This window comes from Pelodiscus sinensis, chromosome 10 (genome assembly GCF_049634645.1).
Source record: "Pelodiscus sinensis isolate JC-2024 chromosome 10, ASM4963464v1, whole genome shotgun sequence".
In the NCBI taxonomy this organism is placed as follows: domain Eukaryota; kingdom Metazoa; phylum Chordata; order Testudines; family Trionychidae; genus Pelodiscus; species Pelodiscus sinensis.
The window spans coordinates 15,163,309-15,451,666 of NC_134720.1; the positions used below are offsets into that span (position 1 = coordinate 15,163,309).

The window sequence follows — 288,358 nt, forward strand, 5'->3', positions numbered from 1 at the left end:
AACAATTGACCCATGTTCAATGCCCCCTTCCCCATCTGCTCAGCGCCAATCTGACCAACAGGGAAAATTACTTCCTGACCCCATATATAGTGATTATTTAGCACCTGAGCATGTGCCAAACACCTGAGACGGAAAATGCTGTCATCTCAGAGCCCTTCCCCTTCCCCTTCTGTATCCCATCTCTACTTGTGTCCTTTCCTCATGCTTCAGAGGAAGATGAAAGAAAACCTTAATACTTGTGGGGAGGGAATCCCTTCCTGATCCTTGAAGGTCAGTAACTGAAACATTGAAGCATGAACTTTCAGGGTTGTAAGACATAAACCAGAAATAAGCTCCATGGCTTTTGAGCATCCTCACATCTCCGCCACCACAAGCAACTTCCTCATACAATTGCATTCCCAGATTTGGGAGGTTTAGTCCAGTCCTCCGTATTCATGGCAGGATCAAGCACCATTTAGATGATCCCTAACAGGTGACTGTCTAGACTGCTCTTAAAAATCTCCAGTGATGGAGATTCCATAACCTCTCTAGGCAATTTATTCCAGTGCTTAACCACCCTGACAGGAAGTTTTTCCCGATGTCCAACTTACACCTTTCTTGCTGAAATTAAAATTCATTGCTTCTTGTCCTATCGTCAGGAGTTAAGGAGAACAATTTTTCCTCCTTCCTCATAACAACCTTTTAGTTACTTGAAAACTGTTACGTCCCCTCTCAATCTTCTTTTCCAGACTAAACAAATCCAATTATTTCAACCTTCCCTCATGGGTTATGTTTTCTAGATCTTTAAACATTTTTGTTCTTCTTCTCTAGACTTTTTTCAATTTGTCCGTATCGTTCCTGAAATGTTGTGCCCGGAACTAGACACTATACTCCAGTTGAAGTCTAATCACTGTGGAGTAGTGAGGAATAATTACTTCTCATGTCTAGCTTACAACGCTCCCGCTAATACATCCTGCTATGATGCTTGTGTGCTTCTCCTCCCCCCGCCCGTTCATTACTACTCGCCTTCTCCAATACATTCAGTATCCAACGTTCCTTGTTCCCTCCTTTTTATCTGTTTTCCCATCCTTTACTTCACTGTCTCTTGTTACTTTCTCTCTCAGCCACTTCTGCTACATGTCTTCAAGCACACACTTTTGGAGCCACTCATCCTGAAAATGTAACACCAGAGCAGAGTGTCCATTACAAGGGGATGGACTGAAAGCTTGCATGGTGCCATGGTCAATGTCCCCACACCAAATGATCAATCATACATAGTAGCAATAATTAACAAATAGCTGTATGAAGTTTGTACAGCAACTACTTTATTATTTTCAAATGCAACTTTTGCATTGTTTGCTATTTTACAATTTTACAAACTAGGTATAAAAGACCATAAATAAATGACATAAGTTATGTGTACCTAAAATTCATGGAGGGGAGGGGGAATTACAAATTAAAACAAAATAGAAAATCTATGTCTAACCCAGAGACTGCTCAAAGTTATGAAACAAGAAATGCTGTTAGAATCTTTTTCTCGGTATGAACTAAATTATAATATGCCTCATACATTCTACCTTTGACCACAGTCCTTGCATATTCCAACATACTTGCAGTGATACAAAAAAATAAATGCACTCTCTTCATTTCTTTGATTAGTATTCAGGATATTTTTCTGGTTATGAAAATGTCACAAATGAAAAATACTGCTTTTTAGGTCCTGTTTACTAGTTAAGTACCAGCCTTTTTTTTTAAATACATTTTTAAAATACACAAATCCATCACAAAATTAGTACAGCAAGAAACCTGGACAAACATCAACCAGTGGTGTGGTGAGCAGAACAATTTCGAACAAACAAAGGCTTGCCATGCTAGAGAGACCTGTTGACGATGTCTTCTGTAAGGGGGAGAAGATGGAAGCAAAGTCTGTAGTAACTTGTTCATTTTTTAAACCCACACTCTGTTTAGAACATTTGACTGCAATTTGGATGCGCTGGGTCTGCAATGCACAATTCCGCTCCCTAACTGTCCTTGATAGTGTTGATTGGTTTCTGCCTCCGGCACAACGACATGAACATCCCCACCCCGTTTCCCCCAGCTACAGAGATCTTTAATTTCTGGTTAATCAGAGCTGGCAGCGGTATTTTAATAATGAAAATAAAAGGACCAGAAGAGAAGGAAATAGTAGTAACTTTGAGACACTCCATTCAATGTGACATGCTCTTTGTATGTGGCAACAGCCATAATTTTTCTTGGGTTTTCCAATGTGTATTTGACTGATTGCTTCTCTGGTTCTAGCTTGCTGTGCTGCACCATGCTACTCAATAGACATCAGTCCTCTGCAACCAGAAAGAAAGTTGAGCACATCTATTGCTGAATTCAGAATGTGGCACATGCCCCAGACTCTAGCATACAGCTCCGCTCTAAGAATAGTTTACAGTAAATAAACAGTGAATACTTCGCACTGTCAACTTTTCTGGGTAGTACAGGTAGGTTGTTTGCACTGGCCTTTAGCTCACAGAAATGACCTTTTAAATTAATACATTTCAGAGGGGTAGCTGTGCTAGTCTGTTTCAGCAAAAATAACGAGGAGTCCTGCGGCACCTTAAAGATTAACACTTGGTTCCAGTCCACAAAAGCTTATGCCCAAAAAACGTGTTAGTCTTTAAGTTGCCATAGGACTCGTTATTTTCTCTCTCATTCATTAATTCACATATCCTTTGGCTATGGAGACTAGGAACATGACAAACATTTGCAACCTGTTTGTTAACTGTAATCTTAAAAGTCTCTTGCAATTTAATATCCTTAACTGTTTCTGGGAGAAAATGAAATATTGGACGGTCAGCTACAGGACACACGTTCTCACAGCTGGCACACTGAGCAGTGTGCTTCTGTGAATGCATAAGAATTGCATATATTTGTTTGCATTCAACAAGTCTTTAAAATCTTATTTTTGCAGATAAAAAAGGCTCCGTAAGAGTTCAGTTCAGGGTTATCAGTGGATGGATATGAGCACTGTTGCCCATCACCTTTTCATCAAGATGGTGTTTTTTATCATGGACAGGTCTTGATAAGAATAAGTGATATTGATGGAAAGCTTTATCACCATTATGGATCTTATTATTCATCACTCCACAACTTAGATGACAGTGCCCCTGTTCTAGGCTGCAGAACCAGTTGTTAAGTTTAGTGTGACAGCTACAAAACACATTTACAGATACAGAAATTTAAACTTGTGTGTGTGTGTGTTTTCTTGCTACTGTTGCAGACATCCATCTACTGGCCTGCTTTCTTGTGTAACTCTTCAACTAGCAAACGCATGGAAGCCAACGCTCCCAAAGATGCTTTTCGGAACATTCACAGGCAGTTCTACACATGCAGTGACGCAGACACACACAAATGCACACACACACTCATTTGGAAGAGAGAAGAAGTCCGTTCTTCATTTTAGAAAAAAAATATATATTTATATTACTGCGAGGGCACATTCTGTGTAAAATGTCACTTCAGCAATGTATTTAGGCAGCTCATGTGAACTGGGTTCTGTCGCGGCATCTGACTTGGGAGTCCAAGGTAATACCAGTCGTGCTCTGTCACTTGCATTCAAACAAGATGCACCAGTGACACGCGGGGGTGGTGGAATCAAAATGTATAAATAAAACCATAAGGAGGAAGAGGCAGGGGGAAAATCCCAGAAGTCTGAAGGGCTTTGATACAGTACATTCCTCAAAGGACAACTGGAGAACAGATATCGAACCTTACGGTCTCTGCTTTGTTTCAATGCAAAAAAGGGAAACTAAAAACCCCCACTCTTCAGGGACTGATTCTGCTTACTGAGTTGTCTGTGTTCCCCAGAATCAGTGCTTGTGAAGCAGGGCTTGTGGAATCTGGAAGGCTTCATGTCTGGTCTTTTGTTCTCCCATGGTCAATATGATCAATAGGAAAGGCTGTGAGGCCAAGGAAGCAGAATGTATTTTCCCTGAAAAAAGGAAACAAGACGACATTAGACCAAGACAAACAACTGGACAAATGCAGCTACAACAGCAGCCACTTGGATTTCCTAACAAAGTTGCCATTGCATTTTACATGAGTACTGAGGTTCTCTGCACCAATAAGCAGGTCTGGGTGTTGGCTGGTTTGCACAAGGACACAACTGGCTCAACTTTTTAAATTGGGTTATTACCTGTATGTAAGTGTGAAGACAATATTCTGGCTCATTAAATTTAAATAAATAACTGAGGAAGGAAAGTGTTCATAAGGTGCAGGATTTCCAATTAACTGTGTTCTAGGTGCACTGCTCAGAAATGATACTAGTGAAGTCCAAACACTCATAGTGCCTTCTGTTACACACACGGATGTCATTATGTCTTCCAGGAGCAGCAGAGTTAATTACCACAACCGTGTGAACAATAGAGGATCTCCAAAAGGAATCGAAGGAACAATTCCCACAGAGAGATCAGCAGCGGAACAGAGACCGACACACACCAAACCCGGGCCAGTTTTGTGCGTCTGTGTGCACACATTTCAGCAGTAAGGGTACAGTGGATCAACACTGCTCTTGCTTATAGCTCTGACCCATTATGTTATTCTTCCAATCCACAGTGGCTAACAAAGGTGTATTCTGGTGAAGATTGCTTACTGTGTTGAATGGTGAATCCTAGATTTAACTTGCAGGCAACAAAACTGGGTAACATGAGTAGGCTAATGAAATTAAAAATGCTCCCAGTGGGTGTGGAAAATGACTTCTCAATAAGCCAAAGTGGGTTTTGTCTGATGGAAGGAAAGTAAGAGTCACATGTATATATGCAGAATTTCCCTAGGAGTTCAAGAACATCTAGTTGGCTATTTAGCCAGTCAATGAGCAGTACGAAGATCAATGTGTGCTCTTGTGTATGCAAATAAAAGCACTCACATGCAAAAAGAAACAAACCCCAGCCAAAAGATCCTGGACTTATCCCGTCAACATAGTGAAGAGAACTTCTTTTCTAATGCTTTTTGCTCAGAAATTTTCATTCCCCTTACAGTACAATTGACACCCTGGTGTTTCTTAATGCATAGTCCTTAGTGGAAACATCATTCATTGAAGGGAAAGAAAAAAAAAGGAAAAATGTCTAGAACAGTAAGCTATGTAGCACTGCCACTGTTCTCATTGCTTCACTTCCGATCAGTGGGATAAAGGTAACTGACATTATTTTAATGAAGAAAAACATCATTTTCCATGTAAGTTCCCTTTCTACTACCCCTTCAGCTTTATGCACACACAAAATGGATCTATCAATAGCATGAATACATGCCATGGAAGTACTTTAAATTATGTTTTTCTTCTGCTTTCTACCAGTTAAAAACATGTTCATGTTCTTGCCTACCACCCTCATTTGATCACAGTTGAAGTTACAGAAGCAACACTGAAAATTGTGCTTCTGAATGGCCTTCACAATTTTCTCATAAAAAAATCATTAAAATCAGCTGATCCTGTGCAGTTGGCATCTAGCAGCAATAGTTCTGCAAATTATCAAGAGAATTGAGTACGTTTTGCTTTTATTTAAAAGACAACCTTGACTTTTTGTAACAGATTTCTAGCAGGGGGAAGCTACAGTGTCTCTGAACTGAACAAAGGGTATTTGCTTTCAAAGTACAATTGTCAGATCACTAAAATGAATCTCCAGCGATATGGTGTTGAAAAAGGGTGGTCTAAATAGTTTATAAAAAAAATCTCAAATTCCTCCCAAACAGAAAAGGTCTTATGAATAATATTGCAAAAAGGTTTTTACTAATTGTCATGACTTTACAGGTCCCAAATTTAGGATCCCACATTCTGAACAACTTGCTTTCAAAATTACCTAAGACACGTGGGAGGAGGGGGATTTAGTGGTATAAATCCAAGTTACTGTACCAATGCCAAAAAATGATGAGAATGACTTTGCTGATATGGCAAACCGATTTTTTCCACTCAAGTCAGCCATTTTAGATTCAGAATAAATGCAGTGAATTTAAACTTCAACATATCGGGCTCATTTGTTTTTTTGAAGCTGCAGGTGTAGAAGGAGATCAAAGCAGGATGATGTGAAAGAGCTCACCATTTTTAAGAATGTTTGTTACTCACAAAATACAATAGCTAAACATTGCAAATCAATGCTCAGAGGCAAAGAAGCCCTATTCTCTACACCTCCATATCAAACCACAAATGAATCTTGTACTAAATTCCCTTTACACCATTCTGTCAGTGTATTCTGTCAGTGGACAGAGGCCTTACATTGGGCATAAATTGATATATCTGGCACTGCAAAGGGGCCTTACAAGGAAGTATGTGTGTAATTTATGCCCAACGTAAGGCCTCTGTACACTGACAGAATGGTGTAAAGTGAATTTAGTACAAAGAAAAGCCCAAATCTGTCTGGAGTGCTCTTGATCTAACCAAACTGAAACCCATGTGATCAAACAAAAATTCAGTGCAGAGATATCCTAAAGTAAAATTTTTGCCCGATGTGTTGCACTAGCTCACATGTGCAAATGGAAAATGCAAGTATAATTCCATTTCTCTCAATTCTTGGTCACATAACATCACAAATGTGACAGCAGAAACTGAATTGAAGTCTAAAAAAATGTCAGAGATCTCACTTTTACTGTTCTACCTAAGTGGGGCATATCGTCTTTCCAAAGACAGAGGGAAATCCAAGGAGTGATTCCCTGCCACTGGTACATACTGCTGTTTTTAGTTGTGAATGCCTATTTCCCTGTTTTCCTGCTCCTACAGAAAAGTCCAACAGGGTCAAGCTCTTCATGATGAGCTGTGCCCCAACACCATCTATTTCCCGTCATCTATACAGCTGCTCCCCGAGTTGCGAACAGTCGAGTTACGACCGTTTGCACTTACAACCAAAACTCCCATGGAGTGGTCGTAAGGCGGTCCCCAAGTTACGAACGTGATCCGTGCTTACGAACAGCGCGGTCGCGTGTAACTCAATGGGATCCGAGTTACGAACAGATCGAGTTACGGCCAAGTATGGTCCATAACTCGTTCGTAACTCGGGGAGAGGCTGTACACATTCCAACCCACAACTGAGCCTGCAAGCAAGACAAATGTTTGGAACAACCCAATTTCCACTGTCAGTGAAGAGTGCATGCACCTGATTGTGATGAAGGAGGAACAGCTGAGCTCTTAGTCTGGCAGACTAGCACAGGTTTATCCAAAATAGTCGGGAACCACAATTCTACACAAGTTTTCTTCCCTGTCATATTTACAGATGACTATGTAGCTTAAAAAATCCCCACTAGGTATAGAAGGGAGGCTGTCCTTCTACTGACCTTTTCAGTATTTCAACAGTGATTGCTCCTTGAAAGGGGAAAGGGATGTGAGTCTGGAAGTTTCACAGTCAAGATTGTCAGAGCTGACTGTCAGTAAGATGTCCGCAAAAGGTTTACAGACTTACAGCTCAGTATGGCACAACAACAGCCAATAACAACCCCCCGGAAGTCCAGTTTTGTCCAGTAATCCTCAAGATGGGTCATTCCCAATCACATCCTGTAGATGGGTAAATCACTGATTCAGAGGCACTGATCAAACAAACAATATTCTCACTGAGGCTTCTGCATGGTTTCAGTGACACGTTGGGTCTGCAGAAAATGTCCTTGGTTCCAGTGAACGATGCACAACCGTGGTTTATTTCACAAATAAAATACTATGGTTGTAATCCCACGTCATGGGAGAAGGAAGAGTAATTATTTTAAGCACAGTATCTGGCAGCAAACACAGCATCAAAACTTGCATGTGATGTTATATTTATATAGATACATGTATTTTACATATTGTTGATCAACAGAAGTATATTCCAAGAAACAATTTGTTCCAGGTCTGGTTTAAATGACGGCTTGTCATTTTGGTAGCCCCTGCCCCCAGAGTTTTAGCAATCTGTACATCAAGCAATGCTGCAGATATTTATTTCAAAGGGCAAGGAGACGAAGTAAAAAAAAGTGCAGTTCTTCAATTAAAGTGCATGGATGAGGTAAACTAATTTCAAGAGTTTGAGTTTATTCAGTACTGGCTCAGACAGGAACCATTCTGCCGTGCATCTGTTGCATTTGGGTCCGCATTGCCTGGACGTTGCCCAAAATCTTGTTCTGGTGTGCAATGGTGGTAATCCCAATTCTCGTCAGATCACTAAATAAAACAAGAGAAGAAGCAGAGGGCTGAGAACTTTGTGTTAAATGCTGACGCAAAGCAATATTATGACAATCAACCACATGTAATACTGCGAAAGCAAGGCAGATGTATAGAAATGTTTAATTAAATAACTGAAGGCACTGCAGAGGCATTTCTAAGTTCCACTCTATCCAAATGAAAGGCATTCCATTCTTTTAATGAGTGTAATGATATGCAGCACAAAGCAAAAGAAGCCGATTAAATCCAGATTTACCAGTTTTTGTTATACGTTGAGTACTTACTCCTGGTTCATATGCACCACAGCCTCTAGGGTTGTATAGCCAGCAGCTGTGAAGTTATCCTTATATCGATCCATTTTAATAGCCTGAAGCCAATCCCCAACAGAAACGACAGCTGAGAATTCTGGAGAACTCGGATCCAACAGGGCAGTATTTGGTCTAGCAACAGAAAATGCACAGGCAGATATTAGCTGGTTAACAAAATAAAACTTAGGCTCTATGGTGAGCTCAGTGACTAAACTAAACAGGTGATTAGTTCAAATACAATTAGCTGGTTGCATGTAATTAGGGGAAACTGGGGCTCAAGCTCTATAAAATGTAACTAATGGCAAATGTAGCAAACAAATAAGAAAAGGCCCATTTGTCCTAAGAATGAATTTGATCTCAGGTGTCTATGGTTCCTGTCAGCTGAAAATCAAATCCTTGTGCCCTTTATCATTTCAGCCCCAGATACATGGAAGAGTTCATGGAAAACACTTTTATTGCCATGTGCTCAGAAAAGGATGAGGTCTTGGATGCTCAATATGTTCACGCTATTGTGTCTGTATCCCACATACAACAATTCAAGCACTTGTGGATCCTGCATGTGTTCACTAATTCTAGAAACATTACAGCAGTCAGAGCAGAAGATGCCTGATGGGATTAGAGCTCAAACCTCAGGGAGAAGTCAGATTAGGCATATTTCTAGCCAGGTTTGCAAGTAGGTTCAGTGTGTTCAAACAAACTCAGGACAGCAGGGAATTAATCCCCTCTTTAATCAATCCATTCCTGACCAACACGTGTGCAAGGGCTGGTGGGACTAATGGGAGCTTTGATCTTTTTTTGCTCCGTGGAACGTGCTTCTTATTTTCCTTTGCAGAGATTCTGAAATTTTTTTTAAACAAATTCAGTGCCCTTTAATAGCTCAGTTATTATTTTATATATTTTGAAAACAAGTGATTTTCATTGGGCCAGTGTAAATTACTCCCATATATCTAAACAAAGCACATGCCATCTTGATCATTTATTTTGAAATGCACAGCATCAAAGCTGAGGTATACTGGTCTATATTGTCCAGCGGGATTGAGTTCACATTGGTAGCATTTACACGACTTTTACCATACTTTACCTGCAGTCTGTTGGGTACTTGTTCATATTATATGGAACGCATACACAATAATTTGCAATCTCTTTATATATTATCAGTCTCAGCACATAAAGGCATACACATAATATTTGTTTGGATTTCATGCTCCAAGGAAAAGAAGTCTACACATGGGATTTGGATGCAGAGAGAAGGGACACACAAGAAGCTGTAAACTATTGTAATAACTAAATGTAGTCAAAGGCATATGTTATCCGTGAGTTGGAATCAAATCAAGTTGGAGGAGATTAAACAGTTGGTATTATGACTCTCTGCTTCTTAAATTATTTAAACCACAGAGGTGGATACACACGCCAGGCTACAGCTGCAATTAGGGCAATCTGGAGGAAGTGTGGTGATAGTGGCCTCAGAGGGCTAATAACCTGTCTTTGGTAATGTAAATGGTAAGCAATAGTCACCAAGGGATCCACTCGTTTAAAAGTGAAAAACAGCTTTTTCCATTATGCTAGCCTGCCAGCGGCTGAATCAGGAACTGTCTGGTCTCTGTTATTGCTCCACTGATACAGGGAGACTCATTCCAGGCAGCACAGAGAATATATATGTTATTTCCTTTCTGCTCAGGGATCAGATCATTTTTAGGATTTTTTTCCTCCCCCCTCCTTCTCTACTAAGTTTCTTCTACCGCCAGACCCTCCCAAGTATTCATTGCAAGCAGACTAAGTTTGCTTTAAAACCAGACAAACACACTCTCACATAAAGATTCACTAGTGTTATTGGTGAAGTTCTATTGATAGATTTCAAGAGTTCTGCTGATTTGCACCACCAAAATATCTGGCCCCACAGCTCTTCACAGCTTTGAAATTTTCTTTGCAACATAATGCAGGATCAGCAGAGATATGAAACTGTCTTACTACAAAATTAAATTCAAAATTCACATAATAATTAATCCATGTCTTCAACTGTGCCCACAAGGCTTTGGCTGTAATGCTATAGCACTCATTTGCAAATCCTACCTACAGTTTATAAAACTTGATGATGTACTTTTCCCTTTAGCAAACCAGGTCACTCTGCTAGTTACACCGCACTGTGACCAGACCCCTTCAGGATCTTATGTTGCAAAAAGAGAGAGAGAGAGAGAAAGACACTCAGCATGTCTTGTTTTGTCAGGAAAATGTCACTTGATTGCACCAGATCTTTCCAAAGCCACCCTTAAATTCATGTTATAAAAATATTTGGAGCTTGTAGGGCAGAGCAATAGGTTTCCTTATTCAGTTTTTGCTTTTACCGAGCCAGGCGCGTTTGGGTCCCACAGTGCGGTTGGATGGAACATCAGCGTAGCCCCAATAGGAAACAATCTTCCCCCCGGATTAAAAAAAAGACTGTGCAGCCTAGCAAGCGCTCTGAAGCAAACCTTAATGTGAGCACAGAAGTTTAGGTGAGTTACAGCTTGCCTGTCACCTCTAATATATTTCCTCATAGATCACTATTAGGAAAGCACAGCTGACCTGGAGTTCTCGGTGCCTGTCCTCTTCAAGCTGTTGGGGTTGCGGATGAGTTTGTCCAGCATGTTGACAATCTGTCCAAATTTAGGCCTGTCGCTGCGTTCCTTCTGCCAGCAATCCAGCATCAGCTGATGGAGAGCGATGGGGCAGTCCATTGGGGGTGGCAGGCGATAGCCTTCCTCAATAGCTTTAATAACCTATCCAAAGAACAGTTAAAGAACTTCACAGATTGTAGCTGTGCTGAAACCATTCTCGGCTTATTCTAAGCATGGAACAACACCATAACAAAAAGAAACAATGTGGGAAGATAAATCCTTGCTCAAGCTACTCATTTCCTTTTGAGAATGTAGAAATTAATTAAGGTTTGAAGCCAGTGGAACTGAGCACACTTGAGAAGGTTTATGGGGGACCCAAGCATAATGGGGTGGGAAGACAATCACATTCAGTTCAACTTCTTAAGAGGGGATAAAGGTCACAAACATTTGCTGCTCACTGATGAGCCACAGAAAAAACAAATGTAGATCAGGGTCAACGTATTTCAAGGGAAACAAGTTGGGGTCTGAGTGAAGACGCTGGCCATGTAGGAGCAATGCATAGCAAGCATCCTGCAGGAATTTCAGCCAGTCTGGGCACTGCATCTCAGATTAGAGCTCTCCCCACCCCTCTCTCAGGATGCAGCCCGTTCTTCCCCTCCTCTTGAGCCAGCTGAGCTCCACGAGCAGTGCACTCTAGCACTGGGGAGGGAGAACCAGGCCCTAGTTTGGTTGCTATGCAAAGGGGAGAAGAAGTTTCCTTGCATCTTCTTCCACATAAAGAAGTGGATAGCTTGTAAAATGGTATTTAACATCCCACTTTGATTCAACCATTTTTGTGACCATATATTCAGGTTAACTCCCTCCTTCCCTCTTTATTTGCTTGTAAAACTCTTGGGAAAGGGGCCAGCCTATGTCTCATTTTCACATCAAATATTTGTTTTATTTGGTAAAAATTCTATTAGCACGGGCCCTTAGTAGTAGTATTATTAAATACTCTTCTGAAATAGCAGCCACTGTGTGTACTCCTCCTCCCTTACAATAGGATGAAGCAGTCCAGATGGTACTTGCATAATTTAAGAATGGTCATTTAGTAAAGTTGCTTTTTAATGTCCTCCTGGGGCAGCTATTCTATTATCAAGGGGATGCTTTGAATGATAAATCACAGTTACACCTTTTATGTGTTGTTTGAATCCTGTAACAAAGAATACAATTATCTGGACAAATACTAATAATTTCAAATATACCAGGATTTAGAAAATTAACTCTTAATGGGAAGTCCCATAAATTCAACTATGTTTTTTTCAATGATCTTAAGTGAAATCAAAATATGGATTGAACTTCTAAAATCTGGGACTCTCTGGTCCGGCAACATCCGTGCTCTGGTAGGACCAGAGATATTACTGGACCAGTGAATTGACTTGCCAGATTCAGAAGCGCAGACCAGGCTGGGCTGGCAGTAGGGAGCACATCCCCAGCTGGGGTTGGAGGCAGCGCGGCCAGCGGCCAAGCTCCAGCTGAGGTTGTTGAGGTGAGGAGCACAGCCCCGCCCAGGGCTGGCACTATAGGAAACACAGCCACGATCGGGGCTGGCATGGTGGAGGGGGGACATAGCCCTGGTCAGGATTGGTGGTGGCGAGCGTAGCTCCAGCTGGAGTTGGCGGCACCATGGTCGGCACTCAGGAGCGCAGTCCTGGCTGGGGCTAGTGGTGGAGAGCGCAGCCCCGGCCAGGGCTGGAGTCAGCGGGGCTGGCAGCTGGGCATGCAACCTGGACCAGTGCCGTGGAGAGCGCATCCCCCGCTAGGGCTAGAGGCACGGGGGCCGTTCCCTGTCCTGGTCTGGCACAATGTGGGTTGCAGCCCTGGTCAGGGCTGGCACAGTGGGCGGGTGGAGGCAGTTGCAGGGAGTGCACCCCGAGCCGGGACATAGCCTGTAGCTGGTAGGGAGTCTTGGCCTTCCCTTGTCCGTCAAACTTTGTGGTTCGGGACCACTCAGGTCCCGAGGATGCCAGACAAGGGAGGTTTGACCTGTATTCATATATTCTATTTCTTTTTATCATTTCTGAAATTCTTTAAATGAGCATGTATTAATATTTCAACACCACTCCTCACTCTTCTATTTCCTTTTAAACTTGTTTATATTGTTGTAGAAACTATAACACATTGCAGAAGCATAAAAGAAGATCCAATATATAAAACATAGACTTCAATTCAAGAGAACAATTAAGCACATATTTCATGTTAAACATGTGGCTAAGTTGGGACCTAAAAACTTGCTTAGGTGCCTTCCTAAATAAGGGTCCTTTTTTGGATCAGGGTTACCATGTTTTCTGGAAATCACCCAATCAGTTTCAGAAGTGTGCCTCATTTAAGTCCAAAACCCAGCACAGCTCAACTTCATACAACACTTGCAACAGATGAAAAAAATAGGTCAGTTACAGGTCACATCTGGACACAGAACACATGACTCGATGAAGCAATGATCTGACACAATATGGAAAATTTATCTGAAGGGCCTGCTCTTGCAAGGGGACACGCTTTGGGCACAAGAGTCCACCCATGCTGATCTTCTGCAACATTTGGGAACCAACATACTAGGAAAGACGAAAAATGGAAACAAAGAGGAAGGAAAAGGAAAACATCAGAAAGAAACTCACATCTTGATTGGACATATCCCAGTAAGGTCTCTCTCCATAAGACATCACTTCCCACATTACAATGCCATAGCTCCACACATCACTAGCTGAGGTAAATTTACGATAGGCAATCGCTTCCGGTGCAGTCCACCTGATAGGAATTTTGCCACCCTGTTAAAAGTGGAATAGACCAAGGTTGGTAAGCTACTGGACAGATGTTTCATGTGGATGTCTCTATTCCATATCACTAGCTTCCAAACTGCAAGACAGAACTCTATAGACAGATGCCATCCATCTGTTTTCTTTAGTCACAGGGATGCAAATAAGTAAATTGTTAAAATGTATTTTTATCAGCCCATTGCCAGATTTCTGCTTAGGGCTACACTGAGCATGGGAAAAAGCCAGGAGTTTATAAAGCATATATTAAAGGATTAGTATACAAAACAAATTAAGTACACACTGTTAGTGCAGGGGCTTGACTGTTTCCTTGCTTGCCCGTCTGACCTACTTGTCCCAGCTCCAAAAAAAGGGGGGAGGTTACAGACGTTTTTTCAGAATAGCAAAATAAAGAGAAATTCAGCTGGGAAGCTGTAACTCAGAGGTATAGTAAATCAGCTTCCAGGCTGCTATAATAAGTATAGGAACAGTTATGTATAGTATCACATAACAAGACCACTTTTATTAAAAATACACACAAATAAAAATGCTTGGGCACTTGAATGGGGCCAATGGAGTTAGGTAATGTTTTTAAAAGAACTGTATGCTGTTTATCTGATTTTGCCTTGAGTGATGCTATGCCAGAGATTTCTCCTTTTGTTTATGCTAATGCACAAGGTGTTTTTAATTGAGCTTAAGTTTCCTGCAGTCCCATCTGGGAACATTACTGAAAGTCGAACAAAGATGCTTTATCTTCTTTGTTATAATTTATGTTGTCCAGTTTTCTTCTTTGCAGTTTTTGGAGATATTTTCTGTTCGTGACTGCTTATCCTTTGTCTCTGTTTACCTGGCTGATAGTTTATTGTCCTTTGTCTGTTGGTCAAATGTTCTGTATGGGGCAATTCCAGGCTCCATGGAAAGCAATGGGAATTTTTCCATGGACTTCAAAGGATTTTAGATAAACCTTTTGTGAAAGCACATATGCATTAGTGTGTCTTTCTTGTTTGTTACTAGTCCTTTCGGATGCTGTCACTTTCATGAGTTAGAATATTCATGGGGAACAGAATAATTCTGTTAAGATCGGACAAGTGCTTTTTTCTAAACCACTTCACTGTCCTATTTCTGACCATGAAGCAAATACCTGTCTTCTGTCAAACACAGATGTATGGACATGACTTATATGTGCTTGTTATTTTAAAAATTGTTAGTACGCTCAACTCATTTTTTTAAGCTGCTTGAGTACAGTGGAGCTCATCCAAATGTTCCTGGCACTTCATTACTGATACTAAAAGAAGACAATGTACTGTAATGTAAATTACACTGATTCACTGCAGTTTACTCAGAGAAAACAAGAGTACTATATTTGCCCTCACGTAATTCAAAAGGAGGCTTTTCAATAGTTTCTGTCTTGCCCTGTATACTTATCTATACTTTTATTTGCTTGAATACAGCTTTCCAGACCTCTGTTTCAGCCTCTCTCTCTCTCACCACCCTTATTAGTGGGAAATACCAGGGTTGGCCAGCATTTACAACTACATGAGGCTATCTTTTCCCACAATGAACTGTGAATTCATTAAGGATGAGTATAGGGATTAAACCACAAAAATTGAGTAATACAGACAATCTCAGTGGTCAGGAGAACAGATGGAGAATGGCAGATATTTTAAAATGAAACAACAAGCAATTAAAAAAAAGACTTTAAAAAAATCTCTAACTTTTTTCCTGGTGCATGTTAATTTCAAAAGTGCTTGCAATGGTCAGAATACTGCTTATGAACAGCAGTGTTGGTATCATTAACATTTTACATGCAGAATACTAGGATAGCAAAATTAGTAGCACTGTGCAGTTAAAAGTCTAATGGAATTACATATCAACTCCCCATTTATTCATAATTAAATATTAATTCATATACTATCAGCAATTAATAGAAATTCTTCATAGTATAAATAGTCTTTTATAATTGATCAGGCATTTATGGCATAAAATGCTTAAGTGTTGGAGAAGTTTTTTAATCACAATTAGAACAAAATCCACTTTAGGGGCAGGAACAGGCTGTCCAGGTAATCAAGGCCCAAATCTTGCAAAATATAGGCACACTGCTATATATGCACATGTGAGTAATACCAATAAATTCTATGGACTATCTACATGCACAAAATTAAGCACTTCCACAAGCAGGATTAGGATCCAAAATGCTAACGCCTAATCTTAAACTCCGGTCACCAATTCCTAGCGCACTGAAGAAATCTAATGAAGACTATGGTCCAGAACCTAAGAGAGGTATATAAATGTAGCTGCGCCAAACTCAATGGATCTACAAGGATTTACACGGGCTGAGATATTGGCTTGGGGTACATTTTTATGTAATGAAACAGGGTTTCACATGTGCCTGATATTATTTTAAAACAAAACAAAAATAAAAACCAAAACCAGCTGGTAGGGAGAAAAGGGCCCTTTCATGGCTTACCCTAGTTGTATAGGCTGCTTCAGGATCATCTTCCAGAACACGGGACATGCCAAAGTCAGACACCTTGCAGACCAAGTTGCTATTGACTAGTATATTTCGGGCAGCTAGATCCCGATGAACATAGCTCATGTCAGACAGATACTTCATTCCAGAGCCAATGCCACGAAGCATTCCCACCAACTGGATTACTGTAAATCTGCCATCATTTTTCTGCAGATGGGGAAGGGTTAAAAAAAAAAATCACATAGCATTAAGCTAAAAGCTACATTATTGCCACAGCTGAAGCTGGCAAAGAGCACACCTCTAGATCTTCATCTTGTTTGAAATGAAATGCAATGTTATTTCCTCACCCTCCTGACTAGTGTCTATAATTCACCAGTAAAGTACAAACCTAGAGGTTTTGTCACTGCCTCCTGTGATGTATGGAATATATCCAGTTTTAATGAATCTACAGCATTGCGAGGCTTTCAAAAATGGAATAAATCAAAACTGCTCCCTATTAAACATGGATTATTTAAGAGCCTACATTTCAAATGTTACATCTACTCTGTATCCCTCCACCAGCTACTGGGAGCAGTAGACAAAGATATCAAAAAGCATTTCCCAAGCACAAATATTTGTAGGTTTATATTCTTCTGTATCTCTCCACCAATTAGAACTCAAACAAGGAATCATGTACAACCTCTTTAGGTTTATTGTAAAACAATCACTTACCCTGAGGAAGGCATCCAAGGAACCATTCTCCATGTACTCAGTTATGATCATTACCGGTTTACCTAGAGTTTGCAGAAAGAAAAACACAATTCCTTGATGAACACCAATGCTAATGAGATAAAAATGGGCTGCACATGATTTTACTGCCAAGACACCTGTCTTGCACAATCTAATTTAATTTTAAAAGCACCACGCTTATGCCTCAGCTGTAGGGAGCTTGAAAAGAAATATTATGGGACGAGAACATTTAAGGGCTCCATCTGGAAGGTTAACGCTTTAGGGGACTTGTCGACAAGGTCTTTAACTAAAGTGGCGCAGGGTCTCCAGGGAACCTATGAATGGATAATTGCCTGGTAAAGAAGAAAAAGAGGATGGGGTGAGGTGACCAAATAGAACTTTTCAAACTTGAAAAATGGTTAGGATAAATCAAATTCTTTGCTAGAACATGCATTTTCATTAGAAGCAGACTCAGTGAGCACTTGGATCCTTTCCCTTCTTTAAAAAAAAAGAAAGCTTCAGGGGAGTGGAAAGCTGTTAGCAACTACAAGGTATTTAGAAGCAGCTTGAGATTCTGAGCATGCAAAATATCCCCTCCCCCCCCCCGACTTTCTCAGTACAGAATCTGTATTTTGTATATCTTGCTATTTCTAAATGGGCCTTCTCCATTTTCCTCATAAAATAAACGATTCAGTGAGTTGTGTCAAATATGGGGTCAGACGCAGTAGCAGCTCTCATCTTTACATAGTGCAATAGGGGAAATGAACTTTAAGAGTTGTAAAAAGAAATAATGTGTTCCTGACATAAGCTGATGACTTTAAAAAAAAAGGCCTCTCTCACAATGAAAACAATAGTAATGATGAACAAATGTGCACATATGATGCTGGTCATTCAAAACTATCTGGCTCTGATCCTGCATGTGAGAAACCCCAGTGCTTTCAATGTACTAAGCCTGCTTCATGTTCAGAATCTGTGTTTGAAGGATTGAGGCCAATCTAATTACTCCTGATGTGCAATGATAGGCATAAAGGGATTAAGTGATTGCCAACTGTTAAACAGCAAGCGCCCTGTCCAGTGAGACACTGTGTGAATTCTACGAGGAGCTCAGCTCCCTCTGAAGTCAGAGACTTGGGAGTGCTCAGCTCCTTGCAGGATCAGACTCCATGTAAGTGGCAGTCAGGAACGGGAAGCCAGGACTCATTTCTCCTAGTTCTCAGCTCTAACCATTGGACAACATTGCTTCTTCTTTCAAAAAAAAGGGGAAGGGCATTCCTGCCCCTGATAACATTTGTATACTGACAAAAACGGCTTCAAACAAGGGAATTTTACAGGCATGAGAGAGAGGGTTCAACCAATCTGCGACCTAAATAGCAGACATCTTCGATATAAAGATAGAGCTGAGCTGGCAAAAACACTCAACTTTTCCTTGCTCCAGTCACCAGCGGTATCTGCTCAGAACAATCGACTATTAAAACTGGCCATCTGTGAAATATTTTAGCACTGAAAAGCTCCCATAATTATTTCTACATCAGTGCATTTTTCACTCACCAGAATGCCTCTCCTTGTAATTCTGCCAGAGGTGTGAAAAATCCACACCCCCTGAGCACTGTAGCTATGCCAACCTAGCTCCCTCCTGGACATGTAAATGCTGCTAGGTGATGCAAGAATGCTTCCATCAATCTGGCTAATGTTCCCCGGGAACGTGGTGTTCCTACAGCACTGAGAAACCCCTTTCCATTGATGTGTCTGCACCATGGGGTTAACACTAGCATAACTTCAGTACCATAATTATGCCACTAAAATACCTGTTTGTGTAGACACAGCCTGCTATTCCTGATTTGCCTACCATTTCAGCCAATGCCAAAAACCCTCGGCATCATGATCACACGCCACATTTGCTCATGCAAACCAGCATGTGTGTGAAATAGTCAGGCAGCTGGATACCTACTGATCTGATTTGCATGAACAAAAGGTAAGCCTTGAGCAAAACAATTAGATGTGTGTGATCAAAAAAGCCTTGGCTGAATATTTGATTCTTCCAGGAAAAGGCTGGGATTACTCCCCCTCCTTCTCCAAGCAGGAAAATTCACCTGCCTGAGAATTCATCAATAAGAATGGAAACTGCTCTAATCCCATCTGCATATTTCCCCATTTCATTTACCCTTTGCAACTGTGACCTGGTCGTTCGACAGAACAAATACATCTAAATGAGTTTTAATTAACCTCCCTCAATCAAAATGCACTTTATCAACTTAAAAGAAAGGGAGACTCTCCTTCAGTGCATTAACACATAATTCCATTACTCAGCCGCTGCTTGAGAGCGGGGAAGAGGGAGGGGGTGAGCGAGGCTGGGGAGGGAGCAAGTTACCATCATCTAGTCAATTATGAAAGTACTTGACTAGCGGCCAATAATGCATTCATACTTCCCTGCTTCCTCTCTCCCAGCCGCCCCCCACTGCTCCCCTGCCACAATTCATCTTCCATTTTAGTTTTCAGTTTGTTAAATGCATTAATTTATCAACATGTTCAAAAAACCTACATGAGCAATTGAGATGAATGTCTTCTTAGGTAGCTCCCGTTACCAAAAAGCAACAGCTTTGAGGTGCCGGAGCTGGTTTGTAACAGAAACACTGCTTCCTGGGAGCCAGATGACAGGATGCATCCAGGTCAGCCTACCACCTCCTTCACGAAAATGTTAAATCATTTTAATTCGGTGAGAAATGCATTATGCAAATCGCACCAGTCATTTATAACTGTTACAGCTGTACTAGCTAAGGGGTTTTACAGCCTCAGTGGGATTCCAACACAAAGATCCCCCTATTGCTCCTCTCTTTTCTAGAAGTGCTATGAAAACCACTGTCTGTAGCAAACACATCACCACATACTCAGACACCCCGCCGCCTTTTTTTTTAAAAAAAAAGGCCACAGAACTGCAAAGTTATTTAATTATAATATTATCTTTGAATTGAAGTACTCAGGGAGGTACTGGTAAGCCATAAGCAATAGCAGTCTCAAGACTTCTTTTTCTTTGTGGAACTTGCATTTAAAAGAATGCAATGACATTCTATACTAATTACATTTCCAATCACTGCTAAAAACATGCACATTCTAAGGGGGGATTCAAGGATATAAAGGAGAGAGTTTCAAAGGCACAAATGGGAGAATTAGGAATCCAACTCCCATTTGGCATTCGAGAGGGACTAAGCATCTGAGATCTCCCCTAAATGAAATTATTGTCACTGATTTTTTCCACACTTTAGCTCACTTCTAATGTTAGTTCTTTAAAAGAGATGAACTCTACCACCTTGACTTTACTCAGCCACTTTATGTCAATAATCAGAGATCATCTGAATTAAACACCATGCATTCTCATTGCTGTGTGAAGGGTTGGATGCAGAAACCCCATCCACTCACAACAACTGATGCAGAGGGTTTGTTCTGCTCCCTACACTGCCCTGAAAATGAACCCCCTAAATCTAAAGAACCCTCTACTTTTAGCATTCTGCAACATGTTCTGCAACTGTGCTATGCATTGTATTTGGAGCACAGCCATGTTAAACAGTACCCTCCTCCACTATACAGTCTAAGTGGTACTTTATGAAGTCAGACCCACAGGAGTCTTGCAGGTGTATTTCAGTTCTGGCTTGGAAACAGCATCTGTTGAGCTCCATCAGATTCTTAGTGAGACAGAATTCATGGACTAAGCTAACAGGCTTTAAAGAAAATGATCGACCAGGTGTTACTGTAAATGGAAGCAAAGCTATCACAGTCATAAAACAGAGACAGCATGTAAGCAAGCCTCATACTAAAATAAAGACTACTTTATTTCAAAGACCTGCTCCTCTCAGCTATGCCTTGTACTTCAAAGCACACAGACAATATAGTTTTGTTTTGATATTTCTAAATATTTAAAATCCTTTGCTTACCATCTGCCTTTGCCTATCTTGTAACAAGCAACTCAGTCTAGCAAAGGGTTGAAAGAGTCCCTTCCTAGCATGCCAAAAAAACTGCAATATTAATTCCCCCTACAAAATTGTGCACAAGCTGCCTGCAGATAGAATATCAGTTGAAACTATAAACCCATTTATAGCTGACAACAAGATTAATGACTTGTCCTGCACTGATTTCCTCCTACTAGCTATCAGTGGGTCTACTCCCATCTGTCACTTAACAGGGCAAAAAAATATACAGATTTAATTTCCTGATGGCTTCCAAATTGGCTTTGTCACAGAAATAACCTACTTACATTTGGTAACTACGCCTTCCAAATGTATAATGTTGGGGTGGTCAAATTGTCCCATGATGCTGGCTTCACTTAAAAAGTCCCTCCTCTGTTTGTCAGTGTATCCTGCTTTTAGAGTCTTGATAGCAACACAGATCTCTCTCTTCCCTGGTACTTTGAGACGCCCACTGCACACTTCACCAAATTCACCTTAAGGAAAAAGACCAAATGAACAATTAGCCATAAATATGTAACACATGACCCTCTGTAGCCAAAAAGTAATTGTTAATGATTTTCTGAAAAGTCCTGTTTTAGGAAGTTGTTATACTAACAATAGTTAGATCTCAAGGTACCTAAACATCAGCGAAAGATATGTATTACGAAAACAGGTTTCCAACATGAACACAGATGTCCCAAGACTTACCCACACCTATGACTTTTTCAATCTTTATACAGGAGGCATCGATTTCTTTGGCAAATTCCCGCACAGCTTGGTTTGGATCCTCATACGTGAAAGGATCCACATATGTTCTCACACCTGCAAGACAAAAATGCTTTATTTGATGTATCTGATCTACATGCTGCTGAGCAGAGAACATACAAAGAGCAAATCCGTAAAGGTATGCAACAGCAATGAAAGTGTCCAGTAAAGATTCACCAGGCCTGGAGAACGGAAGCAGTGCAAGTCTCTTCCCCATCCCAGAGCTGAGAGCCACATGGAGTTTGCAGCGTGCAGTTTTAAGTGATTTGGGGCTGCAGCAGGCAGGGAGCCCAGCCTGCCTTGGGGGTGCTGCTGGCTTAGGCAAGTGCCTCCCAGCCAGAGCCTGCTTCTGGCATTCCAGCCACTCCTGCACCCCAACTCCCTCCCCTGGTCGCCATCCAAATCTTCTGCACCTCCCTGCCCCAGGTTACAACTCTGTCCCAGATTCCTTACCCCCTCCAACATTCCTCTCCCAGGCCAGAATCCTCTCCTGCACACAAACACCCTCCCAAACTCTGCACCCCATTCCCCTGCCCCTAGACTCCACCCACACCCTCTGTAGTCTACACCTCCTTTTCCCCTTCTCCCAGGTCACAGCTCCCTTCCAGACTTTGCACTCCCTCTTAGTACTCCTCTCCTAGGCCAGAATCCTCTCCTACATCCATACCCCCCCCTCCCTGCTCCTAGACTCCTATCCCCTGACCCGTCACAACCCCCTACTTTGCCCAAACTTCCTCTCAGACTTCACACTGGCTTCTGCACCCCAGTCCCTGACTCCATGCACCCTTCTGCGCCCAACCTCCATCCTAAACCCTGCACCCCCTCCACAGAAAAGTGCGGCCCTTCACCACATTCCAAAATTTTGGGGTGGCCTCCCACCAAAAATTATTGCCCACCCCTGATGTAGACAATATGGGTATGTCTAGACTACATCCTTCTGTCGCCAGAGGGATGTAAATTAGACATATCGAAATTGCTAGGGGATTTAAATATCGGGGATTTAAATTGCGGGGATTTAAATATCCTGCACTTCATTTGACTAGAAATGGCTGCTGCTTTTTACCGCACTTTGCCAGCAAAAAACGGCAGTCTAGATGGAAAGCCTTTTCCGACTGATCCTGTAATCCTCGTTGCAGGAGGCATAAGGGATCAGTCAGAAAAGGCTTTCCTTGTACATTGATCCCTGTCTAGACTGCCGTTTTTTGCCAGCAAAGTGCCGTGGCGGCAAAAAGCGGTAGCCATTTTTATTCTAAGGAAGCGCGGGATATTTAAATCCCCGCTTCATTAGCAATTTCGGCATGTCTAATTTACATCCCTCTGGCGACAGAGGGATGTAGTCTAGACATACACTATATTGTTTACATTAGCTGGAGGCATGATATTAACCTAAAGTCTTGCTGCCCTGGCTCCCTGCTCCCACCCATCTTGTGCCTACTCAACTCCCTACTCTGAGAGCCAAAAAGCCTTGAGTGGCTATCCCCCTTGCTCCTGGTGGAATATGGGGAGCCAAGAATACAGTATCTGGGCTCCTATGTGGAGCTGAGAGCCCTGACTCCCAACCTCATGCTGCCCCTCTTCAGCGGTGGCAGGACCACCATGGATTGAAGGTCAGGAGTGTGGACATCAGCCACCACAGTAATTACTGTGGTGGCTGTAATTCAATCTAGCATAGGTCAACTGAAGTCTGTTGTGTAGACACGCCTGCAGAGAATAAGCTACACATTCCTGCCACTTTTGGGCCATGGAAGTTCTGAGCTCAGACCCTATGCCTAAGCCTTCAATAAAGCTGGAAACAACAGCATGTTCAGTCACTGACATTATACCTATGGTACAGTGCCGTCCAAGTGCAGATTTTTTTTCCAATCCATGTGTGGAATAAGTTTTTATGTGCACCGTGGCACAAGTGAATGTGGATCAGCAGTAGAAACAAAAAAGCCTTGCTGTGCTGCTCTGTTAATCAACAGGGTGACATCTGAATGTTTCCTGAGTGGCCACACAAGCACACCGCTTACAGAGAACACTGCTCACATTTCCTCTTAAGAACCTCTATTGGGCCCATCCTGAAGCATCCTTGACACATAATGGGAAGAAAAGCATGTCCATTATCTTCAGCCAAAAGCAGAGGTCACTCAAACTTTTGAATGGGATGGAATAATGGGGGGGAGGGGAGGAAACAGGATGACAGCATAAAAATCTCCCCCAAAATCTTTTTTTGAAGAAAGCTTGCCATTCAAAGTTTCCCTACTACTCGGATGCTTTGTTTTGGCAGAAGAGGTTTGCAAACAGTGAAATATTCATCTCAGGAGGAATGTCATTCTTTATTTTCTGAGCATAAGAACACAGACATGCTTTGTGAACCAGATCAAAAAACCCAAGCACCACTGCCTTTTACCTTGATTCAAATGTTTCTCCTCATCTGCCTCTTGTTTAGCCTTACTGTATTTACTGCGTCTGTAGGAATGAAAAAGAGCATTACAATTCAAAATAAATCTCTTACTTAGAGATGAACTCAGAATCTTCTTGACCTGCCATGACTTGAATTGCTTTACATGCCAGGACCTATGTTTCAGGTTTGTCCTACTACAGTTGATGACCTAATTTACAACCAACAGCAATGCGTGAAGCTGCATTCCTTACACAGCTCTAGGTGTTAAGACTATCAACAAATGTACCTAGGAAACACAAAAATTCAAATTTACATCTTTGCATTACAAAAAAGAAGGAGGTTTATTTTGCAGGTACATTTATTTACAACACCAGACCTTTGTAATTCTGAGGCCAAATTTTGAAAGGGGACTCAATTAGGCCCTCCAGTTTTTTTAGCATAATTAAATGTGGGTGCAAATGCTAATGTTAGACATCTACACGATTGATTTTCAAGCACAATCAGACAGAAATCTAGATTCTAGCTTTTGTTGCCAGTTCTAATTACATAAAATTAGAGGTGGATTTTAAAAAGCAAGCCCTTCTATCTAGTGTACACATCTGCGAATAGTGATAGATGGTACAACATATCCAGTTTACACATTATTATCACAGAATCACAGAATACTAGGACTGGAAGGGACCTCGAGAGGTCATCGAATCCAATCCCCTGCACTCATGGCAGGACCAAATACTGTCTAGACCATCCCTGATAGACATTTATCTAACCTACTCTTAAATATCTCCAGAGATGGAGATTCCACAACCTCCCTGGGCAACTTATTCCAGTGTTTGACTACCCTGACAGTTAGGAACTTTTTCCTAATGTCCAACCTAAACCTCCTTTGCTGCAGTTTAAGCCCATTGCTTCTTGTTCTATCCTCAGAGGCCAAGTTTTCTCCCTCTTCCTTATGACACCTTTTTAGATACCTGAAAACTGCTATCATGTCCCCCCTCAATCTTCTCTTTTCTAAACTAAACAAACATAAGAACACAGACATGCTTTGTGAACCAGATCAAAAAACCCAAGCACCACTGCCTTTTACCTTGATTCCAATGTGTATACGTCTGCACACATACACACAGAACCATTTATACTATTCATGTCATTCATTTTAAAATAACATTTCAGTTTAGGTTTAAGCATCGACATTAGTGTGGATCTGAGAGAAATTAACATCAGAAAGCTCCGTAATCAGAAAGATTTTTATACTGAAAGCTGCCAAGTTTGGATCTGAAGTTTTCCGATATTTGGTAGTATTTGATATTAAAGGTTTGGTTTGGCCGATTATAAAGATGGGGGACAGATGAAAAACATAGACCCAGACAGAGGAACACAAAGCTTGAGGTTGTTGCTAACCAACTTCTTCATTTGCTTCCTCCGGCACACACCTCCTAATCTCTGATCTCATGACACTGACCCCTTTTGCAAAGCACTCTGAGATCTACTCATGAAAACTGCTACCCGTCGGAGCTAGGTATTGTTACATGGGATTGCATGGGATCAAGTGTTGCTCCTATTGAAATCAGTTACAAAACTTTTAACAGTCATGATTGGGATTGGCTGGGTAAAGAGACTGGGAGCCAGGGGGACCAAATTCAGGTAAGAAGCATGAGTGGGGAGACTGGTACTGGCTGAGTAAGGAGATAAGGGCAAGAAGCCAGGATGGGGAGCAAAGGCGGGGAGAGTGAGGAAATGAGTGAAACAGACCAGATGAGGCGCTTGGGGAGAGAAGACTGGAATGGCTGGGCTACTAGAACAAAGAACTGAGGGGCTGGAAGGAGCCTGGAGGAGAAACTAGGACAATATGGGCAAGGAGATGAGTATTGGAATGAGAAGCATTAGGATGGGGAGCAGGACTAGATAGGAGAGGAGAACGGGCCGGGGTTTAGGAGACAAGGGTGGCCAAAAGACAAGATGGGGAAGATTAAAGGAGATTGAGTGGAAGGATCAAGTTTGGTGAGAACAGAAAGAAGGTTTCTGTGGCTATCGCAGCACTCTCCTCTCCAGAGCCTGGGACTGGAACTCACAACACCTCTGCTGTCAACAAATACCTGTGACATGCACTGACAAAACGAATCTCATCTCCAATTAGTGTCTCTCCCTATAGAAGATGGAAACCGACTTCTGCTGGTTCTCTGGCAGCTACAGTGGAATTTCCTAACTTTTGTTTGATTGCCTTTGCAATCATAATATTCTTTTAAACATAGTTGTGTGCAGTATGCTAAATAATCTGCTAATACTATTCAGCCGAAAAAACGCCACTCCACATTCCCCTTGATCCAGGACTCTCAGCTCCCTACAATGTCCTGGGAACTGTATTCACACAGCACATGCCACAAATGCCTGTGAACTTTTTTTGCTAAGTAAATTAAAAACAAATAAAATTTCACATGTAAGAAAAACATTTTAAAAATCCCCTCTAAATCCAAATGCTGGGTGGATTGCCTGGGGACTGAGAGTTACAGTATGAAGTGAGTCAAGTCATAACCTCTCCCACCTCTAGAAATCAAGGGACCAAATTCTGGATTGCATAGGGTGAAAATCAGCACGAAATGTGACCCCATGTCTCTAAGTCTATAATAGAAACGGATTCTTAACAGAGACAGGAACACGTCAGCACTGCTATTGCTGTGCGTGCACAAATTGCTTACAGTTAAACAAACGATCACCAGGAAGCCCAAGTTGGGAAAAAAGTTATTCTGAATTTCATTTATGACCCCTCCAACCTAATTCAATTCATACTGAAATGCAGAAGTGAGAAATGCAATGCAAATGTGTATTACATGAAAGTAAAACTGAGAATCTAAAATATCTTTTTTATCTTGCTTAAAACATTCCCTCTAAACCCTAAACAAAAACTAGCCCACAGCACTCCAGGACCTATAACAGGTAGAAGGAAACACTGGAATTACTGTTCAAACAATATAATTATAGCTTATTAGCTTTTAATAATACCTTCCAAACCAACTACCTGCTTCCACTTCTACCTTTGTCACCTGTTGACCTTTTTCTCCTTGGCTTGGGGCGGGGACATTGCTGTCTACAATTGTCCCTGGAGGAAAAAACCCCCCTGAAAGCTCATTATTCAGTCATTGAGCCATAGGGAGGAGATCTGGACATGAACTGACATCTACAGAGAGCTCACCTGAATGACAGAAGGAAACCTTTGTCCCAGGTTTGAATTCCATAATTATAGGGATTTCAGGGGTGGTAATTAAATAGGGGCAGTGTTCAGGAAGAGAATACAGAAGCTTTCACAAACTGTAGGGATCAGAGATGCAGGCAAGTCTACAGGTGGGACTTTTTCCCTATGCCAAACAACAAAGCGGGGGATTAGCACGTATTGTGGTGAAGCAGCAGGCACTCTGGGCTCTCTCTCAGCCACTGCAGGGCTGCTGGCACCTTTACCATTTACAAACAAAAGGGAGAGCTGAGAGTTAGAACTGCTCTGATTAAAATACTGCCAGCCATGGGAGCACAAGGCTATGACTGAGGTAGCCTGGTGTTCCAATGTTCTGTAGCAAAAGGTGGGCAACTCATTCAGCTAAATGCCCGCCATCTGCTCCAATGGGGCGGTGGGGGGGAGGGAATGATGGAACTAACAGAGAGGGAGGATACTTGTTGAGGGACACCAGGCATGTCCTGCCCTGGGAGTCTCTGGCGCCCACTGACCAAATGGGAGGATAGCATTCCCCAGCTCTCTGGATGTAACCATGTGGAGCATCTTTCAGCTCCACTCCAGCAGTTCCACCCTATGTACCCTGAACTAGGAATGTGAACCTGGCCTGACAGATGCTGTTGATCTAGCTAATTGCCCATTTGAGAGATCAGGAATCAAATTTCTCTCGCATAGCCTAGGCCAAGTGGCAGAGGTCAAGCTACAGTGTGTTAAGTAGGAAAGCGCTCAGTACTTAAAACAGGTATTTTGGCGGGGTTGTTAACTCCGCACGCCTTGCAACCACTTTCCAGTGCAGATAAAAGGATTAAATTAACAATTCCCACAGTAAAAGACCTGGATTTTGGGGATAAGATTTGGGCTTAAGTGACAGGCTGAGACCTTGTGGCCTTTATGTCCCCACCCTTCTGCAGCCTCTCCATCCCTTGGGAGTGTGAGAAGTATGCTACAACTCAGAGGCTATGTCTACACTGGTGGATTCTTGCACCAGAAATATGCAAATGAGGCTAAGCGTGGAATATCGCTGAGCCTCATTTGCATACCTAACGAGCCACCATTTTTTGCAGAAGAGACTCTTGCGCCAGAAGGAGCATCTACACTGCCCCTTCTTGTGCAAGAAAAACCCTCTTGTGCAATGCCGTTCTTCCTGAAAATAATCAGCTTAATGCCATGGTCACCAACAGGTTGATCGCGAGCTACTGGTCGATCTCGAGGCCTCGACCAGTTGCTCGGGAGGCGTCCTGTCCACCCCGCCCCCATTTCCCTCCCACCCCCCAGAAGCCCTACTACTTACCTCAAGAGAAAACGGAGGTAGTGTCGGCTTCAGAAGTCCCGCAGCTTAGCGCCACTTCCAGCAATTCCAGAAGTGCGCTAGCTGCTCTGCCAGCCGGGTGTACTGCGGGAGGGAGCATCGGCTCCCTTCACCACACAGGAGGGGTGAGTCAGCCCCGCGGGAAGCGCACAGGGGGTTTCCCGGCGCGTGGGGGGGAGTTGGCCCCGGGGCAGGCATACACTGGTTTCCCTGAGGGGGTGGAGAATGCTGGGAGGAGGAAGATGCAGGGGACTCTCTGCCTCCACTGGCACCCCACTCCCCAGCCACCACTCCCCAGCTACAGAACGCTGTCCTCACTCCCCTGTCCTCAACTACAGAATGCTGTCCCCATTCCTGTCCCCACTCCCCGAACTCTGTCCCCACTCCCCTGTCACCAACTACAGAATCCTGTCCCCACTGCCTGAACTCTGTCCCCACTCCCCTGTCCCCAGCTACAGAACTCTGTCCCCACTCTCCTGTCCCCAGCTATAGAACTCTGTCCCTATTCCCATCCCCACTCCCCGAATTCTGCCCCCATTCCCGTCCCCACTCCCCGAACTCTGTCCCCACTGGCACTCTGTCCCCAGCTGCAGAAACCTGTCCCCACTGGCACTCTGTCCCCTGCTGCAGAACCCTGTTCTCTGCCCTCCCAGCACCCTCTCCCCTACCCCCAGCCGCAGAATTCTGTCCCCACAAAATGTATAATTATAAATGCTTCATTTTAGATTTAAATAGCATGAATAAAAAACAGACCATTTATTTCATAACTATAAACACGTGATTTTAATTGTATTGCATAATTTAAAAATATACTTTATCAGAGTGTGTAAGTAAGGGCTGGGGATAGCAAGTGATGGACAGGAGGAGAATAGAGAGGGCGAGGCTTCAAGGAAGGGGCAGGGCGGTAGATCTTTGCCTGTTCTGAGATTTAAAAAGTGATCTTGGGTGTAAAAAGGTTGGAGACCACTGGCTTAGTGGCATTGCACAAGAGGGTTTTTCTTGCGCAAGAAGGGGCAGTGTGTCTACTGCCTTCTGGCTCAAGAGCCTCTTCTGCAAAAAATGGCAGCTGATTAGGTATACAAATGAAGCTCAGTGATATTCCACGCTTAGTCCCATTTGCATATTTCTGTAGACATGGCCAGAGAGAGCAGAGTCCTGGAGGACAGGCTGAGGAGAACCTACCCCAAGTTACAGGTTAAATCAGTGATGGACAGCCTATGGCTCACCGGGATGCTAGGTGTGGCCCATGTGATGCTTTGTTTACCATTGTCCACATGCAGGGTTGCCAGATTCTGCTGGTTTCCATCTGCATAGTATTTTTCAAACTGGTATTACGAAAGTGACATGCCCGTGAAGTGAGGTGTGTGCTGACTGCACACAATATTGATGGTAAGAGCTATGCACTCCCTCTGGATCCGATCAAAATGATGCTACAATACACAAGTGCATGAAGCAAAACTGCCCTATCCTGGGAAACTACCTTGGTTACGACAATCTTGAAGCCCACTGAGATGGAGGTAGGGTTGCCAGGTGTCCAGTTTTTACCCAGACGGTCCGTTATTTGCATCCCTCATCTGGTAAAAAATTAGAAAATACCAGACATGTGAAATGTCCGGTATTTCCTGTTTCCCTCGAATGGAAGCCTGGTGGGGACAATTTTCCCCTGCCACATCTGGCACGTGAGGAGCCATTTAAAGGCACAGCGCTTTTTTTTTTCCTTTAACAACTTTGGTCTCCCCCTTTCTACTAGCCAAGAGAGTGCTTTACAGGACACATTTGCTTTTCAAAAACATTTCTTTCTCCACCCTTCTGAAAATAAAGCCTCATCCTCTTGCTCCAAATGTTCCCCAAAAGCTGTATTTGAAAATAATAGTCTGAATTTAGCGGCATGCTTGTAGAAAGCTTTGTAGAAATACTCAAGCGGCCATCTGTCCTTTGCTGTATGAATTTACGTGACTTAATCTATGCCATTTAAACTAACCCTTAAGTGGATTAATTCTAATGTTAACAAACTCTCCCAGGGACAGAAGAGAACAACATATTCTCGGGCTGGCCGGAAGCAGGAGGCAGCAGGGTCCTTAGGAAAATTTCTGCAGTTAATCTGAATTTTGTTTTTTTGAGTAATGACTTACTTGATTTAATGAGGGGCAATATTCATCCCAGTTTCAAAGATGGGCACCCTAAATGGAGCTATGTATCCCACATTTGCATTTCTGTACCTGCACAGAATGGAAGTTTATATACCTAAGTGCAGATGTGATAGTGCAACTGTGAGATTTAGGCCAGCTGTACACTAGCAAAAGTCGGATGGTATAGCTCTATTGGCAATATCTCCTGGTGCAGGTGGTTTGGCAAGCAAAATAAGCTATCCTGGCAAAAGTCCCTTTGTGTTGGTGTGATGATGCCTACTCTCGAGCATCCAAAAATTCACAAAAATGCACCTTTTCTTTCAATATAGCCATACTGGCAAAAGTTTCTAGTGCAGGCATGGCCTCCGGTGCCCCATTAAGGCACCTGCTTTTGAAAACGGGGCAGTTTATCTCAGCTACTGGAGGTGAATGTGCACAGCAGCAAGTGCTGTGATAAACACCCAACAATGCAGAAATATTCACAACACCCGAGAAAGGGACATCATGTTTTGCACTGCTTCAGCATCTCACTTACTTTATGTCTTTTCTCTTGCACAGCCTCCTGAGGCAGAGCTTTGGGGCACCTTCGAACCCACTGCTACTTGACTAACTTATCCGCATGCCCACCAGCACTTAAGCCAGCCTTTCATCCTGGCTACCCGCCTGCTCTTTATCTGTGTTTTGCCCAATTTAAACACTTCTAGGCAGAGATAACTAAACAGACAGCCTGAGTGGAGAGCAGGAGTGGCTGAGCGCGCATCAGTGAGTCTGTCAGCTACCTGGCTCCAGGCAGCCTTTTCTTTGACAGCTTTATGGCCGATACTAAAGAGAATCAATATGAGGGCAAGGGGTTGACATTTCATTTTCTAAAAGTGATCCATTGAGGGCCAATCACCAAGCCGTGTTTATCAGCCTTGGGAAGTGGCATTTTTTTTCCACAGGAGGAGGTGGGAAAGGAATCATCTCAGAACAACTCGACAGGCTCAATTCTCTAAGGTGGCGACTCATAATTAGAAATCCAATGTATCCCGCTATCAATCTGGCCTTAAATAATAAAGTGATCAATAAAAGCAGAGAGGAGATTAAGTCATCAAGCCCTGCTGATGCTATTTTCTGTTGCAATGGCTTTTAATAAACCTGTCTCTCTGCATTACATTTTCATATGTTCTTTTCCCTCTTTCTTCCTGCCAGCAAGGATGCTTTGAGCTGAACACCCACAGAAAGCCATTACAATGCATGACTACTTACCAGATATTACAATCACACTGATTTAACTGTTCCTTTTAAGATGATTTGAAATGGAAGAGTAGATCAGAAGGAAGTTGTGCTCATTTATAGCTAATGCGATCAGACCCTACTATAGAGAGTGGAACAACTTGTATTCCTTCCCCTCACATATGTTGTAGGGATTTTTCTGAGGGGTAAAGCTTGTTTGGGGGGGCAGCAGCGGGTGCCTGATGGGAGATTATGGTTCTGCCCCAACAATGTAAGCCACAGATACAGCCTGATATGCTACTATGTACTGAGTGTTGAATGCCTCTGGCTTCTCTTTAGTGCCTTTCTTCCCCACAACGAAAGAACAGAATCGATGGCTGATGCAGACACTTACAGACAACCAGGACAGGGTATTAAAAACAAAATCACCCAAACAAGATAGTTTGAGCATCCTCATGTAGTTTACTTCACTGCAGTACTGCATTTCCTCCTCTGCAAATAACAAGCCAACCCAAGGAGATCCCCTGTACTCAGACTCATTAAACTCAACATCAAATTACAATATCCACAGCTCTCCAGTTGGCTTGCTTCTCAACCCCAGTTATTGAAATCAGCTTTGCAAATAGTGCTGGAACTACTACCATTACATTACATACTGCTGTGGTACTAATGCTGAGAAGATCAAAGCTACATGGGAGAGGACTTGTAATGCAAATGCACTGTTTATGATGCTAATCAAAGAATTCATCTTTGTTTGGACCAGACAAAAAGCTCCCTTATGAAAGGGAGAGGGGGAGAGAGAGGCTTAAGTTCTTACCTCCTGCTGATGACAAAAGCAGCAATGAGAATGACCACAAGAACAACACTGCCAGCCACTGAGACCAGAAGCACTGTGGGATTGGTACCGTCACCAATGATGGGGGAAGGAACTAGAGACAGAGAAGACATCAGTTAGTGACACACACCTAAGCAGTCATCTACAGTGCAAAATGTGCATGGGCAACACTTAGTGCTGCGTTCTGGTTTGCAGAGGCAGTTTAGAGTATTACCCAAAGCTAGTCACAGGCCTTCATTATGTATTCACTCAACATCATTTTCCAGGAGGGCCCTAATTAGTTAAAGACATTATGTTTGATAATGGTTTGGGGAACTTCAACTCGCTGAGAACAAGGACTTCCTCTCCTGTGCCCCCTCCATTCTGAGTCAGAGGGTATAATGCCTATTTTATTGCCCATTGAATTGCTTCCCAGTTTACTTTATTTTTTTAATGGACCAGATGCTCATTCCTCACTGACACAAACAGAACAAGTTGTTTTAAAATGTCTTCCCTCTGCCTGGCGGATTGACTATTTAAGTTTTCTCATGCCATGCCCGAGGAAAGTTAACACTGAATGACGTGACCTGAAGTGATTTAAACAGATCTGCATAAAGGAAATTAAAGAGGTTCCGTCATATCCTCTTCCTGCCACTGTCTTAGGAAGCAAACACTCCATTCACATTTTTGTAAGCAATTACATTTTACCTTGGTTTGAACAAGTGAGAACCTACCCACAGACAACACAATCCACAAATGCCTCCTTTTGCAAAACTGTCTAAGAGGAAATACAAGAGCAAGGAGACATTCACAACATACCTCACCGAGTCATATAAAAACGAGAGTATATTAAAAAAAGGTAGAGTAATTGGAGTTTATTCTTCTTTATAGGAGATACACCAGAAATGTATGCATATAATTCATATTAGCATTAAAGGAAGTTTAGAATATAAACCTCCCATGAGTCAAAGACATAAACTTCAGAGCATTATAGTGTATACCACATCTAATATGCAGTACATCCAAATGGCTGTGCAATGTCACATTTTCTAAGGCTAAATCAACCAACATCCATGTGTAGAAATTACAACGCCCTACAGAAGTATGGTACAATATGGATGTCGCATCCAAGTAAATAAATGAAGTCAAAGTCCCAATGCTCTGTCAAATTCAATGTACTCTCCACTGAGTCTTCCAAGAGAAAGAAAGTCAGTCGGGGAAAAAAAAAAAGAAACAAAGAAAGAGGAGGAAAGAATGTATCTACTATCAGTCTTCTGTGAATGATGCAGATGTTACCTGTGTTGGTCGTGAACTCAAATGGCCCACTGAAGTCCCCATATCCCGCTGCTGTCCTGGCTCGCACATGAAACACATATGAAGTCAAAGGGTTCAAGCCTTTGATATCTGTGTTCCTGGAGGCTGTCTTCACAATGCGATAACTGCGCTCATTTTGGTCCTGGCAGCAAAAGAGCATAGAGGTGAAGTACCCAAAAATGTCTTCTTGCACCCCCAATTCACTGCCAAATCTGTTCTGAGGCTCTGACTATTAGCAACTGACTTTTCAAAAGATACCCATAAAAATTTTTGTTGTTGCCATTACTAGTACTAAATGGGATTTCAGGGCTGGCCCGAAAGGATGATAGGGATGATAGATCTAATATTCAGGTATCAGTGACTGCTTCAGAAATTGAATAGCAAAATTCTCTGGAAAGTAGCCAGGTCTTCAAACATGATCCTGCTGATGAACAAATAACATTTTATTCTTGCCCGCTTCCCTTTTCCCCCTCTCCCCGCTACCCCTTCTTCCAGCCAGGAGCTACATATCCAAGAAACCCTTGGGAAATGTCTGCCAGAAAGCCCATGTCTTAAAGTCTATTTCAGACTGGAAAATGTGTCAGAAAATATTGTAATCTAGTTTCAGTGAAAATTAGCTGCTCTCTTCTTTTCTGTCTTTATTAGGGAGGCAAATAAGTGATTACCTTTAAAAAAAAGAAAGGGAGCGAGAAAGAAAAGGTAATTGTTCATTTTCCTGGCAACCTTGAAAGCAAATAGCTCTTTTCATAGTTCTGTACTTGAGGAGAGACAAATTATTTTGTAGAAATAATGCCTTCCTATGACTTGGAGAGACTGAAGAATGCAATTTTTTCCGTATTTTCTATTAAAAACCATCAAACCCACACCATCACTCTAAGCAGAAGCCATCGACTTAAAACAGATCTTATTATTATTACTGTGTTACATATTTCATTATTGCTCTTCTATCTCTGACGTAAGGCTAATGTATCACTACTTCTCAGCTATATTGATTCTCATTATAAATATGCTCGCTGTAAAAATCTGGTTCTAAGGGAGGAAAAAAAGAAAAACCCAAATACACTGTTAGAGTAGAGTGCAGTATATTATTCTCATTATTCAGTGTAACTGCTCAAGTGTATGAAATCCCTAATTGGATATGATTATGAAACCAAACCTATTTGGTCCTGATAATGAGAGCTTATCTGGGAATGACTGTAATGGAAACAAACCTCATCTGATCATTTTGAGCAATACCTTCTCATAATATTTGACTTCATATTCCAAGATAACTCCATTCGGTCTGTCAGGTTCCAGCCAGGCCAATGCAACACTGTGCCTTGTTATTTCTTTAGCTTGGATCAAGGCAATTGGAGAGGGAGCTGACAAGAAAAAAGAAAAACTGTATATTAGCAATATTTTATTTTTAAATTAGGATCATGTATTTTTAATTGTAGCATTCCTACTGAATGGACTTTGTGAATCTATAGCACTGCTGTGAATTAAACATCTCTTGAAAAAAAGAATTGTGTTTGTGCATAAGGATGCTATTTTACTACCTAAAGCACAGTGAACTTTTAGTCTTACTGATTCTTTAACAAGCCCATTCTTGGATTCTGGTCCAGGCTAGTGTCCGAAGTAACAGCACAATGGTCCAAGTACTGTGATGTTAGACCATGCCTGCAGTTAAACCCCTGCAAGAGGCTAACATACTAGAAGGTGCTGGCTCATTTCTCACCTTTACGAAACATGGTGCATGAGGCCCAGGAATTGCTAGTTCTGGCTCCACAGCAATTCCACCTGGTCACTTTCTAATATTGCCTGGTGTAATCTCACTAGCAATTACCATTACAACGAGTGGGATATTGACCTTTGGATCTATCCTGGTCCTTTGAATTTGACAGGTCTTTTGCTTTAGTGAGAGCAGGACTGGGTGCACGGCATACAAATTCAGCTTCTCTCATGAACATTATCAAGTACACAGGCCAGCTTTTCTGCCACCCTAAATCATACTGCATAGTCTGTGAGCAGTCCAATTGAAGTCAATGGACATACTCCAGATGCTCAAATTCTGACTAACGAGATTTGGAGCAAGATGCTACCCACTATGAAGAAGTCATCAGAATCAGATGTATCATGAATATGACTCCCAAAGTAATTATCCCTATATATAACTGATAGTAGTTATAACTGGATTACAGTACCCTGCCCTACACTTCCAATTCCACCAAAGGGGCAGAAAGGAAAACATGACTTTGGAAAATGAGACATGTATCAAACACAATTCAGTTCAAATTTACATCCATGATCAATTATGAGGGCTGCAATTAAAGGACAATGGAATATATTTCAATGTATATTTCTGTCCAAGCAAGCCCCTGATAATGCTGAAGTTCTGGTTTTGACTTGTTGAAGGACAAAGCATTTTCCCTGGGACTATGACAGTAACAGATTCACAGCTCTGCTGGGGGAATGGTTTTGCTGAAGATTTATGAACCAGGCTGCCCAGTTCTTGTTGTGTTGCTGTGCGGTCACGTCTCTAGCCAGCTGTTATCAAGCCCTGCCGCCGCTGACAATAGCTGATACAAATGGTTGGGTCTCCAGGGATGAAGAGGGACATTCATGAAATTTTTAATCTTATCTTACAAAGCCATTCTGTATAACCACAGATTAGAGGGCTTCCTAAATTGAATGTACTTTTTCTTTTGTCCCCGAAGCCTTAAAAAAGTACTGATTTTTATTCATTTTTTAACTTTGGGATGCAGATCCATGAAAATAGTCAAAAGAGAAAGGAGGATGTGATGTGTATCTCTGAAAACTACCAAGAAAGAGGAAAGAGGAAAGAGTCATAATAAATTAAAGGAAAACTGTGAGTGTGAAAGCTTCAAACCTACTTGACTGTATCAGACAGCTCTGATGGGAATAAAAATAACCAGCAGGCACCACACACATGGTCACAAAAGGGAGTCTCCCTGTTGAAGTGAAGCCATCAGGGAGCCTCTGCCTGGTTTATTATTTGACAGTTTGGCATCTCTGTTAGAAATGCCTCCAGACTCCCTCTCTCGGTCTGTCTTTCTCCATGTCTCATGTGCACAGACAGATACTGGATGACAGAGGAGACTATAAACAAACCAACAGAGAGAATTCAGGTGTGTTCCATCAAGCTGTATTTGTGACATGACTGGGATTGGTAATGCAACTCTCCTGTGGCTCCTCAACCAAGGGCACACTCCCCTCACTCTCCTCTGCAGCAACATCACTGCTTAGAAAATAAAATGGAAATCTGGCTCATTTTACACACACACACACACACACACACACACAGAGCACATTAGTGTACATACACACACACACAGCACATTAGTAATAACCCAACCAGAGAGAAATCTGCTTAGTTAATCAGCACCACGCAGAGGGCAGATAGGCCATTCTCTCACAAGGAATCACTTATTCTGCTCTGACCCCAGCAGTCTCAGCTAGAAAGTTCACTTTATGGGTTCCCTCTGTCATCTTCCTTTTAATGACCTCCCTCTTCTGTTTCATCTCCCCAGATATTGGAACATAAAGAGCTCTTTCCATGCGATAGTGCACTACAGAAACAAGACAATGTGTTTTAGCTCTGCAGTAAAATGGCTGTTCGCATCACATGAATACATACTGACCTCCTCATTACTTGGAACACTCAGTCCCTATGGGTTAGCAAATGTTTTTCCACCTGTCCGCATTATGTCTCAGAAATTGTTCACTTGCTCTCATGCATTTCAACATACTGAAGAGAACAAGCTGGTGCTAAAACAGGCTGTCAATAGTGGGAGGGTGCAAAGGAGGCAGCTGCCTCAGACTCTGGCAATTTAAAAGGGCACAGGGCTCCAGGCCCTTTAAATCACCACCAGAGCCCTACGTAGCACAGTCCAGGAGGCACTGAGAGCTGGCTGGGGGAGGCTACACCTTAGTCTTGCCCATTCCACCCAAGGCCACACCCCTTTCCAGGGGCATAGAGCTAAACTCCTCCCTTACTGTGGATGGGCTAGATTCCTTAATACAGGCAGTCCCCGGGTTACGTACAAGATAGGGACTGTAGGTTTGTTCTTAAGTTGAATTTGTATGTAAGTCGGAACTGGTACATATTGTAGGGGAAACTCTAGCCAAACATTTCTCCAGAGCTCAGTTTTATTCTCCCACACCTCACTTCCCTCAGTCCTTTATTCTCAAGATGAGATGTCTGCTGAGAAAAGCCGCTCTGCGTCTCCCTGGTCTGCTGGGGGGGGAGGGGGGCGCTAGCTTCGCATATCCCTGGTCTGCTGGGGGGAAGCAGCTAGTGCAGGGTTGCCTCACCCCGTTTGTAAGTAGGTATCCGATGTAAGTCGGATCCATGTAACCCGGGGACAGCCTGTAGTTCTTTTCTTTTTCACCTTATGTTCTCCCTCTTGTTGATCATAATACAGTTTAATTCTACTTAACCCTTCATCCAGCCTCTATAGTGTTAATATGAAAGGAAATGATTCCAGTTCTATTAGTGCACAGAAAACCTAACAGCCTAGATTCAAGTGCTGGACACCTTGGTCTCCTTTATGAGAGAGGAGCTTTGCTTTTTCTGGAGTGCCTCTTTGGGGTGTATCATACTCCTCCACTCCCTGTGAGGAATGCCTTGAGCATGTGTAGTACCAGTGTTGCTTGCTGTGCCAGACTGCAGGGATTCCTTGTAAGGGTTCCATCCCTCTTTGTGTGATATAGAGCTGTGAATAAGTAAAGGGTTATGTCTTTGGGGAGGATCCAGTGGATCTATTGTTGTGTGGATCCACTGGTTCATCATTCTTGCTCCTGTGGAAGTGGTGGCTTCAAGAGACACAGGGACTATTACAGCCCACTGTTTGGGTAGGCCGCATGTTCCTTCCCTCCCCGAACTCCAATGACATCCAACTATTTACTTAGGCTTTGTGCATGGCCCACCATTTATCCCATGAAGAGCTGTGGCTAGAAGGGAGGACTTTTTTGGGGTGGGGAAGGGGGTTGAGTCACCATGTTACTAATTTGGACATAATTTTGGCCATGACCAAACAATTAGTGCAGGCAAATTAGTGAAACAAATTGTGTTCAGCAGCACATCAGCTAATTAGAACCTGGGGTTCCTTTCTCTGCTCCACCAAAGACTACCTGTGCAACTTTGGGCAACTCAGTGAGCCTCATCTGTAAAATGGGGATAGCTTACAGCTGTTTGGTAAGAATAAGCCTATAGCTAAACTATAGGCGGGCTTTGAGATCGATCCACTGGCAATCAATTTAGTGAATCTAGTTAAGACCTGCGAAATCAACTGCAGATTGCTGTTCCATCAACCCTGTTACGCTACCCTGGATGAAAAGAGTCAGAGAAGTTGACAGGAGAGTTTCTTACATCTTCCACCCACCCCGCCCCGCAATGTAGAGCCCAGGGTAATTCAACTTAAAATGTATGGACTCCAGCTATTGTTATTCACGTAACTGGAGTTGCATAGCTAAAGTCGACTTTCTATTGTAATGTGGATGTAGCCTAAATAAGTCCGTGAGGTGCTCAGACATTTTAGTGATAGACGGCATTACAAATGTCTAAAGACTGACGCTTCACAAGCATGTTTGAACGGGCTAAAATTCTGTTATGTAGAAAAGTTCTTACTCCAGGCCTAATAACTTGACTAAACAGGAAAATGGAGAATTTTGGTCATCAGACACGCTTTCACAGATGCGTGTGCAGAGGGGGGATATGAATGAGCCAGAAAAGTGTTGGAAATTCTTTGCCTGATCTCCTCTTTCTTTATCTCTATTTTGGATAATCTTTCTGTTCACTCTTCTTAATTTAGATGCTTTATGGGTGATTTATTCTCACTGATTTATAAGCAAGATACAAAGAGCAGTAATACACATGAGAGAATGCTCTTTGTGCAATGGAATGGAATTCCAATGCTGCTTCTATCCACTCCCTGCCCCGCTTTATTTCCTAGTGTTGTATAGCAGAACCCCATTTATTCAAATGAAATGGCATACATGGATTTCATTCAGATAATTGAGGAGTCATATAAGTGATATGCCTTACAGACGTACCTTCATTATTCAAATGTAAGTTTTCAGATAAGCATTCTAGTGTACTGGAAAATTGATGACTTGAGCTAATTTAAAAACATCTTTGCTGGGACTGATCACTTGTCTGCTAATGAAATAGCCATCAAGGGTATCTTCATATAGTTACGGGACCCCATCCTGAAAGAAATCTTTCCTGAACCTTCTTTTCTGGCCTTCAAACAACTGTACCCCGAACCTCTCCAAGCTTACAAACAAGAAGCAAGCTCCCCATAGACTTGGACACACCAATTCAAAGAGGCACCAGATTCTGCCAAAACAACAGATGTAAAATCTGTAGATATAGCTCCACATTTATGAACAGCAACAACCCCCACAACACACCTTTCAGGATGGGTCCCGCATTTGCCTATCACAACATGCAGTGCCACCCCATCAAGCACACTGAGTGCACTAATAACAACTATGCAGGTGAAACCAATCAGTGCACTCTCAAATGAACTCACACAGAAAAATTATAAAAGGCAAAAAACACTGCATCAGCCATAGACAAAGCGAGTATTCTATATCTGACCTCTCAGTCCACAACCACAATGGAGACCTACACAACGCCTTGAAAAAGTATGCCTGGAAGGTGAAATTTATAACTTTGCTAGGTACTAAAAATCATGGACTGAACAGAGACAATGATTCTATAATCAACTATTCCCCCTTCCCACTATTTCTTGCCCCTCCCTCCAAACTGGAGAGATGGGTTACTTCACCTTGAATGGTCCCTTGAAATGTGTGTTAACTACCTATGCTAAACATCTATTCCACTTTGTATTTAGCTGAAGAAGAACACTATGTAAGCTCTATGTAAACTCAAAAGCTTGTCTCTCTCACCAATAGCTGTTTCAATAAACTATATTACCTCACCCACCTTGTCTCTTTCATGAAAAAGGTGTCTTATTTTTCAAACCAATATCTGTAAGAGACAAATGGCTGATCGCAAACTATGTAACTCGAAGTTACCCTCAGACATCCAAGCAGCACAGCTATTGTGGCTCTCATTTTCTAAAAGGAAAGCATGCCTCATGAAATCTGTAATATTGGAGGTGCTCAACCGAGAGAAATATATCAAGTAGTATAGAAGTGAAACAAACTCAACACTATAGTTATTGTTGCCGTAATCATAGCAAGTTACAACTCCCTATGCCCTATATAAATGTCTATAGGGCAGGCACATAGAATGTTACATACTGTGTAGAAATTCTACCAAACCAGAATATTTCACAGTGAAAACTGACTGGAGATATTTTGGTATGAAATAAAAGGTACTTCCCTTTGACAAAATGGCTAAGTATAACTTTCTTCAGTTCAAAGCTCAGCAGTTCATCTCTCTTAAAAACTTCAGCCCCCTACTGATGTGAATGCAGCAATTTTCTTTTATCTACTTCCTCAATAACCTGACATTAAACACCTACTAGTAGTTTTATTACAGCAGCTCTGTGCTTGTGGCCTACAACCAGAGAGAGAACAGATACACTACAAAAATTTAACCCAAGTGCCATAAAACCATTTCCAAGGGCCAACAAGCGCTAAATTATAACAGTTTTGGGGCAATTTGAAAGAACAGCAGAGGCAGCATGACAGTATTTTATTACTGGTTCAAATTATTACTGGGAGGGGGACAACAACAGGAAATAAACAGTTGCAATAAGAGGTCTCCGGCCTGTAAGCAGCCATGAGTGAAAACAGCTCTTTATGAAAGTACGAAACCTGAGCACTTGGATGTCAAAGGCACACAATGCTCAGTGTTTTAGTCAAGTTACCTTCTTAACCACAGTGGGTTTACTTTTCACTCTCCAAGATCTGAATTTAAAAGAATCATATTTACTCGAGAGGTCTTTCACTGGTTGAAAAATATACCGACAGTTTATACATTACCTCAGCTAAATTTAAATGACATATTTAAATTTAATTACTTGAACTTTAGGGTTTTTTGTGCTTTCCCCTTAATTGAATGTAACACTTTTTTGTTCTTATCAATGGCTATGTGCTTTAAAACGTTGTCAAGTATCAAAATTAAATGCTTGAATGCACTAATGATATTACTGTGATTAAGGGTTTTACTTTCTAGGAGAGATGCTAAAAGCCTACTTTATTATTAATTATTTTAATATATTATACATATGAGAGATTAAAGCAGAAAAATCTCAGAAAATAAAGGAGAAATAAGAAAAATCTTCTATTCATTAAAATGAAAAGGTAATGCAAGAAACCGGATTTCATACCTAATCTATATATCTATGAATTTCTCTTTGAATTTACATCTTGTAATGTTCCTTTAAATCTGATTTTGAAAGTTTTATTATGGAACTTAAATGAGGTGAACATGAACAGGATGTTTAAGGAAAGAGAAAGGATTCATACATGATTTTAAAAGGCTCCTGAAATTATATGCACCAGATCTTACTAATTTACTCATGTTGGATAACCCCTTCATTTGTCAGACGGCCCACTGACATGAAAGGTATCAGGATTCGGTCCTACATTTTTACATGAACAAGACTGAATTAAAAAGGAATCTGCTATGTTCTTTCTTAAATTAAGTTATTCTGTTCTGCTGCCTACAGATCTATAAAGCCTCTTACTCACTCCAGTCTTTTTTAGAGTGCTTGGGTGAGTGCTTCCAAAAGCTTGGATGAGCTTTAGTGAGTGAGCCTTGTTTCTGAGTGACAGGCACTGACACCTGATTGTAAACATTTTGGTCAAACGCACCTTCTAAAGGCAGAGGGATAGCTGTGTTAGTGTGCAATTGAAAAAACTTTAAAAACAACACATAGTCCTGCAGCACCTTACATTATGTCTAGACTACATCCCTCTTTTGAAAGACGGATGTAAATTAGACATATCGAAATTACAAATGAAGCCGGGATTTGAATTTCCCATGCTTCATTTGAATGATCGCATGATGGGATTTTTTTCGAAAAATTCTATTTTGAAAGTGAAACTGTAGTCTAGATGCGGTTCTTTAGAAAAGAAAAGCCTTTTTCGAAAGATCCTGTGAACTTCATTTTTTGAGGAGTCTACACATACCCTTAGAGACTAACAAAAAATGTAGATGGTATCATGAGTTTTCATGGAAAAAACCCACTTCTTCAGATGAATGGAATTTAAGGGGTCCAGGTTCCAAATAAATAGCAAGGAAAGAGAAGAGATGAGAAAGGAAAGGAGAGGAGAAAAAATGGGGAAAAAAATAGTCATAGTGTGCATGCTAAATGAAGCTGATTGAGTGGGTTCTAAGTACTCATAAGTACCTGTGATTGGCTTTTTATGTCATTAGGATGTGGAATGTAGTGGGTAATCAAGTTAAGGTTTTTGCTTAAACCTCTATTGCAGGTATCAAACTTGTAAATGAAATTAAGTGCTGCAGATTCCCTTTCAAGCTGATTTTTGAAATTGGCATGTAATAATATGAAAACTTTGAGATCCATTAGTGAATACTTGGGCAAGTTAAAATGTTACCTGTTCCCATCTATCACCTGCAGGACCAAATTCTCCTCTCAGGTAACTACCAATTACTCATGGGAACTATGTGAGGCCAAGTTTTTTAATATAGTCCTGACAATATGCCTGTGTAAAACCCCCATGAATATGAGCAAAGTTGTGCATGTGTGATTCCTAATAACAAGTGAGATGTGTAATTTATTTTTATTTTACTTTATTTTAAATGTTTATCTTCAGAAAAATGGTATACTCCCTATATGAACCTAATGAAGTTTAGGGTAAAGGATGATGATGATATGATGTTTAGGATAGTGATAGCAGCACTGTAGGACTGACAGAGTGCAGTCTCTCTTCCCAACCTGTCTTGGCATAGACTGTTGATAGTGGAAAGCACAATTTAAAGGCTCTAGTAGTCTGCAGCAGAGTTTTTGTATAAACTCTTGGGTGTGCCTACACTGCACCCGGAGCTCAAAGTAAGCTACGCAATTTTAGCTATGCATAGCGTAGCTTATTGAGTTAATTTTAAAATAGTTTACCTTGTAATTTGGCGCTGTGTTCTAAATAGTGCGCTATTTCAAACCATCCCTTACTCCTCATGGAACGAGGTTTACAGGAATGTTGAAATTGCAAGCCTGTTATATTTCGAAATAATGGGCTTGCTCAAAAGATGCAGAATAGCTATTTTGGGACACTTCCAGTATCCTGAAATAGCTCCGCAGTGTAGATGTAGACTTGTAGCAAACTGAAAGGGAGGGATATGTAACCCTTGTGCCTCCACTCCACATCGCCTACGTTCTCAAGAGGCACATTGTATCCACGGAGAGAGGAATCAGAAAAGCTTGTTGAGGATCCCTGAATGAGACTATCATTCTGTGCCATTCTTGGCAAAGATTAGAGCTGCGCTAGGGCTGCTCTAAAGAACACAAAGCTGGTTATGGAGCTACAAGGGCTCTCTGTTAGCTGTTGATTGTCAGAACACACTGGGTATGTCTACAATGCAAAATCCATAAAATAAAGAGAAAAAAAAAAGACCCGAGGTAACATGTCTCAGGGCTAAAAATAGCCAGGTAAACATTTGGCTTGTAGCCTATGCACTGAAATCCAATGAGGAAGGAAGGTCTTAGAATCTGGACTCCAGTGCAGACCTACACTGCTACCTACACCCTTGTCCCTCAGAGCAAACCCGAGTCAGTTGATCCCAACCCCTAGACTCCCTGACACGTTTCTTTCTTTCTTTCTTTGCTGTGTAGATACAGGCAGTCCCCGGGTTACGTACAAGATAGGGACTGTAGGTTTGTTCTTAAGTTGAATCTGTATGTAAGTCGGAACTGGCGTCAGCCGCTGCTGAAACTGATCAGTTTCAACAGCGGCTGAATCTGGCTGAATGCCAGTTCTGACTTGCATACAGATTCAACTTAAGAAACCCAGGCGTCCCCAAGTCAGCTCCTGCTGAAACTGATCAGCGGCTGATTCCAGGAAGCCTGGGGCAGAGCAACTCTGCCTCGGGCTTCCTGTAGTCAGCCGCTGGTCAGTTTCAGCAGCGGCTGACTTGGGGACACCTCGGGCAGAGCAGCTGGGGTGCTGCTGGGTTGCTCCAGTAGCGCGGCTCCTTGGCGCTACTGGAGCAACCCAGCAGCACCCCACCTGCTCTGCCCCAGGCGTCCTGATTCAGCCGCTGCTGAAACTGACCAGCAGCGGCTGAATCAGGACGCCTGGAGCAGAGCAGCTGGGGTGCTGCCGGGTTGGTCCGGAGCGGCGCTGCGGGACCAACCCGGCAGCCCCCAGCTGCTCTACCCCAGGGGTAGGCAAGAAAAGCCTGGTCTGCTGGGGGGGGGGGGCACTAGCTGTCCCGCTGCGGGCGTGCTCCAAGGCTTTGTTCCCCGTCTCCCTGCAGACCAGCTTTGCTCGTTTGCCCAGGAGCAAAGCTGCCCAGGCGGCGGCTTTGCTCGGGTGTCCCTGGTCTGCTGGGGGGGGTCCAGTGGCTTTGCTGGACGCCCCCAGCAGACCAGGGGGACAGGAGCAAAGCCGCCCAGGCGGCGGGAGTCCCGCTGCCTGGTCGGCTTTGCTCCGGGGCAAACGAGCAAAGCTGCCCAGGCAGCGGGACTCCCGCCGCCTGGGCGGCTTTGCTCAGGTGTCCCTGGTCTGCTGGGGGGCGGGGTCCAGCGGCTTTGCTGGACCCCCCCAGCAGACCAGGGGGACAGGAGCAAAGCCGCCCAGGCAGCAGGAGTCCCGCTGCCTGGGCAGCTTTGCTCGGGTGTCCCTGGTCTGCTGGGGGGGTCCAGCGGCTTTGCTGAACCCCCCCAGCAGACCAGGGAGACCAGGAGAAGCTTTTCTCGCCCCGGAGGACACGGGTGGCGACCTGCCGCCCGTGAGCTCCGGGGCGAGAAAAGCCCCGTTCGACGTAAGTCGGATCCGCGTAAGTCAGGGACTGCCTGTATACCTACTACAGCCCCTCCTGCAGCTTATATCAAAAGCACTGGTGGGAGAGGTGTAGTGTCGGACTCAGCTACGCTGGCTTTGCACCCACTGGAGAAAACAAATTAGAGAACCTGCTATTAACCTCTAAGGACCAAATTCTGCCCTCAGTTACATTAGCATAATGCTAGAGTGACTCCGAAGATTTCAATCTGTAACCTGTACTCACTATAAACCCAAGAAATAGAGACTCTGCTTAGCATCATTTTGAGGAGCAGTGTTTTACACGAATCCTGCATTACAACTCAAGCATGAGGTCTGTTTAGTCTGAGCACTGCTTGTTTTCTTTCTGCTAGCTTGCTAAGAAATCCTGTTGGCATGTTCTGACACGGATAACTTAATACTTGCCAACAGAAACATGGCAGGATACAGTGTGTATATTTCCTGTATGTATGAATGCCAGTTTAAAATAAACAGGAAAACAAGTCTTTTAGTTCGAAGGCAATTTATAAAAATCTGTCTGAACATTACTACTGCTTGGGGGAGGGGGAATAGGCAAAGAAACATTCCTAAATGCTTATTAACACAAAATGGGTGGATGTATTTAGCACTGCAAATTGCTTTAAAGAAATTCTACAGAAAATAAGCAATTTGTTAGATTCGGGATTAGCTGCCAGCTCTCTAACCTGGCCAGGTTTTAACCCACTAGCCTCAGTGGAATTACTTCTAGCTGTAGCTGAGATCAGAATTTGGCCCAAAATAAAAGACAAAAAAAATCTGCAGTGTAAACAGGGCAATAATGCCCCTCTAATAGACTGTGGTGGATGACGATAATAGCAAACAGTGGGACAGGCAGCCATGCTATCCGTTGATACTTGGAACATCCCTTATTATTGATTCCGGGTTTCAAGGCTGTTCTGAGGGAGTGCATGAAGGGACCATACTGAAGTAGGATCCCGTGGGCTGAATTCTGGCAAAGGGCACATGAAGAACACCATGTTCTGTCATGTTAAAAGATGCACCAGACCCTGCTCTCCCCAAGCCACCAGCTCCATGTGCTGGTGTGGAGGGCAGCCCATCCTCATGTAGTCGCTTCTTTTATGGGAAATCCAGTACCACCACGCATGGGCAGTGCCTGTGCTCTCCAGTCTCAGTGCAACTAGTGCCTGCCATAAAGCACCGTTCTGTTCTCTATTATTCCATCTACATGCAGAGCCAGTCAATATCCACTCTGCATTTTTAAAAGCAAATTCCTTCACCCACGCCTCACCTTTCAACCATTTTTTCTCTGCATTCTCAAGATCCACTGTCATTGCCTGAACTTCAGCTCCCATTTCCAGCTACCCCCCTTCTCACATCATGTCACTTGCCAACCCCTCAACTCTTCCGTTTTTCTCCTTCCACTCAGAGTCACAGGAGTGCTTTCTACTACAGACACATATATATGTAAATAGTTACCGGGCAAGGTTCCAGAAGATAGTCCTCGAGAATGTGAAGCACCATTTCTCGGTTTTGTAGGATCAATAAAATATCCTGTTGTTGTGCACCGCAAATAGCTTCTTGTGTGCAGCTTTTAAACCACTTCTGACAGATATAGTGTATCAGGGATCAGTAAAACTATGTAAGATGTGTTAATTATAGTCTTTTAAATACCAGAGTGACCACTTGTCCTTAATAGAAGGGATAGGTCTGGCTCCATGCCGAATGTCTCAGATCTCGTGAGTGTCAATATGGAATTTTCCTCCTTTCCTCAGTACTTATCCTGCCTTTATCATCAGGACGTCTGAATACTGAGTTATTTCAGAAATAATCATGGAATTCTTAATCCATTATGGTACATAAGAATGGTCTGACCCAGTATGGCCAATGGTCCAGCTAGCCCAGTATCCTGTCTGCCGATAGTGGCCAATACCTGATGCCCCAGAGGGAGGTATCACAACAGGTAACCCTCCTCTGTCACCCACCTCCAGAGAAACAGATGCTAGGGATACCATTCTTACCCATGCTGGCTAATAGCCTTTGATGGATCTAACTTCCATGAATCTATTTACCTCTTTTTTGAAAACCCCATTAAAGTTCTAGCCTTCACCATATCTTCTGGCAAGGAGTTCCAGAGGTTCACTGTGTGCCGAGTGAAGAAAAACTTCCTTTTGTTTGTTTTAAACCTGGTGCCTATTAATTTCATTTGGTGACCCCCTAGTTCTTATATTGTGAGAATGATTTTGTTTTGAGGCCTGGTTGCCTGGTGATATTTTTAATGATAAGCATTTTCTGTATTTCTCATACAGTTGTCTTTAATTTACTTGGAATGCAGATACCTGGTGAATGATTTCCTTTGCCATTTACTCTTAGACTTAAGAATATTAACTTTCATAGACAAAACTATTTAAGAACCTGCCTAGAAAGCCTTTTGCCTTGTTCACTTTTTGAAGCTCTCCAACACAGAAGTACCTATTGGACAGAAATGTAAAATGTCGATCATTCTGCTGAAGCAGCTTTCCTTTGGCCAAGTCTCCACATGCCTGCTGTAGAATGATCTTCTAGTGTTCGATTTAGAGGGTCTAGTAAAGACCCATTAAATTGAATGCTGAGGGTGCATTTGCCCAGTGCCAGTAGTAAAGGAAGCCAACAGTAGTGTTTGCTTCCCTTGGCCTCCCACTGTGAAGATGGCGCCAAACTCGGCTTAAGATATGTTGACTCCAGATATGTACAGTTTTTACATTTACATGTATGGTTTTTACAAAGCTGGAGTTGCGTATCTTACCCTGAACTTCCACGTCTAGTACAGACCTGGCCTTATTCAGGTATATAGATTTGGTCAGATGGTATCATCCTGGTTGTGAATGTGCTATGACCACTTCAAAAGTGTTAGGCTAAACTGTTTCTGCTTCTCGAAAAAATGCCAAGAACCTTGAGGAAGGAAGACAGAGTACTCTAACAGTGATACAGAACAGTCACAGGGTTCAACAGCAATTGAAAGCTTGATTTCAAATATGCAATTTTGAGCATATCGTGCCTGCAAGTATCAAAGAGCTCCAGATAAAGCTTCAGCTCCTGCTTTGTAGCCAGAGGATGGCAAGGTGTTTATAAAGCAGGGATGGGCAAAACGGCCTCCACAGGCTAAATCCGGCCCACCAACTGGGTTGATCCGGCCCACAGAGGCGCTGCCGCTCCCAGGTCAATTAGGGCCCGGGGACGGGAGAACGCATGAAGTTTCCTCCATCCTGCTAGGAGCACGCAGAGCTTTTCTAAGTGCCACGTGAGCCTCATACGGTGTGATCAGGGTGGAGGAAACCCGTGCCCTCTCCTACCCCTAAGCTCTGAATGGCCTGGAGGCGGGGGAGCATGCAAAGCCTCCTCCTGCCCTGCCAGGAGCGCACGGCACTTTAAAGTGCTACATGTTCCTGCCAGGGCAGAGGAAACTTCGTGCACTTTCCCCACCCCCAGGTCCTAACTGGCCTGGGGGTGGGGAGCATGCGAAGCCTCTTCCTGCAGGGATGGGCATGGGTGCTTAGTGGGAAGGGGGGGCAAAGGGGCTCCCCCACCCCCAGACCAATCATAGTCTGTGGGTAGGGAAGCACCCTGGCCCTGCCCCTTCCGGGGTGGCCGGGGCCAATTCAAAATTATTGCCCAGCCCGTTGTAAAGCCTTCAAAGTTCCTCAAGCAAGTTTCCATTTAAGTATTTACATTGATAGTGAACAATCTATTTTATTAGCTATCCTGCCTAAGTGAAGCCACTGTCTTGCACTGTCTTGTTACGGGATCTTTTCGCACCTGCCATGGTCTCCACTGCAGGCTTTTGTGTACTGCTGAGAAACACTCCACACTGAATCAAGTTTGATGGGTTTTCATCTTCACAACTTTTGAAGAGGCAAACATAGTGCTTTGTGCAAGATGCCAGTGTGACAGTACTGGAAGATGGATCCCTCAGTGTTTCATGAACAGTTACAGAATAGAACCCAGTAGTTCATGCTTTGCCACATTGCCCTGCCAGTGTGCCTTTGGTATTTGCAAGACTCAACTCTCTTCCAGATGGACCATCTCAAGGGACTTAAGGGAAGGGATCTACTTTCAGAAAAAAACCTGTGCCACTAGTTACAATCCTAATGCCCACTTCTTCTGGACATGGTCACACACCTCTTTTTATTCCCCTGTGTTTCTCTGGAATAGAAGTCCACTTTTCTTCATCTGAAACAAGCAGTTAGCTCTAGATCAACTTCTAAAACATACCAAACTAGATGAAGATGACACCATCATTCTGCACACTGCATTATTCTGTAAAATTGTAAAACTTACTTCAGTCAATTAAGTTAAAAACTGTAATGAGTGATGGACATTTGAGGACCATCTTTAAGCCTTGAAACATTCAGGCTTAAAATTAAAATCTTGCTTTAGGGTGTCAGTAACAGGTTAGAGTAAGATGCCACTTTATTTCAAATCATGTAAGGCTTTAGCTGTGTTGATTTTGGTTTTATGCGTAGTGCTGAAAACAACTGAATTATTCATTTTAATAAACCACCACCGTGTCAATTATAAATTCCTCAGAAGGAGCAAACACTTAAAAAAAAAATCAAGACAGCAGCCTTAACAGAAGTGGTCAGGAAAGTGAGATAATTGCTAGGAATTTTTCCTTAATGTGAGCACTATTTTAAATCTAAACAATTTCAATACTAAACTAGCATTCCGTGAAGTCATGAAGACATGGAGAATTAAAACAGGAAACGGCAACTTTTTAAAAAATTACTCTTGAAACTGGCTGCAGACACCACACAAAAGTGTAGAGTCCAAATGGTTGTGCAAATGAAGTCCAATGACAATAATGATCCTCAATTTGGCCCAGCAGTCTCGTGGGCTGCCATCCACAGATCAATTGGTATTCTGATCCTAGCCTTGTATCTCTTAGCCCAGCATACCTGTGAATAGAGGACAGAAGACTGTGAATATACCCTTTGGCTGTTGATCAGAAGAGGGCTGACCATTGACCTCTCGAGGTCCCTTCCAGTCCTAGTATTCTATGATTTCTGCTAAACTCTTTAAGGTTCAGCAAATTGGCAGCAGATCTCTCTTCTCAGAGCCAAGGCTCCAAGTATTATTTTGAAGCTCAGAAGGCAGAATACAGGAAACTGCAAAGGGCCGGGGGAAACATTCCTCCCATAATTCCGACACCCTGAATCTAAAAAATGATTTCTAACAAATTGTGAACCATTTTTAAGTTTTATGTTCTCTTAGGGCTTGCCCAGCTTTTCAGCTCAGTTTTGGTATAGACGTTTCCACACATGTGATCCTTATTTATGCCCAGAGGAAACTGGTGACATCTGAAAGAGAGTACACAAAATGAACAATTTACCGCAGTGGGTAAAGATCACTCTGTATTTGACTCAAGACAATGCCTACCTGCTGAGCCTCCACTGTTTCAAACACTTGGCTTTCTTCAGTTTCTAAAAATGATCTCCAGTTGAAGAAAAAATGCACATCTGCCACCAGCACTGAAGCTACCTCCCTTTGAGCTTAGCCCACTGCCACCAGCTACCTCCCTTTGAGCTTAGCCCACTGCCACCAGCTACCTCCCTTTGAGCTTAGCCCACTCTCTTTAATCACTTTTCTTGCTGCTTTCTTCCCAGCACTAGCATAACTGCAGCCTTTTTAACTTTCAGCACATGCAGCAGCAACAGCAACAGAGTGTGGCATGCTCATGGAAATGCACTGCAGGGCCCCGCACACCTATGACATTCTAATGAAAACCCACAAAATCCTGCAGCAAACTAAAAAAATCCTACCAATCATCAAGGCCCCAATTATCCTGACAACTGAAAGAATATTTGTTAAGCATGCTACCTGAATAGAGCTGCAAGAGTATTTGTTAAGCATGCAGCTACTTGAATATTTAATTCACCTACAGTCTTATTTATGTGTGTTCACTAGGGGCTGTAAAATCTCATTTGTCAACTGGTTAAACGTAAATTTAACTGATTAAACGTGGCAGCCAAGGGGACGGGAGAGCTGGGAGCCAGTAGCCCTATGGGGTGCTCCCAGATAACCATTAACCGTTACCCATTAACTGGTTGCCCAAGTCTTGACAACTAGACGGAAAGGTATGGTACTTCAGTCTGCATTCATTGTTACACTAAGAAAGATAAATGGAGACTGATTTAGAGGACAGTTTTAAAGAATGTGGTATGTTATATACACAGTCTTTCCAGGGAGCCATTGTTCTGTGTTGTCTTCAAATCTTGCCTTTGTTTGCTGAAATGAATGGATGTTACACAAACCACGCTTCAAATATTAGACAGCAGTTATGTACAGCTGCTCCGTTTTGCATACTACGCCACCAAATCTACTTTAGTCTATTACTAATTGTGTTCCTATAATATGATAAATTATAAAGTTAATTTAAAACATTCAATATTCCAACACTAATTTTCAGAAATTCTTGAAAGTATATTTATGGTTCACTATATATTACAATTTATATTGAGCACTTTTGCTCTCTGCAGTAATCTTTCATAGAAACATCTTACAAAATTTAATACTGATGGAACCAGTAAGATGCTATCAAAATTGAACAGGGTTTAATAGAAATTCCCCTAAAACTTACAGACTTTAATAGAAGACAACAGTCTGCTCTCTCTCTCTCTCTTTGGGTATGTCTAGACTGCATCCCTCTCTCAGCAGAGGGATGTAGATTACTCAGGTCGACATTGCAAATGAGGCAGGGATTTAAATATCCCATGCCTAATTTGCATAAAAATGGCCACTGCATTTTGCCGACTCAGCACTTTGTTGGCAAAAAGCAGCATTCTAGAGGGGGATCTGTCAGGAAAGAAAGCCTTTTTCAACAGATCCCCTATGCCTCCTGCAAGGAGGTTTGCAGAATCTGTTGAAAAAGGCTTTCTTTCTTGACAGATCTCCCTCTAAACTGCTGCTTTTTGCCAACAAAGTGCTGAGTTGGCAAAATGTGGTGGCCATTTTAATGCAAATTAGGCACAGGATATTTAAATCCCGGCCTCATTTGCAATGTCGACCTGCCTAATCTGCATCCCTCTGCCGACACAGGGATGCAGTCTAGACATACCCTTTGTGTATAAACCAGTTTATAGAATTCAAAAGCAGGAATATTTTTAAAAAGCCGAAAGAATGGTTATAATTTTCTGCTAAGTTCTATAAACTTTTTCATGAGGGACTCTTTGAAACAAAATATAAAATAATATGATTTGGCTTCCTTCTCTTTTCTCTGGAATTATTAAAAGAGAAATGTCTAAAAAAATACCATCAATTTTTGTTACCCAGAGATTATAAAATATTACTCTCAAGCACCCTGAATCAAATTCTCCAACTGCTTCAGCCAAGTAGGCTACTAAATCAGAGTTCTGAGATGCCAGCTCTTGAATTTAGTAACAAAGGCAGATTACATTAATCTAAAGAGAAAGCATGAAATTCTTCAAGAGTATGCAGATAGCAGACATGCATTTATATGATTTGTTTGGCAAGGAGAAACCTACTGGAGTCCTGCCATAATAATAGAGGACTCTCTTCCTGCTTGTTCACACATGGGACCAAATCAGAAGTGACATTTCTGAGTGAAGGAAATTTCACTGGAAAACTCAATCTTTTGATTGTCCAGCCAAACATTACCACTTTGGTTACAGAGTCCATGCTACATCTCTATTTTTCCTTCACCGCTCAATAAATCTCTCTGAAAAGAGAAAAACAGAAAGAACAAAAACTTTGGGAGTGTTTTTCTTGCCATATGGATAGATGAGACATTTTTTTCAAAGGCCGCTACTAACAAACCATTAAATATATGAATGGAACAGGACTGCCCTGACCACAGCCACAGTCAGGCCAATTTACTAACCTGTTCCTCAGTTCAGGAGACAGTGCAGAAACCCTGGGACTGAGAGACAGGCTATGTTTATTTGTGCTACATTGCATGGCATTTTAATTAGTAACTGTGCGGATTTAAATCCTCTGAATGGACACACAGGGGCAGTTGTGCAGCCTAGCTTTTGTGTTTCCTCTCTAAAAAAAAAATCCTGTTTGAGGACATCAGCAGGGGGTTAATGGAAGCTTTGATAAAATTCTCTGAATCCTTTTATTGTTGCTCAACTACAGACTAGATTCTGGTGTCTTTCTGGCTGGTGTCTGTAGATAGTAATTAATTGAGTCAGTTGGGAAAAAGCTAAAAAATAAGAAACCCATCTGAACATTTGGTAGCCACAAACTGTCTTGTATAAGTATCTCCTCAGAACTGAAAACACTTCCATGCAGTTTTTTGTGGAATCACTCAGATTAGAATACAAAGACAGTAATAAACAGAGTGAACAAGCATTGCTAAGAGGGGAAAATGTGTGGCTAACTAATCTGTAATAAATAAACCCCCCTACGGTCTGATCCCAGTTAGTTATTCTGAATTTGCTCTCGTATAACACAAATCAGAATGGAATCAGAGGTATATATCTATCTTAATGTTAATAAATGTAAATAAAAATAAAGGTTGGTGCTGCTCAGGCTTGAAGAGGAAACAATCTTTTCTGCTGAAGGCATGTAAGAATCTTCCATTTTCCATAGTAAACCATCAGATCTTTTAAAAAATGTGACCAACTTTTATTTAAATGCTGTAATTACTTCTTGGCACTATCTGACATGCAACTTGTCTAAGCTGTTCACTGAACCTTGAAGCTGGTTATTTACTAAGGCTCTTTAGAAAGCTTTTCTTTCCCCCCTGACCGGGACTTATATTCCCCACCTTGAATACAAATTCATGGAAATGGGTGGTGCAGATGGTTTTGCCAGAAAGTAGGCAGTTGTTATTTTTATTATTTCTTTGTGTACAACTGCAATTGCTTTAAAATAATAATGTAATCCCTCCCTACAATAGTTGTCATTGTTTTCCTTTTAAGATGGTAGCACATAAACTTATATTTATAATTACACCTTTCTTATAAACCATCAGAAGCATGAGTCTGAACACAGAGCCTTGTTAACAAGAAAACTGCATTTCCTTATTCCAGCACTCTCTTTTACACACATAATTAAATGAGCCTGGGAATGAATTTTCAACTGGCCATCATTCTTTATCTCTGATGTACTGACTGATCTCACACGAAGTATTCTTTACCTAGCTACTTATTTTTCTTGCACATAATTTCTTCTTTTCTTTCCATGTGCTGGGATTATTTCTTTATGGATTTCTCCTACAACTGTCATTTGAAAGTTCTGTGGTTTCCTTGAATCCATTATTTGGTTTGCTTTCAAGCTCTGTGGTAACGAAATGGGTTATGAGTTTGCGGGAGTAGACCCTCGGTTGATGTCAATTATCATAGCTCCATTGATTTCAATAATGAAGCTAGCCCCATTTACATCAGCTGAGGGACAAGTCGGGATGTTAGATAGCGCATCATTAAATGTCGTGTAAGCGCATGAAATTTTAGCAGTTACCCAACTATTCGATAGTCCCAGAGGTGGAGCTGGCAGATGGTGCACTCCCGGACCCACTCCCGGGGAACCCCTTGCCACCTCTCTATCAGAGGCAGCAGCGCAGGGTGGCAGGAGGGAGCTGACTCGGAGGGGAGGCTAGTTTAAAACCCGGGTGAGACCCTGCATGGACAGAGGCTGCTCCATGGGATGCCAGAGCAGCCCTGCCTACAAGAAGCTACAATCCCTCCCCCGTGAACAGAGGCTGCTGCCATGGAGCAGCCTCTGTTCACGGTGAGCCCAGGACCCCATGTACAAAGGCTGCTTGGTGACAGCCTCCCCTGTTCTCCTTGCGCTGTCTCTGATAGAGGGGCAAGCGGCACTGCAGAGATGGGGGGAAACCAGCTCCTGCCTCAGAATCTCCTTTCCAACAGAGTTCAGGAGAGACTCTGCTGAGAAGTGCTGCTCCCCATCCTTCAAATATAAATAAAATACCTCTTGTTTCCAATTCCTCTTTTCATGACTCTAGAATGGAAATGGAATGGAATTTGTGCCAACTCTGCCATAACCCAGAGTCCAACAAGAGCTCAGCAGCCAGGAGGCACCTGGCAAGACCCAGATATTCTTCAATGTGCAGTCCATGCGGGGAGATGGATTTTAAGCAGACTGCGCTGTTCCTCCCTCCCCCACGCTGCTGCCTCTGATAAAGAGGCAGCAGAGCACGGGGGCAGGTGGCTCAGTGGGAGCCAGTACATGCAGGAGGCCGGCTTAAAAGCTGCCCTCCCACCCTGCGTATAAACGTGTAATGGCTGACATTTTCCGCAGTTACACATTTACCTAAATAAACGCATTTTAACATCCCTAGTGCAGTCATCCTAAAGAGACCATTTTGTCTCAATTCAAAGCAAGGGCTAGGTAAGAAGCTTCCTTTCCACTCTGTGTGGTCATGCAGAGGTCTCTCTTGCTGGTTCAGTCCTCATCAATGTAACGTTATGCTCTGATGTGCCCCAGAACAGCAATTCCAAAACACAAGGAAATTGAAGCAAGACACATGGGTAGGTGGTCAATCAAATGTATAATAAACTCGAGTCACTTGACTCTCAAGACCTTCAACAGAACAACACAATAGCCCAAATGGCAGGTCTGTTGCAGCAAACCCTGAGTAACTGCACACACCAAATGCTATACCCACAGACACACACAGAGGAAGAGAAACTGGAACAATGAGTTTAGTCAGCAGAAACGAAGCAGGAACAAGGAACAGGAAGCAACAAGCTGGAAGGCAACACACCCTTGCCAGTCATCCAAGCCTCCTACAGCTGTAGACTCTTTGATCCTAAACCCTTTGACCCATTGGGAGTAAGTAATTGAAAAGGGGTGGTGGAGAAAGGTGGGGTCATGGTGGAGTTGGAGCAATGATGCTAAAAAGGAATTTTGTAAAGAAGTGTTATCTTTTCTCTAACTTCTCCCACAATTAAGGCATCTGATTGTGACCAATATTTCCTCTGTAGTCCAACAAGGGTACCCACTCAAGCAGAGCTGTCCCTAGGGGAGCGAAGGGTTCGGGGCAATCCCAGCCCTCTTTGCCCCAGGTGCAGGGTCTGGGGCACTGCCACTCCCAGCCTCAGCCCCGCCCGCCCTGCCTCCAGCTCCACCCCACCTCTTCTCACTCCTCCACCCAAGCCCCGCCCCATTTGCTCAATCCCCCTCCCTAGAGAGTTCTGGCATGGGGCGGCAGCATGGGTTGGGCACTGCCCATCACTCACCGCAGCAGTGGGAACCAGAGCAACACAGCAGCCTCCTCCGCTCCACTGCCTTCCCATCCTGCTGCACTCCACTTTACCACTTCACTTTCAGTTAGTAAAGCAGAGCAACCCAGCTGGGAGATGGCAGTGGAGCAGCACAAGCTGCTGTGTGTGTCGCTCCACTTCCCAGGCTCTCAGGTGAGTATGGGGAGAGGGAGATGGCCTGCTACCACCCTACGGCAGCCTCACCCCCAGGTAATCTCCCAGAACACCCTGGCTACGTCTACACTGGCCCCTTTTCCGGAAGGGGCATGTAAATTTCACTAGTCGTCGTAGGGAAATCCGTGGGGGATTTAAATATCCCCCGCGGCATTTAAATAAAAATGTCCGCCGCTTTTTTCCTACTTCAAAGTAGGAATAAGACCCTCCAGAAAAGGGCACTTTTTCCGGAGGATCGGGGCCAGTGTAGACGCTCTTTTCCGGCTTTTTTAAAAGCCGGAAAAAAGCGGCGGACATTTTTATTTAAATGCCGCGGGGGATATTTAAATCCCCCGCGGATTTCCCTACGACGACTAGTGAAATTTACATGCCCCTTCCGGAAAAGGGGCCAGTGTAGACGTAGCCCCTGAGTCCTGCAGGCTGCCATAAATAAAGGGAACTGCCCCATACACAGAGGATGGTTGGGGCAGCCACCACCGAGTCCCCCAAATTGTGGGGTCTAGGGCAACTGCCTCGAAATGTCCTATGTCTCTGCACTCCTATGGAGCTCTGCCCAGCTCCTCATAAGCTTCTCTACAGGATAAAGATCGACCGGTGTCTCTCCATTCTGACCAGGGATTCTCCAAGCTTCACAGTTCCTTGCCTACAATGCGAGTTCCCCAGCAAGTCACACTTCCTGAACAGACATGCAAATGTAGGCTGCCAGATGGTTTAACCAAAAATACTGAACATCCCCCCCCCCCCCAAAAAAAAACACACTGGGGAAAAAATTCTCTTGAGGGGAAAAAAAGGGGGAGAACAAAGTTAAGCAAAGAAAAAGCGTGGCCCCTTTAAGAAATTATTTTGAGGCTTTTTTTGGCTGCTGGCAGCCATCCACTGTATTGCCGGACAACACATTTTAGGTGTCCAGTATTTTCTGACTTTTTTTTTTTTTTTAACCAGACAGGAGGCAAAAATAGCAGACTGTCCGGGTCAATACCGGACACCTGGCAACCCTATGCGAGTGTGCTTTGATCTCTCCTCAGAGGCTATGAACACTTGTAATTGCCTGCACTTCAGCTTCCCTCATAGCTCTTTAGACACCGGTCGATCTTTATCCTCTATAGATGCTTATGAGGAGCTGGGCAGAGCTACATAGGACTGCAGAGCCATAGGACATTTCGAGGAGGTTGCCCTGTTCCCCACACTTTGGGGGACTCAGTTTGGCTGCCCCAACCATCCTCTGTATATGGGACAGTTCCCTTTATTTATGGAAGCATTAAAAATAATAAAGCATCTGCTTGCCTGCTAGATGTTTACCAGAGGTCACCAATCAAGTCTTATGGGGACTGTGCATGCCAAGTCCCTCCTCTGTATAAATCTCCTTCCTGCCCTCTCCGTTGGACAGAAGACCTTGTCCATATGCAAGAACAGAAAGAAGAGCCTGAGTCAGTTTAAACTCAGGTCATTTATCTACATGTCCTTTCTTTGTTGGACCCTGGTAAATCCAGCCTGAATTAGTACCTGTGAGTGTCACCAGGTAATGGCATATTTTGGAAGTGCTACAACCTGTCTTGTCACCCCTACTATTCTCAGCTCTTGGAAGAGCTGTGGTCAGCCACGCCGCATTCCATGAACATATCATTCCCTACACTAAGGAGTCCTGTTCAGAGCTCTGTCCTGATAGTTACAGCTCTTCTTCCCTCCCTACCTGCGCTACCACATCTCTCTCAAGCAACCACAATCTTCCAGAAAAACCGCACTAGAACAATGAACTGTTCGCCAACAAGTGGAGGCTTGAGAGCACAGAAGCCAGAACTTACACAGGAGCTGGACTTAAATTACAGAGCTCAGTCCTGCAACCTTGGCCCTCACCGCTTTCAGAATGAAATGCCAAACTCCTTTCTTTGACTCATTGTCCTTTCAATAATATTTTCAACACACACATGCCCACCATCACTCACCAACAGGCATGTGAAGAAAAAACCCTGTAAAACTAACTGGGCTCTTTTTCTTCCTGGAAGGGATAGTTTCTGTGAACAGGCTGTGCTCAAGTCCTACTGTGATGGAGCTAAATTAGTTCAATATATCTGATGAATCAGTTGATTTTATTTTCATAAAGGAAGAACCTTATATGAACAATTACAGTTTGTAGCAGGCAAGGATGTGAATGTTCCATGCACTATCCTGCAGTATGGTAAGAGTATGTCTATACAGCAGGGCAAAAGTCGAATTAAGCTATGTAAAATCAGCTACCTCCATTGTGTAGCGTAAGTCAAAATAGCTTAACTCAGCTTTTGGCGCTGTCTACACAGCAGGAAGTCGAAGGAAGAACACTCTTCCTCGACTTCCCTTACTCCCCGTGAAATGAGGGTTACAGAAGACAGAGTAAGAAGTTCTCCAGCTCGACATTATTTCGAAATATCAGCTTGCGTGTAGATGTACTCTTTGTTATTCCAAAATAATGACAGTTATTCAGAAATAATGCTACTGTGTAGACATACCCTTACTGTCCATGTGGACTTGGTTGACGGAAACTAAAAATTTGCTTTGTAACAAGGGAAAATTAAAGGGTTAATGCTCATCAGCAAGGTCCACATGGACCATTATTGTATGGCAGGACAGTGCAAAATAGATTCACACCCAGGCTTGCTGGAAACTAAATGTTTGTGTGTCTATGTGGTTGCTGTGCTTCTTTCAGTTCCTACAAATTAACAACCACTTTATATATCTCACATTTCAGTGTGGAGCAATTCTTTATGGCTGAATTATGAATATCTAGGAAAAAGGGGGGGACATTTAAATGGAAACACTGTCAGATTCTTTGTTTTAGTGGCATTGGCAATCAAAAGGAAACACTAACAAACCCTCAGCTTAAGTGGCGTTGGCAGGTTTTGAGTCCAAGTATGGGACTCAAACTACGGACCATATCGTGTTTTTAATTTCTGGGTTCAATTTCTGTTGTTGCCAATGTATTCAGTGTACACTGTCAGAAGGCACAATATACCATGGATCCCTATTTGCTTTTGCATAGGCTAAACCATACTTTCAGAACATAGGACTCTCTATGCATAGTGCAGTGTGCCTTGCATGCTAATAAACTTCTGAAAGGAAAGACAGGCTTTGAGAGGAGTTACACCAAAAGACAGAATAAGAATGTGTTCCCCTACCATAAAAATCTTGTAGAAATGGTGAGTCATCTGGAAGCAAACATTCTAACTGCTCTGATTTTGAAAAATTCTATTTATTTAAATAGGTCTCCTTCCAAAGGCTCCTTTAGATTTCTCTGTTTTATTAACTGTGCCTCAATAAGGTAATTAAAAAGAGAGAAAGAGAGAGAAAAAAGGGTCAGCTTCTTCCTTCCCCACACTGAGCTTGACTATCTAGATTAATTATGATCACCACAGTTAGATGAAATCATCTCACTTGAAATGAGGCACACTCAACCAGTGGAAGGTTTCCAGCCCGAGCACTGATGACATAAAATGGAAGGCAAATAACTGCAAGGTTCTGTATGATGCTGAGGGACCAGGGGAACATTACAGCATGGACAGCAGCCACAATTCTCCGCACCTGAGATGAAGCATCTTTGGGCAAATAGCTAGACAGCTTGGGGCAGATGAACAGAAAGTCTGACATAGTCGTAAGATCCTTTCTTGACTCTGAGCACCAGCACTTTTAAAACATCCACAGTCTAGTGTGATGAGGGAAAAGACAAGGTCTGGTTATGTATACAATATTTCTGTCCTAATTGGTATAACCTGTATCCTTCTAACTGTGATGGTCCATTTAAGAAGAAATGTAGCCAACGGTAACCTAACAAGGTAACAAATCACCAGGCAACCTGTTTATGTCTATTCATAAACATCAGCCATATAATATATCAGGGTACGTCTACACTACAGCGCTAGTTCGAACTAACTTAGTTCGAATTAGTTAATTCGAACTAAGCTAGTTCGAACTAACGCATCTAGAACTAAAAACTAGTTCGAACTAGCGTTTTGCTAGTTCGAACTAGTAAGTCCACATTGAGTGGACTCTGAACAGGGCTTAATGATGGCCGGAAGCAGTGCCGGCAGGGCATAAAAGGAGGACTTAGAGCATGGAGATACTGTCTCAGGCTAGCCGAGGGCTGCGCTTAAAGGGTCCCGACCCCCACCCCGGACACACAGTTCTAAGGGGTGCCCCGCTTGCAAAGAAGTTCTGGCTTGGAGTGCCCTGAGTGCCCACACTGGGCACATCACACCACTCGGCCATCAGCCCGGCTGCACTTGCCGCAGGCTGCCATCTGGGGAGAGGGAGTAATTGGGGGGCTGCAGGAGAGCTTCCACCCCCAGAAGCCCGCAGAGCCAGCCCAGTCCTCCCCATCGGGGGCTCGTACCCCATTCCTCCCTCACCTCCTTCCACTTGCCCTTCCCTAGCCCCCCTTCTTATTGATGTACAAAATAAAGATAACGTTTCTTCCAACATTGACTCTGTCTTTATTGAAAAAAACTGGGGGAGACTGGGAAAAGGAGGTGGGAGAGGGGAAGAGAAAGGCTGGGAGAGGGGAGGGCAACTAACATGATCAGAGGTTGGGAACAGGTCCCAGATGAAGAGAGGCTACAGAGACTGGGACTGTTCAGCTTAGAAAAGAGGAGACGGAGGGGGGACAGGATAGAGGTCTCTAAAAGCAGGGGTTGGGTGGAGAGGGTGCATTCAGAAAAGTTCTTCCTGAGTTCCCATAAAGAAGGACTAGAGGACACCAAAGGAAAGGAATGGGTAGCAGGCTTGAAACTAGTAAGAGAAAGTTGTTGTTCTTGACAAAGCAAATAGTTAACCTGTGGAACTCCTTGCTGCAGGAGGCTGTGAAGGCTACAACTAGAACAGAGTTTAAAGGGAAGTGAGATCAAGTCATGGAGGTTGGGTCCATGGAGTCCTATTAGCCAGAGGGTAGGAGTGGTGTCCCTGCCCAAAGTTTGTGGAAGGCTGGAGAGGGATGGCACGAGACAAATGGCTTGGTCATTGTCTTCGGTCCATCCCCTCCAGGGTCCCTAGGGTTGGCCGCTGTGGGCAGACAGGCTACTGGGCTAGATGGACCTTTGGTCTGACCCAGGACGGCCATTGTAAGCTCAGGGCTCAGTGTCGGGGGTCTCAGTGGACCCCCTTGATTTTCATGCACACCTGGTCCTGGGTGGCCAGGCTGGCAGCTCTCCTGCCCTAGACGGCCACTTTCCTGTGCCTAGTGCGGAGATCGTGGACGAGGTCCACGATGTCCGCACTAGCCCAGGAAGGTGCCCGCCTCTTGCGGTCCAGGGCAAGCTCCCGGGAGCCGCCAGCCTGGTCCCGGCAAGAGGGGGTGGGCTGGGGGGCATCGGGTGGGTGGCTCTGTGCCGTGCCAGGTGCAGGGTCTGCTAGCTGGGTGCTGGCAGGCTTGCACCTGGCACGGGCACCGTAGCCAGCCCGTGCCCCTTTAAGGGGTCCGGGGCCGGGAGGGGGGCATAGAGTTTCCCTGGTGTTGGCCAGAGTGGCCACCAGGGAAACCTGGGGAGGGCTAGCCTCCCACTAGTTCGAACTAAAGGGCTACACAGCCCTTAGTTCGAACTAGCTAGTTCGAACTAGGCGTTAGTCCTCGTAAAATGAGGTTTACCTAGTTCGAACTAAGCGCTCCGCTAGTTCGATTCAAATTCGAACTAGCGGAGCGCTAGTGTAGCGCATAGGAAAGTTAGTTCGAACTAACGTCCGTTAGTTCGAACTAACTTTCTAGTGTAGACATACCCTCATTGAGAAAAGTCAGAGGAGGGAGACCTGTCCCCCATAAAATGAAATCAAAAAAGGAAGAAGGATTGAAAGCGGCATAGTGATCTTCTAGTTTGATTCTCATTTGTGGTTTATTTATTTGAATCTCATTTGGGGCTTGTTTATTTCCCTTGGTTGATCCCCCCATTCTACGTGAACTGTTTCAGCATCAACACCAAACACTGGCTTCCCCGCGCTACTAGGGTTGCCAGATGGTTTAACCAAAAATACCAAGCGCCCCCCCCCCCCAAAAAAAACCCCCAAAACAGAACAAAAAAACACCGGGGAAAAAAATCTGTTGAGAAAAACAAGGGGGAGACCAAAAAGTTAAGGAAAAAAAAAAAACGCTGCTCCTTTAAACGGCACCACGCTTCTCACTCCCCCGCCCTCACCAGATGTGGTAGCGGAAAATTGTCCCTGCCAGACTTCTGTTCAAGGGAAACAGGAAATACCAGACATGTGAAAAAAAAATTTATTGGACGGGGGATGTGAATACCGGACTGTCTGGACACCTGGCAACCCTACGCGCTACGCAGCCACACACACAGATCGAGGAATATTCCCAGTGAACAGGGCCGTCAGGTTTGAGTCCTAAACAACTGAGGCTGTATTCTAATAAAAATATAAAACTGTACTGCATCCCCATCTATGAAACAAAGGCTTCCTGATTGCCATGAAAGGTCTCTTTATTTTAATTTAAAACAGCTTCGTAGCATTATCCTCTGGGAAAAAATAAGGCTTTGAGATTTGTATGTCATTTGGTCAACCTGCTAGTAGGGTTTCCCAGGGAAAGAGAGCCTCTTTTGGCAAGGAATGAGAATGGCATCTCTACAGCTCTTGCACAAGGAGATTCACTTCACTTTTAGCTGATAGACTAATGGTGATTTTATTTGCTCATGAATGTAGACAGCAGGCCAAATTTCATTGTGGGTAGTAGAGAACGCTGCTGCCAGTTATCTACTGTGTTCACTGAAATAATGGAACGGCCAGTAGATTTCAACATCACCTTTCATGTTTTTCTTGGATCTATACAGGCAGTCCCTGGGTTACGTACAAGATAGGGACTGTAGGTTTGTTCTTAAGTTGAATTTGTATGTAAGTCGGAACTGGCGTCCAGATTCAGCCGCTGTTGAAACTGACCAGCGGCTGACTACAGGAAGCCTGAGGCAGAGCTGCTCTGCCCCGGGCTTCCTGGAATCAGCCGCTGATCGGTTTCAACAGCGGCTGAATCTGGACACCTGGGACAGAGCAGCTGGGGCGCTGCCGGGTTGGTCCCGCAGCGCCGCTCCTCGGGGCTACTGGACCAACCCGGCAGCACCCCAGCTGCTCTGCCCCAGGCGTCCCCAAGTCAGCCACTGCTGAAACTGATCAGCGGCTGACTACCAGGGAGACGTGGAGCGGCTTTTCTCACCACGGCTTTGCGTCCTCCATGCCGCCTGCGTCCTCCACGGAGAGAAAAGCCTGGTCTGCGGGGGTGGAGGCGCACTAGCTGCGCCTCCCCTCCCCCCCCCCAGCAGACCAGGGAGACGCGGAGCAGCTTTTCTCGCCGCGGCTTTGCTCCGTGTCTCCCTGGTCTGCCGCGGAGTGGCTTTTCTCGCCGCGGAGGACGCAGGTGGCGGGACTGCCCGCGTCCTCCATGGCGAGAAAAGCCTGGTCTGCGGGGGGGGGGGGGGCACTAGCTGCGCTCCCTCTCCCCCCCCCCAGCAGACCAGGGAGACGCGGAGCGACTTTTCTCACCGCGGAGGACGTGTAAGTCGGATCCACATAAGTCGGGGACTGCCTGTATTTCCAAGTTTTAAAAAGTGAGAGGAAGTGTCCTGTGTGTCAGTCTTATAGGTATTAAAAAAATGTAGCATTTTGTAACCAATGTGCAGAAAGCCAAGCTGAATTCTGCTGCCAACGTTCTTAAAATGCCACACTATTGAGGGGGCTTTCTATCATTAAAGAGATTTTCGAATGGTTTGAGAAACGAAATTTAGTCTTTTTTTGTCCCTCTTTTTAAGGAAGTAGGATCTAGGACTATTACAGTTTTCAATATATTTCCTCCCAACTCCTCAAAAAATGCCAGTGACAAAAGTTGTATTTATTTTCATTTTCATTTTCCTGCAGCACTGGAAACTGATAATGGCTGCTGACTGAAATAGGGAGACAAAAGCGAATAGTTCAGTGTCTCAACTGAGCTGAGTAAAATGGAAAAAGCAAACAGAAAGCACCTGTGCCCTGCAGTACCTAACTTCAAGCTTATATCACATACAGTAATAAATATACTGATTTCCCAGTGCTTTCCATCTGCCCCATGTGCTCCCTCCTAAAGAGGCTCACCATATATATTTTTATATCAACATCTAAAAATCTGTTCTGAGATTGCACATTTTGTAATTAGTAATCAAACGTTTCCTGAGAATGGCATATTCTAATCCCCTTAGGAAGTACTTGCACGCTTAACACATGGACCCCCCCCCCCACACACACACCTCCTCCTGCATCCTTTCCCCCCAGTTCTGCTCACTCAATAGACTCAGGGCCATATGCAGTCACAGAATGTTTGCTTGAGTGAGGACCTCAAGATTTGACAGAGAAAAGCTGCTCGTGTGAGCAAAGAGTTCATGCAGTGCATCTATTTTTTCTTCTGTCGAGTGTTCGAAGGTCTTCGGACAGACACCAAAAAAACAGCTCAAGTTTTCTAGTAGTGTAAATCAGGACTAATTCCAGTGAAATCAAAGGATTTATGCTAGTGTAAAAATGGCCTGAGAGCAAAAAATGCCCTGTTGATGGTGATCTATATGGTTATATATTTAACCACAGAAGTGTCCCTTTATAATGAAATATTGCAACAGAAGATTGCTGCTATATGAATTTTAGTGCACTCTTGACTCCCATTTACAATGATTACATGAATAACTACTTGTAAAACCCAAGAGCCCAACCTTTTACACAACCAAGCCATCCCACTGAAGTCAATGGGACTTTTTGTATATGTAAAGATTTAACTCCTGGAAGGAAAGGTTTGTAGATTTGTGCCACAATTTCTTACTTAAGTTTTACGCACAATGTGATGTGAAGTGTCAGGGATGGGAGGTAGTCTGGCACCTTTGTGTTCTTTTTCATTCACACTAGCACTGTTTTCCCTGGCCTCCTGAAGCATTTAATAGCCTAACAACAAGAAACACAGAAAACACAAACCTCTAGATGCAAAGAAAAATAATAAAGAAAATCAATTCTGGTTTGCATATTCAGTCAGATTCCAGTTGAATAATAAATCATAAGAGAGCGCAATTTTTCACGCAGTAGATGGATCCCACTTAATTATTCATGCACACATGCATCTACTAACCCCCACACATGCCAAAAAAATCAAGAGGAATTTTTTTGCTAGGCATTCACTGCACACAACAGAGTTCCCCCTGTAGTCCTTCACCTTCTGTAAGGAATGCTCTTCTGCAGCTGCCTCCTAAGATTCTCTCTCAGTGTTTTCTGTTAATCACAGCCTAAGAAATATCATCAGTTAAAAAGGCTCTAAAAAAACTACAGGACCACATTTTTAGAGCCCTACAAATCCACAGATATCTGCATTATATCCGCGGGCATCCACATCCACAGCTGTGAATGTGGATATCCACAGCTCATTTTTGCAGATATGGATGCGGGTACACATACAAATTTTATATCTAGTACCCTGTGTGTTCTGGGGTACACCATCGTCTGGCTCCAGTGCAGCCCCAGCACAAGCTTATATTTGCAAGGATCTGCATCTGCAGATGTGGATATCTGAGGATTCTTGTTGCAGATGCAGATATGGATCCGGATGGCAATTTTCTATCCACACAGGGCTCTACACATTTTTCAAAGGAGCCATGACTCTGAAATTGTACTTTTAACTTTGCCTGTATAGTTAAGTGTGTTTCTAGCTGTCTAGATATTTATACAATAGTGTGTACACAAAGCCATAATTCTGTACATAAATGGACCCATTCCTCAGAGTTACTAGGTCCTTTCACTTTCATGAGAGTTGATGCCAACTGGCACCTTGATAAATTAGGTTATATACCTGAGGGCCTGGTAGCAGGATGTCTGGAGATGTGAGTTGTATATATGCAAGTGCAAGTAAATAATTCTGCACACACAGTTCCACTGGAGAAACTGTATTTGAAACTTTGACTGTATATGAATAAATAAAGTTTTCATTAAAATTTAAAAACAGAATCTGAGCTAAATACTGCAGTTCTCCTGCAGTACTGCAAAGTCAAGCAAAGAGAAGCAAAACCAAAAACTAGAACAGAGTATGGTCTAAACAGAGATAAAACTTACAAATCAAATTTTACTGTCTTGGAAGGAAGACATGCAAAAAAGCAAACAAGCATAAACGGTGACTGGGTATATTAATATTAAAAAAATCAGTTCTGATAAACAGAAATGCTAGAAACTTGGTTAAGAAAATATTTAACAATAATATTCTACTTGTCCTTTATATGGATGCATAGCATAGGAAAAGCATGCAAAGAGTTCCTACCCCTGATCCTTGAGCATCCCCTGTAAGTGCCCAGCAGAAGTGCAATTCCTATTCTTATGGAAGAACAGATTGCTGCTCCTGTAACTCCCAGCTTCGTAACTTCTACTTTCAGGGTCTTACCAACAAGATTCAGAAAGGAAGCAGGGCCATAGCTCTATCCTTGAGCACTACCCAGCAACGTGAGACTGGAGACCAGTATCATGCACCAATATAGCACTGCAATGAAGAGGGGGCATGGCACTGCCGCTGCAGAATGCCTCCCAGGCTATGTCTACACGACTGAGTTTTTCTGGGATACTAGAGGTATCCCAGAAAAACTCTGCCGCGTCCAGGGAACGTGTCCGCTTTTTCGAATCAGTTTCCAAAAAAGTGAGCACGCTGTTTCAGAAGCCCTGTATTCCTCATTTAATGAGGAATATGGGCTCTTCTGAAAGAGGAGGTTTTTCCACATTTGACAATTTGCGTATCTTTTTCCAAAAATAACTGCAGTGTCGACACAGCCCCAGTGTGGTGCGGAACTGGACTGCACCCATTGCAGGACTGCAGTTAAAAAGCCCAGTCAAACCCTCCTGTTCTTCTGCCCAGACCGTACCTCTGAACATTAACATTACTCCACATAAATGATCCTGAACGTATGATTCTGGCTCAGCTATGTGATTTCTTTGGTTTTCTCGGCATTACTGTGATTATGAAAAAAATGAATCGAAGTCAGGGCATTTGCAAAAAGCAGATGGAGGAGGAAGAGAAGGAGAGTGTGGTTAGAGGCTTACCTGCTTGGTTAGTTGTCACTGTGACTGAGACAGCCTGGTCCTGGCTGGGGTTTTGCTTTGACACTCCGTTCACTGCCCAGATTTCAAAAGTGTAGTTGGAGTGTGCCAGAAGGTCAGTAATAGAGACCTTGGTGGTTTTCAAGCCATTCTGCTGGGGGCTGAAGTGCACGCCACTACCACACGACCGACAGCGGTTGAGGTCGCCAGCCCCACATCTCTTGCACACCACATTGTAGGAGATGTCATCGCGGCCTCCGCTGTTCTGAGGGGCACTCCACTCCAAGTTCACTGACGTCTCATTGACATTGGAAATCAGGTTCAGGGGAGCAGAGGGAGGGCCTAGGAAATAAAAATACCTTATTTTAATGTCATGTGAAAATAACCCTTCAGGGCTTCTCAAAACTCTGTCTCCAGGAGGCGCCGAGTGCCCCTGCTCCCACTGCAGTGAGAGAAAAGAGTGTGCAGCTTCGCACTCTATTTGCCCTGGAACGAAGGTGAAAGATTAACTCATTATTAAATAACCATCATTACCTCTAAGGATCGCAAATAACTTTTCACACACAAAATATCAAGAGTTAACTCTGGTTAATCATAAGTTTTATCATGGATTTCACAGTATGACGGGAGTTTTGAGTCTCTTGTGGTCTCCAGATGCTAACAACAAACTCATAAACTTCTGTTCTTATGCAACATCACCAGAGTTCCAGACTCAGGCAAGATGGCCACCATTTCCTTATACTTTTCACTCATAGAAAGATGGCTGCCACATCCCACTGTTACCAATTAGACGGATACCAGGCTGCATTCAGTGAAAAAGGAGATTGCCTGGCAGGGAGCTGGATAAGAAATTATGCAACGAGAGGGGAATGTGGAGTGCAAGAGGGAGATGTACGTGGAGGAAAAAACATTAGAACACGTAGGGTTAAGCACATGACTAAAGTTGCAAAAGTAACATTGTAGGGGTGCAGTGGGAACAAGGGGCAGCTGAGAGCGAGATCACAAGATATTAGAGTTTGGGAGACAAATAGAAGGAAAGTATGAGGTGAATGGAGAAGCCTTCGCCGCCTTGAACAGACACAGATCCTTGCTTCGTAGAAGTGCCCAGTGTTTTCAAGTGAGACCGTGACATGCCAAGGAACTGCTTTTTCTACAGACTTGCCACTACACTTACTATAACACTGACATCCCCATAGGATCTGGGCAATCTTGTTTGCACATCTGCAAGTCTGGGGAACTGTGAGAGGGATTGCCATTAAGAAGAGTCTGATTAGTGCTCCACTGTTTAAAACAGGACCAGCATATAAAACCTTTGCTCTTGACAAGTAGTACCTAAACCTGCAAAAAGTTCCATGGATGCCAATGGGGGTATTCATGAAGCAAGGACCTGAATATAAGAAAAGGTTTGTACAGTCTAGCTTATAATATAGTTCAAATACTCTAAAACAGCTGCATCTGGCTCAGACATTGCAGTAACTTCTGGGTTAAACCTAAAGTGATTTTGAAGTACATTAAGGCATTAAGACACTTTTCCAAGGCTCTGTGTCCAGTTTCACGTGGGAAAATGTGCCACAATGAATCAAGCTCCTCAGAAGCAAAAAGTCAGTAATTAGTATGTGGGACAGGGCATGGTAGTGTCTAAACAGAGAAGCAATGAAGCAGAAAACTAAGGAAGCAGATGCTTGCAGGTCGCCGAGATGAGCACACCACCTCCAGCATGAAAAGGAAGATGAGGGGAGGGGAGGGGAGGGGGGAGTTACTTGACGGTCTGCCATTAAGTCAAGGTGAAAGGCAATTTCCTTTTCTCCTGAAGAATATTTGCTATTGGAGATATAAGAATAAAGTGTGGGCAGAGATTTCAGATTGACAAACCCAGTTTCACTGAGCATTTTTTCCCATCTCACCTGCAATCAGCATGCCCTTTGTTTTGGACACTAGAGCTTTCTAAGCTAGTTGAGAAGATACCCTTACACAGGGGAAAACCCTTCCATGGACACAGAGAGCCTGAACTATAGTGAAGCCAGTGTTTTTCCACTGCAAAGCAAGTGAAGGGAGCAAACATGCTACTGGGATCACACAGTGAAAAGCATCTTCTTCAGGCCAGAGAGCTGCATTCATGGAAGTTCCCCTTCTGGGCTTTCAAGGAAGAAGCTTTGCAATGGGGATGGAGAGATTGGGGTGATGGCTCTGTGCAGTGCAGTCAATTATTTTGATAAAATCACAAGTCTTGTGGTTTTTGAGGCTCTTCTAAAAGTCCCAGGTGGGGGATAATTACAATGCATATCCCACAGACAAAGGAGGATGGGAAATTTTGAATTTTACTCCTTGGACCCCATAAATTCCACTTCACAGCAACCATCCTAAATCTTTCTAAAGCAGGGGTGGGGACCCTCAGGCCTGCCTGGATCCGGCCCCAAGGCTCAGGGCCCACTCCCAACATTGGGGAGCCCACACTGGCGATCCAGGCCTCCTACCTCCTTCCCCTCCTGTGGGACTGGAGCACACAAAATCAACTAGGCTGGATACCCCTAGGCTCTGAGTTGTAAGGGGAATGTGGGGAGTATCTTTCTCCTCCTTAGTCAGGGGCTATGTCCGTGAAAGTTGTGGTTTTTTGTTGTTGTTGTTTGTTTGCTTCTCTCATGTGTGGCTCCTGACTGATTTTTCTGTAGGTCAGTAGCCCCCCCCATCCCAAAAAAGGTTCCCTACCTTTTTAGGGGACCTTGAGCATAGTAGGAGAAGTATATTTCAGCATGCTGCATTGCATCTATCAATTTCCCGGAGAAACATTACAACATTCCCCATTTAGAAAGGGATTTTGTTTAATAGAGAAATGATCTTTATCAGATGACTAATGTTGTCCTTAACCTTGAACCACCCTAACAGACAACCAGAAGAGATGCCAATGTCTGCATGGGCCAAAATGGTTCTGTCAGGATAAAAAAGCGCTGCTCCAAGAGCGTGCTAAACCACTGCAAAAGGCAAGTGGTGCAAAGAACATTTCATTCAGCTGGATCAATATTCTTGCCACAGAGTCCTCACATAGGGACTGATTCTGCCCAGCCCTTCATGCACGCACAAGGGAAAGACACCATGCCCCTTTAGGCTCTGGGACCTGGCACAATCACTCAAAATCTACCAGACTGTGCAAATCTAGAATCACTGGTGACACAGGACTCCCTAAAAGTAGTGCAGAACGGCACCAAGACCCCGTTAAGAACAGCAGAACAGATCCTGTGTGCATGAAGGAAAACCGATACTATGCTTTATCAAAAGGTGGTACTGTGACTGTGCTCTCCCTGCAATCCTAAAAACACTGTGAAGGCCTGCGTTGTTCCTACAAGGCAGCCTCTCAGTATTACCCTACCATGATCTGTGACATACAGGCACAGTCAGGCAACTTCATACTCACACACCCTAAGAGTTCCAACCTATCCTGAGTTTCTCTGCTGCTGTAAATCCTCCCTGACCTGCATGGCCTTTAAAAGCCTCGAGAAATAACCAGCACTGGAGCATTAGGGTTAGGAAATGTGAATACAGTGTTCTAGATAATTGCATGTGAGCTCTTGCTATGACTAAGGTTTAATACTGGGGATTTTACATATTGCATTTTTATTAGTGATCTGCCCAGCAAGGTGTTTCTCAGAAAGCCTCCCTGGGTGTGTGCAGACAGTAAATGCAATTATAGCTTTCCACGACAGGACCAGAAAGACTTGTTTGGTATAGGAAGTCCAGCAACAATACATGGTTAGAAGGTTTGGTTTAAAAGATGGTGAAAGAAGGATTCCAGCAAAGCAGCTCTAGAGCTACTGTTCTGCATACAGAGATGCTGCAAAGCAAGGAATTTATAGTATGGGTCTTGAGCCACCACAGCTGCCTCAGCCTGACAAGATGTCAGCATCCAATCTTGAAACAACCAACATTCTGAAATCCTGGACTGTCTTTTAATGTGGATGGTAGGTGCAGGGGTATTTTAAACCACCAATGACATACACCTTTTCTTACCAAGTCTCCTGCAGGGCTTTCTCTTACACAAAAGCTATGGAAAGGGTTTCGTTTTCCTCCTTTTCTTTGGATTTACGTGGACATAGCATTTAAGATAAATAAAGTGTTTTCTTTTTAATGAACCTAAATAATCATTATAGAGTATCTTAGTAACGTTTTTTCTATTAGATTAAAAAAAATCAATTCTCAGTTCTAGCATGGGTTTAACGTCGGGGGAAATGCATCTCTTAATGCTTTTAAAGTGAATTCAGTGCTTCTGAAAGGTGCTAGATTGATAGCGCTGACAACTAATGTCTATTTAGCCACAGAAAGATAAAGCATTGACAGTTGCAGTGCAAGCTTGCCCCCAACTGCCCTGCCATAGTGACTCAGTCCTGTTACAAAGGGATCAGCACAAGAAGTTGAAGGGTGTGTGCCTTTCTCTAAACCATTTCTTGGCTTCTCTGCTGAAGATGTCTATAGGGTACCTGTGGGGGTGGGCTTTGTGACTATGACACTTCTCTATTAAGGACTACACTGATACTAGCAATCAGATGGGAACAAGTTTCTGTCTGCTATCAACCTGGGCTAAGATTTTGTTTGCTATCTTGAAAGAATGTGTGTGCGTGGGTGCAGCTCTATTAAAAGCAAACAAACCCACGCTCTCCATAAACATGTTAACGGAGGTTCTCAAAATATGCTCCACACAAGGACAGGCTTTATCTTAAACATTCCTTCAGTTAGTTACTCATGTCAGTGTCTTTACAACAAGGAACCCTTGAGTCACTTTGAACAGAGGTGGGAATTCCTAACTGGACTAGGTTTTTTTTTTTTTTAAACAGGTATGGGTGTGAGGGTCAGAGGGTTAAAACGAGGGAACCGGATGGGGATACCGAGCAGAGAACCCCGGACAGCGCCCACTGCCTGCCGAAGTTCTCGAGAGAGCCTGCAGGCGCTGCCCATTGGAACTCTGTCCAGATACAGCAATGGAAATAGGCCCCACAGTCGCAGGCCCCTCCCTCGGCCAACCTCTTCTCCCTGGTTTTGTAGATTGCTAATTTGGCCATAGCCAGGAGGAGGTTGACCAGGAGGTCCCGCGACTTTGTGGGGCCATGGATGGGATGTGCGTAAATTAACAAGTGTGTGTGTGGGGGGGGGGAGTGCAGCCAGAACCTCAACAAGAGGTTCTGGAGGAGCCGAAAGAGGGGTTGTAGCCTGGCACACTCGATGTAGATGTGCGTCAGGGTCTCCCTCACACCACAGAAGAGGCACGTTTCGGAGGTGGGGGTGAACCGCACCAAGTACACGCCCGTGCTCACCGCGCCGTGCAGGATTCTCCAGCAGATGTCCCCAGTGGGCCGTGGAACGAAGGTCAAATAGAGGCTGGCCCACAAGAGACTTTCCACTGACTTCAGTAGATTGTGGATCAGATCCTAAGAGGAGCTCGTCCTTCACACTAATCCCACAAAACAGGCTGTAATGAAAATCAGCTACTGTTGCGCAGAGTCTAAAACCTCAAAAGGCTGTATCCTGAAAGGTGCTGAGTGCCTCCTATGCAGAGAGCTTTTGAGGAGGTCAGTAGGCACCAAGATCTCTCAGGCTCAGATTTTGTACTGAGTTTCTGCTCTGCTCAACATTGTAGCATCTAACTGGCTGAGGAGTTTGCATCCCATTTTCAATGGGACTTAAGTTTCTAAGTCCTTATGAAAATGAGATTTTGGTGTTTCAGTGCTGCAATTCTAAAATACCTTTAAAAATCTGGGGTGAAGTACCTACTAAGTACCTAAGTACCAGGCCTTTACTCGTTGGAATTCAAATCCTTTCTTATGCTGTGTTTATGTGTGGGTAAAAGAACATTTCACATCACGATACCCCTGCAGAATGTGCAACAGATAATGATTAGTATTGAAATGATTCTTTGCCCAGCATTCAGTCTAATTTTGCTTTGTAGCATGAAGCCCATAGGAAGCTATAACTCACTGGCAATCCCCACCAAACTTTAGGAAACCTCATACATGGAAAATGGACTTTTATCTTAACTACCCCTGTGGTATCTTTGGCGGGGGAGGGAGAAGCTTGAGAAGGATTGTTGTGATCCTAGCACAAGAATATGCAATACAGGCAGTCCCCGGGTTACATGGATCCGACTTACATCGGATCCCTACTTACAAACGGGGTGAAGCAACCCCGCACTAGCTGCTTCCCCCCAGCAGACCAGGGAGACGCGAAGCTAGCGCCCTCCCCCCCCAGCAGACCAGGGAGACGCGGAGCGGCTTTTCTCAGCAGACACCTCAGCTTGAGAATAAAGGACTGAGGGAAGTGAGGTGTGGGAGAATAAAACTGAGCTCTGGAGAAATGTTTGGCTAGAGTTTCCGCTACAATATGTACCAGTTCCGACTTACATACAAATTCAACTTAAGAACAAACCTACAGTCCCTATCTTGTACGTAACCCGGGGACTGCCTGTACATTTTTGCACAGGGGCGTGGGGGGGGGGCACTTAATGAATTTGGATACATGGCTACAGGCCAGCTCTACCCCCTGGAAAGGGAGGTGCTTGGTGTGGAAGGGCTGGAGCTGGGTCTAGCCTCCCCTCAGTTGTCCAGGGCCGAATGCTTTGAATTAAAAACACAGCAAAGGAATTGCAGCTCCCAGACCTGCTTCTACCATGCTGCCTGGCAGCAGCCTGGGGTTGCTGTGGCTATTTAAAGGGCTCATGGCTCCAGTCCCTGCCAGGGTAACGCTGTGACTGGGAACCATAAGCCATTTAATTAGGAGCTTGTTGCCTGAGCCACTGCTTGGAAATTCAGCAGCATGGGCAGCAGAATATAAGAAGAAAGCAAACAGATGCAGTCCACATAACCCCCACCAGGTGGATTTGAACCTAGGACCTCTGAAGCTTAGTATAGGAGCCTCTACCCTTTGAGCTAAAAGCCAGCTACTGGCTCTGACCTCATGCTGTAGAGGTCTCTTGTTCTTATCTGTTGCTGTGGTGTAGATGCCACTGCATGGGACAGTGAATCACACTAGGGCTATGTCTATACTGCAATCCTCCTGTGCAAGAGGAAATGTAAGTGGAGTGCTCATTTGCATATGTTGCGCTCACATTTGCATTTCCTCCTCGGATCCCTTTTGCGCAAGAGGTTTTTGCGCAAAAATGAGCTGGGTAGATGGCTCCTTGTTGCGCAACCCTCCCTTTTGCACAACAGCCATTCTTCCACATTTTTTTCAGGAAGAACGGCTCTTGCACAATGGGGGGTTTTGTGCAAAAAGGAGCCGTCAACACAAGTCTTGCTCAAGAGGGATCGGAGAAGGAAATGCAAATGTGAGCGCGACATATGCAAATGAACACACCAGTTCTAAGTGTTAGGTGGGCCGGATCCAGCCCCTAAGCCGCATCTTGCCCAGCCCTGTCCTAGCACACAATAAAATGTTAAGATGTCCGGCTGCAGGTGAGAGCGATCCTAATCTTAATTTTAAACCAAGAAAGTCTTACTGAACACTGTCAGATGCAGCAAAATGTAAACTATGGACCTGATCCAAAGCTTGTGACAGCAATGGACAGACTGGCTGGCTTCCATGGCTTTGGATAAACTCTTCTCACAGGCTTCATCCAGCAAGATGCCGACCATCTTCAACTCCAGTATCTCAGGAGTAGGCTCTATATCAGTGTTCCCCAATTCGGTGCCCGTGGGTGCCACAGCGCCTGTCAGGGTATTTATGTGTGCCCAAGGGGCGCCACACAGCCTCTGGTCCTGGGCGCACAGCTCCCCTTACAGCTGCCATCAGGCACCCCCCATAGGTTGGCGTCCCGGGCAGCTGCCCGGCTAGCCCCCCACCCCCTTAATGTGTCTCTATGGGCGGCGCGGGCGCCGCCCCGCCCCTCTGGATGCACAGTGCACGAGTGGCCCCACCCCCGGATGCGTGACGAGTGAGCGGCCTTGTCTCTATGGCTACGTCTACACTGGCCCCTTTTCCGGAAGGGGCATGTAAATTTCACTAGTCGTCGTAGGGAAATCCGCGGGGGATTTAAATATCCCCTGCGGCATTTAAATAAAAATGTCCGCCGCTTTTTTCCGGCTTTTAAAAAAAACGGAAAAGAGCGTCTACACTGGCCCCGATCCTCCGGAAAAAGTGCCCTTTTCCGGAGGGTCTTATTCCTACTTTGAAGTAGGAATAAGAGCCTCCGGAAAAGGGCACTTTTTCCGGAGGATCGGGGCCAGTCTAGACGCTCTTTTCCGGCTTTTTTAAAAGCCGGAAAAAAGCGGCGGACATTTTTATTTAAATGCCGCGGGGGATATTTAAATCCCCCGCGGGTTTCCCTACGACGACTAGTGAAATTTACATGCCCCTTCCGGAAAAGGGGCCAGTGTAGACGTAGCCTATGTGAAGAGAGCCTTGTCCACTGTATAACAGTCATCCAAAAGAAAAGACCAGCCAAGAGTCACTGCAGTCTAAAAGGAACCTGGTATGAATTGGACTGACTTGAATCAGCAACTTGGCTTTGAGTAGACTAAAGGAAAGCCCTGAAGTTTTCGATAAGATGCAGGAACAACTTTGCACAATAGACATCTGTGAGAGACTTTCCAGATGTCAGCATTTTAATGGCAAGAAAGCCTAACTGGACACACATTATTCACTGTACAATAAGTCATTAAAAATCAAATACATCTTCTGTTGTATGAGTTTTGTATGCCAGACACTGCATACAATATAGCAAGAATAAAAAGGACTATAGAGACGCAAAGAGAAAACAGCTTTCAGAACCTAAAGTCTTTCAACCATTAACGGAATATATTTTTAAATCCAACACAAGTCTAAAATGGAACTCCCTAGAGACAAAGTTCTGTATTTCCAATTGGGTGCAAAGAAAAATAACTCAAATAAATAATAAGATAAATTCCTTTAAACTCATGATGCTGCCTCACTGAAATGCTGGGGAAATTGGTACAAGGCCAAGAGTTCAAGAAGAAGCTGCTTGGTTCTCCCCTTTCTATTTCCTAAAACTTCATTAATCATGTACAACTTTGCAGCTGTCAATAATGCTTCAGTGTCTGGGCTGTGGAGCCCTTCAGATAAGCCTTTGTTGTTAATCTCTCTCCATCTGAAAGACAGGTTATAACGCACAGTAAACACTTGGGATGTGTAAGTTTTGACTCTGAAATAAAGCCCACGCTTTCCCCTGACAGTTGAATATGTTGCTGCCACTAATTGCTTTCTTTCAGCAGTTGCGGGACAGCTCTCTGCTTGCTGCAGGCTGGTTTACATAAGCACTGCCGTTTAGGACAACCATTGCTTCCTAGCTGCATGGGCATCCCTGGTCATTTATCATTACAGGCTATGTGTTTTTACAACGGTGAGGGCTAAAGTTAACTGTGCACTAAAAAGTAACAACCACTTGAAATATCAGTCACTGGCTACTTTCCTTTCTTTTGAGCACAGATTAATATTAGTTTACCTAGATTAATCAAAGCATACAAATGGTACACAAGGAACCAATTCCAAAGTTTTTACTCAGGCAAGACTCCCAGTGACTTTGGATGGAGTTTAACCTACTATGACCTTTGGAAATGGGACAGTAATAGAAGTGTCCATTTTCCTGGCATGTACTATTTCCCAATGACTTGCCAAAGGATCTCTTCCCCCTTGGTTACTGAATTCATAAGACTTGGTTTCTTTGATTTAAAGAACAATGCAATTGATATTTCCACTTCTCTGAAGCTAAGGAGTTACTGCAGAATTCTGATTATTAATGTCCCATGGGAAGTTTGAGACACACGTCACCATTGTGTGGTCTCTCTCAATTCCCCACCAGTAGTTACTCTAGTCACAACTACTGATTTTCCTAAACCAGGATGTGTGGCAACTCCTGCTGTCAAACAGATTAAAAGTAATGAAACCCATTGTGGATGGCAAAAGATTCTTTGGACGTTTGATAGGGAAAAGTCCAACTAGGAAAAACAAGTTATGTTACTGCACAAACAGCTAAATTTTTTACTTTGGCAAAACTTGATTTACTTCAATGGATATGGACTTCAGGACTGGGTCAAAATCAGAGTCCCAAATTAATCCAGTAAATGCCTGTACAGATTTAAAGATATAGAGAAAGAGAGGCAGCAGTAAGCTAGTATCTCCTTTACTGCATTTAATGAACCATTGATTTTAACCTTAATTATTATAAAGCCATAGCCTCATATACTCCCTTGGATCCCAATACACATCAAGATCTGATGCAAAAAAATTATTTTTAAAATGTTCTGACTGGAAGACTAGATCCAATAAATCAATACCTCTCTTGTCCCATACTCCCTCGTCTCCCACTTAGCCTCCTCAGTCCTTTCATCCAATCAGTTTTTGGTGTGAGGCCCGCCTTCTGTGAATTTCCTGTCAAACTAAATCCCTAGCTGCAGCTAACTGACAGTATATTTCTAAATCTCATCTAAAACAACCCAACCCACCCCCCCAAAAAAATCCCTCAAACCACTATTGCCTATGCAAAATACACTTTTCACTCACCTCAAATTTGCAACCCTAAAAGTGTTTCAAGAGAACAGTTGGTATGCAAGTTCTACACAATACAGTTATGGGTTATTGTTCCTTAAAGATGAAGCAGCATTTTATATAATTAAATCTGCCTTAAGGCAATAATAAAGTCTGTTGCTTAATTATAGTCTTCTACTAAGGTGGGGCAGAATTATTACGTTAGGAAAGAAAAACCACGTCTTATGAAAAGAAGCTGCCAAATAAGGGTGGTCTCTTCTATAGGTTTCAGTATAATTTACACTAGATCTTATTTGCTCTTTCATACAATACAACTGCTCACTAAAGGCCTCTCAGACTGTATTTCTTATTATTTGAAAAAGTGTGGAGGAAACCATAAGAAAATATGGAGAAGCCCATATTAAAACTGCCTCCTACACGCTATAGCTTTCTTGGCTACGTGTTATTCCTTCCTATCTGGTTCTTCTGCACCAACAATTGACCTCCAATTGCATAAAATTAGAACAGGCAACAATGGGAATTTGTCCGGATATTCACTGAAGGGCTAAGTTTAAGAAGCTTCTACATGTGTGTTCCTTTATGCAAAAATGTAAGCAATTGTAGAAAACGTACTGAATACATGCTCAGATGATTGGTTCTATATGGAATTAGCCATTTGCATAAGGAGTTACTGTGAATGAATTTTCAAACAGGTATGTAACTGCACCCACATTTTTTAAAATTTAAGCCAATGTTTTTCTTTGTGATATTTTAAGTGTAACAGAGGAGGGAATTAAAGACATTATATGATAATGTAACATTTGCGAGATTAAAGTGTTTAGACCTTACAGAACTTGGTTTTAAACCTTGACCTTGGAAACAAGTAAGGACAGTGTTATTTTAATTTGCATTCAAATTTTAACAACACAGTCACACAGCACTAGTAGAATCCACATTGAGTTTCCACTGTAGATTGCTCATCATTTCATTATGGTTCATTATGTTGATAACTGTCAGAAACCATTAGAAGCAGGAGACTTGAGTAATAGGACTGAAATGGTAATTTAAAAACAATATACTTTCTGAAGGAAATACAGAAGTGCACTAAATTCAATTAGAAGAGGTGAATGTAAAGACAAACTAAGTGACGTTTGCTGTTTGAAGTAAAGCTCTTTTGATTTCTTGATAACCTAAACTGGAGAAAGCTATTTTAAAGCAGGCACTTTCATCATGCATCTTGCTAAATTTGTCCTCGTTAAATCTAAGCTCCTTTGGCATAAACTGTCTTAAAAAGCAATTGTTTTAGGAATATGTTAGGCCATGCCAAACTATCAATCAAACTATCAGTCCTTGTTTGGGTGACACCATGGACTAAATTATTCAGGGTCATTAACTTAGACAAATCTCAAGCAGGACAGACTGTGCTAACCATCTCTTTTTACCAAAATGCTCCAATCACAAACCATTAATAATATTGATCAAACAGACTACATAAACAATACAAAAGTGCCCTATATTTTACATTTGCACTGTTTGTTAAAAAAACAGTGCAAAAGATACATAGGGGAAAGAAAGAAAAACTCTCATAGACTTAAAAAAAAAACTTGAAAAACAATGAATAGTCTTAGCAGCACTTAAAGACTAATAAAACATGTAGATGGTATCATGAGCTTTTGTGGGTACAACCCACTGAGCCTATGACACCATCTACATGTTTTGTTAGTCTTTAAGGTGTTGCTAGACTATTCGTAGTTCTTCAAGTTTTTCCAGTTACAGATTAACTTGACTACCTCTGAATCTCATTGACTTAAGTAGGAATTACACCTGCCTATGTCAGAATGGAATTTAGTGAGGAAATCTAAAACCTGAATGCTCATGGATCATTAGAAAAAGAAATTCAGGAATAAGGAGCATGACTTAACTGGTGGCTTTCTACCTCTCACAGATGTATTTATAGTGGAGACAATACCCCATATTGAAGCGTGAAACTTATGACAGACCCATCTTCTTTGAAGGTCTGAATAGTTGCATTAAAACAACCTTTGCCATGCTTTTAGAGGGGGGGGGGAATGGCTTTTTCCCCACAGTTTGTGCTCAAGTGTACAATACATTAACCATACCATTTTCTTGCCCGAGCACACAGCTGACAAGCTGCGTGCACTTTAGAATTGCAAGCCTGAATTCCTGACTTAGCCAATGAGGCAGATCCAAACCAAGAGAATTTTGTGTAAGAAAGGAGGTGGTTCTTTTCATTGATGAGGACACCACAGCTGTGATTATCCTTGGAGAGGAGATTGAAGTAAAAGTTCCCTTCTGTCCTGTAAGTAAATGGCCATGTTTCTTCATGTCTTTGTGCATCTATGTCTGCTCTATTCACGTCTTAGCTACAACCAGTGGGTCAAAGTTTGCTGTCATTCACATCCATGCAAGCCTGCCTGACTGTATTTTGCTCTCATTTTTTTAGGAGAAAGTCAGCAGTAACAAGGATTGCCAGGTGTCCAGTTTTGAACTGGACTGTCTGGTATTTGAGTTTTCTGTTCAGGAAACAAACTGAGAAAATACCAGACATATAAATGTCCGGTATTTTCTAATGAAGTTTTTATTATTATCATGAGTATCAGTACGTAGTTGCAAACTGCATGAGAGTGTCTACAAGCCAGGCAGTACGCAACTAAACAGTAGCGAGGAGGGGGGCGGAACCGGGGGCGGGATGGAATCCCTGGGGCCAGACTCGCCCATGCACCCCGCCAGGACCACGCGCTGGACAGGCACCCCGGGATCTGCGTGCACCCGAGCCAGCCCCGCTCCACACTGGCTGGTTCCCCCCCGCCACACACACACACACACACACACACACACACACACACACACACACACACTCCACTCCCCCCCCCCAGTCAGCCCCGCTCCCCCCAACCCGCTCCCGGACAGCCCTGCTTCCCGCCAGTCAGTTCCCCACCAGCCAGCCCCACTCCCCTTAACCCCCTCCCGGCCAGCCCTGCTTCCCGCCGGCCGATTCCACCCCTCTCGATCTCCTCCGGCCAGCCCCGCTTCCCCCAACCCCTTCCTGGCCAGCCCTGCTTCCTGCCGGGCGGTCCCTCCCCCCGATCTCTCCCAGCCAGCCCTGCCCCGCCCCCCCATCTGAGATCAAGTGTGTCCGATATTTTTAAAAAAAATCTGGTAATCCTAGCAGTAACTGCCAACATCATAGAGCAATACTAGATTTCTACCACGGTAACTAAAGAGTTGAATTTGGGCCATTTACTTAAATGGGGTAACACTGACATGTACACGAGTTAAAAGTGGTTTGTATAGCTTAACAGAGGACAAAACATGTAAAATACTCCTCATCAAACCTCTGCTTCGGAGGGGAGGTGTCAGAATATTCCAAGCTCTGGGGAACACATTTGGCTCAGCTTGTGCAATTTCATTGACACAAAAACTGTATAAAAGGAAAGGGAGGAAGAGAACTCTAATTCCCTCTCATTCATAAGCACAATCAGGCTAATGGAAAGCTATAGGAGTCTTCTTCCTGAAGCCTACAAAGAGTAAGATACAAGTGACACAAGAGTAGCCAATATATTACTGAAAGAAACTGATGCCCAAGAGTCAAGTCTCTATAGAAAAGAGTCCAGAGAAGACTCAAGTTCTTCATCTCAAAAAAAGGGTTAGAAATAATAATACATAGTTTAAAAAAAGCTTAATCAACAGTCCATTTCAGGTGTTTACCTCCAAATTACCGAACACTACTTTTGTTCACCTGGTCTAATAGCTCTCCAAGTGAACAGGAAACTGATTTTACAAGCCACTGGAGCATAGTCTATCTTTTTGCTAGAAGAATGGATCTCAGATACTGTGTTTTATTTCTTCATTAGTGTGCAGTCACACTGAGCGATTACTAAATGCAGGGCTGAATGAGAATACCTGGTTTAAAGAGAGCATAATGAACAAAGATGGTGCCTGATTATTATGGCTGTCAGCACCAGTGAATTGGGTTTGTCACCTGGTTTAACCAACTGGTAAGAACTGATTAGTGTCTGAAATCAGTCTGAAAAAAAACCCCAAACTTCTGATGCTTATGTTCCTCTCTTTCCCCATATCTTGTGAAGAAAAGGCAGGCAAAGAGAGGTAGTTCTTCCAAAGGGGTTACTTACCCTTACAGAGCATATACGTAAACCTACACAGCAGTGTTACTTCGGAATAAAGGCCATTATTCTGAAATAACAATGCAAAATAATAATTATTCCAACTTCTGTAAACCTCATTCTGCTTCGGAATAACACCTCTTCCAAAACTGCTATTTTGCCACTACCGCTATTTCAGAATAGTTCCTCCCCAAGGCCATTCAAAGTAATTACTTCCTAGTGCAGTGGTCCCCAATCTTTTGGGATTGCTGGGCGCCCGGGGCAGGGGCCGCCCATGAGCCTCGCGCCAGGGGCCGGCACTGGCATGTGCCGCGCGTCCAAGGCAGGGGCCGTCCATGCCGTGCGCCCGGGGTAGGGGTCACCCATGTGCCTCATGCCTGGGACCATAGCAAAATGAAGTGGCGATTTAAATAATCGCCACTTCATTTACATCAAAATGGCTGCCATGCTGTGCCGATCAACTTTTTGTCGGCTCAGCGCGGTAGTCTGTACGCTCAGCAGTCGACATCAAAAGCCTTTGTCGACCACCCCTTTATGCTTCATGGGATGAGGTTTATCGGGGCGGTTGACAAAGGCTTTTGATGTGGGCCGCCAAGCATCCAGCGCGGCAGCCATTTTGATGTAAATGAAGTGGTGATTATTTAAATCGCCGCTTCATTTTGCTATATCTACAAAGCTCATCTACATGGTTCCATCGACGGAGCCATGTAGTGTAGACATACCCAAAGCCACACTGCCCTAGGAAGAACTCAGAGCTTAGCCATCATTCTTCCCCAATGTTCCAGGGCTAGTGGGACGACTGTGCAGCCTTCTTGGCTCTGCAGGCCCAGTGTTCTCACTTGCGAGAGTGAGGAATGGGAACAAGACTGTGTCCTCATTTCTTCAGCTCCACTCTTTTGGGATTAAGCTATAAACTTGGGGGTAATCCTGAGAACAATGACTGCAGTTGTGACCAACTATCCACCCCACTATTCATAAACTAGTCAGAACATCACAGGCAGTGATTAAACATAGCAAACATAGACCCTAGTCCAAACACATAATCTGCCAGAATATGCTTCACAAGAAAGAACTGTACCCTCCCACTAAACCATATTACTCACTGGAACGCTCTCTTTGCACTTTGGTCACTTACACATGTCTCCTCACCTCAAACCTTTGTTTGATAGTTTCATTTTTGGTCAGGACGTCATTCATTAGAAACTTTAGCTGGTATAACAATGGTGCTTGGAGGTGCAGTTATGGGAAGGGAAAGGCTGGAACTTAAAGGGATACGGTAACAGCCATGGACAAAATATTATTTCCTCTCATCTCTCCATAAGAAATTTGGATTACAATAAAAACTAATAAAATAAAACAAAAGCTCTCTCTCGCTCTCTCGCGCACACACACACACGTGCGCGCACCCAATTTTGACTCCAAAAGCAGTCCCATAGCCTTCAATGGGAGCTGTACATAAATTGACCCTAAGACCCCAGCAAAATATAGCCTTTATGTTTATTGATTCAAAATGTTATATTCCTACAGAAGAAACTTTATGATCAAAATATGTGGCCGAGGAATGGTGTAAGTTCTACCTCATAGGCAGCATGACCCACTAACACATACCTGGATTGATACTTATCAGTGTAGGCATGCTCATTGTTCCATCTTCCTTAGGGTATGTCTAGACTACATCCCTCTGTCACCAGAGGGATGTAAATTAGACATACCGACATTGCAAATCTCCCGCGCGTCATTTGAATAAAAATGTCCGCCACGTTTTGCCGAGTCAGCAGTGTGTCAGCAAAAAGCAGCTGTCAAGACGGGGATCAGCTAACAAAGATAGCCTTTGTCAGCCGATACTGTAAACCTCATTTTACAAGGCGTTAGGGATCAGCCGACAAAGGCTTTGTCACCCGATCCCCGTCTTTGTCGCTTTTTGCCAACAAACTGCTGACTCGGCAAAATGCGGTGGACATTTTTATTCAAATGAAGCACAGGAGATTTAAATCCCCACTTCATTGCAATTTGTCTATTTTTCATCCCTCTGGCGACAGAGGGATATAGTCTAGACATACCCCGTCACAGAGACTAAGGGTGTCTGCCCCCACTGTCCCTTTAAGGCTAAAACGCAGCCCTGGGGAAGACACTACTGCTCTAGTTGGGGAGCAGGAGGGACCTGGTTGTCAGGGAAGCTGGAGGTTTCCTGAGAGAGAACAATTTTGGGAAAAGACCGGACCTCGCTCCCAGGCTTCAGGGCCTGGGACAAGGCCTGAGTGTACTAAGCTTGCAGGGAAACAGCCAGTGATTGGAAAAGGCAGCAGGCCCACACCCCCTTGCCAATGAGGAGTGGCCATTTCAGACTGCAGTTTGCCCCGAGGTAAGGGGCTAGATGAAGACTAGCAGTGGGTGAATGAGGCAAGGTGGGTATAGAGGAATTGGGGGAGGGGAAGACCCCAGAGGACAGAGACACAAGACTGCTGACAAACTGTCCCCCCCCACCCGCCCCAAAGGGAGCTGAGAGACAACTTGTAGTGAGCACTGCCAGAGGGCAGTGTCCTGAAGAGTCATCACAGTCTGGGAGTGACGTGGGTCCAGAACGGAAGACTGGAGCGACAGCAGAGACAACAGCCACAGGGAGGCATCTTACAGGCTGGCAAGAGCTAATTCCCAGTGCTACCAGCAAGAGGCACCATGGTGGTGAGTCTCACCCTATGACAGTCTCCCTGACAAAAACATCCTTGTGGAATTAAAATATAATCTCCTGTTTCCTCACAAATTGGAGCCACTTGAGTATTTACTGATTGCAGCTTTGCATTTAGAAAGCATGTACGTATAAGCAGCACAATAAACCAAGCATCCTGGTATTTCAGAGTGCTAATGCCATCCTTAAGGAGACATGCTATACATTTTAAGCTAGTCAACATTCTGCCTAGTAACTGTAAACAAATACAGCATTAACATGAAGGCTTTGCAGCCGAAGAGGCAGTGTAGTCCAGATGTACTGCCCTACACTGGGACTCCTGAGGAAGAGGTTCCAATCCTGTGTCTGCCACTGATAAGAGGCCAAACCTCTGATAATTATTGCTGAGCTATTTACTTTTACAGCAAATGGTTTAAACACTCATTTATTTACACATTTCATGTTATGTTTCATGTTGGGAAGAGACTCACTTCTGACTTATTATGCTTACTTGGTTGAAGAGGAACGCTGAACTGATACTGAACGCTGCTCCTGCAAACTTCTCCAAGTGGGAGGTGCATCTCAAAGGACCATTTTTTCCATACAAATCATTGAGGCAGAATGAATAAATAAATAAGAGAGTCCAACTTACGAGTGCAGGGCATGGAGGCAGCATCATTTTCAGCTCGGAAAAAGCCCCGATCACATGTGCAGGAAGTAGAGCCCTCCCAGATGGAGTAGCTGTGGGACGGGCACTTGGCACAGGAAACGTCTGTGGAGAGAGCTTTGTAGTATCCAATTTTGCAGGCTAGAAGGAAAGAAGGGAATGGAGAGTGTTATTGGCCCAGGGTGTGATAGTGAAATGCTCTCGTTTAGTCAAAATCTAGGCAGGAGACATTTTAGAGGAAGAACAAACCACGTCCATATAGTCCCAGGTGAGACGTTAACTAACTAACAAACTCTTAGTTGCTAGCCCTACCTTGAGATATCAATTTCTAATTCAAACAAGGGCTCTTTTAACAACACCTATAAGCACATATCCCTGCCAACTCTACTGGAAAAGCTTCTTCATCTTTGTATTATACATGGACTTGTATGTCTCTCCCCCTTCCCACCTGCACACACTCATACAGCACCGTAAACAGAACACAACTGTGTAATTCCACGACCACTTAAAGGAATGGCAGCCGATAGTCTGACAGTGCCAATTTTGGAGATGGAGTGGAACCGGCACCCACTGTGATTAGCAGGGCGGTTCTGAATCTAACATGCCCAGAAATGGCATATCTCCCTTCTGGCAAGGCAGAATTAATTTGGCTCTTTCTCCCTAAGGGAGGAAATCAGCATGTTCTTCCCTTCTCTAAGCTAGAGTATCCAATAGCTGCACTGTTGGCACAGAATCCCATGTGCTCTTGGCAAGCTTTCAGTGACTTCATCTTCATAAAGGCAACGCTTACACGGATGGCTACTTTTACATCACTTGGAAAAAACTCATTAGTATCGTTAATAGCACATTTTAATAGGGAGCTGTAGGTATGTCATCCTAGAAATCTGTGCCTTGGCGAAAGAAAGGCAGCCAACACTGGTTTTCAACCCTTCACAGAAGAGAGCAAACATCCAGGCGATTTTTATAATGACAGAAAGTGTAGAAGGGGGATTACTCCCAATATTTACAGCATGACTCACTTTCACAGCTCTTCATTTAGCACCTCGACTATCTTTAGTTCCCGTGCTGTTACATGCATGGCTGCAGAAAGGAGCAGGCAGTCCCATTCAAAGCCTTTCTTCATCACTGACCGCATTCCACTGTTGTTGTTGTTTTTAATTTATTCTTTTTATTTTTATGATACAGGCCCTGGGCAGGGATTTCAGAAACACATTTGTGAAGGAGCCAGTTACTTTGCTCTTACTAACCAAAGATATTTATGGAATTTCCTTAATGAGCCTAAAAACTTCATGATGTGTGGCGTACTGTCAATAAAAGCACTGTGAGATCAATCTTGTTCTCACTCACTTTGGCTGTCACTGGACCAGTGAATCTTATAAAAACATACTGCTCCAATGACTAAGATTTATGCTTCCGGAGTTTATATACATCGCATAATTAGATAAGGTTCAGCTTGCAAGGTGCTTTTTGGCTACACTTCAAATGGCCTTGGGGTTTCGATTAAAATCAGAAACCGCTGCTTTGGCAGGAAGAAGCACTGGGGTCAAGACCAACCTCTCCACATCAAATACAATTAGTTCCTGAACACAAACAGAAATCCACTGGGTACAAGGCTGTCACTCAGTCAGTCACAGTAAACAAAGGCAACTTGTGTAAAATGGGTTAGTCTGCTTGTAGAACAGGCTGCCAAAAGAAGGCAAAATTACCTTATTTTTTTTTAAACATCTCAGTTGCAATATCTGACGAATGAGCCCAAAAACTGCTAACAGCCTGAATGCATTTGCATTAAAACCACTGCTGACATGCAAGTGACAGATTCTGAGGTAAGTTATACCAGCGTCAATTGGTAGCAACTCTATTGAAAATGTTGGTGCACCTGGTTTACATTAGCCTGACTCAGTTCACAATTGTGCCCTAATCCTGAAAATGACAAACACATAGATGCAGACAGAGAATACTTTTTACATTGCAAAAAGTAAAGGGAGATAGAGGGGGAGGAATACAACCTGAGACCTAACTACCGGTAATCCCACTTGCACTACAAATCCCATTTCCATGTTAAAAAAAATAAATAAAAAAGACAAGCATCTATCTTAATTCTGTCAATGGCTCATACAAAATTACTAAATAGAATGATTATCACTTGATTTTTTTCCTAATACCAAAACACATGGTAAATGAAGCCCAGATTAACCAGTCCTACACAGGAGAAGAAAATTCTGTGGCGGCTTTAACACTTTAATCACAAAAACAGGAAGATGCAGCAGTTACACATTTTGGGTGACAACCACCACATTACATCCTCTTTTCATACTCTGGGGGCTAGGAAGGGATTGAGAGGATGCATGGTGTTTTGATATTCTACAATTCACAGGAATTTTCTACTTTTGCTTGACACAAAATAATCTTTTGTTTTCTACTACATTAAACCTTGGGTATTAATATTTCAGGACCTGCAGAAAGCTCTCTCTAAATGCAGTGGCAGCTTCTGAGCCATTTTGCCTGAGCTATACAAAATCACTGACTACTGAACTGATGTTTTTTTTCACTTCAGCGTGTTCACAGATGCACTACATTTCAGCACTTGGCGTATAAGAATACTTGAGATTACGCTGCATTTATTCAACAATTCTTTGCTCCTTGGAGTTCTATTGTATTTTCACTTAAAAACTTGATCCTAACCCTGTCAAGGGTATTCTTTCCCTGAAGTACAGCTGACACACCTATTATGACTGCTACTGGACTTTTTTTTAAACTAGGATATTATACAGTATTTTTAAATGTTAATGAATTAGTAGACAAACAACAAGTGTGAATAGAACCCCTTCCTTCAAAGTCTTTAGTGCTTGCTCATAACAATCCTTCATTTTGTTCCTTTTCTGGGGAGGATTTACTAGATAGGACAGGGCATGAATGGTATTCTTACAGAGCTATTGAAAGATGCCATTGTAAAAAGATTAGTTTACATGTGCAATACAAACTTTGAATTCAATTCCTTTAGCTTTACCTTAATTAGTTCTATTAGTTTTTTTAAAAAGGGAGCAAGAGAAAGAGAGAAATCTTTTCTTCCATTAAGATCACCCACCAACATAACAAGGTTATATATTAAAACAGAATTATCCTTTCTATTTCCAAGGAAATTCTTAAACAAAAATCTTTTCAGTGTGAAAAAAATTGTGACACTTGTATTTTTTTCTGTGAATATATGCCTAAAACAAAACCCTGGACTCACATCTGAACATGTCCTGATTTTAAGCAAATTATTTTATCTTTTCCTTACACTTAGCCAACAGAACTCTGTCAACCTTAGCAAGCAAAAAACTGTCTGCTATTTTTATACCTTTCACTAGTGTTACCCACTGAAGTACAGTTTTGGTTGCAAAAATAGGAGTTTAGGAAAAATAGAAGTCCAACTCTCACTGCATCTCAAAGGGATTTGTGTGTATAACTTCCTTAGGCTGTTTTCAAAATCCCAACCTCCCATTATAAACTCCTGGTTTGAGATGCTCATAACTTCCTGAAACAATTAATGTGCAGACAGAAAGTTGCTTTGCTTGTTTTCAGAAAAAGTGTGAATTTTCTATTGCAAAATCTGAAGCCTTTTTGCTCAAACCTTACAGAATTAAATGAAGTTGAAAAATAAACAAAATGACCAAAACAAAACAGCTATCCTAGCGGATAAAATTCTGTGCATTTTTATTGTGCAAATCAAAGTACAGTATTTTGTTTTAGTATTGAAGTAAGAAACTTGAATTACTGCGTGTAAATTAAAGAAATATATTTGGGGGAAAAATTGAAAACTAAAAATTATACATCGATTTATTTATATATTAATTTTATTTCAATCTGGGGGAAAATGCAAACATTTTCAGCCAAAGTTTGCTCCTTTTTACCTTGTTGAAATTTGAATTTAATTTTTCATCAAAATTTTTTAAAAACTGAATATATCTACAGAGGATAGAAAATAAGATTAATTTTCGGTAAAAAATATGTATGAAAAAATCCACTCCAGTTTTCTCATTGAAACTCAAAATATCCACAAAAAACTTAAACCTGGGAAATTTCAGATAACTCTATACTCCTTTGGGCTCTTTCTTGGTTTATATACTTCCCTTTTCCCTGGAGACCTTTCCACCCTGTCTTTTCATTTACCAGAAGGCTAGCTACTACTTTGGGTGTGGATAAGGGAGTCTCTCCATGGGTCTAGACTTCTTTGTGGCAGATTTCAGTGGCACTGAAGCAGAGAAAATGAGAGATGCTTGGGTCGGCAGGCTGCTGCTTACGCCCATATCCCTTTCTATACGAGAGCCTTAGAAGCCAGATGGATTAGGGAGCAATACATGAGCTAGAGGAAAAAGACTTAAGGAGTTACCAGTTAACTCGCTTCCACTGCAGAAGCATTATTTTTAATGGAGTAAATGGGGCAAATTACAGCTTCTGGATTTGAAGCTAATAAAGAGGAAAAGTAGATGAAAAGACAAAGGGCCAAGTTCTTTGTTAGCATAACTCCACTTAATCAATAAGAAGGTCTGGTACATAAATTTTAAATTCTTAAAATTGAACTTAAATTAAGTTCTTTGTGCAGCAGCAGTAAAGAAAGTTAATGGTACAGAGGTTTGTAACAAGGATATGATGAGTGTATAAACTATCTATTGTTGAACTGTGACTTTAAAAAGCCCTGGGAAGCCTTCATTTAGAGCCCGAATCCTGTAAGAAGCACTAAAAGGATGGATCTGGAGCTTGCGTGAAACTCACTGCAGGATCGGGACCTTAGTGGGAAATGCATCCATCCCTTCTGGGCCACTACATCACTTAAATTCCACTTACAACTTTACTAACATGACCAGAGTGAGCGGTGGCACAAAAACCTTAAGATTTGTGGCGCCTACCTTCTCCAGTTAAAGAGAAAACAGTCCGAAATGAAACAGTCTAACAGGGACAGACAGTGGGGCAGCGAGAAGCTGCAGGAGCCTTTCCTCGTTACCGTCTCCTGTCGAAGCTCCTCTGAACTACCAGTCTTTTCTTGCAGAGAAAGGCTCTGACAGCCGGGAGGCAGCAGGACAGTGCACTACTAAATATAGTAGTGTAGATGTGGATGACATTGCTTAAACGTGTAGGAAGCCAGATAGGGTATATGTCCTCGGTTCAGGAGCGCAGGCCACATTTCTCTACTGCAGTTGTTTAAGCAGTGCCTCACAGCTACACTGCTATTTATACCCATGCACTCTTTCTACTCTATGCACTGCCATAATTGTAGACCTACCCTTAATTTCTAAAGTCCACACAATACTTTGGATGTGATTTGAAAAGTCCCAAACTAACCACTGTTCTTAAAGCAGCAGCCAAGCTTTCATGAACAGTAACACACTAATGTCTGCAACAAAGGAAAATGTATATTCTTGAAGGAAGAAGATCTCAGGTTCAAGCTTCCAGTGAATTAGTTCTAAATAAGAATGGGGAAAGAAATTTGTTTTTAAAATGGTTAAAAAAAAAGGTTACATCCTCTTAAAATCCATTTCAGATTATTGATGACTGGTTCTCTTTTCAACCACTCCTGCTACTCTGGAAATATTTCCAGTCTGTATTCTAATTGCACATGGAAGAATAAAGTTTTCATTTTCCCCTCTAATGTTCTTTTTCTCTGTTTAAATGGATGGATCTTCTCTCTCAAATTTTAACAAAACCACATCTGCCACATGAGCAGGCAGCTTCTTCTTAGCTCTCTTTTACTGTTATTACCATTTCTAAACAGATTTTTGTGTGTTAATTATAGAACTCAATTGTTTCAATAGTCTCTTTTGATGAGCTTTCTGCCCCGCGCCATGAACCCCTCTGTGATTGTACAGCTGTTTTAATTTTAAATGTTCATCAGGATTTTCTAATTGTCAAGCTGTCCCAGCAACTAATTCTTCTGACCTTAAAGTCAAAGAAAGAGAGTCGCCCTTGTCTCCCCGACATGAATATCATAGGACACCCTGTGTCCCTCACCCCCCCCATTACCTGTGAGACAATGCTGTCCCATTGCTGCCAGTCCATGCATAATTGGGTTTGGGTGAAATGAAAAGATTTTGAATAGGATGAATTAATGAGCTTCCTGTAAAATTAAGTGTTCTTCTGGTCCAAACTAGTTACTCTCTTCTATGCCCTTCAGGAGGATGACTAAAAAGATACTCATAACCATTCTTTGTTCTTCTGGCTTAAGTTTCTCTCGAGCCAGTCTTAAAAGTCAAGTTCTAGAATTGCATTGTGATGAACCCAATACCAACATTCAAAAAAAATCAGCTTCCTTTGATGTTAGCACTGTCAGATCTTGTCTCCTATTGCTAATGACAGCATATTTTTTACAAATTACAATCAGATTCATATCTCTAGCTCATATCACTGAGGAGAAGAAACAATCGCTTAGAGTCACCATTTTAGGTGAATGAATTTAAATACATATAAAAAATACAAGCACCAACAAGAGCATGCTGGAAGGGCATTGTGGACTGGTTGCTTGGTTGGTTTTCGTATTGTTTTCAGTTGGGTAGGTTTCTAATGAAGGGCTTAAAGATGTAGCACCCCCTTTCCACCTCGTTACCTTCTTTAAGGCCAATCTGCTCTCAGGTTTTGATGGATAGATCTGGGTTCTTCTGGATCCCGCCACGCACTCAACTTTATTTTTTCTGATGGATTTATTTGGCGGTGCCTCTACCCCCCTCACTCCTTCCTGGCAGGGTCACCAAGGCAGCTTGGGAGGAAAATTCTAACCCAGGGGAATCTCCACATACTTGCAAGATAGTTGGAGACTCCCAGAAAATAACACAAACACATACACTATAATAAACACAATTAAACAGGAGATAAATATAACATAACGGTAAAACACTATCTTTAGGTTCATCGATGCCTAGCAACTGTAAGATTAGTGTCCCGTTGGTACACGTACTTTGTTGGGGTCCTTGATAACTTTTGACTACAAAATTCTTCTCTGCAGTGGTTTAGCAGTGGGGCTGACTGGGTCCAGTACAGCCCAAAGGACTCACAGGGTACGTCTAGACTACATGCCTCTGACGACAGAGGCATGTAGATTAGACTACCCTGCATAGGAAAATGAAGCGGTGATTTAAATAATAATAATAATAATTTAAATAATGCCTCATCCTGGAGGCATACCTGGGAGGTCAACAAATGCCTTTGATGTCGACCGCGGAGCGTCCAGACTACCGCACTGAGCTGACAAACAGCTGATCGGCTCAGTGTGGCACGCCTCTGTCGCCAGAGGCATGTAGTCTAGACATACCCACAAGCGGGAGAAGGTTGTAAATCCCTCTACAGGTTTAATATGCAGCAGGTTATAAAATCCCCAAACAAATTCCCTGACTTACTAACTAAAAGATGGTACACTCACACACTCCAAGTATGAGCCTCAGGTTCAGAGAGGACTCAGTCGCTGCAGAGGGGCTGGTCTCTTCTGGCAGGGATCCTCTTCAGGCAGGGATCAGGCTGCTTCGATTCCAGAATTTCCCCTCACCACAAAGGGGTGCGAGGCTCAAGGTGCAGGCCACACAACTGCACCAAAATTCAAACCACAATCTCCTACTCCAGCATTCAGACACACACACACAGCAGGCAGCAGCTCTGAACCAGCTCACAGAGCAGAGCTGACCATGCGGTGACTGGTTTCACCCAGGGAGCTGGAGAGCCAACTCAGCCTGGCTGGGGAAGCCTCCCAGCAAACTCCACAAACTGGGAATCAACAGTGAAGAAATAAAACCCAGCTGAGGGATCCTGCCTTCAGGTCCCTAGAGGCCAGTTCTCAGGGCGAACCCTGCATGCAGGCCTAGGGCTTCCTAGCTCCCACACAGCCAGCCTTCCCCTGGCCCCGACTGGCTCCAGACTCCCCTCAACAATGGTCTCTCCTTCCCCCTCCTGAACTTCCGGGGGGGGGGGGGCATCTCACTCCCTATCATCAGGCTGAGCTCAAGATGTTCAACTGATCTGGACTAGGGATGTAAAATCCCGATTAATTAGTTAACCAGTTAGCTGCAGGGACCAAGTGACAGCCTCCGGGAGCCACGGTAAACACCAGCAGGAGCCCACATCCCAGCCTGCTTTCACAGGCAGGAGTCCCCTCTGACACCCAAACTCTCTCCTAGGGTCTTAAGCCCTCTCCTGCACCCTGAATACTTCCTCTCCAGCCCCCCTGACAGAGCCCACACCCCCCAGCTAGGGCCTTCATCCCCCACCTGCACCCCAATCTCCTGTTCCAGCCCAGTGAAAGTGAGTGAGAGTGGGGAAGAGTGAGTGATGTAGGGAGGGGAATGGAACAAGTAAGGACAGTGCCTCAGAGAAGGGGTTGGATAGGAGCTAAACTTCTAGAAACAGCAGATGAAATGGTTATACCAGTGGGTCCTTAGCAGCAACAGAAAGGAAAGGCCTGGCAGGGGTTGGGGTGAGGGAGTCACTGGGAAGAGGGCTATCAGAAATCCTCCCGCAGGTATAAACTGTATAGAAGCAAACCAGCAAGGGGTAGTCAGTTGGTAACGGATGCCCGAACTGAACCTGTGCAAGGCCAAACTTACATACACACCTCCTTCCCCACATCAAATCTTACCCAGGGTCTAGACTTTTCCAGGGGCTTGTCTTCAGCAGAAGAGGCCCACACAAGTTGGTGCATGCTAGCTGTTCTTCACTCACTCCCACGTGGACCCTTTAGCTGCACACTAGGGCTGCATCTAGATTGGCATGTTTTTCCGGAAATACTTTTAATGGAAAACTTTTCCGTTAAAAGCATTTTCGGAACAGAGCGTCTAGATTGGCATGAATGCTTTTCCGCAAAAGCACTTTTTGAGGAAAAGCGTCTGTGCCAATCTAGACGTGCTTTTCCACAAAAAAGCCCTGATCGCGAAATCTGAGCTGTCTACACTGGCCCTTTTGCGCAAAAGTGACTTTTGCCTGAACGGGAGCAGAATATATTTCCGCAAGAAGCACTGATTCCTCCCCCCCCCCCCCCCCCCGCATCGCCCTTCTATTCTGAAATGTGATTTGTCCTTTTCATATGTGTTCATTTTTTTTAATTGTATCTTCTGGTATATATGGTTGTGACTATTTTCTTCCACTATTTGATCTGAGGAAGTGGGTCTGGCCCACGAAAGCTCATCATCTAATAAACCATCTTGTTAGTCTTTAAAGTGCTACATAGTCCTGCATTATGATTTCTTACAGTAGGAAGTCAGTGCTTTTGCGGAAATTCAAGCAGCCAGTGTAGACAGCTGGCAAGTTTTTCCGGAAAAGTGGCTGATTTTCCAGAAAAACTGGCCAGTCTAGACACAGCCAAAGGGTATGTCTAAACGATAATCTTCTGCCAACAGAGGGATGTAGATTAGGCCCATCACTATTGCAAATGAAGCGGGGATTTAAATACCCCGCGCTTCATTTGAATAGAAATGACCACCATTTTTTGCCTACACGGCACTTTGCCGGCAAAAAGCAGCAGTCTAGACGGGGATCAGTCAACAAGGAAAGCCTTTTCCAACCGATTCTGTAAACCTCGTTGGACGAGGAATAAGGGATCGATCAGAAAAGGCTTTCCTTGTCAACTGATCCACGTCTAGACTGCTGCTTTTTGCTGGCAAAGTGCACATCGGCAAAAAGTGGAGGCCATTTTGATTCAAATGAAGCGCGGGATATTTAAATACCCACTTCATTTGCAATAGCAATGTGCCTAATCTACATCCCTCTGTTGGCAGAGGGGTGTAGTTTAGACTCTCCCTAGAAGTGCCTCTGTGAACATTCCACTATGTGCACCAGCTCCGCCTACCCAATGGACTGAGGTTACTGTGATAGAATGAACTGGCTGTCAATAAAAGATGACTCTGTCACGGGTGAATCTATAGCAGGGAAGAGTCAGTGGCAAGCAGAATGCAGGCTGATGAGGAGCTGCTCACGGGCACATGGTATCTAGAGTTACCCTGGGAGAAGCTTGTTGATTGTAGTTTTCTTGAGTGGTATCTGGAACCATCATTTACTAGAGTTTTAATGGCATACCTGGAATGAGTGGTCAGCTTGGCACTGGCACCCCAACCCCAAGAGCCTCAGGTGGCGATATCTCTCTACACACCCACAAACCCCAATTGGCTGATCTTGCTGGCAAACATTAGGTAGCAAAAATGCTAATTCATGGTTGGAAATGAGTAACCCTGAAAATCCAAGGTGGTTTCCTTGGATTGAGATGGGGCACCAGTGCTGACCTCTATTGTGGTCTGCCATTTGCTTTTTGGGAGAAGCTTATCCTGAGCACTCGCATTACCTAGAGTATTGTTAATCTTCTTTTTTCTTTAACATGCTAGACCTTCAACTTTAAAAAATGTGGTGAAAAAGATTGAGCTAACCATGGCACAACACACAGCACAAGCAGAACAGAAGGGGGCAGCGAATATGGAAATCAGTCTGAAAAAAACCCCACCAGAAACATGAACAAAAGCAGACAGTCAATGATAAAATTAGAAAGGCCTATTAAGCCCACCCATGAAGGACTTATTGTCAGGTTATACTCTGCAGATACAATTTTCAAGACGTACTGATTTCCAATCTTATGTTTGCCCAATTTGGGGGATCTGGGCACACAGTATAGGTGCCTATGCTTGAAAACTGTTTTGTAAATTCAGTATCATGGCATCCCCAACAGTGTGACTGTAGGGCCTCATCACATTACAAAAGAAGCCTCTCCTTGCATTAGGATCTGAATCAGCCACAATTACACTGAACAGCCCTATCCCACAAACAGTGCCATTTGCTAAGTACTACTCCAAAGAAGCAGCTGTTCTCACATGTTTAATGCACTAAAGTGCGTGGAGAACCTCAGGTCTAGGGGCTAGATGTGGTCCTCGGCTTGCCTGGATTCAGCCCCCGAGGCTCAGGGCTCCCCCCCAAGCACTAGAGAGCCTGCACCTACTGCAGGACTAGAGCAAACAAAATTACTAGCCTGGACCCCACTAGGCTCTAGTGTGTGACCGGAATGTGGGGAGTGTCTTTCTCCTTCTCAGTCGGGGGCCACTCAGTGAGGGTTTGGGGTTTTGGGGGGTTGGTTTTTTGGGGTTTTTTTGCGTGTGTGGATCAGCAGCCTACAAACCAAAAAAGGTTCCCCAACCCTGCACTAAAGTAACCTATTCTGATTAGTAATGAATTTTTAACTTAAATATAAAAGCAAAACCAAAATTAATGTAGATAATTCTGTCATCCATTCATTTTAAAAAAACTGCATCCCACTTTCCTCTTCAGTATTTGCTTAAAAAAAAAAAAAAAAAAAAAGTAGACCCCTATGCTTGTTTCAGTCAAAACTCATATTTTATCAGGACTTATCTGGTATCTATTACCTGGGGAAGACATGACAGAGAAATTGAGACTGACTACATAACAGTCCCTTTGAAATGATAGAACTCAAGTGACTTTAACAGATCCAGGATCAGGCCCTAAATGGAAAAAGTTACTGCCAAAAAGCATGCAAAAAGCTATTAAAGTTCATCATTTACCAGAGAATGTATTAAAATTGCTGAACAAAACCAGGAAAAAAATGCAAAAGTTGTCATCAGCTTGAAATCTCATTTCAGTAAGAAAATGTTGTGCCTACTGCAGCCAGGATTAAAATAGAAGTTGGGTGGTGGGAGTCTTTCTTGCTCTCTATTTATTTTGTACAACTTGACAGAACTGTTTACATAGGCAGTTTCAGAGTTTTGTTGGTGTTCACATGTACTTCCTGTCTCATACACTGGCATGATCAAAATCACTTTTAGGAGCTGCTACTACACACTCCATATTAGCTCTGATTGAAAATTTTCCAGCACAACTGTATTTTCAATTAAAATGACACAACATTTCTCCTGGAAAGTTGTTTTCCTCAAAAAATTGATTCTCCCCCTCCCTCCCTTCAGAAAACTTTGGATTACTTGATGCAAAGTGAAAATTTTCCATGATAGAAAAAAAAAATCTGACCAGCTTTATTCTCTTATCCACAAAGCTAGGTCAGCACTATAAGCCACCACAAAAGTGAACTGAAGAAAAAGGGGATAGGCACTGAGCAGACAGGAAGGGAAGGAAAAGGAATGATGTGTTTCATGGGTTGCCAACCTTCCTGGTTGTGCCAGGCAGTCTCCCAGTCTCTGATTATCTCCCTGAAGCAAAACTGGGAGATTGGCCACGAACAGCCCAGTAGCACAGTCCCTGTGCCTGCCAGGGCCCTACTCTGGTACCTCCCTCCCTAGAACCCCTGGAGGGCAGCAGGTCTCCATGTACTGCCCAATCTGTCCCAACCCCGAGCGATGACTCCGCAGCTCCCATTGGCTCCAGGAGTGATGCAGGAGGACAGGCAGGGAGCCTGCTTTAGCTCCACTGCATCACTGACCAGGACTCAGAACCTCCCACGGTTAAATGCCACACAGCTAGAGTCTGCGCCCCTCACCTCCTTCACACCAAACCCCATCCCTGAGTCCCCTCCCAGGGCCTGCACCCCCTTTTGTACCCCAATCCCTTCCCCCAGCCTTGATCCCCCATACACACCCATACTCCCTCTCACACCTTCACCCCTTTTGCACTTCAACCCTGGCCCTAGCCCTGAACTTCCTCCCACAGCCATACCCCCTCCTGCACCCTATCCTCCTGCCCCAAGCTCAGTCCACAGCCTCCTCCTTCAGCCCGCCGTCCCTTATCTGGCCTTCCTAATGCAGGCGCCAGGTCCGTCCGTGGGCTGTCCGGCCACTCCCAGGATGATCGGAGGTGGGGGCCGGATCTTGAACCCACCAACCGATGCTGCCCAGGCAAATGCCCTATCCCCAAACCTCACTCACTTTCATTGGGTAGGAGCAAAGAACGAGTGACGGGAGGGGGGACACCTCAGAGAAGGGGTGGGGCTTCGGGGAAGGACAAGAGTATTTAGATTTATGTGATCAGACAGCTGGCAAACGTAGTGGCACAGCATGTGTCACATGACTGCTCCCTCCCTTATAATCATCACCTGCAAGCCATTCCTAACGGGTGCCCTATCAGAAACTGGGACTGTTTGAAATGAGTGGTTTGGTCATTCTTTAATGCAGACCTGGATTTCATACCAGCTAATGTTTGTAGCAACAACGCCTTTAAAACCACCACTGTCAGAGGGTATGTCTACACTGCAAAGTTAATATAAAATAACAGCTGTTATTTCGAATTAACTTTAATAACGTCTATACATGCAAACTGATATTTCGAAATTAATTCGAAATAGCGGCGCGCTTAATTCGAATTTGGTAAACCTCATTCTATGAGGATTAAGTGCTCTGTAGACACTTAATTCGAAATAGGAGGCCTCCAGCCCTTCCCAGGGAGCCCTGGTGGCCAACCTAGGCACAACCAGGAAAACTTACTCTCCTCTCCCCCAACCCCGGAGACATTAAAGGGGTAGACCCTGGCCACAGTGCCTGTGCCAGCTCCAAGCCTGCCAGCCCAGAGCCAGCAGTGACCACTGGGGCCCCTGATCCAGTGGCCACAAAACATGAGCCAGCAAGCCACTGGCAGTCAGCCCTCCACCACTCCCCAGGAGCAGTCTGCCAGCTCCCAGAAACCTGATGGGCTGAAGAAAGCGGGCGCCTTCCTGGTCCAGGGTGGAGATCATGGACCTTATTCAGGTTTGGGGGGGGATGCCCCTAATGTCCATGATCTCCGCTCCAGATGGAGGAATGCGGCCGTCTATGGCAGGATAGCTGCCAGCCTGGCCACCAAAGGCCACATGCGAACCCAGGAGCAGGTTTGCATGAAAATCAAGTTGGTCCGGCGAGACCCCCAATCCTGGGCCCTGGGCTTCCCCTACCCCTTCTTCCCTTTGCTTCCCCTTCCAGCTCCCTCCTCCCAGGTTTCCCCCTCCCCTCTCTCACCTCCTTTTCCCAGTCTTCCCAGAGGTTCATCCCCCCCAGTTTTGTTCAATAAACCTAGTTTCTATTTTTGAACATGTGTGTCTTTTGTTTGACATCAGGAAGGGTGGCTCCCCCTTCCTGATGTCAAACAAAAGACACACTTGTTCAAAAATAGAAACTGGGTTTATTGAACAAAACTGGGGGGGGGGGGGATAAACCTCTGGGGAGGGGTAAGTGGAAGAATGTGAGGGAGGAATGAGGCACGAGCCTCCGGTGGGGAGGACCAGGGTGACTCAGAGCTCCTCTGGGTGGATGCTCTCCTGCAGGGCCTCCTGGATCCTGACAGCCCCCCAGTGGACCCCCCGGATAGCAGCCTGCAGCAAGTGCAGTCGGGCTGATGGCAATGACTCCACGAGATGCACCGGCATGCCCAGGGGCAGCTCTGGCTCCATGTGACCGAGTGCTGTGGTGTCCCGAGTGCAGGCGCTCAGGGCACTCCAAGTCAGGACTGCTTTGCTGTCCCTCATCGAGGGAGACAAGCAAGTGGGGAACCCTGAGAACTGTCTGTCCAGTGTGGGGGTCGGGTCCCTTTAAGCATGGAGCTCAGCTAGCCTGAGGCAGCAGTCCCACATACTAAGTCTTAACCTGATGCCCTCTGGCACTGGTTCCGGCCAGCCTTAACTTCGGTTCAGGGTCCACTCAGTGTGGACGTACTATTTTGAGATAGCAAAACGCTATTTCGAAATAGTTAATTCGAATTAACGCATCTACACACAAAACCTATTTTGAATTACGTTAACTTGAATTAACGCTGTAGTGTAGACTTACCCAGAGTGAAGTTTTAGACCTTCTAATTTTAAATGGTTCTAGCTTCACTGTGGAAGTTCAGTAGCCTTTTTTCCAGGATGCAGGAGGCTAGTGAGATTCTGCAGATAAGTTAGTCATTTTCGAATAATTAGTTAATTAAAAATATAAGTTGATAGTTTCCTTTGAATAGTCATAGGAAACAGCAGCTCTATGATGCAAAGTGGTTGTGTGATGTTTAAAAAAAACAATCATAATCAACAGCTAAGATTGTACACAACACAATTTATTTTGTTCTTACATATAAATTAATGCCATTTTTATTTTACCAGCAGAAGCTGTGGAGGTAGAGGACAAACCAGGAGCTACATTTTTACAATACACTGGTGAAAGCTGATTAATTGGCTGAATCTCCACTTTAACAGACTCTAATCCCTTTGTCAGAAGACCTGCTTACAAGCTTCCCTCCCCAATCAGTGAAAAAGCTCTGATGGGAATGGAGATCTATATCTCAAAGCACTGGCCAGTCAGCCTGGGATTATCTCTCATTTCTTAAATCTTAACAGCTCTCTAAAAAGGCAATTAAATTTCCAAAGTTAGATGAAATCTGGGATAGAGCACAGTAGCAGCTTGAGTAAAATGGGAAGGCCTAACACTTAGACCTGACAGTATTATTTAAAAGGTCCACTTACAACTGACACAAGCATTAGCTGTCATGGACCAGATGTCTCAAATAAAAAACATTACTTGCTAATACAGTATATAAAATAGCAGAATAGTGTCCAATATATATTAGTAAGAATAATTATTTTTAAGTACAACAATAATTTTATGAAGTGGTAATAATTGCAAAACTGTTTGAAATCATGACTCTAACATTTAATTGCCTATTCTTTTTAATAATTATGGCCTTGATCCTGCCCCCAGATCCTCTAGCACAGACCTCTATCTTCAGGCAAGATCCTGTTGACTACAGTAGAATTCCACATAGGTTCAACTATAATTTAACACTCATATTGCAATAGTGCCTTGAAGCCAACCAAACTAGGGACAAACGGTGATAGGTGCTGTACAAACACAAAGAAAATTGCAGTCCTCTCTACAAAGACTAGCAGATCCCAGGCCCAAATCAGAGCCTCACAGTGCACTGCAAAGCTGCCTTGTAAAGAAACAAACTGACAGTGTTTTTAAAAGGACACTTTACTTCTCCTAATGTACGATTTTAAACTATGAACTAGCATGATGCAGTGGACCAGCACTGGACTGGAAAGCAGGAGTCCTACAGTCTGCGCTTGGTTTTGCGACCAATCCACTGTGCCACCTTGGCCAAGTGGCTTCACTCCCCAGACAAAGGGCAGAGTTTAACCAGTAACACACACTGATAATCCTCAGCTTATTGGTTAACCGGTTAACCAGTTGAACACTTACATCCCCTAGTGTGCATTTGTAGATGCATATAATTGAAACATTTCTACAACTGATTATTAACTTTTTTCCCATTAAACCTACATTTGAGGCAAAATTTGACCTTCCAGAATCTTTTTACACAGAATTAAGATTCCCAATGAGACAAGAATTTAAACGAAGATCCAGTTTACTGATTAAGGCTGGCCTGTGACCCAAGTGTCCATCCACAGTATAAACCTACCATGTACAACTTGGACCCAGTTCCAATGCCTTTCATGGAGTCAGTGTTGCACAGACACACCTATGTGGGGATGTGAAGGCTGAAAAGGTAAGGGAATTCTTCTCAAACAAGGGGGGTAGACTGCTGTATTGTGACCGCTAGCACTGATCATGGGCTGCTGCATCTTCCTTCCACACTCCCACCCTTGTGTATTGGTCCAGCTGACATACAGCGGGTGGCCAAACTTACTGGCTTGCCGAGCCAAATATGACAATCTTCAGACATTTGAGAGCCAAGGCATATCTGCTAGGGCTAGGGGGTTCAGGTCCATGAGAGGTGCCTGATGGGGTTCAGGGCTTCCGTCTAGCTGAAGCTCTGAGACATCCCTGCTTGCTGACAGAAGCCGGTGTACCACCACCCCATTGCAAGCAGAGGTCTTGAGCTCGCTTCCCCTCCCCTCCCCCCCCCTCCCCCCCCCACAGTCTGGTAGATGGGGAATGCAGGGGGGTGTCCTCTTTAACAGTGTAGTGCACAAGCGAGTCTGGCCACACCTCACCTACAGTCTCAAACCTGCTAATACACCCCTGCCACTTCTCTTGCCTACAGCCGCCTTAGCAAGAGTGCTGCTGTGGTATTTACCATGACAAAATGTTGCTTCCTGTGTGAGGTCTGTCATTCCCTGCAGAATGAAACTCTGGCAGTGTTCAGATCTACATGAAGGGGACACAATTTGGCTCTACTGTGGCAACTGGTAGTGGTTTGATTAAAATCAAGACTAGGGAAAGCATTTGCACACCATGCTGAAGTTGTTACAGTGGATTTGGTATTGCAAAGTTGTAGAGCCCTCCTACTCAAATGGCTCTATGACATGACAAACACTAAGACAGTTTGCATCCACAGCACATTGTTTGGCATTCAGGTTTAGGAAGGTCACCAACTCTTTGGCACAGACTAGAATTCAGGCAAGATCAAAATCCAAAGCAAAGTAACAACTCTGCTCCACTACAGGGAGCTCCACAAGCCACTGTAATTCAGAAGGAAAACAATTCTTCAAAACAAACAGCACTGCAGACCTCTTGAACGTTAGAGCAAATAGATGGATATATTTCTGAAAGATACATAGATAAGGACTAATAGTTTTAATGTGTAATACATCAGTGAAAATGGCATACAAATCACAATCTATTAACTACTCCACACTTGATTACCCATGACATTTCAGAGATAAGGAACTTCTGTTTTCCTCACCCTTTGATATTTGGGGTGCCTGATCAGTACTAGCTCATTATACATGCAAAGGTTAACAGATACCACAGTTTAATCCAAATGAATAAGGAAACAGACACCTTGGCTACATCTAGACTGGCATGATTTTCGGCAAATGCTTTTAACTGAAAAAAGTTTTTCCGTTAAAAGCATTTGCGGAAAAGAGCGTCTAGATTGGCATGGACGCTTTTGCGCAAAAGCACTTTTTGCAGAAAAGCGTCCGTGCCAATCTAGACACGGTTTTGCACAAGAAAGCCCCAATCGCCATTTTCATCATCGGGGCTTTTTTGCGCAAAACAGTTTTTAGTTGTCTACACTGGCCCTCTTGCACAAATACATTTGCGCAAGAGGGCTTTTTCCCAAATGGGAGCAGCACAGTATTTGCGCAAGAACACTGACAATCTTACATTAGATTGTCAGTGTTCTTGCACAAATTCAGGCAGCCAGTGTAGACAGCTGGCAAGTTTTTCCTCAAAAGCAGAAAAGCGGAAAAACTTGCCAGTCTAGACGCAGCCTTTGTGTTTCATTCCCCTTTCATTAAACTCATTTAGACACAATGTTTTTCTATATTTCTATGTAATTTTCGTCTGTAGTAACAAACTTGTTCATTCTTAGCTTGTTGACTTATGTCAAGTTCACTATCTCTTCTCTTTAATACCCAACATGTTCTTTACCAAAGTACTACATACATCATGCCATTGCAAGGGACGGAGTGGTTTAACAGACTTTCTTCACATGTGACTTCTCCTTTTCTGTCCTATACATGACAGATCAGTGAAATGAGACTGAAAACCTACTCCACAATTTGTCCATCTTGCAGGTACTACAATTTCATGAAGTGAGCTTCAGCTCTGACCCAGTCCCTCAGCCAGCTTTACCTGAAATGGGGTATGACCTGATGTTTAGAGCAGGAAACTAGTTGTCAGGACTCCTGGGTTCTATTTCTGGCTCTGTCACTATGGATTAGATCATAACATTAAAGCACAGCTCTGCATTAATCCTTTCCTGATGTGCATGGAGAGTGGAAAAAAACTACTACATTCTCAAGGAACAGTACAGCCTTCACTGCAAGGTAGGACCAGTCTACCGGTGCATTGATAAGGCATGGTCCAGCCTTCTCCTTGACCAGTTTCAGGTCACCCTGTGAGCAAAGAAGCTACAGTTGTTACTTGCCTTTTCCTAATGCAGGCTGATCACAGTGGAAGACAGAGATGGACAACACTCTTTTCCCAGTGCACCCACACAATGGCAAGTCACATTTTGGCTCATACTCTCCGCCTCAGTTTACCTATATGTAAAATGGCCATGTTGTGCATAATAACTACATCAAATATGCTGTGAGGCTTAATTAACTTATGTTTGTGAAGCACATGGAGATGTTCATATAAAAAGTAGCATATAAGGAAAGTGATTATTATTTCATATGAAATAAAGCCTTCTGGCAAGTAACTTAGTATGTGCAGCAGGGAAATCTGTGTCTTCTTTTAGGATTATGATGATGAAGCTTGCAGCGACTCAGTCTACCTTTTTATAGCAAGGATCATCAGAAGAGTGCTCAATGGGGGAGGGCAGAGAGGGGAAATCCTGTAACGGCTTCATGTTCCCATCTCTGAAATTCACTGCTACTGGAAATCAAAAGGAACAGAAATCGGATCCTATTGAAGATTATTACAGACAGGAAGAGCAATATAGCAAGGGCAGATGAAATCTCCCACCTTTGAGTAGCTATAAGGTGGAATGGATTCTGGCAGCTTTTACATTCTTTTGTCATACTTTGGTTGTCTGGAAAAGTGCAGGCTGCCAAAAGCCCTTGCAGGTGAATTCTTTGGCCCTTTCAAGTTCCTGTGATTTAGAATGATGAGTTGCAAGTGTGTTTATCTAGCTGTTTGGACGATTATTAATGAGATCAGCAAATCCCTTCCATGTATAAATTATAAATCACCTTCAGCAATGCCTGGCAAATTATCAAGTAATGTGAGAATATGCTCATTTGCCTGTGACAGTCCTTTGCCACAAATAAAGCAAAAGCGAGGCAGGAAGTTATCTGGGGAGAAATATATCACTTGTAATCCTGAGACAATTTGTTATGTCACGAATGGAAACTCTGGCACCATTAACCCTCTTTTAAACTGGGCGCTGTGATATATGAAAGGAGACACAAAAGTTGGCAAGCGCACAACACTGGAAAAAGAGAAAGCAAATAAGTACTGCAACCAACATAATAAAGCATTAGCTACTCTACAGCACTGTTTCTGTCCAAGTTTTATGGCACATTGAAAGTGTTTTTCTGAACTGTTGTGTTGTCTTCTAGCATTCTCTGTGTAAGGACTGCAACTCTCCCACCCAAGGTGAAAACTCTCTAGCCTCCTCTACTTTGCTCCAGCAGAGGATAAGAATGGGATATAAAGGTGCTAGAAATAGATTTGTGGACCTCTTCCCTTATTTACACCTCCACACCCAACAGAAGGTTAGAGGAAAAAAAAATCCAGCTACACTCTTACTACATCAGTCTTCAACAGTAAGAAATTCATGGGACGCTAGAACACAGGTATGATTTAATCTCCGAATTATTGAAGACCATGAATTTCACACCGAGTCTTTTTTTTTTTTCTCTCCTCAGTGGAGGACACCATATTTTTTAACAATTAGTTTTAAGGATCCACATCAAGTGTTGATTTACAACCTATCTGACAGTACACTTCTGCCTGAAGAATTGGGCCTAAAATAGCATTCACGATGTATTTGGTAAGATTTGAAAATGACCTTCTCCCAAAGCACTGGATGGTGCTTTCACTAAAACAAATGCAAATAAATATATAGGGTAAAGTGGACATTTTAGAAAAAGAGCTGCTACTGTGATGGCCTGAATCTCAAAAGATGACTCAGAGGAGGCACCATTCTCTTCCCCACTGGTTGGACTGAGCCAAGCTATTCCAATAAGATTCATCATTCAAAGATAGCAATAAGAATGGAAATATGACAGTGAATAGGGCCAGTGCATTTCTTCAGGGGAAGGCACCCAGATTGTGTGCCTGTTCCTTGTCTAAAGCTTAGGGTTGCCATGTGTCCAGTATGGACCCGGACAGTCTGGTATTTTTGCCTCCTGTCTGGTAAAAAAAAAAAAAAAAAAATCAGAAAATACCAGACACCTAAAATGTCTGATATTTTCTGATTTTTTCCCGGCCAGGAGGCGAAAATACCGGGTGCTTACCAGGTTCTGCAGGGGAGCTGTCTGGCTTTTTTTTTTTTTTTTTGCTTAATTACTTTTGTGGTCTTTTTTTTTTTTTGGTTCAACAACTTTGATCTCCCCCTTTTTTTCCCCCTCAATAGATTTTTTTCCCCTCGTGTCTTTTTTGGGGGGAAATGGGGGTTGTTCAGTATTTTTGGTTAAACCATCTGGCAACCCTACTAAAGCTGTGCCTTTACACTGTGGTAGCACCTAAGCCCCCATCAAGGATGGAGGCCCCACTGGCCTGGGTGTAGGCTACACCCATAAAGAGCGACCTTACAATTAAAGTTATTAAAATTCCATTTCATAGTTACATTGGTTCTGGAATGTGAAACAATGAAGGCTAAGAGTGCCGGTTAATGTTGGCTGGTTGCTGGCAGAGCAAGTGATTGGTAACTTTTCCATTTGCTCAGCAAGGCCTAATATGTTCTCTGAGGAAAAAGCTGCCAGCACACAGTCACAGCTGGTTAGCACCCCTCCACCCAGCAAACCCAGCTAAAAGGCTCTTCTGTACAGCAAATATAACTGCTTACCACATTCCTATCAGTGACAAACGGTGCAAACTCACTGCACAGGGGGCACTGTGACGCAGTTTAAAGACACTGAGGCTGCACAGCTGCAAGCTAGAGATGTCGTTTGAGCTGCAGTCTATTGCTGACTATGATAATGCAGCAAGAGAAGGAAAGAATCCAAGTGGACTTTCATACCCCCAATTGATGTTGCCAGGCTGGTAGTTTGGAGAGAGAGATTTTACCTGTAAGCCAAGGAATGCACCCACTTACTGACAACAGTAGAATGAGTACAGTTACGACTTTAGGTTCTTGGGGGGCTTCATCAATAGTGTGTGTTAGCACCTTGCTTAGATATATATTGAAATGGAAATTAGTAAAAGCTAATTAACCTGGAAGCCCGGAGTACTATTTGTACAGAGTCATTTCCGGAGCAGAATTGCATTTTAAGGGCTAGATTCTCAGTTGGTCTAAGCTCTACTGACTTCAGTTAAGCCATGACAATGTACAGTAGCTGAGAATCTGGCCCTACCACAGCCGAGTAACCCACATCACCTATCAATTCGGCTTGGTGTCTTTCTGAGATGATTAAAGTTATCAGTTTACAGTTCTTATGACATTACTTTTATCTAGTTTCAATAACCCATGTTAAGACTTAATTTTGCTGCTGTGATTAACAGAATGCTATCAGTAACATCCCAACTGTGCATGAGCCTGCTTTACACAATGAGGCTTTAGTGTATCCATTGACAGAGTAACCTTACACCCAACAAAACAAATAAATTAGCCTTTGTGTGCTCAAGAGTGTCACTTGCAAAACACACATTTCAATTTCCTATTGATGCCAAATTCACATGGAAAAATATGCGCTACCAGATTTCTGCCAAGAGACTGCAGATGTTTTTCAAGATGTCTCGCTTTATATATCTACCTGCTGAAGGATTTCTATTAAATCCATGTGAAATTTTATACAAAATATTTCTTCGTACTATGTAATGTTGTGATCTAAAGAGAAATAGTGGCTGTGTCTACACTGGCATGAATTTCCAGAATTGCTTAAAACAGAATAGTTTTCGTTATAAGTATTTCCGGAAAAAGAGCGTCTACATTGGCAAGCTGCTTTTCCGGAAAAGCCCTTTTTCCGGAAAAGCGTCTGTGGCCAATGTAGACGCGCTTTTCCGGAAAAGAGCCCCGATTGCCATTTTCACGATCGGGGCTTTTTTCCGGAAAAGACTACTGGGCTGTCTACACTGGCCCTTTTCCGGAACAGTGTTCCGGAATAAGGAGTTATGCCCGAGCGGGAGCAGAATAGTTTTTCCGGAATAGCGGCTGATTTTGTACAGTAGAGCATCGTTGCTTTTCCGGAAATTCAATGGCCAGTGTAGACAGCTCGCAGCTTATTCCGGAAAAGCGGCTGATTTTCCGGAATAAGTGGCCCAGTGTAGACACAGCCCATGTGATAAAACTGAAATCAACCTAACTTCAAACACAGTACCATACTGCAATTAAATGTGCATGTGCACAGACATCTAGACAGTGAAAAAGACTACTGTACCCAACCTCGGATGTGTTGTTCTCAGACAAGATTACTCTCTATCCATATTTAGGAGGGTAAATGCTGGGGAGTTGAAGAGCTATTTAAGCTAAAGGACAATGCTGGCCATGAACGAATTCAGGCTGGAAATTAATAGGTTTCTAACCATCAGAGGGTATGATGTTCTGGAACAGCCTTCCAATAGGAGTTGTGGGGGCAAACAATTTAATTGGCTTTGAGAGAAAGCTAGACAAATTTAGAAGTATGACTTTGGCACAGCTTGCTTTGACAGCAGCAGGCAAGTTTCAACAATCCAGTGGCTCACTTTTGGTTTATGTCTTACATTCTTCAGGGTTCCAGTTTGGGCCACCTACTGCCCCAGGGTCAGGAAGAAACTTCTCCCCTGCCCAATGTATTCCAGTTTTCGCCTTTTTTTCCTCTCTCTTTTTTTAAAAGACTTTTTTTTTAAAAAGAGACCATCTCCTTCCTCGGAAGCATCCAGGGTGGCTGGAGATGAGGGCACTAAATGGAAGAGCCAGAGTTCTGAGGGGAAAATGAGCATTTTCTTTCAGGTACTTGGCTGGCTGATTGTGGCTCACATGCTCACGGTCTAACTGATCACCAGACATGGGATCAGGACAGAATTTTCCCCTGGGTCAGACTGGCAGTGACCTTAGAAAATGTTTTCACCTTCCTCTGCAGCATGGAATGCTGTGTATATCACAATTAACCATTGTCCTGGCATTGCCAAGGGCCTTGAATGCTGGTGCAGTCCAGTCCTCATAGTCTTTGCTTATGTCCCGATTCCACGTCTGGTGATCAGTTAGACTGTGAGCATGTGAGCCACAATCAGCCAGCCAAGCACCTGAGGCTTCGTCTAGACTACATCCTTCTGTCAGCAGAGGGATGTAAATGAAGCACTTTGAAAGTGCAAATGAAGCGGGGATTTAAATATTCCGTGCTTCATTTGCATAATCACGTAATGGCGCTCTTTCGAAAAAGTGCTATTTCGAAATTGAAACCGCAATCTAGATGCGGTTCTTTCGAAAACAGGGTGCTGCTTTTTTTGAGGTTTACAGGAGCTTTCAAAAAAATGCCCTATTTTCAAAAGAATCACGTTTAGACTGCGGTTTCAATTTCGAAACAGCACTTTTTCAAAAGAGCGCCATTACGTGATTATGCAAATGAAGCGCGGGATATTTAAATCCCCTCTTCATTTGCACTTTCGACATGCTTCATTTGCATCCCTCTGCCGACAGAGGGATGTAGTCTAGATGCAGCCTGAGAGAAAAATGCTCATATTCCCCTCAGAGCTTACCAAGAGTTGTAGTACAGGCAGTCCCCGGGTTACATGCAAGATAGGGACTGTAGGTTTGTTCTTAAGTTGAATCTGTATGTAAGTCGGAACTGGCGTCAGCCGCTGCTGAAACTGATCAGTTTCAACCGCGACTGAATCGGGATGCCAGTTCTGACTTACATACAGATTCAACTTAAGAAACCCAGGCATCCCCAGGTCAGCTGCTGCTGAAACTGACGAGCAGCGGCTGAATAAGGACGCCTGGGGCAGAGCAGCTGGGGTGCTGCCCGGTTGGTCCGGAGCGGCGCTGCGGGACCAACCCGGCAGCCCCCAGCTGCTCTACCCCAGGGGTAGGCAAGAAAAGATTGGTCTGCTGGGGGGGGGGCACTAGCTGCACCCCCTCCTCCCCAGCAGACTAGGGAGACAAGGGTGGCGGGACCACCCAAGTCCTCCACGGCTTTGCTCCGTCTACCTGGTCTGCTGGAGCAAAGCCGCAGAGCACGCGGGCAGCGGGACAGTCCAGGCGCATCGCGGCTGTCCCGTTGCGGGCGTGCTCCAAGGCTTTGCTCCTGTTCCCCTGGTCTGCTGGGGGGGTTCAGCAAAGCCGCTGGACCCCCCCCAGCAGACCAGGGAACCAGAGCAAAGCCACCGGGGAGCAAAGCCGCCGCCTGGACCCCCCCCAGCAGACCAGGGAGACTGGGAGAAGCTTTTCTCGCCCCAGAGGACACGGGTGGCGACCCCCCGCCCGTGAGCTCCGGGGGAGAGAAAAGCTCCGTTCGTAAGTGTGGATCCGCGTAAGTCGGGGACTGCCTGTACTTAGGTCTGACTTCCACTGTTAGCTGCAAGAGCGGCCCGAGGCTGGCTGCAGCAGCTGGCGCCCTAGGCGGGGCACCACAATCAGCGCCCCTGCCTGCACGGCCGTCAGTGGCTATGACGTCATCATCGGGAGCCCTGGCCAGCGGTGCCCTAGGCAGCTGCTAGCTCACCTAGGCTCACTGGCCGCCCTGGTTGGCTGTAGTGTGTAAGTGCTGAATGGTGTTGGTGGCAGTCAGGGTATGTCTACACTGCCACCCTAGTTCGAACTAGGGTGGCTAATGTAGGCATTCGAAGTTGCGAATGAAGCTCGGGATTTAACTATCCCGGGCTTCATTTGCATCTTGCTGGGCACCACCATTTTTAAATCCCCCTTAGTATGGACTCCGTGCCCGTGGCTACACGCGGCACGGAGTAGGTAGTTTGAATAAGGCTCGAGTAATCCCGGGCTTCACTGGCAACTTCGAATGCCTATATTAGCCACCCTAATTCGAACTAGGGTGGCAGTGTAGACATATCCTCAGATGATTCGGTGGTCCCTTCTGTTCTTAAACTCTATTATTGTGAATTTTGTGAAAATGCAAACTAACACTGCACAAAACACACCTTTTCTACACAGGCACAGTGAGCTTAGAAAAGGCAAATGCTTCGTGTTATCAATCTCACTATACGTAGAGACTTTTATTTTTTTAACTCAGTTGCTGGACATTTTCATGTTCTGTGAAAAAGGAAATGATGTACCAAAAATCAGCTTCTTTCCCATTTCAATAACTGGGACCTGATGCCTCTTTTCAGGGGAAAGGTCCCATTGGCAGCAACAGCAGCTTTGCATCTATGTATGCTGCATTGTCCTGAGTACCCAAACCTGCAAACATTTACTACCAGCTGTAGAGCTTACTACAGCGCAGACTGCTCCCGATTCTTTCTCTCTGATCCCCATCAAAGTGAGATCTGACCCCAGTTATCCCAGAGATAATAACACCATAGTTCCCACAGGAAACACACACACACACACACACACACACACACACACTCACTCCTGTACTACTTTAATTATACTGTTATAGTTTCAGTGACTGTACTGGATAGTTAAAACAGCCTCTCCTACTCAGCCTTGAAGGGAAAGTGAAAGTGTTATAAAAACATGTTATATTGGTATGAATGAGACTGCAGAGGAAAGATAATGAGAGACCACTCACCATAGCAATGACTGTGATCATCAGGAAGTGTTTCAGGATTAGGCGCAAAGTAATTTACTGGTTGCAATTTTACCTTAGTGGCCAGTCAACATCTTTTAAAGCTTTACATATATGAAATATATAATTCCATATGTGGTCCACAAACCCTTAAGAATATTTGTTCATATGGTGCACTGACCAAAATATTATTTCCACTATTATCCCTACATGCTGCAAAGAGAGAGTTGGCTTTCTGTTTAATTACAGACTCTGTAACATTTAATTAAATTTGTAACACGGTAAGACTGTATTACTTGAAACATTAATTTTTCTGTCTAGGAGGTGCTGTTAAACACACTTAAATACAACTGAGCTCAAAACTGCAACATGAGCACTGATTACCCTGATTTTTAGGGACAAATGGTTAATAAATAGACACACTTTTCCTTGCTTGTGTTCATTTGTTAAAAAATGCATTTCATGTGAGAAAACAAAAATAGTGTTTTCTATTAAAAATACGGGCTATGTCTAGACTACAATGTCATATCGGAAAAATACCTTTTTCCGATAGCCTCTTCCGACAAAACTTTCCCAAAATTTGACCTGGGCCAAATTTTGGAAAAACCTCTTTCAGAAGAGCCCTTCTTCCTCGTGGCATGAGGAAGACAAGGCTTCTGAAAGAGCATGTCTGCTCTTCCACTTTTTTTGCGGAAGAGCAGATGTGTTCTCTGGACACAGAAGAATTCTTCTCCGTAGTCTAGACATAGCCAGTAAAACAGCAGTCAGTCAAAAAGTGCAAGGAGTGAAGCGGGAAAGTGGTGACTGTAATGTCTGATGCAGTCTTCATTCACTATGGATGTTTTTTACCCACGTAAATGTAGAGTCAAATAGCAGCCAATAATGGTTCAGTAAATTTATACTCTACCATGCAGAACTAACTGGGTATGTGAGATCAATCACTCAATGGGGAGAAACCATGGATATTTGCCTGTGTTTTGTATGCTTCTGCCTATATTTTATTAACATGGCACTTAAATAAGGCTATTTTTTCAATTGCATCTAGTTCAGTGCAGAAGGTGTGTCAATCTATTGGAACAACAGCATAAGTCACCTTTACCAACATAAAGCAAGGTCTGACTATCCCAATGTTTAAATGATATAATTTTAGTCCATGTGCTTACTTATCAAAAAATACACTATCACCTGGATGTTTGCTTCAGGATTTCACTGCAGCGCGGTACTCGAGTGCATATCGAAGTGAGAATGAATTCTAGCTCCCAATTGCATTAAACCAATACAGAAAGGAGGACAAAGAGGGTCATTCATGCGCAGCAACAGCTCAGTTCAACTTGTTTACAACACAAAACTCTTCGGAAACCAGGCTTGTGAGGCTGTCTGGATTTAGTGCATCTCAATTCTGTGCAAGAGAACTGAGATTTCTCACTGCAAATTTTGGGATCTACATCAGAATTTTGATGTGCAGTTTGCTCTGGTGAAAGATCAAGGAAGGACAGCAGTGATCCAAGACTATTCTTCCAATCATGTAAGCACACAGCATCATGCAGAAAGTAAGCATTATAAAAGACTGAGTACACAAGACAAAACAGCTGCCCTGTCACAGTAAGAGGTTTCCCAGTGCTGTAGTTAAGCAGCAGTCTCCACATCTAAATACTTTAATAGCTACCTGTTCATTAGCATAATTAATGCTGACTTGTAAGTTAGTTGTGCTCAAAATTCTTCAACGGGGGGTTAAAACACACTGCTTCAGAACTTCTACACGGTAACTAGCACATACAGAGCCAATAAAGCACAGCAGTTGTAATTCTAGCATTCAAGGTCAGAGTTTTCTAGCTCCAGAAGTCTTCCTATGTGCAAAATGTGAAGCAGCAACTCTGGGAGACTGATTTTTAGCATCCATCTTGTAAGACCAGTACAAGAATGAGCCCAGTCATGACTTCAGATTCTTGGGGGGGGCCCTCACTGCCAACAAACTTAAACTGTTTTGCAGCAAATTATGTGGAAATGTGAGCTTGGCAACTGCCACAGGCATTGACAGTAGGATATAAATGACAATTAGAAGGTGTGTCCAGATGCTTGAGATATGAGCAATAATTAAATGCGTGTGAAATTTCACCTGCATGGGTTGGAAAGGAGAGGTAAAGGAGGTAGAGACACTGCCTTGAAGAAACTAATGTCAGGTGTTAACAAAATATATATATAATAGGGCTGTCAAGCGATTTAAAAAAAATTAATCATGATTAATCATGTGCACTGCCCCTTTGAAATGCTGCCGCAGCGTTTCAAAGGGGCAGCACTGTGGGAGCCTGGGATCAGCTGGAGTCCCCGGCTGACCCTGGGTCGGTGTAGTGCTGCCCCTTGAAAAGGCCACCCCGGCGTTTCCAAGGGGCAGCGCTGTGGAAGCCCGGTGCAGTTGCCCCTTGGAAAGGCCGCCCCGGCGTTTCCAAGGAGCACTGCAGGAGCCCGGGGTCAGCTGGAGTCCCCAGATGATCCTGGGCTCTGTGCAGCGCTGACCCTTTGAAGCACCGGAGCAGCACTTCAAAAGGGGAAGCACAGCATTAACGCCTGCGATTAATGCATTAAAAAAATTAATGCATTAATTCTTCCCTGCGTTAATCACATCAGTTGACAGCCCTAATATATTTAAATATCCCATCCACACATTCCAACATCTGCAGGTAATAATGTGGGAATCAGTTGAATTAGATCTCATTACAAACATAAAAATCATACAACTGCACAATCTTTTTAAGCTGGTTCAAAGCCCAGTTCTCTGTGTGCGTGTGCTCGCGCGCAAATTCCTATCCATCAGCTGTTATTTGTTTTTCCAGAAAATGTCTATACCTGCTTTAGATTTGGAATAAAAGACGACACTGATCACTTTTGTCTGATGAAATGTTTAAATGTTAACAACATCCATTATAGTCAATAGCAGCTACAATGACTAACAAGAAAGAACATGAAATCACATCACGGGCCTTCGGCAAGCTATTAAAATACACCACTTTTCAGAGTCAAATATAGTGTATCCTACTAGCCTTGATTCCATCAGTCCATTCTGTCAGCAGTAAAAGCTGTTTTCTAGGGCATGGCATTTTCCATTAATGCAATCTGATTTGCCACTGCATTTTTAGAAAGCTAAGGTGAAAGTGAGATATAGGAAGAGGGCAGTCAGTAATCCAGATAAGGAAGTCTAAAATCCTCAATATAGGGCAAGGTCGAAGAATAGCTGTCTATGGAACACCCCACAAATAACAGCTCACATATGTGCCCAATCAGTGTGCTTCCAAGGGCTTTATAGCTGAGGAGACTGAAACAAGCAATAATAATTTAACACTAGGGGGCTGCTCCTACTGCTTGCTACTCTTGCCAACCCCCCCCCCTCTCTGGCAGCTTTGGCAGCCAGAGAGCGTGATGATGTCATACTGTCTCATGGCAGGAAAACTTTTTTACACACACACACACACACACACACACACACACACACACACACACACACACACACACACACTATTAAAACAAATATAGAGTATGACTTCTTGCTGGATTGGTTTTAACACCAACTGTACTTTTAAGTCTCAGGCACGGAAAGGATTAGTTTCCATATTAGTTGAATTCCTACATATGCCTATAAAGTGCTGATTACCACACACATTCTGCATAGCATTAAACCTGTTTCTACTTGCAAAAAGAAAGAAAATAAATCAAACGAAAACCTCAGGTCTTTTTTAAAGCTACGACAATATAACTCACAGTTGGATCTTAAATCCAGTCTCACTATTTCCAAGAATTTTGGCATTACACAGTTCAGTAATGGAAGAAGTAGCAGCAATTTCCTATGGAAAGGAGAATATATTTTGTTTGTGACAGGAAATCGAAACAAACAACATATGATTACTTCCATAAATCCATAAAAAACTGAAGTAATTTTATATCTTGATAATCTGCTTATTACACTAATGGGACCACTCTGAAAATAGGAAGACAGATTCTTCTCACACTTACACCAATGTACATTAGAAATAACAAATCAACAAACTTAAAATCAATGAAGCTACACAGATGTAAATGCATGGAGAATCAGGCATTTATGTACTTATGCACTCAAACTGATAAGGAAATCAAATTCAAGAAATACATGGAAATTGGCTACCATACATTGTATTATAGATAAGGCACATCACTGTTGCCAACTCTCATGGTTTAGCTGCAAGTCTCTCATGATATTTGATGTTTTGTTTAATGCCCCAGATCTGCGACAGATTATGTGAAAACTAGGGATGTAAAATGTTGATTATTTCACTAATCGAATAGTCAATGCAATTTGCATCAACTATTCTATTAGTCAATAAGGGCACTTCCACCTTTGAAGTGTAGCAAAAGCCTCAGGGTTGTTCCTACACTTCAAAGGCGAAAGTGCTGCAGGGAGCACAGGTCCAATGAGGGACTCAAACAGCCTTCCCGCTGGGCCCGTGCTCCGCTCAGCATTTCAAAGTTCAGCATTTCAAAGCGGCAGTACCGCATGGAACCCAGGGTCAGCGGGGGAGTCACCAGCTAACCCTGGGCTGCACATGGCGTTTCAAAGTGGCTCCACTGTAGTCACTTACATCCCTATGTTTTTTTAAGAGTGCTACAGCAATTCTACTTCCAAAATTGCATTTGAATTAAAAATATATGTTCAGCTTGAAGAAGTCTTAATAGAATAACCCTAGACAACAAAAATAAAGATGCATCTGACGAAGTGGGTCTTTGCCCACGAAAGCTTATGCCCCAACACTTCGGTTAGTCTATAAGGTGCCACAGGACTCCTCGCCGCTCTAACTAGATACTGTATGAGTATCAATCACCACCAATTTGCTCTTCCAGGAACTGAGCAGTTACTTGTTCCTTTTTATGGAGCATTTATGCTAATGGCAACCCGAAATTCATGATGCTTTGGCATCAATACCTGCATACTTATTTGAGACATGGATTGCTTTGTAATAACAAAAAAGTATACTAATGTATAGCACGTTCATCCCCTATAACACTTCTAGCATAACCATTCTATATTATCTGGATTTAAACAAAGCTGTCCAAAGTAGCCAACAACCATTTGCATTAATCCAAATAGGACAAGACCAACAACATGCTGAGCCCCATGTATTCCCACTGACTGCCAAAAAATGCTGAGGATGTTTGCCAGCTTTTGCCGCTGGTATGAATAACTAAAACACAAACTTGTAAAGTGGTCTAAGAAAAACCTTTGCTCCGTAGTGTTTAAGACAGTTACAATTGTGTTGTGCCCCACTATTCAAAATCAACATAATTTCTGCCTTTGAACTCCAGCCGTGCTTGCACTTGAACCACCTGGGTGAGTCTTCGACATTGTTTAAAAGATGCAAATGCTCCCAATTCTCCATCCCATCAGAGCTATACTGAATGCAGGGATGGAGGGAGAAGGAAGAAATGACTCAAATACCATGATGATGGATGTGCTGTAAGTACCTGGGTAAAACAGAATTTCTGCCACCTTTGTACCTTTCCATATTCTGGGGATGGCAGGGAACTAATTGCCTGTAAGTTAGAGCAGCCTCAAAGCCACTCTGATTTATGATCAGCTACAATGGCCCTTCTGAGTCACTGCATCCACTGAGAATAGAGGATTGTAGTGGTGTGCCAGCTATGTCTTCCAGCCACACCACTGTATGCTCCTTATTCTATGGATGGCAAAGAGGGGAGCAGAATATTGTACAATTATCAAAGGTGGCCTAGATACTCTTTAAAGAAATCCGAGGATGGGGTATTTCCTGGTGGGAGAACATAAGAGTCTTTTATGGCCTGTTTAATCTACCAGAAAAGTATAAAATCTATCAATTATCACAATGCAAACTCAGCCCTGCTATGAGCTAATGTTTTTCTTGCACTCAGAGGAAGAGAAAGTTAGCATAAGAATCAGGAGAAAGATCACTACAAATGACAAATTATGCTCTCATGACACACCTTTTGAGAACACCACAATGAAGCCCTATCCTGATTTCCTGCTATCACCCCACTTAGTATACTGTGATTCCAAGCAAGACACACAACAGCCAGTGACACAAGAGGAAAAAAAAGTATATTTATATACTTTGTATTCCAAAGTCATAATTCAATATCTCCTACCATATGTAAGAGAATGTATAAATCATCCCTATATTATACTACCTAATACATATTTTATGTGGTATGGATGATTTTATGCGTTGTGTATGCATCTTTGTACAATTATTTAACAAAATTCTTCAGTACAAAAGTCAAGTTTATTGTGTATAACCATCATGTGAATGGCAACACCGGGAAATTCCAGGCTTGATTCATTTCTCCAAAGGTGCCAAATGATACACTATTACATGCTGGAGCATACTGCACGCCTTATGCAAACTTATACGAGTTTTGCACCTATTAATATTATACACATTTAGGACATGCCGCAACAATAAAACTTCCTATGTGCTAGAGCTCACATTATTCAAATGATCAATTTTTCCTTGGCACTTCACTAAACACATGAGTTTATGCTGGCAAACAGAATGCGTGTTGTACACACGTCACTCTTTGAGCTGGTAAATAAACTGAAGTGAATTCAGGTTCAATTACAGTGTTTAAATTTACAACATCTACAGAATTGAAAAATCTGGTGACAAATGCCAGTTTGAACAGAACGTGTACATTAACATGCACAAGCTGCAAAAATCAATCGGCCTTCTACACATTTATCAAAACATATTTTGGCATTTTTATATAGCCTTTCATACACATTTGTCAATACGTCTGATTACAGCTCTATTTAACATTAGCACTTACACTCTTACAGGAAACTTTCATTTTGATGTACTGAATGGAGAAAGACATTTGCAGAACACATGCAAATATAGAGCAAAGCAAATGCACAATTGTGGCTGCTACTAGTATTGAAATTTCATTTGCAACAGAACATTTGTACAAATGATGCAAATTACCAACAGCATAAGTCCACAAAAGTTAAGACTTCTTTGGATCAGGTCCAAGTACAAATAGCTTTACCAGATCCCTTGAAGTTAACAGGAGTCCTTCTGGTTTGCTTCATTGGATTTCAATCCCGCACCTTGTTTGTTGTCTACGCAATGGTAGATAAGATGATTGCTAATTCTGATGTGTACTGGCTTATCCAGATGATCTTATGACTGTTGATGCTACAGCCTGAAACAAACCTCTTATCTCTCTCTCTATTTTCCATGCTATACTGCAAGCAATCTTTTCTCTTGTCTATAACCCTTAATTTTTCTTTCAACTGCCAATATTTTGTAACAGTATTATTTAATTCTGCAAAGTGTGTTCAGATACACAATATGAATGAAAGAACATCTAGTAGGGAGGTGATAGTGTAGACGGTTAACCAATGAGACTACACTCATCAGTTAAACTTCATGGTTACAAGCAACCGCCCTTCTCCCCATCTCCCCCCCCCCGGGTCATCAGAGTCAGGGGGGGAAAGGAGGGAGTTACAGGAGGGAGCTGGTGCTTGCAGGGAAATAAACGTATATAGATCATATCAATACCAGCTATTTTGTGATCCTTGGAAAACCCTCAACATGCTTCTGTACATCAGTGTGCACCTTGTTGCACCCTTTGGTGATCTCAAGGCAACCCTAGGTATATCTCAATGTCTTTTTAGATGACCAAATAAACTCCACACTAGGGATATAAGAGAACAGTCAACTAAGCAGAAGCTTATCAGATAGTCAACTAGTGATGCAACTAGTGGCTTCCCCTCCCTGCACTTTCTGCCTCTATCAGAGAGACGTAGCGGGGGGGGGGGGGGGGGGGAGAAGAGTAGGAGCCGGTGCTGGGGGAGGGGGGGGAGCTGGCTTAAAAGTGGGGAGGTAGAGGCACAGTGAAAAGAGCATGAGGTGGGACTGAAGCAGTCTCTGCTTGCGCCTCTTCTGCTGTGATTCTGCTTTTGAAATGTACATTCATTTGGGCTTCTGCTTTTGACAGGGCTCTTGCTGCAGTTCAAAGGCAGAGGTGCCCTTATAGACTAATCGAATAGTCGATAGTTGATGTGATTTCTATCGACTATTCGATTAGTTAATCTAAATTTAGCATCCCTACTCTACAGAGTTTTTCCAGTCCAATCACACTAATCCTGGTTTAGGATCTGATGTATTACCTTAACATTCAAAATTAAACTCAAAAGTCTCCCTCTAGCCTCCCAGAGGGTCTGATCAGACTCCATTCTGCCTCATCAGGCTCCTCCCACTCCTTCCTAACTGGGGCAATTCCCCTGGTGTCAGATTATTCCCTGTGAGGGCCCCTCTGTCTCTGCAGTCTCACTGCAGCCTCCTAAACTTCCTTCTTAAATGGCCCAATTTCCAAAAGGAGGGGATCATTCTGTAATCAGGACTGGATGGAACCCAAGGTATCCAGCCCAAGGACAAACCAACCTGTTACTGCTTCTAAACATGGAAATAGATAAGTATGCCCTACATGGATATAAAATTGATCCATGAATAAACACAGTCATATCTGCAGAGGTGGATACCTGAACACACATAGTGGATGTCCACAAATTTGCAGGGTTCTAGGTACAAAATATGGATCCTCCTCCACATCTGTATCTGCAATCTGTATCTACAGATATTTGCATCCACATCAGTGGATGTGGATACCTACAGATATAAAGGGGACATCTGTGGGTTTGCGAGGCTCTGCAGAGAAGTTCAGCCAATGATTTAGTTGAGGGTAATCAGCTTGATCAACACTCCTCATTTGGCTACATACTCAATAGTACCCTCTTCCAAAGTGGCAAGAAGAGTGTTTGAAACTGTGAGGCAAAGAATAAAAAAAAAATATGGGACCTATACCAAGCTTACTAGGTCAATAATGAATCCTACATTTGTTTAAAAGAACTTGAATAATTGATTTAAGAAACAAACACTTTATTGGCCAAATGGAATACATCATTAAAAGAAGGCATGCACTGATGTACATTAATGAATTGTGTGTCTATTCTATATGTATTAATGGAAAACACACATACACACAGTAATGGAGCAAAAAATATACTACAGTGTGTGTGTATTTTTCCTTCCTTTTATATTTCAAAGACATAAATATTCCTCGTATATCACGGTTAAGGGTTTTATTTCTTGCCTTCCACAGCTCAGGTAATGATATCATAACTCAAAAATGGTGCAAAGCCTGGCACAGCTCTGAACTCATAAACAATTTTAATGTTCCTTCTCCACCTCCCAATATCTATGGATATTGTACCTATACAGCCATATCTCCTTAGTAGATATCTACTCATTAGATTAATTATCTAATAGATTAACAAGTGGATACATATGCTGCAAATTAAAACCAATCTTGGCACAAATGAAACATTTCTGCTGATGCGAATGAGGCCATTTTTCAACATGATGGCGTATTCTGGCAAAACTGAGGGGTATGGCTGGAAATGTGATATTAAGGTAAAATAGTTAAAGCCATCAGCAGAGTAACATGAATCTGACACATGCATTGTACAAGAATGAACTCATGAAGGATTGTGCACATTAGAAAGTAGCTGCAGGGTAACTACATGAAAGCATAGGTGCCAGCCAGCAGCGACAACGGAGCCCTAAGTGCAAAGATTCTTCCCAAGGCACTTGGGGGAGGGAGGAGGAAAAGTTATACTGGTGGGGATGAGTCACTGTGGGGAACATGCTCAAGCTTCTCTTTTCATGACAGCTCTGCATGGGGCTTATTTCAGCCATGAATAGGGCCCTAACAAATTCACGGTCCATTTTAGTCAATTTCACAATTATAGGCTTTTAAAAACCAATACATTTCATATTTTCAACTATTTAAATCTGAAATGTCATGGTGTTGTATTTGTAGGGGTCTTGACCCAAAAAAAGAGTTGGGGGGGGAAGGTAACAAGGTTATTGCAGGGTGGGTTGTGGAATTTTTCCCTTTACTTCCATACTGCTGCTGGCAATGGCATTCCCTTCAGAGTTGGGCATCTGGACAGCAGGAGCTGCTGCCTAGGAACCTAGTTTTGAAGGCAGAGCCACAGCCAGCAACAGTCCAAAAAGTATAGCATGTCATGGAATTGTCACCCTTAATTATGAGCTGCTGCAGCTTGCAGAGCTGGGTAGCCGGAGAGTGACGGCTGCTGACTGAAGGCCCAGCTCCACAGAGAAGAGCAGAAGTAAAGGTAGTATACTATGGAATTGCCACCCTTACTTCTAATACTGTGGCTCGCAGGGTGCTGCCTTCAGAGCTAGGTGCCCGGCAAAAAGCTGCTGCCCAGCTCTAAGTCAGCACTTAATAAAGGTGGTAATATCTGGACATAACCTTATGACCCCCCCACAACTCTTTTGGGTCAGGACCCCAAATCTGAGAAACACTGGTCTCCCCTGCCAAAATCTGTATAGTATAGAGTAAAAGCATACGAAAGTCCAAATTTATGCACCGGTGACTAGACTTCCCAGTTCATGACACATTCTTCATGACCGTGAATTTGATAGGGCCGAGTCTTCAGGGTACTATGATCCCAATGGATGCTGTGAGAGCCAAAGAAGGTTCAAGAGGAGGAGGAGAGGACTCCATTTCTTTGAGGTCTTTGGCCTGGAGCAACTCCAAATTATCCACTCTCAAGTTTCTGAGGATCATTTGTCCTAGTGTGTACGTTATGTAGGAGTCATGGGACTAATGTTCCTACTTTTCCATTGTTACAATAAGTCAGGATTTGGTCCTGGATTAGTTAAAAAAAACACCATCTAGGTATTTCATAATTTTTCAATTATTTGCCAGATTCTAATATCTCTAGTTGCTCTAAATAGTATTTTATGTGAGGAGGCCCCCTGAAACCAAAGGAATCGCGTGTGGAGTAAAGTATATCAGATACTGACCCCTAATAAGGCACAAAGTGAAATCAGCTCATTAGAGGTACAGTATTTCCATGTATCATTTCAGTGTACAGGTTGGACCTCCCTGATCCAGCACCCTCGGGACCTGACCAGTCCCAGATGAGAGATTTTGCCGGGCCAAGGGAGGGCATATCTGGTTCCCCTGGTACCGCCTCCCACCAGCCCTGGACGAGCTGCCGGCCTCCTGGCTGGCCCTGCTGGCCCTCCCACTTCCTTCCCCGCTATGTTGGGCAGCCCAGCTCCCTGTGTGCTGAGTTCCTGGCCCTGCCGCATTGTGCCTGGCTGCCCAGATGCAGCGCACTGGGCAGCCCAACTGCAGGGAGTCCAGCCACCAGCCCTCCACTGGGACTCTGGTCCTGGAACATCCATGGTCCTGCCAGATGGATGTTGCCAGATCAGGGAGTCCCAGATTACAGACGTTCAACCTGTACTCATTTGTTATTGTAGGGTTAATAGTGATATTTGTGACTGTGACCACAGGGCATTAAATAATGTATTTTGAGAAATCAGATACAGATTGGATAAGGAACAATGCAGACATTGCACACCGAGGTCAAGAGAAAAGGCAGGTCATCTTGGCCTCGTGTTTTTGTACAGGAAAGAGTCATCTCCGGTTAGCCATACAATAATGTTCCAAATCCCTGACAAGGTCATTCAGTTCACCTTGTGTTATGAGGTGTGGTTCAGAGGAGGAGGATGGGAGAAAATGGGGGTCCTGTGACATTGGTGGTTCAGGACCAGAAGTTTCATCCTCTTCCTCACGTGAGAATGGTTCTGCTGCATCAGGAACCGGCAGTCCTTCTTCGTGGGGTACTGGGCGTATAGCTGATGGAATGTTTGGATAATGCACAGTCCACTTTCTTCTTTGACACACCTTTCCCAACTGGAGGCACCATGCAGAAGTAACAATTGCTGGTATGATCTGTTGGCTCTCTCCAAATCATTGGCACTGCAAAAGGCATAGATTTCCTTTTCCTGTTCAACCACTGGCGAAGATTTGCTGCACAAGTGTTGCAGCATGTGTGGGGCCCACCTCTTGTCCCGATCTCCAATTTTGCAGCCAAAATAAAGGTGATAGGCTTTCTTAACCATAGTGGTTATACTGCGCTTGTGATACAAAAGTCAGTTCACTACAAACATAGCAGAAGTTATCTGCACTGTTCACACAAGTACGAGGCATCTCTGCTCACTTTGGCTAAACAGAAATGTGTCCCTTTGCAAAATCAAACACTGACAAATGAGAGCACGACACTGTATGATTTCTAGAAAGTGCACCACCATTAAAAACAAAAACCTAGCTGTGGGCATGCTGCTAGTCAGCTGCATGGCATTTGTATCTCTCTTCAGCAGCCTCACAAGCATGCAGCTTACAGAGAACACCAGTCTCTGAATACCCCAAATCCCATCTCTCATGGAGCAGATCCAATGTACACAGCCCTGCATGGATTTTCTAGATCAGTCTCTTCTCCGTTACCACAGGTAAAAGCAAGGTGATGGACCCCAGTGCGCTGCTCCGCAGAAGTGGCTGGTCAGCTGTGGTAATCCACTGTAGGAGGAGACAAGGTGCTCCCCATCGGGCTGCCAGGGCTCCAGGGCTCTCCTGCAAGCAGCCAGGCAGTAAGTAGAAAGAGGCCAGCTGGGAACACGCCCTCCCACATCACTCCAGGACTGCCCAGGCCCACAGTCCCCCCAAGGCAGCATTTAGAAAAGGCAGGGGAACCCTAAGCACACCTCCATCTCCAAGATCCCGGACAGGATGCTGCTTGCTCCTCCCCTTCCCATCACTCTCAGGGAGTGAGTAGAAAGCGCATCCCTCTCCCTCCTGGTGGAAAGGGGAGAGGAGATGGCAGGGGAGAGTGCCCCATATTGTGTGCTTTCCTCTTGCTCCCTGACAGGGATGGGAAGGACAAGAGCAAGCAGCTTCCTGTTATGAATCTGGCGGAGGGGGAGTGAGGCTTTCACCCTCCCACATGGTGCCCTTGCCCCCCTGCATTCCCTAATGCTAACACCAGCCCCCGCCCTTAACTCCCCACACTCTCAGCCCCCTGCCCTGATTCCTGCAGCCCCAAACACCAGAAGCCTGGGCCCTGCCCCCCCTGCTTCAAGCCTGACTCGTGCACCCCAACATACCCAAGCCCCCTGCCCTGAGCCCCATGCCCCTCCATATGCCCCCCAACATTGCATTCTGTACATCTGGGATTTACGAGGGGGTGTGCCAGGGTTTGAGAATGCCTTCAGCAGCATACATTTCATGCACAAAAACCTTCCAATGGTATCATTTTTACTAATCTCTCTCACAGGGCTTTTAAGGAGAGACTGACCCTTTAAAGGGGATCCTGCCCCACTTATGACCACTTAGCCTGCCTCCCTGATGGAGAAAACAACCCAGGTCACGTGTAAGGCAGGTCATGGGGCTAAATCAGACCTTCTGAGATGTAGATAAAACAGAAAACTGTCTTGAAGCACCATAAATCCTCCAGGTAGAAAGGCCCAAGGGTTGCTGCTTGTAGGGACATTAAATATCTGGTAACTTAATAGTCGTGTAACCACAGGAATTCTTATCGGTTACACAACTATTCAATAGTCCTCAGGGGTGAGGCCAGCAGCCAGTGTGCTCCAGCCCCACTCCCAGGGAGCCCCTGCGACCCCTAGCTATTGCCCCCCTAGCTATTGCCTCCATATCAGAGGTAGCAGCACGGGGTGCCAGGCAGGAGCCAGTCCACGAAGTGATCCAGTTAAAAAAAAAAAAAAAAAAAAAAAAAAACAGCTCCCTGCCCTGCTGCCTCTCTCCCTTAGAAATGCACAATACCCTCCCATTTCAAAGGGAGAGGAACAGCAGTTGGACTGGCACAAGCAGGGCTACCATTTCCCCGCGGTCCTCTGCCCCCCCGCGGAGACGGTGCTAGTTGCTTACATCCCTAATCCAAGCTCCCACGGTCAGAGGCTGCTCCATCTCCGATGGGGCAGCCTCTGTCCTTGAGGAGGTCAGACTCCCTGCAGAAACAGGCTGTTTTGCAGCAGCCGCGTCCCCTGCCCTCCCTCTACATCTGATCGAGGTAGCGGGGGGAAACAGGCGGCACCACAGAGCCGGTGTTGGAGGGAACTAGCTTTTAAGCCCGCTCTCCTCAGCACCAGAGGGAAATGCATGTAGTCAACAAGATTAACCGATAAGCCTATGCTTATTGGTTTATTGTATAGTTAACCACATTTTGACATCCCTAGCTGCTTGGTAAAATGCAGGGAGAGATTGGAAGTTTGTCTCACTCGTGGGCTGTTCTGGGGATGCAAGCCTGTAGGGAGAAGGATCCAGTTAGCGAAATGACTCAGCAGAGAAAGGTCTAAAAAAAAACTCTGCACCAAATTTTGCAAGCCAGCAAAGAAAGCTTGGTAGGGGCTCTTCTATGTCCTCGTAAACTTTGTTGTTAAACTCAGACCCTAGAGGAGTTTGACACATGAAAGCCTCCGCTGAATTTATTAAAGAACCCACAAGAGGGAAACTAAGGCTATTGCTAGTCAGAAGTCCGATTGGGTAGGTGGCATTGTGACAAGCAGATGTTAAATCTCATGGGTGAGGCAATTTCTTTTATTAGGCCAATAAAAATCGATTACCACATGCACCTTGTCTCTAATACCCTGGGACTGGGACAAACACAGCTACAACAATGTTGCTAACATTTACTGTCTCAGTCATACTGTCAGAGCCCTTATGAATGGATAACTGGATTGCAGCTAGAGACCAACTCCTGATTTTAATGGTATTATTAGCACTAACTTGGACACTTACCAAAAAAAAAAAAAAAAAAAAAAAAATGAATGAGGAAATTCAATATGGTAATTTTGAGAGAGCAAACTACACCATCATAATTTGTGTGTGAGGTTCACAGTTGGAAGGTAGGAATGCAAATGTACAGGCCATTCAAAACCGTTTCAGTTGGAGGGGGGGGGGGGGGAAAGGAGACTGCTCTGTTTTCCTGCTGTGCAAAGAAGCCATGATGATCTGTCCCTACATTTCAAGAAGACTAGCTATGATCTGGAACAGTAAGAGAGGTTGTTGGTTTTTTTAAATGTTGGAGACAGGACAAGCAAAGCAACAATTTTCAACAAGCACCATTTGCTAATTAGAAGTCCACAAAGCTGTCAGGGAAGGGGGTTGTGTGTAATGATGCCCCTGCTGGTAAGGAAGTGTAGGCTGAGCACTTCACATCTTCAGAGAATTCCCAGGAGGAGAGGGAAGGAGGTGAACGGTTAGTCTGATTTGACAGATGGGATATTTGAGGCAGTAACCATCCAAAGGCTGCAGAGGAATACATCAGAACACAAGCTTCCTTGGCTCCCAGCAGACACACCTTTTTAATCTGTCATTCAAAGACAGAAGCAAGCAATTACAAGCAACTGGGTTGTAGTTTTTGCAATTCTTAAAATAAAAGTCTCCTTTTCACTAGGGATGTGAGTGAGTAGTCGACTACCCGATTAGCATAAGCTTACTGGGTGGTCGAGTGGAGTGCTCAACTACTCACTCCCTCTCCCCCCCCCCCCCCCACACACACACCTTGCTGCCTCTGTATGGGGTGGGGGGAGGAGAGGAAGGACGGGGGCTGGTGCAGCTGGTCCCTCTTCCCCTCACTGCTTCTATCAGGGGAGGCTGCCACCACCATGCCTAAGCTGCCGTGAACAGGAGCTGCTGGACCCAGCGCGAGCTGGGACCAAGCAGTCCTGACTCACGCAGGTCCAGAACTGCTGCACCTCTGCATTTTAAATGCAGTAAGTGCTAATAGGCTCTTACTATATTTAAAATGTAGAGGCACAGCAGTCCCAGAGTGAGCCTCCCTTTATCAACTAATCCTGTTGTTGGTACAAATAGTATTGATTACATGATCAGCAACATACCTCTTCCTTAACATCCTTACTTTTCACAGGATGTATACTAATAAAATTGCAGTTCGGCCATGCAGATTGTAAAGCATACTTCGCCATATAAGCATTTGACGTAGTCTCCTATTATAACTATCTAGGGGGTTGCTGTCTCCAAGTCCACCCCCTTTTTGTTTACTACTCTCTTGAAAATGGTTAAAGAAATCTTCTACATGCACAGGCTAAGCATTACAAATGGAGTACTCCAACATCTAAGGAGGAGTTCAGTCAACTTGTGCCCTTTATTGATCTCCTATTTCTCCCTACACTTTCCTTCTAATCCTCTCCATAATTATATGAGCTGCTTGAGCTTTCCAAAGCTGTCAATTTCTCTTGACTCCATTTTCAAATGGCCATCCTTGAAAGAGTCTGGGCACTGGATCAAGCCGTCTCAGCTTGATCGCAGCATATCCATGTTGCCCATACTGCTTATCGACAGTCCTCCTGAATCATACTGGCGCAGCTGTCAAGAGACTTCTATTGCTGCTCAAACTCTCCGCTCTGAAGAGCAAGAGAAAGAAGGAGGGAGAAGGAGGAAGAGGGGAAGTATTGATCCAATTCTTTTAACATGCTAATTTTCCCGGAGGCTGTTTCAATCATTGCCAGACTGGACACTTCAAAAGGAAACTGTTTTCAAAGTGGGGATGTCTTTTTCAACTACAGAAAACACTTAAAACTGAAAACAAATGAATTCAAGCACCAAGTTCACAGAAGCTCTGCTCGACACTTTTTTCATCTCTTCAGCCAGATATGTTTTATGTCTGGAAAGACAGACTTGTTAATTAACGCTTTCACAATCTGGTCTGGCAAGAAGCCTCTGGGACTTAAAGAGTGTGGATTTTTTTTTTAAAGCAAGACACTTAGAAATAATGCAGTTTAAAAAAAAAGTAACCTGTTGAAGAGTTTCAGTGTTTATTTTTAAACCACACTTCCTGTTCTTCACAGGATAAAAATTAATCTAGTAATAAACAAACTTCTGTAATCCATTGGCATCAGTGCTGATGAAAGCTTGAACCTTTCTTAAAATGCTGATAATGGAATGCCATGCATTCATTCAGATTCTGATGAGAATGCCCAGTAAATATACCCACCCATGTGTGACAAAAGCATTGTTAAAATATTTAGGAATGATGCAGTGTTGTTGAATGATGCCTTTGTTACACACATGCACTGTCCTTGATCAGTGGAGAAATACAATGCAAGGAATGGATATGTTGACAAGATTTAATTAATGAACTTTGGAAGGTCTGAGCTATGCTATATATATATATATATATATATATATAGACACACACACACACACACACACACAAAATATATATAAAAACATTTCCTGAAAGCAGTGTATGCATCTGTTTCCAGGTCACCCATGTACTTCTAGTAGGAAGTTAAGAGAAGTTCAGGGCTTTTGGAGCTCAGGTTCCAGTTCTGGCCCATTACAGAGACTGGATGGAACTAAGAAGTTTAGATCCAGATCCTAAATTTTCCAATGAAAAAGGGGATTTATGTGTGGGCTTCTGGGTCAGGCCCTTATCTCTTATTTATAACCCTATATTTCTCATTATGAAAATATACTAAGGAAAGATCAGAGCCCTTTAAGAAAACTATAATTCAGAAGAAAAGTAGCTAGGAAAATCTTAATTTTTCATTTATCTGTAACAAAGCCCAGCAGATAAAGGTCTCCAGCCAAGACTGTATCTTAATGAAGCACTAGGTCTCTCCATATTTACCATTTGTCAGTACGGTCTTGGAAGTCAGTATTTTGTAACCTCTGAGTCCCTGGAACTGAAGGAGACAAAGAGCCAATCTGCAGCCATTGGAGAGCATAGCCAAATGGCAAACGGCAGGGCGCCTATTGTTAAAGAGACATTTGGCTCTGGAGTAGGCAGCTTCATTGGGACAAACTTGTTATTCACAGAAACAAGGCATGAAGAGATAGCACCATAAAATATGAACAAAATGGAACTTGTTTCCTTGCCACTAAATTGTTAGCTTTATAGGACTTCATGCTGCACAGTATGAAAAAAAATCCAATTTGCTTTGAAGCACATTAGTCTGTCTAACATCCTAATTATTGTTTACATTGCCATTTGCCTTCTATTAAGAATTGAATAATTACCCAGCGCTTCATAGTTTAAAAATACAAGCAAACAGGATTATCTTGGTAATTAAGACACTGTACTGCAGTCTTGTATTGGGGATGGGTATTCGCATATACAAGAGAATTGATTATTATCAGCTAACTTAGTTCAAGTGGTAATTTAAGATTTCAAGCAGATGGAAATCTGTAACATATTAGGAAACTGTTCCTAGGTTCTCTTTTGAGACGCATAGATCTGTTTGAGGGAGGAAGTATGGCCTGACAGCTAAGATACTAAAGTAGGACTCAGGAGATCTGTATTCAGTTCCATGGTCAGCCACAGACTTCCTGTACAACCTTGGGCAAGTTACTTATCTCAGTGCTTCCATTCCATAGCTGTTAAAACAAGAACAGCATTACTCCCTCCCCTCTTCTCCTCCCCCATATTTGCCTACCTTGTGTATTTAGATTATAAGGTTGTTGAGGTAGGGGAGCATCTTGTGCTAGACACAGCAAAACAAGGCCCTGATCTCAGCTGAGGCCTCCAGGTTCTACCATAATGCAAATGCTACTTTAACTGTGTCCTGGGAGGGAAAACACACTGAATTTTCTCTTGGCACTAATGGTTAACTCAAGAACTACATACCAACCATGTACTGCCTCTGAATATTATTTAACCCTAATAGTCCATTCCAATTGTACTTTGAACTGCACCATCTCACTTCCTTAAGTACTACACCAGACTAAAATCAAAGTTTCTGCACGTTTGTTGTTGTTGTTTTAAACACCCCTGCCTCTGCTTAATGATGCGTCACAGTCTGACACTAGGCAGGTTACAGCCCTGTGAAATCATCTTAAAATTAAACACCAATGGCATATCAATGTCCAATATGTTTATATCTACAACAACAAAAAATCTGTTTATAGAATGCAGCACCTAACATGGCCACAGTCCAAACTTCATAATGTTGATTTATAAATCACAAAATGAAAAGCCGTGTTTTCTAAACAAATAAGAGTACATGCATGCGGCATGTGTTCTGACTTAACTCAGTAAACCTTTCAACAAATTCATCCCAAACAAGTCTAGGTTTAGGGAGCATTTAATGAGTCTCAGCTTTACTGCTGACCAAAGGTGATTTTTATGTAAAGTTAAAGGGAAAAAATAAAAAGGGAAAAGATACTTAAACCAAAATATATGGGTCCATGTTTAATTAGGAAGCTGACAAGAGGACACTTTTTTTCCCTAAGAGATTATTTTCTTTTGATACAGAAATGTAGCAGTTTCATTTGTGCAAGTTTACGCAAGCACTACAAGCGGACTCCTCTCCATTCTCCAACCCAATAATTCTGGGCCAAGTTCATTCCTGTGGCAAGCCCAGTGAAGTCAAAGGAATTATACCACATTTGAATTGGCCCTTTGCATTGGAGTCTTCTCCAGACACTTATTCTCGTACTTCTGGAAAGTTCCGGTTCCTGAAGTTGGAGAGGATGTAAGCTACAAAAAAGTCACCCACAAACAATTTGAGAAAAATCACTGCCAACAACATGCATCCTTCTCCCCAAGTAAAAAAAAACAAACAAACTAGAAACACCTCAAGTGATCAGTTTACAAATAAGCCTGAGAGTTTCGACAGCCACTTTCCCACAAGTCAACTAGAAATGAGCAAGTGGGTTCCTGCATTTAGTAGAGAGGGACTATCGACCACATTTAAAAGGAAAAGAGCTGGGATACAATAAGAACACTGTGCAAATATTGCCCTCTCTGTCTCTTAAAGAAAGAACTTAAATCAAAATGGAATTAATTTGCATGAAATCCAAATCTTCAGGGTCTGCCTAAACAGAAGGAGACTTTGGCCCGCCAGTTTCCAAAGGAAGCTCTTATCTCCTTTGTGAAATGGGGAAATGGGTGTGCTACTTTGCATGAGGATGTATACAAAACATGCAAATAAGGAATCTGCTGCATGCAGAAGGCAAACTGGCCAGACAGCTGACAATCCCCATTCACAGAGAACTTTCCTAGTCTCTAATGGGAGTAAAGAGAAGGGAACCAACATGTTCGCTTCCCAGGGAGGTGAAACAGGCTCTGAATATTCATAACATGTCTATTTAGTCATGGAAATGTTAATTGTCTGATTCATAAAACTGTATGACCTTGTCCCCTGCCCAAAAACTTATAGAAAGTATGCAACATTATGGGATGAAATGAGAGAAGATATTTAGATCACAACTGGGGAGGGGGGGAAGAAGGAAGCAGAGTTTCAAAAGAGACAAGTGTACAGCTGAGCTTTTCCTTAATCATTTCTTCTCACTATAAAAATCTAAGATCATTGGTCCATGATACAGATTAAAAAAAAAAAAACCCACCACACATTGACAGCCAAGATCTCACTGCATGAAACAAAAGCTAGGGTCTGGAAATTTTAATCAATAGATTCCCCCCCCCCCCCCTTTGTACTTCCAAAAAAGCAACAGAACATCGCTATACAGTCTTGTAATAAAAAAAATATTTGTTTGGTTTTGATGAACTTTAGTTTGTTGATCCTGCTTCCTTACTAATAATATCCCATGTAACAATCAGATGCAGCTCTCACATAAATGAGTAGTAGTTTTATCACTGTTTCCAAATGGAAGCAGACCCACAGATACTGCCAAGGAATATTTTAATGGAAATTTTTATATTTACATCTAAGGGGGGAATTTTAAGTCTGCCAAATATTTAACTGGACATCTTGCACCACACTGTGGTACAAAATTATATAAGGAGCTATGCTTATAGGATGTGGTGGGCTCTGCTAAAAGAGAGTATATTCAAATCACTCGTTCTATAGAGTGAAGTATTTAAATTAGTTTGGTTCAAATAGATTGAATCTAGTTACAGCTCCCCTGCCTCCACCCCCCCAGCAATTTTTTTTTTGAGGGGGGAAAAAAAATCAGTTTGCAAAATCTTTAAATAGTGAACTAAACTCTCCCCCTTTCTAAGGAACCTCCACAATTGCCCTTTGTTTTGGTTGTGGCCAATTTTTTGCCAAAAATCCCTAGCAGCTCATTCCATCTGCACAATGTGCTACAGGAAAAAAAATAATAATAATTAAACTTTGATCCTGTGATATAAAATAAATTGCTTTTCCTCAATGATCACAGCTGTCCTTCAAAGCTAGAGATAAAAGCAATGATATTACTCAGGTGATTGCTTCTTAACGGTTGCCATTATCAAAGGTAAGAAGGAAAATTCCTAAATGGCAAGAATATGAAAAGGCAACGCTTTAAGCCACATTTTAAACAATGCTGGATTTTCTGCCAAGTGACCTATTCAGAACTCACAACAGCATGCACATATGAAGATGAAGCATTTTGTTCTCAAAACTAATACGCAAAATATACTAAAACTATTGATTGTCACACATTTATATTACGTGGCAAGTCTAAATTGAGATTTGTAATTTCACAACATTGAAACCATCTAGGATTGTTCTGATCTATTACTTTTATAATCTATTTTTTTCCTTTTGCTCCCCTCCCAAAATATAGGCAGACATTTTAATGTGATAAGAAAATTACAAACCATACTATACTCCTCTGTAACAAAATGTATATCACAATAATACATTCAAGAAACATTAAAAAAACCACCCGACCAAGGTTTGACCCAAAAACAGTAACGTTAGCCCTGAGATAGGTCATGATGTAAGAACTTCATGTTTCATTAACAATATTTCCTATGATTTTTTTTTCCCTTCCGAAACCTTGACCACAAATGCTGGGGGGGAGGGGAAGAGAGCAGGAACAAGAGAGAGAGAGAGAGAGAGAGAGAGAGAGAGAAGGGAGGAGAGGGGGGAAGACGACCCAATGGTAAGTTTGTCTTCTTTCTGTTAAAGCTGAAAACTCTATCATGAGAGCAAGATGTGTGTGTGTCAGTGTCAAATATTCCAGTGTTCCATTGTATATCTGCAAAATTCCTGAGTTAAGGTTTAAGATGTTATTTTTTCCCCTTCCTTGTTTTTTTGACAGATGACAAGTTTTCAACAGAACAATTCTCTGGAGAGCTTGTCACAAAATTTTCCAACAAGAGGGGCAAAATTTTTTGCAATACTTGTCTCACACACACACACACACACAAAAAAATATCCTGCTTTCTTTGACCTGTTCTAATGCTCCACGTAAAACAGGTTCAAACTGCTGCTAACTGCAAACATGCATTCTCCTTGAAAGAAGAGTTGCTTAACTCTGTGGTGGTCTTCACCAAAGACTGAACAAAATCAGCTCAGAAAATGTTATTCAAGATCAGGAGCTGGAATGAACTTGCATCTGCTTTTGGGGCAATCCAACCGTCACCTTATAAACTCTGACATGTCTCCTCATGCTTGGCCTCCATTAGCATATACTGCTGGGAGGAGAATGGCAAGAGGAAGTGTAATTCTGTCACCAAGGCTTCTGAAGTCTCCAGCAGATGACCAGCGTTAGATCTCACAACAACAGGGGAGCCCCCCTATGTCCCACCCTGACTATTCTTGCCCACCAAGCCTTTGTCAAACTTTTAAGATCTTAATCAATCAACTCTGACCTCAGGATCACAGGAGAAAGATGGATGAGGAAATGGGTGACCTCTGACCTACTCTTGTATTTGTCCTGCCACATTCAACCCATTGAAAAACAATTGGGGTGGAACCTGCTCCTGAGGTTCCAGACATAGGCTAGTGTCCTTTTATAGGCTTTTGCAGACTTAAGATCTTTCGTCAGTCCTCACCAGCCCCTCAAGATCCATGGGAAGCATTCCCACCTCTTAACCCTCCCCAAACAAAACCTGCAAGAGCAGCAAAATTGCTAAACTCTAAAATTAACTGGACTATGGAAATGGTAAGTGGGGAACATCTCCAGCAATGTCAGTGGCCTTAACCTCAGTAGAAAGCAACAGAGAGTCAGTTGTGAACTTTATTGAAAATTCCATGAATCAGAGGACTTCCTGGTAAACTACTCTTGAGTTGGGAATGGCAGTGCCAAAAGGGAAACCACAAATAGCCAGTGATGAAATGGCTTTAACTATTTCAAATTATTTGATGGCTTGCATCCTCGGAAAAGAGCTTCAACAGGCTAGCTTTACACACAAGTTTCTTTCTCCTTTTTATACATGACCACATCAGATTTCTCTTTAACTGAGGAAATGGAGGTTTTCTGGGTTCAACTCCCATGGGTCCAGTAGAGAGTTTATATGGAATCTGGCTGAAGACACTAATTCCCAATATCTATTCCAAAACTGCCCCACCATCTGTCCTGGCCACCAGTAAAACGCCTCCAAGTGACTTCCCAGGAGCAACACAGCATTTTTCATGCAATTAGCTCACCAAATCTGAGCCAACAGCTAAAATTTATTATAGATAATAATATAGCTAGATATTATCTGTATAGATGATACAGATATAGATCATCAGTCGTCAATGTGACCCAATACTGACCCAGTAGCCCTTGAAGAGAACTCAAAATAATCTCCATGAACTAAACTAAGATGCCTTTTTCCATTCACCTCCTCCCACAAATTGAGTTGTAAAAATGTCAAGGAGCCCTGCCTACAAGTTATTGGGCCATTTCAAAATAATAATTAAACCTCTCCAGCCACTGATGCTCTGCTATAGTTCCCAGTCACCTCAACAGCCAGGTTCGTGTGTTTAGTGACATGCAAAGATTTCCAAGCTTCTGTCTCAACATACCACGAGACAGAGTAATTTACTGTAAATAGAGCACCTTACCATTGTGCAGTTTATATTTCAATTCTCTCCCCAGCCCATTGTACTTGATAAGCATATCTTATGTTTTTCCTCCAAATGAAAGTACTCCAAACGAAGGCAGAGGTTTGTGCTTAGCATTGCTTTCCTGCCAACCGTTAATTCCAATGCATAACAATGAACTTCACATTGGCTGTAAATCATCATTTAAAAGAATTTCAGTATGACACTGAAAGAAAAAATAGCTCTTCTCTTACACTGGTCTAGCAAACAAAAAAAAACACACTTAAGTTGCTTGTTTCTCAGTCAAACCAAAATATAAAATTTACCCTAGGAAAAATGCCCACGTACCAAAACAGAAGATTGATGATTTTGATCATAATGGACAAACAGAGAATAAGGCAACTTAATTCAGCACCTTGCTGGATTGGGCTCATTCATCTGCACAAGAAGCTATTAAGGCGGATCTTTATTTATGCTCACAAGTAAGAGTTTAGAAGATCAGGCCCAAGATTTCTAATAGTTTACTTATAAAATAATAGCAAAATCTTAGGGGAAAATGTAAGTCTCTTTGCAGATAATCTGCCTTTTATATGAACTTTAATCCCTAATTCTGCAGGGCCTATGATGGGGGGAGGCTTTTAGCATTTCTAAGAGTATCCTAGCACCTCCATTGTAAGGACAACAATAGAGACCCTCTGAGAAATGAAAATATTTAACAAAGGCAGCAGTATCAAACATCAAAGGGTCATTTAACACAAAAATTTGCAACAAGTGAAACACCAAAGACATACACTTCCAGAGGAGCTAACGTTATCAAAATAAAACCCAAGTTTCTGTGACGGTTTCTTTTCTTGGTTTAATAGGAAAGTTCTCTACTGCAGCCCGAAAAAGAAAAGGAATATTTGTATCTTACTGTTTCCGCTGCTTAACAAACTTAGCTTGTGAAAGAGAGATCTTGTATCTTTAAATGATGGTGATTTGAGTATTACTTTTTGCACCCAATTTTGGTAGCTATACCAAGCTAATTCATATCTAAGTGCCTGCTAGCAAATGTGTTTTGCTTTCTGCTTATTGTGATCATTTGTTTTGTTAGTATTATAAACTTAGCCTTGCCACCTGGAGCTACTGCACTCTCCCATTAGACACCTCTGTCCCACTGCATCCCACAGGGGCTGCTAATTACTGGCTTTACTCCATTTACTTTAACCGCTGATTCAATTACCCACGCTGAGCCCTTATAAAGAGTGCAATATTACTGGTCCTACCTTGGCATTCTCCATTGTGCTCATCATAGCCAGCATTGCACAGACAGTTGCCAATGGGTACCAGCCATTCACCATCTGCCCCACAGTACATTTTTGGCACATCCTTCTCTTCTGAGTTGTTCACACAGGAGCCACGAACTTCCACTAGAGAGGACGTATCAGCTCCAGTGATGGTATCTGGAAACTGAGCCAGGTTGCGGACTGTCAATGGGCACTTTTTGTAGAAAACACGGACAGAAACCAAGGCGATACAGGCACCTACATCCTGAAAAGCCAGGTAAAACCCTTTCTTGCTCAGTGGGCCCACATCACGGATCTCAGTGTTCAGCTTCATGATCCTGTCACCAATGTCCACTTGAGTGAAGCTTTCATCAGCAGCAATGGTGTCAATCTTGGCAAACTGGCTCTCACGGATATAACGCTCCTTATCATTGTTTGATTCATAGTAGTAAAGGTTAAAAGTCTCTTTGCAAGTTCCCATGACACCTGGCAGGCTGTTGCAGTCTCTCAGTGTGAATTTAATTTCAATATATACCCTCTGAGCCCCCTCACGGGGAATCCAGTCAGTTCGTAACCAGTTGTTCTGACTCGGTTCCATCACATTGCAGACTTGGTAGGTGCGGATCGGAGTGTTTTTCTCATCCATAATGCTTACTTCCTCCCACTATGAAGAACCAAAGTGAAAAAATACATAATTGTTAAAGGTACATCAGCTATTCACTACACAATTAATCCTTTCACTTTCCCGTTAGCACACAGCTTTCATTTGTTTTCAGTTACAGAAAAGTCATTAAACCAAATCATGTGTGTTACATCAAGTATCTAAAAAAAAAAAAAAAAGCAATTTGTTACTGGGAAAAATCAAGTTATATTATTAGCCTAATTTTAATCTCAGAACAAATATTTTAAAACAAACAAAAAGATAGTCACACTGAACTAGCCCAACAATCCCTTATTATAGTAATACAACCAGATCTTGCCTGGTTTTGTTAAGCACTGCAACAAACACATACTTCTAAATAGCTTTTGCACTGGAGAGTGTGCAATCTTAAAAGACAGGAAAAATATTTAATTATTCCGATTTTACTGATGTGAAACTGGGGCAGAGAGAGAAAAAAAGTGAGTTGCCTAAACACAAGTCTCTGCCAGAGCTGAAACTGAATCCAGATTTCCAGAGTCCCTATCCAGTGTCTTCACATGGAAGGATTGTTTAGTGTCATTTCGCTAAGCTTTCAAAAACCAGCTACAACCAAATTGCCCCCATTAAATCTTCCCCAATTTGGAGTGGCAATAGTACAAATGGGTATCTATTGCTTTACTGGAGACCTGGGGTGAAATTCTGGCTCCAGTGAAGTCAAGTAAGACTTTTGCTATTGATTTCAAAGAGGGCAGGATTTTGCCCTTGGATTGTTAAAGACGGGAAGGGAGGAATGCAATAAGGATATTATCAGTTAATTAGCTTCACATCACTTTGCTTCCAGAGACCAAAAATTAAAACTCTTATTTACCCCATTTGTCATACCATTCGAGAGTTAGAAACCTCAAGCAGTTAAATAAACCCTAACGTGATAATACAGTAACATGCTTTAAACTTGCATTGATGTAGGGATTTCCCTCTCCTGAAGAGAAGGGAAAATAGGAGGAGTAAAAAAACCAACATAACTATGGCATATGAGCAAATTCAATCCTTGAACTCGCTAACTATATTCGAGTCAGCAACTGGCTCCCGTGTGTGTGAACCAATGTTTCAGCAAAAGTGTGATGAATGTACCATAAAAGAAAGGAAACAGTGAGTAACAGCTTTAAAAAATGTTAGAGATTATGATAATCACATAATGCAGAAAAGAAAGCCACCACAGAGGCCTTCTTTTGTCTCTTTTTCAGAAAAAGAATCATGGTTCTGCTGAATTAGGAAGGAGGGGGGAATCCTTTTTTAAACATTTGTATTAGATAATAGCTACACTTTGGCTCGGATTCCAAGCTGTACAATGGCGCACATGAAAATTATGCTTGGAAAAATTGTTATAATACAACTTTCCAGGGTCGTCCTAAAAATGTTTTTGAAAAGTATTGAAGGCACTGCTTTGATAAACAATGATATACAGTTTATACTTCTTTTTTTTAATACTTAACACTGTGGGCCTTAGTATATAATAGCCTGCATTCTTTGTATAAGATTTGCTCTTTTGCAAGTGTTCTTTAAAAGCATCCAGCACAGCTAAATCTGGTTATGGATCTTTCGTAGTTAGTACCAGGAGTTAAAAGTAGTAAACAGGGTAATATTTTAGTTTCTGCCTAGAGATACTTGGGAAATAAAAAGGAGGGAGGTAGGTGGAAAAATCAATACACAGCATGTCACTCCATGTTGCAGAAAAGGGAAAAACTGGAAAGTCATCTATCAATGTAAACTGTAACATGGAGTTAGTAACCAGATAAAGTTATTTAATTCACAGCTGCCGTGAAACTAGTTTTGTGTTACATGCTATCCTTATGATCCATCACTTTCCATTCTCTTTATCTTGCCATGGTTTGCACTCCATAGTGTGTGAGCGGTTGGGGGGGAGGGAACGGAGGGAAGAAAAAGGGAAATAAAGAGTTGTCAAAGGGATTTCCTTCAGCATATTCACAATAGACGATGTAGTTATAGGATTTGATCTGAAGCCCACTGAAGTCAATGGAAAGACGACAACTAAATTCAGTAGGTGTTGGATCAGGACTTCAATGCAAAATACACAACCTTTAAAAAACCCATCTCTTATTTAATTTAAAAAAAATTAATCTGTCAGCAACTGAAGACAATTAAGACTCCTACATTTCCAAGTACTGGCAATTATATGCAACTCTAAATGTCTGGGCAAAGAAATACATTTTTGCTTTCCAGCTAAACTGAACTTTTATAATCCAACTCTTCCAGCGGCTTAATGATGCACACGAAAAGCATTCCAGGCACAGAATCTCTCTTAACTGTGAAATTTAAGAGTAATTTGTTAATTAAATTTATAATGCAATCCTGTAATTCCTCCAGGGTTACTATTTATTTTTGATAATGGTTAAATGGTTTGTTCTATTCAATGGTCAATGCCCTATTTTTACTTCCAGCACCTCATATTAACACATAAAATGCTCAGCATCTAAAGAGCTGACTGTTGTACATCTATAACATGGGGATTTTTTTAGAACATACAATAAGCTTCACCTGGTTTAAAAAAAAATGGCCTGGAAGGACTGTACTTCAGGGGTTGTTTTCAAAAAGGAATAAAAGAAAGAAGAGGGTTCTTTTCAATTGCTTAGAAATAGCCTGCAAATTTATCAGCTACTAAGAACTGCTTTCCAAGCACTCTATCACACAAACATGTACTCTTAAATTTTTCACTACCAGCTTAAAAATAGAATGCACGTAAATCAGTTTAGTGAAACCAGTCATGTCCACAATAAAACAGTACTCATTTCCTTCTCAAACTTGAGGAGCCATCAAAGAGGATGAAGAGGGAGGGGAAAAATCAGGTAAGTATTAAAAACATACAGAGCTTCTTTGGTCATCAATTCTGCAACTGACTTATTAAAAGACTCCAATATATTTTAATCTACACTGCAGATACCCCTTGGTGAAGCATAAAAAAGGCTCTGTCTGAATCATTGACCTTTGCAGGGTATAGAATTAACAAGGAAGCCTGACTCTCACTGAGATAAAGCTGTACCTTTCCCCACTGTCAAAAGATGAGGGCAATTGCCTGCAATCAGCAGTGAATGTGTGCTGTCTACACCGCCAGAGGCCTGCCAATCACTCCCCCTCTCTTTAAAAAATGGTCTCAGGGACTGTGCAGCGTTCTACAGTCAAGTTCAGGCAGAACAACAATGGGGGGCAAAACAATCCTCCATTTTCCCATGTTATGGTTAATTCAAAGCTTATGCATAATGCATCAGTAAAATAATAGCCTCACATTCCTTCCATTTGCTACTGTTTCCTTTCCTTCTTATGGGAGGGGGGGGGGGAGAAAGAGAGGGAGAGAGGAAATGTTAATCTACAGTATGTTTCATTAAGGCACTAGAAGAATCCACTTATACAACTACTTAACTTTGAGCCCTTTTATTTTCAATCACTTTGACCTAGCAATAGAATGCTTGTATTTAAGAAAGCTTGTTTAATTTAGCTGTTTAATTTTAAAAGAATTGGAGTGTATTTTAAATTTGATGGGGTGTACTTTGCTAACATTTTTAATTGTTCAATTTTACAATTTCCTGTAGAGAGAAAGGTTCTGATTGAAAAAAGTGTAATACAGTCTCAAATGGTCCAGTCCTTCAAGATGCAAAGTATCCTCAGTGCTTATCTAGTCCTATATAGTCATGGATTGGGATTTCTAAGGGGTCTCCGCAGCTTCTCAGAAGAGGTGCTCTGCAACACGCCCCACAAGGCTCGTTGAAGGTAGCAGCCAGCTTGTGTCAACAAATATTTAGCTAAATTAGTAGTGAAGGTTTTGCATGCAAGGGACTAAACTGAAATCTCCCTAACTCCAATCCCAAATGCAGGAGCCTTCCTTTCACAAGGTGCAGCAATCCTCTTGGTTATTACTCTATTTTTAGGGTCCTCCACAGAAATTCATATGATTTCCCCAGTGAACAACAACAACAAAAAAATCCTTAAAAACAAAAAACAAAACCCCAAGATTGGGGTTTATCTGTGCCGGGATCAAAATATAAAATGTTTTCACTTTAAAATAAATCTATTGAACTACTGTCCCTTCACACCATAAGAAAGGTCTGTCTTGTATCTAGTCCGTTGATTCCCTCTCCCCCACATCACACACTCAATTTAGAAATAGAACAGAGACTGTCCATGGATATACCAATTACAAGGGTGGATTCGTTTGGCTGCCAGATCACATTTCTTGTTGGTATTTCAGTTTTAAATAGGCATCTAAGTCCATACTTTGACCCATCTCTGAATTCTGAAACCCTTCCTCTGCCCCTTTTGGTTTCTTAATCTATGTGAAAAGAATATAGGATTTCTCCAACAAAGTGTAATTCACTTCATGGGCAACAGAAGAAATCTGACCTCCCAACCACAATCAACAATAGTCAAGTCATTAGGACTCTCCAGAAATTTACTAATCACTCCATTTTATCCTTTTGATCATATAGCAACTCAAAACTTACCCCTCCTTCCAAAGGACTTGCTATCCATCCAAGTTCCCCCTGAACTGATCTAGAATCCAATAGGGTAACTGCAGGAAGACAGAACAAAAGAGATTAATTTCTAGTTGTGAAAGGTCAATATAACAGACAGTATTTACCTGAGCATTTCCATACATGCAGAGTATGACCATCTCCAACTTCCATCTCAACCAAGCTTTTTCATTTATGTGAATATCTACATTGACTAGATCTTCTCTCACTTTAAACCTGGAGTATGTTTAACTTACTTAACTGTTAAAATTTGTTCCTAGAATAATGATCTAATGTTAGTATTCAAACCTGTTTTTGTTTGATAGAAGATATACAAGAAATGAGGAGCTCCCAAATATTTGTGTAAACCTTGTTATTTTACATTAGGCTATGCAGAAAGAATGGAAAGATACTGTTTACTACAATATAGGATGAATACAGAATTTCTGATTCTTGAATATGGCTAAGCTACAAGTGACCTTGTATGTGATTCCCTACAAAACAAAATAACACCCTATTGTTTGTTATTCCAGTTTGATATTGACATCACTTATACACAGCTGAATACTTTTTAGAAGGCGGGTGTACTACATTGCTTAGACATTCAGCACATGTGACATCAGACATGTCAGATAACACTGTTCTTGCATTTTGGATAGTCTTCTGCATTTGCAGGAAAATGTGTTTGCCCTTTAAAAAATGTTTGGAGTTCACCATTTGTATTTATAGATAGAGGAACACACACACTTTTCAGTTATAAGAGAGAATAGTGCATCAGGTGATTTTAAGAGATTCCCAATCTTTTGATTCCTTGCACTATCCCAAACTCCCAAAGGTAGCATGATTTTGGGTATGTGCAAAGAATGCAAGATCATTCACCAAATATGGAGTTACCTTCAGCCACCAAAACAGACCAGGTGACATTCCAGCTACTTGGTCTTTTTAAAAAAAAAAAAAAACACAGTGATCCTGCAAAGCCACAGATTTTAAAGGCACTGTAAAATTAAGACTCCAATTGTGACAATTTGAGTGGCAAACCCCATTGAAAAGAAGGGCTCAATTATTAATCTGTCTGTTTATAGCTGTCAAGGACCAATGGTGGCATCTTTAAACATTTTTAACTGGCTTTAATTAAAAATCATCCTCTCCTACCCTTCCATCTTTCCTTCCTGACAGATGTTGTAGATTTAAGATGCCAGTTAGCTACATTTTAAAATAGTCCTGTAACTATCTCTTTCTTCTTTTTGCCCCTGGAGAAAAACATGCTACATCCATTTGGATTAATGTAAGGTGGATTAGGGAGACAAAGGGAACAATGCAACCCAATTTACAAAAAAAAAAAAAAAAGGGAGAAAAATAAGGGGTAGAAAAGGAAACGTGAGACGAATCGAAAGGAGACGCGAAATGAAGGAGTGGGGGGAAAGGAGCCAGAGAACCCACAGCAGCTTTTCATCTGCGACTCCTTCCATTCTTTCAAGTTTAAACGCTGGGATCCGCGTTTAAATCACATACCGAGCCTCTTTTCAAACCTTTAATTTTCAAAAAGGCAGGGGGCGTTCGGGAGAATGCGGGTGGGACAATGCAGTCCCCCGCTAACTATCAGAAGGCTCCGTCCCTCGGTGGCAGCAGAGCTTAAATGTCAGCGGCTGGGAGAGGAATCTCGGGAAGCAGCGCCTCTCTCCAACCAGATGTGCCCAGGTCTATGCGGGGAGCGCACGTGTGGGTCCCTGCGGAAGCCTAACACTCCTGCACAGTCGCCTCCTGCCGGCGCGCCTCCATCCCCAGGGCAGGGAACCCCCGCGTCTCTTCTCGGACCAGCGCTCGCCGCTCCCCCAGCAAGAAACGACCCCAGGTCTCGCAGCGATCCCGCCAGAGCCCGCCGCCCCGGAGCGGGGCTGCGGGAGGAGCAGGGAAACTGCGGCGCATGTGAGTGTCACTCGGTGATTTGCAGTCTCGGCCGCTCCGAGCCGGGGTCCCAGCGAGAGAGAGGAGGGGAGCGGTGCCCGGCATAGGGGGGTGCGCACCGCGCCGGAACCCAGGCCAGGCTCCCCCACGCGCCTATGCAGAGCCCGTCCACACGCCAGGCGCTGCTCCCATGTCAAGTCTGCGGCAGCCCGGCCGCAGGGGGCCCCGCGCCGCAGCCACCGCAGCCCGCGCGGGGCTAAAACTTTACTCGCCCGCTGCTGGGACAAAAAGTGTCCAAGGAAGGCGCCGCGCGACCCCGTTGGGAGCCGAGTCCCTGGCGCAGGTAGCCCGCACAGCCCCGGCAACGCCCGCTGCAGCCCCGGGGGTCCTTGCGCCCCACTAGATCCCCGCGCGGGCGGGTGCGGGGTCCCAGCCCGCAATGCCCCCTTCTGATGGGGGGGGGGGTGAGCTCTGCCCCTCGCTGCCCGCAGCGCTGCTCAGAGCTGCAACTCGCCCCGGCCTCGCGCTGCCCCAGGCGCCCGATCCTGCCCCAAGAGCCCGGCTGCCACTGCCCCGTACCTTCATTGGCCGGGTACACCCGGGAGCCGGTGACAGCGCCGCAGATCCCCCAGAGAAGCGAGAAGAGGGTGAAATAGACAATCCCAGCCATGGCTCGCCGGTGCCAGCGCCGCTCCAGCCGCCTCTATCCCAGTGGAATAAATGCTTCAATGGGGAGGGCAGCAAGCTGTAGACATTGCCAAGGGGGCGGGGCGGGAGGCTGACGTCTGCCCGTCCATCAAGCCCATTCGCCTGTCGGAGCCGCTGGTCCCAGCTCAGACCCTACCCCGCCGCCCAAACCCGCCCCGCTTGGCCCCGCCCCCACCTGCTTCCCTGGGCTGGGCTCCTCCGCACGGGGCGACTGGCTAGAATGGGTCCGTGCCACCCTTCAGGCAGCCGTGGCCTGGGTAGAGGAAGGCTCTTGTCTCCAGGCTTGGCAAACGGGGAGGTGACTGCGACGCTCCTCCTTGAGTTTTGTGCGCTAACAAGCGATCTCTTGGCGGTGATTCCTCGGGGCGGCTGCGATTAGCACATTTGCCCTAAAATTAACGGCCTGAGGGGGTTTGATTGCTTGTTGGGTTAAAAAAAAACTTTCAGCCCACGAGCAAAAGTCCATAGCAATTGAGTGCGGAGGGAGCGGGACTTGTTTCGGAGCGATCTGTATTATTCTGAATTGCACTTTGGTTAGGTTCGGAAAGGGAAGTGATGCACAAAAGGGGTACATCGAATTTACTTATTTGGTAGGGCCTAGCTGTTAATTTCATGCGATTCCGCCTGCAGCCCCCAATCCTCCTTACACGCACAAGTAATGTGCTTCAAGACGGAGTGAGTGTCTCTTCCTTGGGAAGCAAAAAAACAACCCCCCTGTTCCCTCCCCCCCCCCCCCCCCACCACCTCTTTCTTGGAGTAAAATATTTAATCTGTCCCCATGAATCCAGCAAAAATGTCACATTTTGGTCGCGCGATCTACCTCAACTCCAACGAAAAGAAAAAAAGGGGGATTCAAAGAGTGACTGACGAACAACTAACTAACTACACGAGAAATGGCGAAGGGCGCAGGTTGTCACTAGCAGGAGGGCACTGAGGAATGAGAAGTCCCTGACGCGAACAACTCCTCAAAGTCGCGCCACTTCTCTTGTGTCCAGCGATTTCCTTGGAGGACACACAAATAGAAAAATCGAAGAGAGGCGCAGTGTGCACGATCCACCCGCAGTGATTCCTCGCACCGCCGTCATTAGCTGCGGCGTCGCCACCGATTTTCTCTTACTTGGTCAGTGAGCACTAAACCCCATTGACAATGATGCACATTGCAAAAATAGCACCATGCCTCAGAAGCCAAGGCAGGGGGTGTTTTTTTCCTCTGCTGTTTGCAAATAACAGCCTGACACTCGCTCACACACGCACCGGTATTCGTTTTAAGGTAAGGGGCTCAGCCTCACTGAACAGCTGAGTCTCGCCAGGAGAGGACGTGCTCTTGGATGTGTATTATCCTGGAGCATCCTACCCTAATCAGGACGAGGGAGGGAAGTTTGCAGTTTCTTGTCCTTTTGCTTGTTTGTGCCGTAATGCGTGGGGTCGGGATTTCCTCACCAATCCTGCGCGCTCAGGGCTGGCTGCACAGACTGGGGAGGAAAGCACAGGTCTCCTTCACCGGCGAAGAGTTTTCATCGCAAACCAACAGCACCACCTGGTGGACCGAAAGCTAGCGAGGGCACCCAGACAAAGACGTCAACGTGACAAGTCAAAGGATGGGAATTCTTTTTGTCCAGGTGTTTGCGTCCACATCATGTTCTGGTGTCCAGAAATGAATGGTCGCGTAATCCATGCAACGCGTTCCCTGCAGATGCTTAATGCTTCAAAAGGTTAATGTTGCAGGGGTGCGTTATCAGGGGGAGAGCGCCATCATTTCTGTAAGTAAGTGTGCTGGAAAACCCACAATAGATCAAAGTGTTGTAATCACCACATGTGGGATAGTTCTGAAGGCTAGAGAGGTTTTGGAGAGAGGGTTGCCTACTAATAGTCATCTGGCAAAGGGACTAAAATCGGGGTTATTAATTACCAGTAACCCTTATTATTGCCTTAGCCTTCATTATTGCTAGAAGCTAGCAGCTCACTAGTTGCAGCCTCTGCAGGCTACAAGCCAGAAAAATGGCTTTTCTCACATTTTTCCAAAGGGGAAAAGAAGATGGTAACAAAAAAGTAGAAAAAAAATTAAAACTGAGCATTTAATATTTGCACATACATGTAACTGAAATAAGGAGTTTTCCAGTGGCATTTTCCCCTCTCTCTTACAATTAAATAAAAAAGGGGATTGCCTTAATTGGAATTTTAAAAGGACTCCAGCCCAAATGTGTACCAGAGTCTCCATCTTATAGAACAAAAACAGTGTTCTAATTGGAAGGAGAAGAGGGTGCATTTCTCTGCTGCTGGGAAAGTTCATACTGTTCTCTGGGTGCTGCTAAATTATCCCTGGACACTGCCATAGATTAATTTTATTCCTTTGTTCAGCAAAGGTATGTCTGCAGGTTCTCTGCCTCTTTCTGCACCTCTCCTCACACTTCAGACTGTGCAAGATTGCAGCAAATGGCAGGTATTTTCCAACCAACCCTGCCATCACCACCTGCTCTTCCCCCTCCAAATGATTCAGGTAAAAGACACGCAATAAACAAATGTAAAGCAATTTCCATGTGTCATTTATGAATGCAAGGCTTGATCCTGCACACCAGTAGGAATGTCCCCTGAGGATAAGGCCCTCAGTTTTCTGCAAAGATATAAATTCAGTCATTTTTTAATGTACATGGACAGCAGCCTGTGGGAGTTTTTTAAAAAAGCAATGAAACTGTAGTAATATGACTTTTTTCCCACTTCTTTGGAATATGCATGTTGAATGTTAAATGAAACCTTTCCCATTGCAGCTGCCTCAAATCAGTGCATTCTTCTCAGTTACATGCAGTGAGTTTTAAAAGAAAAAAATAGCCCCTACATCTGACAAATAATCTGCAGAAGGAGGAGTCTGTAATACTCACTGGAAGGACTGATGTAACAGCTGTTTGGAAGTGCTACAATCTATAGGAAAAAAATCATTTATTTTTCATTCTCTGAACATTAAGGAACATAGTGGTTAGACAGATTCACAAATACAAGCACACGTGCACTCACATGTATATACACATTTATTTTATTCTTTTTTAAACAGAGATTCCAAGCCTCCTGACAATGGTTAAAAATAGAATGCACTGACATTTTCAAAACAGGGCTGAAGATTTTGATTTTAATAGGTATATGTGGCTGATCCCTGGCACAGCTTTGAAAAATCTCCACTAGGAGAGTTTTTAAAGATATCTAATTGCATATTTACAATAAGTCTATGCTTTTAAAGATCCCTGTGTATTTGGTTTATTAACTAGTGTTGTTGTGGTAAACAGTGCTCTTTAAAAGTATATTTGTTTTAAAATTATCCAAACTTCTCTTTTGAATTTCCTTTCTTTCAAAAGAGAATATAAGAGAAATCTCAGAATGATTTATTCCAATGTGACAGCTTGCAAAATGTTATTAAATATATATATACACCAATTATAATATTTTTTATTTAACATTTCTCACACAATCAATGATTAAACAGGTTTTAAAATATATTGCTTTTCTTTAAAATGCATTAAAATACCAGCTAATTAAGACTCTGCTGGGGTTCTAAATACCCTTTATTTGCATTGGAAGCAAATGGCTTTAGAAATGCTTTGTTTCTTTGCACCTTAAAGAAATAATTAAAATATTTAAGATTTGGTTTAGTTTAGATAAGGATTGGAAGTTCATCCTTAGCTTACTCTATGCATAAAGTTATATTGGGGGTTAATGAGTTTTGTGGCATGTGGAATGAAGAATCTGTCCTATTATATTCCTCTCTGCTAATATAGTCTAGAAGTAATAGATGATCCTACACCTCGAGTTTTCAATGAGACTGCTTAGTACAATAATCACTGTGCAGGACGTTAAATCTTGGCAGAAATGGGCCCACATAAGTTGTAATCGTTAAGTCTAGTGGGCAAAACGAAACAAAGAAATGTGTGGTGAAGTCCTGGTCCCATTGAAGTCAGTGGCAAAATTCCTCCTGACTTCTGTATAAGTAGGATTCCTTCTCTAGTCCTGATTACTCATACCTTCAAAACTTCCTTTGAATTTCATAGGAATTTTGGACATACATGAAATGCAAAATTGGCTCAGAATTTGATTCCCTCTGCCAGAGATCTGTTGGAATAAGTGCAGGATCAGGCTCTTAATACCTTCAGTGCAAATTTCTTGCCTTAATGGCTCAAATCCAGATTTTTAAAAACATTTGTTTTTAAAAACATTTGTTGAGTGATGTAAAATAAATTATTGCTGAGTGTTAACTCTAGTTTACTCAAAGAAAGCTTGTAGATGCAAGATTGTTCACAAAACTACAGCTGTAATTTTTTTTATCTTACTATCATTATTCTGTGAACACAAAAGACACAAACGTAATATAAACTGTTTTTGATTAATAAGCTACATTTTCCACATGCCAATATCTTGAAAAAATATATTATGAACAATATTTTAATAAACTTTCTGCATCCAAAGTCAGAGACTAAATTGTTGTTTTATGTTTTGTTTTTGTTTGTTGGGCTTCATTTAGGATAATTTTTGTCAGCATGTTTAAATAGCTAATATATATTTTAAAGTGTGTTAATATTGTTTATGTAATGATGTTGCTATAGTCAGGTTCCTGCCAAACCCCTCCCATCCACTATTAGCAGTATCCTAAAGATAATTCTAATAGCTAGTATACTTCATTCTTGCAGTAGAAAATAAATCCTTTAAGTGGCTATTCAGATAATGGACCTTTGAAAATAGAGCTTGTAAGTGAATGCAGCTTTTAAAATGTTGTCATTCCAGAATTTAATTATCTACAAGATTTCTTGGCCTAATGTGGGGGGCAGGTGAAGTTTATCTCTTTTTTTGTCTATTTATACAAAAATTAAGCCAATGATTAATTAAAGCAGCCTGACTATTTCTATTTTCATACCTCAGAGACATCCAACAGATCTACTCTAGGTCAATGGATACTTTATGGAAGCAATGAAATGTTCAGGAAAAACGCCTCCCTTTTTGGTAACAAAATACAAATCTTTGTAGTAGTGTCAGGAAAATCAGTCTGAGCTACACAATATTTTAACTAATTTAAAAATGATTTTATTGTAATAGTATCCTTTTTTTATTTATTAGGATAAGGGGCTTTCACATAAAATGACCACACAATGCAAAAAAGGGACTTTAGATGGACTACACTTAACATGCACAATTCTACCAAAACCTCAGCATACTTTCCTCTCCTAATAGTTTGGTCCTCAGTAAACATTCTTTAAAAACCCTGCCACAATTTCCTTGCTTTGTATCTTTTATTACAACTCTATACTCATTTCAGGTGTAACATATGTAATTGGTATTTAGACCAAAGTCTACTCTCAGTTACATTGTGTCAAATTAACTCCAGATTATACAGTAATAAGGAAAATCTCAGAATTTAGCCCTTAACATTCTGTTACAGCAATTGGAATCTGCTATTTTTAAACCAACTGTTAACAGAGTGATCTCCTCTGTTGTTAACCTGCCTAGTTACATTATTGTGTCCCACTATCAGACGTGATTCATCTTTGATAGGAACTAATCATATCTGCTCTATAATCATGTTAGATAGCCAGTTTAATGCAGCTCAGCAAAACATAGCCAGGTTTGCTTTATATGTGTTATTAAGTCTTATTATTCACATTCAAAACTTTTAAAACCATTTTCACTTGAAGTACATCATCTAATAATTATGGTGTTGTGCTAAGTATTCAGTCATGTCTATTTTATCAAGGTCAACCACGACCACAATATTTAGAACAGTTTACAAGCCTAGAAATCACAAATATTGATGCACACACATAAACACATTTCAGGATGATTTTTGTTTCTGAAGGACACTTAAAATATTTTGCCCGTTATATGACTTTTATATTATGCTTTTTATTTCATATTAAATTTGTATTTTTTTTATATTATTTTGCTCTCTTATCATAATATTCCAAAATATTATCAAACTATATTAGTAAGCTGATTATTACACTTGGGTATTTACATATATGGCTGGTTTAAAATGTTTTTTTGTAATTAATGTACGTCTTGTTAAACATCTGATATTGACAATAAAACTGACGCATATTTGTTGTTATTTTACATGACATGGACATAGCTAACAATTGCAATAACCATGAATGCATTAGAGACCAGTAAAGAGCTGTGATTTAGTACTTGCATTCTCCTCTTTTTCATTTAATCTTTTCAGTTCTCTATTTTTCCGTGTCCACCTACTCACGTCCGTCCATCTCCCCAGAAGCCTTTTGCTGTCAGTCAAGTGACAGCCTCAGTAGGAGGTTTTGTGTGTTCGTAGGCCTCCTGAGGCCCAGCACAACACTTAGATGGAAAAGGGAAAAAAGAAAACACAAGCTCTTCCTTTAGTATGCAGTTCCACAATCTGGAGGGGGGAAAAATCACCCAGCTTCTCTGAAAAGTGCTTTTCCACAAAAATGCAAGCCCACTTAACTGAACTCCCACACACCTTAAACCCTACATAGCTGTTTGGAATGGAGTGTAAAATCACACTAGGAAATTTAGCACTCATAGTCTAGTTGTCAAAAAGAATAAAGCACAAAAGATGGACCTTTACCAGGCTAGTCACCAGAGAATTGCTATAGTTTCCTTCCCAGTACAAGTCTTCAGATGTTCCTAAGGTTTCCCTTCATGGATTAACAGACTCTTAACTGACCTGTGAGTATTCATATATTTGCTGATAAATTACTTGAGGAAATTTATTACTAGAAATGTGAGAATAACTGTTGCCCTCATTATTTGTTATGAGTAAAATTTTACTCTTCATTATATAAAGTTGTATTAAGTGAACATCTGCATATGGATAACAGTTTAGTTCTGCAAAAGGTAAGCTAGAGGACTGATCCTTATTGAGGTCAACAGAAGTTTTGCCATTAACATCAATGGGAACATGCTCAAGACGTTAGCTCATTTTAGAATCCACATAACTAAAAATCATAGCACATTGTCAGACTTAAACATTTCAAGTTGTTTAGCGTTCTTTTCTTATTTTTGCTATAGCTTTCATACAGATTGCAGAAAATCTGACATTATGATTGTTATAACTAGGCACATGTGACAAACTGAAGATAGATGGTAGTTTTGCTTTCTTTTCTGATCAGCACTAGATCAGATCATAAATAGATAAGAACCATAAATGAAATGTAACAGGATTTTAACAATAACAGTAGAAGCACTAGCAGCTACCCTGCTATTTACAATAGTCTTCAAATCTCAATGTCAGAGTGAAATTTATAATAAACCACTGTCAAGTCCTAGAAAGAAAATTGGGTCACTTAAAAATATTTATGAAGACAGCAATGTTTATGATGCAGGCAAAAAAATGAAAAGAGATACAGATCTACCAAAGAAAAAATTATATATGAGAATGTCAAGTCTGGTATTACAGCTTTTCATATAATAAGCACATCAAAAGTAATAAATATAAGTGCCCATCTCTGCTAGATGTCTGTAAGCACAGTTCATTACGGCAATCAGATTGGTTAACACTGACAGGCAAAAGGCAATCTGCAGGTTTTCTGATGTAGAAGTGTGACCAATAAACCTGTGCAAATAACTTTATAACCCTGGAGGTTGCTTGCAGTGCTGGCACAGATGCTTGGCAACCCAAGGAGGAATGTTTGTGCATACATTTGATTTAAAGGTTATTTAAAGCTGTTGAGGTTAAAGAGACCCAAATGCTTTTGAATGTCATTGGCTTCACAGCGTCAATCTTCAGCTGTTTTGCTTTCCTAATTTATTATAATTTGGGAGTATTAGCAGCCTTCAAAAAATAGTTATTCCAACAAAGATTTAGGTTGCAGTTGTGCAACCCTTATTCATGTTGGCAAGCTCTTACTCAGGTGAGTAGTTGTATTGGCATAAATAAAAATACTTATGTGAGTAAAGGCTCACCTAGATGAGTAACCATAACACAATCAATCTCTCAATGAGTCATCCTTGGAGTGTTTGGAAAAGAGTGAACACAATTAATAAAAAACAAATGCAAGCAAATAATCTGTAAAATCATTCAAAGTCTGTTTCTAGAAAATTTAGACATTCAAACTGAATGGTAAAAACAAAGAGTAGTACTCGGAGTTGCAAACTGCATGTGAAGAATTATTCTTTTAAAACCTGATGCACACATTTTGCCATGAGAAATATAAGGCTTGGTCTGACAGTTTATCTTCCTGTTTGAAGAATAAGATTATGTAAATATTTTAAGAACACTGGGTCAGATTCTTTCCTTCTTGCTCAGACAATGCAGCATTTTACTCCAAGAGTTGTTTGATTATTTACTTAACCTAAATGGGGGCCCAGAATTGGATCATCTGTCTGGAGAAAAATAATATTTGCAATTAATATTACTGAGATATGATGCTTTCCGATTTGTTTTCAGACTGAGATTTCAGGTTTTTTTTACAGTATTTACTCCAAGAATTCTAAAAAGCAAAGGAAGAAAGCACTGCTATTACTAAACCAGCACACATTCCATATAAACCTCTATTGATAGACAGTGCAGTGAAATTGCCTTTCTGAGAGTTATCTTTTTGGCAAAACATGTAAGGAAAAGAGTGACAAATTTGTGAGCTGCGGAGCTCTAATTTGTGTTTATTCTGTGTGTTTTGAGACAGAAATCTTCATGGAGATCATTTATGCAATGACAGCACAAATCAAACCACACCCCAGACAGGGCTCCCTACAGAGCACTGAAGATTTCTGTCACTCCTAATGGAATGTAAACCCTAATGAATGTAGATTAAGCTATTCTATCACAGATAGACTATCCCACTGTCATGAATGAAATATTTACAAATATGTGGATGAAAACCAAATATTTCTGTAGTGTGTTTAGAATAGGGGTACGTCTACACAGCGGGGCTATTTTGGGATACCAGAAGTATCCTGAAATAGCTACCTCACATCTTTTGAATGCGCCCACTATTTCAAGATAGGAACAAGGGTTAAGCTGTGTAGATGCACCAAATTTTGATATACGCTCTTTCAAAATTCAATCGAAATAAGATACACAATTTGAATAGCGCAAATTGCATATCTTATTTTGAGTTTAGGACACTGTGTAGCTGCACCATAAAAAGATTAAATACTCCTTTCTTACATAGGATGTAGATTTTTATTAATTGTGGGAAAAAAGAGTCCTAGCCTTCCCTTTAGACTAAGTATATAATGTTAGTATTTGCCCTCCTAGAAAGGAGAACAGATCTCTGAAATTTTTCCAGATATGTAAGATGGTTGTGTATTCAGAGGGTAAGGGAAAGTTAAAGCCTGGAACTGTACTTTGGGAGTTAAGGATTTCTATATCCAAATCTGCCACAAACTTCCTGTGGTATCTAAGCCCCTGGTCTACACTAGGGCTTTATTTCAAAATACCCCCCTTAGGTCGAATTTATAAGCTGAGGGTCCATGCCACCCAGCCTTTTGTTTCAAAATAAGGGGCTGCTTATTTCGAAATCTGCAATCCTGCTTTCCTCAAGGAGTAACACTATTTTGAAAAAGTTATTTTGAAATAGTGTTAGTGTGGATGCTCCAGGGTCACTATTTTGAAATAACTACTCCCCAGAGTAATTTGAACTAATTACTCCCCAATAGAACTGCCTGGGGCTTTAAGTCAAGGTTGTGCATCCACATTAATGGAGCCTGCCTTGGACTAATTTTGAGGCTTCCCCATAGTTGGGATGCACTATTTTGATTTTGTGAAATTGGGAGTTATTAAATCAAATTTAGTTATTTTGAAATAGTTTCCTATTGTAGATATAGGCTAAGACAAGTCACTTTGAGATTTTCATAAGTGATTTGTAATTTTAGTGTTCTCTTTGTTTAAATGTCCAACTTTAGATCTCTTAAGTGGCTGTGATTTTCAGAAATAATAGAACACATACATTCTGAAAAATCAGACCTCTTACATGTTGCAAGCATCTGAAAACTTGAGAAATCAAAAAACACTAATCACTTTTGAAAGTCTGGACTAAAGTTAAAACTTCAAAACTTGGCATTTAAGTTTGTCATCAAAAGCTATAAGTAATTAGCCTGATTATTAGAGGTGCTGAACTTCAAGGCTGTGTGAGCTCAGACCACCTTTGAGAATCAGGCCACACAATTAGATACCTTCATATGAATTAAAGTGCTTAAGTTTTCACACCCATGTTAAAAACTTTTTGCCTTAAAATGAACTTACCTCAGTTTCCCTCATTTCTAAACTATTTCACTAGGAGGGTGGTGAAGCGGTGGAATGGGTTACCTAGGGAGGTGGTGGAATCTCCATCCCTAGAGGTTTTTAAGTCTCTGCTTGACAAAGCCCTGGCTGGGTTGATTTAGTTGGGATTGGTCTTGCCTTGGGCACGGGGCTGGACTTGATGACCTCCTGAGTTCTCTTCCAGCTCTATGATAAACGGGATACTTTCCTCAGAGAAATGAGGCTTAATTCAGTAATCTTATATTTTGAAATCTTATAGTGGTAGTTGCTACACATAAAATGGTTGCTCTTAAAACATACTACCTTTGCCTTATATAAGCTTACCTCAGAATCTGCAACATTTGCTTTATTTCCCTATTCTTGTTGTAGGAAATAATATGCAGATACCAAGTTAGTACTTATCAAAGAGAAAACATGCATAGTTTTTAAGTGTTATGGCTGAGAGAGAGAGTGAGAGAGAGAGAGAGATTTACCTCAATATTTGTGATGTACTCTGAAAACAGTAAATACCCAGGAAACCTTACTTAAAGTCGAACTGGTATCTAAATGTGAGTATGGTGTGGAGCACCTTCCACCTGAGGATCTCCAGGAAGACAATAGGAGAAACTTGCCTTTTATTACAAATAACTTGCACTCATTAATTTCCTCAGTGTTTTAAATCAATCTTAGAAATGTTTTCTGCATAAGTTAAAGATATCCTCAGGCCAGTACTTAATCAGCTCACCCCCTCACTCTCAGGGGCCTTGACAGCACTGCATGCGCACAAACCTGCTTTTGAACAATTCCTCTAATTTATGAGGTACAAATTGGCTTCTCTCATTCCATCCATTTATTGTATCAAATATTTTGTCTCTGTCTATGACCATTGATTGAAAAATCCTATTCCCCTGTCAGGTCTGAGTTTCCCTTTAACAGCAATTAACTTTCATCATTTCAATGGGAGTCAAACAACAAAACACTGTTCTCTTTAAAATTGTGCAGGACTGTATATTGATAAAAAGAGAAGTAACTCATTCATAACCTTTCTTGAAGGATTGTACTTACATTGAGGTGTATGCTAGTGAAGGTTTGCTGGAAAAGTTTTGTTCAATACAGCTATACTGACCAACCCTTATTGTGTAATTGCAGCTTCTACTGGCAAAAAATATACACTGGTTTGGTGAGTGAAATAAGCTATGCCAGCAAAAACACTTTTTTCAGATATAAGTGCTTCTACATTAGAGGTTTCATTGTCAATAGACTGTCTCCAAAACAAGCCCCTAATCAATGTTACTATACCCTCAAACGTTTCCATTTGTAGATTTGAGCTAAGCCCTCCAGTGTGAAATATGTTCTCCACCAATTTAGAGGACAGGGTTTTGTGAATGATTATATTTGCCATGCCCTGTCTAGATCAGCTGTATCTTTTCTTAAATAGCTTTCCAAAAGTTTGTGGTGAACTGGGAGCAACAGTTTGCAAAGTATTGGGAATATCATCATGGATTCAGGGTGAACTGGTAATTTTATTAGCCATTTTCTACTATTCAAAGTCATTACTCTACAGTAACAGCCTGTGAATATTTCTTCTTGGAAAATATCATGGGAAGTGCAGGCATATAAAGGCTTACAAGTTTTCCTTTCCCAAATTATGATACCTGCTTTCAAATTCATCTGCGGGACAAATTAGAAGGTGGAAAGAAATAAGGCTACCCAATTTAAGCTGCATCCTCAATCCTAGAATACCTAGGTACTTTTGCAAAAATGATCTGAGATATTGTTCATGCTATTTGCAGACTCAGGAAGACACATGTAGAAAGTTTTCCTCTCAACCATAATGGAAGTTTCTCTGTGGTCACCAGGAAATTTCCTGGGATATCATAATGCCAAAAATCAGCTCAGACCAGTCCACTTTATCAGCTAAATTCCATGTAAAAAGTGTATTTATGTATTTTGTTGATACCATGCATATAATATGCTTGTCCTGCCATGAAAAGAGGTCTGAAGAAATGTAAAACACTTGTATTTAAAAGCAATGTGTACCCCCAGAGGTATGCAAATATCTTCCAAGGTGTACATCAACTCATCTAAATATTTGCCTAATTTTACAACAGCCTACATAAAAAGCAGTAGCAAAGTCAATGAAAACTAAAATTTCATACAGACAATTTCTTGTTTATAGTGCTCTATATATTATACCCTGAAATGTAGGTATAATATTTATGTTCCAATTGATTTATTTTATAATTATATGGTAAAATGAGGAAGTAAGTAATTTTTCAGTAATAGCGTGCTGGGCCACTTTTGTATTTTTATGCCTGACTTTGTAAGTGAGTAGTTTTTAAAACTTGGCGTTATACAAAACAAATCAGACTCATGAAATGGGTACAGTAGTCTGGAAAAGTTGAGAGCCACTGTCCAAAGGAATCTGCTTGAAATGAACTTGGATTTAGTGAGTTATATTTATTGTGAAGTAGAACAAGAATTGTTTCAATATTTTCCAAACATTATTTCATGGAAAACATGGCTTCAGTATAAAGGTCTCTCTCTCTCTCACACACACACGTTTAGGTTGCGGGGGTAGAGATCACCCCTTCACTCACAGCCAGAGTGCAAGCCACACTACTATTGCTGCTACTGGCCATGCCTTTCTCTAAGAAGCCAACCTAGTCGTAGGCGCAAAGAACTGGTGAAAAGTCAACTTCTGCGAGTAGCAGCATTTGTGGAAACCCCTCCTGCTCCTGAGTGTGGGGGACTTGATTCTGACCTCACGCACATTGCTAAATAAGTCAATTGAAAATGAAATAATTGGAGTTATAACACTGTAAAACAAGCATTAGAAGATGCAGCTCTGGCTATGCAGCCTCCTGTCTGGGACTATGCCAGTTCCTTTCTATTAGAGATTTTCCTCAGTCCACATGATGATGAGTGAACTTCATTTTGCATTAGTAATACAGAACATTTCAAGCACAATTAATGAGTGCACTAGTATTCGATAGTATTTACAAGTCCTCAAGCAAGCTTGTGCTAAATTTAACCTAGTGCAGGAGTGAGCAATAACTTTTAACTGGGGGCCACTTCAGAAATTTTTGAAGAGGCCCCAGGCTACCCGGAAGGGATGGGGCCTCAGGCAGAAGGCCAGGACCAGGACACTTCTGTGCTTCCCCACCCACAGACACTGATTTGTCTTGGGGTGGGGAAGCATGTGAAGTCTTTGCCCTTCCCCCCCGCCTCCAAGATAACCTATTCTGAACACCTGGCAGTTCCCTCTACGTACCCATACCCCTGGCAGTGGGAAGAGACTTTGTGTGCTCCCCCACCCCCAGCCAATTAGGGCTTGGGGGCAAAAGGGTGAAGCACATGAAGTTTCTTCCTGCCCTACCCCTGTCCGGGATGGGAGGACACTTTGTGCACTCAACCTGCCCCCAGGCCAATCAGAACCTGCATGCAGGGGAAGCATGTAAAATCTTCTCCCATCCTGCCTCACCCAGGTTGTAGCGCATGGCACTTCTAAGTGCCACGCGCTCCCTGCAGGATGGGAGCAGGGTGGGAGGAAACTTTGCGCTCTCCCTGCCTGAGGGGTGGGGGAAGCATGCAAAGTCTCTTGCTCCCTGCCCTTGGGCATGCAGTGCTTAGGGTCAAACATTGACTCTAAGCGCCACGAGCTCCCCAGTCCTTTGGCTCTCATTGGCCTGGGGAGCAGCAGGGCCCCTATGGGCTGGGTCAATCCACTTGGCAGGCCAGATCCAGCCCACGGAGGCCCTTTTGCCCATCCCTGATCTAATGGATCAGCACTGATAAAGGTCAAATTACTTTAAAGAAAAGATACTCATGTTTCCAGTGTGTGACAATTCTACATTTGTAAGCATTGATTATATTCCCAATCAATTGTAGTTAATTTGAAAGACACTTACCAAGCTAAATATTGTTTCAAATACCAGCTATGCAGAATCTCCTTAAATATCCATCATCAACATGGAACTGCTATACATAATTGTTGCATCTTTTAAACAATGGAATCCAGTCTATAGCTTTTTAGGCTAATGTCACCCTGCAACATGCCAACTGGCTGCTTTGTTATTTTTGACTGTGAATATTAAATGATTGGAAACAATATAAATGGAGAGGTTTTCTCTGTGGAGCCCATTTTCTGAATTTTTCCTATCAGTTATTTAGAGCCCCAGAAAGATCTATGTGTATCTATCCATCTGCACCTACTTTTATTTTTACATGTTTACAAGTGCAAATCTCTCGGTGTCATAAGGTCTTCATAAATAAAACAACCTACTTAGATCTGCATGTTTTGAATAACAAATCAGCCACCAAACCAGCAGATGGATACATTTTTAATTAGTTAATCAGCTGTTGCCTTTTGGTTTGAAAACTCTCTTGTTTTGTTTAAAGAGATAGAAAAGTAATCCAGTTAATTCCAAAATCATGGTGACCCAGTGTGATGATATATCAGCTCAGATCCCTGGCTGTGTGATAAAGTGAAATGAATGCAATACTTTTGTATCAGGGAAATGTTAAAAGTGAAATATTGAAGAGGCCTTGCAAGAATGTTGTCAGTAGTACTTTTTTAATGTACTACTTATACAACACATTCTCATTTGAGCAAGACTATGTGATCCAAACTAATTGGTTATGTTGTCACTGTGACAACTTTTAATCTGCGTACCAGCCGTCCTCTTGTGAATAAACTAGAAGGATATTCTCATAGGAACAAGTATATAGTGTTGCTTAAAAATAAAAGAGAGGAAAAAAACTTTGTGAAAAAAAGTAATGCATGAAATTGGGAAAACATTTTTGGTTTGGTATTAGGAATGAAATCTAGTCTGAGTATAGAAAAGTGCATACCTGAATAAAATATAAAGGAGAGAATCATCTAAAATACATGTTTAGTGTCTCTAAATTTCCTTGCTTGGGGCAAATGTAGCTGTAACCCATATCTGCAGAGGTTCTTTTGGCACCAAAATAGTAGTCTACATGCAGTTGCATTTAGTCTTTATATTAATGTTCAGCTATTTAGTTAAACCACTGCAGAAGACTGTGTGGTGATTCTTATTCCAGTTTAAACTAGATTTATTTTGGATTATCTTAAATCAATTAACAGTAGGTTCCAATTAAACTGAAATAAATTGGTATTTTAATCTAAAATAAGAACATCCAAAGAAGTGCTTGTGCTTATTTAGCTAAATGTGTAGACAAGGTCAGAACCAATGTTACGGGTGGGGGAGGGGGGAACAAATTTGCTGGGTCCCTAGGCAAGGTGGGTGGAAGCGGCTTCAATCTCAGAAAGGACGGAGCCGTGGGTAGAAGGGGCGGGGCTAGTGTCCCAGCCCTCTGCAACTGCTTGGACCATGCTTAACACTGCTCTGAACATGCCATCTGGCATTCAGGCAACAATTTAAAGAGCCCATGCTCCAGCTGGCAATGCTGCACAGTGGCAGCGGCCAGGAACCCAGGGCCCTTTTGAATCGCTGTGCCACAGGGCAACTGCCCTCTGTGTCCACCGCCCCCCTTCATCGGCAGGCCTTGCCACTGTAGTTCACTTATACACATTTAGGAAGCTAGATTTTTGCAGAGTCTTTCTCCCGTAAGGTGCAGAACCCTTCTGTGGGAGTACACAGAAAGCAGGTATAGAAATAGCAGTTGTATTAGGAAAGGGCTGTGGTTAAAGAACTTCTGAGCAGATCCTCTGATTCTCAGACTCCATACTGGAGTTGACTGGGAACAAGATGGGCTAGTTGAAGAAACGGGGTTGAACTAATTCCCACACATACCAAACACCCAAACATTGTAGCTGTTCAGTGTCTTTTTGGTCATGATATTGAGGGGTGTTGAGCAAATGCATCCATGTTGATGTCCGCAGCTCAGGCTGTATGGGTCTTTATCCACATCAAACTTTCCACAGTCTTTTCAGATTTGCTGGCTATTGAATGTCATGGACACTGGCTACAGGACAGACCAACCTGATGATGAGACAAGGTGTACTTATCTGGAGGCCCAGCCACTCTAGAAAAACAGTATACTAAGGAACTGCAGAGCATCCTAGCATAGACAGGTGGGAACTCATCTCTTCTGCTCAGCAAGTGCCTATTCTGGAACTGTCCTCTCACTAACCTCAATGAGGAAATACACCCCACAGGAATGTCTACAGTTCTAAGAATACATTCATTAGAAGAGATAGACAGCCCAAACTGCTTATTATAGCGTCACTGAAATAATATATTACCCGATAAATGGGAAAGAAGCTCAACCTCCAGGAGGAAACCTTTTAGCCCTTTTTATTAGGTGAGCCCAGAACCACCTTTGGCTTCATGGGCCACCTGTCATTCTTCTTAACTGAGCTTGGAAATAGGTCTTGCAGTCTGGCAGATATAACAGTTCTGGCCCTGAGACGGTTTCAGAATTCTTTCCCGGCAGACTAAATCAGATGCCCTTTCTCCAAGACATTGGGGGATGTGTACAGGATGCTCTCTTGATCACCATGTTCATGATCTCCTTTTGCAAGAAAGGGGATAAGCAACAGGATGGTGTAATAATCAAAATGAAGATGTTCTGGCTGGTAGTCCTGAAATTCTGCCTATGAGTTATTTTAGCAATACTAGGCAAGCCTGTGGAGTGTCCATGTCCAAGAGAATGCTTTTCCTAGCTATGTAGCAATGTAAAATCCAAAGTACCTTACATTGACTCTGGTTCTGTAAGCTACTCCAGGCACAAAGGCCAAAATTTTCAAAAGAATTAATGTTCAGGTTCACAATTAAATAAGGATTTAGGAGCCTTACTAAATATAGGCTTCTAGTTTTGAAAATCCTGACCAAAAGAAAAGAGCTACTTCCCCTTCCCCTTCCCCTTCCCCTCCCACATTAGAGAAAATAACCACCACCACCCACACACCCCAAAGAAAATCTGAAACTGGGGGGGGGGGGGGGGGAGAGGAAAGCAACTTGTAAAATAGGCCAATATTTATATTTCTTCTTCTTTCTTCTTTGGCTTTAGTGGCACAATACCACAGATGAATTTTTCCCATTTTGTTTCAATGTGCCTTTCAGATCTTGCTGCATTTCAGGGTCATGTAAAATACCTATCAGTTTCTAATAAATTAAATAATAAAACTTCATTCCATCATATCTGAAAGCTCCCTTCATAGTACTTTTTTGATTGACTAAATGGAAAATTCTGTACACCCAAAGCTGACTGATAAAGGAAGAAAGGACCTGATTCTGATTTACACTGGCTTTATACTGATGCAACTCCTTTGACTTCAGTGGAGTTACTTTTTTCCCTACTATTGTTGATGTAATCAGAATCTAGTTCTTCACATACTTAAATGTTCAATTCTGTTAAAAGGTTAAAGATTCTTAAAGTTTTGTACCATTGGAGTCTAATTATATTTTGTAAAATTACATTTATTGCGGCTCAGAAGCCAACTATGCAAACAGTGATTAGCTGAAACTTTAGAAAATAATAATTGCCCACTGTTCTGCAAGGATTATAGTACATAAAAATTGTACTAGGGCAAATCAAGTTTATTCTAAATCAGACATTGCTGTCTATGTTCACATTTAAATAGAAAATACAGGAACAGAGAATGTTATAAGGACTTACAGTTTGAAAATTCTATTGTGTAGGGATTATTTTTTCCCTTTTAGCTTTATTGTTCTCTTACTGTGGTACAATTTTCCATGGGCCTATTTTTAGACATATTACACTTCACAATCAGAAGGAAAGGAATATTCGGTAATTTCATTATTGCTTCTAACCTACAGCTAAGAAAAGAGGAGAAAATCCTGGATGTTCTGGGCAACAAAATGTCCTTGAGCACTCCAAACTTGCAATGAAACCAAGAGCAATGACAGGAGCATATAATAGTGATTTCATTGAATGCAGTGGTCTGATCCTGCTTTAATTTACACTAGTGCAATTCAGGACAAGCCCACCAATGCTAACAATGATATTTTAAACCGTAAAGGTGGTGAATACAAGAACAGAATAGGCCTATGGTCATTTTGGGTGTGCGAGGACTGCAAAAATGGAGCTAAAATGTCCTTCCTATATTTCAGCTTCAGCCACAGAAATTACAGCTCAGTTTGACAAGATAAAGAATAATTTAGCTGCAGCAATTTGCATAAAGTTATTTTAATACTAGGAACGGGAGTCCTGTCAGTCAGACTGTCTATATAGACAATCTATGAGGATAAAATGTCTTTCTAACTCAGATGAACATGCCCCCATTAAATGAGTGCCATAGTCATTTTACTTCTCTGAACTCTTTCTTGGTAGAATTTGCTCAATATAGGGGCCTGAAACTCCTGCCACATTCTTCATCAGATAAAGATGGTGCAGCTCCACTGAAGGCAATAGAGTCATACCAGTGTAAAAGTTGTGCACATGAAAGGAGAATGTCTTGTTCCATTATGTCTTGTATCAGAAGAGGGTCTGAGTTAATTTCAGAGCAATCTTTTTAGTGCCTAATCTGGAATACTATTCTAGGCTACCTTATTATTTACTACAAATGTATAAGAGTTTAAGGAACAAAATATTATCGCTGAACTATGTCTACAGCTCATTAAAATTTGTTTGTGTTTAAGCCATTTCTTTTAGTTTTTCCCAGCTGATTAATGTTATTTTAATTTTGTGCACAGAGCATTTCGCTTATAATCAAGGAGAGAAAATTAAGTTTAAGATCTAAAAGATTTAGGCAGAAGTGTCAAGCTTAGATCAGATGACCACCTGATAGTTTCATAGTCTCTTTTGTGCCCCTGCGTTGTTTGGATGCAGTTACTCTGGTGCAATAGCGCTAACATAATTATGAGATGGAGCAACATCTGGCGGATTTGGCACCCGGCTCAAAATCGATTGTGAGCCTGTGTCAAAAGATGAATGCGCCTCAAGTGCACATTAGAGTGCGCAATCATAAAGCTTGCATTAGCGAGCAAGGGAGACAGTGACATTCTTGGGTCTCATCACCCAACCAAATGGATGGCCCACAAAAGAGCAGTGGCAGAAGGCACAAAAGTGCTGATGCCAGAGAGACTGACACGCTGCGGGCGGTGCTTGACATCTTCTGGCTGAGGGCTGTTGTGTGTTGTGATTTATGTCACCGTAATGATTGATTATTTCAGATCATTCCTATTCTATCATATCTCTGAGAAATTCCCCTCTCTTCAAACATCTTTTTGTTCCGCCAACCTTAAACTGCAGATGGTATCAACCCACACATCCCCATTGTTTGGAGCCCACAGAGTGCTCCACCATTCTTTTGGATGGGTGCTTATGGTTGAACTGCTAGTGTCCAATTAAGAGCTGAAAGTATGGCTTTGGGCACTTTGACCTCTTTGTTCCTCTGCTCCCTTAGGAATTTCATTAGGTGCCACAAATACGGTTCAGTAAGGCCTAAAGAGGTAATCAGAAAAGAAAGTCACAGCATTCAATGCCATTGTGTGTGCAGCTTTAAAAAGAGAGTCATGTATATATCTATTTCAATAATGCTAAATAGTTTAGCAGCTTTATATATAACAAAATAAGTTGGCTCCATGATATATGCTAAGGTATTTGTGTGCATATGTGGAGTTGACCTCAACTTCAGGATTCAAGCTGCCATTGTCATACTCATACCATCTAAAGGTTACCTCGAGCTAAAACTTCTTTATTCTATCGGCTCAGTGACACACATTTTGCCAGCCTAATTTATGAACCTAACATTTTTTCCTTGGGAAAATGCTCAGCTGTGTCTGTCACACCTCCACCAAAATAAATTATCTTGGGCCTGCAAGATCCTAGCAGACTCAACACAAAGGGAATAAGATAAGCCTTCTCAACTAGGAAAAAGCAAAGTGCCTCTAAGGCTGTGTCTAAACTACATCCCTTTTTTGATAAAGGGATGTAGATTAGGCACGTCTATAGGATTTAAATATCCCATGCTTCATTTACATAATGGTGGCTGCCGCTTTTTTCCGAAATGGGGCTTTTTCGAAAAAAAACCAAAAACCAAAAACAAAACCCGGAAGTTTAGATGGGGCATTTTCGACAGAAATTCCCTGTTTTGAAAGATCCTATACTCCAAAAAATGAGTATCTTTTGAAACAGAGCATTTCTGTCAAAAATGCCCCTTCTAAACTGCCAGGTCTTTTTCAAAAAAGCCCTGTTTTGAAAAAAAAGCGGCAGCCGCTATTATGCAAATGAAGCACGGGATATTTAAATCCCAGCTTCATTTGCAATATTGACGTGCCTAATCTACATCCCTCTATTGAAAAATGGATGTAGTTAAGACACAGCCTAAGAGTGCGTCTACAATGCACCGTTATTTCAAGATAACTAGCGTTATTTTGAAATAATAATGCGAGCGTCTACACAGCTATTCCATTATTTCAAAATAATTTTGAAATAAGGGATGGCTTATTCTGAAATCTGTAAAGTGCATTTTACAAGGAATAACATCTATTCTGAAATAGCTATTGTGTGTAGATTCTCCACTGCTGCTATTTTGAAATAGCCTTTCACCAGGGCCATTCTAAATTATTCCTCTCCAGTGTCTCCTGGGGCTCTAAATCAAGATAGCATGTCTACATTAAGGAAGCCTGCCTTGGACTAATTTTGAGGCTTCCCTGCAATATAGACGTGCTATTTCAAAATAAGCTATTTCAGAGTATTTCTTCTGGAATAGCTTATTTTGAAATAAGCGTTCAGTGTAAACGTTCCGTAAGGTGTCCATGAAAATCATCAGCTCATTTTACAACTCAACCACTCTGTGGATGTGAACTATCTGTGATTCAACATACATGTAGTGGGGGACAACACAGACTTGGGAATCTAGTCTGCTTCTTTTTTTCTCAAAAAAAAAAAAAAAGAGAGAGAGAGAGAGAGAGAAGAGGGCCTGAGGGAAATATCCCCCCATCTCCAATTTTTTGCCTGCCTGTCTGTCTTCCTTTCACCAGTTGCTGGGCTCATGCATGCTCAATCCTTGTCCCTCCTCAACATTTTTGACATAGCTGTAGTTAAGAGGAAAGAAGAGTTGCAGCTAAGATGGCTGTAGCCTTTAAATCCATTTACCCTGTTCACAGTCTCATTTGCTTTCAGATATGTCCCAACCCTTCTATCTCTCACTCACATTTCTGGTGTATTGGCTCTGGGTGGCTTGGGGCAATGTTACATCATTCCTTTGGTGAATAGTTCTACGCGATGTGTATGAGTAATGTTTGTTAAAATATTTCTATCGGCAGTGGTATCTTTGAAATATTTCTCTGAGTTAATCAAGAGAGCCACAGAGGACTGAGTGAGATGCAACTACATTATTAATAAGGGCCCTTCGGAGAGAGCTGGAGACCAAGACAGTGCAAAAGGAAAGGAATGAAAACGTCTCTTGGAGGTGAGGAAGAAAAACTGCAAGGCCTTTGAGGCAAGGGTCATCTTTTTTTCTATGTTTGTACAGTGGATAGTACAATGGGGTCTTGCTCTATCATTGGTGCTCCTACACATGGAAGCAATACAAATAGCAAAGAAAAAAAAGTCATAAAATAATATGTGGGATGCAGGATAAGAGAACCCATCTTTTTATATGTAACCACCTTAATGACATAAACATCTTTGCCAAGACTTTTATAGCCTCTCTCACACCTTGCTCTATGGGCACCTCTACACAGCAGGGCTAAATTCGAAATAAGCTACGCATCTTGAGCTATGCTAATTGCCTAGCTTATGTCAAAATAGCTTATTTCGACTTTTGGCGCTATCCACACAACAGTTATTTCAAAATAGAGCACTCTTCCCCCAACTTCCCTTACTCCTCATGAAATGAGGTTTACAGAAGTCGGAGTAAGAAGCCCGTTATTTTGAATAACCAAGCTTGGGTCTTAGGTAGTGGGAAAGGAGCTAATGTTTCTCCCTTTATTATCTTCCCTCCTCTTTTCTATTATGAACAGGATTACATCACAGGGTTGTTGCCTGTGATGGCAGAAGACTAGAGTCATTGATCAAGCGGTCCCTTCTTGTCCTATGTGGAGACTTTGGTAGGGCCTATACTATGCCATCTTGCTGGTTTGAGGCAGTGTTCACTGACTGTATTCTCTGCCCTCTCCTCCTTTAAGGAACATAAAAAAATTCTTTAGTGAGGTGCTCTGCTCCTGCCTACCCATATGAAGTACACTAGTTTTACCAGGTCTCCAGGGCTACGTCTAAACTGCAAGCCTCTTCTGAAAGAGGTTTTTTCAAAAGATATTTTCAAAAAAGCCTCCTTTGAAAAAGAGCGTTGAGACTACAACCAGTATTTTCGAAAAAGCAAGCCGCTTTTTTGAAAGAGAGCACCCAGGCAGTCTGGACGCTCTCTTTCAAAAAATTACAGTTAGCATTACATAGTGCCTTTTTTTGAAAGAGCACTTTCGAAAAAAGGCATTCTTCCTCGTAAAATGAGATTTTCCACGGTTAAAAAAACTGCCGTATTCTTTTGATTTACTTTTGAAAGAACGCGGCAGCAGTCTAGATGCAGGGGAAGTTTTTTCAAAAAAGGCCACTTTTTCAAAAAAACCCTGTAGTCTAGACATACCCCGGGTGTGGTACATGGTTGGCCAGATTATCATTTGGGACTAGAAGGGATTTTCCTCCTACTTCCTTCTCCAGGGACTATTTCTGGTGCAATGCTGGCAAGTCTCATGATTTTATTGCATGTCTCATGATAATTAGTGGGGGGGGGAGTTCTTAAAGCCCCAACTCCTAGGGTTATAGGATTACAGGAGAATCATTATTTAAAAAAAAAGAGAGAGATGTTTCTAACCCTTACAGTTATTAAAATAAAAAAATAAATAAAAAAGCTTGAAAACAAGACCTAAGTGCATTATAAAGGCTCAGAAGGCAAATACAAAGAAAACACTTTTTTAGAAAAAATAATCCTGATTTTTTTTAAAGCAATATCAGGATTTCAGAGGGGGTTTGACTCATGATTTTAGAATGCTTGGTGTTAACAATACCACTAGGGGAGATCTGATGATAGGTAGGATATGGAGTATAGGATTTGCCACAATTTATGAGGTGTGACTAGTGTGAGTGGGCCAAATATATGGGTTGCCTCCTGAGGTAAACCTGAGTATGAGACCCCCTCCCCCCAAAAGTATTACTAATGTTAACCTTTGGTAATTTCAAAGCAAAGGATTGCTTAAGTCTCAAGCAGGCTGGGACCCCACCTTGTCACTATCATTAGCTCTCACATAAGAGGAGAATGCTTGAATGAAAGCTTGGTTGAATGTCTTTTTGAGGGGAGGTAGGGCTAGGATGAGGTCTGCCTTTCTCACTGAAGCTATTTAGCTAAAAGTGTTTTGTACTGGAGCCAGTGAGTTGCCTGGTAGTCTGTTGTGGCAGAAGTGGAAAAAGCTCTTTTTGCCTCCTATTTTACCTGTCAACTGTTTATTATTAAAGTTTGCAGTTTAAAGCCATTTCTCTGTTTGTGTCTTATTTTCTCATGTGTCCCCAGCAATCGAGTTTTAGGTACATTTAAAACAGTGGAGGACTTGGCTCACAGTCCTTTCTTTTTCTTCTTAAAAGCGGTTTTAAAGGACACTGTTTGGAAGGAAATTTCATGGAAGCATTCATTTCTAGTTCTGTTAATCTATTTCTTTGTTTAATTTTCATAACAGACTGACTGGAGATGTGAGATATATATCAATGGCCCTGGGACTAGATATGTCCACTGAGTGAAGATTAGCAGTCTTTGAAATAACTGAGGAATTCCAATAGAAGCATTTCATGTAAGTGGGTCAAAATAAAATGAAAGCTGTCCTTGGTCAGCTTTCAAATACACATTGGACTGTTTTCATATTTCCTTTTTCAGAGGGAAGAAAAACACAAGCCTTTTTGTACAAGCAGCATTTTATTTTTAGTATGATTGCAATCTCTTCAGAAAATGTGCATTGCCCCTCGAGTCATTGAAACGTTCCTGGGGATACACACCTCTGGGCCTGATTCTTATTTTGATTAAGGCCCCTTTACATTTGTGCCCACTTTGCATTGCCAGAGTGGGAGAAAAGGCTTTTGTGTAAATGGGAATCAGGCCCAGATAGCTGTAGAGGCAGAATTGTATTTGTCTTCACTAATTAACATGAGAAGTCCATTTTATGGGGCCAGGACTGTCTCCACTGAAGGCATAAATCCCGTTTTGTGTAGTAGCTGATCTGGCCCTCCTGGGATTGTCTCATTTGAATTATCGTAATGGCTGTAGTGAGCTAGCACAGAAAGGTAGTCCCTTGGCCTCGAGGGGAAAGGGATAAGACTATCCACATGTTCAACAGCATCACTGTTTACAGCCCTTTTGCCAGAGACGTACATTTAGTTGCTGAGTTCTTTGTCTGTGCTCTAGCTGCTTTTCCCAGTTCTGTCCTTGCAAAGTGGTCTTAACCCCAGATTAAACTTCACTGGGAGGACCATTCTGACGATCTACAGCTGGTATAACTGCTCCTAGCTGCCTAACTTCCTAGCTGCCCACGGTGGGGGCTGACCTAAAAATAGGAGACTTAGCCTGGGAAGAATGTGTGTAGCTTGTGGGTTCCTTTTGCCCCAGTGATTCCAAACTGCCCCATTATCTGCTCGAGGCTGTTGGCAGCTGGCATAAATTAAAGAAATTCTCAGGCTGATCTAATTAATATGAAGGAGCTGAACTGTTTCTCAACTGGCTCATAGTCAGTTGAGTGCAAAGCTGGCATCTCTCATGATGCTCTGTCCCATAATGATCAGGGATTATGTCCATTATCTCATACTCACCTAAAGCATGCTGTTAATGGTAGTCATAGGTATGCTTCTGATGCAGCAGAATTAGCCCACTCGATTTCACTGGGTCTACTCATGTTCCTAAAATTAGGCTTGTGTTTCTTGAACTGGGTCCTATAACATTATCTGTAATGCAAATGACTACGGATAAACAACACATGAGAAACATTCTTGACATAGTCCAAATGGAATCCATTTTTATAGGGAAAAAGAGGATATAGAGTTATATGGTTTGACAATAAAATACATATATTTGGAATGTTTCAAGTGTGTATTTACTTGGACACTGCCAAGTACTTCAGAATAGAAAGCTGTCAGTTTTTAAGTGAATTTATTTCTCATTGAAGGATCTGCACTATGAAGTCCAGTAAGAATTCTCAACAGAACAAATGGTTATATTGGAAATAGCAGGACAAATTTTCCTCTACCATTCTGCCAATGTATTTCCAGCCTGATCAAAATTAGGTCCCACTATAGCTGCATGAACCACTGAATTCTTTAATTCCATAGCATAAAAACCCCTAAACCTCTGGCCCTTGTTCTTGCTGCTGCATACAAGTATCTTGCAGTCAATGCAATCACCAAGGAAGTCAATCAAATCTGCTTGCTTGCAGCAACTGCAGAAGAAAACTCATTGCTGCTCTAGAAACAGCATTGCGCCATACATGTGTTCACGTTATTTGAGCAGCTCCATAAAAGGTTAAGGAGACAATATTTTTTCAAAATATTTTCATGAATGTTACCCTGCACCTCTACAGATTAATTATACAGTTTATAACTAGATAGATGTGAGGCTTTAACTAGGGTTGCCAGGTGTCTGGTTTTGAACCAGACAGTCCAGTATTTGAGTTTTCTGTTCAGGAAACAAATTGAGAAAATATAAATGTCCGGTATTTTCTAACTAAGATGTAATGTAGCTTGTGATGTAATGTCAAGTGTGTCCGGTATTTTTGTTGAAACCATCTGGCAACCCTAGCTTTAACACAATTCATGTTCCTTGGCTCCAAAAATTAACTCCATTAAACTCCCCCGACACCTGCCAGGAAAGTAATGAACTACAGGAATAAAATGAGTGTAGATACCTTTTTTTGGACTGCATGTGTGTTACAGGCAAAATTACAAATGTCTCTGCAAAGATACTGTAAACCACTTTTTGAATGGCCATTCATTGACATGCTAAATGCAGTTCCAAAAAGAGTGACATTTTTAGAATGCATGTGTATGCATGATAAGCAGTTACAGAAGGCTTTTCATACACTCCTGCATGGTTTGAGACATAAAATTTCAATCAGACTTCAAATTCCCAAAAGTCCAAGGATGTTTTTTGTGAGCTTTTGATTCAGATCACTGACAGAGGTAGGTGCCAGCAAAACTAGCTCTGTAGCTAGGTTCAGAGTCCAATATTCCCAAAGTCTGAGACATTCAGGTGCAGGGTTCACTTTTTTATCTGGGAGCTAGACAACATTGTTCCAAAGATTCTGCTCTCAGTAACAGATGCCAATCAGAAATAGCTTTACTTGTGTCCAGAAATACTCTGCTATAACTAACCAAAATATTTCTCCAGACTCTTTCTGAGAGACCCAGCACTTCTAAATTTTCCTCTGTCACTGTTGTGTCCTTTGGTGGTTAAGATTCTCTGAGCAACTTATTTAATCAGTTCATTTAAAAAAAGTCTTTTAAAGACCTCTGGTTCTATGGATAGACATAATGATCTTTCAAAAACCACAAATATATTCAACACCTTAATGAATATATTAAATAAAGAGAACCCTCTCGTTATCTATACAATTCTTATATGCAGAACATAATTTTACTGTAACCAGTGCAATCGATTTTACTTTCCCTTTATTTTGAATACTGCATAGACCCCTAAAGAGTGTCTGTGGGTGAACTAAGCATTTCTCAAGGTTTGGTTTTTTTTTCCAGATCAGATGTTAAACAAAAGGTTCTGATGTTTTCTTTGAGCTACTCTGATGACTTTTGTCTTGCGCTGGGCCAGCATCTTATTAGTAATACCACATTTATGGTGGACTCAACATGATATTTTCTACTTGCCACAAAATAAATGTCTCTCATATAGTGGAGGCTCAATTTCTCACAAGAACAGTTTTTGTTTTTGTAGAATTCTCCATGCACACAAAACATTCTGTTCTGGGTGAGCATTGCACTTCTTATTCATGGTAATTACACTCAGATCTTTGATCTCAGATGAGATCTTTTATGCATATTTTGTTCTATTTATGTCTTTGATCTTATTTCTTGTTTCCTCCCCCCACCCCAATAGGCTGCCTTTTCATTTGAAAGACATTCATCCTACATCTCTTAAAAGAGAAAAGGTGAAATGTTGGTGGACGTATACCATGCAACCCTGCAGAGCATAAAGTACTGAGCAATTTTTTTGAGCAGGGTGCATCTGTTTTTTGTCTTCTTGTTTAAATGAATAGTAGCACACCATGCTGGTAATGTCAAGCATTCACTTAGGTAGCTGAAAGTGATATGTGGTACTGAGAAAAGTATATTAAAAAACCCCACCAGCTACTGCTATTACTGCAGTGACAGCAGATTACACTGGAAAAAAGGAGACATGTGGGACCCTCTAGTGTGCATGACAAAAACTGGTTTCCATGACAACATTTGGGGCGGGCAGGGGGGGGGGGGGGAGTAAGAGCTGTGCAGATCAACACAGAACTCCAGCAGCCTGATTGGAAAGAGTTGTCTGTAATTTAGCTTGACTGCCTTGTTATGCAATATATTTTCTGAACTATGTAAATGACTTTAGAAATTTCTGCATCCAAAGCTCCCTGACAAGAGAGAATTGCAGCAGGGGGACTGAAACCTTCATGTGAAGCAAAAGGAGAATTTCAGATTTGTGGAGCACCCCTGACTTCTTGCATTATATCTGCATTACTAGATTATTCATATAAAATATATCGTAGAGCTCCCTACAAGTCCATTTTGGAACTAGGAGGGGAGGGGTTACATTTTCTAGAGAAGAGAACTGTATTGTATTCTGGCCCTTCTAGTGGACTTTTAGATAGTGATTCAGCAAAGCCCATGCTTATTGTTAACATATGAAGTCAAAGGGACTTAACCTGAAGTATGTGCATAAGCCTTTAACTTAGTGTTTTGCTGAATGAGAGCCTTACTAAAGTTTAGAATTAAAGCAGAAAAGCCAAATTTACATGGGTCAAGGGACCAGTGCTGTGATGTGGCCTAAATTTTGTTACAATGTTTCAAGGGGATTCAGTTGAAAGACAAGGTGCTTCTTTAGTTATGAGAAATAGGGCACAGGCTGCTAAGTAGCGTATACAATAGAAAAGAGGCCAGAAATTCATTTAAAATCCAGGAGAGGTTTCTTTGTGTTAAACTAAAACCATGTGAAGCATTTTTCAGTGGCTGTGTTGTGAGGGCTGATGAAAAGCATGCAGAGGACAGCCAGACAGCATATGAGAAAAAGAACAGTGGGTGAGCATGGTCCACCGTTCCTCTTCTCCCTCACACATACAATGTTTTAACAGTGATAGCCATTGTTATGGAATCATGTGATGACCCCATAGTTATGGATGAATGACAGTTTCTCGTCTAGCTTTCAAACTGATCCCTCATCATCACTTAAGAAAATATTAGGCCGGGGCTGAATTTTCTCATTCTATGGGAAATGTGTGTACTTGTGGGCGGAAGAGGGATTTTGAAGGTCATTGGCAAAGCTATGTTTGAGTTCACGGAGTTTATGTTCCAAATTTAATTATTCAAGATAAACTTATTTATGTCACAAACCATGCCAACCCCTTTAGTACTGACTTTTCACTTCTAGCAGATTATTTAAAATTACATGTTGCTCTGCATATGATGCTACATCATAGACATACTTCTATAGTCTTTCATATCTCGATGTACCTATCTAATGCATTTCCAGTGCACTCATTCTTATTGCAGACATACTTTATAGCTGAATGGTTTCGGTGTGATTTAAACTGATACCTTCTAAAACAAAAAACATACTTTAGTTTCAGCTTTATTCTAATACTTTGCGCCCGCTGAAAATGGAGACTGTAATCACTAGAAACTAGATGAGTTATGTGAAACCTGAAATGTGGTCCTGGTTGTGATTACTTCTTGGTTATCATTGACAGGAGTTGTGGGGCTTACAAGATTACAAGCTCTTCCAACTGTGTTTGACTTCCATGAGGTGTGATGCATAGAACTGGTAAGTTCAACTAGTCTAATCCCCTGCCCATGCAGAATTATTTCCTACAGCAGGGATTGGCGATCTTTCAGAAGTGACATGCCAAGATTTAACCCTCCTGCCCTGGGCTGCGCCACTCTCCTGGGGTGGGGGGAGGGGTTCTCTCCACCGCGCATCCTGACGCTTGGTCTCCTGCCCTGGCCTCCGCTCTGGATTTTCCTGTGGAGAGGGGAGGAGCAGCCTGTGAGCTTCTCCACAAGCTGGATTCTCAGGGCTTCCCAGGCCAGCTGGGAAGACTTTGGCCTTCCCTGCATACGCATGTGCATGCCTTCTTCCCCCTCCCCCGCTGGCTGTGATTGGCTCCTGTCCTGTGATTGGCTGTCGTGGAGCCAGGAACACACAATGAAGTTGTTGCCCCAGGAGGAGAAAGGGACTGGGCCAAATTGCTATGAGGGGCGGCTCAGCTGATGTATGTCTTTTCCACTTCCGTAAGCGGAGATGATGCACATGTAATGCTGGTTTATGCACCCGGTGACGGTACACAAATATGCCTATAGTCTTCCCTCCTCTGACCCCTGAGTTCAGTCTCACGTCTGTGGGGCATGTGCAATCAATGGGCTCCCCCTCGCTCCCACCGCCCGTAGGAAAGCTGGTGTTGGCTCCAATTTTGCGGGGGGTGCGATGCTGGATTGCCAGCATAGACTCCCCGTTACAAGGGAGGGTGACGAGGAGCCCGTTCATTGTGTGTGCCACTAAAAATCATCTTGTTGCCATTTATGGCACGTGTGCCAGATCTTGCTGAACCCTGCCCAACAGTATGTTTTACTTGTCTGGTTTTCAATGGTCCAAAGAGCATGGCTCCTACCATTTTTCTGGGGAGACTATTCCCTGATCTTATAGTCAAAAAGCGTTGCCTGGTTCTAAGCCTTAATTTTTGCTCTTCATCCCATTTACCCTAGTTCTTTCCCTCTTATGTTCTCTCCTGCTTTCATATTGGTATCCTGCTATTACTTGTAGCTTTTATCCTGCTCCATTGAATTGTGACGTATGCCTACTTTTAACTTCTCCTCAGAAGACAAAACATTTCCAATCCCTGATATATTTTATTGCACTTCTCTGAACTGCCTTGAATTCATCTGGTATAGAGATACTTAGCCCTGAACTCAATATTCCTGGAAGACCCTCATCCGAACTGTACAGACTGGCAGTCTCTCCATGCCCCAGGCAGTACACCAGCGCCATCTGCTGCCTGCCTTCTGTCTTTCCTTTCAGTCAGTTGCCAAGTCAGCTGATGTGAGTTGACTATCTGTATAGTATCTAAATGCTAATTGGAGGGGCTGAAATATACCCAGTACATGTCTTGCTCCATTCTCCTCTAAGCCTGAGTCCTACATGCTATAATGGAAGCACGTGGGTGGACGATCAGTAGTAACCAGGTATATGCTGCCAGATTTATAGATCTTTTCTAGTATGGGGACTACAATTACAGGCTCTTCATTAATCTGCCTTGACAGCCTGTTATTATGTAGCATCAGTATCCAATACTGGTCAGGAGAGTTATGCGGATGATATAAACATGCAACAAAATATGCCATAGCATTTCCTGATCTCAGACATGAAGAATTTTATTTCTGTATTAGAACTGTCATGCCTATTGAACCCTTCCCTTCTCCATACAAATGATTTAGAGGCAGGAACTGGAAATGTTTTGTCTTCTGAGGAGAAGTTAAAAGTAGGCATATGTGGCAATTCAATGAAGTGAAGAAGAAATGGTCATGATGTAATCCTTAGAGCTGAAAAGTGTTGTGAATGGTCTCTTGCCCCTAGATAATGGTAGTGGCTGAGAATATTGGCAGCAGATTATGTGTCATGGCTGAGAAACATAACTAACTTTCCAGACTTTATAGCATTTACAGGAATTTGTTACTCAAATACTTTAAAGTTGTTTTGAAGAACATCTGTAGTTTGAGTTTACCTTTATTTAACATGGTCTCTTTTTTAGCTGTCTGTGCACTAGGGAGCAGAAGAGCAAGAACATGCACAAACAAATTATACCTTAATTTTCACAAGAAAAAACATAGGTAAAAACATGCCTTCATAGACTGGACAATTTTCTATACAACTAATTATCCCTCTTTCTACTCCTGCAGAAATACAATTCATAATTCTTTATGTCATTTTACTGATATTATGGGCCCTGAAAAAGATCTCTGTGAAGTCTTTTTGTCTTCTTTCCCCAATGGAAGTTGGCCTAGTAAAGAATACTGCCTGATCTCTCTCACATCCTTGGACCAACAAGGCTACAACAACACTGTAAATAACTCTGTCACGTCAAGTTTTTATCGTAATATCAAATCACCACAAAACTGAATTAGCTAAAATGAGATACAAAAATTAAAGTGCCTATCAAGCCACTTTTTCCCCAGAAAGATTTCTGTTAATTTTAGATTCCACAAAAAGATTTGGTCTTTGAGAGGGCAAACCATATATAAATCCAACCTCTCAGAGCTCTTCTCAGGAATAGTCATTCAAAACATTCCAGCTGCAAAGAAAGGGGTTAACAAATGTTAATACCTTTCAACAGCAAAGAATTACATCATGATAATTTCTTTCGCTTATGAGAGTTTCATGTCTTAGAAAAGCATTTTAATTCCAGGTTGAACACAATGGTGCGAAAGCTATAATTACCCCCTCTCTTCCTTCTCCTGAGGAAATAAAATTCATAACTCATGTCATTTTCACAGTATTATACTCATGTCATCAATAGTTCTAAAAGTTTTATTTTTAAGAAAGTTATTGGTAGTATAATAAAAGTGAAAATTAATTTCTTGCAGTTTGAATCAAAGGGTGCCAATGTCTCAAGATGCAATGTTATAGTAAATCCGGAAAGTTAATGGAATATTAAAATCTGTCAGTTGATCTTTTGGGAGGGGGAAACAGTTCATCATCTGTGGTTTGAGAGCTGTATGGGAGTAGCGGCTATGCAAATCACCAATTAACCATTCCAAATTAAAATGCAAGTGGACCTGTCCTTTCTACTTACAGCAAGGGGAGCCACATTGCAACAGTCAAAGGCTCCTTCTCATTTTTAATTTGCAGGTAAATAACAATTACCCATTGCTTTCCAAGATTGGATGGCAATAACCATATTCAAAGCACAAACATTTATTCTGTGTCTTTGCAGGAGTGAATAAAATGCTGAAGGCTTTGCAGAGACTCCCCAAGCTCCTTGACAGCTGTCATTGCTATTGAACCCAGCTCTAACAACCGAAGAAAGCTTGATTGGTACACTGTTTTGTGGGACCACAAAGACGCTCTCTCCATTTCACACAAGCATCTGTTGCCATATTCTGGAGCTTTATTCCCTCCCACTTTGATAAACTAGATGATTTGGTGCCATGTGCCATTTCTTCTTCCTTATTAGCACCATTTGGCGGTTTTCTCCCCACCATGACTTGAAGCTTTTGTTTCCAGGAAATGAGCAGGGAAGATACATTTTGCCCACTATAATTGTCTCTTTCTGGTTTAGTTGCATGATAATAGAGTCTACAGGTTTTGAATAGGGAGTGGTGTGACTTTAGTGTTTTAAGGACAAATGCAAACCGCTTTATAGAAGTGCAGTACTCTGCCAGTTTACACCCTTTTTACGGTAAGAAAATGAGAAAGTTGCACCACAATAAAGTGAGTTCTCAATAAAAGATAGGTCGGGGTCCCAGTAATTTCTGTCAAACTAGGCATTATGACAGCCATCATCATTGCAATACCTGAGCCCCTCCCACCCTTTAATGCAGTGGTCTCCAACCTTTTTAAGCACAAGATCACTTTTTGAATTTAAGTCAGTCCATGATCTACCTCAAACCCAGATACCCTTGCCTCACTCCTTTTCCCAAGTCCTGTCTGTGCGCCACCCCTTTGCCAAGGCCCCGCCCTCCTCAATTTGTGAAGATGGGGTGCAGGGGAGAGGAACAGAATGATATCAGCACCCCCCTACCTCTGTCTCCCCCACTCTGCACAACAACCAGGAGGCTCCCAGCTGCAGCTCCGAGGCTCTGGGCAGGAACAGCAGGGCAGTGGGGGTAGGGGCAGCTGAAGTGCTAGCTCTTGACAGCCTCCCAGCCAAACTAGTCAGGATCACCTGTCAGACACTCCAGGATTTACTGGTAGATCCCGATCTACTGGTTGGTGACCACTACTTTAATTCACTTATCCTTTCAACTCCCCTCAGGTGTGGGGAAGCACGCTTATCACCACTTCATAGGTGGGGAACTAAGGCGCAGTGGGATAAAGGCTTTGTCTACACTTATAAGCACACAGAGGCATAGCTGTACCCATTCATCTCTCCCACTGTGAAAGTGATTGTGTAGCCACATTATGCCAACTGAAGAGAGTTCTCCCATTGACATAAAACCAGCTCAATGAGCGGTGGTAGTTGTGCTGGCACTCAGACCAACATAGAGCTGTGCACACAAGCCCTTATGCCAGCAAAACATATTGCTCTGGGGCGTGAAAAGATATGCTACCCTAACTGCTAGTGTAGACTTGGCTTAAGATACTTCCTGAAGGGAACACTGGCAGTGTATGGCAAAGCCAAGGACTAAACTCAGGTCTTCTGTGTAACAGGCCAGTGACTTAAGCTTGAGACCATTTCTCCCAACAAACTAGCTCATCATTTACCTGAAAAAAAACAGGCTTTGCATTCAACATCCACATTAATTATAATTAATTATAATTATACTTATAATTAATATAATACTATTCTGGTGCATATGCTTGGGGCATGCTCTCATCCGTGTTCAGCACCACTGCTACATGATGAAAAGAAAAAAGGAATACACACGAGATGGTCAATGCAGAGAGAAGACAATATACATGATTTTTAATTCTTATGTACAAGTTAGAGATAATTTATGCTCTTGGTTTTACCCATACATTCTTTAGTTGGATCACTGGATCTGTAAACAAAATACAGGACTATGTAGCACTTTAAAGACTAAGGATCTGTAAATATATTGTACTTTAAGATCATATTTGCCATCTAGCTAGCAGAATCCAGATGGGGGACGATGGGAGGCATAGGACATGGGGAATGCACAATTTCTACACACTGGGAGAAATCCACTAATCCACTTTCAAAAGGTGCATATGCACTAATCTTCTTTCACACCATGCTCTAACCTTGAACCACAGCCAGTTCCTATCTGTGCCCTCTGACTTGGAATCACTAACAGATACTTCACCAATTTCAGAGGCGGCCGTGTTAGTCTGTTTCAGCAAAAACAACAACGAATCCAGTGGCATCTTAAAGACTAAGAATTTTATTATGGCATCCACTTTCATGATTTGCAACTGAATTTATGAGATGCATGAAGAGAAAGAAAAAAGAAACAGATAGTAGGAATACAGAAAAGGGAGTGTTAATGGCAGATCTAATTAAATCACAGTGAATGTGGATAAGGAAGTGAGAATACCTGAAGTGGCAAATGACTCATTGTAATTAGAGGACCATTTCCAGTCCCTTATATGCAGTCACATTCTGATGGTGTCAAATTTGAAGATGAATTCCAGCCCAGCAGTTTCAGCATTGCAACTTGTTTTTGAAGGTTTTTTGCTCGAGAACATGAGAATGGCCATGGAGGTTCAGACCTATGATCCATCTAGCCCAGTATCTTCTGACTGTGGTCAGTACCAAGTGCTTCAGGGAGAATGAATAGAACAATGCAATTTTGGGTGACCCATCCCCTGTCATCCAGTTCCATCTTCCACTGGAGCTTAGGGACAGCCAGAGCATGGGGATGCACCCCTGAACGATTTGGCTTACTGATGGCCCTATCTTGAATGAACTTACCTAATTCATTTTTTAACCCAGTTATAATTTAAGCCTTCACAACATCCTCTGGCCACAAGTTTCATGGATTGACTGCACAATGTGTTTACCTCCTTGAGTTTGTTTTAAACCTCCTGCCTAATCGTTCTTGTACTATGTGAAGGGATGAGTAACACTTCCCTATTCACTTTCTCCACACCATTCATAATATTATAGACCTTTATTAGACCCCACCCACCAGTCATCTCTTTTCTGAGCTGAACAGTTATAGTCTTTTTAATCTTTGTGTGGAAATTGTTTCATATCCCTAATAATTTTGTTGCCCTTTTCTTTTGTGTACTCTTTACAACTCTGTTTTTTTTTTTTTATGAGATGAAATGACCAGAACTATACACAACATTCAAGTTCTGGGTGCACCATGGATTGGCATTATGATATTTTTTGTTTTATTAGGATAGGATAGGATAGGATAGGATAGGATAGGATAGGATAGGATAGGATAGGATCTACCCTTTCTGCTAATGGATCCTAACACCTTTTTGGGCAGAAGGGAATGGGTCAGAGTCAAATGCTCACTACCTCTGCCCAGCACACCTACTGCAAGATCTTTCATTCTAACTTCTGTAGATATAATTAAGAAACATGCACTCGTGGTTTTTTCCCCATAGCTCTTTAGGGGTAGAAAAGCAAGTGGTAAGGACAGTGAACAAGTGAGGGTGCTTGGAACTATCATAGGTTTTCTCACTTTCAAAAAGAGTGGCACTAAGAGGTGCTACTTGTCTTCATGGTGCTGCAGTGGCAGGGACTTTGGATGATTGCACCACAGAGAATCGTTTTCGTCAGCTAATACTTTACTTCTGGTTATTTTTTCTACACAGTAGAAGAGGGGAAATCAAGAACCAAAAGGGATATTAATGGAGATAGATAGTATTGTAATACTCATGATGTGTATCCACTTACTTTACTGCATATAGTTAATAGCATCGTGTATTTATATAGCAGGTTTTACTACAAAGGATTCCTACGCACAGTATTATTTTAACAAACATATAAAAACATATTTTTATTCTATCAGTCCATGCAATGCACTTCTCAAGACACTTTGGTGCATGGACAATTCTCTTTACTAAAAAACATAATTCTTCCTAGTGTTTTAAGTGATGGAACAGATAGGCCTTTTATTTTTCAATGTACTTCATGCATAACTCCGTGAGGCCTGATCTACACTATAGGGGAAATTTGATTTAAGATACGTAATTCAAGCTACGTAATTAATGTAGCTGGAGTTGAAGTATCTTAAATCAATTTTTGGCACCTTCTTCACAGCAGGAGGTTGACAGAAGCACAGGCTGCCATCGAATTCCCTTACACCTCATGAGGGCAGGACTACTAATGCCAACAGGAGCGCCCTCTCCGTTCAAATTAGCGTGACTTCACTAGAATTTATTTAACTTTTCCATGTTTATTTTGATCATTCATGAATATAGATACATACATTGTAAGACACTATTTCACTGCCATTCAGCATCACCACTATGTAACATATTGTGAATTTTGGTCATGGATTGGATACTTTACTATATTGTTTCTGGATTGTTGTTTATAAATAACTGTATGCAATGATCTCCTTGTTGTTCTATGTCTCCTTATACAAACGTTACCTACCCACCTCTGAAATGCATTCATCTCTGGGATGAAATGTGATGGCCATTTAACAGCACACAGCAATACTAGAACCAACGGGGGCTCTCAACAGGCAGAGCTGCGGGGCTGGTCAGAAAATAAGAATTCTGCTTGGGTAAAATTTTGGAAGTTTCAACATCTGTTTCATTCCCCATTGTAAAGAAAATGAGGTGGGGGAGGGGACAAGAGAGACCTTCTCCAGGATAGCCAATAGATTGGTATTTAGGATGTGGGAGATCCAAGTGCAAGACCCCATTCTCAATCTGGCACTAACTTTGAACCAGGCTATTCTGGGGGTCTGTCTCTGACCAAAAAGTCCATCCTATATCTGGAGAAACATTAATCCTGACAAGAGGTTAATCAAAACCAATTTGCAAAAAGTTTGTTTCGATGAATCAGTGAAAACATGTTTTGTTAGAAAATGACCAACACACTCTACACAGCATTCCCCCTGGACAGATCACAACACAGGTTCAGTAAAGACTCATTCTTATCTAGTCAGCAAGTGCACCCTCATTTAAGAGGTGCCAGTGTCTGTAAAACAGCCATTGATTCTGGCCCTTTCAGACTGATAAATTTCAACAACATAAAGAACTTAGCATAAATTTAGAAGTAAATCAAATATCTACAGAAAATTCAAAAAAGGCCCAGAGATATCAGTCCCATGTTGGGTTAAAAAACATGGGAGGATAATACTGTTGTATTCAAATAAATGACAAGCTAGCAGCCTAACTAAAGCACAATCTGATGGCTGAAAACAAATTTGACTGAAAAGGTATACTTTCGGACTAAGAAAGCAGAAAAACTAATTAGACAAGAAGCAACCGTGAACAAACATGTTAGCAGAATCAATAACTGGAACTGATCAGCTATTTCTTTAATTGTGCCAGCTGGGCTGCAGTGATGTGCTTAGCAGAGCTTAATTACCCGTTTCAGTTGTACAGCAGAGTTCTATTTGTTCCCCACCACCACTTTCTTTTTCTTTTATGTCAGTCGCTGGGCATATGCCATTAAAGAAAGAAAAACAAGGTTGAGAAATTAGTGAAAATGGGCCATCCTCATATGTAAGATGATATTATATGAATAATCAGAAATAGCCGGGTAGACTTATGCCAAATGTGACTCAATAAGAAAGTGAGCTATCAGGGAAATGTAACTAATTTCTTAATTTAAAGGACATTATGCACGCTGTATAATGCGTGCAAAGCCACATTATAAAAAATTAGGACCCTTCTCTTTCATATTTCAAACGTGTGCAGTGTGGATTGTTCTAATTTGTAAAGCTGTGATTAATCCAAGCATAGAGTTCTATTACTAAAGCAGTGAAGTCCACGCAGTACAGCTGCCTGGTACCATTAGGAAGAAATAGGGCAGACATAAAGTAAAGCGAATAAAGGGAGTAGAGAAGGGAAGGTGCTCACTGATTAATTACCAGGGGAAAAATTCCTGATTGATGTTTTCTCCTCTTTCAGTAACAGCAAAACAAAAGAGTTTAATAATTGCAAGGGCCCTTATGAGTCAGCTATAGGGAAAATCCATAGCTTTTGGGATATAAAGAGGTGGAGGAAGCAAAGCATTTCTGACCTATAGCAGTGCACAAACAGGTCTCCTTCTAGGTAGTTATCACCTGGAAAGTGAAAATTAAATTAAATATACATTTTAAGCAGTGATGGGCGAACATCATGAGAAACAAATGTTTGCACCAGGAGTCTGATTCACTGATGTCAGCAGAAAGACTCCTACCCCGCAAAAAGTTCAGTTCAGAATCTTGTCCAAAGCCACCTAAAATATCTGCCCCCCAGACAATTCTAAGGCTACGTCTAGACTACTAGTCTCTTTCGAAAGAATCTTTCGAAAAAGCCTCTTTCGAAACAGATCGTCTAGACTACAAACAGATTTTTCGAAAAAGCGAGCCACTTCTTTGTAAGAGTCTAGACGCTCTCTTTCAAAAAAGCACAGTTTGCATTCAATAGCGCCTTTTTTCAAAAGAGTACTTTCGAAAAAAAGCGTTATTCCTTGTAAAATTAGGTTTACTGCTATCAAAAAACAGCCGCATTCTTTCGATTTACTTTTGAAAGAACACAGATGCAGACTAGACGCAGGGGAAGTTTTTTCAAAAAAGGCCACTTTTTAAAAAAAAACCCTGTAGTCTAGACACACCCTTACTGTTTTCTGGTTCTACCAGGTCTTATCACCGCCACAAGAACAACTTTCTCTGGAATCATTATTACACATCTAGCGTTACTTTCAGCCCAAAGCAAGAAGTACAAGACTGCGAGTAAACTCATTCTAAAACATTAGGGCTACGTCTACAATGCAGGCTTCTTGCGCAAGAACTGTTTTGCGCAAGAGTTCTTGTGCAAATGGTCTTGCGCAATGTCACGTCCACGCTGCCATGTGCTTTTGCGCAAGAGATGTGCTTTTGCACAAGAGTGTCGATGGCAGTGTGGATGCACTCTTACACAAGAAAGCTCTGATGGCCATTTTAGCCATAGCTCTTGAGCAAGAAACCCCTGTTGCCTGTCCATATTGCCTTCTTGCACAAGAGCCCTTGCACAAGAGCCTTCTTGCACATAAGCTCTTGCACAAGAGGGCTTATTCTTCGTAGGGAGAGGAATAACTCTTGCGCAAGAAGCTCTCTCTTCTGATGCTTTATTGTAAATTTACTTGCACAAGAACACATGTGCAGTATAGACGCTCCGCAAGTTTTTGCACAAGAACAGATGTTCTTGTGCAAAAAGCCTGCAGTGTAGACATAGCCTAGGAGTCATTGCATGGGAATCCTGTGGCAGTAGCTCCCCCTGTAGCTAGTACAGAACCCACTTATATGAGCTCAGCTCCCACAATGAAAGCAGCACAGTGAGGGCTGCTACTAATCCAGATTGCACAAGAGGGAGTGAGGTTCATGTCTATGCACCTGTCTCCCTCCCTTCTCTGAACTTATTGGTACTCAAGGGGAGGCCAGGGCGGATATAGGGCAGGGCGAGCTGGACGGTTGCCCCGGGCCCCGCGCATGCGTTGTGTCAAAGATGGGGGCACACAAAATTGTGCTGCCTGGGCCCCACAAAATTGTCATCTGCCCCTGAGGGGAGGGAAACAAGATCTGGAGCTCATTCCTGTTTGCTGATGTGGGTGGAATTATACACAAGTTAAAAACCTTTAAAATGGTCCACACTGGGATTTAGACTCAACAGTTGTTTATATGTGGCACCATTAAACTTGACATTGGTCCTGCATAGGAACCAGTCTTCCCACATACTGCAGAACTAGGAATGAACAGTCTGTGCTAGCAACCCATGGGCTGTGTCTACATTGGCACCCTTTTCCGGAAAAGGGATGCTAATCAGACAAGTCGGAATTGCAAATGCCACGGAGGATTTAAATATCCCCCGCGGCATTTGCATGAACATGGCTGCCGCTTTTTTCTGGCTCGGGGCTTTGCCGGAGAAAAGCACCAGTCTAGACAGGATCTTTTGGAAAATAAAGCCTTTTCCGGAAGATCCCTTATTCCTCTTAAAATCAGGAATAAGGGATCTTCCGGAAAAGGCTTTATTTTCCGAAAGATCCCGTCTAGACTGGCGCTTTTCTCCGGCAAAGCCCCGAGCCAGAAAAAAGTGGCAGTCATATTCATGCAAATGCCGCGGGGGATATTTAAATCCTCCGCGGCATTTACAATTCCGACTTGTCTCATTAGCATCCCTTTTCCGGAAAAGGGTGCCAATGTAGACCCAGCCCATTGGTTGCTAGCACAGACTGTTCATTCCTAGTTCTGCAGTATGTGGGAAGACTGGTTCCTATGCAGGACCAATGTCAAGTTTAATGGTGCCACATATAAACAACTGTTGAGTCTAAATCCCAGTGTGGACCATTTTAAAGGTTTTTAACTTGTGTATAATTCCACCCACATCAGCAAACAGGAATGAGCTCCAGAACTTGTTTCCCTCCCCTCAGGGTCAGATGACAATTTTGTGGGGTCAAAGGGTATTCGCAATGCACATACATGTTCCAAATTCCCGCAATCAAAATTATTCCACAAAAGTTATCACACTTTTCCAAAATGTAATAGTTCAGAATTGGTTTTGTGTTTTGCAGGAATGTTTGAGTAGGTTGTTACTTTATCCAAACCAGTTCTCCCAGGCTTCCTTTTAAGTTGTTGGCTGAAATGATATGACTTAAATGATATTACTTTCTTGACCTGACATGTGTTCTCAAATGCATGACTTTTGTGAGGTAATAAAGGGGTCCACATCTGTGTGGGAAGCTACCGTTGGCAGATGTCAGTACTTTACAGAAAGAAGAGGTGTGTAGCTGGATTTATGGTAGGTTAGGGAAATTATAAAACAAAGGAGTATTCTCCTGATGATAACAGAATCTTCAATCAAGACCAGTCAATTATCTTAACAAGGAAAAGAATTTTATATTACTTGCTGATAGGATAAAAATGCATTAGATGAAGTTCTATCCTACCAACAATCATGCCTTTTTATTTTGACATGTGGTGTTTTGAGATACAGAATGGGATTACAGGAGATATGAATTTCATCATTTTAAATGCTTCAGAAAGTGACTAAGTTTCTAAGCATTTATGTCTGATTATGCACTACATCCACATTTTCATATATAACAAATTAAATCTGGCTATTAATTACAGATTTACGCACATGCTGCTAGTCAAGCAAATTAAATTGTGCAGAAATTTGGTGGAGGGAAACTTCACCCTATGTTTAGAATGAGCTCCACTATGACCTGACAAACTTGCACTGAGGATTGTGTTGGGAGCAGACAGGGTTAAAACTAATAGCTCAGCAATGACAAAGATCTAGAAACCTGAACAGAATACTTCATCTCCAGAAGTAAAGTTGCCAATTCTGACTGAAGCTGTTCCGGGAGATTTGTTTTTCCCAACATGATGTAATGTCATTTTCTTAAAATAGCCTATTCAAATCTCCAGGATTGCTTTCATAGTCACTGGGAAATGGATGACAACTCCAGGAGAGGTTGGCAACCCTATCCAAAAAGCCTAATTACTCCAGTACTTTACATGGGGGGGTGGGGAGGACAGAGGTAGGAATTTCATTGGCTATGAAACCAAAGCAGTTCCTTTCCAGTTCAATATAATAATGTTTCACAGTAATGGCAATCTAGGCCTAATCCTCCCTTTCTAGTTCACCCCAGCCTCACTCCAGTGAGATTTTGTGGTGCAAAAAGGTCACAGAGTCACACATTTGATTGCTGAAACAAAAGACAGAACTATGTAGCACTTTAAAGACTAACAAGATGGTTTATTAGGTGATGAGCTTTCGTGGGCCAGACCCACTTCCTCAGATCAGTTTGTGGAAGAAAATTGGCACAACCATATATACCAAAGTGATACAATCAAAAAAATGAACACATATGAAATTGACAAATCAAATTTTAGAACAGAATGGGGGTGAAGAGGGAAGGTTAGTGTCTCTGAGGTAATGACATTAAGGGTGGTAATTGGGGAAGCTATCTTTGTAATGGGTGAGATAATTAGAATCTTTGTTGAGACCCATACATAAAGTGTCAAATTTAAGCATGAATGACAATTCTGAAGCTTGTCTTTGAAGTCTGGAGTTAAAATCTTTCTGAAGCAATATGCATGTTTTAAGGTCATTAAGGGAATGATCAGTCTGGCTGAAATGGCAAGCAACAGCTTTTTCCCATGCTATGTCTAGACTGCAAGCCTCTTTCGAAAAAGAGCATCTAGACTGCAAGCAGTACTTTCAAAAAAGCAAGCCGCTTTTTCGAAAGAAAGCAGTGAGTGAGTCTGGATGCTCTCTTTCTAAAAAGCCCTGTTGGCATTCAAGAACGCCTTTTTTCAAAAGAGCACTTTCGAAAAAAGGCGTTCTTCCTCGTGAAATGAGGTTTACCGCCGTCGAAAGAAAAGCTGCGTTCTTTCGATTTAATTTCAAAAGAACGCGGCTGCAGTCTAGACGCAGGTGAAGTTTTTTCGAAAAAAGGCTACTTTTTTCGAAAAAACCCCTGAGTCTGGACACAGCCCCTGTGAGAGAGTCTTATGTCTGTGTTGTGTACATTGATTCTTTGGCAAAGTGTCTGAGAAGTTTGTCCGATGTACATGATGGCACATGATGGCATAAATTACATTTCTGGATGAACAGGAATATGTGTTCTTGATCTTGTAACTGGCATGGTTAAGTCCAATAATGGTGTCAGCAGAGTAAATATGTGGACAAAGCTGGCACTGGGGTTTGTTGCAAGGGAAAGTTCCAGGGTTGGTATTAGTGTGGTATGTCCTGTAGTTGTAGGTAAGAATCATCCTGAGGTTAGGTGGTTGTCTATAGGAGACTATGGGTCTGTCTCCCAGAGCCTCTCGGAGGGCAGTATCCTGTTCCAGTATAAGTTGTAGTTTATTGATAATGCTTTGGACGGGTTTAAGTTGGGGGCTATAGGTGATGACAAGTGGTGTTCTATTGTTGGTTTTCCTGGGTCTGTCTTGAAGTAGATGGTTTCTGGGTATTCATCTGGCTCTTTCAATTTGTTGTTTTATTTCTCCGGGTGGGTAAATGAGGTTTATAAATGCTTGGTAGAGATCCTGAAGTTTCTGGTCTCTGTCAGTGGGATTAGAGCAGATGTGATTGTATCTAAGGGCTTGGCTATAGATGATGGATCGTATGGTGTGTCCTGGTTGGGAGCTGGAAGCATGTAGGTAACTGTAGGAGTCAGTGGGTTTTCTGTAGAGTGGTGTCTAATTTACCATTGCTGATTTGTACTGTGGTGTCCAGGAATGGATCTCTCGTGTAGAATGGTCCAGGTTAAGATTGATGGTGGGGTGTAGGTTGTTAAAGTCTCTGTGGAATGCATCCAGTGTTTCTTGGCCATGGGTCCAGATCATAAAGATGTCATCGATGTAGCGTAAGTAGAGAAGGGTTAAAAGGGGACAGGATCTGAGGAAACGTTGTTATAGGTCAGCCATAAAGATGTTAGTGTACTGTGGGGCCATGAGGGTACCCATGGCTTTGCTGCTGATCTGGAGGCATAAGTTGTCCCCAAATTGGAAATAATTGTGGGTGGGAACAAAGTTACATAGGTCTGCTACCAGATTGGCAGTGGTATTCTCTGGGATAGTGTTTCTAATTGCTTGTAGTCTGTCTTCATGTGGGATGTTGGTGTAGAGAACTTCTACATCCATGGTAGCAAGGATGGTGTTATCAGTTTTGTAGTTTTCTCAGGAAGTCAGTAGTATCTCAGAAATAGCTGGGAGTGTTAGTTGCATAGGGTTTGAGAAGAGAATCTACATAGCTGGATAATCCAGTAGTGAGTGTGCCAATACCTGAGATGATGGGGCGTCCGGGGTGTCCAGGTTTATGGATTTTGGGAAGCAGATAGAACAATCCTGGTCAGGCTTCAGAAGGTGTGTGACCAGATTTTCAAAATGACAAACTTGGACTGGGCCACTGTGGAAAAGGGCAGACAGAGAAAGATTCTGTAGTGATCAAAATATAGGGAAAGCGTTGTGCATATGAAAGAGAAGAGAATGTCCCTCACTTCAAACTCTCTTCTATCACTTTTACCATCACCCTGTGAATTTGACCTCAGGAACAGCTGAGATGGCTGGCTGGAGGACCCAAACAGAGGGGCAGCTTACTGGGAAGCCTTGTGGGAGAGGCTGAAGGGCATGCATGTGCATGTGCGCATGCACACACACTCACAGACCCCCTAACCTGTGTTCAGTTTCTTTTCTTCAGCTGGACAGAGAATACGTTTTGAGGGATTTACAAAATGCTGGGAGGTTATAAAATTAAGAGGGGGCCCTCAGAACAGGAATCTGCTCAGTGCTGGCTCAGTCTTGCTTCAGAACTTAGTATGAATCACTCGGAAGGGCCTCCTGCATACTAGCGTTCTCTTTGCATGAGAAATAACAGTTAATTCTAGGGAAGGGTTTTGGATCAGACTACCGTGTCTACACGCAGCGAGTTAATTTGGGCTCCCGGCTTTTTAAAATGGCGACTGGCCACAAATATGCTAATCAAGCACGGGATATTTAAATCCCGCTCTTCATTAGCAACTTCGGTTTGCTTCATTTGCCTCTCTAGTCCGAACTAGGGGGCAAGTGCAGACATACCCTAACTAAACAAGAAAAGGAGGTCAGTACTAGAATCCCTATTTTACGGATGAGAAACTGTGATACAGGCAGATGAGTGACTTGACCAAGAAGTCCATAGGAGAGAGGGAAATTAAATTCAGGTCTCCAAAATCCTTATGCCATGCCTTAAACCACAAGACTATCTTTCCTCTCTCCTTTAAATAATGATCACTGAATTTAATTCCCACTATTTTCCTGTATGAAAAAAATGACCTGAACTGACCTTGGGAGTTTGGGATGCACAAGGAATATTTGGTTTTTTGTGCATTAATCTGCTGTAACAACCCAACAGGGATTTTACATTTGTAAATGCCAAGGAGAGAATTTACTTTGAAAGTCAAAACATTTTAAAAAGCAAAACAGCTTTGAACACTGTTAGCAAAGCTGTCGTCGGCAAATTTCTGCAGGTACAATTTTTCCTCCTGTAGCATGATCAGAGAGCTAAGTACAGCAGTCAATATGTTGTAATCAGCCTAATGATTGCCTAATAGCTAAATTAAGAGAGTGGCTCTTAATCATGCAATATGATGCCAATAGTCTAGCACTGAAACGTAGACATGAAGCAAAACTCTTTGATTACACTTCACATTTTTAAAGACCTAATTAACTTTATAAGACTTCTTGATTTTTAAAAATCTTAAGTAAATAGAGTATAATATGAAAACTATATAGAAAGCTGCAAGTATATTTCCTAGTCACATCAGTATGCTATCTCTATAAGGCACATAGGGGCACATACAAATATATAGCTCTACTACAACAATGGAATCCAGAATCATTACTATTGTTAAAAATCTTTTACTATCATCTTTTTAATATTTTTATTAATTTTCCACATAAACCTAAAATCCCTAAAATATATTTCACTTAAATGGTCTTATAGTAATACAATCCATTAAGCCCAATGTAATCCATTCCAGAACCATTTCACAATGAACACCAAATAAATTTGTTCCGTTGAAACTCAAAAAAGAGTAAAGAGAAAATGAAAAAAAACCATCTAAGTTAGAGACGGTATAAAACACTAACAGAAAGACAAATGAACCAATGTAATCTCCCCTGTGAGCACCAATATATTTGATTAGTTATGTACCTGTTCTATTATTCTTATTAGAAAGTGTATTCCATTAAAATTACTATGTGATTTTAAATCCTATAGTAGTCAGATTTCCTTAGTAAATTCAGACTACGTAACAGAATCCCAAAAACCACTTTGTTCAGTCCAGTCCATTTGACTTCAGTAATTTCAACCATAGCATACACAAAGCAAAGGAGCAGTAGTTTATTTAATAGGATATGCCTCCTAGTGGTAAAGTGCAATCTTGCAGTCTTTACTCAGGCAACATATTTATAGATGCCAATGGGAGTTTTACCAGGGTAAGGATCACAGCACAGACAGCCTTAAGGGATTTATTGAGTGAATGTTCACAAATTAAAAGCTAAACAAGTTGTACTAGGTGAAATAAAGCAAAGGCAATCCGCAGCTCAAGGGTGGGCTACAGCAGTAATGAACACCGTACGTGGTTTACATGCAGTCAGCATAACCTGCCCTGTCCCGGATACAAGTGAGGAAGCAATTAAACTTTTGTCCATACACAATCCCTGGGGCGCCACCCAGAAAACAGAATAGAGTCTCTGTCTCTGAGTACAGTCCATATAACAATGGGTGGAGTCCGCCCCAATGGGGGAGTTCGGTCCTTAGTCCATTAAATCTTTGTGTAAAGAAGAAGAAAAAAATCAAGTTCAGTCCATCAGGTAATGGAAGCCAATGCATCCCCTGACCTGGTCCCTCGTCATCCTCTGTCCTGTCCCTCGTTGGCAGTCCGTTGTCCCTCTGTCTTGGCTGCAGTCGGCTGATGTCCTGGTGATGGTCTCCTCTGGCACTGGAGGGGGAAACACAACCTTTGGGGGGAAAGAAGAGGTTGGGGCCCCAGCCATGTCCCTCCTCAGTGGGTGACCAAGTAAGGCTCTTATAAAAGCAGAGTTCATAGTCCGTCAGGGAAGGCAAAAGGAGCGTTCCCTGACTGTGTCTCTGTCTCTGACTGTGTCTCTGTCTCTGAGTACAGTCTGAGTACAGTCTCTGTCTCTGAGTACAGTCATCTGTCGTGTCTCGTCGGCAGTCTGCTCCGGCACCTGTGAAGGGAAGCAAAGCCTTGCGGGGGGAGAGAAAGGGTTGTGGCCCCAGCTGAGTCCCTCCTCGGTGGGCGACCAAGTAAGTAATACAGAATCTGCTCCAATGCCCACTGAAGCCAATGGCATGCTTTTCTGCTCACTTAAATGAACACTAGATTCAGCTCATGCAGCTAAATCCTATTTGTCTTATTCACAGAATAGTCCTGTTGATCTCAAGGGGACTGTTCATGTGAATAAGGCTTCATCAGTGATCTAAGGAATCCAGGGAACACCCATCCAAGTAGGTAACATGGCATAAAGGAAAAGACATTTCACACAGTGGTCCCAATCCAATTTCCATTAAACTTGGGGAGTGGGAGGGTGAGAGAGGGTCCATGCACAGTACATTTTAAATGCTACAGGGCCCCCATGTGTCTAGATAATGAAAACAAGATCTTCAGGCCTTATATTTTAGAAATCAGATAATGAATTGAAATAATATCTTACTTGAATTAGACTCTCTAAATCAATTGACATAGGGTCTTTTGCATGGAGGCTGAGCCACATGCTGTACATTTTTTAACTGATGGAAAGCCACATCAGTCAATTTTCCCAGGTTGGAGAACCTATTACCTGTCTTCCAATATTAAATCAAACTGGGTGGAGAAGAGTGGAAATAAATGAAAGATGTAGGCATTTCATTCTCCCAAACTACTTTCTCCAGAACATTACTGCATGTTTATGCCTAATCTTTAAATGTGATTACTTTGAGGGATCATTGAATTGCCTTCACAAATTTTTAGGGCACAAATTCTAGAGCCTATCTTCTGTTATTTTTGTATAAAGGTTTGGTGTTTGTCTCTCTCTCTCTCTTTTTTAAACTAAGGTGTACACCAAAGTAACGCTTTACAATATGCATCTAATATATTTTTCCTGGATACCTGCCTAAAGTCATTTGGATGCTTAGCCAAATATGGAATCTGACAGTACAGGAACTGAGTGGACAGTTTGCCATTCCTAGGGGGATCTATCTTTGGCAATAAATTTGGATTACACGTCTGTTATTTGAGTGTATCAGGACTGTGCCAGAAGCACTTTGGGACGTATAATAATAATAAATGAATGTTGTTCTGAGTTAGCAGTGGAATTCTAATAGCGGGTATATATAGTTTCATCATAATCTCTTTACCATGTTACTGAATTTATGTCTCATAATAGATTAACCATATTCAATATTTGATCCCTCAAGTTCAAATAAATATATGCATGTGATATAATTGAACTGTGTGCCAGCAGCAGAATGCCCAAATCACAATGATTGTCTTAGCTAGAGAACAAAACAAAAAGAAAAGTTGATGATAATGGCTAAATTTACTTCTGATGTAAGCGGGCACAATTCCATTGCAATCAATGGAGTTGAGCCTGCTTATCCCAGCTGTCACTTTGTCTCTAAGTCTGAAATGTCTAAAGTATTCATCACTTAATCGTGAATACTAACGATCATTCTACTTTCTACTTGATTTCAACTGTAACAGCCAATCTAAAGAAGTGAAGGTTTATTAAGTTCTTCAGACTTGCAAAAATGTGCTTAGTCCCTGCAATGGCTGTGCCTACAATTTATCATATAGTATTTAGAATGTTTTGTAACAGATACTCTGCACATTTCAGAAATAGCAGTTACATTAATATATAGGTTATATCTGAAGGCTACTGAAAAGCTTGTTAAGATGTTCAAATATGCATAAAAGCTTTTCACACCTCTGAATAATGAGAATCCGTGTGAAAATGTATATGTTAGTCTGGTGAGAACCTCAAAAGATTCAATACAGATAATGGCTCGAAGATTCAGAAATGAAGCGAAATTCCACGCAAGCCTCTTGGGATAGTCAAAACTGGGGTTGGGAGTCTGCTTCTGGTCTGGTTAGAAATGGGATCTTCTGGGTTGTTATGGTTCTTCTATTTCTAGCTCCTGATGGAACTGGGAAATGCCTCTCACAGAAGCAAAAACACCAAAACAAAACAGAAAAGCAAAACACCAACTAGAAATAAATTTTAAAAACCAGCCAACTAGCAAATCAAAACAACCAAAACTCAACCACACATTTCACCATCTTCTTTTCAAAGTCATGTTAGTGTGAAACACAATAAAGATTTGCATTGAATTTTCAGGTCAAAGTTTCAGATTAATTTTTATTTGATCCAAACAGGTTTGCTTAGCTGTATGTTTGTAACACCTAACACCCTCCCACCAGGAGCTTCAGAGGAAGTATTTGGGTGCTAATTCTTTCCATACTCACTTTTCCACTGCTTGCATTACCTACTGTTTGCTTCATCTATCTTGTCCATGCTCTAATTTGACATGGAATATATAGCAATTTAAACAAGCACAGGGCAACATGGTGAGGCATTACTGGTTAAATGCTGCAGGCAATAGTAATTTTCAGGTTCAGTAATTCAATCATTTTTAAGGTATCTGGAGAAGTTACTTTCTCAGAAGGGTCACCCAAAGGCAATCTTAAATAGCTTCATCTGCATCTGTGACTAACACAAGCTTTATTGGCATTGCTGACATTGTATTGTTTGTGAATATATACCCTGTGGGACAAATAGCCAAATGTAGCATCCCAAGATAGCATCCATACATGACATCAGTTTACCCAATAGACTCATGTTAGGCTCTGAAATCCATATTTGGACACACGAGTGAAAGAGGTCTGTGTTTCAGAGTGGCAGAGCACCTAACAATTCTAGCAGGGCCCACGAGAGCTGCCACTGATCAGCATTTCTTAAAAACAGCACATTTTTCTTTGGTTTCTCAAGTGTGGATTGAAAATGCCCAAGCAGCAAACGTGGCTGCAGCAGGAGAGCCCAAAGGGTGCATGAAAGATTTCATACTGGCAAGGCAGGAAATGAAATTTAGTCTGTTTTGAGGTAAGCGGAGCAATTGTGCGCTGCCCCTGTTGGGAGCGTAAGTGGAACCATGGTTGCTTTAAGCCATCCTTAGATGCTTCAGAATTTGGCTCTTCTGGGCACCAGCGTGGCCCCACCAGAACAACTCAGCTCATTCATGGATGTCTATGGGCAACAGCACTATCCAGAATCTTAGCAGTGCTTTGTGCTGTGACTGCCCACTCAAGCCCAACAAGCACTTTCTACCCCAGCCCTGTCCCCTAGCATGCCCTCCTCTCCCAAGGGCTAATAGACATCCTGTGCAAGGCCTCTACAATGCCCTTACCTAGTGCCTTCATTGGGCAGATTCCCCATCAGCAAGCTATGAGCATTTTCCAATCCTTTTACACTGCCACAGCACTGCACAGGCTGTGGGAGAGACAATCCTTAGCAACATCTTCACATGTTGTGTAACATTGTCCGGGGCATAGCCATAAGATCAGATATGCAATGAATATGTTCCAAGGGATATTGTACACTGCCAGCTGTCATAATGGAGCAGCATGATGTTATTCAGCACCGGTAGGGCTCTGATAGATGCTCACTCGGTTTCCTTTTCCTTTTGTGATAAGATTTTCTCTCATAAACATGTCCAGGTTCAGTATAGCCTGTGCAACTTCCATTAACAGTCACCCGTCACGTGGCTAAATTCCTTCATCATACACTGAAGAGTCACAGCCTGCTGTTCAATGCCACTCAACCCCAAACTGCTATCTGGGTGATGTGCTTCCTACTGTGCTAAAACACTGTGCAGTGTAGTATAGACCATATCTAGTCATACAGACTGAGATCTGCGCATAGTTGCCTAAGTGTATTCCTTTCTACATTTATGTTTTCAAGGGTGGCTATGACAAGGACCACATTGTGTGCTCCCATCATAATCATACAAGGTTTATAAGTAAGGGAAGGATTGTGAACTTCCCTTTATGACAAAGCAGAGAGAAAACCAATTTGGGGGAGATAATCTGTTATTCGTATTAGTCAACACAGATTATTTCTCCACTTATAGAATCTAAATTCTTTGCTCTTGCTCTAGGTTAAATCCTGACTTAACAGCCACAGTGGATCAGACCCATGGACCATTTAGCCCACTATCCCATCTTCTGTCAGTGGTTAGCACCAAACACATGCGAGGGAATGAATAGAACAGGCCAATTTCGAATGATCCATCCCATGATCACCTGCCCCAGTTTCTGGCCATTGGAACTTCAGGGACATCCAGAGCATGGGGTTGCCTCCCGGACCATCTTGGTTAATTGTCACTGATGATTCTATCCTCCATCAATAACAAAACTCCCTCTGACTTCCAAGGAAACAGGATTTCAGCCTTTTAATTTCCTCCTTGGTCTGTTCATGGGGGCAGCTCTGCTATGTGTGGGCTCCTTGCTAAAAGGGGGCTGAAAAATTCAATCGAGCCCTCTATTTTTTTTATCTTTCTTAAAGGGTAGGAATACTCACTTCCTCTTCTTCTCTGTGTTTGTACAGGTATCAGATTTGTGTATGCTTTAGCAGCTAATTAAGATGTCAGATAACCAACTAAACAAGGAGCTTTTATTTCAGCAAGTAGTATTTTCATATATTTCTAGATGAATATTTGTTTTTTTCATAATAAGTGTATAATAACCAAAATATGGTCTATTACATTTAAAGCTCTTTCATTGTCTTTACTTCAAGAATGCCATCTCCTTTATTAAGATGCAAAAAGATTTCACAAAAGTGTAACTAAACCTTCTAAGGAGAATACTACATATATCTTAAGTGCATATCTTTGTTACAAGAGAATAATAATAAAAAAAATCATCATACCAGCCACAACAGGGTGATGTTAATACAATTTCTTTGCAAAACTAAACAAAATTAAGTAAATTGGCATATACATTAAAGACAAATGAAGCACCAAGCTCTAACCCTATCTGAGATCTTAGATACCATTTCTTTTCATAGATGAATTGCTAGTATCACCGAGTGACGTTGTGCACAATACTGTCTAATGATTCAACCAAACTTGGTATATTTCATCCTAATTAGGTTAGTCAGTTAAACTGTTTATCTGATTGGATGAGTCTGGACATGATTTATACTGGTATGAAAACCAGAACTTTGGAAAGGTATATCAATGAGCAAAAAGAGGTAATCACAGGAAAACCAAACACCAGAAAAGATTTTCTTTCTTAATATTGATATTTGTTCCCCAAATAAAGGCTCTTTATACTCAGAAGAGATGGGATTATGGAGCTGACCATAAAGAACAAGGATGCCTCACTGGGATAATCCCCCCCAAAATAAGGATTTATGGTCAAACCCTCAACTCAGGGCTACATTATGACTTTCATGGGCCTTAGGCACTTTTGCCTTCATGGGCCCCTCCCACCATAATAATATCAATATTAAAAATTATTTTCGATATAACTTTAAATACTTCAACATTTTATTTTTTCCTGTTTTAGGCAAAATGTAATAGATTTTTGTGGGCCCTAAAAGTTTCATTTTTTTCTGATGTGAGAAAAAAATTAAAACCTTTTCTTCGACCCTAAAAGTTCATTTTTTTCTTCTGATTAAAAAAAAATTAAAACATTTTTGTGGGCCCCTAAAAGTATCGTGGGCCCTGGGCACTGTGCCTACTGTGCCTAATGGATAAGTCAGCCGTGCCTCAGCTGGTGTAAATCAGCATAATTTCAGTGAGCTCTGACTGATTTTTTTATTAAGTATGTTCCTTTTTTTCCCCATAATTCTAAACTTGAGCTATTTTTCCTTTATACATCTCATCTAAGCATAAAACAAAAACCTCCATATCTTACCAATGAATGCTTCCTCTGAAGTTTTTACGACTATTATGTGACTAAGGTGAGCATGAGTTGCCCATGAGAGATAGTTAGTCCATTTGTCTATGGTTATGATGTTATCCATATCTTTGGGCATGCAGTCCATATTTTGGCCCTTATTTTTAAAAAAGCACCTTGACTCAGCCTCTCTTTGTGCATCGTCATTTTTACACCCACAAGTAGTTGTGAGAGAACTATAAAAGCCCACACAATTGCAAAAAACATAAAATTACTCAATTTGTGAGAACTTCCACCACAGGAGGTTGCAGGTAGAGATCTAAGTGCTATGAAATATACTGGCAATTATTTCTGGGCGTAAAATCATATGCACTAATTTGGAAACAACTTTTTCAGATCAGGCCCTTTTTGTTTCATAATACTGATACTGCGCTAAAATATTTCCCTGGACGCATATACCTGTCACCAAACAGCATAAATAATTCAGCTGTGGATACTATTGCTTTAAACACTGATTCATTCAATTCCAATGCTGATCATAGACTCTCACTGGAAATGAGAAAGGAGGAAAGCCCTGCTAGTAAACCCCAACACTTTTAAACATTGTTTTAGTATTACCAAGTGCATGTAACTCTTAAAAAATTGGATTTTCTTGATAACCAGAGCAGGTTTGTTTACTTGGCAATGGTTATTGCTGTTGATATTATGCATAAGGGCACTTATTAGTATTATCCGCTTAGTATACATGAGACATTTCATTCCCTCCCTTCCTCCCTCCCTCCCTCCTTCAGTTAGTCAATAAAAGTGGTTTGTTCCTTTTTATAAAAGCCACTTAATGTAAATTGTAGATAGCAATGGCTGGGGACAACTTTCTTCAGTCTGGCTGAGATCCTAGGCAGTTGCCAAGAAGCTCAGGACAGAGAAGAGTGGGCTAGCAGGCTGCACTGGCAACCAGCACAGGTCAGGGTAATCATGCCTGTATTCTCTCTCCAAGATCCAGCAAAGGTATCCGTTCTCAGGCTGCTGGGTCCCCAGCCATCACCTCTCTTGGGCAGAGACTCACTTCCTTGACTGGCGTATTTCCATAGTTCTCTGCCGACTTTGTGAATTCCCCAGGAAAGTTAGGCTGCCTCAGCAGGCCTGCTCTCCTTTTCTCCTAAGAGGCCATTAACAGCATAATTGTCTATAGGTATAAGCTGCCACAAAAACGGTTCTAAGCAAGCATGTGCATTTTTTATGTAAACGTATTACAGAGAAAGCATAATAAAAGTGATAACCCATCCCTAGGACTTGACCTTCCCCTGAGGACAGAAGCTCCTGTCTGTTTGCTGAATCACAAAGCAGGCCCTGAGTCAGTTTAAATTTAGGTTATTAAACCAAAAATCTTTTCTTCATTTGTTGATCTCTAGAAAATCCACTTTGAACCAGTTTATGCAAATCTCATCATGTGGCAGCACCTCTTGGGAGATGTTACAACCCAAGTGCATTTTCCCGATCACTATCCACTGTTCTTAGTCCCAGGAAAGCTGTGGTTCCCCACCCTTATGGAATTACAAACAATTCCTAGTTTATCCAGAGATCAGCAACTATTGGAGACAGGATTAGGACAGGAAGGGTTATTAATCTTCCCTGGCATGAAAATCTGTATGCCGAATGGGAAATTGAAAAAAAAAAAAACTGTTTGCAGAGGGCTGCCCCTAAGCCTCTGTGCTGTTTACACCTCCAAAATATTGGATCCAATGGAAATTGAGTGATGCATAGGGCTCATGTTTAATCTAGGGTGGGTGTATATGTTCTATGCCTATCTCCAATGCACTAGTTTGATAATGGGCACCAGAAACTATGGGAGAGTCTGAATATTTTGACCAGATTGTGATCCAGACCAAACTACTGCATTGTCAGAAATAAATCATATAATAAGTGAGTAAGTGAATTAACTGGGGTGAGGTTTTCTACTAGACAGGTACAGAAAGAACTCAATAACTTCAGTTCCAGTTTAGGAAGATACATGAAGACATGCAGAAGTAAGCATGAGTAGTTTCAGTCATTTCAACAGGACTGTTCACATGCTTAAAAGTGAAGTACGTGCCTACATGCTTTATAGAAACAGGTCCTTAATGCATGAGGTTTTTTATCTGCTCTATCTTTATCAACCTTTTCATCTCTTTTTTAGTTGGGTATTTTAATGTAACTTGATATGTGCCATTTAATGATCTCATATTGCCATGTGTAAAACAACCTCCCTTCCTTCTCTTGCAGTTTCTTTTAGTAGATGCTCTCCTATTTGCTTAAGGTAATAGATAAAGTTAGTTCAGTATGTGTCATATTAGCTTGCATTTACAACAGAAAAGAACTAACATTGTATATTGGGCCTGCCTGACCTAACTTCGCACTGATTTGAATGGGTTCTGAATCCAGCCAATGCTGGGCTTAGCTAAATGCAAATCTTAGCTACTCAATACAGACAGTCCACTCTAAAACACCATCATTGTATGTCTTGTTATACACATCACAGAAGTGGTGAAGGCGGCTCTTATTGGTTCATACACTAACTTGTGATATTTGGCTCAGACCAAAGGGCTGCAGAAGAGATATGGGGAGTCATAGAATAATGATGTATGGCATACTTCATGATGGTGTGTGCTTTACATACTACTATTCACATCAGCATTATTCTCACACTTATGTCGAGGGATAGTTTGGGGGAGTTTATTGCACACATGGAAGGAAAATCCTGCATTGTGTTCAGCAGTGTATTTTGCTAGTCTGGATTCAATCTCCTCTTTATTAGACTAATATGAAACCAAAACCACCTGCCTTTTTTTTATTTTTACATAATACCTTTTATTTTAGTGGTGGAATGAATACTTCCACTCCCCCTCCTGTACCTCTCCAAACTCAACACAGGAGAAATTTAGCCTGGGCAGAAAGCCAACACAAAATGATCATTTATGAGAACGATGGAAATGGGACAGATCTTTACCTGGTGTAAAGCAGCCTATCCCCATTCATGTCATTGGTTTACACCCGCTGAGCTGGTAGCTCCATATCTTTAGCATGCACTGACTTTAAATTCCTAATAATCCTACAAAACATCTGAAAGTAAAACACGTTGACTCATACTTCACTATTTTACCAGTCACCCATGTTTTATTTTCTGTATGTTTTAGACTATTTAAGTAGCTATGAACCATATTGACGTATGAAACTGCTAATTTTTATTCATGTCAGTGTACTTTATCACTTGACACTGACTGCCAAGACCTTTGAGTATGATATTAACGCATTAATTAAATGTATATGAGAGTGAATGCAAAGTCTAAACTATAACTCTATCTTCAGAGTTAATGCATATATTTCCAGAGCATTTAAATAATTAGTATTTATTTATGAATATGTCTTGAAGCTACAAGCTTATAATATTCCTGACTGCTTGCAATTAAAATTATTTAGTATTAGCCAGGCAAGAAAAAGCTAATTTGTCTGCCCAAGTGATTATCACATGAAAACTGATCTGAAATAGGCACTTGAATATAAAGAATATAAATGTCAGATAGATATAAACAGTGTGTCCCAAAAGGCAAAACAACTTGTGTAATTGTCAGTCCAGACAAGAAAAGCTGTTCCAAGATTTGTTTTTCAGCACCAGATTACACAGCATGTCCAAACAGAGCAAATTAAATTATGCTGCATCTAAATTAGACCTCTTCCAATGGCAAGATTACTTTACCTCAACAGAAACATTGATCGGAGTTAACAGCATCTACTAAATATGACAGCAGAACCTCCTGGAGAATTTAGAAAGTCGTTCATACAGCAAACTCTTTCCCCCAAATGCTTAGATAAAAACATGTGACTGATGGGTATTGAGTTAGAAGGACAGTGACAAATCTCACTGTTTCTGAAATGTTCATCTATTAAGAAATTCATCATGATAGCTGGTAACTATGTTCAGATGTTATGAAAAGTAGCCTATTACAGCTGAAGTCTACAGCAAAATCCATCATTGCTGTATCTACCGTATATACTTATTACAGTATTTGCTGGATACTTGTATAGACCCTTATGATCTAAAATATCCATAAACTCTCAGTTTAATAAATCCTAACACACAAAGTTTGATTTACTGTTTATTGATTGGCTGCCCATTAAAAATGACCAACAAAAGGAAATATTTAAAACGGTTGTATTCTATTGTGCTTATTTTAATATGTATAAAGAAGGCCCACAAGTTTTAGAAATGCTTGGTTTTTTTAATCACAGAATACACTGTCTCATCTCTGGTTTTTCTGGAGGCTTACTTATGGGAGCAAAGAACCACAGCAAAAGCTTTTCAGCCTTTAGCTGAAGGGTGCTCTCATGGGGAAACTTCTTCTGCCCCCTCTGGTGGGCAAGGATAGGACCCCAAGTCCCTATGTCAAGTCCCGTTCACGTAGGGCCCGCTGACCCAAAGTCAATATACAAAGTCACTGGCCGGCCCTTTAAGGCAGGGCCTGCTGGCCCGAGTCAATAAACAACATCACTGGCTGGCCTTTTAAGGCAGGGCCCTCTGGCCTGAGTCAATACACAATGTCACTGGCTGGCCCTTTAAAGTAGGCATTGAGCCAGCAGATCACGGATATGGTGGGGCCACACCCCTGGTAGGGGGACCCAGGCCCACCCTACTCCACCGGGTCCTGGTCCAGGGCCCTGCGAGTGGCGGGACAGCCTGCCACTCCCTCGGCAGGGAAATCCCACCAAAACGTGCCAAGGTTCCCGGGGTGAGAGAGGCTGCTCCCGCCTCTGTCCTGGGCCACTTCCTACCTGGTCCGACGGGGCCTCTTCCCACATACTCGCAGGGTCCTCTGCATTCCCGGGGGCTACTTCTCCTCCGCAGGCAACCCCAGTGACATCCCAACTCTCCCTGGTGCCTCCGCTGGCTTCTCCTGGGGTCACTGGCAGATGCTGGTCAGGAGCTCCCATTCTAGGTCCTTCCCTTTCAGCCGCCAGCCCAGACTGAACCTCTTCTCAGACTTTTATAGCTGAGCTGCAGCCTGGGCATGCTCGGTAGAGCTGTGGGGGCAGGGCCTCTGCAGCCAGGTATTCCTGCTGAGCCCTGCGAGATCAGTGCGGGGCTGCTTCGCCCCGTCACAGGTGCAGAATGCATGATTAGAACTTTTATAAAAGGAGTTCTTTGTTTTTCTGGCACATAAATTAAAAGCATTAAATTAAAACTTCCACCTCTCTCAATGGCTCAGATTTATGTTCCTTCTTAGATGCAGTTTCATAATATTAATAGTTCTCCAGTGATCCAATGAGCTGCCAAGGGAGGCAAGGGTAGGCAATCTCTGAACTTCCAAAGAAGAAAGACTTTAATAATAATGAATTTCTCATGCTTTACCCTTTCAAGACTTCTTCTAGATCATAAAAGGCAAGAGGGGGGAAGGGAGGAGATGTTCATCCCTCCAGGATGTAGCAGATCACTTTTAAGGATGTTATACATTTGCAACACTCATAGATGATTTGCATGTAAGAAGCGGTGGCAATGATATCATCCAAGTTATATACAACTGGAAAAGGAGGTAGGCTGGTCATGTAGCAAGACAGAGCTAATACACGGACAGTGCGTATACTCCATTGGTATCCACAAGATGTAAAAAGAACAAGAGGAAGGCCTCCAGCACATTGGGTGGATCCTTTATGGAGGATTCATGGAAGGACACAGACGAGAACCACACAAAACAGGATGGCGTGGAAAAGTGACAAGACCATCCGAATCGATGAAATTACGGAACTTCCAAGTAATTCTGATTCAGTCCTGATCAATAATATGGAAATCGATAGAATTAAAAATGAAATAAGATGTTTGGGAGTATGGGAAGGGAGATTTTTTTTCTCCTCAGCTGGTGTAAATCAACTGTGTTCAGTTGAAAACAATGTTGCTGTGCCAATTTACACCAGGTGGCCCAATGTAGCTAATGAGTAAATTCAAAGCCTACGTCATTTTTCATAATTTTTTTTATTTTAAGTGATCAGATTTTCCCACTTTTGCAGAATATTAGTTAGCAAAAATGAGTCTCTGTGCTGTATACTAGCTGATTACCTTCTGTTACTGCAGCAGTCCAGTCAGAAATAACCTCATGATGGTAGTAACAAAATCAGCACTTCATTCTCCACCTTCTCAAATCCGAGTCAATCTTTAAGCAGAAAGACCCGATTGACACAGGTCCTGGACACTGCTCTAAGAGCAGTGGGACTGAAAATATACTTGAAATTCTTTGTATTCTGGAGTAAAATCAGGAATGTTTTTTAGTAGCCAAAGAATCTCAGAACCATTTTTCAGGAGGCTCAAGCTTTTTCTGTTCTCAGTCAGATGAAAAGGGGAGGATGGTGGGAGGAAAGTAGTTCTAAGAACCAAGACAGTAAATCACAGCTTTTAATGAAAAAAATAGATAGGTCCCATTTGGATGACTGACACGGAGCCCATAGAGATACCAGTTCTGGATGCTGATTTTATTTGGGTATTGTAACCTTGTTGAAAAAACTCTCCTGTACTTGATTGTGTTCCTGAATGACTAATCACCCTGAAATCACTAGAGTGAGCCTCAGAGACATTAGCTGCTGCAACTGGACAGATTTAATCTTGAGCTGTCTTTCCTCTGCATTGAGCTGTTCTTCAAGAAAGAACAAAATCTACACAGAGCATACAATTCAAGGAGGGCTATTCTGTGCCTCAAATTAGCAAGCAAGCCAGCAATCATTGAAAATACATTTTTCTTTGAGTAAAGGACACACCACACACAGGATGTTTTTGTTCAGTTTTGGTGCAGTGCCAGAGGTGCATTGTATTACATGGAATTACATCCCACCAGGCATGATATGAGAGTAAGTGACACACTATAACCCAATACAATAGGGGGAAATGTGCAGATGCTGTCTTTTAAATAAATGTAATTTTGTTACATGGTTCCTATTCTACTTACTACCAGTCTCTTACACCTACCATTTTATAAACTGTGTCTAAATTACATAAGGTCACAAGTAGGAGCATGTGAATGGTATAGAGTTACTAATTATTATTATTAAATATTTCAATAATTCCTAAATGACTTAGCTCAGGTCAGTGCCCTATCATACCAAATGTTTACAAACACTTAGTAAAAGGCCATCTTTGCCCCCTTGTTTAAAGTAAAAAACTGGACAAACAAACAATTGGGCAGGGGGAAAGGAGGACAGGATAACATTAGAAAATATTTTGCATAGATTTGCTATGTGTACTCAGTGCTGTAAAATATACCCTCAAGAACAAATATTAAAGCAGACTGAAATGTGAAAACAAACATAACTAAAAAACATTGGATGATAACTGTCAACACCGGTGCTCTAATTTCTCAGGATTTGAAATTGAAGCATTTGTCTTTGATTTGTGTATGTACTATTTTTTTACTGAAAGAGTTAATCTTTCACAGTTTATTGATCATTCATTTTTAATCAGTTTACCAAAATAGCTGGGCTTTGATAAATCAACAATTCACACCATTTTAGGAACTGGTTTGATACTCTTTTTTAATACAAATGTAGATAAACCTTACAAAAGATCTCAGGAAAAAAAAATTTTTTTAATTAAAAAAGGGTTGTTTTTTTTAAAAAAAGACCATTTCTTAGCTAACCCCTAACATCTCTTTTTGGTCAAAGTATTTTAACTAGTTCTAGAGAAATCTCTGATTTAGGAGGAGCATTATATGATCAACAGAAGGTCTAAACAGAACTAATCCGCCTGGCTATAAATGAATATATTCTTCTAATTATCTAGTTAGCTCTTTATCTGGGATTATCGCCATAATATCAGTTCATAAAAAGTGAGGAATGCATTGTGTGAAAAGAGAACAGACAACCATGGTAACAACAAAAGAACTCCACCAGACTTAAGATTTAAGCTTTTTGTTCAGTGCTTGTACAGCACTTAGCTCACTGTTGTATCATGCAAGCAAGGTACTAACAAACTTCAACAGGACTTTATTTACCAAAAGTGGAGCCTCTTTATAAAGCTGCTGCATCCCTCTGTAGCTCTCACTCAGCCCCTGCCAATCTTCTCCCCACTCCTTCCTGTTTCCTGTGCTTCCAGACTCCCAACAGTCAATGTTCCCAGTTCTAATAATTAGAAGCAGCATCTAAAATACAACATTCCCTCCTCTCTTAAGAATCTCTCTCAATTATAAAATCAACATTGTTGTTCTAACCACAGCAACAAATATGGAACAAGCCACTATACTGTTGGCAGAAATATTACTCTGTAAATACTACATAACATAGTCTGTAGTCCAGACAGGTGGTCGTCTGTGTCTGACAGACCATCTTTCAAACCCCATTTTCAGTGCAATCTCTTGTTGTGTTGGTACTATACTGAAGTCATCCGACACGAGCTGGGTGTTGGCCTCATCTCCTCTTGTTGCATAGGCAGTTGCAAGATAAGAAGCATTCCACACACGCCCATCAGAAAGTCGATTGTTGCAAGGTCCCCTCTTCTCAATGATTTTAAGGGGAGATGTGAATGTATAGTCCCCTGTGCAGAATTCCAGGTTTTCTTACTCTAACGAAGGAACCACACTCAAACTTCGGTTCCTTAGCATCCCGCCATTTGGCCATGAAAGCCTTATACTTTACTTGCTTCTGTTCAACTGTTTTTCTCACATCATCCTCTTTTAGTGCATCAGGTCTGGACTTTAACAATCCAGTAATGTTCAGTTTAGTATTCATCTGTTTTCCATGCAGTAACTCTGAGAGTGATCTTTGTATCGTGGCATGTTGTGTAGCCCTGTATGCTTGCAAGAAATCTGTAGTGGTTATCCACGATCACCCTTCGAGTTTAGCCATTTGCAAACTCTCTTTCGAGCTTCTGTTAAACCTTTCAATTTCCCCATTGGCTTGAGGGTAATACAGGGATGATCTTCTATGTGAAATGTTCCTCTCTGCTAGAAAAGTTTCAAATTCCAGGGAAATACATTGACTACCACTATCTGAAACCAGTTTTTGAGGTTACCTTCCCTGTTAAAAACTATAGAGAGGAGCTTAATTACTGTAGCAGAAGAGATTTGTGATGTAAATGCTACTTCAGGCCATTTACTGAAATAATCTATTAAAGTGATGGCATAACGACAGTCAGTTGGTGCAGTATCAAAGAGTCCTACAATGTTAATCGCAACTTTTTCCCATGCAGAATCAAGAAGAAGAACAGGCTGTAATGGTGGGATACATGTCACTGCTGTCTTATCATGCATTTGGCAAGTGACACAGGATTTTATGATTGCTTTAGTTTGGGATTCTATCCCTGGCTATCAATACAGATTCTGTAGTCGTTGTTTGGTTCTGACAATTCCTTGATGAGTATCGTGTGACAGGTGCATGAGTTGTGACTGTAATTCTTCTGGCACAAGTAGCCGATGTGTACCTCATAGCACACAGCCATCAAGCAAAAAAAGTTCATCCCGAATTCTAAAATAAGGCAGCAAAACTGGATACATTTTTAGGCTTACTGGGCCATCTCTTTATCAGAAATTCCCGTAGCATTTGTTGAATTGGACATGCCAAACAAGCAGCTTGGAATTGCTCTCTTGTTACTGCAGTAAGAGGGCTTGTAATAAGCGCAACTATGTTATCTTCATCCTCCAATGAACCATCTGGTGAAGACAAAGGCAGGCGAGAAAGACAATCACCTATCACATTTTGGTTTCCAGGCTTATATTCCAGTTCATAATTGAAAGACAGTAGTCTTGCAGACCATCTAGCAATATGATTTCCTGGTCTTCCCAGTCCTTTTGTGGTTAGCAATGCTGTTGAAGGACTGTGGTCTATATGCAACTTGAATGTGCGGCCCTGTAAGTAAGTTCTCCATTTTTCAGTAGCCCAGACACAAGCAAGTGCTTCTTTTTCAACTGTAGAATATTTTCTCTCAGCATCACTCCGGATCCTTGAAGCAAATGCAACAGCCCTCTCTGTGTTGTCCTCTGGAAGTTGTGTGAGGACTGCCCCAAGTCCATAATCAGAAGCATCAGTAGCCACAATTGTGGGCAAAGCAGGACTGAGTAGTGCAAATACTGGACTATGTACTATCAAGTCTTTGACAGTTTCCAAACTAGTTTGTGCATCTGTTGTCCACATCAAGGTTGAACTTCTCCGTAGTAATTCTCGTAATGGTTCAATGACAGAAGCATAATTGGGAATACATTTTGCATACCAGGAGGTAATACCCAAGAAAGAACATAAGGTTTGCAAATCTGTTGGAGGAGGAGCCTTTGAAATTGCTAGGATATGATCTGGATCAGGTTTTAGTCCAGCTGGTGAAACTGTATGTCCCAGAAAAGAGAGTTCTGTTTGTCTAAATTTGCATTTAGTTGAACTTGAGGCCTGCTGTACTGATGCAATTTAGTACAGACTGCAGGTTATTCTCATGCTCCCCAGAAGTCATTCCAAACATGATAATATCATCCAGATAGCACTGAACTCGATGTTGATTCTTCAGAATCAAAGACATCATTTTTGGAAGGCACTTGGGGCAGACGCAAGACCGTATGGAACACGATTAAAATGAAATAGTCCCTCGTGTAATAAAGGCTGTGAGATCTCTGCTGTGGTATGCACTCTGCAAATCAAGAGTAGAAAATATCTTTTTGACATGGAATTCTGCAAATACTACCTCTATGTGAGGCAGTGGGTGGCTGTCAGTCACAATAGATTTATTTGGCTCTTTTAAGTCCACACAAAGGCGAATGCCTCCATCCTTCTGCGTCACCACTATAGGTGAAACCCATTCAGATGAGTCAATCTCTTCAATAAAGTCCTTTTGTACACGTTTTTAAGTTCCTCTGAAGCAGCTTCCCTGCCTGAAAATGGTAAGCGCCGTAACTTCTGTTGTACAGGCATCACATTATGTCACATTTTAACTTGTGCACAAATCCATAAACACAGCCAAGTTTCTCCTCAACCTGGTGTTCGGTCCCAGGTGAAACTGGTGTGTGTACTGCAAGAGTGCTTTGCTGTGGAAGGTCAATTCGTCCATTAACTACCCTGAGGTTTAAAGCAGCCAATAAATCTCTGCCAAGGATAGGAGTGCCTTTGTGGATAATGTAGAACTCTGCAGTTACAGAGCAATCACCAAAAGTCACTGTTGCTGGCAGGCAGCCATGTACTAGAATTTGTTTTTTCAACTAGCACACCAAGTGAAGTTTGGGTTCAGTAAGAGGCACATCTTTAAAGTAATGCAAATAGATGGAGTCAGGTAGTATAGATATGGCTGAGCCAGTGTCCAACATTAGCTGAATAGGATTTGATTTGCCTGAAGATGTGGCAGAAACATATACAGTGAACCTTATCTGTTCTGGAATATGTGCAGTAGTGATTTTGTCCACACTCAGCACAGGAACATCTGGTATTGTAACTGCATGCATTTGTTGATTGGACTGGCTACCATGGCATACCTTAGCAAAATGCCCAATCTTTTTGCAGTGACTGAACTGAGCTACATTTGCAGGACATCTTGTGTAGCTTGCAAAGAGTTGTGGGGATCCACAGCGAAAGCAGGCTTTTGCTATGCTTTGAATTTGCTGATTCTATGGTTTTTCATTAGCTTTCTTCTTGTAATTGTTTGTCTGCAGTGACAGTGGACTTTTCTGCAAAGGAGTCACAACCAGGACTGGGCCTCCTGTATCCATGCTCATTATTTTGGCTTCTGCTATAGCTGACTCAATTTGGGTAGCAATGGTTATTGCTTTTTCCAGTGTGAGTTGTGGTTCTAGAAGCAAGCGTTCTCTTACATGAAGCATGGTTGTTTTCTCAATGAGATGGTCTCTAATCATCTCATCTGCCATATTCCCAAAGTCACAAGTTACAATCAGACTCCTCAGAGAAGCAACATACTGCATTATAGTCTCCCCTGGTTTCTGCTCATGCTGGCAAAATCTATAGCGATTAGCTATTACATTCACTTTTGGCACAAAAAAGTTCTTTAATGCAGTGAGTGCAGTCTCATATTTATCATCTGCAAGGGGAAAAGTGTAAAATATACACTGCCTTTCTGCTCCAAGGCAGTGGATTAGCAGAGCACGTTTTCTCATTTCAGAAATCTCTGTAGCACTGATTGCGAGCAGATAAGTCTCAAACATATGAATCCAGGCAGTAAAAGCATTTGGAGGCTCACCTGGGCTTTGCAGAAAGGGTGCAGGTGGGTTCGGAGGCAGAAGATCCATCCTCATCGCCAAAATGTTGTATCATGCAAGCAAGGTACTAACAAATTTCAACAGTACTTTATTTACCAAAAGTGAAACCTCTTTACAAAGCTGCTGCACCCCTCTGTAGCTCTCACTCAGCCCTGGCTAATCTTCTCCCCCCTCCTTCCTGTTCCCTGTGCTTCCAGACTCCCAACAGCCAATGCTCCTGTTAGAAAACCACCCCGCCGCCCAGTAAAAAAGTTAGGCCAGGCCGCTCCTGTTATAGTGGGCTGCAGTACTCCTCGGGAGAATCTGGCCGCACCCTTCCTGCATACCATTGCCTTTAGAAAAAGCGAAGGTGTGAAAAGGGGAAAATAGGCTCAGACTCTTCCACCTGTCACCGTGGTGTGAGAACTGTGGGGCTTACCTGGTCACATGAAACCTGCACAATTTCAGCCCAATCATTGGGACACGACCCACACTTGGTGACCGTTGGGCCGTATATGGTAATATGCAAGCGCGGGAAAGCGATGTGCAGATTTGTGGATAAATACCCATCGCACAGTTCACTCGAGGAGGTCTTCGCAACACACGTACCACCGTGCATGTGCCTTCCTGTTAACTCCAAAGCGCTGCCGTCCTGATCAACCGACCAGCCACCTCCCCCGACTCTTGGGTGTAACCAAGGCCTTCGCAACCGAACTGATATCTTTGAAATGTTCCGTGTGCTGTATAAGTTGGTATTTATGATTTGATTTTCTTTGTTGTATAAGCTTAGTGTTGTAGCTGTTTTTGGTAGTACATAGAGTTTGTAGTTATTATTGTTATTAATTAGTGTAGCTGGATATTTTTAGAATAGAGACTATTCCCCTGGCCTTTCCCATCCTTATATTTCTGACACGTTTAACTAGAAATTGTAGAATAAATATAATAAATACTGTAAATTCATTATTAACACAGTCTATTAAAAATCTTAGAATAAATACTATAAATTCATCGCTGTTATAAATAAATATCTTTTATTTGCTAAAACGGTCCTCCTGGTTCTGTCCTTCCCTCCTTGGGTATGCATCATCAGACCTGTGATTCTCGCGACAGCTCCTAGTTCTAATAATTACAAGCAGCATCTAAAACACCACACTCACCAGTATCTGACTAGGACTCCTGTGATAAGGCAAATCAACAATAGTAACAATGGTTTATCTAGAACCACAATCACGAGAAAAGAGCTGTAAAATCCCTGCTGAAATCTGCATGCAAGAAAAGGTAAGATAACTCTTCACTGAGATTTGGGCCCAATGAATCAAAGTCTGAAATAGTTGGCACAAAAAAGAAAATCAGGTAGGGCTGGTATGGTAGTAACACTGAATAATTAAGAAGGTTCATGGTGATTAGGAGTTGTATTTCTAGAAATGTTTTTGGGATGAGCAAGAGCAAATTAAAGTATATTGTACCAAGTGTAGCCCTGTGCATTATGAAAAATAGGGTTGCCAGGTGTCCGGTTTGGAACCAGACTGTCAAGTATTTGAGCTTTCTGTTCGGGGAAACAAACTGAGAAAATATAAATGACCAGTATTTTCTAAATAAGATGTAATGTAGATTGTGATATAATGTCAAGTGTGTCCGGTATTTTTGTTGAAACCATCTGGCAACCCTAATGAAAAATGAACAAATGACATCAACCATTCTTTTGCACTGACTTCAAGGATATTTAACAAAAAAAAGAGAAATCTGAGGAACTCTTTATGATGAAGTGTGGCCCCTTCAGAGCCCTGACCACAATCCCACTGAGAAAATAAGGAACTTGCTTTATTCAAGAAGGAGGAAAAGTCCTAGACAAACATTAAAGGTAGTCTGTGGTATAAAGCATTGTACACCTTTTGTCAACCATGGAAACTCACCCTAGGGAGTCTCTGAAAATGTGTATCACCTCTGATGTCATTCCTAAAGGGCCAAAGCACACATCAGCTGGCTGGAGGGCAGTATCCAGCTGCTATGAAGCTTATCCCCTGGATTACAACTGTTCTCTTTGGCCATGAAACCAGATCAGTCCACTGAGCTTCAGATGGCTTTCTGTATTGTAGGGCTAGAATGTGGCCTATAACTACCCCATGGTGAATGATTAAGATGTGTAGGTTTGCTAAGTACTTTGTTATTAACTAATCAATGTATCCATTTTAATGTTTTCTATAAGGCTCACCACCCTGATCAATAATGATGCTTAAAGATAAAATCAACTATATAGTCATAATCAGAAGAAAAATGTAAAATATTTTGTAAAGTGTGAATATACTATAATTCCTTAAACTCTACAGACAGATACTCTAAACTAATGGATGTTATTTATAATGTAAGATTGGTTGAAAATATAACAGATCATATAATGCCAAATGTACTAATACATTTTCATCAACTTTTGAAATGAGTCATTTATCTTCTGGGCTAGATACCGAATCATGACACCGAACGATACGTTTTCTCTCTTTTACTGTCAAACTAAATCTCAGTCAAGCCCCAAAATACTGGAATCCAAGTGAGGAGTTTGTTTTATTCCTGAATGAAAATGTAAGAAAGGCTTGCTAGCCGGCTTTGCCCTAAATGGTTTTAATCTTTTGGAGGCTTGGCTTAAATGAAAACTTATGGCAGTGTCATATAAAACAATAAGACCCATAAACAATACCACTGACTCAGAGTGTGACCAGCAAACTGAGAATGTTCTGCTTATTATGACTTTATTTACCCACTTTACTTCCCCACATACAATATTAACATTTTCTAGGCATCTTTAGCCCTCTGGGCCACTGTATTTAAGAGTGTGGATTTCTTTTTATTGTCTTCTTCTAAGTACAACCAACCTTCCCTCACAACACACAATGAAACCCAGGTCTGTGTTAACTATACCTAACCTGTCACTTGTGGTCTAATAGTCAAAGCTTTGATAGAACCTGTTGGGAGAGAGGAGGCAGTGCCTTGCAATGCAGGGATTTCTAGCTTATGCAAGGGAGAGTCTGGCCTAGAAAGAGTTCCTCCTACTCATCCTTTCCTTAGGCAGACACTCTTCATATGGCACTCACACTATTTTGCCCTGTATTCCCCTCATCTGTTTTTGACTGCTGTCCCCGCGGGCCTGAGTACCAGGCCCACTTTATTCTCTCCGACCTGTCAGAAGAGACAAACAGATGGAGTGCCAATACATCGTTTCAGCCCCAGCCAGCCTAGCAGCTGTTTTGGAATGTGGGCCAGATTGGGTTTGCTGATAGCCAATGTATCTGTGTTAAAATCGATGGATGTACTTATATGTGAGGCTTCTGATTGATTTTTCAAAACAAAGGCCTCCATGTCTATATTGAGAGTGAAGGAATATCATCTACCAAGCATACACTGAGCAATGACAAACCGGTCTGTGCTTATTTTGAGGGAGGGAAATAAAAATAATGAAACATTTCCATGTCAAGCATCCATAGGCATATATACTTAAGACTAAATGACCTTTAAAGATATGAAAAAATGGCTTTAAGTGTATGATCCCTGACCAATGTTTTTCAGGAAGGTGATACTTATCAAATTGCTATTTCCATAATAAAATATTGTTCCAATCATTTGTGTAGCTGGTATGGCCAGAGCTGGCAGACATTTGTACCAAGGATGTATAACCATTCTCTTTATGGCCCATAATCTAGGTACTTTAAGGTAGGGGCAAATTCTTCAAAGAGCTCAAAGACAAGTTGTGGGGACTCACTCCTTATGAAAATCTGTCCAGCCATAGTATTCATTACTGTATTATGTGAGTACCATCTTATATTATCACTGGTCAAGCTGCTCAACAGTGTTCCCTCTAAGATTTTCCAACCATGAGTGGAATGAGTTTTAGCTTGTGCATCAATATTGAGGTCATGTGTACTGGTTTGGATGCGAGTTACCATGGCACCCAATTTATTAACACATACGTGTTCCTGGCCACCGGAGCAGAACCCACCTTCCCCTGCCATGCAGCATGTCCCGTTCCCAGCCACCAGAGCAGATCCGTCCCTCTGCCATGCACCATGTCTCATTCCTGGCCGCTGGAGCAGACATGCCCCCTCCTGCCATGCAACAGATCCTGTTCCCAGCCGCTGGAGCAAACCGCCCCGCCTGGCCATGTGGCATGTCACATGGCTGGCTGCCAGAGCACACACAACCGCCATGCAGCAGGTTCCATTCCTGGTCCCAGCTGCCAGAACACGCCCCGGCTCTCCCTGCTATATGGCAACCTTGGCCACCGAAACAGGCCTTTCCCCCTCCATGCGGCCACAGCAGGTCCCAGCCCCCTCTTCCCCCCCCCCCCCCGCTCTATCCCAGCAGCTCCTTCACCACGCTATCTCAGCCAGCCCCACCCACCAGAGAGCTGCCTGCTGTGTGAGTGCTACTTCCACCAGAGGAGGTGGATGGGGGATGAATTTTTTGTGCAGGGCCGTGCAGGCACGCACTTTAGCAACAATTCTGCTGCTCACCCATTCTTCTTCGCACAAGTGACTTAAAATACATTATTTGGACTTTTTTATTCCTAAATGACTACATTATTTTAGGTTTGGTGTCCCTTTTTTCTCCTGCTGCATCACCTTCCACATTCTATTTTTAAATGTTTTCTTGCTTTTTTTTCTTACCATAAGAATATTTACAAATGAATAATTGTAAGACATTTTCTCACTATGATGTTGTGTCCTTATATGTACTTATCGCTGTAAAACTTACTCCTCTTTTTAGAGTAATCCTTACTCACACTAAGTAGCACTGTTTCTTTGCAAGTAACCTCCTTGAAACCGATCGGATTACTTGTGGAGTGAATTACTTCGCCCCATGAAGAATAGTGGCAGAAACTGACCAGGAATATTTTATTTTGACAGTCCTAACTGAAAAGCGTGCAGATTACATTTGTTTTTTCGTTTAATACTATAGAAGTGTGGGGGTATTTTATGGTGATAATTTTCATTTGTGTGTACTTATTTCTAAAGTGGTACAAGTAAACCGCCTACTTGATCCCTCTTCTGCCAGTGACAGCCTATCCTCTTGCTAATTTATTTCTTTTCCACCTCCCCTAGTTTCAGCAGAAACCCATGTCACCAGTGATCTATCTCTGTTATAAGCTCTTGTGGCAGCCTCTTTTGCATTATCCTTACATATAAGATAAATCAATCATGAATTATAGCGATGCCTCTGTCTTTGCATTGCACAACGTCCAATTCAATAGCAAGAACATTAGCTTATTTTTTTAATCTCTACACCTAAAAGAATGGCAAAGTAATTTCAAGCTTCTTAGCTAACTCTGCTTTTGATTAAAAACACATAGTCCTGTAACACCTTAGAGACTAACAAAAATATACATTTCTATATTGAAAGGTCATTTAGTCCTGTTTGCTGTGTAAGCATTTGAGTCTGGGTCCTGCTCCCACAGAAGTCATAGCCATCTGTCTTAGATGGGCTAGACACAAGAAATCCTTAGGGAGGCTTAGACTAGATGACTTTGGTGGTCCCTCCTAACTCAATGATACTAAGTCAATTTCCAAGCTCTTGTTGACTAAAATGGAAGCAGGATTTGGTCCTTTGTTATTTATCAAGAAACAAGAATTCAGATTAAGGCATAGCTATGGATTATGGTGATTACATAAACTATTGAGCAAGGCTTTGCATTAAATAACTGAGACCCATCTTGGTATAGAAAGCAGAATACCTCAGAGACTACTAGCAAGCCAACTCCTTGACAGTTATGCATTTAGTCTGAGATTATGTAAAGCACCTTTAATTACTGATCTCAGTATAAAAGAGGCCAAATACCCTGTAATTTTCAATTTTACCTGCAACTCTGCAAGTGCTGCTTCATACAGAGTATGTGGAAGAAAAGCTATTTCAAGGCGTACTGTGTCTGGAGAGGGGGAAGCACATCTGAATTAAAAGGCTAGATTCTGTAGGGTGCAGAGCAATAAGTAGGATTCCTTGCAACTCTGTCGGCTTTCCGAGCCCGATTTTGATCAAACTTATAGTCATTCTATACTCGTGCACTGTCATAGGATCATAGGTGCCTGGTAGGCTAGGCGGAGGAAGGCACCGCCTTCCCAAACAGCCATGGCCCCGCCCACACTCTGCCTCCAGAACTCCTGCTGTAGGCACGCTGAGGGCAGAGTGTTGCTGCCCCCGAACACCTACCATCTCTGTGCTCTGGGGCTGGGGAGACTGGAGCCGTGCACCTTCTTCCCTCTCTGGTGCTCTGGGGTCAGGGAGGCTCACACCGCGTGCCCTCCGCCCTTCCTGGTGCTCCGGTCTGGGAAGGCTGGAACGCATGCAGTCACCCCCTCCCCGGCCCCTTCCTGTGGTGGGGGAGTGTCTGCTCAGCGCGCTAGCCTGCCTCCTCCCCTGCCCAGGGCCACAGCAGAATGGGCAGGGCTGTAGGTGGGGCTGGAGGCCTGTCTCCCCCAGCCCTAACTTCACTGACCACCCATGCGTAGGATGAACTCTCCCAGGCTCATGAATAGACGCCTGTGTACATACAAAAATTGTATTTGCACCTGATCTGCAAAAATGGTCCCCGGATATCTGTACCCATGGGTGTGTACAGCTGCAGATTTGCAGAACTTTGCTCATGAGTTCTCCTTCTTAGCCTCAAAAGAAATGATCATCTCATTCTGACCACTTTCCAGGATCACAAGAACAGCCTCTTTCCCACCTAGGATCACTATGGGTATTGCCACATCCCCTAACGTAATTTTGTGGTCTGGAAAGCAAGTTCCTGCCTGCAGTTTTCTGTATAGGACAGTGTTCCTGAGGATGCCTGAATCATGCACCTTTCTAGACCACTCCGCGTTTATGTCTGTGAAATGCCCACAATGATGCACAAGAGCCCGAAGCACCACTGAGACGTTCCCTCTTACAATGGATGTACTCTGAGGTAAATGGAGTGGCGCTATCAGGGGCACAGTTAGAGGGCATGCTGCACATGTGGGCCCACAGCCCCGGGGGGGTCCAATCCAGAGAAGCTGGTGGGCTGGGGTGCTTGGCTGTAGCTGCTCCCAGCCAGGCTATTGGGGCTCTCTTGCAGACTGCTTGCTCAGGAGCAGGCAGCCAGGCAAGTGAAAGGGGCTGACTTGGGGTGTGCACACCCAGCCCCTAGATTCCCCCTCCATCCATGCCCTTGGGGGTGGGGAAGCTGTCATGGGTAGCTAGAACTCTGCTGTTCTTCTTCCCCTATGGGGGAGTGAGGGGAAAGTGTGCAGAGAAAGTGTGCAGCATGTGTGTGCCTTCCTCTCATGCCCTGCTTCCCGGGGGAGGGGAAGAGGAGACTTCACACAAGCCCTGACCCCCACACTTTCAGTCTACTGCTCTGATTTCTGACCTCCCACATCCCCCCTACCTTGAGCCCCCCCCGTCTCAGCCCTCTGCCCTTATTCGTGTACCTTCAAATGCCCCCTCCCCTGAGCCTCCTCATACTCTAACTTTCTGCTTTGAGCCTCCCACACTCCAATCTACATTTAAATTTCTAAGGGGTACTGTCCTCACACACACACACACAGAGGAGTGGCCCGAGATCAGCTGTGGCAGCTTGCGCCCCAGGCGGAAGGTGCGATCGGCGCCCCCGCTTGCACGGCCGTCAATGGCCGTAACATAATCATTGGGCACCTGGGCGCCCCGTGACATCAGCATTGAGCACCCCGGGTGCCCTGTTGAATGTGGTGTCCTAGGTGACTGCCAGGTCTGTCTATGCTCACGGGCCACCCCTGCACACACACCAATCCCCTGCCAGTACAACATTACTTGTAAGAAACTTAAGTTACTTTCACCTCTGTGACATACTAGGTGTTATTCAAATTATGCAAACTTACTTAATCGCTGTTTAATACACTGAGAAGGTGGGGGTAAAATAATTAATGCTAGCTCAGCAGTACTGTTCAGGAAGTGAGCAATGAGAGGAGAGGATGGCCCAAAGTCATATCTTTCAGGGCCTCCCCACGACAGCTAGTTGTGCCTCCGGGCAATATAATGGGAATGTGTGTGTCATCGATTAGCCCACCACAGTTTTGAGAGCCCGTTTCTGCAAAGTCAGCCATGATGTCATCTGCATTTCCCAGATACACAGTCCTACGCAGCAAAATGCGATGTATTGCCCCACACACTTGAAGAAATGCTGCCCCGACAGTAGACTTCCCCACTCCAAACTGATCTTCAACTGAATGGTAGCAATTGGGAGTCACCAGCATCCACAAAGCAATGGCCACACATTTCTCCATCGAGAGAGCAGCTCTCAGTTGAGTGTTGTTGCGCCGCAGTTCAGCACACAGCTCAGCTCAGCACACAGCTCAGCGCACAGCTCCAGGAAGGTTGCTTTGTGCATTCAAAAGTGCTGTAGCCATTTCTGTCACCCCACACCTGCATGACAATGCAGTCCCACCACTCAATGATGGTTTCCATAGGCCAAAAGTGATGCTCTACTCTGCACAGATGCTCTGTGACAGACAAATGCAATGCCAAGTCATTGCTGTGCATGTCACTCACACTGTCATCTGTTTCTGAGTCTTCTTCCCATAAGAGTGAGTCCAACAGTAGCTCTGCTGCAATGCATGATGCCCTAAGCACATTGCACTCAGCATAGGAAAGAAGTCTGGGATCCAGGATTTCTCACAGCAGATGCTGGAGTGCGGAGCAAGAACTGTCAATTTCAAATGGCATGAAAGTGTGCCTCAAGCCCTGGAAAGGCAGTGAAGCAAAGAAGTGGCTGATGGGCCATTTTTCACATTCCCAGAATGCCTAGCGCTACGTTGCACATTCCCACGGTGCCTAGCGACTGAAGGTAGCACCAGGCACTGTGGGATGCTTATACCCATTGCTTTCAACAGAGTATGGCAGTGTAAACGTGATTTGGCAACTTTTGCATGTTGACAGCACTGTTGTCACCCAGTGCAGACATACCCTCAGATGGATAACATGCTCTGTCACAGATGGATTTTCTAATCGGTATTCACATAATTATGAGACTAATTTCAATAAGCAGTTACACTACTGCACATTCTAACCGTGTGTGTAAACACCAAAAAAGCAATCTCACACCCATTGGCTGCGTCTAGACTGGCATGATTTTGCAGAAATACTTTTAACAGAAAAGTTTTTCCGTTAAAAGTATTTCTGCAAAAGTGCATCTAGATTGGCACGGATGCTTTTACACAAAAGCATCCGTGCCCAGTATAGATGTGCTTTTGCACAAGAAAGCTCTGATGGCCATTTTAGCCATCGGGCTTTCTTGCACAAAAAATTAAGGTGCCTGTCTACACTGGCCCTCTTGCGCCAGTATTCTTGCACAAGAGGGCTTATCCCTGAGCAGGAGCGTCAAACTATTTGCTCAAGAAGCACTGAATTCTTACATTAGAACATTAGTGCTCTTGCGCAAATTCAAGCGGCCAGTGTAGACAGCTGGCAAGTTTTTGCGCAAAAGCAGATGGTTTTGTGCAAAATCTTGCCAGTCTAGACACACCCACCGGGTGCTGAAATTAGGCATCTGTTATGTCGTGGGGAGTTTCACAGTATAGGAAGAAATCAGTGGAAAGGCAGAGAGCTTGAGTAGGTGCAAGTGTCCATTTTATTGCATAGCACAGATCTCACTAGAACAAGCCCAGACAAGCTGGACTGACCCCAGTGACCTACTCAGTTACCATAACAACAAGATATATATCTACAACCCAATATACAACAGCATCCATGACACACATGGTCACAGTAATGGTATATTCACATTAGACCCACAACTATGTGTGTCACCCACTTCCTCATGGGAAATTTAGAAAAATCAGGCCCTGAGTGTTTCAATAAGGTCACTGCTATTGTAAAGGGGGCTCAAAATAATAAAAACTTCAAAGGTTCCCATCACAAGTCTGGGGATAAACAGTGGACCTTGTCCTGCCTGAAGAAAAACGAAAGAACAATGATTAATATATTGTAATGGACCCTTTCATCCTTATCTCTTCCAAACTGTGGAATGTTATTTCTGGCATAGATATTCTTTGTCAAGTATGAAGAATCATTGATTGGGTAAAGTGCTTGGTTTAGCCCATTTTTATTCTATTATAGAATGACAGAGAGATGTTTTAAACAAGAATAAAATCAATATGGGGGGAAGTAGAATGTGGCAGAGTAGTTCTAACTTGGAATGAAAATGATATAGTGTGGGTTTGATTTTTTAGGTGAGAATTAATGAAAAAGAGAAGAAAAAGACTACAAGACACTTATAAAGCTTTTGGGTTTCACAGCCTGCAATCTTCATAATCAAATAATTATAAATAACAATATATTAGACTTAAAAACATCTTTCAACCAGAAGAATCCCTATGCATGCAGCACACTAACAGACTGAATTAAACATAGTCCACAGATGTGTTTTGTGGCATGAGGTAAACTCAAGTGTATGGATTCTTGTGTGGAAGTACCAAAATGGGGAGCGCCACCTCTGTTCCTCTCTGCGGAGACTGTTCCCCTCAGGCTCCTTGAGACATGGGACCTGAGGAGGCTGGCAAGTCTCCATTAAATCCCTCCCCTCCAAAACTAATGGGCTGTGGCAGTGTATGTGTTTCCCCCAACCCCCATGCAATGGAAGAGTCATGGGTTTGGGAAACTCAAAAAAGTATCCAATTTTGTTACCGGTGTTAACTAAAGCATAAATAGGTGAGGATTCTGACACCTGTTCCAACTTCTGTATTTTTTTCCTGTACTGGACAGAGATCGTAAACAGCCTTCTAGAAGCTGAATAATTCCCCAGAGGCAAGTATCATGGATAAAACCTACACTGGCCACAGTGCAAGCCCAAATTAAGATACATCATTTTAGCTCATGCTGCTTTGGTCTTTCTGTCTTGCACTGCAGGCCTCAGACAGTTGCCTCAAAGCTGCAATAACTTAGGCAATCCTGAGGCTACTCTAAGTTATGTCAGAAGCTGAAATGGTCCATAATCAGGGCACAAAAGTGGATTTGCTCCCTGCCTTTGGCCTGCAGGGCCAAACTTGCCCCACTTCTTCCATTCAACACATTCAATGACTGAAGGACATGGTTTTCCTCACTAGAAGTCACTGTTTACATTGTGTCCTTTAGTCACAGCCTTGCACTGTGGGAGGGGAGAAATGCAACAGCTCAGGGAGGTCTACGCTGCAATTACTCTGTTGTGGCTAGGCCATGGCAGCTGATTCAGGCTAACGGACTCCAGCTAAGGGGATGTTTAATTGCACTATAGACATTCGTCCACCTGCCTTACAGGGTCCTTGAGCCTGGGGTCCAGCCCAACCTTGAAACTCTTTACGTAGCACAAACGGCCCGTTATCCCAAGTCAGCACTGTACACATGCCCTCAACCCCTTTCCTTTTCACTCTCTCCTGTGAGCAGTCCCTGGTGCAACCACTCTGCTCCACAAAGAGTTACTACGAGACACCACAGTTCAACCAACTATCCAAAAGATTTGGATGGGTCCATCCTACCTCTTCCCGCCCCGTTGCAGCCCTATTTAGGTTGGTTTCCCCACTTTGGGACTAGAAGAAGCATTGATTGCCCTGCCCCAGAAGTAGGAACTGCAAATGCCCCTCCCCTCTTTTTTAATTAGAATAGGGAGGGATCAGTTCCATGTCCCTTTCCCATTGGGCACCCCTGCAAAGGCCAAGGATGAGCCATCTCTTTGTGACAGAGACAAAGGGGCAAGTGGGGCTCCCATTGAAATCAATTATCAGGATCAAGCCACTAATCTAGGTAAACAACATGAAAAAAAATGGGGATTGGCTTTAACAATGAATACTTCCTCTTTGATGTGCACATAAATGTGATCAAAATCAGGGCAATAAATTCAAAAGAAAAGAAAAGACAAAGGACTATTTTACAACTAGGCTCCATTGCCATCTATCCTAAGCAGATTAAATAGTAATTGCTGCATCAAGAGGGAGCTCTATAGAATGGAAGATCATGGTAGGCTCCCATTTTATTACAGGGCTTGGCACAGGTTGGATAGCAGTGATGGGATTTTTCCACTGTTGCACATTCAATTATTTTTTCAATATCAAAAACTTTTTCCTGGAAGTGTTCTTTTGAATGATGAAATCAGGCTCTCACTACACAGTTTCTGATGTTAGCTGTAGTCTTCCCAATTTTCTTCTTTTTCATGTTGAAATATAAATATCTTGAAATAAGGATTGATTCTCTGCAAACTTCTCACTTCTGTATTCTCTCAGGTTTTAATATATGAATGTATGTATTTTTATAATACATTGTTTAACATACAGTACTTTCTATTATCTATTATTGGGCTCCATTATACAGAGTAAGTTGCTAAAGTTGTTGGAAATTTCTATTGCCCAGAAAGTACATTGCCCATACATTAATTTTCCCTAGGATTTCCAGAGGCTTAACAGAGTTAGGCACCAAAATCCCATTGGAATTTAATGGAAAGTGAGCAATTAAATTCTTTAGGCACATTTGACAATTGCTGCCTTAATACGTAACTTAACTGATAGACTGAATATAAGACTGATGAAGGAAAACAGATGAGTTTAGTGACCAGGACTTGGTACATCTGAAATAAAAAGAATTTCTATAAGCGACATATTAACCCGTATTCCATGTGAAAGGGATCTTTGTTGCTGCAAGAGAAGAACCCCCTCAAAATCTCACCACCTTCTAAGACAGCTATCCTGAGAACTACCTACTCCAAATAAATATCGGGTGTTAAATAGTAGTGAGATAGCTCATGAGTAAACACAGTATAGCAGCGATGGAATAAGCCTTCTGTCACACATAGCCAGACACTAGAACCATGCATAAAGATGTAAGGCCTATCTTTGGAGTCACTCTGATGCAAGGTGTGCTTGCCCCTGAATGAAAGAAGATACAATGTAAATAACTATAAGGTGGGGGGTTTTTCTAGGCAGAGGGAACTAGGGTCTGGAACAGAGGGGACATGAGGAAAAGTTTTAGGAAGAACCAAGCTTGGGGAGAGAAGTCACACTTGTACTTATGTTTGGCCCTTATTATTTGAATTATCAGTTAAGTCAAACCCCAGCAACTGTAATGGCTCAGCTGACATAGATCAGCATTGCTCCATTGACTTTAGTGGGTCTGTGCTGATTTACAGTAGCTCAGGATCTGCCCCAGTATATGTATATTCTCTTCAGAGCAAGATGGAAACTATGTGCACTTCAAACAGTCCTCTTCCACATACCTTTCTGAAAAGCACAAATTGTAACAAATGTAGAGATAGGATTTGTACCTGCCTGCTAGTAGTTATATTGCAGGGATTAACAAAGAGCAGCAGAGATCAGGCTAAAGATTCAAATTTATTGAGATATCACAAAGAGCAACCTAAAAATCTAATGAAGAAAAATGCATTGCTGCAAATCAATTTTGAGATACCTGTTTCATGAACAAAAAGTTCTGGGTAGACATTAAAGAAGAACAAGCACTGAAAGCAATATGCCCAATGGTGGGACTAAAAGATGATTAAATACATAGCAAAGTATCACCCTCAAGAATAGGGAAGTTCAGGAGAGGGCTGTAAAGTTCTGGGGAATTTCAGGTGGGAGGGGGAGAAAAAGAATAGAATAAGAGGCAAAAGATTAAGGGTTGAGATGATTATGTACCAGAAATGAAGTGTATTTCCTTGGGCCAGGGTGAACATTCTTGATTGATATACTCTTCCCCAAGACATTTGTGTGTTCTTTGATTTTTATGTGCTTGTAACTACAGTTAGTATTTGTTTTATTGTTTACATATTAAAGTGCAAGTTCCCAGGCCCTATGTTAATACAAACAACAGCAGCAAACTATTTTCATATATGTATTTATCTATTTGTTTTATCAAATCAATTCTATCTGTAGAAGAAGAGATAGATTCAAACAGTTAAGCCAAATCTACACTTCCTCCAACTTTTGGAAAATTCTAATTCTAGGTGCAAAATTCACAGCCTAAGCCCATTCCTAGCTTTTGTAACTCTTTACCCATCCACCCCAGCTGCATTGACTTTTTTAAATACAGTATTTAAATACTGAAGTGCCATGATCACTTCTTAAAATGTCACATGTCATACAAGCTCAGTTATGGAGGGGATGGAGTTTGTCCATAAGAAATTGTCAGTTTATTAGTAAGAAGCAGCACTAACCAGGCAGTAGACTCAAATACTCAGGAGACAGGTGGGTAAATTTTCCTCTGCATTAATCATGGAGACACCTACTCACAATGAAAGACCAGGCCACTTCTCACAACAGGCTTCATGCTGAGAGATAATGAGCATCTTACAGCTGCAACTGAAGTCAGCTAAACTTGCTTATGCCCAGTAAGTTTCAGGACCAAGTCTATTGTCTCTCACTAGTCCAGTTGTTGATTCCAATTCAGCAAAGCACCTAACCACATGCATAATATTAATGGAAGGGGTTCAGTGGGACACATTAACTCTAAATTAAGCATGTGCTGAGAGGAGGGGGGGGGGGGTGAATTGAAGTTTGTGAGACTGGGCAGAGAGATTCCAAACAACCTAGGGAATTTGGAGGCCCAATGTGTATTCATTCTGAAGATCTCAGCCACTGACTTGATTGTTTAAAATCCTTCCCTCCTTGTGGAGCTGCTACCTTTGGAAAAAATATTGTAACATTTCTCTCTCAGGTTGTTTAAATCCATTTCCTTAATGAGGCTGCTCTGACTGTTCTGGAGTCAATCACTGTAACACCTCTATACTTGATTAATTAATTACCCCAGTAAATGGTAATCAGGGAAGCATGCAACTCCCCCTTCCCTGTTTGAAAATTGCAGTTCAGTGCTGGCTGACTGCAGAGCCAGGTTGAACAATGACACTTTGAAGTCTATAACTCTCTGTGCTCTGTTCCGGGAGAGAAGCAAAAATAATAATTCCATTCCTAAAAGCTCTGTTTGATCCTATAGGCACTTAAAAGCACATAGCACTGTGAGAAAAGACGGTGTTATTGCTCTATCCTTGCCAGTAGCTGCTATTCAGTGTCCTGTTAAAATTAAGACCCTACCTGTTACAAAGAAGGTGCTTATGACAGGAATCACTGGCACTAGTTTTATGTAATAGGCAATGATAACTTCATGAGCATTTTCTACTAAAATTGAGCATTACTGGAAGTGATATGAACAATAGTAAACCTTCGGTTGCAGTGGTAGCTCAGTAAAAGGATGAGTAACATTTTTTTCCCTCTGAAAAACAACTAAAGGCTGATCAAAGATGACTATAAAACACAAACCCATTTTATTTCTCTCATTTAAAAACACTTTTAGATTATATTAACCACCAATGAAAGTAATAATGATTGCTAATGAAATTCAGAAGATACAGATTATTCAGTGTTCAGACAAGATCTCTTATGAGACATGTAAATGAATTACCTTGTGTTTGATGGCAGCAAAAGAGACCCCAAGACACTGGAAGGCGGTGACGGGCCTGTCAGAGAGGAGTAGATCACAGAGTGACAGACAGCCGCAGATGAAAAAAGTAATTTGGGGGTTAGAGAATAACTCAGAGGAATGGTATAGGAATCAGAAACCATTTTAGAACAGTACTGCAAAGGTGCCTCTTTTATTCCAGCTTCTGAACACTGAGAAAGCAAGTCACAGAATTCTATGTGGCACGGAGGTTTAAAGTGAATCTGACAGTGATGTTAACACATCATCCCCAACTCCTTTTTTTTCCCTTTTGGTTAGTGTAATCACACCTATGTCCTGGTCATCGGAGACGACTGAGTTTATGGCCCTCTGCCACTTGACGTTAAATACTAGGGACTAGATCATTAGCGTTTTTTAGGTTACCAAACATTCCAGTGGGAGTGAGAAGCTTTAAGGATCAGGGTAGTAGCCAAATTGCAGTTGGTAGTATCAGGTGTTTGTGTCTGTGTAAGAAAAACTGTTTTGGGACACGGGCTGCAGGGAAAGCCAGTGGCACAGCTGCTCCATCCGCAGTGCTAGCGGTGCCTGCAGCAGGTCCACTGGTCACTCCTTAACATTTTAGAGCCGTTCCATGCTCTCCTCATGCCCCATTCCTTCAATTCTTTGTGTTTGGCAGCAGCGTTACACTTTGAGTTCCTAACGCCTACCGAGCATCTGAGAAGGGCATAGAAGTGCCCAGGAAAATCCATCAACTACTCGATTAGTTGATTAAACTAAATTTAACATCCCTAATTCAGAGTGCAGCAAGCTCTATGCTTGTCACAGAGATGGTTTTCCTAGAGTGCACAAACTCTGGCGCTAGTACCTAGCAAGAGCCTGGCCAGTGTGGAGCCCTTGAAAGTTACAGCACCAGGAGCTGATTTACTGAGCAGTAACTTGCCAGCATAGAGTTGGCTGCAGGAATTAAATCATTTTGACGTGTTCACGTTATGCTTCTGATGTCGGCAGTGTAATTCCTCACCAGGAGTACTTATACTGACTGTACTGACAGGGCAGTGCATTGCTAGACAGCTTCTGAAAGCTAATTAGAGTCACAGTGTCTACACTGACACTCTGATGACATAACAACATTGATTCTACGCCTCATATGAAGGTGATGTTATTAAGGGTAGCTCTGTCAATGGAAGTGAAATTTTCTTGTGGACACTTAAATAGGTCAATGCAAGCTGCCTTGCATCAACCTACTCTGTAGTGCAGACAACCTGTCCCAAATACGACAATGGCAACCTTATAGATAGAAAAAAATGTATCAGAATCAGTATAAATGCATGTTATAGCAAATGCAGCTGAGATAGGGAATAGCCAAGCATTTCTGTCCTAATAGATCCTTTCTGGAAGGGGGCTGGGTGTAAAGTGACACATGTATATGTGAAGTGAAGGGGGAGTTTAATTAACTAAACTTCAGCTTAGCATTAGTTAGGCAGATGTCATGTTTTGACAGGGTCAGTTCAGCACTTCATCTTTCCAAGGAAAATAAATTAGGTACCATGCAATTTATTGAATGTGGATCTTTTAGATGAGATTTTCAGAAACCAGGAAGAATCCTTTAGGCTCTGCATAAAATTAAACATTGCATGGTGCTTTTGATTAGAAATGAAATTTACATCAATATTCTGGACCAAACATTTCTCCTACTCAAAAATGGTGTGCTTTTACCTCTTTGCTCCCCCACAGAAGCCAGTGCTTTTGAGTCATATGTACTGTTTATAGTTGTAAAACACTTTGTGACAAGTAGAGATGAACAATGATATTGATATAAGATTGTATTATAACTGTGCCTCAGTCCAAGCTAATCTGTATTTGAGTCATAGAATTCCCTCTGAGCAGCTGTGACCATTAGGTGACCATTAAGTGGAGCTCATTAGTTCTGTACCAATCCTCAAAGAGCAAGTGAAAACACTTCAAACAGATGTTACCTTTCTTAACAATCATTGCTCCCCATTCCATTTTTTAAAAAAAATTTCAGTATCTCTCACACCAGTGACAGTTGCATGCTTGTTGCAAAGGTCACAAGCCCTGTGGTCAGTGCCGACTATCCAAAGTCATAGGTCAGGACTTCTCAGCTAATGGTGTGATTTGTTCTTCTGAACTTCCTGGAGCATTTTATAATACGATAAGGTAATCAAATGATACTGAATCACCTGCAAAGATGAGAGAGATCATTACACAGGGCTCTGGGCTGCAACTGTTTAGTGTTTTGCCCAGGCACCACCAGACTTGTCTGGCACTGGCATTTCATTAGTCTGTGAGGATGAGCTAGGATTGTCATATCTTCCATTTGTGTGCTATCAGCTAAGCACAGGTTTGTGCCCCATTTTGCCATAGACAGTGTTTGCTCTACACCTGGAGGAAGAATGGAATACTTATTCTCCCTGATATGTAGCCAAGTAGAGGAACAAGAGATGATTTCACTCCTTGTTAAAGGAAGGGGTCAAGCCAAGGAAGGCTCATGGTTTACTGATTTAGGAATCATTAAAAAAAGAGATAGAGAATAAGACAGAGAATATCTTATTTCCTCTATATAAAATCATGGTATGTCCACATCTTGAATACTGTGTACAGATGTAGTTGCCTCATCTCAAAAAAGATATATTGGCACTGGAAAAGGTTCAGAAAAAGGGCAACAAAAATTATTAGGAGTTTGGAAAGGGTCCCATATGAAGAGAGATTAAAAAAAGACTGGGACTTTTCAGCTTAAGAAAGAGGAGACTAAGGGGGTGGAGGGGATATGATAGACGTCTGTAAAATCATGACAGGTATGGAGAAAGTGAATGAGGAAACATTTACTTGTTCCCATTAAATAAGAACTTGGGGTCACCAAAAGAAATTAATAGGCAGCAGGTTTAAAACAAACAAAAGGAAGTTTCTTCACACAGCACACAGTCAACCTGTAGAACTCCCGAGCCAGAATATGTTGTGACGGCCAGGACTCCTAGCAAGAGGATGTTGTGAAGACCAGGGTTCAAAAAGGAACTAGTGGTGGTTAGGTCCATCAATGGCTATTAGCCAGGATGGGTAGTGAAGGAATAGAATCTAGACATAGTGTGTGAAGCAAGCAGAAGTTTATTACATACAGCGCTGCGTGGAGTGCCTCATCATTTGCTTGAGCTCAGTGAACACTGCCAAACAATAGGTTACAAGTAGTTATATAGGATGCTCAATGGGCAGATCAAAGTGATGGGAGGGGGGAAGATCCCAGATCCCCTGGATAGATGCCAATATTAAGGCAAGATAAGAGCACTAATATAAAGTTACACAGTGTTTCCAGGAAAACAAGTATTTAAATAAAGCAGACATCAATTATCAGTTAAGTGGTGATATGTCTGTCAGCTTCAAGAAGGTATCTCTGCAGGATGTGGTCCATCTGGGGATTAAAGCAAAGACATTAGCACCATTGAATGTGTCTTGTCCTGCCTCGCATCCTGGGTGATGGCTTTCCTCTGATGGGCTAGACTGGTGGGGAAGGGGAATAGCCATGTACTGTGTTTATGTGCCATTCATAGAGTCTGAATTTAGATTGGGTTCTTAACAGAATATCATAGCCTGCCTCAGAAATTTTCATCCTACTGGTAGGAATGGTGTCCCTAGCTTCCGTTTGTCAGAGGCAGGAAATGAGTGACAGGAGAGAGCTCAAATGATGATTACCTGTTCACTCCCCCTGGGGTATCTGGCATTGACCATTGTCAGAAGACAGGACACTGGGCTAGATGGACCTTTGGTCTGACCCAGTATGGCCCTTCTTGTGTTTTTACAGTTTCTGTCCTCCTGAGGCTGGGCCAGTGCATCAGATGCACACCTCAGGAGATGAACTATGCAGAACTAGAAGTACTGTGTTGACTCAAGTACCTTACCTCCAACAGCTGCTGCTAATATAGAGGTGCTCAAATTTCATTGAACCGTGACCCCTCCTCACAAAAATTACTAGAGGAGCTGGGATGGGAGACTGCACCATGAGCCCCCAAAATTTCACCATCCTGGGCAGGAAGGACCAAAGCCTGAGCCCCATCTCCCCAGTGGGAAGGGGTGCAAAACTGAAGAGCTTCGACTTTGGGCTGTGGGTGTTGGAGGTCAGTAGTCAAAGCTTGAGCCCCAAGTGGTGGGGCTTGGGGTTCACCTTTAGCCCTGCTTCCCAGGAATTCTAATGCCAGCTGCAGCAACTCCATTATAACAGGATTGTAACCCACTCTGGGGTCAAACTCCCAACCCACAGTTTAAGAAGTGCTGTGTGTGCTTCCACACTTCTCCTGTGGAACAACAGTACAGTCCAGCCCTACCTTCCTTCCTTTCCAGCATGCTGCAGCAGCATGCCTGGGAGTATCCTATATTCTAGATAGTGAGTGGCAAAAGGCTCCGCTGACCCAAGACTTATTCTCTGAGCACAGAACCGACGGTTACCCACCATTTGACATAACCAATACAAATGAATGATACGTTTAACAGTATGAATGAGAATCACTATTTATCCTTTTTCATGTCTTATTTATGGAGGGGATATAGCATCAGGCTTGCTGAGATAGAAGTGGTGTGCAGGGATGCACAAAGGTTTTTCTTTGCAAAAGGCAACTCCTCCTAATGGGCTGCAACATAAACCACATAATGTAACTGCATGGTGGTCCAGGGGATAAAAGGTACCCACTGGCCCCTATGTGGGCAGTATGCTGATTTGTATGCAGTGTGGGAAACTTATCATAGGACTGCTACTTCCCTTTGCATAATCAGCACACAAGGGGAAAATCAACTGCTGCAGGGGGAAAAAAAAGCTAACACATTAGCTCACCTCACCTCAGTCCTTGCTCTGCTCCCACGCCAGAGCAACTATGCTGCCCCTTAGCAGGCAGACTTGCAAAATGCTACTCCAGCCTAAAAAGAGTGAGTTAGGCAGGGTACACAGCTGAGCTGTTCAGAAGTTGCTGCTGTGACAAGAAATTAAAGCACTGATTTTATTTGATGGAATTATTGTCCAAGCTACACTCTTGGGATTTTTTTTAATGTCAAGCTTTGCAATAATATTAAAGGAGTTTTATTTTAAGAGTCCCATTGTAAGTCATTTAAAAAAATCACTAACAGAGCTATGTGTGCACCTAAAAGAGAATTAGGATCTTCATGGCCACAGAAGATTAACACTAATGGGATCCCTCCAAAGACAGAATTTTTAAAATATGAAGCCAGGATTTAAATTTCCCATGCTTCATTTGCAAAATGGCAGCTGCAGGTTTTTTTTGACACAGGGCTTTTCAATAGAAAAACGGCAGTTTAGATGGGGATCTTTTGAAAATAAAACCCTTTTTCGAAAGATCCTGTAAACCTCATTTTTTGACTTTCATTTTTTGACCTTTAACCTTCACTGAGTCAGAGTCTGCTCTCATTGACTTTAATGGAAGTGCGCAGTCCTCTGCAGGGTGATAGATTTACATACATTATAAACATTGAACCAATTTTTTTTCCAGGGTATCAACTCAACCTCCCTCCCTCTGGCACTCAGCTACCTGAATGGCAGGGTGTTTGCACCCACAGATTAATGGCCCTGGAGAAACTTGTCCTTTATCTTTTAACATGGCAGAAATTAATCTTTAAAATGTTCTGATTCATATGAAATCTTCAATCATCTGTCAGTGGCCTGTGAAGTATTTTTTAATATGCATTTGCATTGTTTAATTAACTTTCTTCCATATACATTACATTCTCCATCCTATGAGATGCATGGCAGGTAAATCACTACAAGATGGCAGTTCTTTGTCTTTTCTGGAAAGGCAAATTGCTTCTTTCAATTACACATTTTCTTTCTCCCTGGACCAATGCACACAACCAAGAGTTATCTACTGCAGATGTAAACATCTTCTTACATCCCCAGTGTGCTTCCTGGCCAAGTACTGATAGTCCCTACATTTTGTTTTTAGTTTTTGTCACCACCCAGATAATGAAAGACGCATTCATTGTCTCTCACCATTTAATCAAGGTAATAATTACAGGGACTGGATCTGAGACTAAAAACAGGAAGAAAGCTTTTCAATCACTGCCCCTGCATTTCAATAGAAGCCCTGTGCTGTAGAACAAGGTGTAAATCAGTTTAAGAACACAGCTCTGCATTCAATGCATGGTGGTTTACAGCTCCCAAATGACCTTCATCTATCTTCCTTAGCTGTAGAGGTGTATAATTGAACTAAAGAGAGTCTTGAATAATGAGGTTGAGAGTAGCACCTCCACTGCTGTTTCTTAATGCTGCAATCTCCTTGCACCCCCGCCCCTGAAATATAACAAACTACTCAAGTGGGTCCAGTTCTTCAGGGTGACACTTGCTGATAATCCATATCTTAAAATAGAAAGAAGCAGGTTTTTGCAAGCAAAAAATGTATATTTTTACTCAAAGTAAATTATGTGAGATGTTTTCTCTTTAATATTTGCTCACAAAAGATTAGAGACAAATGGAAAATATCTACATTTTCTTCAGCCATGCAATATTTAAAAAAAGATAATATTTTTCTTTGAAGATATCTTTCATTCTTTCTTTGTTCCTTTGCTCTCTGCGGTGACAGTAACTGTAGGTTGCATTCTGTGGTTGGAGGTTTCCAGGACCTGGTCAAAACTGAGATGCTGATGCAGAAAGCAGTCCTCTGAAAGACGCTCAGAACCTGTTTCCAACCATGTTGTACTACAGTTATGTCATGTGTATTAGGCCACTGGGGCTTTGTTTACATAACATTATTTTGAAATAACTAACATTATTTCAAAATAATTTTGTCCGCTCCTACGCAGCCGGCAGTTATTTCGACATAATGTTGTAATACTGTCAAGCTGGAGGACTTCTTACTACAACTCCTATAACCCTCATTTTATGAGGAGTAAGGGAAGTCACAGGAAGAGTGCTCTATTTCAAAATAAGTGCTCTGTAGACAGCAACAAAACTCAAAATAAGCTATTTTGAAATAAGTTTCACAATTGATGTAGCTCAATTTGCATAGTTTATTTTGAGTTAAGCCCTGCTGTGTAGATGTGCCCATCTACTTTAATGGGTTTCCTTACGTAAGGGTATCACAGTCCCGTCTTAAGTCATCTCTAAAATATAGATTCTGATCCCAAGTCAGTTCTAGTGCAAGAGGACAAAGAAAGCACCTGAACTGAGTTTTGTCCAGGTGCAATTTAGCCCCTTGAATTCTGGGAAAATCCTTTCTCAATGCTAAGTTTTACGTATGTCAAATGAAGCTGTGGAATACAGACATAGAGACTTTGTCTACACCACAAGTTTCTGAGGCAGAAAATATGCTAATGTGGGACTCATTAGCATAAGTCACAACATCAATAGCATATTTTCTGCCCTTTCTTTTTGAGCAAGGGGTTTTTGCGCAAAAAGAAGCAGTGTAGCTGCTTCCATTTTGTGAAAAAACCCCAGGAGAAGCATAAGGATCTTGTGCAAAATGGAAGCAACTAGTCTGCTTCAATTTGTGCAAAAATCCCTTGCGCAAAAAGAAATGGCAGAAAATATACGAATGATGTTACAACTTATGCTAATGAGTTCCGCATTAGCATATTTTCTGCCTCAAAAATGTGTAGTGTAGGCACAGCCCTAGAGTCACATCCTTTTCTCCTCAGCAAGCCATGCTCATTGGGGCAGTAACAGCAGGTGCCACATCTGGGATACAGAATCTGTCTTCACCACATGTTTGAAAATCTCATTAGAGAAAAAGAAAATAAAAAAGTTATAATGCTCCCACTTGGGACTTTCAGCCTTTAGGTACAAAAAACCTGTCTGGTAAGAATCAGGTAGGAGACATTTGTGACTTTTTCAATTTTACACTTGCCTACACTGGTTAAAAAGAATACTGTACTTTGAAGCTGATGATCTCCTTGCATTTGCTCTGACATGTGGCTGTCGTCTATAAAGGAAGTATTTGGATATTTCTTTTCAGCGCCCAGCCACTGACACACCTGGTGCACATGCCTGGAGGTAATAGAGAATTCAGGCAGCAAGCTGTCACCTTCTTGAGACTGTCTAGCTTTATGTTGCTGCAAAGAAGTAAAGAGTAACTCTATTCACCTTTTAGATGTGCAGTCTGTTCTACTGAGAGTCAGATTCTGCTCTCAGATATGCCAATGTAAACCCATATTGATCCCATTCAATGGTGCTACCTTGCATGTACACCAGTGTAACTCAGAGCAGTACTTAGTCTTATTACATTCCTGTCAGACTACACTGTGTTGTAGGAAATTAAAAAGAATACATTTTAAAATTCCATCACCATAATCAAAAGCATAACCAAACATGTAGAAAGAACAGCCAGTTTCAGGAGTATAGACAGGTTACATATAGAAACGGGTCCTATATGAAGAGAGATTAAAAAGATTTGGACTTTTTATCTTAGAAAAGAGGATACTAAGGGGGTGGAGGAGATATGATAGAAGTCTATAAAATCCTGACAGGTATGGAGAGAGTGAATGAGGAAACATTTACTTGTTCCCATAAGATAAGAACTTGGGGTCACCAAATGAAATTAATAGGTAGCAGGTTTAAAACAAAAAAGTATTTTTTCAGGCAACACAGAGTCAACCTGTGGAACTCCTTGCCAAAGGACATGGTAAAGACTAGGACTTTAATAGGGTTCAAAAAAAGAGCTAGATAGATTAATGGAGGTCAGGTCCATCAATGGCTGTTAGCCAGGAAGGGTAGGAATGGCGTCCTTAGCCTCTGTTTGTCTGGAAATGGGTGACAGGCGAGGGATCTTATGAGGATTCCCTGTTGTTTTCCCTCCCTCTGAGGCATCTGGTATTGGCCTCCGTCTGATGTAGATGGTATTGTGATGGACCGGGCCGTATCTGGGCACAGCTGAGGGCGTCCGCTCAGGGCGAATTGCTCAAATCCGGGGTTCCTTACAGCCCCCCTGACTGGTGACCTCTCCAAATAGGCCACAAACCAGTCTCACAGAGCACTTCAGCTGCCTGCCTGAAGCCTCACGAGCAAAACCCCTCTGACACCCCAGCAATATCCGTGCCCCAGATGGCCCCGGGCCTCATACACAGGTGGGGGGGTCCTAGCACCCAATCCCACCTAACCCGAACAAGTTCTGTCCGGTTCCAAGAAACCAGCCACAGATCCCTGGTCAATTTACCCTCTGGACCTTACCCACAAATCACGCTGGGCCAATCCTTTAGAATATATATCTAAAGGTTTATTATTACAATAAAGAAAAGCATGAGAGTAAGGTTATTAAAGTACAGTACGTTACATGCACCGAATCTCCCAGTTCTCGATGCAGGCTCTAGCAGAGGTGTTGCAGCTGCTGGTTTAAAAGTTCTTATTGCACATCCTAAGATCAGGATGGGTTCACAGGTCTTCCGGGCTCTTCGATCCCTGCAATGCTGCCTCTGGGATGAAGTGCTGAGCTGAGAACAAAATGGCATCGACCGCATGGCCTCTTTATACCCCCTTCCTGGTCTCTTCTTGTATGCAGCAAGTCACCTGGTCAGAGGCCAATCTCTATGTTCCCTGCTGGCTGCCCTCAGTTGACAAACCCCATTCTTTGGGTGTGTCCATAGCCCATTGAGAACCATTGTTCCACAGGGCTTCACTACTCAGCCTGTCCATAGCCATGCTTAACCACATTCAGAGAAATATTCAGCTTCCACACAGATTACAGATTCCTACCTACACACACAGACATTATATACTCACATAAATAGCGTACATAAGATCAACAAACAATAAGCTCCCATTCAATACCCCACATGGCTCCCTTTTATACCAATTTCTGGGGCCAACACCCCCACCTAGGGGTGCAGCAGCAATCTGGCTGCTTCCCTCCAACTCAGTAATATGACAGGTATCATGAACTTTCATGGGCACAACCCACTTCTTCAGATGACTGGAGTTTATATATTTTTGTTAGTCACATTTTTAACGTTACTGACTAACCTGGCTACCCCTCTGAGACTGCACAATGAAGTGAGAACTCATATTTCTAAGCAAGGAAAAAGCCTTATAGTATTTATCTACTTTTGGAGGCTAATTTGAGATCTGATTGGTTTCAGATGATCTTTGAGAAAGAGTACTTCCCAGTGAACAGACCACTCTATCAATGGCTTGGTAATAACAAGATTTTGTCCATGGCCATCTCTAAACGATGTCTCCCAATTCCTGCCTTTTCAGCTTCATCTGTAGAAGTCACTTCAGACATACCATCTAAGGCTACATCTACACTGGCACTTTTGTCACTAAAATGTTTGTTGCTCAGGGGTGTAAAAAAAGTGTCAGTGTGGAAGCACTTTATTGGTGGAAGATGCACTTCCATTGACAAAGCTACTGCCCCTCATTGTGAGTGGTTTTATTTTCACTGGGAGACCTCTCTCTCAAGGTAAAAGAGTGACCACACAGCATGCCTTACAGTTCTGTGGCTCTAGCTGTAACTACTTTTCAAGACCAGAAATAAAACTGAGCTACAAAAACTGGTTCTGATTCCAAACTTCCCTAAAATTCAGGACTGGCCTGGTGACTCCAGAGTTTTTGTAACAATCTTTCTCTCTTCAAAAAGTCCACAGGAACCAATCCACTGATTTCTCACAGTTCTGCATTGGAGAAGACTCAGAGAAGCATACAACTTTGTATGCCCATCCAAACATGCCGCTCTACCATGTTCCTCTCAAGGGTTCCTAAAATTTGACAACAGGGTTTGTGTGATATTAGGTACTGCTAGCCCTACAAGTAAAAAGTTGCTTTGAGTACTTGGCAACATCTTTAAGTTGTGCGCTTAATTATAGACGAGAGGGGAAATGACTGCATAATGCAGGCAAGAGAGTCCCACAGCTCTACTTTTTCATTCTAATTATGTGAGAATCTGTGATATGCATAGCTTAAGTGTGGGTAGAATGGAGCTCTAATTGTGTATTAGCTGGTTCAGGACTACCGCAATGCTGAATCAGCAATCACAAGGCCCCCTTCTCCCCACCCCCTTCTCTCGTCCTCCTCTTCTCTGAAGTCACTGCTGAAGCACTAGGTGGAGGTGCATTTCCCCCCAAATGTCTATTCAAGTCCCGCAGGAAGAAGAGCAGGCAGCATGTTACACACTTATATATCATTTCTCAAGAGGGGGCAGATTGCAGAGTGATCTAAAGGATGTTAAATCCAACTTATTACACTTTAAATAGGCTCTGATAATCATTGACTGATTTTGTTAAATGGCAAACATTCAAAGGGTGAAGAAAAAAATCAACTAGCTCCAGGGCTTTCCCCTTATCTTTTTATTTTATTAGTAAATGTAGTGTTTATACAATCTGTTGGACTCACAGGCTGGGGACTTAAATCTTCTGCATAGGCACATCCCAGACAGTGGAAATGCAATCTTCTCACCAAGACGGTGACCTGAAGGCACCAGCTTTAGAAAGGAGAGGATAGTTCAGTCTGCAGACTCATTCGTTCGATGACCTAATTCTGGTCTTTGTGTACTGGTGTAAATCAGGAGTAACACAATTGAAGCAAGTGATGTAAAACTAATATAAATGAAGGAGAATCAGGCTCTGATTCTTTGAAAAGATTTTTATTACTGCTTAGTACTGAGTTTGGGCCTCGTGTTACATGCAACACAAACACACAGTAAGAGGCAGCTCTTGCCACAGTTTCCAATGCTACTGAGCTTGTCTTACCTCTGATGCCAACAAGTTTCAGCTTTAGCAGCTATATGGTCCCATCCTCCCCTCTTATTTATTTGTATTAAATATCTGGACATTGGTCCTTATGGAAATAAATTGTAGTGACCACCTATTTTTACACAACACAAATAAAATGCCATTAGACAGTAAACAGAGATGGGAAAACTCATTTGGCCTAATTGTATGGTGACCATATTTTCTGAACCAATATTAGGGACATGTTAGCCACGCTGCCTGACCCACATTAGCCACACCCCCTGCCACAAGAAGTCCCACCCCTGGAGGTAGTACTCCTGGGATCAAGATGGACGCATGACCAGACGGAAAGGGTGTCATGTGACCCCTCTAAGAACTCCTCCCATTGTCCTCCTACTAATAGGGATGGGTTTGGCCCCCACATGATTCCCTGCCCCATGCAAATATCCTGCAATTTCATTAACACAATTTACACTGCATTGCATTAACTTGGGGGGAGAGGCTGGGGAAAGTGTTCCCTCTAAGATTTTCCTCTCATGAGCGGAATGAATTTTATCTAGTGCATCAGTATGGAGTTCATGTGTGCTTGTTCGGATGTGTGCCACTGTGGCACCCAAGTTATTAATAAATATCGTATAAACCTCTCCCTTTTCCCACTGATGCCCTGTCGCCCACCCTCCCCTTGTGCCTGCTGCCTCCCACCCCTCACTCTCCTCTGCTGTCCTGACTCCTGCCCTTCTCACTCCCCTCAGCCCTCCTGGAACCTGCTCCCTTCCCCTGCACCAGCCCTTCTCTTCCTCCTGTTCCCACTCCTCCTGTAGCCCCACTCTGATCATCTGTAGCTACCCATCCCCATCCCGTCTCCTAACACCTCCCTTTACCCACCTGCCCTGCCTCTCTCCTCTGTCCTGGCCCCCACAATCCCCCGGCACCTGCACCTTCCCTTACCCCTGTACCTTCCCGGTGTGTCCTCCTTCCTTCACTGCCCCTGCCCTCCTTGCCCTCTTTCTCCCTAGTGCCCACCCCCTCACCACCCTCTGCCCCAGTTCTTCTTGTGCCCCTCTGTGCCCTCACACATGACTTGCTCCATCTCTGCCTTCCTCATGCTCCCTCCTTTTAACCCCTCTTCTTCCAGCACCCACTCCTCCCCTCTCCTCTTCCTCCCTCTTGCCTCCATTGCTCACTCCAGCAACACCATGTCCTGTCCCGCTCCCACTCCTGCTGACACGTTCCCTCCCATCCCCCTCCTGCCCTTTTTTGCATAGTCTTCTCTTGGCCCCCTGGCATTTGTCTCTCCTCCACGCTGCCCCTTGGTGCCTTCCCCTTTCTTTTCCTTCCCTGCCATTCCCCCTCAGCACAAGCCCCTTCCTCTCCTCAAGATAGTTAAATCCTAACCAGACTGTGAAGTTACAAAGGGTTCTCTCAAAAACTCAGTGACATGGCAACAAAATAGCAGATAAACTCGGTGTTGACAAATGCAAGATAATTATGTAAATTAAAAAACAATCCCAACTATACATACTAAATATTGAGATCTAAATTAGCTGTTACTACTTAGGAAAGAGATATTGAGGTCATTATAGACTGTTCCCTAACAACATCTGCTCAATGTGCAATGGCAGTCAAAAAAAGCTAACAGAATATTAGGAAAGGGATACATAATATCACAGGAAATATCATACCACTATATGAATCCACGATACATCCACCACTTGAGTACACCATGCAGTTCTGGTGACCCATCTGTCAAATGGTATATTAGAACTGGAAAAGGTAGGGGGTATGAAACAACTTCCATATGAGGAGAGATTAGAAGGACTGGAACTTTTCAGCTTGGAAAAGAGGTGATTGAGGGGGGATATGATCGAGGGCTATAAAATCGTGACTGGTATGGAGAAAGTGAATAAGGAAGTGTTATTTACCCCATCACATAACACAAGAACCAGGGGTCATCCAATGAAATTAATAGGCAGCAGGTTTTAAATAAAATAAACATACTACTTCATGTAACACATAGTCAATCTGTGGAACTCCTTTGTTCCACAGATGTTGTGAAGGCCATATAACTGGGTTTTAAAAATAATTAGATATATTCATGGGTGATTGATCATCAATGGATGTTAGCCAAGATGGTCAGGGATGCAATTCCATATTCTAGGAATCCCTACACCTGTATCTGCCAAATGCCAGGACTGGACTACACCGAATAATTGCTCTATTCCGTTCATCCCCTCTGAAGCTTATGGCATTGGGTTCTGTCAAAAGATAGGATACTGGGCTAGATGGACCATTGGTCTGACACTGGAAAGCAGTTCTTATGGTACCACAAATATCTGTTTATACATTGCTGGGAGATATTAAGAGGAAACAGATACTAATATGACTGTATTAATACATAGAGTATTATTATGAGAAGCTACAAAGGAACATTTCCAACACAGTATAAACAAATTCTTTGTGGAATGTGATTCAGAGATCTTGTGCTTTCCATACCTATTGTTCGGCCCTCAGAAACATTTTGGGGGGCTGCTCAGTCCACAATATAGGGATTCAAAGTAAGTGATCTGAGCTTATTGCTCTGTGAAGAGTAGGCAGACTCTGTACGAACTAGAACTAGACTGTCAATACCAAAGATAAAATGTGCAAACATCGTATTCTGTAAACGGGTTGTGAAGAGGCTGCCAAACATTTGCCAATTGTTAAAATTTCTCATTAATAGTTCTGCCTCTTTCTATCAAGTTAATATTTGTCCAGAGTAGCAACTGTGAAAGAATGTAATGACCAGGGCATCCTTTAGATCTTGCCAGGCAGTTGACATAAACTCGTTTACCAAATTTTCTTCAGCCTACAGCCAATAAATGATTAACAAGGAGCTTCTCTACTTCCAGATGCTGTTTGCTGAGACATTTTTGTACTACAATGACAAATGGGGCAGAATTAAATGAATGGCAGGAGATCTGACAATAATGCGGTGATGCATAGGTTGGCAGGGTCCTGCCACTCAGCAGAATGTCCCCAAAGCTAAATAATCTGGACAAATACCACTATACAAAGGTTAAATCTATTTTTATTTATATAAACTGTATTGCTGCGCTCCCTCCCCCCCAATGATCCCTAGATGTGAAGAACAAAAAACACATGTTCTCAAAGAGGTAGTAACACAAAATTATAGTGCAAAGGGTAGCAATTTAATAGCTCTTATTCTCTAAAATATGTATAGATAGCAGATCCAGTTGAACTGAACTGGATTATGCTAGACCAGTAGAAACACTTTTATACAATGATATAATTGCATCTGCAGTAGAAGGGATTGGCATGTTAACTAAATCAGTGTAATATATTAAAACTCTGAAGTATAGGCAAGTTCTGATTAGGTTCCATTCTATACCCATGATGCACTGGTATAATGGACTACATAAGGGGATAGGGATGGGGAGGTGAAAGACTCAGGGCAGGCAGCTGGGTGTGAGGGTGCAGGAGTCAGGAGTGCGGTATGTGAGGATGGGCTCAGGAGAGAGGGTTGTGGTGTATGTGGAGGGTTGCAGGAATTGGGGGGCTCATTGCAGAGGGTTGAGATAGAGGGGATGCAGGAATGAGGACAGAGAGTTGAGGGTGGAAGTGTGAGGTGGCAAGGCTGACCTTTAGGGAGGATGGGGGGGGGGCTTCAGCTCTCCCCACCCTCCCAATTCCTACCAATGCTTGTTGCTTGCTCTTCCCATTCCATCACTCTCAGGAAGTGAGAGGAAAGCACAAAGCTTGGGTCACTCACTCTTCTGCCCCCTCCTTGAACCAGCTTCCCCGTGGACAGTGATGGGAAGGTAGCAACAAGCAGCATTGGTGGGAACGGGGCTGTGGGAGGATACACTCACCCCTGTCCTCTCTAAAGAATGTGGGGCAGTCCCAGGTGGGTCGGGGTGGGGCCCCTAGCCAGTCCCTTTCACCTGCCTGCTGCTTAGCACCACAGCCTGCAACAGAGCCCCAGGAGCCTGTCTACACCACCTGACTTTCACCTCTGGGTACTAGAGACAGAACAAGGTGGTGGTGTTTGGAGCTGGAGATAGAAAACTTTTAGGCTGCATAATTCAGCATTTGGGTTTGAGGGAATAATTAGAAGTAGGGCTGAGTTCATATAGGACGATGCTGAAATCTCATGAGATGTTCTTGTGATATTTCAGTTCCAAATTCATAAATATGTGCATTTTGGTTGAAATCTTCAGTTATTCAGCCATAGCTGAATGGCAACCAGGAAAAAGAAAATGAGACTTTGCTGGATTGTATTCAAAACTAGGCTCTGGGTTTCCATAGGGACTTTGAGGCACCATAAATAAATAATGATAATTTCTGCGAAAAGGGTATAGGACTTGGGAAAGAATATTCTAACTCTGTTATTGTGAACAATAGAAAAACTAAATTACAAATGGCAAGTCAAAATGTTCTTTCCTGTTCATAAAAATTATAGTGATGAGGAAAAAACACTGAATTTTAGCTTTGTGATAAATATTTATGTTTGTCATGTACCCTTGTCTTGTTCCCATGGTAGCAAATTATTTGTCATATCAACATTGTGTACAGATCTGAAACACATAGGAATCTATTTTCCACTGCAATTGGCTTCCATAAACTTCTGTAAGTCTGCACCAACTAAACTCAGAATTTCTCTTTCCATTTTACTTCCTTTTTCTTTTCATAGGGAGACAAGTCAGGCATGAAATAATCATAGAATAACAACAGAACTGGAAGGAACCTTGAGATGTCATCAAGTCCAGTCCCCTGTACTCATGGCAGGACCAATCATCATTTAGACCATGCCTGACAGGTGTTTGTCAAACCTACACTTAAAACTCTCCACGACTTCCCTAGGCAATTTATTCCAGTGCTTAATCACCCTGACAGTTAGGAAGTTTCTCCTAACTGTTATATCATGCAAGCAAGGTACTAACAAACTTCAACAGGACTTTATTTACCAAAAGTGAAACCTCTTTACAAAGCTGCTGCACCCCTCTGTAGCTCTCACTCAGCCCTGGCTAATCTTCTCCCCCCTCCTTCCTGTTTCCTGTGCTTCCAGACTCCCAACAGCCAGTGCTCCCAGTTCTAATAATTACAAGCAGCATCTAAAACACAACATTCCTCCTCTCTTAAGAAGCTCTCTCAATTATAAAATAAACATTGTTGTTCTAACAACAGCAACAAATATAGAACAAGCCACTATACTGTTGGCAGAAATATTACACTGAAAACACTGTAAATACTACATAACATAGTCTCTAGTCCAGACAGGTGGTCGTCGGGGTCTGACAGACCGTCTCTCAAACCCTGGTTCCAGTGCAATGTCTTGTTGTGTTGGTGCTCTGGTGAAGTCATCCAATGAGGACTGGGTGTTGGCATCATCTCCATACCTGCCCATCAGAAAGTTGATAGGTGTAAGGTCCCTTCTTCTCAATGATTTTAAGAAGAGATGTGAATTTATGGTCCCCTTTGCGTAAAATTCTAGGTTTTCTTACTCTAATGAAGGAACCACACTCAAACTTTGGTTCCTTAGCACTCTGCTGTTTGTCTGTGTCATGGCTCCTTCCCCACTCTGGCAGAAGAAATGCAGAAGTGGGGGCCCACAAAAGTACCCCATAACCTTATCTTTCCAGGCTTTGGTAAAAAACTTCCCCCCCAAAATCTTAACCCAGATTTTGGGGATAAAAACTCTGCTGTCACCACCCAAGAAATGATAATAAAATCAGGGGAGAGATCGCTTGGGAAATCTCACCCCTAAAGTACAAACCAAGGCACAAAAATTAACTAACACCAGGTTAAGAAAAAGAAAAGAGAAAGAACTTTTATTATCACCACAATATTCCTATTGCAGGCATAATGCAATATACTCATGGAGGGGAAACCCACCATGGACCAGGAGCTTAGTTACAAAAGAGAGCAAAACCCATTTTTAAATGCACAGACATCAGATCCCATTTCCCAAATCAACGGGTTTATCTAAACTTTACCCTACTTACAGAAGAGTGAAGAGTCTATTCTTGGAGGGAGATATTCTGTCTGACACCCTCAATAGCTGGAGAGGAGCTGCCCAGAGACAAAGGAGAGGGAAAAACCAAAAACTCCTTCGTCCCAGTTTGAAATTCCTACCTACATTCCTATTGGCCAACTCTACCTGGGTTAGGTAAGGTTAATCCCTTAGTTCCCAGGCTGCTGGCTAACTCTCATGATCATGACAGTCTGTGAAAGCCTTATAGTTTTTGTGGTTCTGTTCAACTATTTTTCTCACATCATCCCCTTTTGGTGCATCAGGTCTTGCCTTTAACATTCCAGCTATGTTCAGTTTAGTATTCATCTGTTTTCCATGCAGTAACTCTGTGGGTGATCTTTGCATTGTGGCACATTGTGTAGCCGTGTATTCTTGCAAGAAATCAGTAGTGAAGGTTATCCACGATTGCCCTTCCAGTTTAGCCATTTGCAAACTCTCTTTCAAGCTTCTGTTAAACCTTTGGACTTCCCCATTGGCTTGAGGGTAATACAGGGATGATCTTCTATGTAAAATGTTCCTCTCTGCTAGAAAAGTTTCAAATTCCAGGGAAGTAAATTGACTACCATTATCCAAAACCAGTTCTTTGGGGTTACCTTCCCTGCTAAAAACTGTACAGGAACTTAATTACTGTAGCAGAAGAGATTTGTGATGTAAACGCTACTTCAGGCCATTTACTGAAATAGTCTATTAAAGTGATGGCATAACGACAGTCAATTGGAGCAAAGGGTCCTACAATGTCAATTGCAAATTTTTCCTATGCAGAATCAGGAAGAGGAACAGGCAGTAATGGTGGGATACAGGTCACTGCTGTCTTATCATATATTTGGCAAGTGACACAGAATTTTATGATTACTTCAGTTTGGGAGTCCATCTCTGGCCACCAATACAGATCTCATTGTCATTGTTTGGTTCTGACAATTCCTTGAAGAGTATCTGTGCCAGGTGTATGAGTTTTGACTGTAATTCTTCTGGCACAAGTCGCCGGTGTGTACCTCATAGCAAACAGCCATCAAGCAAAGAAAGTTCATCCCGAACTCTAAAATAAGACAGGAAAACTGGGTCAAGTTTTTAGGGTTACTGGGCCATCTCTTTGTCAGAAATTCCCATAGCTTTTGTTGAATTGGACATGCTGAACAAGCAGCTTAGAATTGCTCTCTTGTTACTGCAGTAAGAGTGCTTGTAATAAGCGCAACTACTTCATCCTCATTCTCCAGTGGACCATCTGGTAAAGACAAAAGCAGGCGAGAAAGGCAATCACATTTTGGTTTCCAGGCTTATATTCCAGTTCATAATTGAAAGACAGTAGTCTTGCAGACCATCTAGCAATATGATTTCCTGCTCTTCCTAGTCCTTTTGTGGTTAGCAATATTGACAAAGGGCTGTGGTCTATGCGCAATTTGAATGTGCGGCCCTGTAAGTAAGTTCTCCATTTTTCAGTAGCCCAGACACAAGCAAGTGCTTCTTTTTCAACTGTAGAATATTTTCTCTGAGCATCACTCAGTATCCTTGAAGCAAATGCAACAGCCCTCTCTGTGTTGTGCTCTGGAAGTTGTGTGAGAACAGCCCCAAGTCCATAATCAGAAGCATCAGTAGCCACAATTGTGGGCAATGAAGGACTGAATAGCACCTGCATCCTTCTTCTGTGTCAACACTATAGGGCTATGTCTAGACTGCAGGCTTCTTTCGAAAGAGGCTCTTTCGAAAGCCTCTTTCGAAAGAGCCTCTTTCGAAAGATCGCGTCTAGACTGCAGGCGGATCTTTCGAAAGAGCAATCCGCTTTTTCAAAAGAGAGCACCCAGCGAGTCTGGATGCTCTCTTTCGAGGAAGCCCTATTTACATTGAAGAATGCCTTCTTTCGAAAGAGGAGCTTTTGAAAGAAGGCATTCTTCCTCGTGAAACGAGGTTTACCGCCATCGAAAGAAAAGCCGTGTTCTTTTGAAATAATTTTTCAAGTTTTTTAAGTTCCTCTGAAATAGTTTCCCTGACTGAAAATGGTCAGCACTATAACTTCTGCCGTACAGGCATCACATTATGTTGCATTTTAACTTTGTGCACAAACCCATAAGCATAGCCAAGTTTCTTCTCAACCTGGTTTTGGGTCCCTTAATTTCATCCATTAACTACCCTGAGGTTTAAAGCAGCCAATAAATCTCTGCCAAGGATAGGAGTGCCTTTGTGGACAATGTAGAACTCTGCAGTTACACAGCAATCACCAAAAGTCACTGTTGCTAGCAGGCAGCCACGTACTGGAATTTGTTTTTTTCAACTAGCACACCAAGTGAAGTTTAGGTTTAGTAAGAGGCACATCTTTAAAGTAATGCAAATAGATGGAATCAGGAAATAGATACTGCTGAGCCAGTGTCCAATATTATCTGAATAGGATTTGATTTGCCTGAAGATGTGGCAGAAACATTTACAGTGAATCTTATCTGTTCTGGAATTTGTGCAGTAGTGATTTTGTCCACACTCAGCACAGTAACATCTGGTATAGTAAATGCATGCACCTGTTGATTGGACAGGCTACCGCGGCATACCTTAGCAAAATGCCCAATCTTTTTGTGTGATTGCAATGAGCTACATTTGCAGGACATCTTGTGTAGCTTGCAAAGAGTTGTGGGGATCCACAGCGAAAGCAGGCTTTTGCTATGCTTTGAATTTGCTGATTCTATGGTTTTTCATTAGTTTTCCCCTTGTAATTGTCTGCAGTGATAGTGGACTTTTCTGCAAAGGAGTCACAACCTGGACTGGGCCTCCTATATCCATGCTCATTATTTTGGCTTCTGCTATAGCTGACTCAATTTGGGTAGCAATGGTTATTGCTTTTTCCAGTGTGAGTTGTGGTTCTAGAAGCAAGTGTTCTCTTACATGAAGCATGGTTGTTTTCTCAATGAGATGGTCTCCAATCATCTCATCTGCCATATTCCCATAGTCACAAGTTACAATCAGACTCCTCAGAGAAGCAATATACTGCATTATAGTCTCCCCTGGTTTCTTCTCACACTGGCAAAATCTGTAGCGATTAGCTATTACATTCACTTTTGGCACAAAAAAGTTCTTTAATGCAGTGAGTGCAGTCTCATATTTATCATCTGCAAGGGGAAAAGTGTAAAATATACACTGCCCTTCTGCTCCAAGGCAGTGGATTAGCAGAGCACGTTTTCTCATTTCAGAAATCTCTGTAGCACTGATTGTGAGCAGATAAGTCTCAAACATATGAATCCGGGCAGTAAACGCATTTGGAGGCTCACCTGGGCTTTGCAGAAAGGGTGCAGGTGGGTTCAGAGGCAGAAGATCCATCCTCATCGCCAAAATGTTGTATCATGCAAGCAAGGTACTAACAAATTTCAACAGTACTTTATTTACCAAAAGTGAAACCTCTTTACAAAGCTGCTGCACCCCTCTGTAGCTTTCACTCAGCCCTGGCTAATCTTCTCCCCCCTCCTTCCTGTTCCCTGTGCTTCCAGACTCACAACAGCCTGTGCTCCCAGCTCTAATAATTACAAACAGCATATAAAACACCACACCAACCTAAGCCTCCCTTACTGCAATTTAAGCCCATTGCTTCTTGTCCTATCATCAGGAGTTAAGTGAATATGTTTTCTCCCTCCTTATAACAACTTTTCTAATACTTGAAAGTTGTTATTCCATTCCTGCTTCTTCTTCCTTTGTGGATGCAATGGGCTCTGCCAGCAACAGAACCAGTGAAATGCACAGAATCCATATAAAACAAACGCAACTTGGGGCTGAAGGAGGGGAAACAACAGTATCAGTGAGTTCATCAGTCATTCTCATCTGATGAGGTACAGCAGTGCTCTGTAGCCCAACAAGGTGGTGAAAGCCACTGCCTCCTCATGGGCACAGAAGGTAGATTTCCTCCTCTTACTGTTGCTAAATCCCTCAAAGCACTAAATACCACTGGGCACCGGAGAAAGGATTTGTCCTCAAAGTCTCACTGAAGTGGCAATACAATGGAAAAATGACATAAACAAATAAATATCCATTAAGTGTTATTAACCAGAGAACTGTTCTATGTCACATAACATTGATTCTTTGATCTGGTGCCCCTGAACTCATCAGCATGATGGGAAGCTCCAGCTTTGCTCTCCCAGGTTGTGTTGCTTAGGGGAGGGTGGCTGGGGGGAAAGGACTGTGATGGGAGTGGGATGGGGACAGAGCAGGGGCAGGAAAAGGCAGGGTGAGGGCAGGACCTGGGGCAGAATGACCTCCGGATTCCCCCAAGCGTTGGCCCTGCTTGTATGTAAGGCATGTTCTTGCCTTGCTTACAGGAGAGGGATCTCGATGGAAATGTATAATCTGGATCTCATACTGTCGCTATAGAAAGAGCCAGTTTAGAGCAAGGTGGGAGAGTTGTGCCTCTTTGCCTTTGGGGGAAGCCTCCCTTGTTTGTTAGGGTTCTAGATCCTGAAAAATAAACTCGCATTGCACTGCAACTTTCCAGACAGAGTATTTTATATTTTTATCTAACTTATGTGTGTGTGTGCCATGAAGACCGAGCAGGGGTGAGCAATAATTTTTGACTGGGGGCCACTCCAAGATTTTGGAAAGTGGTCAAGTTCTGCACTCTTCCATGATATTAATGGAGGAGATGTGGGGTCTGGGATGGAGGTTGGGTGCAGAGGGGAGCTTTGGGTAAGAGATTGGGGTGCAGGAGGGAGACTGGAGTCTGGGAGGGAGTTTGGATGAAGCAGGCAGGTGTGACCTAGGGCAGGAGACTGGAGTGTAGGGGTTTGGGATGTGGACCTAGGATAGAAGGGGATTGTGTTCTGGGGCAGGAGATTGGGGTGCCGGATCTGAGAGGGGGTATAGGTATAAGAGGTCTTGCCTGGCCATGTGCTTCAGTGAATAGCTGAGCCGAGGAGAGGGGGTGTGGTTCTTCTTGGCTGCCAAACATGCGGCTCCCATTGGCTGGTTTCTGGTTAGAAACCGGTCAATGGGATTGTGCTGGGGGTGGGGGCGGCTCCTGAAGCTTCCCTCCTCCCCTCCAGTTTTGAAACAGAAACGGGGCCTGACAGCTGTGTTTCTGTGTGGCACGCGGGGCAAGCAGGGAAGCCTGCCTAGGGCTCACGGCTGCCTCTGCCGGCTGGATCTGGTGGCTAGGCAGGTTGGATGTGGACCATGGTCTGCATTTGCCCAGGCCTGAGACACAGCCTGGACATAGAATATCAAACAGAACCGCTGCCATGTGCTAGGTCCACAGAGAGGTGAACTGATTGATAAACAGGCCTACTTAGCTGCATATCTTTTTTTCCCCTTTTTTTTCCCACCAGAGCCCCTGGCATGCCACACCACGAAGGCTCAGGCTGCAATTCCTTTTCTGTTGTGAAAGTCTTCACATATTACTGCTGATGAGCATCAACACGAATCCTGTATTTAGATCAGTTCATTAGTTCAGTTTTCTTCCTGCAAAGAGAAGGTCATATATGGCAGTGCTGTGCACATTCAGATTCTCAATTATCTCTGGGTGGAGCAATGTGACAGATGATGATTTTACTATAAAAAAGGCATTGATAGAGCCACTGAACTTTACAAATCAGGCCTTGGCTATGGCATATCATGCAGAAGGGCCCTGAAGGAACCATTTAATAATACTGCTCACAAACAGCACAAAAAGCTATTGGGTTAGGGTATCAGATCAGCCATTGTCAAAAGCATAGATTTGATTTTGGCAAAAACAATCTGTTTTCTTTCATTAAACACTTGAAATATGTTTCCTTGAAGGCCCGTTTTGCTGTATTGATGCCATAAATAATTCCGATGCATACCACGGGTACTTGTTATTATTTCTTTATTGTATAGCATAGGTTGAACCTCTCCAGTCTGGCACTTTCTGGTCCAGAGACTTCCATGGTCTGCCATGATTTTAGTTAGCTGAATGTCCACTTATCATGGGTGTGGCCAAGTTTGCCATAGTACCATAAAGTTTGTTTACAGCCACTAATCCTGGTTCTCAGGCCTGGTCGACACTAAAGGGGAAGGTTGACTTAAGATATGCAACTCCAGCTACGTAAATTACATAGCTGGAGTTGACATATTTTAAATCATCATCCACACAGTGGGAGGTCAATGGGAGCAAATGCTCTGAGGAGCAGCAGGAGTACCAGTGCCCAAGCGGGTGCCCTCTTAGTTCAAAGTAGCAGGTCTTCACTAGACCTGCTAAATTGAACCCTATAAGATCGACCGCAGCAGCGTCGATCTTACACGTAGAGTAGACATGGCCTCAATGTTCTGTGCTGTTATTTAGCTCTAATTTACACCAAATGTCTTCTAAGAGCCCACTAAGTAGTGCAAATGTTGGTCCTGCAGCTAGACAATATAGACGTCCTGTGATTCAGCAAATTCTCTGGTTCAGCACTGGTCAGGGCCTACCAGACTACAGAGGTTCAATCTGTAGTAAGTGTTGTTGATTGTAATAATTACATAAATGTATTTATGTTTTTCATTTATCGTGTGTATTTCCATACTATTAAAAATAGCAAATTTCTGTATTTTCATCCAAGGATAATTAAACAAAACAAAATGCTGAATCACACAAGGAAACCCGTATTAGAACTAATGTGAAGCAATGCATGATTATGTTCAACATCTGCTTATAATATTTTGTTCTGATTTTTCTTCTGATGCTCATATGACTGTGTTTCCCCAGTCTCTTTGCTGAGAATGTAAGGACTGAAAAGAAGCATGCAACATGAATGAGCTCTTATAACCTGATTTTCAGTGATAGTACTTCAAAATGACACATTGAAAGTGTCGACAGAGCAAATTTATGTCCCTGACTCATCCAGCAGTAGTCATTTTACCTTTAGATGGATTTATAGCTTTTTGTGACCATTTCAATTTTATTTACATCAAAGAGTTACTTTCTGTGCAAAATCAAATCAGTAGTTGTTGAGCTCTGGGTTCTTACTGGGAAATATGAAAATATCCAGCTTTGACAAAAATCAAACTCCTGTATTCATCTACCCTGTGAGGAAACCGTTCCTCTGTACGTATTACTTTGTACCATGGCAAAAACCATATTAGTGGGCAAAAACTCCAATTAACCCATGCCTCACTTATGCCCCAAAATAAAACTCATATCTTCCTTCAAGTTCTTATGCAAAGAGTTGATAAAAGGTAATCATGAAAAAAAATGTTTATTTTAGAGATAAAGAGGTATCATGACCTCTGTCATAGAGGCTGGATCTACCTTAGACATGGGTATTGACCTGATTTGTATAAGAACGATGGATTATAACATAACTTTTAATTAAAAGTAAATAGATATATTTACCATCATAAAGACTGTAATTTGATATGATATTGCTGTGGAAGGTTTAATATAAATTAGAATAGTACCATCAAATTAACCCTTATATTTATGTTCCACCCCAGAGACCTAATCTTGGCTCCACTGCTGACTTGTGATGTAGCCTCATGCAATTAACTTACAAATCTTTGGTTAGTGATTCATATGCTTTTCTTCCTCATCTGGGAAATGGGGAGTCTGCCAGTTTAGGACAACTGTACTCCTCTCAGCATCCAGCTCTACAGGCATTGCCTCTTGGATAGAGACGTGCATTTTGCTCCCTTCTCACTAGGAAGCTTACCAAAGAGCTCCCCAATATTAATGGTGTTTTGGCAGAAAAAATCTTTCCCCTGCTCTAAGGATTGCCCTAGGTTACAAGTTTCTCACAGCTTCAGCTCAGAACAAGCAGCCAGTACATCAAGGCCTCAGTTAGCCAACTCCTTCAATTCTCCCTTAGGAGCAAGGCCTTCCATGGACCAGGGATCGCACTGGAGGGCCAAGTGTGGGTAAGGGGCCAGGAGCCAGAGCCTCGGGGCGGCTCAGAGAACTAGCAGGGTGGCCTGCTGCCCACAGCAGAGGTCAGGTCCCCGTATTCACTATGAGCTGTCGGGGGAAGCGGAGTAATGTGGCTCCACTCCCTGGTTACGGGAGGGGAAGAGGCGGGACCATCCCCTGAACTCACTGGGAGAAAGTGGAGCGCTGCAGCTGGCGAGTAGAGTCATGCCCCTCTGCTTCCTCCTGCTAGTCCTGGTGATTGCAATACCAGGCCCCTCTGCTAGTACCTCAGGCCGCATCACTGGGGAATGGGGCTTGGAGAAAGAGGCAGGGCAAGGGTGAAACGGAGGCAGGAAAGAAGCGGGGTGGGAGCAGGAAGAGGGGCAGAAGGTTAACTGTCCATGTCTTCCTCTTGGTGCTGCTGGGAAGAGTCATGTGGGAGGGTGGTCACATGATCGGTGTCTCTACCTCTCTTGTGTCCTTCACCTAAGGGGTAGTGTCCATTTGCTGGATCAGGAAGAAGGCCCCATGTCAGTTAAAACTCGGGCTATTTACTACACAAGTCTTTTCTTTGTTTGTTAGTGTCTGAAGAATCCACTTTGAACTAGTATGTGCATCTCTCCAGGGATGGCAGGATGGGAATGGCTTCAAAGGATTATAGACAATGTTCATTAGCATCCTTCCTCCCTACTAGACAAGGCACAACAACACATACACAATTGCATTAATATAGTACCCCAAGGTTTTAGCCATAACTCAATAAGGTTTAATTTATTCAGTAACGTTTATCTTAATTACCATAAAATTGGTTCAGGACAGTGTGAATCTATCACAGGAAGTCTAGTACTTATGAAAGCTGAACTAGAAGTATTTTTCTCCATTTCACAGGACTTTTAGATTCATATTATTTTCCAATTCTGAACTGGAAAAAGTCAAAATCTCAACAGTCTTGGGGAACACATGAGGTTTGCTTCTTCCCTCCTCTCCTTCCTGCACCATTTAAAAAAAAATCAGAGTGGGTCATTTGAAACATTTGTTTTTCAGTTTTGCTTTTTTTAAACTTTTTTTTAGTATAAACTAGAAGATGTTTATACTAGAACACGGTGTTGCTTGGGTCAGCAATGAATTAGTGGGCTTCAGCCCCTCCTAAAGGGCACATGGGGTTGGGAAGCTTGGGTGGGGGCTAGAGTTGAGGGTTTCAGAGTGCTGGCTGTCCTAGGGAGAGAGGACAATGCTAGCCTTCTCTCACTGCAGCTGTTTGGGGTCAAGTGAGAAGTGCCTGTCCATGGCCACTATAGCTGCAGCAGGCACAGCCAGAGAAGGGGTATGTCCCCCAGCTGGGGGACAGACAGGCACGCAGATAGACAGACACACACACAGACAAACTCTTTCAAATATAAAGTAGATAGCTGTCCCTTTTTCCACCCAAAGGGGTTACAGCTGTGCCCTTCTGTGCTCATTAAACAGTGTAACTGTTCCTGCACCAACTCTTACCTTGCTTTAAGCTATAAGAGGAAGCTGCATTCTAAATTTGGTGTACCTAGCTCTTACCATTTAGGAGGACTTCTTGAACAACCATACAGACAGACAAACTCACTCACAAAACAGGCGAACTCTCTCATATATATAGTAGTTTAGCACAAGTTTTGAAACTAAAATTTGTTTTGAACTGAAAATGTTTTGAAAAAGTCATAAGGGGACATTTAGACATTCTAAACTACTTTTGTCCATTTTTCCCCTCCTCCATCAGGAAATTCAACAAAATTGGCACTTTTTGGCAAAGGGTTTCAATGAATCAGCATTTTCTGACAAAAATATTTCACTAGAAAATTCCCAGCAAGCTTAAGCACTTAACTCCCCCACTCTACACATGTTTAAAGGGATTAAGTAGGTAAAGTTTGCACAGAGCTTTGAAAGTGAAGTGTTATAGAAGGACTAGGTGCTATGGTTATAAGTTACATATGCTTGTCTCCAGTAGAAAAGCCCTTTAATAATTTTAGTGTGCATTATTGAACTTTAACTCTTTATGTAAACGTTCTGTGAACATCTGCCTCTGTCTAGTTATTTCCCTGGTGACTACATAGCCCTGCTCACTGCTCTCCTGTATTATTGCTTAGATTTTCAAATAGCTGAGTAAACAGACTGGTGATGGTTGCCACAGTACTACACCTGTAAGGCTTACAACGCACAAGTGAGTTGGCAACAGTTAGATTTGCTTTCCATAAGCACCAAGAGAATAAATGAAGTCAGAAGAGAGTAGAACCCAAAAACATTCTTTAGTGCTTTATTTCGTAAGTGTTTGAGAGGCAGAATAGAGAAAAGGGGTCAAAAGCTCCTATACTGCATTTTATTTGTGTTTTAGTTGAATGTCAAGGACTGAGGCCCAAAGTGTCTGTTCTTCAAGGGTTTTCAGCCATGAATCACTGCAAATAGAGCCCAAGACAAAGAAAATGTGTGGGGGAGAGTAATTAGAAAAAGGCCTCAGGAGAGCTTTGCCATGTTTATTTTTCTTGATGTTGTTGGATGAAAGAGCGGGGGGGTGGGGGTGGGGAGGACACGTAGAACTATTTCTATTTTTGTGTGTTCTCAGAAATATTAATTATTAACAATAATCACTAATTAATCACCTTTGCCCTTGCATAACCCCTTTCAACCAATAATTTATCCATCTAGGTTCTTACAGTTCTCTCATCACAGATTATAGCTTTGTATGCACCAACTAATTAATTCACAATGTCCCTCTGAGGGAGCCCAATGGTCATTACTCATGTGGAGTAGTACTTGACTCTGCAAGTAGACCCATTAAATCCCTGTGAGGAGGCTGGCAGAAGCTGAGGAGTTTTTGCCTGGCACTAATGGAGGGATGCAGTAGAGTGCAGCGGGGAGCAAGGAGCCTCTAACTGTTTGCTCAGTCCTTCTGAGAGCCAGGCAGCTCTGCAGACCCTACACTTGGAGCAGTACATGGCACATGATGAATGAAGAACACATAGGAGGATGAAAAGCTTATTCAAATGCTCCGCCCCTCCAAGCATCAAACAACAGAGCTGAATGGCTGTGCTCTGAGGGGTGGGAGTGGAGAGTGTATCTGCATCCCTTGAAAGGCGTGTATAAGTGAATGGCTCCCCCTCTGCCCTGTAAAGGTCTAGAAGTAGGTCTTCAGCACCCCCCAATGCAAGACTGTACCACATGGCCTGGTGATCTTCCCAAGGTCACACACAAGTCAGTGCGGCAATCAGGAATAGAGCCTTTGCTTTTAGGACAGGCTTTTCAGAAGCACTTTTTGGCCAAATTCTGCTTCCATTGAAGCCACTGGCAAATTGACTTCAATGGGAGCAAAATTAGGCCATAGCAAAGCACAACTGAAAACTCCCATATTTCATCTTTAGTTCTTTAGTGACTGAAGTCAATACGATTTTAAAAAAAATTATTATAGATGAAGTCAGCTAGTGATTGCTGTGCACAATCATTTCATTACACTGATTTGAAGCTAGTTTTGTATTTTGTCATCTGAAACCTGGATACATATTTTAGTACAAAAAGTGGACATTGTGGGTATGTCTAAACTACATGACTCCGTCGACGGAGCCATGTAGATTTGTTTGTTCGGCAAAGGGAAATGAAGCCACTATTTAAATAATTGCGGCTTCATTTAAATTTAAATGGCTGCCGCGCTGAGCCGACAAACAGCTGATCAGCTGTTTGTCAGCTCAGCGCGCTAGTCTGGATGCTCCCGTGCTGACATGAAAGCCCTTTATCGACCTCCCCAGTAAACCTCATCCTACGAGGCATAACAGGGAGGTCGATAAAGGGCTTTCAGGTCCAGACTAGCGCGCTGAGCCGACAAACAGCTGATCAGCTGTTTGTCGGCTCAGCACGGCAGCCATTTAAATTTAAATGAAGCTGCGATTATTTAAATCACGGCTTCATTTCCCTTTGCCAATCAGCCTAATCTACATGGCTCCATCGATGGAGCCATGTAGTTTAGACACACCCCCATTGGAGAATTTTTCCTCTTGATTCTGTTTGTTAATGCCCTTCCCACTCACAACTGCCAAAAAAAGCACCTAATATAAAACAGAAACTTGGAAATGCAAAAGCAAACAAGCAATAAAAGGGACTTTAGTAATGTGCAACATTCAATTTCAAATCTTCAGCCAGAAGAATCTTACATTAAAAATTCAAATTCTTAACAATGAGCTTGTAAGTCTCCAAAAAACGCACACAGAAATCCAGAAGCACGCATTTCCCTCAAAAATAGTTTTTTCTGGAATATGCATCCTTCTTGGGAAAATCAGAGGCAGATTCATTTAATCATCAGATATTGAAAGTCCGGTAAATATGATTTTGTTTCATCTTCCTCTGGGAATACATTCTGGGCATCCATAGTCTGCACCTACACACATTCAGTATAAATGCAAGGATTTTTTCTTTTCACATCACTATCCAAGGGGGTCATGTCCTGATCCTATTGAGGTTAATGGGAACTTTTCCATTGAGTTCATAGTAGTCAGGATTTACCAAGAAGATTAAGCCCTGATTCCACAAATGAGAAGATAACAGGGCTACTCATTCAAGAAGAGTCATGCATGTGAATGTTTGCACAATCAGCCCCTATATCTTCTCCAGTTATGGTGATGATCCTTTCATCTTCAATGGAAGAAGTGGGTTGTGCCCACAAAAGCTCATGATACCATTTACATGTTTTGTTAGTCTTTAAGGTGCTGCAAGACTACTTGTGTTTTTTTAAGTTTTTCCTGTGGCCAAAGTTATTTGTGCCTGAATGTCAGGCCCATATGTAGGTTTTCTGTAGAACAATTTGCCATGTATTAGGATAAAAGGCTGTGTGTGACTTGTTCTCCAATACAAAGCACTTTGCTTTGAGCATATCCAGTTTCCCAAAATGCACTGATTTTACCCTGGCAAACATTTTCTGGAAATATGAAACAGAATTTCCAGAAATCTACTACAGAATTCTCATAAAGTTTCCCCAGGTGGTGCAAACTGTCCTAGTTGCACATAAGCCAATGGTCTTTTTTGAGAATCGCCTCTAAGAATGATTCAAAATTCACTTCCAGTAAGTTTCACATTCCTTTAATTGCTTCAGTTTCACTATTCCCCTCAGTAGTACCAATTAGTGGGCTGCTGCTCTTTTACTGCTTCCTCATTGTCTCTTGTACTGATAAGAGATTTTTTTTATGTATATTTTTGTATAATTATCTATCCCAAAATATGTCCATCTGTACAATATCCATAAACACAATTGCCCAGTCACAGGCTTTTACAAAGTATATCCACCCCTATCCTCCGCACAGATCTCCTAGGGAGAAAGAAGATGGAAAATAAAAGGTAACTTTAACATTGCCTGCTTCCAACTGATAAAATGTCAGATTGTGAGTTTATACTTGAGGAGTTTCCTTCAAGCTTTTCCATTCAAAAGTGATTCAATTCAAAACTGAGTTTCTCCCTGGTGAACTTAATGGCATTTAATATTGTACTCAGAGAAGCTCCTTGAGCTAATCACTCAATGGTAAGTATACCAGGACAGGGTTTATGTCTTCTCTGTGTTTGCACAATGTGCAGGACAATGGGGCCTTAATCCTGATTTTGCCATGCTGACAAATATTTACTCCTCATCCTGACAACACCAGACTCACAGTGATGAGCAGAACTGCAGTCCTCTTGGTGGCAAGTATTATGCTTTCCCTGCCACATCCAAGCTTCACTTTGGGAATGATTCTATAATCTTGTTTACCTGGTGAGGAATTTTCCCAAACTACAAAGGGGTGCTTCCCTGTGTGTGTAGACAGACACACCATGCTGAGCAGAGCCAGCATGCTAAAAACAGTGCCATAGCCCAGCCAGGGTAGCATGCACAGCAGCTGAAGTGCATAGCCAGGGCAGGCAGATTTATTTTTGGCTGGGAAGAGCACAGGCAGCAGCGTGGGCTTGTCTCTTGTGCTACCCCTGGCTACGTGGCATTTTAGCATGCTAATCTGAGCAGAGCTAGCTCATAGCTAGCTGTGCTAGGAAATCCACTCCCAGCTGCAGCATGGTCATGCCTGCATTGCAGGGCACCTTCAGCACTCACTTCCTTTGTACTCAATCTTCCCTCCCCACATTTTATAGGCATACATCTTTTAAGGTAACTTTTAAGAACTTTTTTCCAAATGCACTTGCTATAATACATGCACACCACAGGCTCTAGCCTGATTGGTGTTTACACATAGATGTGTGCTAGGATTTAACACAGAATCTTCCCATGCAAGCGACTCCACAGAAGGTTCTTGATGATTGTGTAATTGAGTTGATGAGATGACAGAAATGACTATGAGCTTTACTTCACATCCAAATAAGCCCACTCATGAATATAACCAAAGCTACAGACAGAGAAATAAGTGAGGCAAAAGACTCGCTGGGCCACTGGGCAAGGGGCGGGAGATGGGGAGGAAGCCCTGCTCCATGCTCCTGGAAGGGGCGGGGTCTCAGGATGAAAGGCCAGAGATGGGACAGCCAGCCCTCAGCACTGCCTGGACCACAGTGCTCCCCACAGCAATGTCTGGAGCTTGCTATCTGGGGCTCTGCAGTGTGCCACGCAGGGCTCCGGCGGAGATTTAAAGGGCATGGGGCTCTGGCCACTGCAGCTGCCACAGAAGCAGCAACAGCAGCAGCAGCAGCTGGAACACCCGAGCCCCTTTGAATCACCAGGCTCTGACGCAACTTTTCTTCTCCCCTGTTGAGAGCGATAGCTCTCAGGACTACAAGCACATTCACATGCTAAGAGTTATAGGAGACAAAGGCATAAGGAGCCAACCAGTGGAGCATAGGAGAAAATAGGCCAGGACTCAGTTGACACCATTAGAGGAGCCTGACATTCCCACACTTAGGCTATGTCTACACAGCAATGTTATTTCAAAATAACAGCCGTTATTTCGAAATAACTTTCCTAGCGTCTAACAGTCAAACTTCTATTTCAAAATTAATTTGAAATAGTGGAGCGCTTATTTCGAATTTGGTAAACCTCATTCCACGAGGAAAAACACCAAATCTGAAATAGCTAAATCAAAATAAGCATTGTGTAGACACTTATTTCGAAATAGGGGGCCACCAGCCCTTCTCAGGTGCCCTGTTGGCCACTCTGGGCCAAACCAGGAAAACTCTTCTGTTCCCCACCCAGCCCTGGAGCCCTTAAAGGGGTAGACTCTGGCCACAGTGCCTGTGCCAGCAAGAGACTCCCAGCATGAGCCAGCAACCCACTGGCACCCAGCCCTCCACTGCTCCCCAGGAGCAGGCTGGCAGCTCCCAGGGGAGGTGGTGCATGGCGGTTTCCTGCACCACGGGAGGAGAGGGGTTGGCCCCGGGGGAGGTATGCGCCAGCTTCCCCCGCACCGTGGGAGGGGGTGTTGGCCCTGGGAGAGGCACATGCGAGGGTTCTCTGTGCCGTGAGAGGGGGGGTTGGCCCCGGGGGAGGTGGTGTGTGGAGGTTCCCCATGCCACGGGAGGAGAGAGGTCGGTGCCAGGGGAGGCACGTGCCAGCTTCCCCTGCGCCATTGGAGGGGGGGTCACCCCGGGAGAGGCGTGTGCCGGATTCACTCGGGGGGGGTGGAATCCTGGGACGAGGCGGGTGCAGGGGACTCTCCCCCCCCCCACTGGCACCCTGTTCCCTCTCCCCTCTCCCGTCCCCAGCCACAGATCTCCATCCCCAGATCTCCATCCCCAGCCCGCTATCCCCAGCCACAGAACCAAAAACCTCAGTCTATATCTGCCCTTGGGGTTGGGGGGAGGCACCGATTGCATGGTTCACCTAGGGCGCCAGTTGCTAGCAGCTAGTCTAGGGCCGCCCCTGTGGGGTAATAGGACATGCTGAACATGGCCTGCGTGCAAGCACATTGGATCCTATGGTGCGGAGACCTGTCATCTTCGCCGTGCAGAGGAGGGCTGGGCTTCACCCGGTGTCCCCAGGAATAACTGACCACTTCTTTTGTTTCTCCATTGCTGCAGCAACTGCGAGGGCAGAGCACACCACCCCATCCAGGACAGCCTCCTGCACCCGGGTCAGCAGGCTGACCTGTACCAGCAGCAGCACCTGGGGTTCCTGCAAGACCAGCACCGCACCCTCGATCACTGGGTGCATGAAGACCTGCAGCTGCGGCGGGAGAGCTGGCGGGAGCTGTTTGCCCAGGGCCGTGCCATCTCCGACCACCTGCAGACCCTGGTGCAGAGATTGCTGCCTCCTTCCGCTCCAGCCCCAGCTGCCGCCCCAGCTACTGCTCCTCCTCCCACTTCTGCTCTCCTTCCTGCTTCTTCTTCCCCCCCTGCACCTGCCCCACCCTCCATACCCGCTCCCCCCCCGGGAATGCAGTGGCCCCTGCACCCACAGTGCTGGGAGACAGGTGGGCCAGCAAGACCCCCAACCCTGAGCTTCTCCTCCCACTTCCTCCCCTCCCCCTTCCAGCTCCCTCCTCCCAGGTTTCCCCCTCCCCTCTCCCACCCTCATTCCCCCCCACCCGAGCTATGTTCAATAAACAGAGTTTGTTTTTGTCAACACATGTGTTTTATTTAATGGGAAGGAGGTTAGGGAGGGGTCAGTGAAAGGATGTGAGGGTGAAATGAGGCACAAGCCCCCAGTGGAGCACACCAGGAAGACTTTAGTCCTCCTCTGCATGGAAGCTCTCCCGCAGGGCCTCCCGGATACAGACAGCCCCCCCGATGGGCCTCCCATCTGGTAACCATACAGAGCTGCACGTACAGGCCAGCCAAGTGGTCAGCCTCTGCCATCCAGCCCAGCAGGAAAGCCTCCCCCTTCCTCTTGCACAAATTATGTAGCACATAACACGCTGCCACCATGTGCGGAATATTCCGCTCAGAGAGGTCCAGGCGGGTGAGGAGGCATCTAAAACGGGCCTTCAACCGGCTGAATGCCCCCTCCACCATGATGTGGGCCCTGCCAAGCTTGGCATTAAAGGCTTGTCAGGAGGGATTGAGGTGTCCCATGTAGGGCTTCATCAGCCAGGGTTGTAGTGGGTAGGCCGCATCCCCCACCAGGCACACAGGCACGTCCACGTCCCCAACCCTGACATGGTGGTCCGGGAAGAAAGTCCTCGCATACAGCCTTTGGCACACAGAGGAGTTGTGGTAAACCCACGAATGTGGTAATGTCCACGAACTGGCCCCAGTAGTCAGACACAGCCTGCAGGATGACAGAGAAGTATCCCTTCTGGTTGATGTTCAGGGAGGCCTGGCGTTCCGGGGCACGGATAGGGATGTGCATCCCGTCAATTGCCTCCCCCCCCACAGTTGGGGAACCTCAGGGTGCCAAACCTCTTGATCATTGCGTCCACATCAGTGAGGCGGATGACTCTGCAGAGCAGCACTCTGTTGATGTCCTTGACCACCTGCAGAGGGACACACAAAACCACTGAGAGTCACTGGGGTGCCAGGGTGGCTGACAGTGCTCCTTCCCCGCCACTGCCCCGCACCCCCACTCCCAGGAGCAACCCCTCCTGCAATCCTGGCCACTGCGGGCAGTCCATAGTGCAGGTGGGATAGAACAAACCATCCCGTGAAGGGGACTTGCACCTTGTTTCCAAAGTACTTGGGAAAGCTTGTGGGGTACTAGTCGTCTGTGATAAACCTGTTAGTTATACAGAATGAGAAAGATCAATTCATGGCCTAGAATTAATTCATTAGAGCTACTTTGTCTAACTAAACCCCAAGGCCAACACATTAGGACTCTCATGTAAGAAATGTTACTTTTCTATTATAACAAACCCTAACATGCCTATTATTTGTGTTTTCCTACTTGCTTGCAACATGTTGCAATCTACTCAGCATTATAACTAACCAGTAATATACTCTGTAGTGTTCTTAGAAACACACACCCGGGAATAGGGCAACTATGCACAGAGAAAAGGGACCCAGTACAAAGTACACTGTGCAAACTCTCACACACATACAGAAGACTCACAGATCAGGTATAAACAATATACAAATTAAGGGAACAGAATGTGTTAAGACACTGATTACAAAGAAAGCCACCATGGGACACAAAGACAATAACAATACTGCTAAAAAAAGAGAATATGAATGTGTTGCCTGATCATGCCCTTTGGGACTAGAAATAAAGGAGATCATCTCCTCCCCATGAGTAGAGCCCTGCACAGATACAAAATTAGTATCTGCAAAAATGAGCCACAGATATCTGCATCCACATCGGTGTATGTGGATACCCACAGATATCAGGAGGATATTCGCAGATTTGCTGGGCTCTATTCATGAATGAACATCCCTCTCCTTATGTGGAAGACTTAGCCACCTCCCAGGAAGTGTTTGTCTGTTCCGGTAAAGAGCTATTTGTGCATCTTGGGATCCATGTAAGGCGATGGGTCAGGTAGTGGGCAGGCTAATGGAGAAGTTGGGGGTGGTAACTTTCTAGCCAAGCACCTACTGTAAAGGATAAAGCATCTATATTAAAGGAAGAGCCTTGAAGAAGCTATAGACAGGGAAGTCCGTGAAAGTTCATTGCCAGGGATTGGGGCAAAAAACAGAGTGGGGACAGACCTGGTTTGGAGGCAGAGCCTCCACATACAGGGCACCCTGTCCCCTGCAGATCCCTGATGGAGAAGGGAGGATGAGATAGGGTCATAGCTGAAGCCTACACTTCTGCACCAGCCCAAAAGAACTGGGCAGCCACAGAGATGGGAGCATGTGACACTGTCAAAAAAAAACCCCCACCAACCCAAACCATTGTGCCACGTATACATCCTTCTCCTTGATGGTGCTGGGAAGACTCGAGGGGGATTGTGCTCCCTCTCTGCAAGCTGTATCTTTAGCTGTGCATTTCTCCAGTGGAGCCAACACTAAATCCTATGGCCCAAAGATTTTAAAAGCTCTCTAGTCAAATTCTCTGCTGGACTAATTTCATTGAATTTGATGGAGTGGACCCAGCAAAAAGTTTGGATCTTACTTCTGAAGTTAGGACATTTTCCTGATCATCCCTTCCCAGTTAAATGTAAACTGCATCGAAAGTAGGAAACCAGTCAAAACATAAACCATAACAGTCGGTAGAACTAAGTCTGGGAAAACCATTTATTATAAGGACTAAGTAAACAATTCACAATCAGATTTATCTGGTAAATTTAGTTTTTTTCAGGTTGTAGAATATTTATTCAACTAATATTTTTGCAAATTGTATTAACTTTGTGGATTGCTTGTAAATAGCTTTCTGCAAGTACAGGTTGAATCTCTCTAGTCTGGCACCCTTGGGATCTGACTGGTGCCAAACCAGATAATCTGCTGAACTATGGGAGGCCAATATTGTCTAGTAGTGTTACCAACACTTCCACTGCTTACTAGGCAGTTAGAAGACATTTAGGGGTAAATTAGAGGTAAATAACAGAACTGAGAGTCAGGACTGGTAGCTTTAAACAAACTTTATGGGACCATGGGAAACTTGGCCACACCCACGGTAAGTGCACATCCAGCTATTTAAAATCATGGCAGACCACAGATTTTCCTGGACTAGAGCGTGCTGGACTAGAAAGGTTCAACCTGTAGTCAGGTGCTCTGCTTCCATACAACTATCACATAGGCCATATCTTGCAATTTCTGCTTCCTGCTATGGTCAGGGTGATGATTTATCACACATGTGACTGAAATTTCATTTTTTTTTTCAAATCCGGAGATACACAAGTTTAAAACTTGAGGATATATTTGGAGAAATTCAGTATTCTGCAGTATTAACTCAGCTAGGCATACTAGCATCTCATATCCACCTAAAAAAAGCCCCTTAGGGACAGCAGCATTTCTCCTCAATTCAGAAAATGTTTATGAAGCAGAGCTAGCTCTATGGGAGACGAAAGAATGGAGCCAACCAAGTCATTAAGATGCAGAATACTGAAGCATGAAACACAAATACATTATGTGGTGGATATAACTAACGATTGCAGGCATTTTTTCATATTTCATTGATCAAATGACATAGAAATGAACCTAACCGAGTTATAGAGTATATCATGAATTGGAAATGCTGCAGATAGAATAAATAAAACATGTGCTATTCACTTAATTACATTTTTAGTGTTAATAGTGCCAGCTCTTCATAGCTAGAGTTACATTTTTAATAAAGCTGTACTTATTTGAAGCAGTATGGACAAGCATTGAGTGCTTCTGTAGATCACTTCATATATAAACTTGCATAAAATTCCAAGCAACACAAAACCTCAGCTTCTACAGATGGGGTAGAATAGAAAAATGCCAGCAAAAAAAGTTCAGAATGTGAAGTATAGGTTGTGTTTATATACTTATTATTCCATTCCTGTCCTAAACCATTGGGTAGTGTGACTGTGCAATGATAAACAGGTTTCACATGTAATCTCAGTAGAATAGTTAGTCTACGTAGGTCTCAACTGTTCAGGCTGACCCGTTTAATTGGCTGGGAAGGCCCTCTGTGCATGATGATGCTATAGGATGGGCTAGATTGTGGGACTCACTGTACCATTATGCTGTGGCAGTGCACTGACAGGGTGTCATTGGTCTGCTCCTTCTAGGCCCAGTCAACTCTGCCCCTTCTGTCCACTGCACCTTTCAGCAAGGATTAGCTTCTGCTGAGGACTGAAAAGGCTAGAGCCAAGGAATAAGAGATACTCATGCTTCAGCAGTGCCTAGCAGCTACCAAGCAGAGTGGACAGAGAATTACCACAATGAGACTTGGAAACTTCTCATAATCTAGAAAACACTCTGTCAACCTTACTTAGGCTGAATAGTACCTTTCCCAACAAGTAGCTTTAATGAGGTCATTAGTGTCAAAATTGGTAGGTATCCAATTGAGGAAGGAGCAGATGCAGGATGGAGTAGGGGCTGGCTGGTATGGAAACAAGGATGTGCTATAACAAGAGCAAAGGTGGTTTGTTGAAACTACTGGTAATAGGAATGTTCCCAGCACATATGCTGAGTGAGTGGAGAGACTGCTTCCTTTAGGAGCCTATATACCTGCCTTGGGATCAACCTAACTTCCTTGGAATCACTTGGATGGGTAGGGATTGAATGAACTGGCCACAGAGCATGCAATCATCACAAGACCAGCTGGTAACTGCCTCCGATGGCACATCACACTCTCTGGCTAACTCATCAGGTTTAAGTAGGCTTAGATGTAGCGGTAACTGGCTTCAGAGGTATCACAATGAGGACTACTCATGGAGCAAAGGTGGCAGAATCTGGTGCACTCCTGCTCCCTCTGAAGCTAATGGGAATATTATTATTTATAGCCTTAGCAATGAACTAGCACTGTACAAACAACAGAAAGGCAGTCTCTGTCTTGAGGAGGTTAAAAATCTAGCCCTTGGTCACGCTCCCACTGAAGTCAGAAATGTCTCTTTTCAAGTATATTGCATCCAGCAAGTCACTCTAGGAAGGTCTCTCTTTTAGCCTTTTTTAATCTAAAAGTTTGACTGCCTTGTGAACAGTAGTCATCATTTTAAAGCTTTTTGGCTTCATCATGTTTCAGGAGTGCATACTCCCCTAGAACCATTTATGAGGCACAGTTCTCTTGAAAATCCATGTGGACATAGCTGTTGTCAATGGCAAAAGAGGCTCCAACCTAGAAGTGACTAACAGGACAATGGTTTCACTCCAATGGTGAGCTGGCCATGCCAGACTGTACTACATGGCAAGTCTCCACTCTAATCCTCACCTTCTGCACAGCTCCATTCCTGCTCCCTCTGCTGTTGCCTTCACTCCTCCCAGTCTTGCCTAATGATCCTTTACCCTTTCCTCCTGTTTCTTCTCATTTGTATACTCATTTCCGTGCACCAGCCTCTGCTTAGAGCATACTGACCTCCTTAATTTTGAACTCATCCTTATGACAGACCTATGTTATTATATTTAACTCCGCTAGTGTATTCCAGCTGGTGCTTCAGCCTGTGCATCATGGCCAAGATTCTGAAGAATGACCCATTATTTTGGAGATCTCTATGGCTGGGGCACCTATCCAGTATAACTTCAGACAGAGCTGGCAACTCAAATTTTGAAATGCTTCAATTCTTCAGAAAGTGCTGAATACCCACTCTCTGGAAATCAGGGACCTTTAAGGTGCTGTGTTAGGCTTGCAACATTGGAGGGCCCAAAAATCATGAATCCATTTTGAAAATCTTGGCCCATAGATATGATCCAAGGTTGGATTTAGAAAGCCTAAGGGAATTAGGAGCCCAACTCCTTAGTCAGTGGAAGGTTGGCAATCTCTTATGATGGGATTTTCAAAAGGGGCCTATGTCTAACATAAGAGATCACTGTCTTAAAATAGGGAATATGTTTTCTTCTTTTTGTTCAGCACTGTACACATCCCATAATAATGTATTATTAACATTGTTGTCCAAATATTGGTTTTCAAAGTACTGACTATGTATTTGCTTTTTGTAATATGTTTTGCACAGCTGCAGCCAGTGGTGCAGACGTGTGCTGCGTGTTGACTCTGAGTGGTAGGAGACCTTAAAACTCAGAGCAATAAGAAAATCATAATTGCACAGAGTCAGCAACTTGGTTTGAATCTTTCCCCTCTGAGGATTATAAAACCACTTTCATGGCTTGCTGTGGGGGCTGCACCAAGTGATTCAGCCTGTTGAATAAATGGGAAGCACCTTGAAATCCTGGAAAATTACAACCAATAGATTCTTACTGGATATCAGGGAACTGTTGTATTTTTCACAGTGTTGGTGATGGTGGTTGTTGGTGGCAGTTAGTGTAAACAACTTTTGATCAAGGAAAGAAATGTGCATTCCAAATAAATGGAGACACTGAAATGGCAAATAATTTGAGAGAACCATTTATAAACCACCTGAATTATCATCAGGAGACATTGTCCCTGTTAATCCTAAAATGGTTTCCTACATAAAGAGATTCAAAGTGTTATGAAATACTGCAATTAAATGAGTTCATATTTTGTAGCTTTGGTTTCTATCTCTGATTTGCCCAGTGCAGTTAAAACAAATGTTACCAGTGTAACAATGCTCATGACTTATTGACACAAAGCCACTAAGACTTCTTTCTCTAGCAATGATTTTAGTTTCCTTCTTCCTCTTAGTTTTCTTTCCTTCTCTGGGCTGCATTGTGGTTTTGGGATTGGGCAGAGATGCACCGGCCAATGGGAACAGCAGGGGCATTGTGCCTCAGGCATGTATAGAGTTTCTTGGGACAGAAGAATAAGGCACACTACAACTTCCTTTTATTAAACACAGCTTGACTGCTGCTGTGCTAGTTAACACTACAGGCTAGGGCAGGGAAGGAACTATTCAGAGGACACTATTTAAATAGGCAAAGTAAGTGACTGTCCTTTGTCCCCACTTTGATTGCCAACCCTCCAGAGTTGGCTTGGAATCTCCCAGAATCAGCATCCATCTCCCAGTGACTATTGAAAGCAATCCTGGAGACCTTAGTAGAATATGCTAAGAAAATGACTTTACATCACATTGGAAAAAAAGATCTTTCAGTACAGCTTCAAAGAGAGCTGGCAACCCTATGCCACTGGGGATCCCTGAGAGATGTTGTATACAACTGATGCACAGCGCTTCCCAAGCTCTCTCTACTACTCATTATGGATTGCAGGCTAACGCATGATCGAACCCTGAACGAAGAAATACAAATCACCCTGTAGCTCATGTTTGAAAACCCAACTTATAATCACTTTTACTGGGCTATATTCACCTATGCTGCCCTTTCACCCAAAGGACTCAATTTGAGGAAGAAGAGGGGGTGTTACCACATTCCCTTGCTCTGGGGTCTTAGTGGGTAGGCTCAGGGCCAGAGCAGCTTTCACTCACAAACATCACCAAAGCAACATAATCGCTGGAGGCTGTGTAGAGGACACCGTGAACTGGTGCATCCTCTGCGGGTATGGGACATTTCCCTTCACTTTTGAAGCTGTTCTCAGCTGCTTGTAGCCCTTTCTCTGTTTAAGGACGTTCAGGCTGCTTTGCACAGCTGTTACATTGTCCCTGGACAGGATTCTTTCCGGCATAGGTGAAAGACAACAGAAGCCCTCAGGTGAATCTCACTTGGACTCCAGCTGTGGAGGTGCACCCACCCACTTCCACCCTTTGGCTCAAGGAGTTTAATTAAATGCACAAGTCAAAAACTGGTCTTCTTTACTCCCCTTAGCTGGCACAGCAAATGGTACAGCTGTTGCTTGAGCGTACTTGGCCAGATTCGAGCCTGGATATATGCTGGTGAGACCAATGCCCACTGAATTGAGATCTTCAGCTACATCTATATGACGAGTTTTTTCCGGCAGAAAATATGCTAATGAGGGACTCATTAGCATAAGTTGTGACATAATTAGTATATTTTTTGCTGTTTTTTTTTTGTGTGCAAAGGGTTTTGTGCAAAAAGAAGTGTAACCGCTTCCATTTTGTGCAAAACAGGGGTTTTGTGCAAGATCCTTATGCCTATCCTGGAGAGTAGTGTAGATGTATCCTTCATGATGGAACAGGAATAACTAACCTTCTGGAATGTGAGTTTCTTCAGAGGATAGAGGAGGTGGGGGAAAGCATACTTTCAGCAGCTGTGCTTGCTCCCATGCATTAATCAACTGCATGTGCAAGAAGATTGTGATAATTGCTGCTGAGTTTTAGTAAACATTCCATTGTTCACAATGGCCTGCCCTAACAGTGTGGCACACCCACTGTAAGGAATGCTGAGCAGCCCCCAGCCTGGATTCATAGCCAGTTAGAATCTCTTTAGGGAAGACAATTGAAAATACCTGTAAAACTCGGAGATAGTTACTCTATTCCTCCTTCTCAGCAGGTAATAGTCTCCAAATCAGCCATTCACTAGGCAAATTTAAGCAGTGGTAAAGCACATTTTTTATATATTCACGTCGTGTAATTGCACAGTTTCCCACAGGTCAGGGGGCATCTAGTCTAAAGTCCAACCCTGAGCTGGGACGTATAATGTAAAACACAGAAACTTTGTATCTGAGCTCTTGTGTCACAAATGTTTCCTTTGGCTAGATGAGTTCTGAAAAATAAATTAATCCAGAGCAATCCTAGCAAAACTAAACATGCAGTAGAGTGCACTGGAGTTTTCCCTGATGGCTCTTGTTTAGAACTTTCTCTGAGTGTACAAAACTTGGTGAGATTAAAATACAGCAGAAAAATGATTCTGCACTAGAAATAATGATTTGCTAGCCCTGGCTTCTCTGTGATTTTTTCCTTTAAATGACTTTCAGTGTGGCAAAGGGAAGCCATCTTATGCATTCCTAAAACTGAAATACACCCCTGGAGAAGAGAAAAAACAGATTGACAGAGCGAAAAAAGTACCCAGACATGAACTACTTCAAGACAGACCCAAAAGAGAATATAACAGAATTCTTCTTGTCATTACCTACAGTCCACAACTCAAACCCCTCCAACGCATTATACACAATCTGCAACCCATCTTGGAAAATGATCCCTCGCACTCAGAGGCCTTGGGGGAAAAGCCCATTCTCACTTACAGACAACCCCTGACCCGAAACAAATTATTTTCGGTAATCATGCTACACAACTACATCATAAGCATCCAGGAACCCAGCCCTGCAATCAGCCATGGTGCCATCTCTGCCCACATATCTATACAAGCGAATTCATCACTGGAGCCACCAACAAAGGAGTGAGTCAGGGAGCTTGCGAACAGGAGCTGTTAACAGGGAGTTTGGACAGGGAGTTGGGAAGAGGGTGAGATACACTCGCCATTCTTTAACAGCTTTTCACTACATACCTTCCCTTCAGGGAAGCATTGAATAACAAATGAGGAATCTCTCAGAAGGAAGGTGGGTATGGATGGTGATAGCTGTTGTTACCTGCACAGCATGTGCCATGTTTGTCTTCCTCCCAGAAGAAGGAATTTCATCTGCACTAAGTGCAAGCTGGTCACCATTTTGGAAAAAAAAATTAGAGGACTGGAGGCCCAAGTATCGACCCTACATTCCATCAGAGAGGATGAAGACTTCCTTGATAAGAAGCCAGCGTTTAATCCTGCAGCCACAGCAGGCTGAAGAGCTAGTCAGGGCAGTACAGGACAAGGAAGAAAACTGGCAGCATGTAACCTCTAGAAGGAGAAGAAGGCCAACTTAGGTACCCCCTTTCCTGTAGAGGTAAGTAAGCGCTTTCAGGCTCTCTCCACAGTCACTGCAGTGAAGAATGCTTTGGCAGGGACCTCTCAGGGAAGAAATCAGAAGAGAACACCATCTACCAGAAGGCACGGGATGCGCAGTCCTAGAAATGAGGGTTCCACAACCACCACCCCCAAAAGAAAACGGGTGATGGTGGTCAGGGACTCCATCCTAAGAGGGACTGAGTCATCCTGCAGGAGTGTGCGCCATGCCCTGTAAGCGCGCTGCTCCAGGGTCCCAGTCTGGATCCCATTGCCTGCCCAAGCCCGACTATCTCCCACAATCCAGTACAGGGGCCTCTTTAAGGAGGGATCAGTGTCTTTAATGTAGTCACTAGTTCTCCAGATAATACAATAGTCGCCCCTTTCCACATCCTGATTCACGCCAGAGGGATGGGAGGTACGGGGACCCAGGCCCGCCCACTCCTCCAGGTCCTGACCCAGGGCCCTAAGGGAGGGGAGATCGTTCTCTCTCTTCTACCTACAGTCAACGGGGACACTGCCCAAAATGCCCAAAATGCGTCGCCCTGGCCATACGGGGCACACAGCAGAATGTCACACTCCCTCCCTCCCTCCCCTTAAGTGAGGATGGGGCCAGCTCGCCGTGGCTGCTCACCTTGGCAGTGCATGCACGGACACCCTGCAGCAGCGCCGTCACCCCTGTCTCCTTTGGCATGATCTCCGCCCCCGGCACACGGAGCCTGGCGGCTCCACCACAAGCAGTGCCTGCACCAGTGCCCTGGAGGCACGCCACCATCCGGGCCTCCTCCTGTATGGCCCTTGCCCCAGGAGTGAAAAGCCTGCTGGCTCCGTCACACATCCATCGTGAAACGGAGGAGTAACGGTAGTTCGGACTACGAAGCCTAGTCCAAACTACCTAGTCCGTGCCGCATGTAGCCGTGCAGCACGGAGTCCGCACTAGCGGACATTTAAAAATGGCGGCGCCCGGCTTTATGCAAATGAAGCCCGGGAAATTCAAATCCCGGGCTTCATTTGCAACTCTGGTTGCCTACATTACCACCCTAGTTCGAACTAGGGTGGTAGTGTAGACATACCCCCTGATATCTGTTAGGAGACCAATACAGCAGTACCCAGACAATCCAGGAAGTTTTTGGAAAATGTTGGGAGTAACTTCTTGGTACAAGTGCTGAAGTAGAGGTGGGTGACCACCTGGGAAGCAGTGATCATGAGATGGGAGATTTCAGGATCCTGACCAAAGGAAGAAAGGAGACTAGCAAAATACACACCCTCAACTTCAGAAGAGCAGACTTTGACTCCCTCAGAGAAATGATGGTCAGGATCACCTGGGATGCTTACATGAAGGGGTAAGGAGTCCAGGAGAACTGGCAGTATTTTAAAGAAGCCTTATTAAAGGCACAGGAAGAAACCATCCCAATGTGCAGCAAGAAAAGCAAATATGGTAGGCGATCAGATTGGCTAACCGGGGACATCCTTAGTGAGCTTAAACACAAAAAGGAAGCTTACAAGAAGTGGAAACTTAGACTGATGACTAGGGAGGAGTAAAAATATATTGCTCGAAAATTCAGGGGAGTTATCGGGAAGGTGAAAGCACAACTGGAATTGCAGCTGGCAAGGGATGTGAAGGATAACAAGAAAGGTTTCTACAGGCATGTTAGCAATAAGAGGGTGATCAGAGAGGGTGTGGGGCTCTTACTGGATGAGGGAGGTAACCTAGTGACAGATGATGTGGGAAAAGCTGAAGTACTCAATGCTTTCTTTGCCTCGGTCTTCATGGAAAAGGTCATCTCCCAGACAAATGAAATAGGCAACGCAGTATGGGAAGGAGGTGGACAGACCTTGGTGGGGAACAAACAAGTTAGGACCTATTTAGAAAAGCTAAACATACACAAATCCATGGGCCCTGATTTAATGCATCCAAGGGTACTGAGGGAGTTGGTAAATGTCATTGCGGAGCCTTTGGCCATTATCTTTGAAAACTCGTGGAGATCGGGAGAGATCCTGGATGATTGGAAAAAGGCAAATGTAGTGGCCATCTTTAAAAAAGGGAAGAAGGACAATCCAGGGAACTACAGACACATCAGCCTCACCCCAGTCCCTGGAAAAATCATGGAGAGGATCCTCTAGGAATCCATTTTGAAGCACTTGGAAGAGGGGAAAGTGATCAGGAATAGTCAACATGGATTCATGAAGGGCAAGTCATGCCTGGCCAATCTGATTAGCTTCTATGATAAGGTAGCTGGCTCTGTGGATATGGGAAAGTCGGTGGATGTGATATACCTTGACTTTAGCAAAGCTTTTGATACGGTCTCCCAGAATATTCTTGTCAGCAAGTTAAGGGAATATGATTTGGATAAATGGACTGAAAGATGGATAGAAAGCTGGCTAGACTGTCAGGCCCAACAGGTAGTGATCAATGGTTCCGTGTCAGGTTGGTGGTCCGTTTCTAGTGGAGTGGCCCAAAGATCAGTTCTTGGACCTGTTTTGTTCAACATCTTTATTAATGACCTGGATGAGGGGATGGATTGCACCCTTAGCAAGTTTACAGATGACACTAAGCTAGGGGGAGAGGTAAATATACTGGAAGGCAGTGATAGGGTCCAGAGTGACCTGGACAGATTAGAGGATTGGGCCAAAAGAAATCTGATGAGGTTCAACAAGAACAAGTGCAGAATCCTGCACTTGGGACGGAAGAATCCCAAGCATTGTTACAGGCTGGGGACTGAATAGCTAAGTAGCAGTTCTGCAGAAAAGGACCTGGGGATTACAGTGAGCGAGAAGCTGGATATGAGTCAACAGTGTGCCCTTGTAGCCAAGAAGGCTAACGGCATATTAGGGTGCATTAGGAGGAGCATTGCCAGCAGATCCAGAGAAGTGATTATTCCCCTTTAGGGTATGTCTACACGACCACCCTAGTTTGAACTAGGGTGGTCATGTAGTCAACCGGAGTTGCAAATGAAGCCCGGGATTTGAATTTGAATTTGCATGTTGCATGTTGCATGTCGCGGCTACACACGGCACGAACTAGGTAGTTCGGACTAGGCTTCCTATTCCAAACTACCGTTACTCCTCGTGGACACGGAGTCCGAACTAGCGGATATTTAAAAATGGCGGCGCCCGGCAACATGCAAATGAAGCCCGGGAAATTCAAATCCCAGGCTTCATTTGCAACTCCGGTTGACTACATGACCACCCTAGTTCGAACTAGGGTGGTAGTGTAGACATACCCCTATTCGGCTCTGGTGAGGCCACATCTGGAGTATTGTATCCAGTTCTGGGCCCCCCACTATAGAAAGGATGTGGATGCATAGGAGAGGGTACAGCAGAGGGCGACCAAAATGATTAGGGGGCTGGAGCACATGACCTAAGAGGAGAGACTGAAGGATTTGGTCTTGTTTAGTCTGCAGAAGAGAAGAGGGAGGGGGGATTTGATAACAGCCTTCAACTTCCTGAAGGGAGGTTCCAAAGAGGATGGAGAAAGGCTGTTCACACTAGTAATGGATGGCAGAACAAGGAGCAATGGTCTCAAGTTACAGTGGGGGAGGTCCAGGTTGGATACTAGGAAAAACTATTTCTCTAGGGCTATGTCTAGACTGCAGGCTTCTTTCGAAAGAGGCTCTTTCGAAAGCATCTTTCGAAAGAGCCTCTTTTGAAAGATCGCGTCTAGACTGCAGGCGGATCTTTCGATAGAGGAAATCCGCTTTTTCGAAAGAGAGCACCCAGCGTGTCTGGATGCTCTCTTTTGAAGACGGCCTCTTTACATTGTAGAACACCTTCTTTCGAAAGAGGAACTTTCGAAAGAAGGCGTTCTTCCTCGTGAAACGAGGTTTACCGCCATCGAAAGAAAAGCCGTGTTCTTTCGAAATAATTTCGAAAGAACGCGGCTTGAGTCTGGACGCAGGGGAAGTTTTTTCGGGAAAAGGCTACTTTTCCCGAAAAAACCCCTGAGTCTGGACACGGCCTAGGAGGGTGGTGAAGCACTGGAATGGGTTACCTGGGGAGGTGGTTGAATCTGCATCCCTAGAGGTGTTTATGTCTCGGCTTGACAAAGCCCTGCCTGGGTTGATTTAGTTGGGATTGGTCCTGCCTTGGGCAGGTGGGCTGGACTTGATGACCTTCTGAGTTCTCTTCCAGCTCTATGATTCTATGATTCTAACAAATCAAAGACTCATTTAATTGCACATCCAGTAATTTGATCTATGCCATCAAATGCCAGCAATGCCACACTGCTATATATATATTGGACAAACTGGACAGTCCCTACGGGACTGAATCAATGGACACAAATCAGATATATGTAAAGGGAACGTACAGAAACCTGTTGGAGAACACTTCAATCTACTTAATCACTCTTTAAAAGATCGCCAGGTGGCTATATTATCACAAACCAATTCTACAAGCCAAATACATAGAGAGGCGTTGGAATTACAATTCATCCACAAATTCAATTCTCACACGGATGGCTTCAATCAAGATAACGGATGGCTGGGACATTATCAGCCTAATATTTAATGAAGGTTTCCAGCCACTCTTTGTCTGTGTAAATTCTTGCATTAGTACCCTTTCTCTCTAATTGCTATCCTATGATCCTTATCTGCTCCTTTTAACTACCCAATCTTTAGATACTTATGGATTACCAGCTCTGCCTTCTTGTTTTTCCCTTTGATATTTTCATACCTTCTGCTCCTTGTTTCCTGCCCCCTTCCCTTTTTTTCATTCCCCCAATTTCCTTTCTCCCCTATTTATTTTGGGCCTGCACATCCTAAACCCAAAACTCGGGCCATCTGAAGAAGTGGGCTGTGCCCACGGAAGCTCGTGATACCATCTACATATTTTGTTAGTCTATAAAGTGCTACCAGACCATTTGTTGTTTTTTAAGTTTATCCAGACTAATTCGGCTACCCGGAAGCATCTTATGGTATGTGATAGATGGTTGATAAACATGCCATGTTTAGAGTGCAATGGGAGTTTCCTTAGGATTTTCACCCCCCTCTCTAACCAGAGCTAGCAACAGACTTCACTGGGCCCTGGGCAATGTGTGTGTGTGGGGGGCGAGAGGGGGGAGGCTCAGCTCTGGAGCCTTCAGAAAGGGCGAGGGCCTCAAGTAGAAGGGGTGTGATTAGGGGCTAACCTCCCCAGCCAGCCCTCAGTGCCGCCCAGACCATATCACACAGGGACTTAAAAGGCCTGGGACCTTGGCCACAGCTGCTGCAGCATTAGCAATAGTGGTAGCCTTCAGCTGTGGGCCCTTTTAAAAATCGCTGGTCCCTGAGGCAACTGCCCCATTTGCTCGGCTCCTATCATCAGGGTCCTGTCTCTTGCTCAAAGTCCCACAATTAGCATTACAAAATACCAAGGAGGGGAGGTCAAAGGTTCTATTTTCTATTCATAACTGACCACTTTACCTATGCATACCAGTTTATGTACTGCCTCAGAAATAGAGCATTTCATAATTTCTAAAATGCCACACCAGAGAGAGACATCCAAGTCAAAATCTCAGGTGGGATCATTGAGAGTCTCAAATTAGAAAAATAGTTACCAAACCTTATGTCTACCATGAAATGAGGAAAAAACAAACCCAAACTTTGAGGAAAAAAAAACCCAAAAAACAAACCCAAAATTTGAGGAAAGAATACTCTTGGGCTACGTCTAGACTGGCCCCTTCTTCGGAAGAGGCATGCAAAGCAGGCAAGTCAGAATAGGGAAATGTGCGGGGGATTTAAATATCCCCCGTGGGATTTAAATAAACATGGCCGCCGCTTTTTTTCCGGCTTGGGGAAAAGCTGGAAAAGAGCATCTAGACTGGCGCGATCCTCCGGAATAAAGCCTTTTTCCGGAGGATCTCTTATTCCTACTTGCAAGTAGGAATAGGAGATCCTCCAGAAAAGGGCTTTATTCCGGAGGATCGCGCCAGTCTAGACGCTCTTTTCCAGCTTTTCCCCAAGCCGGAAAAAAAGCGGCGGCCATGTTTATTTAAATCCCACGGGGGATATTTAAATCCCCCGTGGATTTCCCTATTCTGACTTGCCTGCTTTGCATGCCTCTTCCGGAGAAGGGGCCAGTGTAGACATAGCCCAAGAGGTCTGATCCAATAATAGGGCAAGATCCAGAGAAAAATGCCCATTCAAAGTAGTATCTCCAGCAGAGTGGACAGAGAAGGAAGTAAAAGCAGCAAAGTTAGGGAGGAAAGGGATCCTGTTGGGATCTGCCAGAAGTATAGTGAGAGCCTGGAGACCACAATGAAGAGGGTTTATTTGCAATGAGCATTGTCTTCATAAGGGGTCTGCTGGTGGGCTGCTTCCAGTCGAGTGGTACCTCATGCTCTCATGTGTGTTGTACGTCCACGTTTAAAATGTGGTTAGTTCTTGATAAGCTACCTGTACCTCTTGCTGTTGCCCAGATTTACCAACTTTAAGCTGTAAACCTCCAGTCTGAGGGCCATCCTGGTAAAGTTTGCACTATAGTGTTTAGTTTTAGGTTAGGCCATCAGTAACAAAAAGCATGTGTGCACGGCAGGGCAATTTAATGCACGTTTGTTATCCCATGGTAAAATCCTACTGGAGACCAAGTACCTGTAGTTTTTCACCTCAGGTTTATTAAAAGATGAATAATGGTACTAGACTAAGGCTCAGAAGACCTGAGGCAGGTTTATTTTTTCCAGCTATGCTGCAGTATTCTTGTTGGACCTTAGGCAAGGCAGGTCTCATATTCTGTGTACCTCAGTTTCCTCACCCTAGAAGTGGTAATGCTTAGCTACTTCACACACTGAATTCCTTGGATGAGCATTCTCTACAAGTACAAAATAGTTTTACTTTAAGGTCATGGATATTGAAGTTAATCAGCCTCTGTGCACCATGCCTTACAAAAGAGATGAATGTATACCTTGAGTTTATCAGGACCCTGAGAATTAGAGTTGTTCTCATTCTTGTGGCTGGATAATTGCTGCACTGTATTATATCTGTTTGCTAAGTCATAACCACATTTTATTCCTCTATTCTGTTCTTTGTACTGCAATGTTTGTTCGTTGCACATTGGCGTGATAGCTGAGACTATATTGTTTGATTTAAGCATCTGCTGCTATTCAGAACACAGTGACGGAACAACACATGGCTGACATTGTTCCTCCTACAGGTACTCCTACTCCCTAGGAACCCAGCCATGCATGTGTAAGATAAGGAAAGAACACAAGAGACAGCCCACTGAGGAAAGTTCTATACGTGAGAGGCTGAAACCCAGCAAATGCAAAACAGAAGAAAGGTTATAAAGAAGCCAGAGTGCTGAGTGTGTGTTCTAGGCCTTGCCAGCAGGATTTTGCAAGACAAAGGGGTTATTTTCACCAAATTAAACTTGCAAATTTCATACCTTGCAGTCCTGACATTGTAATTCAAACACTAACATTGAAAGTTAATGATTTACCACTTCTCACTACCTACACACACTGGGACCAGAGATTTGTGAGCAATTAATTGATAACATAGTACAATCTGAGCGAACAATAAGCACTAATTCTCACAAAGCTACCAATCGGTATTGCACACCAAGCTGCATATAAGTACTTCAAAGAATTGAACGTTTCCCCTCCACCAGTCCACTGCACATGATACTTTTACATCTAAATTTAGCTCAATCAATGAAATGTATACCAGATCCAGTCAGTAATACTCCACTGATTACTTCCACATCAAACTATTATTATTTGTAAGAATTTGGAGATATTCAGACCCTGTTTAAATTTGAAGTATAAATAGTAGGTAGTAAAAAGAATTATATTCCATGACAGATTGTTTAGACCCAAAATTTGTCCTAAAAGAAAATTATTATAAATGAGTGAAGAAAATCCTCCGTGGTCTAGATGTTTAAAAACAAACAAATAGGTTTCTCTCTCAATAAGGATTTTTTTGTAAGCCAAGGGGCCCTTTGTTTGGCCCCTGTGCTTCATAAACTGAAAAATACTATGTTTGCATTCCTCTTCATGTCATCATCAAAGATGTTAATGGACACACTAGTGAGCAAAATGGAACTAAAGACCTTGCAGCACTGCATGCAGCTGCACTTCTGTAAGGTCTCTCATGTAACTGCTCATAAGTAAACCACCCAATGAGTAGGGCTAACTAGATGGGAGATCATCTCCTGTGAACATGGCTTTATACTCACTGGCACTTTTGTCAGTGTAACTTATGTTGGTCAGGGAGATGTTTTTTTCACACGCTGAGCCAACAGAACTTTTACCAACAGAAGTATTAGTGCAGAAGTAGCCTATTGTGCTTAACTAGCAGCAATAGATGATGGTCCGGGGGTAGGGTACCAGCTTGGGACTTAGAAGATATGGTCAACTCAATGGTCTGCCAGAAACCTGCTGTGTGTCCTGGGCATGCCACCTAGACCCAGATCCTCAAATGCACTGAGGTACCCAACTCCCAGCAAAGCACTTATGCATCTCTGAGGATCATCATATGCACCTTAGGGGGTGTCAACACAGGAAAAAAAATAAATTCCACGAGGCCAGTAGGGTTGCCAGATGGTCTCCCAAAAAATACTGGACACGCAGTATTTTTTGGTCAAGAAACAAATAAACAAAAGGAACGTGGGATAATAAGCCCCCCATTCTGGGGCGCTGTCATGGTCCGCGCTTCCCCTCAGCACTCAGTGCGTCATCATTGGGGGTGCGGTGGCCATTCCGGTCGCACCTTGCTTTCGGGTCACCTGCCTCCATCCCTTTCTCCGGGTATCGGCCTAGGACGTCCCTTTGGTCCTTTGCCTTCCACTATTCCGGTTCAGTAAGTTGAGGACCGACCCAGGACCCTAAGGGCAGGGACACGCTTCCCTGCCCAGTTGGTGGGGCGAACCGTAACTCACCAACCTTCGAGCGACCTCCTGGCTCCGCCACTAGGTCCTGGGTCACTTCCTCTCCTTCGTTGGGTTTGGCCTCACTGCCCACCCCTCGGCCACACTGCATCACCTCTGATGGCCCCGGCTCCTCCACCGGGCGCCGCGGTCCCTATGCAGTGCGGCCACGAGTCCCCTGCTGTCGGCTCTTCCCGTCTCTCCTCTTCTCCCCTCCCTCTCTCCCCCCCCCCCCCGGCTCCCTCGGTCTCCCTGTCTGCTTGCCTTCCAGTTTCCTGATTCCGCAGGACAGCCCCGGGGCAGGCAGCGCAGGCCTGTTGCACCGCCATCTCTTCCCCGCATAGAGCCGCCACGGGGCCAGCTGTAGTAAGAGGTTCGGGGGCCGCAGAGGTAGCTGTCACTGGCGGGCTCCAGAGCCCCGTCACAGGTGTCCAGAGCGGTGATCACATGGCCAAAATCAGCGCTAGGAGCCTGTGATTGTGCAGAAGCCTGGTGGGGGTGGAGGGAGTGGCTGGGACTCCCAGCCACTCCCCCCACCCCAGGTAGGCTTCTGAAGTGACCAGAGCGGCGATCACAGATCTGCCTCCCAGCTGGGACTCCCAGGCTGGGGGAGGCAGGGCTGCTATCGGTGCTGGGAGCCTGTGATTGTGCGGGAGCCTGGCGGGGCAGCCCCTGCAAGGCTTCTGCACAATCACAGGCTCCTAGCGCCGATCGTGGCCCCGCCTTCCTGCGGCTCCCCCTGCCCACGCCAGGCTTCTGTCCGGTGCACAGCTGGAAAAATCAGATAATACCGGACATTGCACGTGTCCAGTATTCTCTGGGGTTTTTTACTCAAAAAAAGAGCGCAAGTACCGGACTGTCTGGTAGAATACCGGACACCTGGCAACCCTAGCTCAGGCCAGTGGGTCTCAGAGCCCGGTCAGTTGCCTTGCGCTCACACTACAGGGCTAAAAATAGATGTTTGGAGATAGTTGGGTTGGAGCCAGTGGAAAAGGAGGGTTTCAGAGCCTAGGCTTCAGCACAAGGTGTAACATCTACGCTGATATGCTAATGCTGAGCCCCATACTGCAAGCCCCACAAGCCTGAGTCAGCTAATCCAGTCTCTAAAACTCATTGCAGGGCACAGAGGGTTGGTGGTGGTGGGTTTTTTTGGTTGTTTTTTTTTGCAGTGAAGATGCACCCTGCATCGCTTTGCTTCCGTTCTCTAACTGTAAGTGGAGTTGAGAGTTGTAAGGGGGTGGAGAGTACTTTCCTGTTTCACAAGGGTTTTATAAGGAGAAATAATTGACCTTGATTGTGAGGCACTCAGATGCAATGATGAGGGCTCTGCAAGTACCTGAATAGACAGAAATATATTTCTGAGAGAGAAAGTCTTAGGCCGCCTGCAAAGAGCTCTATGCAGGGGAAGGGTTCCACCCACAGAGAGTTCCTTGCCAGATAAGGGTCTGAAGGAATGTAGGTCAAGTTTTGCAAATCTCTTCTAAAAAAAACGGGGGAGAGGGAAGCTAAAGAGGACAACTATCCTGTCATGGCCATTCAAAAGGCCCTGTGCTCCTGGCCATCGCCACTGCTACAGTAGCAGTGGCTGGAAACCCCAGCTCCTTTTGAATTGCTGCTGGCACAGGGAGCCAGCCCCCCTCACACCTTGCCCAGGGGCACAGCTGTTGGTTCCCCTGCTAGAAAGCATGCAAGTTTGCATCCTTTTATCCAAGCCAATGCAATAAATAATTTAATCCAATTATTCCTGTTACTCATTTCTACTGTGCTTAGGAGACACAGTCCCAGACCAGGAACATGTTGTTACCATGTTATGTTTGACAATTTTATTAAGACCAAAAAAACACTATTCAAATGTGGCTTGCAAAAGTGGTTGCAATTCACTCAGCACTTCCCATTTCACAATACATAGTTCCAATGCACCCATTAAACAGTTGCACATTAATTTGCCTTGCAGTTCTGTATTACCATCTACTCTATGGAGACAAACTTATTTCTTAAAAAATACCCCCCCCCAGAGTTGCTTCTTTGTGAGCATGAAATTTAAATATGTCACTTTGATCACTGGAAACCAAGTGGAAATTACCATTTTGACTAAGAATATCTAACTAAGGGTATGTCTACACTACAGCGATAATTCGAACTACCTTAGTTCGAATTGGTTAATTCGAACTAAGCTAATTCAAACTAATGGATCCAGACTAAAAACCTAGTTCGAATTAGTGTTTTGCTAATTCGAACTAGCATGTCCACATTAAGTGGACCCTGAACCAGGGTTAAGGCTGGCTGGAAGCAGTGCCGGCCGGGCATCAGAGGAGGACTTAGAGCGTGGAGCTGCTGCCTCAGGCTAGCCGAGGGCTGTGCTTAAAGGGACCCGACCCCCACCCCAGACAGACAGTTCTCAGGGGTGCCCTGCTTGCAAAGCAGTCCTGGCTTGGATTGCCTGGAGTACCCACACTGGGCACATCACAGCACTCGGTCATCAGACCGGCTGCACATGCCGCAGGCTTCCATCTGGGGAGAGAGGGCAATTGGGGGGCTGCAGGAGAGGTTCCACCCCCAGAAGCCCGCAGAGCCAGCCCAGTCCTCCCCATCAGGGGCTCGTTCCCCATTCCTCCCTCACCTCCTTCCACTTACCCTTCCCTAGCCCCCCTTCCTGATGTACAAAATAAAGAAAACGTGTGGTCAAAAATAGAATCTCTCTTTATTGAACAAAACTCGGGGAGACTGGGAAAAGGAGGTGGGAGAGGGGAAGACAGAGGGTGGGAGAGGGGAGGGCAACTAAAATGATCAGAGGTTTGGAACAGGTCCCATATGAAGAGAGGCTAGAGACTGGGACTTTTCAGTTTAGAAAAGAGGAGACTGAGGGGGGATAGGATAGAGGTCTATAAAAGCATGAGTGGGGTGGAGAGGGTGCATCAAGAAAAGTTCTTCATTAGTTCCCTTAATAGAAGGACTAGAGGACACCAAAGGAAAGGAATGGGTAGCAGGCTTCAAACTAGTAACAGAAAGTTGTTCTTCACAAAGCAAAGAGTCAACCTGTGGAACTCCTTGCTGCAGGAGGCTGTGAAGGCTAGAACTAGAACAGAGTTTAAAGAGAAGTGAGATAAAGTGATGGAGGTTGGGTCCATGGAGTGGTATTAGCCAGGGGGTAGGAGTGGTGTCCCTGCCCAAAGTTTGTGGAAGGCTGGAGAGGGATGGCACGAGACAAATGGCTTGGTCACTGTCTTCGGTCCATCCCCTCCAGGGTCCCTAGGGTTCGCCGCTGTCAGCAGACAGGCTACTGGGCTAGATGGACCTTTGGTCTGACCCAGTACGGCCATTGTAAGCTCAGGGCTCAGGGTCGGGGGTCTCAGTGGACCACCTTGATTTTCATGCACACCTGCACCTGGGTGGCCAGGCTGGCAGCTCTCCTGCCCTAGACGGCCACTTTCCTGTGCCTAGTGCGGAGGTTGTGGATGAGGTCCACGATGTCTGCACTAGACCAGGCGGGTGCCTGCCTCTTGCGGTCCCAGGCAAGCTCCCAGGAGCCGCCAGCCTAGTCCTGGGAAGAGGGGGAGGGCTGGGGGGCATCGGGTGGCTGGCTCAAGCTGTGCCAGGTGCAGGGTCTGCTAGCTGGGTGCTGGCAGGCTTGCACCTGGCACGGGCACCGTAGCTAGCCCGTGCCCCTTTAAGGGGTCCAGGGCCGGGCGGGGGGCAGTAGAGTTTCCCTGGTGTTGGCCAGAGTGGCCACCAGGGAAAGCTGGGGAGGGCTAGCCTCCCACTAGTTCGAATTAAGGGGCTACATACCCCTTAATTCGAATTAGTAAGTTCGAACTAGGCTTAGTCCTCGTAGAATGAGGTTTAACTAGTTCGAACTAAGCGCTCCGCTAGTTCGAATTAAGTTAGAACTAGCGGAGCGCTAGTGTAGCGCCTATCAAAGTTAATTCGAATTAACGTCTGTTAGTTCGAATTAACTTTGTAGTGTAGACATACCCTAAGAGATTAATTAATCCCAGAAGTTGTTTAGAGAGAGGCATGATATAATGCTTTAAACAGAGGCCTGGAAGCTACTAAGTTCAGTTCAAATCCCAACACAGAAAAGTAATGGAGACCAAAGTGAAATCCTGGGCACTCTGAGGTTGACACCAAAACTCCCATTAATTTCAATAGCACCAAGATTTCATTTCAGATGTTTCAAGAAGTGTTCAGCACCCAGCATCTCCCATTGTGCTTGCCCAAAAGCTTCCATTTCCATTCAGTGAAGCTGGGTCCTGAGCCCCTTTGAAAATCTGACCAATTCATTTAGGTGGTTAAATGGGAGCGGAACTCTTGAAAATATAGCCCCGAAAAGTCTCTCTCAGTTTCATCATCTGTAAAATGGGGCAAATCATCTTCTCAGGGGAGTTCTGAGGAAGATAAATTAATGTCTGTGCAATGTTTCAGAGAGAGTGAAATCACAGAGAAAATGCTAGGGGCACCCATGTTTGTGATCTTTCGACATACAGACTTGCCATCCTATCTCAGAGCAGGCATGGTGCTCTAGTCTGTCACACCGTTTTTATAGTGCTATAATTCCACTGCCATGATAAAAGCAGCGTAACAGTCTGGAGACTCAAGCTTCATGAGTTTTCCTCTGCATCTGCATCAGGCTGGGAAGCAGAGTCAATCATGTCAAATGGGGAAGGGCTTGGCTGCACTCCATGTTCATAGAAAATGACAAGCACGCTACATGCAATGATGAAGAGCACCTTCTCAAATTGTATCATTTGACAACATGTGATTTTGTGTTCCAATCTGCAGAGAATAACGGGAGGGAAAGACACCAAACTATCGAACATAATGTACTAAATTTCCTTCTATTTAGGGTGGGCTGGGACAGCGGGACTGTATGTTTAAATAAGTAACTAACATAATTTTTCATTTTCACACCATCTCTCACCATTCCAGACAGCAGGACTTTAGGATCCATGAAAACACCCCAGGAGGGCTTCCAGAAAGTAATTAGGTACTTAAAGAATGTTGACAACTCATCCTTAGAATAATTTAGATAGCACACCTCTAGGGAAGGCAGAAACTGCCCCCAAGGGACATCCAATTTCCCTTGAATGACCAAGTGGTGAACAGAACATCAGATTTCTTGACAGGTGTCTGCTTGGACTGGATGAATGGGGATGTGCTCTTCCTGATGCAGCTATGCCCAGGCTACTCTGACCTCAGCTTAGTTGTTGTTCTGGGCCTCTGTTCCTCTTTCTCCTCCTGTGAAACCTCATACTTCATCTGCCCTACTTGATTCTGGGATAGTAAGGCAGCTCATAGGAGGGGACTTGGATATTCCTGAGATGGCAGCATCTTTCCCCTTTGGTGTCCTACTTCATTCCTTCCCCTCCCCCTGCCACACACACAAAGAAGGAGACAAAAGAAAAGAGTGTGGAAGGAGACCACCCTGTTCTATCTTCCCTGAAGCTGAATGAGAGAATAACCTTTAGCGAGCAAGAGGTGAAGAATAAGAGGGAAATAAATCCTGACAACTGGACAGTAAAAGTCAGAGAAGTCCACTGGGTGGAAAAGAGGGTCCTCCTATCTGCCCAAGGTTGGAGCACCAGTGCCAGCTTCCCACTGCGGAGTAGGAGTGTGGGAAGGAGCCCTGAGCCACACACTGCCGCTCCCCTTCCCCCTCCCCCCGGCTAGGGAAACTCCAGCATCTGGAAACCACTCACCTAGAGGATTTCCCCACTGCTCCCATTGGCCAGAATCCTAGCCAATGGGAGCGGGGGGGGGAGGGCGGTTTCTGGGAGTGGCAGAAGGCATGGATCCATTTAAGTGCCTCCCCCATCCCCCTCTTGCCCCAGCCCCTACTCCCATCCTCTTCACACAGACACCCCTCCCGCCTGCCTCCCTACCCTAAGCTGTCTCCTGCACCCAGACCTCCACCCTCAGTCTGCTCCCGCACTCTCTCACCCAGACCTCACATACCCACCCCCTTCTGCACCCATTTTGTGATCATCGGTGGTAGGCTGGCAGTCCATAGAAAGGTTTGCATTGAGCTGGATGGGCCAAAAATTTGAGAACCACTGTCCTAGTGCTATCCCAACTTGTATGTGGCACTATCCACGTATTTTCCATCTGAATGTATTGCAGTTCCACAGAATGAACAGAATATTTTCACAGAGCCTTTTAAAACCAAAGGAAAGGAACAAGGGCAGAATTTATTCCATGTTTCATTGAAAAAGAAGCTGTTCTCAGGATAACTGTCTACCTTTCATCTCTAAAATGAATAATTTATTCTAGGAAAACAAAAATACTTTATTTATGATGACAGAGAGACTATAAATTTGCTCCTTATATGTGCATTGACTAATTAGATTAATTAAGCATGCATGCACTTCTGAACAATCAGGCAGGTGGCAAATCACATTTAAGATGACTTATATGATTTATTCCATCCTCCTTGCTCTTGATAAATGACATCCATTCCAATATGAAACCAGGGGAGGAATGAGCACAGTTTCAATGTACTGCATCTTTTTTTAACTTTTAATTTAGTTTACTTCCTGCAAAAAGGAATAAAATAAAAACAAGCTAATTATTTTCTAGCAGATAATCCCCTTTCACATGGAGACCCAGACATCTAGTTATACTTCATCAAAGCACAACAATCTGTTATGACTGTGTGACTGAAAGCTATACAAATATAAACTATCAGCTGCAAACCTACAAAAATCTAGGCAGAAGTTCCAGAACAGAGCTATATGAAAATTGGCCATTTCTGCTTGTAGGGATTCATACAAACTTAGTTCTTAGATACAGACCACCACTAAAAGGGGAGATGTTGCAGGTTGCGGATGGAGCCGCTGCTTCTGCGACTTAGTAGCTCCAGTGGTTAGCAATATGCTCAGAGGCACAGAGTGTCTGCCACTGTAGCCTTTAACCTGGCATAGCAGCCATCATGGAGGAAGATGTACTGCAGCTCTAAATCCTACCCATTTATTGACTCTTGCTTTCCATTGTATTAATTGCCCTGAATACACACTTGCACCAGGAGTGTGGTGAGGCAGGAACTGAAGAGGGTTCATGTGCCCCAACAGCGAGTTCCCCTGGGCGAGGAGTCATTTCTGACGGCAATTCATAGCCTGAATCCAGCTCCGGGATGAACATGACAAATTGATTTCCAGTAAATCCAGACATCCAGTCATGATGCTGAAGGGAAAAATACTTTATGCTAATGGTTTTTATGAGAAACAGGAATATAAACCAATTTACACACACAAGTATGATACAAACACCTCTTCCTATCAGTCAAAACACCAACCTGATGATATTTTTAAAAAGAAATCAGAAAAGGCTGTAGTAAATGTAAATTTCCCCAACTAAAATGGATGTTAAAATCGTATTTCTTCAATTTTACAAGCTAACATGGAGGGTTGCACTGGGAGTTGCATGAGGATTTGCTCATATGATTTCTTTTCCTGTAGGCTCTCTCAATCACAGAGCTACCTCAAGTGTCGTGCTGCAGAAAAATTTGAGGAAACCTCAAACAAATGAAACTGTGATTCCCACAGAACTTTTGCTGCAGTGGCATAATGCCATTTAGCTTGAGGGAGGCAGGAGGAAGCAAGTCAGCAGTGACACATACTGAGCATCCCAGCTGGGAAATAAATCTCTGTATAATATCACATCTTGTTGGAAGTAGTTAATCTTCCATAACTAAGTTAACAAAAACTGCAGCCTATTAGAAAGGTACGTAAGCAATATAGCTGAAAGCAAGTGTACCCCAGGAATTTGCTTGTATAATTACAATTGGTTAAAAAATGGAAACAGGAAGGGGGAAGAAATGGGAGAAATTATTTACCAGCTAAAGAAAATATTTAATGATAAAGAGAAAATGAATTTTCCTTAGTGAAGGACAAAAATGAATTGTTAGTTTTAGTTCTTAATTCCAAAATATTTTGGAGTTAAGAACTTTGTGTCTAGCTGGATTTAGCCCAGGATTTGGAAGTTTCCAGGACATGCTAGGTTAGGAATTTTTTTTAAATTTGGCTACATGTTGCATATGAGGTAATTATATCTGTAAATGTCTAGACTCTTTCATGACTTACCTTTGAAAGGAAAAGATTGTCTTTCATCTCAGAAGTCTGTGACTAAGCAAGGCACTTACGTACATGCTTAACTGTAACTATGGATATGTCTACACTACCACCCTAGTTCGAACTAGGGTGGTAATGTAGGCAACCGGAGTTGCAAATGAAGCCCGGGATTTGAATTTCCCGGGCTTCATTTGCATCTCGCCGGGTGCCACCATTTTTAAATGTCCGCTAGTGCGGACTCCGTGCCGCGCAGCTACACGCGGCATGGACTAGGTAGTTCGGACTAGGCTTCCTATTCCGAACTACCGTTACGAGGAGTAATGGTAGTTCGGAAGAGGAAGCCTAGTCCGAACTACCTAGTCCATGCCGCGTGTAGCCGCGCGGCACGGAGTCCGCACTAGCGGACATTTAAAAATGGCGGCGCCTGGCGAGATGCAAATGAAGCCCGGGAAATTCAAATCCCGGGCTTCATTTGCAACTCCGGTTGCCTACATTACCACCCTAGTTCGAACTAGGGTGGTAGTGTAGACATACCCTATGTGAGCAATTCTATTCAAACTACCCTAGGCACATGCTTAAGTAATCTCTCTGAATTGGGGCATAAATGCCATAGAATCTGCAGTGTGTATTCTGCCATGAGAGAGAAAAGAGTTATAGAGCAGTGTAAATTTAGGCTTGACTGCTGCAAGTTATTTGTTACAGTGTGTAAATTCAATATTGCTTGCCCTTTTTTGTCACTCTCAAAAGATGTTCTGTAATAACATTCAGGCAGTGAGTTTAAAACTGGTCAGTGGACCACAACAGCAGGTACATGCTGACTCCCTTCTGGTTTCCACCTGCCAAGTTGCATTCAAATGTATCTACTGTTAATTTTCCATGTAAGCAAATTTTTGTAATTGATACATAAAAGATTATTAATGGTAACAAGGTCCATGCAGTCACAAATGAGTGAAGTTGGGGTAAGGACAGGTGATCACTGAGACAAACTGTCTACAGTGCTTGTGCCAGTTGCAAGCCTGCCAGCCCCCAGCAAGCAGACCCTGCACCTGGAACGGCATGAGCCAGCCACCCGCTGCCACCCAGCCCTCCGCCTCTTCCCAGGACCAGACTGGCAGCTCCCAGGAGCCTGTCAGGGGCAGCAAGAGGCGGGCGCCTGCCTGGTCTAGTGCGGAAATCGTGGACCTCATTGAGGTTTGGGGGGAGTCCTCCAACGTCCACGACCTCCGCAGTAGGCACAGGAATGTGGCCATCTAGGGCAGGATAGCTGCCAGCCTGGCCACCAAAGGCCACATGCGAACCCAGGAGCAGGTTTGCATGAAAATTAACTTGGTCCAGTGAGACCCCCGACCCTGAGCCTAGAACACAAAAACATAAGAAGGGCCGTACTGGGTCAGACCAAAGGTCCATCTAGCCCAGTAGCCTGTCTGCCGACAGCGGCCAACACCAGGTACCAGGGGATGGACCGAAGACAATGATCAAGCGATTTGTCTCATGCCATCCATCTCCAGCCTTCCACAAACAGAGGCCAGGAACACCATTCCTACCCCCTGGCTAATAGCGCTCCATGGACCCAACCTCCATGAATTTATCTAACTTCTCTTTAAACTCTGTTATAGTTCTAGACTTCACACTCCTGTGGCAAGGAGAATAGTGATAGAAATGTAGCCGTGTTAGTCTGGGGTAGTTGAAGCAAAATGCAGGACAATGTAGCACTTTAAAGACTAACAAGATGGTTTATTAGATGATGAGCTTTCGTGGGCCAGACCCACTTCCTCAGATCAAATAGTGGAAGAAAGTAGTCACAACCATATATACCAAAGGATACAATTTAAAAAAATGAACAAATATGAAAAGGACAAATCACATTGCAGAACAGAAGGGGGATGCGGGGGGGTGGGAAGGGGGAGGAAGGAAGGTAAGTGTCTGTGAATTGCTGATATTAAAGGTAGGGAGAGTGGGATGTTTGTGAGTTAATGGTATTACAGGTGATAATTGGGGAAACTGTCTTGGTAATGGGTGAGAAAGTTCAAAGACTTGTTAAGTCCTTGTTGGTAAGTGTCGAATTTTAACATGAATGACAGTTCAGAGGATTCCCTTTCAAGTGCAGATGTAAAAGGTCTTTGTAGCAGAATGCAGGTGGCTAAGTCATTTAGAGAGTGTCCTTTCTGGTTAAAGTGGCAAGAAACTGTTTTCTCTTTGTGATCTTGTCTGATATCTGTTTTGTGGGCATTAATCCTTTGGCGAAGTGTCTGAGATGTTTGTCCAATGTACATAGCAGACGGACACTTTCGGCACATGATAGCGTAGATTATATTTCTGGATGCGCAGGAATATGTGTTCTTGATCTTATAACTCACTTGGTTAGGTCCAATAATGGTATCAGCAGAATGAATATGTGGACAAAGCTGGCAACGGGGTTTGTTGCAAGGGAAGGTACCAGGGTTGGTATTAGTGTGGTATGTCCTGTGGT

At 42.8% G+C, this 288,358-nt stretch overlaps 1 protein-coding gene and 1 long non-coding RNA gene across 4 annotated transcripts; one reads left to right on the top strand and one right to left on the bottom strand.

Moving 5' to 3' along the window:
• Positions 1–1,282: 1,282 nt before the first annotated feature.
• On the bottom strand, positions 1,283–145,198 carry EPHA4 (EPH receptor A4). Of its 3 annotated transcripts, XM_075937537.1 has the most exons (18): positions 145,066–145,198; positions 142,573–142,640; positions 137,419–138,082; positions 86,369–86,524; positions 68,449–68,787; positions 35,333–35,457; positions 34,079–34,238; positions 32,786–32,897; positions 24,102–24,160; positions 21,653–21,766; positions 21,253–21,438; positions 17,010–17,071; positions 16,296–16,505; positions 13,694–13,843; positions 11,008–11,201; positions 8,422–8,577; positions 7,285–8,137; positions 1,283–3,958 (listed from the first exon to the last, which is right to left on the bottom strand). In XM_075937537.1, exons 1-17 carry the CDS (start codon positions 145,154–145,156, stop codon positions 8,023–8,025), a joined length of 2,961 nt encoding a protein of 986 aa, XP_075793652.1. In that variant the 5' UTR covers positions 145,157–145,198; the 3' UTR covers positions 1,283–3,958; positions 7,285–8,022. The 3 variants fall into 3 exon arrangements, with proteins under 3 accessions (XP_075793652.1, XP_075793653.1, XP_075793654.1); XM_075937538.1 differs by lacking the exons at positions 1,283–3,958; positions 7,285–8,137; positions 8,422–8,577; ... (10 more) ...; positions 68,449–68,787; positions 86,369–86,524 and adding an exon at positions 115,162–125,039; XM_075937539.1 differs by lacking the exons at positions 1,283–3,958; positions 7,285–8,137; positions 8,422–8,577; ... (10 more) ...; positions 68,449–68,787; positions 86,369–86,524 and adding an exon at positions 129,784–131,928.
• Positions 145,199–254,772: 109,574 nt separating this feature from the next.
• Positions 254,773–259,406, top strand: LOC142830752 (uncharacterized). The gene is made up of 2 exons (XR_012906208.1): positions 254,773–256,549; positions 258,863–259,406. It is a non-coding gene; the product is annotated as an uncharacterized LOC142830752 (long non-coding RNA).
• The last annotated feature ends 28,952 nt before the right edge of the window (positions 259,407–288,358 follow it).

What these genes read in the sequence shown, in the direction of transcription:
- EPHA4 (XM_075937537.1), bottom strand. Translation starts at nt 145,156, where the DNA reads ATGGCTGGGATTGTCTATTTCACCCTCTTCTCGCTTCTCTGGGGGATC. An exon ending in GGAAGGCGTAGTTACCAAAT is followed by an intron (nt 17,072 to 21,252) that starts GTAAGTAGGTTA and finishes TGCAAACTCTAG; the next exon opens with GTAAACCGGTAATGATCATA. An exon ending in AAGCAGCCTATACAACTAGG is followed by an intron (nt 13,844 to 16,295) that starts GTAAGCCATGAA and finishes CACTTTTAACAG; the next exon opens with GGTGGCAAAATTCCTATCAG.